The sequence below is a fragment of the Melospiza melodia genome, chromosome 6 (genome assembly GCF_035770615.1).
Source record: "Melospiza melodia melodia isolate bMelMel2 chromosome 6, bMelMel2.pri, whole genome shotgun sequence".
Taxonomy (NCBI): Eukaryota; Metazoa; Chordata; class Aves; order Passeriformes; family Passerellidae; genus Melospiza; species Melospiza melodia.
Window position 1 is genome coordinate 49,855,892 of NC_086199.1, and position 288,358 is coordinate 50,144,249.

Sequence of the window (288,358 nt, forward strand, 5' to 3'; positions counted from 1 at the left end):
ACACAAATTTAAGTCCTTAAACCTCCCTTTCCTGAGTACTCTAAACAAAATTATCTCAATTTTGAGAACATAAGTGGGCATAGGCTTAAGAGCTTTTAAAAGTCTCAGCTTGGCTTTACTGTAACATCTGAGATGCTTGCGTAAGGCAGGATAAGTGTTTATCTTTCCATCTCGTCATGACTGCCCTTGTATTATATCTAGCAGCATTTTGCTCTAAATGTCCAGCTGTGTAAATTTGTTGCCTGAAAAAGAAAACTTCATATTTAATGATTCCACATTGAGCTTTTGGAAAGTAAATTACGTGATTGTTGTAATCTTTTCAAATTATGTCAGTTGATTTCTTTGATTAAACGACAAATAATTTTCTTTTGTACAAAGCTATACATAGAGCTTCCACTTTCTACTTCCACAGTATCTTTTGGAACCTTTTGGTGCAATGATTAAAGACCTGCTTTGGAGTGGTTTTGATGCCTTTTGACACCTTTTTCCTGTTTCCTGTGGCTGTGCTATGCATTGCAATCTGTCAAGGATAAATACTTAGCCAGAATAATAGTGGATTTTATAGACATTATTCTGTAGGTGGTATAAAATACGTGAGCAATTTAAAGAAATCTTGAGGGGCAGTGTCATTTAAAATTCCACGAAACACGTCACTTAAGTTATAAAAGTCCCACATGCTTTCATTTGCCATTCTAGAGAAAAATTAAAAGAGTTGTCAGGCAAGATTTCCCAACTTAAAAAGCTCAGCAGAAATGGAAAGGGAGAAGTTAAAAGGGAGCAAACCTCTTGGGAGAGGTTGTCCAAACAGTGAGTGGGTGGTTGGTGCCTCTCAGGGAGGAGTCAAAGTACCACAGAATATTTGGGGTTGAAAAGGACCTTTAAAGACCATCTAGTCCAGCCCCCAGCCCTCCTTTATCTCTTGGCTGTTTTCAACTTTACTGCCCCAAGGTAAGAAGAACAAACAAATGAAACAAAGCATCAGAACCCAACAGTGATGTTTTTCTCTTTTATTTAGGGGGGGAAAAAAAGGGCTTCTATGCATAGAAAATGGCCAGGAATATTGAGCACTGCCATGTAACCATGACAGAAATTCAATATATGCTTTGCTATATCCTCCCAAGAGAGCAGGAATGTGCAGGGTGGATGGGTGCACTCTCCCAGCTGTGTTTTGCACACAGGATGTTTATTTCTTTGGTGTTTGTATTTGGGCTGTAAGAGGAGCTCACGGTGCAAGAACAGTGCCAGAGGCAAAAGAAAAGAACTCGTGTGGTTGCAAGCAAACAACTCTAAGTTTATTCCTTTCCTTGAATCTTCTTAACAGAAGCCTAGTAGTTCTGACAGCCAATACAGAGATTATTCCTACCAAGAGAGTACAAAAATCAACATAGATTATTTATAAGAATAAATAATAGATAAAGATAATAGATACTTAATTATAAGAACAAATAAATAATCTAACTATAGAGATTATTTATAAGAATCAATATGGAGAGTATTTCTAGCAGCTAATACAGAGAATATAACAATCAATAAATATTCTTTGTATAAATCAATACAGGGACCATTTCTAACAGTCAGTACAGAAACTGTAAAAACTACACAAAGTATTTCTAGCAACACAGAGACTATTTGTAAGAAAAATAAACAGAGTATAAAAACTCGAGAGGGTATTACTAACCATCAATGCAGAGACTATTTGTAACAAACAATACAGAGTATTTCTTACACCAATAGAGGGTATTTCTAACAAACAATAGAGTACATCATTATACAGATTAATTATCAGAGTCATTACAGAGTCTATTTAATCAATACAGTGACTATTTTTTAACAATAAATTTGGAGACTATTTCTAACAATCGATAGATACCAAATCTAACAATCAATACGAAAAGAAAACACTTATTAACGCACAAAGCCTTAGTTAGTGGAATGAACTAATTTGAATGGGAAGTGGAGCAGGCTACCTGCAACTACCCAAAGATATCCTTGAGTTGGGCCCATGGAGAAGGAAATGGCCCTGAGCAGCACAATGAGCTTGGTCAGGAAGGCCAGCTCCTTCCAGGCTTTTTCTTTATCTATTATTTATTCTTATAAATAATCTATGTTGATTTTTGTACTCTTGATAAGAATAATCTCTGTATTGCTTGTCAGAACTACTAGGCTTCTGTTAAGATAGATTCAAGCAGAAGAAAAAACTTAGAGTTGTTTGCTTACAACCACACAAGTTCTTTTCTTTTGCCCAGTATCCCCAGGTCAGGATGTTTCTGTTTTGACCAGAAGACTTTGTGTTTTTTTCAACCAAATAAGCAAATCTTGGCACACCTTCAGCCATTCATTTTTTTAAGGCAGAATTTCAGAGCAAACCAAGGGAAGGTGTCATGCCACGTTCCCTTACCCCACAAAAGTTCCTGTAGCCTGGGGGCTAATGCTAATATTCCCCCAGAGTCCTGTCCTGGTTCTCTGCAGAGCACGAGCAGGGCAGGGATGGCCAAGCTGAGAGTACACCGTTATACAGATTAATTATAGGACTCATTACAGGGGCTATTTAATCAATACAGTGACTATTTTTTAACAATAAATTTGGAGACTATTTCTGACAATCAATAGATACTAAATCTAACAATCCATACAAAAAGGAAACCCTTATTAAAGCACAAAGCCTTTGTTAGTGGAACAAACAAACTGAATGGGAATTGAAGCAGGCTACCTGCAACTACCCAGACATATCCCTGAGTTGGGCTCGTGTGCTGCTGCCTTTTCTGTGCAGCTGTGGTGCAGGCTGTGCCCAAGCCTCCTGGGGGGCTTCCAGGGCTGCAGTTTCCCTCTCCAAGCACAGCTGGTGACGCCAAAGTCTCACACCTTGCACACTTTAATTCTCAGGAATTTTACCTTATTGTATTTGCGGGGTGCCCTGTGGCAGGAAGGAATGATGCATCTGACTCCATGTTCTCAGAAGGCTAATTTATTATTTTATGGTACTATATTATATTTAAAAATTACTATACTAAACTATACTAAAGAATACAGAAAAGATACTTACAGAAGGCTAAAAAGATAATGAAAACTTGTAACTCTTTCTAGAGCCCTGACACAGCTGGGCCGTAATTGGACAATGAGTCAAAACAACTCACAGCAGAATAAATGAAATAATATATGATAAATATATATATTTTGATATAAATGCAATAATAATAAATGAAATAAACAATGAACTATCACCTGTTGGATAAACAATCTCCAAACACATTCCACATGTGAGCACACAACACAGGAGAAGCAAATGAGATAAGAATTTGTCTTCCTTTTTCTCTGAGGCTTCTCAGCTTCCCAGGAGAAAATCCCAGGCCAAGGGATTTTTCAGAAAACATGAATGTGACATTTCTTCCCTGCCCGTGGGAACAATTCAGTTTTTTCCGAGGGCTGCAGCAGCTGGTTGATGCCCACCACAGCCACCAGCACCAGGCACATGTGCAGGATTCCTGCACCTGTGGCTGATCAAGAGAGAGAAAGAAAGGAGGGAAGAGCCAAGAGTCACCTGTGTTCCCTCAGGAAGAGAAAGAGTCTTCTCTCTGGAAGGAAAGCCCTGGCATCCTTGCTAGCCCTGCAGAGAGGCTGGAGGCCAGAGGGGCGAGTTCCAAAGGCAGCTGCCCAAAGAGGCTCCAGGAGCATGAGGGAAGGAGGAAAGTGCGGGACATAGGGACACAAACCCTGAGCAGCCAGGTTTGAGGAGAGAGAAGCTCAGCATGGAGGATGACAGGATGACAGGAGAAGCCAAGCCCAGCGCCCCAAGCAGGAGGAGGAGAGGAAGGGCCCCCCAAGCTGGCTGCAGGCTGACAATGGAGACCTGGCCTAGATGTTCACAAATGGTCTGGGGAGAGGGAATACACAGCTCTGCTTTCCAGCTGATCCCACTCTGCCTGATGGAATCCTGCTCAGCCAGAGCTGGCACTTGAAGGGCTGGCTATGAAGTCAAGGCCCTCTTCCCCTCCCAACACCCTTCCCTTGGCATGTTCTTGTTCCTGGTTTATTTGCATTAGCACCCTACAGACTGGCTTCCTTAGGTTTAACACCTGCGTTCACAGAGAGATGGCCTCCCCTCCTCACCTCTGTGTAGCTAAGGTGGGCAAAAGGAGAGAGAAAATTCTCTTGCTGCTCTGAAATAAAACAGCAAAATGAGTGACCCAAATTACCTGCTCCTCATCCTACATTGTCTCAGCTGTGGAAGGGCAAAAGCAGCCAAGGAGAAATTCCACTCTAAGGTTAGGGTGAGTAGTGCCTCCCTCCCACAGGCCTTTGCAGGAGCATATTAATATCATAAATTCTCTTGGCTTGTACAGTTGTTCCACCTCAGTTCAGCCCTCGTTCCCCACATTTGTATATTCCCTAGAATGTTCTCCCCTCCCCTGATCCCATTGATCCCAGTTTCCTGCAGTGTTCCACCCCTGCTGCCCTACAGGTTCCCCTGTTTGGCTGCCCCTCCTCTGCACCACTTTCACTGTTCCCATTGCCTCTGCCCCTCAGATCTGCCCCTTTTCCCCACAGAAAACTCTCCAAGTTCTTTTTTGTCCCTGGACTCCCTTAGAGTATTGTCATGGACATATTTTATGAAAAATCCCTTAGGGTCCTTCTTCCTGAGAAGTTTCAGCTTCTCCATGTTTTGCTGCTTTGGAATGTGATCTGGAGAATTGTTTACCCAGCATGTGAAATTGTTTTTACTTGATGACCAATGACAGCCACCTGTGTGGAGGCTGTGAGCAGTCACAAGATTTTATTATCATTCCTTCTATTCCTTGCTAGCCTTATGATGAAATCCTTTCTTCTATTCTTTTAGTATCGTTTTAATATATCATTTTCTTTTAATAAAATGTATATCATAAAATAATAAATCAACCTTTGGAAACATGGAGTCAAGATTCTCATCTCTTCCCATGTTGGGATTGCCTGCAAATCCAAAAGAGTATCAGTAAACTTTCTAATGTATTTCAGCAGTTGAAACTGAATTAGAATAGCAAGGAGAAGGAAGTTACCTCTGCTTTTCAGCCTTATCTCCACTCTGTGTTTGTAATGACTGCTGTAGATTTCAAGAATGTAAGATTTTTATTCGTCACTGATCTTTAACTGACTTACATTCAGAGATTAATGCAGTGATTTTTTTTTTTTTGCTGTTTGATACTTGACTGTTATCAATGATCTAATTACATCTTCTGTATTTGTTCTTTGTGTTGCATTAGAGGAACTCATTCATTTGTGGATTTTTGTTTGGTTTTGTTTGTTTATCAAATTGTGATAAAACTCTACAGACACATAGTACTACAGCATTTTAGCAAGTTACATCCTGTCATATATAGAAATTGTGTAACTATTAAATTGTAGCAAAAAATTTGCAGAATTAGAGCTGAATAAGGTAGGCATCCAAAATTTAGAAATACAGATTTGCTAATGATGGAAAGCCTCAACTGAAATTTCCAACAGGTTCTCTGGAAATGAGATCTAGTTTTAATTTTTTGAAGGACACACTGTCAAATTTTCAATTTTGTGAACAATATTTGTGATTTTATTGTGATACTTTTGTGGGAAAAAATTCTTACTGCAAAATTTTATTTATCAAAAAATATTATTTACCATCCAAGCCTTTTTTTGCTAGATCCTAAAATGTACCATGGAAAACATAAAGGTATTTTTATAGCAGTAATTAATCATACAATTGATATCAGGACCCGTCTAACATTTATTCTTCTATTCTAATAGCTTCTCTCCTCAATCTTCATCTCAGATGATGGAAAAAATTTTCTCTTCAACCATCATCAATGAGCTCTCTGTCACTAGGCTTAATCCACCTATGTTTCTTTTTAAATTTTTTTTTCTTTCTTTTCTTGTTTATTTCATGTCTTTTTACTCCCACATTATTGCCTTAATGATTTTTTTTTAAATTCTAGGTGACTGTTAGGAATTGTCTGCCATTAGACAACACCACACTTTCAATATTTAAAAACCACAAAAAACTTCTGAAGCAAGTATTGTTAACTATTAATTAAAAGTAAATCTGTAGGTTGCTCATATTATTGTTTTGTAATAAATGGAGAAGTTGCTCCTTCCTTAGGTAGGGAACAGCTGGGTAAATTCAGTGTATAACCCTCCTCAAATGCTACTGAACACTAAAATTGGCCAAAAAAAAAAAAATTTGGAAGCTGTGTACCAGGTTAATTTGTGTCAAAGCATGACAACTGAGACACATCATCTCGTAGGAGGTCTTGCACATCTTCCTTTGGAAATTTATAGATCCTGTGGAGGTGTTTTTGAGATTGGAATGAGGGAAGAAACAGGCATAAAAATAAAACATTTTTAGCAGTTCCCACTATATTGCTCTTGTCACTACTTCTTTTATTTATGAGCCTATTGGACCCAAATACATACTCACTCTTACCTGTGACAAACTGACAAGTGGGATATAAAAATGAAAAGTTTTTTCCCTTAGCTGGTGGCTAAGGAAACATTGATCTTCCCTAAACTAACATTAATCTTGGAAAGGCAGCAGGAGGCTTATAGGTCTTCCATGGACTTTGAAAGAGGTAAATTGGAAAACAAACAAAACCCCTCTTTTGTCCATATTCCTTATTGTTGGGAATATTTTATGACACTGTGGTTGCCAGCTGGTCATAACTTGTAGTTCATTAGTTTTATGCTTGGATCATAACTATACACTCTTTAAAATAATTAACTTAGGCAGTGCTCTACAACATAAATGATTGGAAAACTAAACTTCCTTTGCTGCCTGGGTCATTAATAGAAACTCTCAGGTGATGAACTCTTAGACAATCCTCTGAAATGTTCCATCTAACAATCATTAGTGAGAAATTCCTAAATAGCAACAGACAGGATCTTATTTTCTTGGCAGATCAGGTAATTTAAAAGACCACAGATGTACGTGGAGGAAATTATTTTTAGCTTACTTAAATCAAAATATCAGGACTTGGGAGTGTGATATGCAGACATTTGGGGGTGTAGGTTGTGTGTTTTTATTGCCACGTCATCTAAATTCTTCTTATGCATTTCCCATCCTAAGTTCTACAGGAAATTTTTATGTAACCTGTGATGACTTTTTTTGTTGCTATGAAGAAGGACCTGAATTGGTAGAACTCAATTTGGATTCCAGCTAGGACACAGTCTTTTTGAAGAAACTGTTAGTATTTTAAATCTTATAAAATGAGTTTGTACATGGTTGATAATTCCTTATTACACAGTAAACACATGGACCTTGCTTTTAGCTCAAAACTCCCCTAGAACCTGGCAGCAGCAAATGCAAGAATTTTGTATCTTCTTGCCTCTACAATAAAAACAAGCCCCCTTTCCCAGCCCCTCAGTCTATCACATTGCCATAAACAGACTTTGCAGTTTAGCAACTTTCTTTCTCTCTGGTTAGTAAAACGTGTAGGAAGAAACAACTTGTTCTTGTGCAGCTTGAGAACAATTTCTGAACGCTGATGTTTTTGTCTGGCAGATCAATGAAACATCTTACTGCCATTTATCTGCTCTTTCCTGTCCACTAATGCCTGTGCATGTAAAAGGGGTTTTTCACCAAATTTCTGTGCTCTTCCCTCTTTCTGGAGGCATTCACCAGCCTGTCATCATTGCTACAACACATGGACAGCTCCTGAGAAAAATCTGGACATGCTAGCTGGTGTTAGAAGAGTGAAAAAGGACTGACAGTGAATAAAATGTCTTTCACTGTCCGTCTTTGGCCCTGCTTTTTGCAAATGTTGTCCATTTGGTTGTACCTTCACCTCCATCACTGAAGTCTTGCTGATCTTTTATAAATATCCTTTTTTGATATACTTTCAGGTTCTGAAATTCACCATTTACTAAGACTTGGCTATCTTTGTTATTTTTGAGCACCAGTTCAGAATGGGAATTGGTTTTCTTTTAGTGGCAGCCTTGATTCATATGGAGGGGGTGTCTCAAAACCCCCCTGAAGCTTTGCTAGATTGAGGTGCTGTGGTTCTGGATCCAAGGGAACCAAAGCCTGAACCATTCCTGAGCTTAGCTTTGCAATTGGAATAAAGCAGCTTTTGGAGAAATTCAGGTGCCCCAGTTTACCCTCTTTTAGGCAGACACAGAACCTCACAAATTCTTGAAGGGAGGTTGAAGCAAGGTGAAGCCTGGGCACCTCTCCTGGGTAACGAGAAACTGGACAGGAGGAAATGGCCTCAAGTTGTGCCAGGGAAGGCTGGAATTGAGGGTTAGGAAAAATTTGGGTCAGGCATTGGGAGATGGTGGAGTCACTGTCCCTGGAGGGGTTTGTGACACCTGGGGATGTGGTTTACTTGGGATTTGGCAGTGCTGGATTAATGATTGGAGTTGATGATGTTAGAAGTTTTCCAACCTTTTTTATTTCACATTTGAATTTTCCATTTTTCTCATCTCTCAGGCTATTCTGGTGATTAAATCGTACATTATGATGAGTTCAAATTAAGAGTTTAAATGTTTTCAATGTTTGCATGATTATACAGTAAATAATAGATAAAACAATGTATAGAATGTATGCTGTAAGGTACCAAGTCATCTAATCCTCATTATGAATGTAGTATGTTTAGCCATATAGTAATGACATGACTGGATAAAGAAAGAAAAGTTTATAATGACAGCATGCATTTCCATAATGAACAGAGCTCCAAATAACTCTGGAAATGTATATATTATTAGCTGCCATTGTTCATACATGAACAAAATATTTTACTGCTAGGGGAATGAAATTCTTTTGACTTACTAATTTGGAGGAAAATGTTGAGAGTTGATAGGATTTTCTTTCAATTATGAAGCACATATAATATTACAAATGTGAACTGTGACTTCTATAGGGAAAGAAAGATGAAAAGATCAGTTTTGCATGGCTGGAAATTTACTTGATACTAAAACTTAACGGATGAAGACACTTATAACAGTATGATTTCACATCTTTTATTCATGTACAATTTTGCCAAAGTATTCCCATCAGCCTGCTATTTTCATTTCCCATATATTTACATATAATTTCTCAAATAATGTAAAAATCTCTAGAAAAAAAAGATTGCTAAATTTTTTTTGAGAGCAAGAAAATCAAAGCGGAAGAAAAGAGCATCAAAAGTTCAGCTCTGGTATAAAATATCAAAGAAATTTCTGGTATAAAATATCAAAGAAATTAAAAGCTGGGGCAGCTGCTAGGTTTTGGCTCTGTATTTTTTATGTCTTTGTATTTCAGATCACTTATCTTGGAGCACCTTTGATTCTCAGTGAGTTATGAGCAGAACCTCTCTCCATATACCTCATTATGGGCACATAGATTCCTATTTCTAAATATTTGAATATTTTGCACTCCTAGGACTATCTGTTAATGAACAGACTGTACAAGAAGAGCAAACCAGCACCTCATGGCAGCACATTGGTCAAAGGAAAAGAATCAATTACATATTCTGTGCTGGGAATGTCCCTTCATGGTGCTCTTTTGAAAGGGAGGAGAGGCAAAGTTAATTCACTGAATAATATGTTGCAAGTGGGAGAGAACAGAACTAATCATTTAAAGGAGAAAAAAAAAACTAAATTGCATTCATGTGGTCACTTTGAGGGCCTGAGAAGGGAGAGCAAAGCATCACAGAGTTATTTGTCATTGTGCAGAGACACAAACACACCTGGCAGAGAAAAACAATAGCAGTGAGAATCTTTGCCTTGGGGCACACAAGCACCTGATGTCCCTCACCTGGGGACTTCTGGTGGGGCAGGATGAAGCCAGGGGCTCAGAAAGAGCCCAGGAGCTGGTTTTCTTTCAGAAATAAAATGTTTCTATCTGCAGCCTGCAGTGAACATCCTAATAATCCTTCACTGCCTGAAGAAGGAGGTGTGTGGTTCTGAGGTGCTAAATGAATGTTGGACCAGGGTTATTTTGAGTTCTATAAATAACTGGTTTTCTTTCAGAAATAAAATGTTTCTATCTGCAGCCTGCAGTGAACATCCTAAGAACATCCTAATAATCCTTTACTCCCTGAAGAAGGAGGTGTGTGGTTCTGAGGTGCTAAATGAATGTTGGACCAGGGTTATTTTGAGTTCTATAAATAACTGGTGAAAGGCACAGGTGTTGGCGAGGAAGTTTGGTGTAATTAACAGATCAGCAAATGTCTGTGTTCAAAAAGGAAGGGTGTTCTGTGGGAAAGGTTTGATTTTTACAACCATTTTTATACCCTGGGAAGGAGGTGGAGATGGGTGGAACAAGGTGCTCATATATTAAAATAGACCTGCAATCCCATAATGATCCCTTTGGTTCAGATATTCTCAGGAAAAAAAAAAAAAAAAGTGGAGAAAAGGAGGAAGTAGCTCAGTGCGCAAATATGGAATAAACCTGTCTCAGACATCCTTTCCAATGACAGTCATGAGTGGAACATGATGTATGGCTTGATGACCCTTTCTTACTTCTAGTTTTTAGTCTGAGTACTTGTGCACCACTTTTGACTTCTTGAAGAACAAAAAGAAAATCTGATTGTTGATGAGCATAAAATATTGTGCTGGACTTAGAGAAAGGTTAATGGGTTAATGTGTTACAGTGTTAAGCACTCTGAAATTGTTCAGTTATATATAAACCACACAGCATAATAAGTGTGAGTTTTCATGCCACATGTCAATTCTCACTTCCCAGGCTGTGGCTGGGTTTTTATATGAGTACAGCTGATTATTTTGAAATAATATTTGTCTATTTTGGAATATTGTAAAACAAGATTTTCAAGGGGAAAAAACAAAAGCTCTTTAATGGATGAATTGTGAAACTTTTCCGGCTCCACCTGTGTTTCTTGTATGTTTTGGAAACAAATTTATAATGATGAGAGGAATATTTGGGATAGTATATGTTGGAATTCAGCAGTTGTATATCAATGAGATCCAGGGAAGACAAAACAGGCCCCTAAGGTGACTTGGGGTGAGTCTGGGAGCTGAAAGAGTTTGGCTGCCTCACTGTGTGATAGTTCTGTCACAGATGAGTTAGTAAAGTAACCTTGAGCTTATTGATGTTCTTTAAATGGTCCAGGTCATTAGAGCTCAGCTGGTAGTCCCACTGTTGTTTGCATCAAGTTCATTTGCTTGCTTTTATAAATATATTTCTTTTATTTTAAGGCATTTATTTGTGGGCCCTTTTTTTTACATGATCATTTTCCAGGCATGCTACTCACAAATTGGTACAAAGGTAGGTCAGATTTTGGCCTAACTAAACATGAGAGATTCTTTTATCAATAATTTTAAAAGAACAAAGCACTCAACGTCTTTAAAAATTGCAGAAAAACATTCCTTTACATGATGTCATAATTTAAAACAAAATGAGAAATTAATGCTAATTATTAGTGTCGGATTCTGTGGGACTTCTGATTGCAAAAGTTTATGTTAAACATTTCCAAGAAACTCATGGAATGAGCTGCCCTAGTTTGTCTTGGCTTTCTGTAATATTTTTGCAGGAGACTTAGACAGTAATCAAATCCACATCTGCTTTGTCTCAGAGAAAATAGTGATTTCTCTTCTAAACAACGCTAATAGTTATGAGATATTATTTTCATAGCTGTAAGGTCATCTAACCATGGGCCAGGCATTGTGCCATGTGCTGGGCAGGCAGAACAAAGCCTTTGCTCCACAAACAGAGAACCTGAGGGTGGGTGGAAGAGAAATCCATATAAGCAGGTCTGTGTTGTGGTTTAACCCCAGCCCCATGGAGCCACTGGCTCACTCCCCCACCAGTGGCACTGGGGAGAGAATTGGGAGGGTGAAAGCTGCAAAACTTGTGGGTTGAGATAAGGACAGTTTAATAGGGCAAGCAAAAGCCACACATACAGACGGAAAGGAAAAAAATTGGAATTAATTCCCTGCTTCCCAAGGACAGGCAGGAGTTCAGCCTTCTCCAGGACAGCAGGGCCCCATTACAGGGAATGGTGGCTTGGGAAGATGAACACCATCACCCCAAATGTCCCCTTTTCCTCATTCTTCCCCCCACTTTATCCACTGCCCATGACACCACATGGTCTGGAATGTCCCTATGGTCAGTGGGGTCCCCTGTCCTGGCTGTGTCCCCTCCCAGGCACCCCCAGCTCCCTCACCATGGGGCTCACAGACAGCAGAGAAGGCCTTGGCTCTGTGCAACAACCACAACAAAAACATCTCTGTGTGACCAGCCCTGTGTTCAGCACAAATCCAAACACAGCCCCACAGCAGCCACTGCAAAGAACATTAACTCTACTCCAGCTGAAACCAGCTCAGCCCAATATCACAGAGCAAGGGCAAGAATTAGAGGAGGAGAGAAAACGAGAGACCCTTCTGTGTTGTATGGTAGAAGCGAAAAGAAAGCGAGCAGAAGCAAAGAACATTTAATCAATTCTTGTTTTGAATAAGCAAAATTCTGTTTGGGGTGATAAGGTGCATTTGAAAAGGTGGTTTTAGAAGAGACCTTGTGGGTGTGGAGTCTGATTAAACTGGGTGAGGCAGAACAACTCAATTCAAGGAGCTGAGGGACAACCACACAGCCAACATTTGTTAGAGGTAGAGAAGCTGAACCTTGATGAGTACAGGTTGTGATAACCCGGACTTGCTGTCTCCAGGGTCTTCTGGCTTCCTGCTAGCTTGAAGTGTGAGTTTTATGAGCCACCACAATCTGCCCAGCTCAGGGAAACTCCTTCCTGTAAAGAGGAAGAATGATGGAGAGAGCTGAGTTTGTAATCACTGACAGCAATACAGGAGAATAAGAGCTACAGAGTTTCAGAAAAGGTAGGAGAAATGGGAGAGGAATTAAAAACTGAAAATGACACCAGATTGTACAGAAAGTTACAGTTTCACCCCCTGGCATGAAGCAAGAGGAAATTGCTGCAAATTATGAATTAAATGAGATAACAATGCATATCAGCTAATGGATTTCATAAAGGTGGCTGAATTTATTTTAGAAATTGTTTTTAAAGTAGGTTATCAGATCTGAAATGTGCAGCTTTGTTTATTCAGTTATTTTGTACAGCTATTTTCCAGAAAGCCCAGGTGTGAATTCCTTTTCTTGCTCTTTTTTCCTCTTTTAGTTACAGAGATGATTACAAAGGCTTTTGAAAAGTTTGCTTCCTCCACAAAATATTTCAAGTTCATTTCCATCCTTTTGAATACAAGATTAATTTTTTTCCTGCAATAAGACATTATATTGAATATAATTGAATTCTTATAGCTTACTGCATGGCTTGCTTGTGAATGTTTACGAGTAACCAATTTTTCCTTCTACAAATTCATACATAATAAAGTAGTTGTGATTTCTTTGGGCTTCTAGAGATGGAAATCCCAGTTCCATCCATGTGTCATGTGAGTTAACATTGTTACTCATCCTTTCAGCAGGAAAATCAAGCTACTCTTGTAAAATCCAAAGACCACCCAGTCCAGCCCTCACTTCTTTCTGTCTTGGCTGTTCTCAGCCTTGCTGTCCCAAGGTGAGGAAAATAAACAAATACTAAAGCATCAAAACCTAATAATGGTGTTTCTCTTTTGATCTGGGGAAAAAAGGGCTCCTGTACACTAACTTATCCATGGATAGTGGTCAGGAATATAGTTCCAGGAATATAATTCCATGCTAGTTTAAAATACTCAAATAAAACAGCCCAAAGACATGGAGCTGCTCTGCTACATCCTCCCCAGAGAGCAGAAATTTGCAGGGGTGGTTTTGAGGGACAGAATGAGCCCTTTAAACTACTGCTGCAAGTCTTCTCAAGAAGGCTTTGCTTTATAACTGCAGCTCCTTTTGGATTAATCACCTTGTGTTGCACATGCCTTAATACTGCTTCCAGAAGGATCTTCTCCATAATCTTCACAGGAGTGAGGTCTAGATTTCCCCAGGTATTTCTTTCTTCCCTTGGTAAAAAGAGGAGTTTCTGGCCTGTTTTGCGTGATCTCTTGGGCACCAGGATGGAGAGTCCTTGTGCTCCTAAGGAAAGTGCTCCTAAAATGTGGCCAGCTCAGGTCAGCTCTGCTGGCTCTAAGGAGAGCTTCCCAGGAGATCTCATCCATTTGAACAACTACAAGTTCACCCTTCCAAAATTCAGGGTCCTGACTTTGCTCTTTGCCAATCTGTGTTCCTTGAGAACAGGAACTCAGCCAGGGCATGGTCACCACAGCCCAGGCTGCCTCAAGTCCTAATTCCTCTGAAAAGCTTTTCCATGCTGCTGGACACCACATCCAGCCATGCTTCTACTCCCTTTGCTTTGTCTCATACCTGACACTTTGTCTTGTTCTCCTGGACAGCTGTACTTCTTTCCCAGGAGATATCTGGGTGGTTGAAATCCCACATCAGGATGAGAGCTTGGGAGTGGGACACTTCCTGCAGCCAAAGCAAGACCTCATTGACAGCTTGCCCTTATCAAGGTGTGCTGTGCCTGATCCTTCATTTTCACCCAAAGGCTCTCAGTCTGTTTGTGGCTGTGTTGGGAAGGATGAGAGTTTGACAAGAAAGTCTCACAGATATGTGTGCTTAGCAGAAAGATTTTTATATGTGGAGTCTGATGAAGGAATAGAGATGGAATCAGGTTTTGATATAGAAGAAAAGAATTGTTGAGCCAGTCTGACTGGATAACCAAGGAGGCAAAGGGTGTATTAGTTAGAAGGGGTTTTTATGGCTTAGAGCAAAGGATAAACCCACCCCAAACAAGAAAATGTTTGTACCAAGCAGAAAGAGAGCACAGACAAACAAGTCAGCAAATGCTGCAAGTAGAAAAAAGGTCTCAGAATTTTCCACTGCAAGAAAACTGAAAAACAACTTCTAGCTTAAACTGTAATGTACTGACTTTTAGTGATTGGAAAACAGTAACATGAATATGGTCATTACAGTAGCTATGATAGGCTAGAGATAAAAGTTAAGGTATAGATTGGTTCTACTATATGAAGATGCTCGGCAAAGAAAAGTATGTAAGGCAATGTAACCTAAAGAAAAGTCTAGAATGCAATGTAACCTAAAGAAAAGTCTAGAATGCATTGTAACCAAAAGAACAGTATATAATGCAATGTAACCAAAACCAAAGGGTCTCCAGGCCTGCCTGTAGCTGGAGCTGACAGCTGTGGGCACAGGTCTGTCACCCACCACCCTGGACTGCTGTAACCTCTTGGATGGAATAAACTGCATTTTGGAGAGCTGCCTGGAGTCCCACATCCCTCATTCAGGCTCTTACATGGCTGGTCCTCCCAGTCTATGCATTCCTTAACACCACCTGCAGCACCTCTTTCCCAGCCTCTTCTAAAAACAGCAGGTTCAGAAGCAGAGTGTCATTTCAGCAGCTTCCAAAACAAGATTATGCTAACACACGGGGATGAGTTCACACCAGGTGACAGAGAATTCAGTGATGTTTTTTTCCCCTTGATCATGTGCATTGTCTAAATGTGAACTCCAGATTTGTTGTGGGCTGACATGCTCTTGATAAACAAATATTGGGATTTAATGAGCAAGCACGGGGTGCAGAATATTACAGGAGAAACAACATATGAGTTTCAAAATGGTTCTAATGGACAGTGAAGCCTTTGCAGCATAGATGTAGTATCCTACACAAAGAGACTCTGTATGTAGCAGGATAATGTTCTTTGATGGTCTAACAGTTTCTTCTCCTCAGGGATACCTCTTTTACCTTGTAAAAGAATCTTTGAAATGTTTGTATCAACCTATTTTCATATCCCTTGTCAGTTTTAGATGGTTCTTTTCAGTTTAGTTAAATGAATTTCACTTTTGACATATACTCTGAAGTGTAGTTCTACTCCATAAGAATGACACTATTGAGTCCTATATTTACTTTACTTCAGCAACTAAATGTCAAGTATATTTACTGTTGAAAGTGTTGCTTGATAAATCCCATATCTGAAAACTCAGGCTAGATTGTAGTGCTGCATATTTTTTTGTTCTTTTTTTTATTCATTTTCACTGATGCTGGAAAAGTTCTGCAAGGGAAATTATGCTGCTGGACTTGCAGAAGTACAGATAACCAGAACTCATTGGATAACTGTTCTGTTGATGCCCAAGAAGGCAAATAAATCTATTTTCTTGCTCTTGTCCTGGAAAACATAACCTAACATAACAGGTGCTGAAGCTGCCTGGCCACAAATTTGCTGCTGCTGATGCTTGTGTTGCTTTGATTAAAGAATGAAAATAGTTACAATAATTAATCACCTTTTCAGAAATTATATGTTCAAAGAAACATTTCTAAGCATGCTGCATCTGCTAATAATTAAACCAAAATATTTTCCTTAGTGGTTATTGTAATGTGTTGTAATAAGAGCAGATGTTTTTTAATGAACATACTGTGTTTTAAAGGGTTTGAAAACAAAGCCATGCAAGAATTATTGGTAGTTGATAGTTTTTTAAAAGGCTTTGTTCGCTGGGATTTTATAGAATGCTTCCTACTGACATGGATGATGTTTGAGTGAGCTTCACTGTTCGTGGTTTCTCAAATTTCACTTCATTTCTCATCAACAAAGCCTGATTTTTTAAGAATCTGCAATCCAGGCATTTCCTGATCATTTATCGTCCTATGCGTTAAAAGTCTGTGTCATTATAGAGCAGCAGTTGTCTTGCTGGTGTCAATCTGAATTTTAGACTGGAACCTTTTTCAGAGTGTGTGACATTTTAATGCCTTAGTCTTCATCTGTCAGATTATTTTGGTTCTTTGTACCATGAAATATTCCTTTAAAATCATTCACTTTGTTAGGGAAAATCTATCTGTCAATGACTGGCTTTAAAAAAACCTGGCTCTTACCTAAGGAATAGCATATCTGAAACCTGGAAAGGTTTATCTGAAAGTAGGTAAACGCAGCTGCATGATGAAGTTTTAAATTAGCATCTTAATCTAAGAAGCTGATCTTGCTGCTTTTCTGGCAAAAACTGTCCTGAGGCTGCCCAAAAAAATGGATTTCAGTGCATGGCTGATGAACATGCTGAAGTGGGATTTACCTATTTGATGAACTTTCTGATTTCAGTGCTCCTCAAGTCAGGCTGACTGTAGTGGGAGTGATCCTGGTGTCTCCAAAAAGTTGATGTATACTTTTTCCACATGTCTGGAAGTTGTGCTGAAATAGAGGTTGAGTGTATCAGAAGGTGAATCTTGTAGATAAAAATCAGGCTGTTTAGGTGAAGGTCTGTCTTGCCCAAATAACCAGAAATATGGGAATGTGTCTGAGGGTTTGGTGTTTTTTAATTTGCTTTGGTTATTCAAGTAAAAAATTATAAATAGGTATTGATCTCAGTGTGATCCCTCGTGCCATTAGTTATTTGATGTTTTCTATATTTATCCTTCTTGGGGCCCAAGGAAGAGATGGAAACTGTGTTCAGCAACTTGTGAAGCTCAGTATAATTTCTGGACCCATATCTCCTTACCAAAAATCCTGAGAGAGTAATTTGTAGTTTGGACAGGTAATTCAAACAAGCTATTCAAACAAAGGGTAGCAACTCTGACTGTGGACAATCCTGGGTGGATTTTAGGATATAAGTGAAATGTTCACCCATTAAAAGGTGCTGGATTGTTGTATATATTTATTTAAAAATATCTAGGGTGATGTAACACTAGATGCTGTGAAGGAAGACACCTATAGTGTTTGGCAGTGTATTCCCTAATTTCTGCTTCTGTATTCATTGGCTTTTTTTGTGTTGCATGTGGAAAGTGGGCCTCTAAGGGAAGGGGGTTGGGATGGAAAATGTCACTCAATGACACAGGAAATACCAAGTGGTAGCCAGACAGACATTAAATACTTAATTCCTGTCTTAGAAATTGTTAGATAAGATTTACACAACCTATAAACAAATGAGACTTTTTGTGTTAGGAGTGGATACTGTTTGCCACAGAGCTGGAGGGATCACCAAGGTCACTGGGGAGAGGAGAAAGGGCTTTTCAGAACAGAGCATTGCCCTCAATGCCTGAGGTTTCAGCTGCTTCTTTCCCACACAACTGCTACCCCATCTTAATTTTTTTTCCCCACCATTCAGTCTTGACTGATTGATTTCAGCCAAACTGAGAAAGATGCTGCTGTTGAAAATATTCAGTAAAATCCTCACAGCAGCCAATTTATGCTGGACGCTGATTCTTGTACTTGTAGGGGCTGAGTTCTGCCAGCACAGAAATGTGTCCTGAAAAGGCAGAATTTTGTGTAGTTTATGATCTTGGTCTTGACTTTTCTAGGTAGGAGGTGCTCTTCTTGCTTCCGTTGGTAGCTATGAATTAAGAATTAGTATATTCCTACAGGTATATAATAAAATACACAAGAAATGCTGTGCAGGGTGTCCAGTCAATGTTTTTGCAGAGTCTTTGACATTTTGCAGCTTTGCATATCAGTTCATTAGAGATTAGAGCTCATTAGCACTTTTCACTCGCTTAAAGCATGAAGGGGCATGAAAATGGAAATGTAGAGCAGGCTGTGGATTGTTGTCATAATTCTTTTAACTCTGGGAGCTCTTTCTCCCAGATTCAGTGCTGTTCACAGTAAAACAAAAGTGGTTCCTCTCCTGTATGAGCTGCAAATTTCCTTCTGAATAAACATTTTGCAGATTTTATTCGACTAGTGTGTTTAGCACTTCAGCATCATCAGCTGCTTCTTTATTTACAATATTTTTGGCAACACTTTGGGTTTGAACTTGACCCCCGTGTTTGGATGTTCAGGTGGAGATTTGAACAACAGTAAATTTTTCTCTGTATTTATTACTTGTAAACCTTAAAGATTTTTCTTTTAGAACAGGCTGTGAACAACCACAGGAGACCATTCCCCAGTTGCTCTATATTTGTTCCAAGGCATACCTGGTTGGAAGGAGCCTTTGGTAAAGCTACTCTACACAATCACTGTGCGATTAATAAGGTTTGAGTTTTGGATTCTGTGCTTCCTTTTGGATGGTCCATCCACACAAACCTTTCAGTCTGCTGTATGTAAACAATCTGTTTTTTCTCTGAATTATCTGGAATATTTTAAAGTACCTAATGGAAAACTTTGTTCCATTTACAGGCAGTACTTACAAACCCAAAGGCTTTCCCTACAATTTCTCACTGAGGGAAAACATGGACAAAAGGCTTCATTACAAACTGAATGTATTTTTATTTAATCTAAACAGGATCCTATTTAGAAGCCAGAGAATGGATGAATGAGGTTGCCCTGTAATTGAAGCATGTGAAATGAATACAATTAACTTTTTCCTTTCATGCCTTTCTCCATTTCTAATTTTCTGTCAGTGTTGCTGAAATGCAGAGATTAAACTGTATATCCTGTGTGGGGAATTATCTGATTTTCCTGCAGGAATATTTTTAGGTAAATGTTGGTGTTACTTCAGTGGGAAAGTTCCTCAGAAATCAGGCAAATGGAAGCAAACTTTTTTCTCTCATTCTTAAAATTAAATCAGCTTTAAGCAGATACCCAACTTTTTTTTTTTTTTTTTTTTTTTTTTTTTTTTTTTTTTTAAGTCAATGCGCTTGAGGATTGCTTTTTGTAAACTTACAGAACTGCTTATGAAGGTTAAGAAGGTAAATCCTGCTGTAATTTTAATTACTTCATATTGCAGCTGCTTCCCAGGACACTTGACTGCAGTGAGTTGTGCTACATAGGATGTTCAACTGCAGTTGGCACGCAGGAAAATGATGCACATTACACCACCCATGGTTTTAATGCCACATAAAAAATGACATTGTGGGTCTCACAGAGTTTAGGAGGACAGCAGCCAGTTGTTTTACAGCACCAAATCCTGATCCTGTTAGAACCACTTCCATGGGCTTGGTTCATTCCAAAATTGTGAAATTTGGTAACTGCTCAACTACAGAACAATAGCAGAAGTATTTTCAGATTTCACAAAATTTCAAACAAACCTCAAAACTACAAAATAATAATCCAACACCAAGTAAAACACCATCCCCACTCAAAAAAAAAAAAAAATCACCCTCAAAAACCCTTCAGTCCTTCAAAGGCTTTTAAACAGATCAATGATGTTGTATTTAAGGCAGAAAACGGACTTAGCCATCTTCTTCTGCAGGCAAGGTGGACATAACTTCACAGAGCTGAAATACAGGCTCACCTGGGAAGGTGAGGAAAAGGTGCCATAAAAATTCTTTATGGCCTACACAGGTGAAGAACAAAATCCCTGCCTTAACAAAAGCTTGAAATAAACACAAATTTCAACAAATGAGCAGTTCTGCAGGTAAAAATAAAGAAATTTAACAAATGAGCAGTTCTGCAGGTTAAAAAAACAGGGCAAATATTTCTTATTGGTAGCAAACGTGGTTGCATATATGCTGTAGCAAATGACTGTTCCCAGTGCAAATATTTCTTGCAAAAAAATCACTTAATATCTCATTTTCCTCTCTGATTTTATGCCTTTCTTCTTATTTTCTTCTTGTTAATTTGCAGTAGATTTAGCTGAGCTCTCCTGCTTCAGAAGCAGAGGTAGATTGGCATCGGTAGACTGGCAGCAGTTGGAAAAGCTTCAAAAGCAAATGCTCAATTATTCTGAATGTGAATGGCCCCCATGTGATTTGGAAAACTAATTACATCAAAGTTTGTAAGGGAAAAAAAAATCTATTAAGAATTTGAAACTTAGCAGAACTTTTCCACTGTGATGAACAACTAGAGTTATTTGGTTTTTTAATGTACAAATTAATGGTGACTATGAAATTTTCTTCTAATTCAAGATCAATATGCAAAAGTGCAGCATCAGTACTTGTGTTATGAATTTACCCAAACACAAAATATTTTACGAGAGTCCAAATGTTGAATGAAATTTTGTTTTTCTTTTTTTACAGCTGGGAGAGCTCTGCAGAAATATTTCTACAGTTGCCAAGGTTTCTAAGACTCCTCTAGTTTCTTAGGAAATTTAAGTCTTGAAGACTTCTAAGCTTAAATTTCCAAATTTTCTTCAGTCTTTTTAGGGACTCTTGTGTAATGTTATATTATGGGATTTCTAACAATTATAAACAAATGTAAAAATTAGAATTTTTTGGGGGTGATGGTTTTTCATTTGTTTTCTAAATTTTACCAAACTTATCACACTTATGGCAGTTATGATATTTCTTGTAGTGTTGTGAGGTGGAAAAGAGTTACTGGTATTGCTGTGGTTTTGCAAAATCTTTCTCTTTAAAGGCTAGAGTTTTCATAAACAGAAAATACAGGTTTATGTGGAGTAAAAACTAGAAAGAATCTTTCAGTGAGAAGTGAATTGCAGCCCATTGTCAGAGACTGATGGTGAAATTTTTAGGGATGTGGGGAAAAAAGCCAGTGAAGCCTGTATGAATTAATTTGGAGTAATTAATGATAATACAAGTTATGTTTGCTGTAGACTATGTAAAGAGAATTTTGCTTTACAGTCATATTAAATATAAATTGATGATTGTAATTTAATTTTCAGAAAGTCCAATAAAGATTAATTTTTGGTATTAAATTATTTCAGCACTTGTTTATATTTTTGTTTACAGGCAAAAGTTTTTAAGTCTTTGACATACATGGAATACAAGTGGAAAATATGTGATATTTATCCCTTTTAAACAAGGAAGTGGTTTCAGTTCTTTACCATTTCCTAAGTTTATGGTTCTCCCTTTTCTTTTTTGTGTTTGCTGATTATTCTTTTTGTACAAAGATTGTCGAAATTGGAGAAAAATATAAGAATTTGGAGACAATGTATCCATAGTGGTTATGAAAGTTTGGCCAAGAAACATAAGCAAAATATGTCTGTTGTATATGTTTTATGTTTTAACATTAATTTTACTGCAGGTACTATTGGTCTTTTAGGTTGAATAATTCACAAGCAGATATGAAAGGTTCTAGTATTGGCTAAAAAAGTGTGTTAACTGTCAATCAAGTTCTAAATATCTTTTCTGTTTAGGTGAGTACAAAGAGCAAAACTAGGAAAAATGGATGTTAATTTTTAAATGAGTAATTTTGTCTAATATAATTTCTGTTCCATATGAATAGTTGAATACTTTGGGTTGTTTGAGCTAAAGTGCTTCAGAAAATGAGTGTGAAATGTAACTGTGGTCTGAGAAAATACATAAAAACTCAGAAGGGAAGAAAAGAAAAAATGAACTAGTTTGGATCTGCAATACTTTTTCTGCAGCATCTTATTTTCAGCTGGCATCAGCCTCTCCAAAAAGGTAAATCCTAAATCCCCTGAGTGGAGGCTGTGATTAGTGATAAGCAAATGCCAGCAGGTGTTATGAACTCTATTATTACTTGCTTCAACTCCTGAACCATTTCCCAGCATTCTGAGGCTTTTATCAAGCTGACAGGTTGCCTGAAAATTAGCAAATTTAGGAGGGCTTTTAAGAGATGCAGGGCTAAAAAGAAGGAAAGTCTTATAGTCATAATCAAGGATGTATATGAGCATTTGCGGAGCAGCCTTGGATAAAAAACTTCTTGGGAAAGGGCATTAAAATGCAATAAAAAATGGGCAGTTACCTTTCACAAGCACTTTTTCAATTTTTAACCACTGGAATCAAAAAATAACAGCACTTCCAAAAGTTTTCCTGTTCTTTTTAAAAGATCTTATTTCTGCCTCTTCCGTGTAAGAAAATACTGGAAATTGCATTTTTTCCTTTGGAAGACTTTTGAGAAGAATTATGCCTTGAAGTAATCATTTTTTCGGTAGTTGTATTTGGTTTTTTGGAAAGGAAAATTGTGATTTTTCACTTGTGCTGGGTGTCCTTAGCATACCCTTCTGTAATGACCTTTCTTTTGCAATTTCCCTTTCTAGGCTGCACAACTTGCTGACCCTTTGTGTTTCTAGGGTCAGACTATTCTGTGGAAACTTTCGTTTCATGTTTTCATGTTTCATTTCATGTTTTGGTCTAGAGTTGATGTTTCCTTCTTAAAGAATAACTGAATAAAGCAAGGGAGGGGCTCCACCATCATTTCTATGATCACATTTTAGTGCATTTTAAGCTATACTGGTCAAGTGCAACATTTTTTTAATCACCAAGTCACTTTAATTTGGGTTGGCTTTTATTATCATTGTGAATGTGAGAAGGCTGTGTGAGTAAAGCTCTATTCCTTTAAAGCTGATTAAAAAAATAATAAAGTCTCCCTTCTGTTTCACAGAAAATGTGTTGCTCAGAGTAAATTATCTGAGTGAACTCATATTAACAAAATGAGAATCAAATCAGCTCATTTGCTAGGCATCTACGGGGAATAAACAATTTTTTTGAGCTTTTAGGCCATGTAGAATTTTTTTCATTACTTTTTATTTTTTGGTGCACACTACTAATTTCAAGTTTCAGTCATAGCTGTCAGGATCAAAACAAAGTGAAACTCTTTAAGATTTTGCTTCCCTTTTGATTGGAAAGACCAAGAAATCTCTTAGGTCCTGTTCTTGTCACAATCTAAGACCTTCTGTTCAAAATATTTGAAGGATGTGAAGGGGTGTGTAGTGTTTCCATGACTAGAACCTCCAGTCTAAATTCACCAATGAATAAAAAAAATCACTAATATCATGAGAACTGAATCATGTACCTTGTATTTCTTCCTATGTGGTTTGAGGCCAGCAGACCAGTGCTGACATTTACTGGTAAGACTGGCAGAGTTTTTCACCCCAGGTCTTTCTTGCGATCTGTTCTGTCTGCAGGTCAGAAATGTGGCAATGGATTACAAAATCTTAAGGTATGCTATGATTTTTCAAGGCCATTCATATTTCTTCTTTAGCAATTAATCTTCTGACAATAGTCAAGCCAAGCAAATGACATGGGCTTGGGTAGTACATGGATATACTTGGATTTGCAAGAATTCAAAATCCTATAAATGGATTAAGTAACAGGCTGCATCCCACTAAGGATTTAATTGTGGCACATCATTTTAGACATGTTCATATACTTGAACATTTTTGCTAATCTTGCTCACACCACCTAAAATTTATCTAAGTGTCCTTTTGAGGTGGAAGCCAAAAATTTCTCAGCAACACAGAAGAACAGAAATAGTCTTGAGGGTGGAAAAAGAAAGGCTGGATTGGGAAGTGGGATGGAATAGGAGCAGGAAGGAAGCTGATGACCTGCACGGGGTTGGGGCACTGTGGTTATTAATTGTTGGGGTGTTGTTGTGGGTCCCAGGACGAGGTGAGAGATCAGAATTTGACTCCAAGTTCTCACAAGGCTGATATGATATGATATATAATATAATATAATACATAATAGTATATAAATATATATTATATAATATATAATATATAATGTATACTATTATATAATATAATAATAATTTATAGCTAATACTATTAAAATATATTAATAATATATAACTATATATTTATTAACAATATCTATTTAATAATATAATATTTATAATAATTATTAATATATTATAGGATATTATTATGATAATGCATATATTATATTATATTATATTATATTATATTATATTATATTATATTATATTATATTATATTATATTATATTATATTATATTATATTATATTATATTATATTATATTATATTATATTATATTATATTATATTATATTATATTATATTATATTATATTATATTATATTATATTATATTATATTATATTATATTATATTATATTATATTATATTATATTATGTCATATTATATTATATTATATTATATTATGTCATATTATGTCATATTATGTCATATTATGTCATATTATGTCATATTATGTCATATTATGTCATATTATGTCATATTATGTCATATTATGTCATATTATATAATGTAATTATATTATGTCATATTATAGTTATATTATAGTTGTATTATAATTATATTACTAAAGAAAGAGAAAAGGAGCCATCAGAAGGCTAGAAAAGAATGGTAATAAAAAACCTGTGACTGGCCAGAGTCCTGACACAGCTGGACTGGGATTGTTCACTAATTAAAAACAATTCACATGGAACCAATCGAAGATGCGCCTGTTGGTGAGCAACCTCCAGACCACATTCCAAGCAATCAGGTAATTATTGTTTACATTTCTTTGCTGAGGCTTCTCAGGAGAAAAAATCCTGGCAAAGGGATTTTTCATAAAATATGTCAGTGACAGGGCACCAGTTTGGGGCCTCTGGTTTTACCAGTTGTGCAAAACTGGTTTTACAAGTGATGGGATTTACCCACTGGTGCTGCAGAGACAATCTGGTTTGGTTCAGTTTCCTTCAGGAGTTTCTCCTCCTTGTCTCTCTGATGGATAAATTAATGAAACTCAGGGACTGGTGGTCACAAATTCTGAGGTCTACAAACCTTGCCCATCAATGGAGGACAAACTTATCTCTCTTCACAATTAGTGAATTCATTTTACTGTATGCAAAGGCCCTTGAGCTTTGGAAACACCACAGCATCCTCACATATTTAAATCTTACATTCCCAAAGGCAGAAGACCAGAATCTGAGTGTGTTTCTTCCCCTCTTATCACTGTTGCTGCTTTTAATGAAGACATGGGACTATTTTCAGGTTAAGAACAATTCATTGCTCAGATAAACATCAGCCTCAGTGGCTGTGAGATTTTACAGGAGCAAGAACTGGGCCATAGCTCAGAGCAGTCACAGATTCTTTGTTACAAGGCAATACAGAACTTCCTAACCCAACAGACAGCTGCCACAGGGTTTATTTTGCTTTTCTAACCTATCACATTTAATTAATTCTGCTGCACTGTGGAAACTTTTGCCCAGTGGGCTTTTAACTCACAGGCACACATACACTTCTATTCTAACTTCTAAACTCTGAGCTTACTCCATACGACCACACCCCTACACTATATACCCTTCACCATTTTACCAATGCAGTCTCTCACTAACTTAAGGCATATTCTCACTTAAAACTACAGAAACGTAAGTTCATGATTTTTCTGCTTAATATCTGTATATTTTATTTTTTACATCAATCCAAGCTTCTCCCAAGGCTGCACATCAAACCCTCCCGCATCTGTGGATATTTCTATTTTTCTATTTTTTCTGATTCCCGTACCCTTTTTACCTTTTTTTTTTTTTCTCTTTTTTAAAATTATCATTATTATTATTCCTAAACAAACGGGCTTTGTGACCGGGTTTCTAGGAGCTGCAGGGGGGGCGGTTTGTCTGTCTGTCTGTCTGTCTGTCCGTCCGGCCGGCCGATCCCGAGCCCCGTTCCCAGCGCTGGGAACGGGCAGCGCCACCTGCTGGCCAAACCCCGCCACTGCCGGTCCCGGGCGCCTCCCCAAATCCAGAATCCAGCCCCGGCGAGCCCCGGGTTTGTCAGCTAAGGGAAAACCAGCAAGAACAACTTTTCCTCCTAAAAATGCTTCATTAACAAATATTAATTGATGTCCCTTCCGTTTTATTTTCCCCAGGTTTGCTACAGATTGAAAAGCTGGCCTCGCCGCCGATGCCATTGCAGAGTGATGCTGCTGGGTGATGCTTTGTGGAGCTGGGGATTGAGGGAGAGGAAAATGCTGTCGTGTTGGACATAAATACATGTGAGGGTGGCAGAAGTCTGACCTTCCAGATCCTCAAAGGTATTCCTGCACTTAATTAATACATTAGAAATAGATGACTTTGGGGAATTGGCCTCTGACTTTAATGGAGAGCTGCAGCAATAAGGAGAAGAGATTTGGATAAATGCTATCCATTCCCAGCCTTTTGGGATTACTCTGTAAAACTGACATGTCTAATCTGTGGGGATAGGTGGTCTGCTTCAGAAAGCCTTATTTTTTTTGGTGTGAGCAACCAAAAATTCAGTCTTGTTGAAAAAAATCCACAACAAAACAAAACAACTAAACTTAAGAAGTTTTTCTTTGAAGAGTTTTACAGCTGTACTATTTATACAAGATATTTACTAGAGAACAAAGTGCTGTCATGAAAATTTGGGATTTTACACAAATGTTGGTAAAAATTTCCAGATCAAGTGCAGTAATAAGCATAAGGCTGATTTTCAGGGTAAGAATGATAAAAATCTCTTCTAGTATACAGGCATAAGGGGTTTTAATCTAAGAGGTGACTGTAAAAAAATCTGGCAAAAATGGTTGTATGTCTTTCTGATGAATTACTTTGCACTTCTATCATCTGTCATCTGACCTCAGTCCTGTGTAAAAGACACAAAACACTGTCTTCTACTTGAAGCAAGTGCTCAATTTATATAAATCATAAAGAGGATAGATCCTTTATGTTTGATGGATATAAATAATCAATTTTTTTGGAGATGTGGAAATCTTGACTAAGTCTCCCAAACTGATTATATTTAGTCATGAAATATAATTCTGGTTGTTTTTTTTAAATCCAGATTGTTTTACCTGCCCCTTAGAAATGTGTCAGAAGAATTGATTGATGTTTTAAAAATGTGTCCAGAATTGGAGGCAAAGGATGAAAATGGCAATCAAACTGTTTGAAAACAAGCCTAATTTTAATATCTTCCAGTTTTAATCTTGGTATGATAGACTTATTCAAATATCCCATTTCCAAGTATTGCACCTGACCTGGAATTCAGCTTTCACTATTTTATGGGCAGATTTGTTGAAATGGTTCTCACTGAGCTGCTTATTTATCTGATTTCCTGGGTACAATGTGTTAAGGCATCAAAGAGGGGAAAATTCCAAGTGCAAGTGTCTGATTCCTGGTTGCTGCGTCACTGAAATATTTTTAAGTGCAGCGGATTCCTTTCATTTTTGTGTGGTAGATTTATCTCTGCTAAGCAGAATGCTGGAGCTGCTGGAGGCTGTCAGGTTCTGGCATAGAATTCTTTAGCCAGAAATAAAAGCTTGTTTTGGAATCAATGAATACCTCAAGCATTGGTGGGCTTGATTCCTGTGAACAGATTTGGGGCCGGTAGAAGTGTCCCCTCCTCACACCCATAAGTGTTATCTTAAAATTTGAGAATCCTTTTCATGTTCTGTCAGGCCCTGGGTGATAAGAGAGAGATTAGAGAAACCTGGGGAGTCTCTAGACAGGTAATAAATCTTCTTTTATTTTTTTAATTGGTTTTTTTTTTGGGGCTCATTATAAATTTTAAAAAAGAAAAATACTAACACTGAAGTCTGAAATCAGGTGAAGATCAGGTTGAATGAAGACAGTCAGGTCAAATAATGGTAGATATGACTATGGGGCTAAGGCAAAAAGCAGTAATAGGTTGTTATCTGTGACCTGTCTAAATATCTTTGTGCTGTGATTGAAATAGAAAATTGCAAAATTGTGTGTGTGTTTGGGCATGACTTGCTGGCATTGCCTAAATGTTGTCGTCTCCGTGCTTCGATAATATTTATTCAATCCCAGCTCCTCAATTCACAATGACAATTTTTCTAGGTCAGCCCTAAGGAAGTGTGAAATCTGGCATCAGAATTTAGGACAGAATTTATTCCTGTCCTAAATGTCTGCATCAGAATTTCTCGATTTTCAGTACTCCCTGGAGGAGCTTTAATTATCCCTGAGAAGCCTTAATGATGGAGATCCTCTTCCCATTGTGGGACAAGGGTATGGAACTCTGTCAGTGCTTCCCAAACCTCCTGGAAACTTCAGGCACTAAGACTAATTGTTGTTAAAATACTTTTTCTGACATTCACCTAAAAATGCAGATTTCCTGCTGCATCCCACTCCACAGAATTAGCTAAGACTGCCTTGTGTTAATTGAGGCCCGCATGTTAATTGAGCTGTAACTTCTGTAGGGTCTGAGTGGATTTTTTCATCAGAATTTATTTTGGGGAGTTTGGTTTTGTTCAATTGGCTTATAGATGCAATTAGAATTAGCATATATCCCTAAAGCTGTAATATTTCTTCAGGGAATTGAATTTTCAAGTAAATAGAAATGCTTTGATTGTGTTCAATATTTGCACATTTAAATCTGAGCTTGGCTTTTCATCTTGGGAATCAAAACAAAGCCCAGCATTTTTATGCTTTAGGAGCATTTGTGCTCTAGAGCTGCACTTGCTCTCTAGAATAAGTTATTTGCAAACCCCAAATACTGGAAGTTGAAATCCAAACATTTTCCTTGGTTCTTCTTTGCTCCTTATGCTTTCCTCTGAAAGTGCTAAATAGATTCAGACGTTTCTCAGGCTGCAGCCTCGTCTTTGTTGAAAGCTTTGGGGAATTTAACACACTTTTCAACAGATCAGCCTCCAGCTTTTGGTATGTAAATAAGCTGCTGCTTTAGCTCTTGTGTTTTATAGTTTTGATATAACAATTAAGGAAAAATTACTTAATCAGCTCCTGAATAAATGCCCTTTCTAGGAACTGGGAAAGTCAGAGAAGTTAAATTCTAAGCCAGCAGGCAATTTGTGCTAAATCCTGAATCATAAAACCACTGAAGGAGTTTGGGTCCCTCCTTGTTCTCTGATCAAAGGAAGAATAATCAGAAGTTAAATGTAATTAGAAGAGTATTTGTTCCTTGTTATTTCAAGATTACTTTGACAAGCAAATATAGAAGTAATATTAAGCATTAAATATTGAATTCTTTGAGTAATAAATCTCCCAAAATAATTTCCCCAAGAATTTTCTCAAAAAGTGACACAACATTTTAGTAGTCAATCCAGGACTGACCTGAATTTATTAAAATTTGTTTAAATACCTCACACCTATCTCCTTTGTAGAGATATCAATGAGAAATGCAGTAGACTTAGGAAGACTTGACTGCTTTTTCTTGGATTGAACTAAACCCCTTTTTCTGCCATTTTCTGATTGATGCACTGTAAAACATAAATCCTCGATCACTAGAAGTGATTATCAGGTAGAAGATTTGCTATCCATAAGAAATTACATTATTCATGTGACAAAATTAATCATTATCAATTAATCATTAATACAGCAGTGAAGGTCACTGTGGAGATGCTTTTAACAGTTCAATCAGGAAAAATTTGTAGAGGTGCATGAGCTAAGTGTATAATCTAACATAAAATCAAAATACATTTGTTTTTACCTGTGGTATTTTCAGGGTTCCCCAGAGGGAGGAGGAATTGGTGAATCTGACTCCATGTTCTTAGAAGGCATGTTACATGTTATGCTATGCTATACTGAAACTATCTAAAGAATAGAAAAAGGATACAGACAGAAGGCTTAACAAGATAATAATGAAAAACTTTAAACTTTAATAATGAAAAACTTTTGTGACTGCTTCCAGAGCCTCAACAGAGCTGGACAGTGATTGGTCATTAAGTCAAAACAATTCACATGAAACCAATCAAACAATGACCAGTTGGTAAACAATGTCAAACCACATTCCAAAGCAGCAAAAACACAGGAGAAGCAAATCAGGTAATTATTGTTTTCATTTTTTTCTCTGAGGCTTCTCTGCCTCCCAGGAGAAGAAATCTTAGCAAAGAGATTTTTCCAGAAAATATGATGGTGACATTTACTTTTATTCCTTTCCTGACAGTTGATCATGTTCTGTGGTTGAGTCTGGCAATAGATTTATCTTTAAAAACCTACAGATTTTAGTCTTTTCCCAGTGCAGGATGCCATCAAAGAATCCCAATCCACCATGGCAAAAACTCTGGGCAGTGGCTGCTCTTGGAATGGAGTCAGGTTGCATTTATGCCTAAATGTTTCAGGCCAATGCATGACAGCAACAACAAAAAAGTAAAGAGGATAAATCATGTATCAAGAAAATATAATTTAGTGGGACAAATTGATGAAACACAATAATTTATAGAGAGAATGATTCAATTACGATTATGGCATAGTTGTATATATACATAACATTGTTAACTTTATTTCAAATACATAAGATGTTTCAAGTCTATCAGTTTTTTGCTTTAAAAGTGGGGGGTTTTGTGATGCTTGGTTGATACTTGGAGTTCCTGATATCAAGAAAATATAACTTAGTGGGACAAATTGATGAAACATAGTGTTTTATAGAGAAAATTGTTCAATTATGATTATAGAAAGAATGAGTCAATTATGTTTATGGCATAGTTATGTGTATATATATATATATAACACTGTTAACTTTATTTCAAATACACCAGATGCTTCAAGTCTATCAGTTTTTTGCTTTAAAAGTGTGGGGTTTTTGTGATGCTTGGTTGATACTTGGAGTCCCTGGGTCCATGATCTTGGTTTCTATTTAATGTACCTATGCATAAAGCAGGGAGAGTATGTACTATGAGAAAAAACTGGAGATCAATGCAGCCTACTCAGCATTACAGCCTGGATTAATTTATTGGTCTGGGTTCCACTGGAACCCAGCTAGTTTATTATGCCATTATCTAGTTACACTCCTGTGCTGCTGATTTTCAGGAGTGGTTTCTTTAAACATTAATCTTGCTTCTAAAAATTCACTGTGAAATTCTAGATTTGATGAGCTGACAAAGAACAGACAATGCCATTGCTTTCCTTGTCAAGCAAAGCAGATGAAAATCTGGAATGAACTCTGTGGAGCTCTGCACAATTACCAGAGCCACCAACTGTCTCTGGCATTAAGGCAACCTCTGAGTGAGAACGTGAAATGAGGGTTTAAAAGAAAAAAAGCTCTGTTTTGGTTCTGGTATAATTTTCATCAGCTCCAGTAGGAGTTAGAGTGGGTTTTGAAGCTGGAGTGAATTTTTCTTAAAGTTGGATAACTTTGTTGCCTTGTCCTGGTTGTTCCTGCACTGCCTAGCTGCAGCTGAAAGCACAAATGCAGGGATGCTCTGCAAGGAGTTACTGCTGTGTGTAGTGTGGTCCTGAACAAAAACTGGGATTATTTAAAAGCAAATCTAAAGGATTTTTTGGCTTTTTTTGTTAAGGTTGGGATTAAACATGTAAGATGCTATTTTTTGTTTGGATTCAGATGTTTATTAGTTCTTATTTATATTATAGACTTACAAACTAGGAGTTCTACAGTACTTTGACAGACTAAGAATGGAGTTGTATTTCTCTTTTTACAAGGTTTTTCTAAGGATAGGCTATCCAATTAAGAAATACCACCTAAATTATTTTTATTTTTAATGTAACAACTATTCACGGGCCACAATGCAGACTTTTTGTCTATTTACACAATGCTACTTAAATTTATGAAGGAGAGGGTGAAGAAGGAGGATTAGTTTCTGCCTTCAAACTTCTATCTTATATGTATTATTATATTCTAAAACTTTAAATCTTAAGTTTTCCACCATGTGATATTACACACTTTTACTCAAACTTCACACCCATAATCCCAGTTCTATAATTTAATTTTGGAAGCTTTCTCAGGTCAAATGCAGTGTTCTCTTTGGGGGTCAGTGCCTGACAGCACAGAAAGCCTGAAATTCTCAGTGATCCTCAGTAATCCTCAGTAAAGGATTTCCAACACAAATCCACACTAATTTTACAGGCTCCAGGGTGAGATGAGCCAGAGAATTGCTCTTTATTGCCTCTCACTTCTCTCACTTGGCATCCCTCCATAATGTTGTGTGTCTACTTTATTGCATTTCATATTCAGAATCTGAATGAGACAAATAATGCTCTTCTCCAGCACCTCCCTGTGAGCACAGGCGCCTGAAACACCACCCTGAGCACATTTCTGTGATGCACAAATCAACAGAAATGCAGGGAGTCCTTGTTCTCCCTTTGGTGAGAAACAGAATCAGAGCAAAGGGAAAACACCATGGTGACAATCTGCCAGCTGAGTCTTGTTTGCCTGTGAGTTAAATGTTCATGCATGTGGCTCATACTCGTGGTTGAAATGAGTGATTATTGTCAAGGTATTTTTTTGATGAGTGGGAAAACATAAATTATGTTGTTCTTATAACATCAGAAACCTACAAATCCTGACATTGAGAACAAATGTAATTATTTTTATCTAACAGTAATTGTAACAATTTTTTAATTGTAATTTAAAAATAACAACAGAAGTGCAAAAAAAAAATGGAAAAATAATTATTATTGTTATAACAGCTCATTTATTTGAAATCATGCCCAGTTTTGTGGAAATACTGACTTCTGATGCAAATATATAATAATATTGTCATAAAGTATTTCTAAACATTGTAAATTGGCTTCTTCATAGTATCTCATCCTGCTGTTGAAAGAACTTAAAGTCAAAGTCAGCCTAAGTGACAAGCCCATGCTTAAACAGATATATTGGAATAAAACTAATGCTGTATCCTGGGTAGGGGCTCAAAAATCCTTTCTGTAGCCTAAGACTTATAATACAGGAACTATGGGCTCTATCTTGGCAAAATTAATAATTCAGGCAATATGGAACACCTTCATCTGGAAAGACCAAAGATTAGATAGAAAGTTTGAAAGTGTGTTCTGGTTCCTAGAAATTAAAGCACTGCCTCAAACAAATCTTGTGTTTCTCATGCTAAGCACAAACTCCATCAGAGTGAAATCAAATCCCACTTTGCACATGACCTGGCTTGCCCCAGCACTGCTTTGAGCTGCAGAAATGAATTTGGGGTTGCCCAAAAGAGATCACAGACTGAAGCCTACAGAATCTTATTAAGAGATTCTCTGGAATCAGGTGAATTCTGGAACTGAAACACAATTTCTAAATGATGTTTTGTGATCCCTGTTTTTCCCTTTGGTGTGTGTTTGTGTGTGTGACAATCACATTTTATAAAGTCACTGAAGGAAGTTAGCATAAAGTTTGGTCACTGCTCTAAATGTTGTTACTTCAAGCATCTTCCAGGTTTGCCTGGAAATAAAATATTGGAGGATTTCTAAAAAAAGGGGAAAGGGACACAAAGCAAAATGCAGAGATCTTGCAGAAGAGTTTTTATGGAGCAAAATGCAGAGATCTTGCAGAAGTGTTTTTATACATTTACCTTGTTCACAAAGGTGAATATATTCTTTCTTTTCAATACCAATTTGTATTAGAAGGAAAAAAAAAACCTGGTGGAGACATTTTCGACCGCATTCATGACCTTTTGTAAAACTGATGTGTATTAAAGGTTCATAGGAGTTTAAAAATCCAACACCCCCTCAAACAGACCCTGTGGAATCCATCAAGTGGTGCCGCTTTTAATTCCCCCTCCTCAGACTGGTTTGCTTTAATTATGACATATTCCTGTCCATGCACCACCCAGCCAGGAGGCTGCTGCCATATGCACTTAACAACACTGAACAGAAATATATTCTGATGAAGCTGAGCCTTTCCTGGTGTCTAGTAACTGTGCAAAGCATGTGGCACACATATTCCAAGTGTCTTGGGAGACAAGTGCCAGCCTTTCTGATTAGGAGTTTTCCTGCATGAATTCCTCCTGGAATTGCCCTGTTTTTGAGAATCTGTTGTGCTATTAAGGTTGTTTATTATTCTGTGTTGTTTCTCATAACCAGACATCTTTTAAGCATCTGGTGGGTGGGTGGCATTGACTGAGGATTTTGAGACTCTCTGTAATTCTGGCACCAGAGTTACCCTGTGGATTTAGCACCGTTTCTGTACAGGAGGCTGAAGTGACAGAACCCATAAATAATGTACAGAGCTGTACATTACAACAGAAGGATACAAAGCTATGCCTCCTGTTAGTATTTAAAAAAAAAAATAATGAGAAGGAGACATCTGAAAAAGTGCAATTGTGAAATTAGAGATTGGCTCACAGATGCATGCACATTTCTGCTTAGCCATGACGTAAGATACACCTACCAAAGGGTGTAATTTGATTAAAAAAAAAAATCTGATGCTAGAAGGTAGATTTTTAAAAGTATAGGTAAAATCCCTCTTAATCTGATGACAGTATTCCCCTTTGGACTGGAGATGTTTCAGCTTTCTCTGGTTAATTAGGGACTGCTGGTGAACTTGTCAGAGCATTTAAAAATATCTTGACAATTTTCTCTTGCAGGTGCCATGCTCACCATGCCTCTAACTTTGATTTACACTTTCCCAACCCTGCTGCCTCTGGCTGAGGTGGTGGACAGCTCTGGGCTCAAGTGTTTTCCAAGTCACCTCTTCATGCTAGGCATGAAGGAGGAGCCTTAAAACACTGAGGAAATCCTACTTTTAGCAAAGCTGTGCACAACATTCCATTCTGTAGTTTGGTATAAATAATTTGATTAGTTTCTTGCACATACTTTTGGAATGAAAATATCTGATCCTTTCCAAAGTTCTGTTGCCTCAGTGTTTCGACAACATTCAGTGTTGTTTTCTGCCTTCTCTAAGCATTCAGTGTGCACTTCAAGTTCTCTTTGCAACAAGACTAAATGTTTTAAGAGCTAACTTACATAATGGAGCATTTGCCTGCCATTACAACCCAAAATACATTTTTTTTTCATTTGGCAGAGCATATGTTCTAGGGGAGGGACAGTGGTGAAGACCTACAGAAATCCAAACACCTAAACAAGAAGTGAAACAAAACAGCACAGATTCATTAGTGGCAAACCACTTGAGGCACCAGTTAGTCTAATTCTCTACTGCTGCAGACAATTATAATCCCAGAGGAAGGTTTCTCTGGCAGCATTTCAGGGGAAGGCTTATGTTTTCATTATGAGGGAGTACTCCTGAAAAATATCCTTAATTAGGTCAGGACTGGGTAAGGTTTCTTTAGCACAAGCTACAAGTGTGGTCTTCTTTTTATTTTTACTGTTGTCCAGCGGTTTATTGCAATCTGTGAGAAAAAATCAGAAGAAAGATGATCATATGCAAAGAGTGATGATTTGGACACGGGTCTGTTGCTTCACCATCTCTACTGAGTCACAGTCATTTTGTGACCTTTAATTCTCACCTTTTCTGAAAAAATGTTATTTTCCTTAGTTTTGGGAACAGGCAGTAGTAAGAGATGTCTTGATATCTTTTGTAGCTCAAATGCAATTCTGCAACAGCTGAATCGTCAGAAACCTCTTAAAAAGTGACGATGGAATTTTTACTGGGCTTATTTTACCACCTAAGGCTCATGTCTCCACAAACCCAGGTTCCCGAACACAGCTCCTTAAAATGTCCCCATATGAAGGGGGTTTGGCCATAATCTTGGGGTCATTTCTGGCTGCTCCACATCCCAGAATGGGATATGCTCCAGCCACAGATCTGCACTCTTTCTTCATCGTTTTCAGATTATTGCAAATTATTAATCTGTTCTTTCTCTGAGGGGCTCTGAGACCACAATGACCTAAAAATTATCCCAAAGAAACTTGGACACAAATGCCTCCTCTTTTCTGAGAATCTTTTGCCTTCACAGCTATAGTCACTGAGTTTGATAATGTAAAAATCATGTCTTCTTTATTTCATATCTGACTTGCCCAAAAAACCACCAGAAACACTCAGATACTGCAAATGAGTCCTGCAAATAAATATTCAGGGCTGCTGTATTTTTTTATTTCTTTTACTCACATTGCCATTGGTTCCTACAGTCTATACTGAATTTTGTTTGGCTGTGACAATCATTTTGTAGATCAGTTATAAATATGGTCCATCAAGTTCTTGTTCTGTGTTTGCCAGATTGACACCAGACTTTGAGGAGCACACAGTAATGAAGTGCTGCTTAAAAAACATATTTCCCCAACTTGTAAGGGTTTCTAGTTTTTTTTTCCAGAGTGATGTTTTTGCCTGTTGAATTTTTAAATGGTTAATGTGCACCCTCAGAGGTACTACCCTTTATTATTTAGTGTGTTATTTGTGGTAAAATCAAAGGGTGACATTTATTTTTGTCTTTGAACAAAAATTGAAATGATGGAAAAAAAACCCCCATCCAAACTGTTCCTAAATGCTAAATTTATTTATTTTCTTGGTAATTAAATGAATGCTTAGGCATTAATGATCAGCTGTTGTAATGTCCTGCCCTTGCTGTAGCAAATGCTGACGCCTTTACAAAGGGAAGGTAAATTATCTTGTCTATTTTCACAAAGCAGTTAAGATTTTGTGTGTGTAAGAGTGCATAATTTAGCATCTGTGTCAGGTTGCACAAAGAAAACACTGAAGAAATGAGATTATTTTAAAAATGCAGCACAGCTAGGTTCTAAATTCTTTCAGGAGATCCTGCTGATGACTTTGCAGCTTCAAGTGCTCAAGTCTTACCCTGATACCTTTCATGACCAGGCTATGGGCTTCAAAAAGCTGAAATTCTTTTAATATGTAATTTTAAAGGTATATTTGAACACTAGTTCACTTAGCTCCAGGTACACAGGTGGGTGTTATTTACTCTTAGCTTCCAGTTCCTTATTTTTGATTGTCTATTCCTCTAGAAATCATCAAGTGCTGGATTTTCGCTGTTTCTGGAAAATCCTACTCATATTTATCTTTTCCTCAGTATGTTTCAACATACAGTTGTAATTCAAGCCTACTTTGTGTTTCCTATGAGCCCTCGCACACTGAATAAATTAAATTGTGAGGACCTGCATGGGACCATAAATTCTTGCAATCAAAGGAAATAACTAAGAATTTGCCACTCCAGGCAGTAATTTCAGATCTAATTTTCTCACGGAAAAGCATTTATGAGTGACCCATTTTGTCTCCAGCTGCTCTTCGTGTTGCAAGGTACTTTTCTCATGAGCAGATTTTTCTAAATATTTCACAGTAATTTTGCAAAAATGTCCTATTTCATCAAGTATAATTTAGATTTTTCTGGTGTGTGAGATATTCCTGCTTCAATAATTTGTTGTTCTATTAGAGACATCATCCCTGTTCAGTGGGATGAGTGAGTTTGGAAGGTGCAGGAATTCATTTTGAATCTCAAAAAAAGTTCTGCCTGCATTTTCAGGGTGTGGGACAGTTTTTGCCTCAGAGGTTGTGAGTGACCTCCCTGTGTGGTGATTTGTCCTTTGATGAAATGTCCAGGTCAAGAAGACAGCTTATTTCACTATTTTTCTCTCAATTTCAGTAATCTCAGGCTTTGGCTTTTTAAAAAAGGATATGGTTTCCATAGTTACAAGTTTAAATCACCTTTGATGCTACTACCTTTGTGCACATACCTTACAAAAGTATCTTGCTATGTTTTTAGACAGCTTCAGTTTTCAAATAATTTCTGAGGACAAGCTAAAATGTATTTTCTTTTTAAAATGTTTTTTAATTTTCAAAAACTCTTATCTAGAACTTGTAGTGAACAGACTGTATGTGGGTTTATTTTTCCTTATCAAACAGTGGAAAACAAAAATGACCTATCAGGCTGGAATTTAGTTTGTGACAAACCAAGAGAGGTGCTTCTGCGCATGTTATTATAAACCTTAACCCTGCTAAATAATCAGTTAAAAGTTTTATAGCCTGAACTATAAGTGAATTCTTTGCTCTGAAGTTTCACAGGATTGCTCCTGTGATCCAATATCAATAGTTGTTTTTAGGATTAATTTTTCATACATGGGTCTCCTGTGGAACTGAGTGAGCAGTAACATGATTTCTATCAATGACTGAAAGAACATGAAGACTTTCTTTTCATAAAATACTAAAAATTTCACTTTATGGCTTCTGGATTGCTGTCAAGTCATTCTTAATAACGGACCTAATGAGTGGACAAAGTAGTAGGATACATATATTTATTTATTTACTTATATATAAATATATAAATATATAAATGATATATAACATATTATATAATTTATATCTAATATATAAATAAAAATAATTTATAAATATAAATATAATTTATTTATAAATACATGTTTATTTATTTATATTTATTGTATTATATATATTTATATCTAATTTATATATTATATATATAAATTAGATATAGATTTATGTATTTATATATAGAAATATATAAATATATATTTATATATTTTTATATATGCATATATGAACTAACCAAACTTTTCTGTATGAAAATAATTTTTTTTCACACATTTTACTAGTAAAATCCTTTAACTGTCAAGGAAGGGAGAAGGATGCACCAACCCAACTGTAAATGTATTTCATCCCCGTGATAATGTCATTGTTTGTTAACCTTAAAGGCAATTCAGAATTTTCAAGCTCTTCATTCAAATACTTTGGGCAGCTGCCATGTTATGATGTTTATTTTAGGACAAATTTACTCGACTGGTAATTTTGGATAAGATTTCTGACAATTATAAGGACTTTGGAAGAGCAGTTTCTACAATGACTATTTCAGGCCCATTTCCCTTAAGTTTGTTCTGACTAAAATAATAAAATTAGCAAATTGAGCCTCTGCCATTTTTAGTCTGCAGTAATTTTTTCTTTCTTTTTTTTTGTAATTTTAACTGCTCTTATTAATGTAATTTTGTAACTTTAACTGCAGTTATTAATTATTAATTATTAAAAATTAACTATTAATGATTAATTATTTTAAATTTCCTATTAGCGCTAATGTTGTTAATTAATAAAAATTATACATCATTATATAATGTACATCTATAATATATTATTATATTACATAATAACCAATTATTTATTATTGACATTTATTACTTGTATATTTATTGATTATGAAATATTTTTAATGCTGTTATTAGTGTAGTTCAGTTCCACAATACAATTTCTTCATATCCTTACACTTGAGAGTAAAGGACTGCTTATTTCTCATAGACCCTTTCATCATAACCTTCTTGTGGAATTCTTTTACTCTAAGAAAATCTTGACTTTAACCAAAAAAAAGAACAAATATTTGAAAGGTAGTTTAACTTGTTCTTAAGGGAGAATACAATGCTTCTGAATTATATTAATTGACATTATTTGAGAGATTAGAAGTGAAATGAAAGAGAGTCAGAAGGGAAATGAAACAGCATTTTGAAGGATAAGAAGCAAATTAAGCATATTTTACTAACAGCAGAAACTTTTAGTTATCTGCATAGAAAAGAAAATGTATTGGTATAAAACTTGGTTTTTTAGGACACTGATATTTTACACTTGACTTTCTTATGTGACAGTGCAAATTAATGAAAAAAATCAGAATGACTGAAGAGGACTGATGAAATGTGATATTATGTTATACTTTGGGCAGGGGAAGGCAGGACACGAGGTAGTTTGAGAAATCCATGTCCTGTCATTGTTTCTGTGATTTAATTTTAAAAAGGAAAAAAAAGACACATGTGTTTTGTAAATGTGTTGGATTCTAGGCTTGTTTTGTACAGTGGGGTAAGAGCAACATAAATAATTCTGTGTCCAGAATTCCCCTTGATAACTCCTCTGGTTCATCCAGAACCATTCCAAGTGAATTTCTGTCAGTTTTCAGAACCAAAATCTGGATGGAGCCTGTCGGATTTCATCATCTGCTTGGGCAAAAACCTGACCTGGGAAACAGATAATGGAAAAAAAAATAGAAATAGAAGTAATTGCTGATACCTTGCAGTCCTGGCTGTGCTTGTGGGGACTGGTGGCTTGTGTGTCAGGGAATGGGACATCCTCTCCCAGGGAACCTCTGGGGAGATCTGTCACAGTCATATTTTCTGAAAAATCCCTTTGCCAGGATTTCTCTCCTGGGAAGCTGTGAAGCCTCAGAAAAAAAGGAAAACAATAATTATCTAATTTGCTTCTCCTGTGTTTTGCTGCTTTGGAATGTGGTTTGGACATTTGTTCCAGATTGCAAGGCAAGATGTGTTCTATTACCATCTGTAGGGCAGATTATCTTTTGCCTTATCTCTCTCTCTGAGTGACCACATTCACTCCTCCCTTGGGAGGGGATATCTGCTGATAACAGACTATTGAATGTCACTGCGTGGCTGATAAGAACTATAACATCCCATTGGGAGATGTGAGCCCAGAGGGAGGAGCCAAGCATTGCTACCCAGATATAATCCAGAGGTTTTTGAGACACCAGCACGGCTTCTCCACGGGGTTCCCCAGAGGAACAGCAGCTGCCTCTCCTTCCACTGGATCTTCAGAGGAAGAATACATCCTTCTCTACAGGATCCCTGCTCCAGCAGAACCGCCCCTGACACTGCAGGAGGGCTGAGCCACATTTCCAATGGGACTGCCACCAACACCCTGACCCACAGGGTGTCAGGTTGGGTTCTGACTCTGGCAGTGTTGTTCTAGTTCACTGCATTGTTTATTTTATCCTTTTATTTTTCCTTCCCTATTAAAGAACTGTTATTTCCTGCTCCCATATATTTTGCTTGAGAGCCCCTTAATTTAAAATTTATAGCAATTGGGAGGGGTGGGGGGGGGTTACATTCTCCATTTCAGGGGAGGCTCCTGCCTTCCTTAGCAGACTCCTGTCTTGCCAAACCAAGACAACATTGTTTATCAACAGGTGATTGTTTAATTGGTTTAATGTGAATTGTTTTGTCTTAATGACCAATCACAGCCAGCTGTGTCACGACTCTGGAAGGTGTCATGAGTTTTTCATTAGTATCTTTTAGCCTTCTGTCTGTATCCTTTATTCTTTAGTATAGCATAATATAACATAACATATAACATATAACATATAACATATAACATATAACATATAACATATATAACATATAACATATCACATATCACATATCACATATCACATATCACATATCACATATCACATATCACATATCACATATCACATATCACATATCACATATCACATATAACATATAACATATAACATATCATAACATAACATATCATAACATAACATCACACATCACACAACACACAACACATAACATAACACAACACATAACATAACACAACACATAACATAACACAACACATAACATAACACAAAACATAACATAACATAAAACATAACATAACATGCCTTCTGAGAACATGGAGTCAGATTCATCATTTCCTCCCCAAAAATGCCACAGAGATCCATCAAGGACACCACTCCCAGCTGCCATTCCCAAGCATTTCCCAGCAAAGTGCATCCCTGTCTCTCTCTGTTCGTGCCATTAAGGAAAATTTGGGAAATACTTCCCAAAGCTGAGCTTGCAAACTAAACTGTAGCAGAATTTGGGACACCAAGACCCAGGAGCTTGCTGGAGATGTTGTTTTATGGCATTCTCCAGAATTGCTCTCCCACACAAAGTTCCCCTTATTCTGCAGGCTATAAAATATCTCCCTCATCACTGTCTTCCTCTCTTCATCCCCTTCCTCATCCTCTTTACTTTACATGTACCAATTCTCTCTGTCCTCAGAGATCTCCTGATGAGTGTGTGCCCAGCTGAACTCTGAGAGATGCTTGTGAAGGTGCACTTGGCTTTGTAAAATAGCTCATTCTCAGACCCTGCAGATGGGCTGCTGTGTTTGAAAGCTTGGAGATTTTTTTTTCAGCCATACCAGCTGCTCTGGGAAAAGATATTTCCTCCTCCCACAAACCCTGTTCTGCATTACCAGCTTGCAATTTTAGCCTTGTGTGCTGATGACAATTAAAATATGTCCACAGAACACACAATGAAGTGCATTTTTAACATACCTCTGCCTATTTGATCTTCCATCCCTTTACCAAGCAAGAAATGGTAAGTTTTTAATGTGTAATGATGTTTCCCCCATGTATATGAATATCTGTATTTGAAATGTCTTCATATACGTATATTTCACCCACTTGCTGTCAGATAGTTTAGATTTCTTTTTAAATTACAGACACAAAACTTCCTTTGATATAAAAACGATGTGGGGCTGCAAATCTTCAGAAGATTTCCCAAAGCTCCTTTAATATTTGAGCTGGAAATCTGAGATTTAAGAAACTTGCTTGGAGAACTATTGGGTTTTTTTTTTTCCAATATCCCCAACTGCAGGGGTTCTCTGGGCAGTCCCTTTGTCTGAGCTCCTGGTGATCCACAGGAATATCTAGCAATACTTGGCATAATTTGCATTTCACAAATAAACTGAAAGAAAACTTACAAAAAACCCTTTCATTGTGCCAAAGCTGCTTTGAAACCATGTTCTGATACTTGTAAATCTTTAACAAATTGCAATAATAATAGGTATTGTCTGTTCTTAGATGATGTTTTTACCTGGAGATGTTCTGCTACCCTGTCTGAGAAGGACCTGAGCTACAGAGAGATGTGGTGGCAGGATGAATTCTGGAATTCCAAGAGTCTCCTCTCAGTCCTGCATTCTCAGCTTGCCCATGCTCTGTCTTTGGTAGGACCTTGTGCCAGATGAACACTTCCCCCCTTTAGAATTCATTGTACTTCCAAATATTTAAATTCCCATCAGGCTGGAGGTAGGAGTAGCTGATTCAGATTCCAGGGACAATGGGTCTTGTAAGGGAAGTGTCAGCAGTCCATAAACCACAGGAGTGCTGCACTTGGCAGCCTGAGGCTCAAATAAACCTGCCAGCTCATGATGAAAGAAGATGCAGTGGTCTAGCATAGTACAGTAAATATTTCCTTAAAAGTAATGGCTGCTGAATACAGCGGGAGAACAGGGGCAAATGAAATTCATATTACCTAGCAGGAGGTTGTTGTAGAGAGTTTGCTTTGGGAGAAAATCCTATTCTGCAATATCAGCTTGAAGTGCAGCCCCTGTTCCCAAATGTGTCAGCCAGTTCACTGATGGTATCACCTTATATTTATCATTCATTCTTGTTTATTTCTGTCTTGATTTCATGCTCAGCACCAGAAATCCCAAAGAATTTTTCATGCTTCCCTTATCTGCCTGGCTGTGAGTCTATGCTGTTTTTACTTTCTGGGTTGGGTTTTTTTTTGCTGTTTTGATGGTTTTTTTGAGTCTGAAGATGATGTCATTCTTGCTTTAGGACCTGTTGTGTCTGTGGGATGTGTTACTGTACCTATTCCTTCCATATTTGCAGTCTAATTAGAACCTATTCTAACCAGAGTTGACTGAAGATTTAATTACTATATCACTATCAAAATGCTTTTTGGAAAACAGGATAGATTGATTGAGTAAATAATGGTCATGTAGAAAATTTGGAGAGTGTGTTTTTATAAATTATTTGTCTAGATAGAAACCATTTATTTTCTTAGGCAATGTAAGTTGGTTTTTTTATGTTCTTCCTGACAAAACATCCAGCCACAAACTTGGTAAAAAAAGGTTTTCTTCTGTGTGCAAAGTTTCATTTATACTCTGACTTTGAGAGCGCTCAGCTACTGAAAAAAATAGGAACTTTATCACATACCTCATGTCTTGGAGAAATACAAATAGAGGGTGAACAGGTGAAAGCAACAGCCAGTCTGCAGGTGTTAAACAATTCAGGGAGGAAAATATGGTGATAAGAGAACGCTGAATAGTTGAATAGTGAACATGCCAAAAAGCTGAATTCAAACTGGTTATTGCCTATTAGTATTTTAGCCAGATATGGTCAGGTTAGAGGCACTGAGGTCAAGGCAGATGCAGAAGAACATGCAGTCTCATAAAATCAGTGACGGGTGCTTCAGTAAACTACCAAGATGCTGAATTTTAGGTTGGCATTGAGGTTTTAAATTAACACAAATGCCTGCAGAGTTATTGTGTGGCTTAGTTGGAAGGAGCAGAGATGCAATTTAAGGGGAGGTTTTATGGTTTCTTTCTGCCCTGTCCATGGAAACTGGGAAGTTCCTAAAGGCAGAGGCTGCTCAGGGAGAAAGCTGGGTGTAATTGGAGGGGATGTGACCTACAAAGTAGAAATGTGGTGATGCTCCAGGCTGGCAGCAGTGAATTTCCTTAGGGGTAAATGAAGCTGATACTGGGCTTGGAGGAGCCAGTTGTTTATTCTGCTCTTGGGAGTTTTCAGGGATTCCCAAGATAGATCTTGAGTAGCTGTGTGAGATAAAGGGAGAGAGTTTTTAAGAGCATATTTACTTTCTGATATTGGAAGGAACCCTGAGTTAAATGTTCCAAGAAGCCTGGGTCTTTCCTTAGCAAGCCTCCTCCCCAAAATAGACTCTGTGTGGAGGATAAGCTTCTGTCAACTTCTCATCTTGAAAAATCCACTCAAGAGCGGCCTTAGTTTAAACCACATTCTGCCTTTGTTATCCACAGTGCTGGATACTCTTTTCTAGATCTTTTGCAGCCTCTCTGCTATTTCAGAACATGTGTTTTGTCCCACAGTTTTCCAGTTTCATTGAGGTTTTGCCCCATTTGAGCCCAGGAGGAGCCTGCACAGGGCTGCTCTCTCTGCCTCTGTTTCTCTCAGCACCTTCAGTAATAAGCATGATGCTATTCCCACTGTGTCAGGCACAAAATATTTCTATAAAATGCCCTGGAAATGAAAACTCTCTGCATTGTCAGTGTGAAAATATGCAGAGGGCATGCATGACTGAACAGGCAAATACAAGGAGCTGCTGGGAAGTTTAATTTTGGAGATACATGGTATTGACTGACAGTGGTGTAAAGTGGTGTAAATGGCAAACAGACCTCTGCAAACATTTACTGTCATTACTTGTCACTGCTTGGCTTCTGGAGAGAAAAGAAGTGGAGAACAGTGCTATAGAGAAGTAAGAAATCATTTTAAGTGCCTCCCAAGCTCTTTACTTTGTCTAATAGGACAGCAGATATCTCTGGGTCCCTTTCCTTCATGCCCTTCCAGACAGCATGAACTGTGTGAGAAAAGCCTCATTCTTGCTGTAGGTGCAGGGGGATTTTAATAGCAACAGGGTTATTATTCCATCTGAATCAATAGAGGGAGTTTCTGTCTTGTTTAAGGAAAACTGACTGTGGCTGCTGGAGCAGTGGGAAAGGAGAGAGATGCAAATTAGACTGACAGCTAAATCTATAGTGAGACACAAAGGTCTGAAAATGAGATAAGCACCTTGGAAAGTGCAATCCTCAGATGCCTTTCTTGCCCTCCCAGAAGGTTTTATTACAGATTGTGTTGTTTCCCAGGCATCCAGAGCCTGCTCCTTCCTTCCTTTGCCTGGACAGCAGCATCCTCTGCCCTGGCACCTGGGAGCAAGGGAATGTCTTGCTCCTGAGGAAGAGTTAAAAGTCACTTTTGGTCATTTTCCTCAGCTTGCATCTCCTAATTTGGCAGAGGTATTCAGAATGCACTTAGTGCAAACTTTTGATGGTAGGTGACCACCTGAACCCCTGGAGAGCTTTTGATCCCAATACAATTAATGTCTGAGGAGGAGAGAAGGAAAAGGCACCCTGGATCTGTCTCCAGAAAATCCATTCTAATTGATACAACACCCTCCATCTCCTTTCTTTCATTTCAGCATCAGTTCAACTTTAGAAGTCTACAGTTTCTATGAGGGACTGAGAGTGCTTTGAGAAGATTTAAATTTTCACAATGAGCAGCTTCCTGAGAGATGAGGATCTGAGGACTTGCAAACCAAGTAAGGAGCTGAAACCCATTTGTCTCTGACATCCTACAGGAATATTTTAATCATTAGCTCTTGATGGAAGAGTGGGTAACATTCCAGATATCTTGTGAAAGAGATGTATCCCATTATGATGATGATGATGATGATGATGATGATTATTATTATTATTATTATTATTATTACTGTATTTTAATATATTTTTATATTTTTATTTTTATATATAAAATATATGTTTATTTTTATACTTTTATTTATAGAAAATAAATAAAAATAAATAAATAAAAATAAAAATTAAATAAAAATAAAAATAAAGCTCCTGGGGTTAGGGAGGTTAATCCTACAGCTCAGTGAAATTACCAAGCACCTGATGGTTGTGAGATTTAGGGCACCAGCCACCCTGATGTGTTATTTTGGCTGGTTTTTTTTTTGGCCTCTTGCTCTGAGAGCTGGCTCTTTTAAGGGGTCTAATATTCATGTAATCAGTTTATATATTTACCTGAGGCACTGGTTCACTTTGAGGTCTATGGTCTCTCAAATCGGATGTTGTGTAGCCAAGCACATTGTTGCTTTGCAGACAATTCCCAAGACTTCAAGCAACTAACTGAAATCATAGAAGCAGAAGGAAAAAAACCTATTAAATGCCCCCTATCATATCTTCCAGTCAATGCTGGGGTATTCTGCAGTAGTTGGAGCAGCCTTCTAAAATGCCAGTTGAAAAAATGGACTCCTTTTCTGGGGAAGCAAAAAGTGAGAAAGACTGCTGACACTGTGGAATGAGTTTTGTTTGTTAGGAAAGCCCAATTTGTGGAGTGAGGGGGAAGGGAGAGAGAGTTTCCTGCAACCATTACAGCTCCATCAGGTGCAATATTATCCCAGTAATGATTGTTATGCCTAATAGTCATGGACAGCAACTTTATTCATGCTAGAAAGTGCACAAAGGGAAGTCTCCCAGATGCAAGGCTTCCTCTGTGAGATTTGCCATGGATGGTTGGGCTCATCAGTCTGCATGCATCTCTGACTGATACATCATGCTGGATGCTTCAGGCAAACACACACTAATTAGTAGAACAAATAGAAAACCCCGAGGATGCCCGTGCTTAATGACATTGCCCAGCCTCTACACTGTCTCTACAACAAATTACTCATTTCATGGCTGTAGGCAGTGCAGGTTAATTTGTCTGTATCAATTGATAAGTTGAAGCATTTTAGCAAGACACTGTGCTTTGCCTTTCTAGGAAACTTTACAATGTTTTTGAACAAAAAATTACCAGAAGTAACAGCCCAGGCATTTCAGCAATTAAAAACTAAGAGACATAAAATCTACTGGAAGCTAAGAGTCAATAGATGCTGATGAATCACTTACCATATAAAACCCCCTAAAAACCTGAAAAGGACTAAAAACACTTTGAGGAGTGTTGAGTTAGAACACAACTTGCTCAAAACAAAGGTGGATTGTGCAGAAGCCTGTGCAGCTCCTGTCAGGAATGCTTTAGTCAGGTAATTGCTTTTCAATCAATCTCAGCACAAGAAATGAGAAGTCAAATATCAAATTAATCAAATTCACAGGCATCTTTGGCTGAGGGATGCACATAAAGCAAAGCTTGTTCTCATAAATGAATGAGGTGAAGATCATGGCCAAATGAGACCTGTGACGGTGTTCACAGGGATCTCAGGTTGAGGGAAGAGATGAAGATCTGACTCCATGTTGCAGAAGGCTTGACTTATTATTTTATTATATATATTACATTGAAACTATACTAAAGGAATAGAAGAAAAGGTTTAAACAGAAGGCTAGATAAGAATAGAAAGGAATGATAACAAAGGTTTGTGGCTTGGGCTCTCTGTCTGAGCCAGCTGACTGTGATTGGCCATTAATTACAAACATCCAACATGGGCCAATCACAGATGCACCTGTTGCATTCCTCAGCAGCAGAAAATCAATGTTTGCATTTTGTTCCTGAGGCCTCTCAGCTTCTCAGGAGGAAAAATCCTAAGGAAAGGATTTTCCATAAAAGATGTCTGCAACAAAGACCCAAGAGTTTGTGACATTGTTGAACTGTAGTCACTTAATTATCTCCATGAACATGGGTCTTGGGAAGCATGAAACTAAATATCCTGCATTACTGTGCCAACTCAAGGCTTCAGCAGCAAAAGCAGGCTGAGTATTGTTGCCTTAAAGGTGATGGATTGATTTGCCCTCGTGCTGCCAGGCTGGGTGGAGGGAGCAGACTGAATGGAACCTGGGTGTGACATTGGATTACTCAATCACCTTCCTCCAGCAGTGTGACAGGGGTCTCAGGTTGAGGGAAGAGATGAGGATCTGACTCCATGTTTCAGAAGGCTGATTTATTATTTTATGGTATATATTACATTAAAACTATACTGAAATAATAGAAGAAAAGATTTCATCAGAAGGCTAGCTAAGAGTAAAATAAGAAAGAATGATAACAAAAGCTTCTGTTTCGGACAGAGAGTCCGAGCCACCTGGGCTGTGATTGGCCATTAATTACAAACAACCAATACAGACCAATCACAGATGCACCTGTTGCATTCCACAGCAGCAGATAATCAATGTTTGCATTTTGTCCCTGAGGCCTCTCAGCTTCTCAGGAGGAAAAATCCTAAGGAAAGGAATTTCCATAAAAAATGTCTGCGGCACAGCAGGATGAGAGGAACAGGAAAAGCATCTTGTGCTGCCAAGACCTCTTCTCCTTCCCTAATCAAACTCTTTCCTCAGCAGTGGGTGACCCTGCAGTCAGCCCCAGCCTCTGTAGCAGGTGTGTAAGGAGGCCTGTCCTCACAAATGGGATTTTACCACTCACTTTGGTACCAGAGCTTGGCTGCCACCCTTCTCAGACCTGGAGGGACATTGCCAGTAGCTCTGTGTCTGCAGCAAAAGCTAAAATCTCACCCAACCAAGCCCATCTTTGTTAATATAATCTTCAGTGAATGAAATATTTGAGGCTGTGGCAATGTAAGCTCTTCATAAGCGTGCAACACACTGAAACACAAACAAGCTTACACAGTATCAAAGCTGGTGGCAAGTAATCTTTCAGAAAATAAAGGTCCTGCATCCTCACAGACACCTAAATAAGCGCCTTTATTTGACACACAACGTGAGGTTGATGCTATGGTCTCTAAAATCAGGTGTTTAGTAGCCCAGCATTGCATTGCACATTGCTGCTTTGTAGACAATTTGGAAGTTGCTAATCAACTTCCAAAGGTAAGTTTGGAACGCAAAAATTTGCAAACCTGATGCTAACAAATGCCTTAGTGGGGTCCAGGAAGACTTCAAACTGCTTGCTGTTTCTCCTGCTTCTTGGAAGTTGTGCATAAAGGCAGTTGTGTTCATCCATCTGCTACAGTCCTATCCTGGAGAAAGGAGTTAGAAAGGGATTTGTGCCCTCTTGTGCATCTGTCATACTCAAAGTATTCAGGTCCTGTTTGAAGACCTTTCCTGCTTTCTCCTCCACTCAAAAAGCAGTGGAGGAAGGGAGAGAGAGGAGAAGAGCATCTTAGGCTCAAACCCCTGGAGTTAGGGACCCCAGGGGTCTAGGTTCACTTTCTTTTCTCCCACCGTTGTTATCTTTTGTGGATTCACACAAGTCACTCAGCCTCAGCGTGCCTTGTGTAAAGGCAAAACAACGAGCCGTGCTCTCTGCTGGGTGCATCTGCTGGGATTTCCCGGGGGCTGGGAGGGACAGACCTCCCACACTGCCCTAGGTGAGGTGAGCAGCTCTGGGAGCACACACACACACCCTGCGGCTCTGATGGGGGCATGGACCTCGTGTTTGTGGCACAGCCACCTCCCTGTCCCCTCTGCGCCCTCCGTGGTACCCGAGGAGCTGCTCAGAGCACACACACACCTGCACATCCTGCGGCTCTGATGGGGACATGGTGACAGGCTGGTGGGGACACGGAGCTCGTGTTTGTGGCACAGCCACCTCCCTGTCCCCTCTGTCCCCCTCTGTGCCCTCCGTGGTACGCAAGGAGCTGCTAGGAGCACACACACACCTCTGCACATCCTGCGGCTCTGGTGGGGACCTAGACCTTGTGTTTGTGGCACAGCCGCCTCCCCCCATCTCTGTCCCTTCTGTCCCCTCCGTGGTACCCGAGGAGCCGCAGGGTGTGCGGGTGTGTGTGTGTGTGTACCCAGCAGCTCCTCGGGTACCACGGAGGGCACAGAGGGGCACAGGGAGGTGGCTGTGCCACAAACACGAGCTCCATGTCCCCATCAGAGCCGCAGGATGTGCTCTGCTGGGGACATGGACCTCGTGTTTGTGGCACAGCCGCCTCCCTGTCCCCTCTGTGCCCTTCTGTCCCCTCCGTGGTACCCGAGGAGCCGCAGCGATGCTCCCGCTGCTCCTGTCGGTCTGTCCGCGCTGTTCAGCCGGTGATGTTTATCACCTCTGCTGCCTCGCAGGAGGACGGGAGGCTGGAGGGGGATGCGGGGGGAATTCTTTGAGCCTCGTTATCCCTGCAGTAACTCCAGGCTTTAGCAGGAATGCGGGTGATTGATTTCAGCGCTGGGGGCTCAGCAGCGTCCCCTGCCCCTCTGCCAGCGAGCCCTGTGAATTCAAACACGGCCGAGCCGCTAAAACAAACCAGCACTTCACTCCGGGCTCTGGGCAAGATCACACTTCCCTCCCTCCCTCCCTCCTCCCCTCCTCTCCTCTCTCCGTCCCCTCCCTCTCTGCCCCCTCGCTGCTTTTCCCCTCCCTCCGCCGGCAGAGCCAGCCCAGCCTTGCCGAGCCGAGCCGTGCCGAGCCGGCAGCCTCACACCGGGGCCGGGGCTGCCCGGAGCGCTCGGCCCGAGCTGCCCAGCCCTGCCCGGCCCTGCCCGGCCCTGCCCGGCCCTGCCGTGCCCCCCAAAAGTTGTGCGGAGCGCCGAGGATGGGAGCGCATCTGCAGCCGCTGGCCCTGCGGCTCCTGGCGCTCACTTTCCCCTTGGTGGCCAAGGGTTTTCCCGACGAAACCCTGGAGAAAGCCGCCAAATCCGAGGGATATTGCAGCCGGATCCTGCGAGCGCAAGGCACCCGGAGGGAAGGGTACAATGAATTCAGCCTCAGGGTGGAGGGCGATCCGGAATTTTACAAGCCTGGGAACAGTTACCGGGGTAAGTTGTGCATCCTCCGCATCCCTTGCCGACGAGAATGGTGAGGATGAGGGGCTGTGGAGCCGTGGCGTGGCTCTGCCTGCCATCCCCGCATCCCCCTTGGCGTGTGCGGGTTAAGGCAGGGCGATGCGCCCCACGCGTTACTTTATTGGGGATGCTGCTTCCATGGCGAGCGAGAGGAGTTGGGTTTCGGTGGATCACTTTACTCCCAAGCACTCCTCCTCATTAAGAGGAATTTCCCTTCTTTTACGAGCCCTCTGCACAGGCTCAGCGCTCGCACAAGAATCGCAAGTTGCAGCGCTGCAAAGCGCGCTCCCTCTTCCCCCGTTTACCCGCTCCCGTGGGATTCCTTACATCCCTTTAAATATAACCCAGGGCACGGGAGAAGCTTTGGCATTCAGCAGGGAGGAGAGGAAGCTCGGAGCTCACCGTTCCTGCCCTGAAATATGAATGTTAACATAATGAGTTAGCATATGGGCAAACATGATGCAGCACGCTGCCAACTTCCCACATTTTCCACTTACGTTTATCCCACCCCATTTCTTTTTTTTTTTATTTTTTTTTTTTTTCTGGGCAAATGAACAGATGGTTCAAACAGGAAAGAGGCAGAGTCAGTGCTAACGACCACTGTAAATAAGAGATGGAGGGAGGCATTCGTTCTTCCCTGAGCATGTGACACACAGTCCTTGGAATGAACTTCCAAAGCACATTTGGGTGTATTTTACTAATTAACAGGCAAAGACAGGTTTTGGTCACTTTTCCTGCCTCACTCTATAATGCCTTCAGAAATAAACCTGCTTGGAACGTACTGTTAATCTTGTATTCTAAAAGCACTTTAAAGAGAACTTGGAGAGTTCACTTTAAAGAGAATTTTTAGGTACCATAACTAACACAGTTTTAGGAAAAAAGATATTGGGAGCTCCTTCAAAGTGTTTCTTAGATCCAGGGTAAAAATCAACGTTTTTGCATTGCATAAACATGGGAATCTCCGTGTATATAGAGGGAGAAAAAAGTGTGCACATAGCATAATCATTCAAAGGCTGGGAAATGCGTCTGCAGCAGTGGTTCACCTGTTTTGAGCACCACTCTGTAACTTTGCATGCTACTGATTTGATTTTTTCCCCCAAAACTGTTTTATTTTGACGCGATGTGAGGAAATGCACCTTTCCCACAAGCTGGATAGCTGTTCCAAACATTGGGATCAGTACCTGGAGTCTAGAAGATTTCATGTGGTCTGTCAGCTTGGTACATCTACTAAGCAGGATAAAGATGTGCTAAGTTTTTTGATAGTGACAAAGGCGAACGTTATTTAAAAGTTTTGGAATTCTCTTCTGTGAAAGTGTTACTGGACATTTTCAGTCATCTACCAAAGAAGTTTCTTTTGCATAGAAATGTAGGGAGAAAATCCCAGATGAATTAGCAGAACTAATTTTCTGGAGATATTAGGTCTTGGCATTAGGAAGTCAATTAATAAAATCACATTAGGCTATTATAGCTGCTTGGAAGTGAGAAAATTACAGCTAATAGTAAAAAAGTTAAAATGTAGCACAGAATATGTGCCTGCATTTCTGATCCTTAGGACTGAAGTACTCAGGTGGCACTTTGGGGTGTGTAGATTATTCTTTAAGGACACAAATAAATTATTCTTGGAAGAACACAAATAAATGTTGTTGTAACATAGCAGTAGTTAAAACTGGCAATATACAGAAAGTTTTGAGAGCTTGCTTTCAAAGCCATTTCTACAGTCCAAATGGAACTTTATTACCATTTTATGCAGAGGATGGAAAATCCAACTAATGATTAAAAAAATGAGACATCATGAAAGGTCTGTGGGGTTTTGTTTGTTTGTATTTATTCATTTGCAAATTACTCTAAATGCAACATAGCAGACGACTTGCACAACCTCCTTAGCACTGGAGCCAGATATTCCTGTTTCCATGGCCTCTGCCTGAATGGATGCATCTGGATCCTTGGCACATTCCTTAGTGGGCTCTTGGAACAAACTGGTATTTTCAAGGTGGATAACCCAGGAATAATCTGTGCATGCAAGTGCACTTCACAAAAGCCTCAGTGTAGGGACACCCATTGATCTTCATGCCATCAGTGGATGTGACACTTGAGGCTCTCAAGGAGGAAATATCTCAGCGCACTTGCAGTGTGGGAATCAGGATTCCACACCGTTTGAGGGAGTTTTTATGGCTCCCCTGCAGTTATTCACCGTTAGATCAATCAGAATCTGTTTGCCCTGAGGGGGAGCTGTGAAGCCTCGGTTTTCCACCTCTGGAGCTGTGGTAGAAAACAGCAGCCCTGGGCACTGAGTGGCTTCTCTGGGTGGGCATTCTCCTCTTCTGCCTGTCAGCACTGAATAAGGGCACGTTCTCCTGCCAGACCATTAAAAATGTCTCCCTGCAGGACCAGGTTTGTGGGCACACCATCCCAGGGTCGAGGTCCTCTCCTCCCTTCTGGCCACCTTCCACCTGCATGGAGCTGCTCCATCAGAGGCACAGATGAGCCTGAATCTGGATGGTGGTGCAGGGTAACGATCCTTGAAAACAATCAGTCCTGGCTTTATTGATTGTAGACTTAGATTAATGATTGCATGGGATTTCCATGAAAAAATGAGGTGAGATTCGTGCTATTGAAATGTAAATAAACTTGCTCCTATGAAAAGGCAGTAGTGTGCCCATTTCACATGCTAACATGCAGTAGACCTACTTTCTGCTATGATATCATGAAGTGATTATTCTGAAGAAGAAAAGGAGTTCTAGAATAGTTATAACCCTTACATATACCTTCTGCGTGCATGCTGTTTCTGGTTTTAATGGAATTTCCACTTGCAGGTCAGTTCGCTTTCTCAGTTTTTGAGGAAGGGATCACTTAAGATGTGCTCCATTGCATTGGTTTGGGGACTTCTCTTCCAAACAATGTTGAGTTGAGTCTTTTTCTTTCCATTTCTTTCTTCTTGCAAACACTTTGCAAGCAAGCACTCATTCTGTAGCTACATTAGCCATTCCCACGTTTCACAAAATACAGGTGAAATTTGGAACGTGTGTTTGTTGGTACTTGTGCAGTGTACAACACAGGATGTGTAGGATGAGAATAATCAGATTTCCTGCCTGAAACCAAAGGAGCAAGTGCTTTGATCACCTAACCTTCAGCTTGGGACGCTGGGGAAAGAGGAGCTTGTTGAAGGCGTGTGCCAAAGTGCAACTTGTAAAGTAATTAGAGACTTGTCAGAGGGATGGAAGCAGACAAAAGTAACTGCTGATTTGTAATCTTCCCTTTAAAGTGAAATCCTTAACTCCGATGCATGCAGGAAGTTCCTATCGTTCAGTGAAAGTTAATTAGTGTGAAGGCGGTGTGCGCAGGACACAGCTGCTGCTCAAAACGCCGGAGTTCAGCCCAAGAACTCTCGGCTCTTATGCAACAAAGAGCCGCTCCCTTGTGAAAAACAGATGTGCTCTGACAGCTTCCCAGTGCTGCCCGTGCAGGAACACCCAGTGCAGGGGCAGAGACTCCAGAACAGCTCCGGATTTAGGGATAAATCCCCGTGTGCTCTGGTGCCGCCTGAGCGCACCTGGTTCCGAGCACCGACGGAACCCTTCCCAGCCCAGGTGTTCCCCGGCGTTCTGGCCTAGCAAAGCACACACCCCGAAGGTGTAAATCCCAAAGCACACACCCCGAAGGTGTAGATCCCAAAGCACACACCCGAAGGTGCAAATCCCAAAGCACAGACCCTGAATCCCCAGGACCGCTCCGCTCCGTGCGCTCCCGCTCCATCCGTGCGCCGCACCGCGCTCCGGAGCAGCCGCGCACGGACGGACCCGCCTGAACCCCGGGGCTGGGCTCGGATTGTTGGGGTTTGGGGCTGGATTTGGTTTGTTTGGCTTGGGGCTGGGTGAGTTCCCGAGCCCAGCTGCCTGGATGAGGCTGCTGAGTGAGCAGCGCAGGCTGGGGGTGGGCGCATCCTTCCCTCCCATTTATCCGGGGTTAAAATCACTGCAAACCGCAGCGGGGGCACTGCTCGCCCCAGGCATTCAAAAACTATGAGTCAGGCTTTGGAATCGCCTTCCTTTCTGATGTTTCTGTAGCGTTTCATGTCTTCTCTCTGTTTTATAGGTAGGTGTTTAGAATTTGGAAAGCTGTGACTTGGTGAGGAAAATGAAAACTTTTTGAGTCAACTCGCAGCTGGATTCTCTGCTTGCTTGCACATATATTTGAGTGTTTCTGGTGTAACCTTTAACTCACAGTGACTCAGAGTCTTTAATTGCATATGATATGGAAAAATTTGTTGCATGTAAAAGGCCTTTATGGCAGTTTAATTTCTAAGAATCACTGCTCAAGCAGCAGTAATGTGTTCATCTCTGTTGAGTTCAGCAGTGTGCTGCTCTCGGTTATTGCAGCTCAGAGGCTGCCTGTGGGTTTTCATTTAGCCAGAGCTGCAGAAGTTTGCAAAACTGGACTAATCATGCTAATTATTGGGCAGGAAATGAATTAATGGATTGGAGCAATACTTCGTAAAGTAAGCAGAAATTTTAATGACGTTATGCTGCTATCCCATTTTGGAATAAAATATGTGAAATCTTCTTTCTCCCCTAAAACCATGACATTTCAACTCATCATAAGGTTCCATGGAATGAAAATCTGGAGAGTTGGGGGACTTCCTATTCTGCCCATCACTACCCCAGATTTGTACAGGTGTTTGCAGGTTATAGGTCAAAGAAATGGCACTTATAAAAAAGTTTAAAAATTGAAATCAATCTCTCCAATCCTTTCTTTTTCCACATATAGTCAGAAAAGTTAGATATTTGTACAGAAACCATGAGTTTTAGACCCAAATACTGCTGAATAATGCTATATATTTTCAATTAGCCTATTTTATATTTTCCTGCTACTGAATTTCTGGATCAAAGAGCTCTCCATATGTTCCAAATGAACTCTGGGGCATATTTTGAAATCCATATCTTTTAAGAGCAATCTGTAATTTTTAGCAGTGTGATTCAACCCCTTGCAGCCTAATTGTGTGAGAGAGAGTCTCTTGTGGATACTCTTCTATGGAGCAGCCCTGGTAGTTGTAATTTGCTCTGAAAACTGTGGGTGGTCTTCAGTTTTTATTGCGCCTGTCAGGGTTGGAGAGTGTGACAATAAAGTACCATGAGTGATTCTGCAATTTATGCTTAAAGTAAAAGCTGCTTACAACATTAAGAGTTCAATTTTCTGTCTCTTTTAATTTAATTCTAAAATAACTTTTTTCCCCCTAAAATTTACCCCTGTTTCAGGAAAGGATTGCTTATAAATTGTTGAAGAGAGTTTGGTAATTTCAAAAGTTCTGCCTCAAAATTCTGCCTCATTCTCTCTTTCTGATAGTGCTCAAAAGAGCCTCAGCTGAGGACTCTGAGATTGTCTCAGCTGGTTGGAGCCTGGTGCTAAAAATGTGCCTTCAATCCCTGTAGGGGCTGTTCCCTTCAGAGCTGGGTTTGGAGATCCTTGTTGGTGCTTTCCAGCCCAGAATATCCCGGAATTCTGTGAACTCAGGTGTTGCTTGGGTGCTGCTGATAGTGAGCAGACAGAACAAAGCTGTCTTGCACTGGCATCCAGTCAGGGATTTAATCCTGCTGCTGGGCACGGTGAAATCAGATTAGTCAGCCCCACATTCCCTGTGCTCTGCTGGTGGATCCAGGGCTGCCTTCCTGCCCAGGACAGGTGTGTGAAGGAGGAGGGTGTTTGCTGCTCTCTGGGATTGCTTTGGCAATCAGGGCTGGCAGCACAACCTTTGGGGGTCAGCTTCAGCCAGGAGTTTAATGTTGTGGCCTGTTTTGCCCTGAGGATGAAGCAGAGGAAGGGCATTTTGAGATTCCCCCATTTCCAGAAGCTGGGGTGTCGTGTTGAGTGTAGCTGAGCTGGAGCAGGCAATGCGGTCATCTGGCATTACAGACAAAGAGACTTTCTGTGCACTAAAGTACTTGGTCTGGGCTCAGAACTGGACAAAAAGCACGAAATCAAATGTTTAGGAATGCTCCTTTACATCTAACTTCCCCTCACACCCCCAAAACAAACAAAAAAACCATCACAAAGAAAAAAACCCAAAGTAGAAAAACCCCCTGTACGTGTATCCCCACCACCAAAACAACCCTTCTGTAGATCAGAGCAGATTATCAATCTGGTTTAAAAAAAAAAGTGGAGGGAAAGAGAAAAGAGCTGAGTTATTTCATGCCAGTGTTTCTCAGTTGATGTGGAAACTTGGACTGAACATTTTGTATTCTGTCTGGCTTGGCTCCCTGTTGTCAGTGCTCTAACTTTGGCTGATGCCAACGCAGAGCACACACCTTTCAAGCTGTGAAACGACGTGCAGGTGGCTGATTTCGCAGCTGATGGCTTGTTTTTGTTGTTTCCCTGCTCATCACACCCCAGTGACGCTGTCTGCTGCCACTCCCGCCTACTTCCGAGGCTTCACCTTGATCGCCCTCAAGGAAGGGAAAGAAGGAGACAAAGAGGAAGACCATGCGGGATCGTTCCAGGTGAGAGAACTTTCCCTGACCTACACCCCTGGGAATCTTCCTTACTGTTTGCCTGGCTCAAAGGGAGGTTTTATGGGCACAGCAGAGTGCAGAATGTGTTTTGGTAAGCATAAATGTTTGTGGGTGTTGACATGAGGACAGCGCAGCACGTTTTATAATTCCATGCGTGCGGCATTTTCGGGGTCCCCCGCGGCAGGAAGGAAATGATGAATCTGACTCCCTGTTCTTAGAAGGCTATTCTATTCTATTCTATTCTATTCTATTCTATTCTATTCTATTCTATTCTATTCTATTCTATTCTATTCTATTCTATTCTATTCTATTCTATTCTATTCCTATACTAAAGAATAGAGAAAGGATACAGACAGAAGGCTAAAAGATGATAATAATGAAAAACCCTTGATTCTCTCAAGAGCCCTGACACAGCTGGATGGTGATTGGTCATTAAGTTAAAACAATTCACATGGAACCAATGAAACCTGAACCTCTGTTTTGGATAAACAATCTCCAACCACATTCCAAAGCAGCAAAACGCAGGAGAAGCAAATGAGATAATTACTGTTTTCATTTTTTCCCCTGAGGCTTCTCGGCTTCCCAGGAGAAGAAATCCTGGTGAAGGGATTTTTCCAGAAAACATGACAATGGCACAATGTGTGTTCAAGGAGTCAAGGCTCCTGTACCTGGACTGCAGCTTTCCTCCCCTCGTTCCTACGGCTAAAAATGAGCATCAGTTATTTGAACTAGAGCCTAGGACACCTGATCTTTTATCCAAAGTGAATATCATGATTAGTCTATTCATATTTTGGCCTTTCTGTTTCTCTGCCTTGATATTTTTGTCCACTGAGATGTAGAACAGGACTCTGAGAAGTGTTTACCATGGCTGTAATGACTGTTTTATCATTCATAAATTAGATTCTGCTGTTTTATTTATGCTCAGTAGTACTTTACTTAATGAACACATTCAGTGGGATGAAATGTTTGTTATTAAAAGGATTAGAATCCAGAGGGATGATTCACAAATTTGTATTTTCAGCCACTCCATGCAGGGAATTCTGGAAAATGGGAGTATATATAATGTTTATGAAAGAAAGTAGAAATTATGGAAGTAGGTTTGGCTCTCACACGAGGTATTGTTTGCTGTTTGACTTTCCAGGCTTAAAAATATTGTTGAATTGCATTGATTACAATTTACAGTATGAGTAATAATAATGATAATAATTTTGATAGTGATTTCTAGGCAAAGATTTCACTTGCCTTGGGTTTCAAGGTTTGCAAGGGCAATACTCAAGTTTCAATTTTGGTCATCTGCAAGGAGCCAGAAATGAACATATTTTCCTAAATTTCTTCTAGACTTTTGTATGTAGCAAATCTGATGTGCAAACTCAAGTAATTGCCCAATTTTCTTCAATGCTGATTTTGCTTAGAGGACTCTGTCTGGTTTTCATATATTTAGTAAGAATATCTAGAATAAGTGAGAACTTCTTTGAAGTTGGAATAACTCCATCTTCCTTAAAATGAAACAAATTCCTATTTGGGAGAAATCTTTTTAATATGTACTTTTGATAAGGTTGGATTTTTAAAGAATAAGCTGGTATTGAAGGATCAGCTACTGCTAAGAAACAGAAATAGTGATGTTTCATCTATTTTAAAAGAAGCTTGTCACCATTAACTTCTTCATTTCAGTTGTTATTATCTCTGTGGCTGTGGCTAATGGGAAAAATTTGGCCTGAGTTTTGTCTTTATTTCTAATTCATATTGAGAAACTCACTAAGCTTTGGTGAAGTACAGAGGCATTTTCAAGTTAGCAGAGTGGGAAGCAAATGGAAATTGTCTATAGATGGATAAAAAAAATCCCAGTGGATCTCAGCTGAGGGAAGATTGCAACCCATACAATGCACTTAATTAAACAATCTGAACTCAGTGTTCTTATGGGCAGGGGGGAGTGTCAAAGGTTCTCCATAAGTAAATTTGTACATCTTTGGTTTAAACGCCATGCTCATCCCACGTTAGCACAACTCCCTGAAGTTTATTCAGATGGTGTCTGCCTGTTCTGCCTCTGTGGATACAGATGTAAGACTCTCATTTAAGAATTCAAAGAATGCTTGCAGTGGTAAATACAGACGTCCCTTGTACCATGGCTGGGTGGTAGCAACCAGGAGAAAAAATGTTTGTTTCAAGTGTTTGCGCTGTGTTTTTATTAGAAAGTGGGGATGCCAAGGGTGGCTGAACAGCTGTGCAGTGTAAGGAAAAGCTGTGTGTGTACAGTAACGTGGGTGCCACTTGCAGCTCTGTTTTCCCTCTGTTCAGATGGAGCATATGCCATCCAACAGCTCACACGGTGCAGCAGAACTCAGGGAAAATTTCTTAACAGTGGCATGAGACTGAATGCTGCTTCTGGACTGCACCTCTGCCTCCATGAGGAGACACATCCACTGCTCAGAGCCTGGTCAAAAGAGAGCACTGCTTGAAGCAAGTGCTTCACTGGTGTGGGATTCACATTCTCTGAGCAGAGAGAGACAATTCTCTCTCTCAGGTTTTTTCCTGGAGAAGCAGAGAAAAGAATGATCCAAACAATCCTTATCTCCTTTGCTGCTCCTGTTTTTGTGCACAAGTGGAGTGCATTGTGGAAGGTTGTTTACCTGAAGGGATTTGGTGATTGGATTCTGGTGTGAGTGTTTTGTTTTCTTGACCAATTTCATCAAGCTGTGTCCTGGCGGTCAGTCAGGAAACAGTAATGAGATTTTGTTCAGTCTCGTTCTTGTTCAATTGTTCAGTTTAGATGTAGTGTAATATAGAATAATATAGTATAATAAAGCAATTAATTAGCCCTCTGATACAATGGAATCCTGCTCATCATTCTTGCCGCCCGTCGGGCAAAATTCCGCCGATACACTGGCATCAGAAAACTTCCTGGTGTGACCACAGAATGGCATGAAATGGGAGCTGACCAAGTAAGACTCTCCTTCCATGACTTAGAGCCGTCAGACACTTGATTTACATGCCTCGAACTGTGAATTACAGCAGGTTTCCTGGAGAAAACCTTGCTCAGGACCAAACCCCTGGTGTCAGGGCAGCAGGGAGGGCAGTGACTGAAAGATCTGCGAAAGAGCATGTGCTGGTAAAGAAGGGCTGTCGTGGAGTTTTTGAGGTGGATGTGGCACACCCAGAATTTAGAATTACACTGTTCCCAGGGTCCCAGTGTGGCTGGAGCAGGGGCAGTGCTGCAGCCCATTTGTGAGCAGCTGCTGTGAGCTCCTCATGGCTCATTGCTCCTGTGTCACTCTGCAGGTCACCAGGTACAGTCAGTCTTCATTAATCATCAGGCTGCAGGGTTGTGATCCTGAAAATAGCACAGCTCTTAAAATTCGTGGTTGGACAGGTGTTTTTTTCTGTACACTTACTGGTTACCCCTGTACTTGAGACCTTTACAGATGTTTGGTGTGGACTCCACAATCCTAAATCTGTTCTCCTCTGAGAAAAATGAGACTTTAAAATCTGATTTTACTGTTTGTTTACTCAATGCAATTCCTTGGTGGTTTTTGTCCTTGTAGTGCACACAAGACACAATCCAGCCTTAAAATAAATCACTTTGTCTCCCAGAAACACGTGCTAAATAGCTAAATTAAATATGGCTAGGGAATCCAAGATGCCAAATTCAGCCACAGAAATCTGGGGATATAGAATAGGGCTCTTCCTTATGCCAGCAGTAATTGCACAGCTCAGTGAGGCCCTCTGAAAGCTTTGGGTATCTGTCCCATTGGCCTCTTTACACAAACCATTCCCAGCTCTTGTCATGCAGACTGCTGATCCCTCTCTTTTGTAATGTTTAGCAACAGTCTGCAAATCGTTTGGAAGGCAAATGAAACCCCAGGGCAGCACTCACCACTGGCTGACTGCAGAAGAGTGTCTGTACAGGCCATTTGAATCAACATATGTATGCAGGGTGATAGATTCGGTCTGATAAATAATGTACAATATCAGAAAGGCAGCGCTGAACCTCATCTCATCTGTCTTCCTTGTTCTCTGAGGAAGGATAAATATTCCAAGGAAATTTTTGGTGGATGTTTTGTCAATCCGTTCTGAAGTGTTCCAAAAGAAAAACAAATTCATCTCTCCAAGTCTAAACGCTTCAATCTATTGTATTTAATGGGAAATTTAAGGAGAACTTTGTAGATCTTTTACTAACATCCAAACTGAGTCTTCATTAATCGTGGTTAAATTGCTCTCTTATGAAATTGTCTTCCTGAATTAAGAATTTTCTTGACACATTATGAGAAAGGTAGTCTGAAGTTTCCTTTATTCCCCCCTCATATTCCAAACACACTCTACCAGTTCATTATTCAAATATTCATATTTTCATTGTAGGCTATCTCGTTCTAGCTTTGCTTTGGAGTCCCTGGTGTTCAGGAAGGATTTTCTCAGTCTGTGGTTTTTTATTCTTTTTTTTTTTTTTTAATGTAGAGCTTCATCCTATTTATCAAGGAAATTATGAACTGCAGTCATGTCCTTCAGGATGCCATTCATTCCTCCAAAAGAGGGTACTATTTGTGAACATAGCTGATAATTAAACACTAAATTAAAAAAAAAATAGAAAATGTTTTTCTAAATTAAGATATTAATTATAAATAGTAATTAAATAATATAAAAATATAAAAATATAAAAATAATATAAATAATTATATAACTCTTTATATATAAATATATAATTTATATATATAATTTAATTATATATAATTATATAAATATATAAATGATATAAATATATAAAATATATAAACATACATTTATATATAATATAATATATAAATTTATATATAAATATATAATTTATATATAATTATTTAATTATATATAATTGTATACAATTATATATAAATAATATATATATATAATATATATACATATATAAATAATTCTATATATATAAAATGGTATGCAAACATGTTCTGTTTCTATCATGTACAATGATAAGCTGAATCACAAAGACTCAAAATTAAGCAATTCCTTGTACTCTTTTGGCATAATCACTTGTTAGATTTGTATCTTCCACCTGCATTTTGGTGGTAGTTTAGTGTTAAATGCTTTCAGCACAGTAGTTCCCCTGGAGGTGTCTTTTTGCCTATTTTTTTTGCTCTAGAGTGAACCAGAAAAATTCTTAGTTTAGCCGGCTGAATTTAGAAAAGCAATGTAAGAAAGTGAGCAGGCACAGCAGCAGCCAGAATGAAGGTTTCACTAAAGATGTGGCATTTATAAAAGCTTGAGGCTGTCCTGAAGAAGAAAACATTTAAGGAAAACCTGAGTAGTCAGCTAAGTAAGGTGAGCAAGGGGTCCTTTATCTTTGGTCCCTGCACCAAGAGCCCAGACACATCCTTTGTTTTTGGTCACCCCATTCTTTTGATGCTGTTTATTTGACTGATGTGCTCAGCAAGGCATTTAGATGAAAAGGTATTTTTACAATCTCTTGGAAAAGCAGCTCCTCTAATGCTCTGTTGCAGCATTTTATAGGGATCTTACATCTTCTTGATGTAGTGCATTTTGGAAGAAGCAGTCTTAAGAGGCTTTCAGCCATTTCAAATTATTTATTCTGGTATTTATAAGCAAAGGTTGTTTTATGGTTTTTAAGAGAATTAATGACTGCAATTATTTTTTAAGTCTGTAATAATAAAAATTCAGGTATACTTGGGTTATCTTGATTTTCTTTTAGGCTTGTTATGTTTGAGTTTTTAAAGCTTGTATTCGAATTTAAGCTCATCAGGCTGCTTTGTAAATAGCTGTTTCTGAGGTGCATGAATTGATGTAGTTTTCTTTAACAAGCCCAGAACTTCCAAGTATTTTGCTCATGTTTGCATTCCCCACATTCCCTGTCCCAGCATCTCATCACTGAGACAGAGTCTGTCATCTGAGTACCTAAAAGCATGTGGAGGTAATGATCCAAAGCTATAATTACAGGAGTATTTTAAATGAATATGCCAGGTATAGGATTTGTAGACTAAGCAGGTAGACATGAACTCTGAGTCTGTAAAATTTAAATCTCTTGTTCTTTTGCATTTACAAGAGTATTCCCAAATTTTCTTTCTACAAGGATCACTGCAAATATTATTCTAGGCATAAACCACCCTATATGTTACGATGGAAAACCAAACTCCAGTTCACCTTTCTAGTAGGGTGGATTTGTTTAACCTTGATGAACACTTTCACACATTTTTTCCCGAAATCCAGATTCTGTATTTTTAATATTCAGAGATTAAAAATGAGCTTAAAAATAAAAATCCCCCAAAAAGTATCTTGCCACTGCCAGTTTTAGCACTGACTGAAAAATGTGAACACTTTGAGTGAGATTAAATATAAATATCTCTGGTACACTGGAAAAGCCTCAACCTGAACGACTTAGAGGCAATATTTTGGTTAAGAAATTACCTCAGGAGGTGAGATAGTTATGCCTTGCTTTATGGCAGTAAAAGGTGATGGAACTTGCAGAACAGAAGCAGCTTTGATGGTCATTATTTGCCACTGATGAGGCTGGAGAAAAACCAAACTGTATCCCAACTGTGCAGGTTTTTGCTTCCTTCCTTTACATTTTTATTCAAGTTTTTTCTTGTGCTGTGAATGGGACAAAGAAATCTTTGCATGGTATTGTTTTCCAGGTTTTGCAGCTCTGGTTTGTTATACCTTGTTGATTGTGTACTGAGCTGCTGTGTCTTTTAGAATAAATGATTCAAACCATAACATTTCACAGCCAAAATCAGAAAATATAGAAAATTTCTGAATACTCTTTTGTTATGTATTTTATGACAGTGGATCTTTGAACTACTAACACAGGTACAAAGAGGAAATAAATATGAAATTGTACTTGCAGTGTAAATTAGTTCACTGCTGAACAAAAATGGGATTCAGTCTCTTAGGCTGGGCTCATTCTTCTGATGTCCACTTGCTTATCTCAGCTTTGTTAGAGTGCCTTTTCTGGGGGTTTTCTTGCTACATCACTATCATCACTTTAAGAAACAACTTTTTTAGTTAATTTGGCTTTAGTTTATCTTCTGACATTTCTTTTTCTTTGCCCTTTCCCCATCTTCCTGCTTGGCTGTGGAAAAAACCGTCTAACTTCTGGCCACATAATATTTAGTCCTCTTTCTTTAATCTAATCTAATTTGTCCTCTTTTCCTTATTTTTTTTTTAAATTTATTGGGTTTTTTTTGTCTGCTGGGGAAAAGCTTTTTCTTGAGAATAACTTCAAATGATGATTGTGTCTCAGTGAGAGCTTATGTTTTTTGGAAAGGGTTATGACTAAACAAATATTTAATTTGTGATGATTCAAGTTCTGTTTTGGAAAAATACCAGCCAAAACACAAATGAAAGAAACCCTCTAAAAACAGTAAAACCAAAAACAGGAAGCATGCTTTTTGAGATTGGTGAGCTGAAACTCCAGGCTCCTCTTCAGACCCAAAGCTTATCAGAGCTGGAATATCTCAAGTGTAACTTCTGCCCTTTTTTTGCACACTGCCAATCCATGAGAGGCCAGATTACGTCATGGTAAAAGATCAGAATTGTCTAATTAAATCCCCTGTTCAAGAATAATATCTATTAATTTATTCTGTTCTTTGGGCTGGCATTAAACTGCAAGACTTCCTGGTTCTAAGAGACTAAAGAGACTCTTCTAAAGAGACTCATTAAAGAATTGTTTCCTAGAATTTGGCATTGACACTTAATCCTCAAGAGAGGAAATTACACTGTTCCCTTCTGCCTTGGAGATGCCAGTCTGCTCCTCAGGCACATCAGTGTTCAGAGTCCCACTCTGGGGCTCTCGGGGGGTTTGGGATTTTGGGATTATTTGATGCCTGAAGAGGATTCTCTTTTCAGGTTTTCGCAGTCCAGAGGCCAGTTTTGCATTTGCAATTGTCTCACCCTGAGACCAAGCCTGGGTCCCTCTAACTCTGTTGTGTCAATCAGTGAGAGCTGTGTGTTCTTCCCCGGGCAGTGTTTAAGTGCACATATCTGTCTCAGTGACTCTAAGGGGATTTGCTTCAAATATCCATTTATTTCCAGCCTAGGTAAACTGCCCAGCTCATTGCTATTCACCTCTCAGATAATCTTTCTTCAGATGGTGGCACCTGGGCCATGTGAAATTTTAGTGAGGACATTTAGCCCCTCTGGCAGCAGTCAGATGCTTTACAGGTGCCATATGGCAGCTGTCATGGGTTATAAGTCCAGATGTATGTAGGCTCCAGGTTCACTGGAGCATCTATTCAGCAGCTCTTCCTTCATTTGTAATGCTGTCATTATGCTTTCCCTCCTAGATTTCCCTTTTTGTCACCCACAATTCACCCAGGGCAGCCATCAGTTCCTCTGGTTTGTTTCTCTGCTGAGAGAGATCAGCACGCTTATCTCTCAGCTCCTGTGCCCTCCTGAAATGCCCCAAAAATTCCCTCTGATGTAGTTTGCCTTTCTGCTGAGACCTTCAGCACGTCACTTCCAATCAGTGGGACTCAGAGCAGGAGTTTGTTCTTTGCATTCCCACTCTGTATCGGGTTAGAGAGCATTTATCAGGCACTCCCTGCTGCCTGCACTGCCTGAGCCATCACTGCCTGCAATCCTCACCCTGGCAATGTGGAGCTGGACACCTGTGCTACCTCCAGAATGACACAGGCCTTCAAAAGGAAGGCTCATTCTGGGAAAATGGCTTTATTCCTGCCCTTCTCTCCAAGTAAGAAGTCAGCTTCCAGCCTGCAATGACAGGCTGTGGGCATATGGAATTGTGCCTGTGCCTGAGAGTCTTTTCTCATGATGTGTTTTCTTTTCCCACCATGTGAATTGGGACAGTGGGGATAGAGGGGAGGAGGGTGAATGAAAGTGATGCTAAAGGCTGAGGCTCTGCTTGACAGTTTCTCCAGGTTATACAGAAGAAAATACAGATATATGAAAAAAATATAAATACATATAAATATAAATATATATAAAATTAAAAATATAAATACATATAAAATACAAATATATATCTATATATAAAATATAAATATATGTATAAATATATAAAAATATATATAAGAAAATATAACAGAAGAAAACCCTGTTGTCAGTCCTCTGGACTTCTGAGGGTACACAGATGCCAGTAGAAAGTCTCTCAAATAAATTTGTGGTCCTTCTTCTATTATTTTTTCTTTGGTGGTTTTTTTTTTTTTTTTTTTTTTTGGTTTGGTTTGGTTTTTTTTTTGTTTTTTTTTTTTTTTTTTTTTTGTTTGTGTGGTTTGTTTTGGTTTTGCTCTTTTTTCCTTTTTTTTTTTTTCCCTCCACTCTGTTGAGAGGTTTTGGTGACTCCTAAGCAGAATGACTGTTTTAAATTCAGGAGTTTACCTACCTGACTCATTTAGGAATGGCTGCTGTAGGCAAAATCCATCCTCCAGGCTTCATGGCCAGTTCTCCCTGCAGCTCACTGCTGAATTAATTGCTGCTAGACTGAAAGTGCTGCTCGCTATGCCTGTTGTCTTGAGAGCTGCTTCCTGAATCCAGAAGGCACTTTTGCATTATTCAAGTGACAATAGTTTTAGCTTCCATGATTCTAGACTGCTCAGATCTAGCCCTGAGAGTCCTCCTTCTCAACTCTTCCCTTTCTAATGATGGGAGTGACCTCTCAGTGTTTGCCAAGGATGTTGTTGCAGCTTCCACTGCTGCCCTGAGCAGTTGTAATTGATTCTTGTCTTTGCTGTGATGTCTCTCTGTCTCATGACCTCACAGCCCAGGCTCATTACTCATCTGATCACTGAGCATTTATTTATCCTGCCTCACAATGATGTAAAACCTGCCCAGGAAATGAGCAAATCCTTGGATTCTGGCACGTTCAACGTGTTTGCCTTTTGGTGCTTTGTCTTCACAGACCTCCAGAGATGGTTTTGGTCATTTCACTTCGTGCAGTGATGAGTGGAAATCTCTAATGGTGTCCTCAGAATGATGTTCAGGGGCTCACACAACTGAGAAATTTGCCCTCTCATCCTAATCTTATCGGATGTTTTGCTTCAGTGCTAGTGTTTACTCAGGAGACTTTGCAGACGTGTTTCTCATCAGGATGCTTTGTTTTCCTTCTGTTTTTCTTTCTGTTTTCTCACAAAACTATGCAGCAAAGCTTGGATGTAGCTTTAAGAAGTTTTTTTTGTTTCCCCTGACCAGGTTGAGGCTGTTTGGAGTTCCAGACTAAAAAATCCATGTAATGTTGCTCTTTCTTTCACACTTTTGCAGCACTTGTGAGGTGAAGAGATGAGTCTAACTCCATGTTCTCAGAAGGCTGATTTATTATTTTATGATATTATATTAAAGAATGATACACTAAAACTATACTAAAAGAAAGAGAAAAGGATACAGACAGAAGGCTTAACAAGAATGATAATAAAAACTTGTGACTGACTCCTCAGTCTGACACAGCTGATGGTGATTGGTCATTAATTAAAAACAATTCACATGGAACCAATCAAACATGCCCCGCTGGCAAACAATCTCCAACTACATTCCAAAGCAGCAAAACACAGCAGAAGCAGATGAGATAATATTGTTTTAATTTTTCTCTGAGGCTTCTCAGCTTCCCAGGAGACGAAATCCTGGCGAAGGGATTTTTCAGAAAATATGACAGTGACATACCACTTGCCAGTATAGTTATGTAGTTCTGCTTTCTGAAATGATTCTTGACTCCTGCTCCAAGTAGTTGTGCCTCTGGAAGGACCTGTTATTGGGAGTTTCCCACAATGGAAATTTACATATGAACAATCACTGAAAGGGGACAAGAAAACTTTCTTGTAACTGTGTTCCTCAGAAAAGGGCTGTAATTTTTTAAACTTTATCTCAAACTGTCCCCCTTCTGCTCTGTTTTGTCTCCTTTTTTACTTGTTGTGAGAAGAACTGAAAGTCATATATTCAGCTCCACTTTTCTCATGGTTGCATAAGAGGCAGGATGTGAATGTACACAACATGTTCTGCAAAACCAGAATTATCTGGATTGGGTACTTTTGGTTTCAGTAGCTATAGACAGGTGACTATATAATTAATACTGATGCAGGCAAGATATTTACACAAGCCATACTTATTGGGAATCTGTTGAACTTCTGGCACAAAAATAATTATTTTACCAAACAAATATTTGCCAGAAGATGCTTGGTATTTTTTATGCATAGTTACTTTTGATTCTTAAAACAACATTGAAATTAATTTTAGGACAAGAATGCATCAAGAAAAACGAAGAAATTCCAGATCCAGTTGCACAAAGGCTGATGTTTGGCTCTTGAGAATGCTTTTCAGAGTAGTCAGTAATTAGAAAGGGAAATTCCCTGCTGGTGGAGAGCTACCATTTTGTTCCCTGCTCCCTGCATTGTTGCTGGGGGTAGGGTTATTATGCAATCCCTCCCCAGCTCATCCTACCAGACTGCTCACTAATTTGTAGGCTGTAGGTGTAAATTGAAAAGCCTTCATCCTGCTTCTGTTTACTTCACAGATTGAACTGGGCCCCAATTATTCTCATCTATTGAGTGAATTGAGGCACTGTGGCTGCTCTTGCCTCTTTTTTTTTCTCCTTGTGGGTGGGCACAGTTCATTTGAACCTGCTTTTCTTTCCCAAAGAAACGTTTAAAAGACTGAGTGTGTAAGAGGTAGCTTTGGCACTCAGTGTTCTATAACTTTAATGATTATATATCTTGATACAGTCAGTAGTGTAGTAGAGGTTCCTTAGGGCATTGCCAGTGTTTATTCATTATTTGTCAGGCACACATCAGGGTTTTGTTCTCTTACAAGCCATTTACTCTCTTTTTTTTTTTTTTTTAATTTTTTTTTATTTTTCCTCCTAATTTCAGCTGGATGAGTGAAGTTTACTCTGCTTGTATGGGAGATTTAATTATATCTGTTATTGTTCTTTTTAACCTGTTTGTGACAAACTTATTTTGGCTAACAGACTTCTTTTTAATAGGAAGAAGACAGAGTAGAGGAGAGGGGGGACATAAAGTGGCAAACAAATTGTGAAAATGGAAAAATACTTTTCACCACAATCTCTCTTGAGCAATAGATACTTTCCTAGGAAAATGAGCTCCCTATTTTATAGCATTACATGAGGAATGCCTTCTGGAAGCTTCAGGGAGGTATTTTAAATGGTTGCTAAGGCAGCAGTTTGCCTCTTATTGCTGTCCTTTTGCTCTGGCCTCTCTTTGCATGGTGCTGTGGGAATCCCACATGGAGGAGTCAATGAGAAACCCCCAGTCAGTAAATCACCCCCCCTCACTAATCCCTCCTGTTAGGCAAATCTGCCCACGCATTGCGATAAATCCCAGATTAAGATAATCATAAATGTTTTCTGTATTAGCTGCAGTGGGGTTTTTGGACCGTGCAAAGTTTCTTGGCTTCCTTTAGAGTCTTTCAGTAACCCAGTTTTGTTGCCCATAAAGATTGTTCGAAGTGCTTGTATGAATTAGAGTTGGTTTTGATATATTTATAGACACTGGCCTTATATAATGGCCTTAGCTTCAATCCCACGTGTCCAAACAATAATTTTTTAGACATTGTGTAAGATTTCCCCAAAAGATGGAAAAGACCCATATGGTAGCTTCTCAAAACTCCCTATTTGCCTTTTTTTTTTCTTTTTTTTTTTTTCCCTTTTAGTTCATCTGCTGTTCCACTGATTGCATTACTTGCAAGATGAATTAAAGCCACGTTCTGCACAGGCAGCTCTGTGTGTGGTGCAGATGTTGTTCCACTGGCAGGAAGAACACTGTGTACATGGCAGGGTGTTCTTGGGCTTCTGAACCCATTTGCCCTCTCTCTGCTGGCTGTGAGAGGGATTTAGGATTTCCTCTTGGGAGGAGCAAACCTGATAAAAGCTGTAGAAAAGCTGGTCCTGGAATCTCACCATTTCTGGTCATGTTTTTACATCTATACACATCACATCCTCTAAAAACTTGGGATATGCCTGAGCCTAATAAGCTAAATTTACATAAATTTGGAAAGGGGTGCTGCAGGATTAAAAACATGATGAACATATAAATGGAGGATAAAATGCTGAGCTCATTAAGATACTTGAAAAATTCTCTTGAACTTTGAGAAATTCTAGCTGAATGTTTTCCCACTTAAATTTACTTAGTCTTGTCCTAGTGATTCTCCCTTGTCAGTGCTCCACATTTGCACATTTATGGATATAATACAGCTCTCAAATATTATTTATATTTTCTTTCTGATTAAGACTCCAAAGTTTTTTTACATGAACTAACTTCCATAAATATTTTTTTTCCTGGAACGTAAATTTATGATATGCATTTTGCAGAAGATTAAGCATTGAAGGAACTTGCTCAAGATTACATATCAGACTTGAGCCATGACCAAACTTCAGGGATCCACCTCCCAAGTCAGGAATGTTTCAATAATCATCCATCTCCTTGCATATAAATATTGTCCATGCTTTAAATAACAAGTGTTTGTTAAATGTTGAACCTTCCAATTATGAATGTGAAATATAATGCAGAGATTTTAAAATAGGGGAGTACAGTCTAATTTTATATATTTGGTAGGAACCATAGAAACAATTCCAGTAATAATAGCTGCTGTCCTGGTATGGATCAAAAAGAAAAGCAAATCTTTCCTGCTGCAGGATTAAAGTGATGAAACCCCTCCAAATACTCTCTTAGCACTCTGAGCAGGCTTAGTCACTTAAACAAATAAATGTGTTTGGATTCATGCTATGTTTTAGTTCTTCCTGTTGCTTGGCACAGAATCAGAAACAGCAAAATTTACATGTATTTTGGATCCCTAAACTGGATGTTGTAATGCCTAGTGTGCTCAGTAGAACATGGAAGTGTTGTTTTGTTTTCATTTTTTTAAAGTGAAAATAAGAAATCATAAGAATCTCATCTATTAAATCTGATTCCTCATCATTAATTTTAATACTTCTCTTATTAGTTCATACTCCAGAGAGTAGCTGTCATTTATCAAGGGTTGGTATCTCCTGCAAAATAATTTTTCTTTTAGATGTGGTTGAGTGTCTGACCATCACAGGAGCTGTTTTATCCTTTCTGAACCAGGTTTTGTTTTTATTCTTTTTGCACAATTTGTTTTACAGTTGCATTCCTTATAGAATTATTTTCTCAAGTACTTGTGCACAATGTATATGATTAGTCTCCAAAAGATGGAAAAGCACAGAAAAAGAACAGATCCAGGGTGCTGACTTTGAGCTTTATGCAGCTTTTCATTGAAATTTATTGAGAGTAATTCAGAATAATATTGAAACTATCAAATGCCTCTGAAAAAACACTGGTGTGATTGATCATCCCTAACACCTGAGACACATTTCACCAAAATTCAGCTTTAGGAATGAGAGGTGGCTTGAGACTCCTCATGAGTTAGAGCTGACCTGCAGGGCAACATTCATGAAATGTTGTCATGAATGCTGTGAAAATGTGAATTATTTCTCTCTCTTCCATGCTCATGTGCTGCAGATGCTTAGGTAGATGGGCTAGATTGTTCCTGCCCCTCATGGCGCAATTCTCAGATAAAAACTTTCACAGTTGCACCCTTCAGATCCTCACATGGGAGTCAAGAAGGAAGGGACAGCTGTTTCTATTCCTACACACCAACACTGCATCTCTTTGAGAAGGTGGTTTTGTCTGGGCTCAGATTTGGTGCTGCACTGTGTAATTGTTTTGGAGAGAAGCACGGAGAGAAAATGAACTCATCTGGCCGAAAGAAGCTTTGTTCCAGGTTGGAAAAACTACCTCTAGCAGATCACATGCAGGAAAAAAGGGCAAGGAACTGCAAAGATGCAATTTGTAATGCATGTAAAAAATGAGAGCAGAAATTCATTGAATGCCTACTTCATAAAATCATGGAGCAGTGTAGGTTGGAAGGGACCTTGAAACAGCATCTGATCCAACCATTCATGTGAAAAAGAGTCTGGATTAAGTTATTTTAGTTATTTTGACCCTTGTCCAGCCACTTCTTGAAAACTTCCAGAGATGGAGATTCTACCACATTCTTGTGGATTGATTGTTCTCACTGTGATTTTTTTTTAAAATAGAGTCATAGAACATGCTGAGTTGCAAGGTACCCCCAAAAGAAAATTTATTTGCCACCCTCTTGGTCTATAATTACATATATAGAATTTCTATTCATCCAAATGAAATTTCAAATAGAACAGCTTTATAATCTGTAAAAACATAATCATCAGAAATGAGATTGATATACATTTGTGGTTTTTTCTATTTTTTTTTTTTTTTTTTTTTTTTGCCATATGTCTGGTAAGATGAGGATACAATTTTTTAATTGGGAAGTATATCCACAGCCACAAAATTGAAACATATAAAGAAAACTGTTATTTCAAAACAAAATGTGCCAAAGCAGCAGGAGCTGAAAACTCAGTCTAATGCTTAAGGTTCCTCTGAAGCTTCAGTAATCAGCTGTCCCTTATGCAGCCTGTCTTGGAAATTCATTTACAACATGTAAAAAATGTCAGAAGCAGATTTAATGAAATCACTGCCTTTTATTATTTGGTTTAAAAAAAATGTTTTATGCCAAGGTCTTGCCAAAATTTATGGCCCATGTGTAATACAGAAATACCAGTAAGTGAACACTTCATTCAGTGTATGGCCCTGAGATTAGCTCAGTTATTACAGTTTTGATCTGTGTAGAAGCAGAATTTGAGATGCTGCCATTTCATTTTACAGCTCTATTTCTAGAATTGTTCAATTTGCAAAGAGTTTAAGAATTTTATTAGAAACCTTTACCAAAGTCCTTTGTTATTCTACTTTTTTTTTTTTTTTTTTTTTTTTTTTTTTTTTTTTTCAGAATCCCTTTTTGCATGATTATTTCCTCCAGAAATGGGAGAAATAATATATCATGGGGAAATACATTGCTGTATTCAAGACAATAGAAAACCTCTTTGGAAATACACAGAGAAAGCCCCAAAATCAAGCAAAACAACTGACACACAGGCTCATGCAACCACTGAAGCTTTTAGTTACTTTTCTGTTGCTCATGTCATTGTTAGGTTCCCATAATGAACTTTTAGTGCAAGACACTGCTCCAAAAAGTGCCTAAACCATGTTTTAATGTGAGCTTTTATTTTATTCACGGCACTTAACTGGCTTGGACTTCAGACAGCATTTGAGGAGAGCTTACCAAACTCTTGAGAAAGATCTGTTCTGGCCACAAGAGTCTCTTTTTTGCCAAACTGCTTTGTCTGAATGCAGTGTGTCTTTCTGAATCAGAATCCTCTCATTTTGGGAGGGAGAAAGCTGAACTTCTTGATTTCTTGCAAACTCTTAGTCTGCAGGTTTAATTTGCTGGAAGGGTGCTCAAGGTAACATGAAATTTGACTTATAAAGTGTCAGGTTTGAGGGTGAGTAGAGCATATAATCTGTGATGCCCTCTAAGGAAGGCAGGAATTGGAGAAGCTGTGCATTAAATTGATCAGCATATCAAAAGTACGAGGAGCCGGAGCCTGGATTATTATCCCTTGACTCTGTCTGGTGTTCAGGCACACATTCACATGCACACAAAAAGTGTGGTGGCTTTTCAAGTGCTCACAGCTCCTGTCAGGGCTGCCAGAAGCCTCTCCTGAGTTCCTGCAGCTGCCCTGCACCAGCAGCATCCCTGACCAGCACTGGGCGTGAATCGTTCAGCAAAAGATTTGAGAGCTTTTTTAAGATTTGAGAGCTTTTTTAAGGAGGCAAATGCCTTCTTAAGTTTATCTGCACGAAGCCTGTAGTTCCAGATCACTGGAGTTTCTGCTGTAAATGTGGTTTTAGCAGTGGATTAAGTCTCTCAGAAGTAGATTATGTTCTGTACGCAGTCATCCAAAGGCTGCGAGAATTTGTGTGGCGTGGGCTCGAGCTGGGGTGGGATGTATATTTTGTGTATTTTGGCACTGAGACACTCAGGAGGAGCATGAACAGCACATGTGCCAGAGCTGCTGATGCTTTAAAGCTCCAGCACTGAGCAGGACAATAATGCTATTAAAAATATGTGTTTTCTGTAATCCTTAAATCCCTTCTTAAGCCAGGAGCTCCAAGTGAGGTAGCTGCTCTTGGCACCACAGTCACAGTGCTGAGTAGTGTCATATTTCCTAAAATGAAGGTTAGATGAAAAGCCTGAACAAGCTAAGAGACTGAGAAATGCTGATCCAGTAAAATGTGCAGACTCACATTTTACTGTGTATTTCAAATGACCTTCATCAGTTCTGGTGTTCCTCAGAGCAGAAGAGGCAATTCCTTTGTACTTTGCTGCCCATTGTCTCACTGTATTGCAGAGAAGTGCCATCTCTACAATAATGTTATTATTGATTCTATTAGTAGAGAAGCCTCCTCTACCCCTCTAGCCCATGTTGCACTTTTTACTCCACAAAGTCATAATTAGAAAAGGCTTCTTTGGCTGGCAATTAGTGCTCTGACAAATGGTACAGAGAGAATGGTTGGGGAGGAAAGCAGCCCCTTATCATCCCTCTGCAGGGAAGGGAGCACCTGACGCACAGAAAGGTGCCTCCAGTGCTCAAGCTTTATATGTTTGACCAGCCAGTATAATATTTCTTCCTTATCAGATCTTTTATGTGCCTCCTCAAATTTAATATTCCCTTTTCTTTGGCATTGCAACTGCGTTCTTATCTGGGATTTTGTTCCTGAAATAAAAATGGCAGTTCCTGAGTTTTAAATTGAATTGACAACAAGCCTGGGTTTCCTTGCCACAGAAATGTAAATAAGAAATGCCAGTGTGAGCAGATGATAAGGTCCATGTCTTGTGTGAGTCCACAGCAAATATTTCTCTGGCACCCACATCACTCATTACGGGGCTAGAGATGTTGGTAACATCCAACAATACAAGAAAGACAATCTTATCAAAAGATAAGAGTGTAATTAATTTCAAATGGCAGAGACACCTCATCAGTATCATTTAACACCAACTTTCTGAAGCTGCTGTGCTGCAGTAATTAGTCACTAATGACTCTCACCAGCCCCTGTGCTTTGTTCTGATAGGAAGGTCACGTTTCCTTGGCTGTCCTTAGCCAGGCTTTCTAGAACTGATAATAAGAATGGTGGATTTAGGGTTGGATCATGCCTCCTCTCAAGTATTGTTGCATTATAAACATGAGAGCGTATTTTTGTTTTTTTCTTACTTAAATTTCTTAATTGTTTGAGTGCTTGAAGCTTATTTTCAGGGTGAACAGAAGTTCTGGACCACTGAATTTAAAATATGTTATTGACTGGCCTTGAATGGTGACTGGAGGTCCTTACATTAGTAAGTATGAAATATTAGTATGAATATAATTAGTAAGTATGAAATATTTATTAGTCACAGTGGAGGCACTTTCCTTCAAGCATTCATAAATGGCATTTTTGTGCAAAAAATTCTGTGCATTGACAGAGGCAAAGACATGTGGGCTCAGGCAGATAACAAGAGCTGCTGCAGAAATTGAGTAAAATCCTGGGGTACTGGTATGAAAAGTTGCACATTGTTTTGATGAATTAAGAATGGGCTGACAAGGTTTCAATTTGCATTTAGTAAAAATTAAAATGCTGAGTTTTGCTCACAGCAATTAGGGAGTCCTTCAGCTTTCCACACACATGTTCATAAACGTAATTCTTCTTTATCCTGGATTCAGTTGAGCCAGATACTGAGCACTCTGCATCAAACTTTTTAATGGCCTTAAATTGCAAGCTTAGCCTTAGACCTGGAAGTTGATTTAGGTCCATATTTATAAATCTTTGGTTTGTGCTGAGATTGAAAGAATCTGAACGAATTCTTCACCATGTGGATTTGGAAAATGTGCTTGAAATGTGCTTTATACATTGCTAGAGTTTGGTTTAAATGCATATGCCCTGGTTCAAGGCAACACAGAAGGCCAGCTCAGAGCCCTGTTTTGTCCCTTTTCAAACAAAGGTGATCAGAAATAAGTTCAAAAATGAGTTCTGTGATTTGTTTTTTGATTGAAAAATTTAAAAAGTTCTGTGTTAGCACTCCTAGAACTGATGCTGTTGCAGTCCTGGACTAGCAAGCCAATGCTAGAAGGAATTCTTAATATTTTTGGGTGTTCTCTGAGACCAGCATTGCAGATTCTGCTTGTGAGATGGAAGGTGTTTGTTCACAAACACCTGGCCTTCTGTGTTTTCTTGAACCAGGGCACATGCACTTAAACCAAACTCTAGCAATGCATAAAGCATGTTTCAAACACATTTTCCGAATAGAATGTCTCAGCTTTTTGCAGGATAAACAAGAGAAATAACTAAATAAGTTTTGTCTTGTGATCCCACTATGCAGCCAAATGAAAATATACACAAATTGTTCACAAACAAAGGGTCCTATTTTTGGGTTTTTTTGCACTTTTTAAATTTCCTTTTAAATGTATCTTGCCTAATCCCTGGAGACACTGAAAAAGTGCTCTGGTGTAGAAGATGTAGTCCTCAAACTGCAGCAGCTCTGTCAGATTTGTTTCTGTTCTGCTTCCTGGGTTCTGTGAGCGTCAATGCACCAAGCTGGGAGATCTTTGATAGAATTTGGCTGTTCTTTCCACGAAAGCAGGACAAAGGCTTGGTACACAGAGGGCCACTCCAACTTTGTGTCTTTCATGGATTTCCCTGGCTTAAATTCTAGTTGACTCTCTAAGCTGCTTTTCCATTTAATTTGAGCAATTGGCACATCACGGGGGAGGCTGACGGTCTGGAATCTCAGGTTTATTCTCTTCCCAAAGAACTCCTGTTTATGGAGCCTGAGAACAACTGGAGGTGTGACAAGCTGTTAGGCATCATAAGTAAGTTATCACAGGGCATTTGATATATTGGTTTGGAAAAAGGAGCTCAGGCTGCTCTGGAATGGATTGCTCAGCAATCCCAGTCACGTCTCACTTCCAGTCCAGGCTTGTGTGCACATTGCCTTCCTTTATATCACTTTCTTTTATGAGGCTGCAAAATCATTTTGTTCTTTAAACAACTTCCCAAAGCTTTTTTATCTGTCTAAAAAATCAGATTAGAAGGCTATCTTTAATGTGAGGTAGCTGATTGCATTACATGTATCTGGATATGGTGGTGGGAAATACATTTAGGAATTAACAGCAGTTTTCTCACTTGCTAGAAAAATGTGTGCATTATGGACTTGAGTGAAACGTCCTAACTGTACAGAATGAATAAGAAATATACAAAATCCTTAAACTTTTACTTCTTTCAAGTGATTTTCATCTAAAAATTGTTGATTTCTATACAGTATCCCCTTCAGCAAGCAATGTTTCTCCCAGGCTAAAGCACTGGAGACATCATCTATCAAAAGCTATTTTTTACCAGATTGGAGTGGTGGCTATTTTTTTGCCAAATAAATAATGTTCACACTGAAATAGTTTGACAACGGAACACTGAGCATAAATAATATCTCTGTGGAAGTATTCCACACAGAGAAGCCTGCATGGATCTCTGTTGAGGTTTATTGTGGTTATACTCCCATCTGAGATGCGTGTTAGTTTTCTCATCTTGGAAGGACTGTTGGCAGTCTGATCTCTCCATTACATGGAAGACAAAAATAAGAAATCTGTGAGAGCTCTAAGTGTCTGTGCTCCATTTTTAATTTTTTTTTTTTTTTTTTTTAATATTGGATTTAATTCTCCATAGCTGCTGCTTTGGGTTGGCCAGAGGACTGCTCTGACTGATGCTGACCCTGTTCCCCTGCTAAGGGTCATCACTGCACAGCCTTCCTCGGTGTCCCCCATCATCCTCAGTGGTTGTGAATCTGTTTTAAGGCTGCAGTGGGACAGCTCTGCTTCCTAAATCTTGGAGCAGAGTTTTGGTAGTAAAATGTCTTCATTTTCCTTTTGCAATCATAAAATTTACTCTTTTTTCATCTGCTGTTTCATGCTTCCTAATTTAAACTATGCTTAGACCATAAAACTCCCTCTCATTTCATAGAAAAGCAAATCAATTTCTTTAGCTATTGTCTGAATATAATGAAAAAAACCTGTAACCCACAAATGAATGTGTTTGAATTGGTCAGCACAGAGTCTGACCTAAACCTCAGTAAATTTACTCTAGGTTTAGGTCTACCTTGATTAAATTGTACACCAAAGTGGGCCAAAAGTCCAGTTTCTTTGAACTAAAATGTTCAATCTTTCCCAGAATCCACACACACAATTTCAAATACTCCAAATGTGTTGTGTGGAGTGGGCAGCAGGCAGTGGGAATGAAGTTAAGCCATTTGCCATGCAAGGCACAGAGTGACTCGCTGCTTTTGTACAAAACGTCACACAGAGTTCCTTTGCACAATTTCCTGGTGCTGGGAGTAATTTGTATGCTCTGATGCTCGTGCCAGGGAACTCTCTTTGGCAAGAGCCACTTTGGGCCTTTTTGTGCCAAGGTGTGGAAAGCAAGTCCAGTGTTCAAAATAATTCCCAGTTTCTGGCCAGCGTTGCTGGAGAGCACTGGATGTGCTAAGAAGCTGGGACATTTGAAGGGATTTCAAAAGATGGTAGAATTTGTAGAAGGTTTTGTCCTTCCCCTGCTGGAAATCAGTGTTTGCAAATTGCTTTTTAAATGTGAAATGAAAGAATTTTCCTTAGTCGAAGCAACTACTTAAAGAAAATTACTGAAAGAACCCAATGTAATTTGTAGCTATGAGAACAATGACAGCTTTCTGTGCCTGGTAGAGTTTCTCTGTTAGAGATGATAAAAATAATGTTATCTGGGCAAAACTGGGTTATCTACCAACCCCTCTCCCCAGTCACGCAGTGTGATAAAGTCAATTTACTAAACTACTCTCACAGCAATGTTAGTGTTGTAATCAAGGAGGAAACTTCATGGAAAACAAAGATGAAACTCTGGACCTTCAGCCCCCTCTTAGTGACTGGTTAGATGAAAACTGCCTCAACTCACAACAGTCTGTGCTCATTCATCTCTCGAGTTTTACTGACAGCATCACCTTAATTGGCCATTTTAACTTTACAAGCATAAATCTTCAGTGCAAGCTTTATAATTCAGCACGTTAGAGCTCTAAGTTAACTACGAGTGGTTCTGAAGCAAGAAAAATATGCAGTATGACATTTTACATTTACTAAATCCTGTCAAGCTACTGTCACCATGTTTCTGGCAATACACATAATCTCTTTACTCTCTTCATGCATATTAAGGAAAGAAGAGATAGCTGTTTTTGTTAAGCTTCCCATAGCCAGGCTGGGGCAGGAGAAGCTGTTTGGTGGTGTGTAGTGCTGCATCTTCACTGCACTTCAGGCTCCTGTCACCCTGCACTGCTTTATTTCTCATTTTGTTTGAGTTACACCTTGAAACAGACCCTGGAGCAGCCCTGCAGGAATAAAAGACCTCAGGTTTGTTTGGACTGCAGAGCAAAACACAGCAGATTCTTGATAGCAAAAATATTTTTCCTCAGGTAATGATTACAGAACTAAATTTGATTTCTGATTGCAACTTTGTGTGAGATCTACATAGAGTTTGGGCTAGAAGTTATCAGAACGCAGAGACAATCTACAGGTGTATTTTAGCACTGCCTTTCTTCAATAAATCTGCACTTTTCTCAGTGCTTCAGAGTAACCCTAACCCTTGTCAGAGCCAAATCCTAACCCTTATCAAATCCTAGCCCTAATAATTATTATGATATATTTTTATTAACATAACATAACATAACATAACATAACATAACATAACATAACATAACATAACATAACTAGTATAGTATAGTATATAATAGTTTAGTATATAATAGTATATAATAGCATATATTATATTATAATATAGTAGTATATAATAGTATATTATAGTATATTATATTTTATATTATAGTATAGTATATTATGGTAGATTATAGTATATTATGGTATAATATTGTATAATATTGTATTACATTACACTATATTACACTATATTACCTTATATTACCTTATATTACTTTTTAAAAATATATATTTTAAATTATATATATTATAATTATTTTTATTATATATATTATAATATATATTACATTACATTTTTATTAATATATTTTATAATATTTGTATTTATATACATGCATATGACTATATATTACATAATTTAATATAAGGATATTAAAGCCAGCCTCAGCCTTGTGGTGCATTGCTAAGGATGGCCAGAGAGCCCAGCAGGGCTCAGGGGTTCTGTACAACCTTGAACCATGATCTGCACAAAGACTGGGTACTGACAGTGCATAAAACATCCCAGTTCTGATTCTTCTGGTTCTGAGCACAGACTCTGAGACAAATGCTGTGTCCTCTAGAGAATGTGGTTATGTGAAGCATATCTTTGAGGCAGGGTTTTTAAACTGACTTTGTACATCGTTAATTTTACGTTCTGTCTAATAAGCTCTGTTCTAGATTAATCCCTAAAGGCCAAATATTATTGCTCTTACATAGACCCAATGTTCTTTTTTATAATTGGAAAGTTTCCTCAAGGAGAAGACAGTTTTGCAATATTCATATTAGCTCTTCCAAGGAAGAAATCTGCCCACAAAGATGCTTATCTTGTGAACTTTTAACTGTGTCCTTTTATATTTTTTTTTTCCTTTCCAGTAATTCTATTGTTCCAGTAGAGTGCAGCTGTTTCAGAGAGTGGAAAGTGATGATGTGTCCACAGAACAAGGAATGGTGCTGAAGGTGCTAGCCAGTGATTCCAGCTAAGGAAGTGGACACAAGCCAGTAGAGGGTTTATGTAACTTCATCTCCTTTTGTGCTCAGCACTAATCCCTTTCTTTGTGATGTATGGTGTTTTGAAATTTTTAAACTTTTTTATTTTTTTCCAATACTGATATAAATTTCAGGATAAGGAGTATGACTGCCTGGTTTATTTGATTAACAGTTTAAAGAAACCAGAAACAGCAAGCTTTGTCAGTCAGCATGAAATGTTCCAATTCTGAGAAAACCAACTGTTCCTTTTTCTGTTAACAACTAAGCAGTTATCCACTCCTGCTTTTCAGGAACACCCAAAACTTGTCCTCAACCCCATCAGTTTTTGTAATAAGCAAAGAATGCCTGGAGCTGGTAAATTTTCCCTTGTAATAGCCTTACTTTTATGTTTGTAGATGTACCCAAGTTCAGCCAAATTCTCCCTGTTGTGACACTCATTTGAATCCCAGTTAACTCCAAAAATCTTGTTTGGGATTTATGCTAGTTTTCCTGAAGGAGTAAATTGGTCCAATTGGTCCACAATCATCATGGAGGAAAAAAAAACTACAAAAAAATCCACCAGAACACACAAAAACAAAAAACCACCACACCAAAACCCAACTAGAATATTAAAATCTAATGTTACTGCATTTGTAGATTCAAAAGGATAAATCACATAGAGATCCCTCCCTCTGAGGGTTCAGATTCTTTGGCCAAGTGTCTATTTTTTGGGTTTAGGATTTTTGTCCAACCTGTGGGTAATTTGCTGGCCCATTCTAGAAAATGTAAGGCTTCCCATTAGAGATAACCTGGGGTTTAGAAGCTGTAATTTTGCAAATGCTACATTTTAATCTGCGTGCCTTTTCCCTGCCAAATCTTTCCTTCACGCCTATGTGGTCTGACTTGATTCCAGAAAAAAAATCAGGATTGTATTACATGTCTCTTTTTTCCCCCAAAGTTGGCCAGGATACTATTGCTTTTCTCCTTCATGGGAGTGTAATAATATCATCCACTGCCCTAAAATATCATGTCATTTGTAATCCTGGAGTATAAATCAGGATTCCCTTCTTATCACTCCTGAGAAACTTTTTATAAATAATTGAACCTCCATGGACACAGAAAGAACCCTCCCACATCTTTTTAACAAATAGATTTGAGATAGTTTATATGAAATCCTAGAATTTGAAAAATTCTTATGTTTATTATATATGGTAAAATGACTTTATTTAATCATCTCAAATCAGCTTGCATTTGAGCCTTTCCAACTAATTTAGGAGTTCTGTACTTCATTCTGTCAACATCAGAGAAAGCTTCTGTCCAGTTTTTCTTCAAAGGAATGCTTTTTGGAAGACCTTATGATTTTCAGCTCAGTGTTTTCCAGTAGACACTCATTGCATAAGCCTTCTGCTTTGGTGGTTAGTGATGCAGGAAATCATGATGTAGCCTTGGGGCTCAGCCACTTCCTCTTCTTCCAGGATCGTGTTCTAAAAGGCAAACAGAACTTTCTAATTAGTTTATTATAGAAATACTTGAGAAAACTCTTTACTTGCTAATTTGAAGGAATTAGATCTGCAGTAGAAGTGCAAAAACCATTTCTGTGTTCATTTGCTGCAACTAGAACAAGGATGTGCTTCAGTGTAATGGCTATCTAAAATCCAAGCACATATTTCAGCTTCTGCTTTTGCAGGCAACTCATAAATTTGTCTTTTAATAACTACTCATAACTCATTCCTTTGGTTGCTGGATTTGGTTTTGGGGTTTCTTGTGATTCCATTCACTGTTGGGGAAAAAGCAGGATGGATTCAACTGGAATAAGAATTTATTTAACATGCAAATGCACATGGGTAAGTATAGGTGGCCATTGAATCTTAGTATGTATTGTATAAGTGGCCTATGAGTCTCGGTAAAATCTATGTATTGTAAAAGTGGCCTTGCCCCAGTCCTAGTTTTTCTAGATGGGTTACAGCTGTGATGTCCTTAACTGGGCAGCAGCTGTGGCTGGTGAAGATAACTGGGATAAAAGGGGGTGGGTTGGCTGGTCAGGGAGAGCCTTGGAGGAGCCCTGATGAAGAAGCAGGAACAGCACTGCTGTGAAGAGCTGTGTGTGAGAAAACCACCCAGAAGGTATGGGGCTCTGGAAATATGATAACAACAGGTAGGTCTAGAATGATGACTGCTGAAGGAATGATCTTTAGGTCTTGTTAAGTGAAAATAGTGGTTTTATACTTGGAAAGCACCAATTCATTGCAGTTGGGCTTCTCAAGAAACATTCATTGGTGGAACCTGTGCCAGGTAAGAGCTCAGCCGAATTGGGAGCAAGTTTCATTGGTCATTGTGGAATAGCTTGTATCTGATCAATCCTCTTCATACTTATGTGTAATTACATAATCTTGACCTAGATTTAACACATTCCTAAAGTTTTTATCCACGACTTTGCATCTGGCAAGGGAGCTAGTGTAATTTGTACAGTAATTTGTAATATTTCCATATTTTAGAAAAGCTGTCCTTTTAAAGAACATTCTGATGACCTCCTAAGAGCCTTTCAATGGGAATTGCCATGCTTTTGTACAACGTGCAATAGTGTTTCATTGTGTATGAGATGGTAGAAAATCACTCATTCTTCCCTCAGAGCTGCCACAAAATTGGGTTTTGATTGTGAATGGATTGCTGTGAGATAGGGATAAAAGGTCAATTGATATGGTCGTGGAATAATTGAGACAACCTTTCTGAGGGATGAGCAGGCAGTTTTATTCTTTATTTCACTGATGCAGGAATAAGGCAGATGGAATAATTACAGTTGGTGGCTGAAACTGAATTGTTGGTCAGGGATTTCTTGGTGCTCAACTTACACACATTAAGTAGTATCCAGCAGAAGTAGAAACTCTGCAGTCAGCTTAAGCCACCACTGGATCTCACACTTCCCACTGTTTCCTGTTAATTAAAACCCAGCAAATGTGCACATTGTGTTTGCTTACACAGATTCTACGAAGCGTTTAAAAACTCAAGGCATGTTAATGGCTCTAAATTTAAAACTCATTAGCCACTGCCCTATTGACCAGCTAAAGAGACTTTCTCAGCACTCCTCTGGGCCAGCACCACTTCATTCTGCCACGGAAATACAAAGTGTTTATTGGCTTAGCTAAAAATGTTTGGGAATGTTGGCAACATCCTTGGGTGAGATAGGGAGGGTGCCCACTCACTAAAGCAGATCTGGCCCAATTAAAGATATTGCCTCTCTTTTTTTCTTTTTTAGAATGCAAAGGAGTTGGGGTTTGTTTGTTTGTTTGTTTGTTTTTTAGTCAAAACACTTACTAATCTTATGTTTGCTGCCAGAAGATTTGATTCTTTTTTATTGTTTAATTGGTAAAAGAGTATAATTTTGTGTGTGTGTGTTGTTACAACCAGGATTCTGAAAAAGCCCCTTCAGAGCTGAATCTTGCAATAAATTGATAAATACAGCTTTTGTTTGTTTTTTTTGTTTTTTTTTTTTTTCCCCTCAAAATGGTAAGGTTTGGAATTCATTTCCTGAATGCTGATCCAGTGTTGTGTGAATTGTGGCTTCATCAAATGAAACAGGACCACTGAGCATTTTGAAGAGAAATTTTGCAATATCAGAGCATTGCCTGTTTCCAGATAAAACTTAACAATTTCTGATGAAATGTGTTTGAGATCTGATAAACAGAAGGCTTAAAGTACCATCCATGAAACACATATGCAGTGAGAAAGCTATTTTGACATGACACCTTGGAGTAACATCCTTGGAACAGCAGTTCCAAATCTGCCTCTCTGGCTTTTGACTTGTACCATTTAAACTTTTCTGTTAACCATCAATCAATCAGTCAAACAAGCAAAAATAGCTGCAGTTTGGACTAAATAATGGAATCTCAATCATCTGAAATGATGAATATTTTATTATTTTCTGTTCATTAATATTTACAGGAACTTCCAGTAATCCAGATCCACAAAAAAAAAAAAAAAAAAGGTTGTTTGCAATGATGCTCAGAAAGGCCTGAATTCTCTTTATCCAGAACTGACTTATTCTTCTGTCTTTATTTTGTGAGCTTTGGGTCTTCAATTCATGCATGTTCTACATAAATTCACTGAAGTTATTCAGTGCTGAGCTGAGCAGAGAGAATTATAAATATTCCACCCAAAAGAAAACACGAGCTGACAGAATACAAGTGGAAGGTGTTGGCCATGCAGATCCTTACCTTTTTCCTGTTCCTCTCCTTCAATTTGCCTAGATCATAGATGAAGAAGAAACCCAGTTCATGAGCAATTGTCCTGTGGCTGTGACTGAGAGCACACCCAGAAGGAGGACACGCATCCAGGTGTTTTGGACAGCTCCTCCCGCTGGGACAGGCTGTGTCATCCTGAAGTAAGTATTTTTAAGCCTTTTTAAAGTAAAATTCAGTTAATAGATTGAATAATTATTGGAAATAATGGAGTTTTTAATTATTTTTTTCTTTTTGGATGCATTTTATTAAGTTTGGTTCTACTTGCAGAGTGAAATGTTAGCAATTTAAAGCCTCAATATTCAAAAGGAAGTCCAAGCCTACAATAAGCATTGAGTCAGCAACCTTAATTGAACTTGTTTGCCTTCAGTTTCACATAAAAAAACCCCTAAAAGTTATTGAGTTTAAGATGAAAATTGCATTCCTCTGGTGGGTAAAAAACAGGCTCTTTGTTGAGATGGATAATAAAAATGTTCTGCAAAGTCATGATGGTCTAAATGGACCTTTATCAGAAAAACCAGATTTATTTATTTAGAGGTGAATGCTTTCATTTTAGGCCTAGTGATCATTTACTGATATTTTACTATTATTACACACTCTCATGTGGAATCATGCTTTTCAAGCAGTAAATAAAGATAACTCTCTATGTATGTTCACTTTGATTTAGGGTCACTCATTAGTCTGTAGAACTAAAGAGTGCCAGAGAAATGCTGTCCTGTCTGTTAAGACTTTGCTTGCTGTATTTAATTGGACAGATTGGTCAAATATTCATGGGCAGTTTGGAATCCTTTGCTTGTTTTGAATCCATGTCTGGGAGAAGCCTTAAAAATTTCTAAGACGTGCCCTGCAGAAGTATTTCAAAGAGACTTTTCAGTGCTGGGGATGGTGACTTTTAGGCTTTTAAGGAAATGTTATCTCAAAGGTTGTGCTGAAGATAGTTCAGACCAATTCAGGAAAATGGTTTTTTTAGAATTGTAATTGATTTGTCAATTGAAAGAATCCCCTGGTTTTTCAGCTCAAGAATACACTTAAAGCCTTTTCTTTAGCTCGGCACAGACACGTGCACATTAGGCTGAAACAAACCCTGGAAATAAGTTTGGTAATGTTTATAGATGGAATTTTTTGAGTGTTGCTTGGCAATCCAGAAGATTCCTTGAGTCTTGCTGAGCTTTTTATCAGTAAAGCTCCTTGGTCTTCCCCCCAGGACTGACCCCCTCTTAGCTGTTTAACCAAGATTGCTTATGGCACTTGCTATTTAAGTAAATTAATAATAAGGTGATGATGCTTTATAAAGAGACAAGATTTAAAATTTAATCCAGTAATGTTATTCAACAACACAGGTTGATATATCTATTTTTTTTTCCATTGCTGTCCTAAATAGAATTGGAATTAGAGAGAAAGATGTTTATGACCAGCTATTTACAGTGCGCTGTGGGTGTCTTTGGTGTGTGTGTGCTGCTGGAAAGTGGAGGGAAGTTGTTAAGTACCTTTCAGGAAAAATTAAATGACAAATAAGAGTTTCCTCCCAATGAATGCTTTGTTGGCCTCAGAAGGTAAGGAGCAGCTCCATGCCCAGGACTGTTTAAAGAAAGAATGACCATTATTGAGAGTTGCTGATGCCAGAGATGAACCTCAAAATGTGACATTTGTTTGTGCTGCAGTGCGGCCCTCCATGGGCCCATGCATAACAATCACTCCTGGCATTAAAAACATTCATATTTTCTCTTTTGCATGTAAAGATTTGGTGGCATCTGAGTTACAGTTTGTCATCAGCCTTCTTCACAAACCTTCATTATGGTCCTCTCCCATAGAATAGAATGGAAATTTTGGAAATTATTTAGACATAATTATTGGAACATCAGCATTAGAAATAATTATTTCATGGTTATCCTAGATGATAAAAGAAAAAATCTAAAAGCAAATATTGAAGAGTTAAATCCAAACTCATGAGGGAAAAACTCTGAAACCTTGAACTTTAAGGGAAACAAACCCTCTGTGTTTTTCTTTCTTCTGTATGTGATGGGAGTGAAAATATTTTTTTAATAGTTCAATACACATCTGTGGTGGTGTTCGCAGGGGTCTCAGGATGAGGGAAGAGATGAGAATCTTGACTCCATGTTTCAGAAGGCTGATTTATTATTTTATGATATATATTATATTAAAAGAAAATAATATATTGAAACTATACTAAAGAAATAGAAGAAAAGATTACATAAGAAAGTTAGCAAAGAAAAGAAAAAGAATGATAATAAAATCTTGTGACTGACCAGAGAGTCTGAGACAGCTGGACTGTGATTGGCCATTAATTAAAAACAACCACATAAGACCAATCAAAAATGAACCTTTTGCATTCCTCAGCAGCAGAAAATCATTGGTTACATTTCATTTCTGAAGCCTCTCAGCTTCTCAAAAGAAAAAATCTTAGTAAAAAGATTTTTCATAAAATATGTCCATGACAATCATCTGTTTCAATCCTTGCAGACTATGATATCTTTGTTTTAGAATTTCCAAAATAGAATGGCAACATTTTGGAGCCTGTTCTGGATCACGAGGATTTACTTTTTTCCCTAGCCTTGATCTGCTGACTTCAATATATTGAAAAGTTAAATGTAGTCACGAGTTAAACGTAACTGATCCATAAAACCTTATTACAGTTTCAGTGCCAAATAATGCAATTTTTTTGTAGTGGTTCAACTAATATAGAGTCTTCCAGGAAGAATTTCTTGAACTAGTAGTGAGGTTTGGGATCAGCTGTTTTTCTGCAGTTTGTGGAGTCTGGTAGCTTTGGTAGAAGACTTGATCAGATTGGTGTGGTACCTTCCCAGCACAAAATGGCACAGAAAAATGGGAATCTGTGCCTGTAGGGTTTAGTAAGGGATCCTAAATCATTTGACATGTCCACGACTGTGTGTAATGCTAAATTACTGCAAAATTCAAAGCTTAGGGGTAAAAAATATATTTAAATTTGACTTATTGTCACTACTTTGCTTTCTAAACATCTTTCTCTCTGTAGAGACTTAGAATTGTGAGGAGAAAAAAGAAGAAAATGCATTAACATACGATGTTGTGCAGTAATTGTTTACTCAATAATAATTCATGCATTTTCTTCATTCCCAACTAGAGATGACAGTGAAATACCCTAAAGGTTTGAATCCTTCTGGACTCTACTGAAACTGCCAGCACTAAGTGTGCTTTTTGGGTGCATAAATAGCTGAGGCTCCATTTATCCACACACTTAGGCCTGTGCTTGAGTCTCACTGAAGAGAAAAAACTTTTATTTTACACTCTGTTTGGGAGACCCTCAAGACTTAAGCCCTCTTTCCTATTTTTCCATTTGGACCTTCCAAGCTGTCATGGTGTGCACGTCCTGCTTGTTTCCATGTTCATTTCTCTCCCTATTTTCTTTCCCTTGTTTCTTGTCATTTATTGCACACCAACACGTCAAGATGGGAGGGCCAGGTCGTTCCTTCTTCTTCTGATAAAAGTTTCTGATTGAAACTTCACTTAACTAGGTTTCTGAGCTCTTCAGAATGCATTTGCTTTTTAGGATCTTTTGAAAACCCACTGTTACAACTTTCTTGAGAAAGATTTATGGGTTTTTTTTTTGCAATGTGCAATTATACAGATAAAAATTACACAAACAATAGAGCAGTGGCAGAGCCTGGTGGTGTTTGTGTCATCACAGGGAAGTAGAGAAATTTTTGGGGTTTTGAACCATGTCTTGGTCAATCTGTTTAAACATATTTTTGAAGTGAATGAAAACTGTTTTAAGAAGCACCTTTCTTTTCCTTCATATAAACTTTCATGCTTGGTTTAGCATATTCTACTTTTCATAAAAAGTAGAACAGTACACATGCATTTTTTTTTTAATCTGACAGCTGATACTCAGAGGCTGTGCTTAATTCTGTAAAAAAAAAAACAAAAACAACAACTCCAAGCAATAGAAATTTATCTTGTTAAACAAGGAAAGTCTAAAGTATAGATTTCAAATAGTAATTTGTCCCATTGACCAATAAAAGGACAATAAAAGTTTATTGAAAGCTTCTTAGCAGTGATGGAAAAATCACGTTTTTTAGGTTGGTTTGAGCCCTAGATTAATCTGGTTTGTTGGATTCCTCAAGACAGTGTCTCAACTGAGTGTGGGTAAAGGTCTGACCCTTTGGTGGGAAATACAGAATAGGGAGTTTCCTGGAAGTCCTTTAGAATTCTGTGCTAGAACACAAGAGTAAGGAAAATTTGGTCAAATTTTCTTAGCTTGTCACATATTAAAATTTCATGGTAGGGACGATCTTGTTAATATCCAAACTGAGTAAATCTGTCAGCTGGTGTAGATCTCATGGAGAGTCAAGTCCTGTGAGATGGTAATTATCTTCTCCTCCTTTAGCATTTGCTGCTGAGGCTGAGATTAATAGTTAAATGCAGTAAATTATGGCCACATGCAGATAAGTTATATTCAATTTACCATTCAGAGAAGAAACCACAGTTTGCAACTGGCTCTTGAACTAATTGGGTTCTCAGACAACTCATGTGACTTGTATGGCAAATGCAGCAAAATTCGTGCAGACAAGGTATTTATTTCTGCTATACATATCGTGCTTAAACAACCAACAAATTAAAATCTGCTATCTGTAAATGCTGTTTATTACCATCAGCACTTGCAGAAATGCACTGGGTTCATGTTGGTGTCTCTGCTGTTTGTTTCTGGCAATGTGTTCTGAGCCATCTCTAGGGAAATCTTTTATAGTTCTTGAGGAAAAGTGTGGAGCTTCTTGTTTTCCTGGATATGTAATTATCATCATGATTTTAATTACACTGCCTCTTGTTTGCATGTAATGAGAGAGCAGAGGAATTTTAAAGAATTGCAGGCTTCTAAATAAAAAGTATAGCATATTCAGTGTATATCAAGCAAAATCTTTTAGATATTTGTGCTGCTGGAGCAAAGCTGTCATATCCACAAGGACAAATTCAATTCCAGTCCCTGGGTCTGGGCCTTGGATACAACACTCAGTTTCCAGCCTCCTTGTGGGTTCTGACCATCCTCTTCCTCTCAAGCTTCAAAGCTCTGAGGGTGAAGGAACTCCAGTTTTTGAACATTTACCTTTTTATTTCTTGTAGCTTCAAGCATTCTGTTCATTCAGGTCACTTGGCCTGTCACTCTGAGTAAACATTGCGCTGAAACGTGCTGTAGGAGAGACTAAAAAAAGAACCAAGTGTCATAAAAACCTCAGGAGTTCATAACTGCACCTACATCCTGAAACTGTCTTGGTGGGCAGCCAAATCTCTTCTCTGCACTCAAAACTCAGGGTGAGATCCCTGGGCCAGAAACAGAGCATGAGGCACCCGGATAACAAGGCCCAAAATTCACAAGAACAGCTTTGGTGGTGTGTAAATTAATATGTGATCAAATCCTCAACCCTGTGTTAAGAGGAGTGCTTATGAGGAAGGCCAAACTGAGGTGCTCACAATAATTCTGAAATAGAATTTTAATCCTTCTGACTAAAAGTGTTGTTACTATGATTCCCACAAAACCAATATTGCATAAATTTTCCTCCAACAGAAAGAAGTTCCAGTTGCCAGACTGTTTTACACGGGTGGAAGCTGCAGTGCTTCTGAAACTGCTGCCAGTCATGTAAAAACATCTGATAGATGATCACAGAGCTGAATTTTAAAAACAATACAGAACAAAGAATTATGTGCAGTTACAGATGAAAAATTTGTTTGCAACTCTTCATGCTTGTCCTAAATCTCTCATCAGTATCAATGAGCTGGCACAGAGAAGAGAAGTTGGCCATGGTTTGAATTTATTCAGGTTACTTGACTAAGGTGATGAAATTCTCTCTCGGAATCCAAAATGTGAGGAACTCTCAGAACTTTGGGCCTGCAAGCCAAAGCTTGGAATTAAAGACAGGATTTGATCTGAAACCTTGGAAAAGGCTTCCACACTTAGGTGCTAGAGGCAAGAATGTGAATTTATAGCTTAAAGCAGAGACAAGCTTTACTTTTCCTTTACTTCAGCTAAGTAAAGGAAAGTTTAGAGGTTTGGAGTTTAAGATATAGAAATTAAAGTAGCTACAAAGGTAAACAAGGAATTTAGAATGCAGCACTGTAGGTTTGTGTGTCATAACATGATTGCTAAGAAAGCTTACACTGTGGTATGGGTCCATAAGATGAAATATTTAAGGATTGGGTCAAAACCATAAATATCCTTGTTGGCAATGTTTAATTGGTCAATAAATCCTTAAAATGTCTTGTAACTGAGGGTCTTGTGGCCTTCTGAGCCATGCAGTGAGGGTGTGAGCTGAACTCACCCTTCCTGCCTATGCAAAACATAAGAAAGTAAACTTCATCAAAAACAACTCAGAGGTCCCATCTCTTAACTCATTCAAAATTCCTTCAAAAATCCCCATAGTTCTCTAAGTGGATTTTTGTTCCTCTCTGATGTTTTAATCACTAAAACATTTCCTTTTTTTTTTTTTTTTTTTTTTTTTTTGTAGGGCCTACTAACCCCAACACACAGGATTTTCCTTGATTTATTGGGATACTTTTTTGAAGCAGATGAGCACAAGTGGCACACAATTGACAAACAATGAGAAATTCACTTTAAAATTGTGCCTCTAAATTTTCCAAACATAAAAACTAGCAACACTGAAACCTAGAAACCAAAACTAGAAACCATGTATTAAATTTGTTATTCTGTCCTTTCCACTCATGCTCTCAGATTGTGCAGACACTTCATGTCAACAGTTTTACCTGTTTATTAGCGTGCTAACAGTGAGCACAGCTGTAAAGCATTTACTGACAGCTTGCCATTATGAATAAATAACAACAGCCAAGGAAAAAGAGAGACCAGCCTGCCCTCCTTGCCTAGAAAGGGGCTCTGTTTATGGAACAACAGAAGATAAAAGTTTTCGTGTTATAAATAACTTTATTCTTTTTCCTAGGTGAATCAGTGAGTCTTCTACATGCAGAGAAATTTTTATAATTTCTGTACTACTATTTTTAAAAAAATCAAAATCTTTGTATTCCGGTTAACTACCACATGACAGCATCTTCTGAACTTCATTTTTGATAGAGATAGCAGCAGTATATCCTCCTATTTCATAGCTTAAATAGAATGTTTTGTGTAGACATTTTAGGTATTTTTTACACAATTAAGATAGCAAACTAAGATATCTCTGTGCATCCTAACAACCCAGACAACAAACCTTTGATAGATAGAAAATGTGCCATTTTCAATTGTGAGATCCTTTGGGTGTGCCTTCATTTTTTCCCATTCTTGGCTTTTAGGAGATGTAACAGAAATGTGCCCAGCTTTAAATGGCCATGGGCATGGGTTGGGAATGAACAGATTTGGGTCCATCACTGTCCTTCCACACTGGGTTATTATGCATTACTCAACAAATTTTTCAATTTTTTCCTGTTTTCTCAAGAGCAGCTAGTGGCCAGTGACTCTGTATAAATTCCTGCAGGCTAGAAAAGCTTGTATTGATATCCTGGTTCCTTAAAAATGAATTAAATATTGTCTTCATCCAGCAATTTTATTTTTTTTTAAACAAATAGGACAAAAGTCTAAACTTTTAAATGAAACTGACTTAGAAACCTATATTTTATTTCATAGATGAAACGCCTACAGAGAGTTTGTTAGGAAGAAAGAGAAGAAAACTGCATTTTTAGATGGATTCTAATTCATACCACCTCTACTATTAGGTGTAAAAAAAGCACATTTTATCTCAATATATATGGTAGCAGCCCCCTGGATCTCCATTTAAAACCAAAAGCCATTTCACTTTTGTTTTCTCACAGGTTAATATTGTTCCTTTTACACCACATGTGAATTTGGAAAGCGTTAAAAATGGATTTTCTTACAATTTTGTGGTCTTTTAGATAATCTATTTTATGCTGCAATAATTAAAGCAATCATATAAAATCTAGTTAGGTTCATTCATATGATGTTTTGTTTGTAAAGATGTAGTGTTGCAAAACAGCTTAATGGTTTTGTTATTCAAGGATGGGTTTGTTCCTTGAGGAGAGCAAAACCAGAAAAACAGTGAGAAAAACAGGGTAAGGAGAAGGATGGTGGTCTTTCTCTAGCAGCAGAGGGAATGTAGTTATGGCTTTATTATGGAAGATAATATTTTAAAATTTTTTACACTCTACCTTGAAAATGTCTACAATAATTTAATATTTTTTTTAAAAAAATCCATGTTATGGATTTTTGTGGTAAACTGAAGGCATGTGCAGTTACTTTCATTGTTCTGTATAATTTTTGGTTTTTTTCACAAATGTAAAACAAGCTGTTTCGTAGGAAAGAAAAAGATTGTGCATGGGTGTGCAGTGGGGTAGGGATTCAGGCATTGGAAAAGTTCAACATGCCCTATCACAAGAAAGTGATATCTGTTACATCTTTGATCATCATTGTGTTTTCTCCAGACTTTGTGGGGAAATTCTTCAATAAAAAAAGAATTAACAAGGTTAACAGTGGACACAAACACAGAACAGTCAGAATTCACCTGTACCCTAATTTGGCATTTTCCAAAACCACACAGGACATTTAAAACTCAAATTTTTATTTTTTTAACCGCTATCCACTCAGAGTTCTTTGCTCCTTCCAGGTTCTCAACACTGTTCTAAGGGCACTGGTGTGTTCAAATTGTGCATTTCAAAAAGTCATGTGAAGAGGAAAATGAGGTGCAGTGCTTTCTAATGTTCCTAATTTCTGACCCCTAACCTGAAGATAAATGAGGAACCTATAAAAATTGATGACAGAATGGACTTTAATGAACTGCCCAAGCCTTTTCTCTCTGACTTTCCTGGGTGACTGTAGTGTGTACTATGATCAGGCTTCCCCTGCACCTGTGTATTTACAAATCCAAATAGATGTAGGAAAAACGAAGAAAATATTTCTTCAATACTTTTTCTTATTGACAGAATTTGCCTCAGAGAAAGGCAAATCCTCAAGTAATTATTAATTCTATTTACATATTCTAGAAGAAAGTGCCAAAAAGTATTTAAGACATGTCAGGAGGGATGTTCTGAAATCTGATTTTCTCTGACTTTTTGCTACCTGCTCAAGTGGGGAAATAAAACAGTAAGCTGTGATTTCTTTCTGGCTGAGTCTCTAGGAGAGTCTGCATTTTCATAAATTTGAAATAGTGGGATGGAAGAAAAAAAAATCAGCTCTGTAATTTGCTTTTTGTTTGCTGTTTGTAATGAAAATCATTGTTAATTTAGGAGCCCGACAGCTGTAGGACATTTGCCATTCGGCAGCAGCTGTCAGTAGCACTCTGGTTTATTTTGCAAACAGATGTTTAATTTGACTTCAAGGCCATTGTCATTTTCTGAGGGGAAACAAAGAGAGAAAAGGAATAGAAATAATAATGATAGTCATAATTTGATTTCCTTTCAAAACATAAAGAGTGTCACTATTGATGGCATCAGAAGCATTGTCATTTTTTATTACTGAATGTTTGAAATCAGCTTCTTTATAACTGCCTGAAGTTATGCATGGTAATTCATGTTAAGGAATTGATTTGTCTTGTGTCAGGAACTGAAGACTTTATTTTATTGTAATGTGATACATTTTTAAAATATGCATTTTATTCATGAATCAAAATGTCATGCTGTTACTGCAGGTCACAGATAAAGATATTTTGGTCTCTTTATTGAAACCAGTACTCCAGTGGGCTCAAATATGTTTTGCTTACTGTAGTATGGTGGTGTTTTCATTGCACATCAGTGAATGTGAAGGGCAAATTGAGTACAGCAGTGATGAAAGGAGGTAATTAAAAAGATAAGTAGTGTAATTTTAAGTTTTGGTAACAAACGATTTTATCCAGTCTGTGCCTAGTGATTGAGGCTTTAACTAAACCTGCTGTTACAACATTTTGGCAGGATCTTCCATTATTCAAAATGTCTATTGACCCAGATAAAGGGATGCAGATGAGCAGTGAATGTTCTCAATCCTACAGCACGCTGGTGGTTCCTAGACATTACAAAGTCTAAGTTAGTCACAAATGTGGCAGAAATGGTCACTTGCTTCCTCACAACACAATCAGTATTTCAAGATTGTGTTTTGTGAGGGTGTGTGGCCAATCCTGCAGCTAAATGTAAGCTGCACTGCAGGTATGGGACGAAATTTCCATCAGAGAAACTTTTCTAGCAGGCTGATGTAAGAATTTGGTGAGGTGTCTGCATGCCTGCAGGAATCCAGAGCACATTCTGCAGGTACAACTTTTAGCACAGCTCTGTTACACCGTGAAAGGCAAATGCATGAATTTGTGCTGGATTCTGGCCATCCTTCCTTGGGGTGAATAGTCTTTCAGGTCTCATGTGGGTTTACATTTGTCAGCTGGAGAATCCCTAAGAGCTCAGTAAGGGTCTCAGAACCTGAACACTCTATTTATCTTGATTTTTTGCTTCACGTAAAGCAACACAAAATCAATTCTGATTTGTTCCCTTAAAGGAGCAGCTATTTGTGTGGTTGCAGCTCTTTAGAAATTCTGAAAGGCAGAAAAACCATCCAGAAATGGAATTTTTCTTTGCATGAACCTGCTGTGGAATTGATTGGTTTTGTCTTTCTCATTACCTGCGTTGACAATTTCAGGGCTGTTGCGAAAGAATTGAAACACTAAATTCAACCAATAATTGGGTGGGCCATTCCTTTCTTTTCCTTTCAGTAATTAGGTGCCCACTTTTTCCATCTTTTCTACGTCATTAGACATGCATTAAGTATCTTTGCTCTCTGAACAGCAGCAGCCTGGATGCTTTTTCCCTGCTTTCCCCAAGAAATGGATTTGTTGCTCCATCAGTTCACTGCTCCAGCAGAATATAGTTTGAAGCCTTGCAATGCACCAGAAAGCACATTTGATTTTTTTTTTAATGGTTTCTGGGTTTCATTTGCTGCAGAAAGGTCTGGGTTGCAGGCCTGTGCCTAGGGAGGGACTGAGCTCTGCTTGTTAGAGGGATAATGAGCTTGATGCTCCCTCACTGCTGTGTGTGGAGCCCCAGGATAACCCTAATATGAACCAGCTCATTTCAGTTTTACAGATTACCTGTCAGACTGCTGCTTGCCATAGATTTCTCTGAAAATGGAATATATACCAGTTTTATATACAGGGAAATAAATTTGTGCTCTCTTACGATGCAACTGCCTGGCAATGGTGGCTAAAGTAGATGCCTGATGATACAAGAAGCTCATATAAAAAATATGTTCCACATGCAGAGGTGTTGAGGCACCACCATGACTGCTCATAAAGATGTTGTCTTGCTCATCAGGTTTAATTTAGACAGCAAAATATTAATGAAAGGCATTTGTCTAATTTCTCTGAATTAATTGTGGCCAAAAAGTTGTCTTCAATATGGCAAAGAAACAGAAATAGTTACCATTCTTCCCACTTTTATAATAGTAATCTGTATTTCTGCCACACAGTTTTACTCACAAAATGCTAAATATGTCCAGGCAAGTAAGTAGAATGAAGCTAAACTGAAGAGGAGGCAAATTTGACAGGTACTTGGATATGTGTTGTCTGCATTGTCTTTTTCAGCAAGTGCCTTGGCTCAGTGAGAATAAAGTTCTAAGTGCTTTTCTGGTTTTTCAGTGGCCAGTCACGCCTCATAAGAAATTCAGGCTGCAATTCCCTTCTGATTTAGTGAAAGTGAGGTTGGTAATTGATTTCAGGAGAAGGTCAGTCAGGTGTCACTAGAGTGTCCCCTAACAGGAGCACAACACAGTGGGACACATCTGGGTTTTCTAAACATCCTCCACATCAGTATATCTGTACATTTTATATTTTTAGTTTTCAAAGCATGCAGGTTTTTTTCTGTCTCATTTTCAGTTTGAATGTTTGGTGGCAACAAATAACTCCCCACTATAATAAACAAAATCACCTTGTGTTTTTGTCTAGAAGATCAGGGAATTTGTTTTCCTCATTGCTTCAGTTTCAAAGCCTAGACCAACATTTGGAAATGTTTTGATGGAACTGCTTGGTTGTCAGTCTCAAACCCATGATGGATTCACCTGTTTCCCATACAGGTGCCTGAAGGAGCATCCTGGCTTTTCTCCACAAATTCTGAACAATGAAGTCTCTATTTCCTCCTCTATCTCTAATCACACTTGGTGTATCTCAATTATCCACATTAAAACATCTCCCTCCTGGACTTTCTAATGAAGTTAAGAATCTCATTAACTGCACTTTTGTTCCATAAAATGTGGTAGGGATGAATTCCAGTACCTTGTCTATGCCTGCTTCTCAATATAAAGGGTGATTTATCATCCTAATCCCCGTCATTACTGCTTGCTACTGTTCACAATGCTCCTTTAATAGTCTTATTCATGTGTTCTCCCGGTCCCTGTGATTGAGGGAGATACAGAGCCTGGATCTTTTGCTTAATCCCTGCTCCTCTAAGCACAGTTGTAATCACTTCCTCTGTGAAATGCTGACCTTTATCCGGATCAGCTTCAGGAACCCCACTGAGGCAAAAAGCTTCTTGAGCCTGTAGGGTTTATTTCCTTCCCCTGCTGCTGCATGTTGTTGTGCAGAAAATGCATAAAATCGCCGTGAAAAGGAACCACAATCTTCCAAGGATTTTCATTACCCCAGAGTGATTTGGGGGGTTGATGTTTATAATTTCATTATAATCACACCCTCAGTCTGACAATGCACTGCTGCAGAAAGGAGATATGCCTGGGCTTGGTTCTCACCCTTCCTTTGCATGTCTTGGACAATTTCTGATCCATTTCCTAATCTGTTTCTGTACCCTTCAACACTGCTGTTTCCTTATCCCTGAGAGTATTTTTCTGATTTTCATGTGTTTAGCAATTCCTCTTTCTCCATCATTTCTTTGCTCTGCTGTAGCCAAAGTGCAGCCAGTGCCACTGGTGTTGACTGATGATGAGACATGAGGAGGTTGTATGATTTTGGCATTTTTAGGGCTGATGTGGGAAGAGCAAAGACCCTGATGTGCAAGTTCCCTGCCATTGCATTCTCCAAAATCCTGCGTGCCAAAATTTGGCAGCAGTGTTTGCTGCAAACGCCTGCTGCAGGGAATTTTGGCAAGGAGAACATTTGTGTGAGCTGGAGGCAGTGCTCCCACACTGCTCTTAGCCAGGAGCAGGTGTTAAACAATGGAGAAGCTTGCTGAAAACAACCCTCATAGTGCGGAAGAACTTAATGGATTCATTTGATCTGTCTTTCATAATTATGTTTTTCAGAAGCAGGGTGGTCTTTCAGCTATTTCTTGAACACAATTTGAATTTGCCTTCTTCCCAATATATGATATATATTTGAATTTGCCTTCTTCCCAATGTAGTGCCCCTTCAGACAGAGGGAAATGGAGGAGTTTCCACTAACAACTCTGTCATTGGTCCTTTATTTTCTTGCATTTCCCTGCACCACTGTCTTTAAGCGTGAGCACCCAGCATTGGGTGTTCTGGCATTATGGGGCTGAATGCTCAGTGGGCTGAGCAGCCCCAGCTGTCAGGGAGAGCTCTCAGAACAGCCCAGGTAGAGGAGATTCAGCTGTTTCAGGTATTAATTCTTGACAGGTGAGATCTGTGGCTGGGCTGCACTAAAGAGCTGACAAGTCCCTTCTGATGGCTCCAGCTCCACTCAACCTCGAGTGCTAAAGACATTGCATCAAAAACTTCCTCAGGGAAATACATTCATAACAGGAAGGTCTCTTTTAAGAAGGAATAATAGGCATTTTGATATTAAATGAAGTTATCTTTGTTTCAGTGGGTGTTAATTTGTTCTATTAATTGTGGAGCTCACCTTCAGGCTCCTGTCAATTCAAATGAAGTGTAGATTTTTTTTCAGATTTGAAAACATCAAATACTTTATTCCAATCTAGATTCCTGCTACTGACTATCCATTAATCAGTATTTGATGAATGGATGGGCTTTGTTAGGATATTGCTTTTGACAAATAAATTTTTTTCTGTGCAAGCAAATAATGTACTCATTTAAACATAATTTCAATATATTGCTAGTTGACAGCTTTTAAAAAAATAGTAGGAGAATGACAGCTCTTATTTTTTGGTTTATCTTCAAATTCTTTTACTTAATGCTTTATAAATATTAAAAATATAGCATAATTTTTCCTAAAGTTTTGGAATTTTTTTTCTGGCTTCATTAACTCATGGTCATGCTTAAATTTTGCTTTTGGGGTTTTTTAAAATATATATAAAAAAGTGGTGTTTCTTTTTTTACTGCCCCAACCTGGAGCAGGAGAAAGTGATTCAAGTGGGGAGGAGAGCGTGAGTGGATTATAAAGATTAAAAGCAATGCTGTAAAAGGGAAAAGATGCTTTTGTTTGGTCTCAGCTGGCCTTGTGGGCTGTGCAATCATGGCAAAATAATAATAATAATAATAAATGATATATATTTTTATATATTATATATAATATAATACGTATCATATATAATGTATTATATATAATATAATATATAATAATAGCAATATTATTATTAGCATTATTAGTATTATTAGTATGTGGTTGGATTTCTTCCCCACCCTGCTATATCAGGTAAAACAGGCTGGCAAAAGGGACATAGTCTGAACACCCAAAGAAATGAAGTTTTTCAGTTCCCTGTGCCAGTGGATGAGTGTTATAAAGGTTGCAGAGACCTTAGGCAGAAATAAATTGCAGCTCAAGAAGTGTTTTTTATTTTGCTTTATTTTTCATTTTGTTTTTAGGATTTGTTAGTTAGCACACAGGTGCTTTGCATTGGTTAGCGGAGTTTTCAGGTAATAGGACTTTGGGCTTACTAGCTTGGAAAAAAGCCTATAGTCCCACCTTTGGTAGATTGTTTCCATCTACTCTACAAAAGCACTACTTAGAATAATGAGATAAATCCTTTCTCCAAACACTCAGTCCTATCCAATCTGCTCTAATTACATCCTATAATGCTTAGCTCTGAAATTCATAGAGATTTCTGCAAAAAGTGGGGACTGTCAAAATCCCTGGTGAAGATACAGCCCATGAACAGCAATGGGCTTTAAGTGACGTTGCTTTTTTGTTTCAGTTTCTTTTTTATTTTTTTAATTTTTTTTTTTTGCAAGTAACAGGTGTAGCATTCCTGTCAGAAATTACCATGTCAGTACAACTTCTTATCCCGAATTTAGATTTCCATTTAATATTTATGTCCTGTGGCCATTCAAGCAAAGAACAGAGAGATTTTTCTGAGGGAAAATATAAGACAGCAGCTTGTACAGCTGTGCTTTCCCCCAGAGCTTTTTGCTGTGTTATATTCACATATTGAATATGATGGCCAAATTACTCCTGTGTGGGTGTGTGGTGGCAGCTCTGAGTGGGACATGAAGACACCAAAAGGATTTGGGAGCAAGAGGAAATGTGCAAGAAAAGCTTTAGAGACCTTTGCTTTTGCTGTGATGCTTCTCTGAGTTGTATTTTCTGACAGTACACGTGAAATGTTGAAAAAGTAAAGCTGGAGAAGGATTCTCTGGTGTGTGTTTATGTGCTGGAGTTTTCAGAAGTGATCATGGTTGATTGTTTTGCATGGGGCTAATCTAGTGGAGAAATGCAGGGATGTAAATGTGGAATTATGGCGCCACTGATGAACTTCATGTTAATTTTACTGTGTTTTATCAAACATCAAGTGTGGGTTGTTTAAATAACCTGTGTTAACAACACACTTAAAAACAAGTTCATGAACAAACCCCAAAAAATGACAACAGAAATTGCATCTTTTGTTATGCCTTAAATAAAACATTTTGCTGCAAATTTTTAGAATGTTGACCCTTGTCAGCGACGGCAGCTGGCAGATTCTGGTGTAGATGGAGCCTGTCTTGGCTAAGCCAGCACACTTTCCTAAGTGAAAATTGTTTTGAAGAATGTGGTTGTCAAATATACTGTCAGTGTAAAAGTTGCTGTACGTCTGTTGGCTAAAGGGTTGTACAGGCTTTCAGAGGAATTTTAATTTCTTTTTAATAAAAATCTCCTAAATATTAGAAAAAGAAGTAAATATTGTTGGCAAACTGGGAGTCTGTGCTTTCCCTGACCTTGCAAGTGCTTGTCAGAAACATGGAGCTGGCTTTATTTTTAAGACATAGAAGGAAATAAAATCAGAACATCTTAAATAATTCATTAGAATGACACAACCCAATAGCATCAACAAAATTACAGCAGATGTAAATTCATGGTTTTCACACCACTTTCTAGTGTTCAAGTAAATGGTATATTTAGAAATTCTTTGTCTCCAAAAGTAACCAACAAACCCAAAAAGGAAAACAAATTTAACATCCTGTTAATTGTTCTGGGTGGGAAACAACTTATCATACTGTAATTAAATCAGTGAGGCATGGAATAATTAATGAAAATAATTTTGATAGCTAGAAGAGTAGGACAAGGTTAACTCATAGGCAATATAGAGCAGGAAAAATATCTTATCTACAGCTCAGTAAATTATTATTATTTCTCAACATCCAAGTAAAACTTGGAGTTTCCTCACCAGCTCTGACAAAACCTTTTTATTCAAATGTAACTATAATATTGTACTTAATGGTTTTGATGTAAGCTTAGAAAATGTCATAGGAACAAGTCTTACAAATCCTCTTCCTTACTTCTTTTGTCACATCACTACACCCACAGAGGTAATTTAAAATAAGAGTATTTCTTTTCATGCTAGGGTTTGAAAAAGGGAGTGAGGAAAACAATCTAAAGCTGTTTCTATAAAGGAAAGGGAGAGAGAGAGAGAGAGAAAGGAAAGAAAGGAAAGGAAAGAAAGAAAGAAAGAAAGGAAAGGAAAGAAAGGAAAGAAAGAAAGAAGACCCCAAACTCTGTTCTGTGGTCTGACTCTGTTTCTGGTATGAACTGGGGTATTCCCAAGGCTGGCGTGAAGTTTTATGGTTTATGACATTTCCTGTTTCTTAATATCCCAAATGCAATTTCTGTGCCTTTGGCAGAGCTTTTCCCAGCAGGATGGCGCAATTGTTGTGGAGCTGGGCTGCAGAGGGAATTTCTTATCCCACGGAAATCTTTTGAGGCAGATTTCTCCCATTGCCCTCTCATGTTGTCTGACCAAACCAAGCCAGGACAGGGACATCCCAAAGCGGCATTGCCAAAGCAAACATTGCAGAAGCAACCAGATATCCTTTCCTTTTCATGTGAGAACTGAAACACAGAAATAATGACACTTTTTGGACAGTTCATTTGGTTGGTTTTCTTCAGTAAAGCCGGTGTTGCCAGGTGTAGAAGTGCCTGTACCTGACAGTTTTGCTCCTTAGTTTAGAGGTGGAAAAATGCAAATCCAGAAGCCTTGCCTTGAAGAAAATGGGAAATAAACAAGGTTTTTTGAGAAAAATTTATTTCCTTTTGCCTTTATCCATCATTTTCTGATAGTCAGAGAGAAAAAAGCCAACAAGAAAAACAAGAAATTGAAGATCCACCTATATATATTAATATGAGAGAGAAAGAAATTGGATTGCTCCTTTCCCATGAAGTTCAGACAGCACTGGACATTTGAAGTGATGGGAAGGATTTATGTAAATTAAACAGATGAATACCTTGTGTAAATTCTTAAAAGCTATTTTGCCTCTCTCTAGAAGTTCACCATTCCATTTTTAGCCATTTTTTGTAAGCCTTGAAGCCAAAGGTAAGGATCCTTAGTCCAAAGATCAGAACTTTTATGGAATAAAAATAAAATTTAACACAAAAATTATGTTTTAAAAAGGGGGGGAGAAAAGTAGCTGTAAAAGCTAGCAAATACATTGAACAGATGTTTTGGTCTATGTTCAGTCTAGAAGCTGATTATTAAAACAGTTAATATTTTAAAGTTATTTATGATTATTTGTAGAGTTCTGTGCCTGCTTTTGATAGTTATGTAGCCATATAATGTGCCCATCCTGGTGCATTTGAATCAGTCCAAAACCTCCCATTTAAATTATTGGCTCACCATACAGTTTCAAATACAGGTGAGGAGACAACGGTTTAGAAAGCTGTGAAGCTTTTGTTGTTAGTAAAGGAACTGTTCCCTTGACATTTTACAGTGACAAGCTAACTGCAGCAAAAAGAACAATACAAGTACACTTCAGGCTTCAAATAATCTTTATTTTCTTTCCTTTTTTTTTTCTTTTTCTAAAATAACTGCTTCTCAAATACCCACAATACCTTTGTTACCTGCAGAATTGAGATCTTTATCAAACAACTGATTTTGTATTTGTGTGGATTAAGATAATGGAATGATTTAGATTGGAAGGGACTTCTGGAAGTCATGTAGTCCATTCTCCTGCTTGAAGTAGGTGCTGAACATCAGTTTGCTTGTTCCCTCAGCAGGTTGCCAAGGCATGGATCTCATCAAGTTTTGAATATTTCCAGAGATGAATGTTGCACAAACTCTGTGTAGCCCATTCCATGGTTAAATCTCTGTGATTAGCCTGATGGTGTGAGAGGTTTTCCTTGTATCTGTACAGCAGTTCTTGTGCCCCCACTTTCTGTCTCCTTGCAGTGTAGCATCCAAAAACTCTTAAATTTGGCTTTGGCTTTCAGTTTGAAGGCTGGGAATGTTAAGGAGCATGCCACTGTCACAGGGTGCCCATTGGGCTCTTATTCTTCCTAGGAGTAACTGTGGTAGTTGTGTTTGTTTCATTTTTCCCCCCATTTATTTCTTAGAAACCCTGAAGAAGGTTCCTTCAGAAAGGATTGAGAGTTTTTTGCACCCTTTCCAGGCTGATGCAGCTTTAAGAGGTTTGCAAAACCCAGCTTTTCTCCTGGGTGCTTTGTAAGGTGAAAAGAAGGATTCCTTCCTCTCCTACGCTGGCCTTGCATCTTGGCAAAGAAAGCACAAAAAAAACCTGCCTCTTATTTTTGATATTTTTATGGATGGGATGTTGTCAAAGGAGGGTTACATGACTGCAGCAACACATCTGAGCACATACAGCCTCACTTTCCTTCTCAGTTTTCCTCCTGTCATGAGTGAGGAGTAGTTCTAGAAAGATTAAGATAATTATTTGATTAATACTGAAGGAAGACAAGAAATTGGCCCTTGCTGTTTGGTGTTTTGTACAAGTGATGGTACAAAATGTTGCAGGAAGAATGTGTACTTGTGCTGGTAAACAAGGAAGAGTGCCAGCTCCCAAAGCATGCTGTCCTCAGGAGGCTCTCTGTCCATAGATTAGCTTTGAATTTAACCAAAATCTGGTTTTCTTATGGAAAGAATATAAAGCTTTCATGTGAATATAATTGATATAGTTAAAGATGGTCCAAGAAGGTAGTTAAAGTTTATTTGGCATTAAATATATCCAGCCCCCTCAAATGAGGAACTGAGGCACCGAGGCTTAGTAATTTACATTTGGTTTGAACTATAAGCCTCAATAAAATACTCCGGGTTTAATTAATTTTAAAGTAGCTTGTCTTTTGGAACCTGTGAATTTCTTTCAAAGACTTTACCTTATGCCAGCTTTTTTCCTAACTTCTGTTTTATGTGATATTTGCACTGAGTTGCTGTCATATATCAGAAGTACTTATCTTTTTAGAATGCCATGTAATTTCCTATGAACAGCTGCTCACTATAGCTGTGCTATTTTTTTGACTGAAATTGAATACAACTTCAGTATTTTAATATGAGATTTGATTGAAATATTGAATGCTCAGTTGTCTGTCATGCATTTCAAAAGCACAGGTCCTCACTGTATGCCTATGACCACTTCTTTGGAGGTAAATAAATTTCAGGTTTCTGTAAAATGTGATGAAATTAAAATGCAAGTTGAAATAAAAATATCTTATCTGTAATTCCATGTTGTATTGTCAGTACAGGGAAGTATAATCATGTCTTAGCAGTCATTTATGACTCATTTTCCTTTTTCTTTGAGAAATAAACATGTTTCAAACTTTTTTTTCCCCTCCCCTTTGTAGAGCCAGTATTGTGCAGAAGCGCATAATTTATTTTCAAGATGAGGGCTCTCTCACCAAAAAAATCTGTGAACAAGGTAAGGTAAAGTAAAATATCTCTTTGACCTCCTCATTTTGTTTTGCATTTTTCTCCTAACATTTTGTCTCAAACTAAAATTTTGAGTTCTTGAACAGGTTGAGATTTGGGCTCTTCCATTCAGTTATGTTCTTCCTTATCACATATACTCCAACAAATAAAATCTTCTTTGCCTCCCCCTAAAGTGCTACTTGCAATTCTTTACCTGCTCTTTGTGTGATACCCATTGGTTTCCAGAGCACTCTGTTATTGAATCCTGGGATATTTCATCCTTTCCTAAACCTAAACGTTGCACCTGGTTATTGCATCCCGCTGGAGAATTCATTTACTTTGTCTGTTCAGAAATTTCAAGCCCATTGTGTTTTGAGATCAGCTGAGGTTTTTCCTTATCAGATAGAAACCAGAAAGAAACCCCTTTAGAATGTGAAGATAACTGAAATATTAATGACTTCTAGCTGAAAATTGTGGATTTAAACTATTTTATCCACTTATAAATATGGTACAGCTATTTCAGGCTTGTCCTTTAGTCTAACAGCAAACCAAATTTAAAAAAACCAAACCCATGTTTAACTCATATTTATTCCCTGGAGTATTTATGGTGGCAACTTCACTGTCCCCACTGGTTTGGAGTTGTAGCCACTTTCAATGGGTGCTTTGATGCTTTTTCAGACTCAGCCTCGGAAGGTGTGACTGACAAACCCATTTTAGACTGTTGTGCCTGCGGTACTGCCAAGTACCGCCTGACTTTTTATGGGAACTGGTCGGAAAAAACACACCCCAAAGATTTCCCACGTGAGTATCCCTCTCTTCTTTGCACCACACAGGGGCCCTGGGGAGGCTTGGAGCAGGTTGTGTGACACAGCATCACTTATTTACAGCTCAGCAGAGTAAATGATGACATGCATGGCATCCTGCTGGCACTCAGCATTGAAAATCAATGGGTCTCTCTGCACTCTACATTACCTGCACATTCTATTGATTTGCCTGACATTTTGAGCTAAGATGTGTGTGAGGTTGTGTTTGCAAGATGTCTTTGTGGGGAGAAAGCTTCTTTTCTTTTTTTTTTTTTCTGATTGAAAGCTTAGAATGGCTTATAATGTAGAGATTTTAAGAAAAAGTCCACAAAGGACAGGCAGCACACTAACATTTTGATTTTTCAGCCATGACAATCTACCCAGTTTGTTTTGCTTCAAAGTATATTTAATTATTTCAGTTAAATTTGGTGAGTTTTGAATCTTGCTGCCCAAGGATATTAATTGTATATATAGATCTAAGAGTACTCTGTCTTCTGTTTCTTTGTTGGTTTAATATCCAGATAAAAAACACCTTCTGAAATTGGCCTCTCTGGGTTTTTAAGTGTCTGAGCTACAGAATCAGCATTTTTGTTGCAAGTTTTCTTTCTGCAGTTACCCAAGTATCTGTAAAAAGCTGAAGTTACAAAATTGTGTATTATGCATTTGGTCTTTCATTACCGACTCCACAGTCTGTTGGAAAAAAGGCCAGGAAAGTAATTAAGAATATGAGTCATATTTACAGGTCTTTAAACTCTGTTATGTTTTCTGTGGCTGATCTTGATTATAGAGGCTTTTTTATGTTGATTGAAAAAAATATTATTACTGTCACAGTGTCAGAATATCCTCATATAACTCAAATATGGTTTGTATCAGCTCAAATTTTAACAGCCTAAGCAATGTTGCTTGTGTTGGGTTTGAAACACAGCATTGTTCAAATCCTATTGGTCAGCATAATATGGGGGAGATAAAACAAGCAAAGCCAATAATTGCAGGAATGCTCTTTCAGGCTGGAGGAGGATTTAAATATCTGCTGAGTGTGAACTTTATGTGCACTATTTCCATGGACTCAGCTGGTGGTTAGAAATAGGCCATGAGAAAAGGACTGAAAGCTAGCAAGTTACTGTGGCCCTTTTTCCCTTTTCCCTTTTCCCTTTTCCCTTTTCCCTTTTCCTTTCCCTTTTTTTTCTTCCATCATGAAAGGTATGGCAGCATGATGGAAAATAAGCAAGTCACAATAGTTTCCCTGCTATCTGTCCCCAGTTACAAAATGGTGAATTAAATCAATATTTTACTTCAACTGGAAAAGTGAAAAAATAACCTCTTGGTACTTGCATGATTAATCACAGCAATAACAGCTAATAGGATTTTGCATTAAAATTTCTGAAAGTTGAGGGAAAGATCTCATCCAAATATAGTGATGCTCAAAAAGGAAACCTAGTCATTGTCATTATTCTTAAAAATGTTGAGTTTGTGCAGTAATTACATGAAAATAAAATGGTATTCATTGTGGACTGTGGTAAATCACTAATTATTTGCAAGCCACCACATAAAAAATTTTTGCTCGATTCTTGTACCACCAGTAAGGTTGGAATAGACAGCAGATAATAAACTTTGTATTTCACATCTTTTCTTTATCTCCCAATTTGCTTAAAAAACCCCTAAAGAGCATGCACTTTGTGCAAAGCATTCAACTCTTATTGAACAGTTCTGGGTGTCAGGGGTACACAAACCCAAATCTCACCCTCCATGGTTTCGAGCCAAACATGTTTTATATTCTATCTTTATATAACTTACATATCTATTATTAAACTTACATTGTTCTATTGTGTGCATTGATTTCATCCAAGCAGGGATTTCTCGTGATCCCCCTCAAACCCCTAACACAGTTTCTCATGATTCTTTAAACAATAATTATATCTAATCCCATCTAACAATTATACCATTTATTATATATTGACTACACAGGTGCAGTTTCACTTGATCTAGCAAATACAAGGCCTAACATTTCCCAGGGCCTACTAAGCCTAACTTTCTTTCCAACTCCCTGAATTTTCTATGATGTTAAAATCTTTTACTATCACCAGGAGAGGAAAATTAACATATATAGAGCCAGATACCTTTATGTTTGCATGAGTCTTTAAACAATAATTATATCTAATCTCATCTAACAATTATGTCATTTATCATATACTGACACAGTTTCACGTGATCTAGCAAATACGAGGCCTAACATTTCCCAGGGCCTACCTTTAACATTTTCCCAGGGCCTAGTAAGCCTAAATTTCTTTCTAACTCCATGAATTTTCTGTGATTTTAAAATCTTTTACTATCAGTGTCACTGGCTGTGATGCCTTAAGGAGCTGGAACAGAAGCTAGATGGAGTTAAGGGGAATAAAGTGGATATTTATTGCAGTGCCTTCAAAGGCCACACCCTGGCAGGGCCCAGATGGCTCCAAGATGGAAGCAAAAGAGGGCTTGGTCATGAGATCTCACATTTTTATAAGTTTTAGTCCATTTCCATATTGGAGCTAATTGTCCAACCACAGCTCCAGCCCGTGCAGTCCCACCCTGCTTGTTTTTCTCTCTGCAGCCCACGGTGTTTGTACTCCTGGGCTGAGATATGGATCATTTGTCCTTGGTGCCCAGCTGGAGCAGGAATTGTTTTGTCTCCCTGCTCTGTATACAGAACTCACCATGCCTGAATATGAAGCCCAGACCTACACACTAAAGCAGCACAGAATGTGAAAAATATAAAAAGCTAAACCCTAAGGCATTAGCTGTGTTTCAGGGTACCTTGAGGGACAGCCAGACCCAGGAGGAGAGGATGGAGTTCCATCACTGGGGCTGAGGGACAACATCTCCCTGGCCTTTGGCAGGTGCCACTGTAGATTTCAGGAACAATTGCTAGATCTTAGATGAAGAAACCAGCTCCTGACATTGCAGTCTCTTCAGCTGTGGAGGAGGCCAGGTTTAGTTTTGTTTTTTTCTGCACGTATTACTGATTCATTTTAGTTGATTCTGAAAACATCAGGACTGCTGCATTCAGAGCTCTGTAAGTGTGTTTTGGTCCAAGTTCAGGACTAGGGAAGCTATGAAGGCTGTGTTTGCTGCTCTGCTAGGCCATCTCCCTCATCTATCTATTCTGCTTCCTACATTTTTCTATCTTCTTTCCCCTGCTGTTGGTGTTCATTTTTTATTTCAAATCTATTTTCTACTCTCCCATGATTAGGTTCCTGCATCTGACTTTATACAATTCTCTGCACTGTCCTTTTCAATTTTATTGTTCCACCTCTCACATCTTAAATTTGCATTCCTTTTCTTTACTTCATTATTCATTTTTCATTCATTTATTCAGTTTGCAGCTGTTTTTACTGCTGCTCTCTACCTTTTGCATTGTGAAGAGAAACAATAAATATTGTCTCACTCCATCATTCTGACTCCCTCATCTCCTACAGTCCTTGCCTTGTTACCAGACTGTCTGCTTATGTTAGCAGTTCATTTTCTCACCCTTTTCCTTTAAGCCCATATATCTGCAGAAGGTTATTGACACTTAAGTGAATTCATTTTGCATTTCCAGGGCTGTGGGACTTCTGTGACTCCTTATTTCTGCTCAATGCTCATTTCAATTCCATTATACTTCCCTAACATCTTTTTCTTTATACTTTTTTTTATTATTATTATTATTATTATTTTGTTCAACAAGACAAGAAACAAGAATGGGAATCCTTTTGCTTAGCTCTACAGCTCTTGCATTATGAGAAATCTAAGCAAGAAAACTCAGTGAGTATAGAAGTGAATACAGAAAAATTTACTTCTTCACTGCCTTCAGTAAGGAAAACTTGCTTTTAAAACTGAGGGTGACCACCGAAGTCTTCCCTTGCAGGTTTCCTTCTCGAAAATATTTGACAGAGAAACTTAAAATTAAAGGTTGCTTAAACTTTCTGAAGTGAGATCTTTGGTGATAAAAAACTATTCTAAGCCTGTTTGTTTTGAGGGGCTGCTTTAAGCTCAATTTCTGTCAGTCACTGCCTTGTTCCCACTGCTCTGCAGACGTGTGTTGGTGCAGTGAGAAGTGGCAGCATGCAAAAGTGGGGACTCCCAGGCTTTATTACAAGTCAAGAATTATTGTTTGAGGCTGCCTCGAGGGTGGTTTGATTTATTTTGTTTTGGTTTTCCCCCCGAAAAGGACGCACCAACCACTGGTCTGCCATCATTGGCAGCTCCCACTCCAAGAACTACATCCTGTGGGAGTATGGGGGATACGCCAGCGAAGGGGTCAAGCAAGTGGCAGAGCTGGGCTCCCCAGTGAAGATGGAAGAAGAAATCCGACAGCAGGTAGGTGCATTTTGGTGCTTAATTTTGATAAAAGGATCCTCCCTTGGCCTGTTAACAATTTGTTATTGGGAATGTAATTTTGCTGAGTAATTCTCAGTTCAGTGGAGAAGGAGTTCTTTGTGGCTTTCTAGATTCATTCTTACCCTGGCAAGGATTTTTGTCTAGGAAAGGACAAGTAAGTTGGAGCATTCTAAACTTAGAAAATCTGTGTGCCATGTAGAGCAGAAATCAGAGGGGGCAAAGTGAAAATCACCTTTTCAGGCTTGATTGTGAAGGCACTGTTTTAAAAGAAAACTTTGAAGACAGCAAGCAATACCCCTGCCTTAAAATAGTGAATGATTATTTATCATTTAGATTCACTTTGCAGAGTGCTGCATTTTGCTTCTTGATGGATGGCCTCATTTTGTGTTATACAAATATGTAAAGTGCTGTGTTTCCCTGCCCACATTATTTATGTGGCACAAGCATTCTTTTCTTAATAATCCCTTTTACAAGGAAAATAATCTCCCCTTAATGTTGAAAACATGCATGAAACCCTCTGTACTTTTCTTCACTTTTTCTACATTTGTGTGGATCTTTCCTATATTTGACACTTCTGAGGATGAAGTCAGCAAAAATAAAAGCAGAGTTCAGGATGATATTGTGGATTAATCATTCTCTCTTTTGGTTAAAAACACAGTATTTTGAGACCTCCAGGATAGGTTGTATACAGGGTTACACTGAGAGATATAAAAAAAATTCAATTATATTTATATAAACAGCATAAAACAACCTCAAAGACTGTTGAAAAAACTCATATAGCAAAAGGCTTTATGTGCTAAATTTAATTTGCTTTCTTGTGATTCTTAAGTGCATATAATCATGGTACAAGAACATCTGGTGTATTTGTCAAGAAACTCCCAAAGCCAAGAAAAATAAAATAAAACCAGCTTAAAACTTAATATATAAAAGGGATAGAAAAGGAATAAGAAGGGGAAAAAACAATCTCAACGTGGGATGAAATGTGATCATGGATACATTGCCTCTTTAAAGCATAATAAACCTTGGTATACCTGGAAATAGAAATAGGACTTGCTTCTATGCAGAAAAGTGGCTGGATTTTATCCCAGCAATATAATATAAACCCAGAGGGATTAAAATTGTAGCAGAATGTTATATATACCACATGGAACTTATAATTTTTGCTGCTTACTTGGGAAATCAATACTTTCTTGTAGTAGGCCCACGTGGAATGAAGAAAATCGGCAATTTTTTACTGAGGAAGATAATTTCTGTTGCAGCCTTGGTGAATACTTTATAAACAGGGGTTTGGCACATCTCATTTGGGGCTGTACAAAGATTGGGTCTTTTCCTGAAGCAGCAAGAGCCAGAGGAGGGTGTAGGGTGAGGAGCAAGCAGAGATCAGGCTGAGGACTGGGAGAATGGCAGAGAATTTGAAGGGAATATGGGGAAAAACATTGGAAATCATGCCTCTGCTTTGTGGCTTCTTTGTCATTGTGTGCCACATACGTGCAGTGAGGGGATATGCTTGTACACTGGATTTAAATCAGAGGAGATCGTGACTCTTAGAGTGCATCAAATAGAGAAATGGCTACAGCTTCAGGGGCTGCTGAGATTGAACATGCAATTAGTGAGCATCACAGTTGATTTCAACTTTGGGATGTCTGATTGGGCCAGCCCTGGTTCTCCTGGGTCAGTTTATCCAAGTAATCAGCTGGATCTTACCTAGAGCAGTGCAGCATGTCATCAAATGCCATAACGTTTTTGTTGAGTTTATTTGAGATTTTTTTTTCTTTTTAACATGTGCTTAAGCTGCACTAAAATTTATGACAGATTTTGAGGTAAAATTCTGCAACCTAAACAGCAGAGCAATGCCAGGAGCTAATCTGCTGTCATTGAAGTCAGGCTGGTATTTTTCTCTTTTTAATTGCACTTTTTATCCCTTGCAATATCCCTACCTGCCTTGAAATTTGTTAATGTTGTTTCCTTCCCCACATGTTCCAATCTACCTCAGGATCTCTTTGTTCCCTTTCCATTTCTTATTTTACCTTTCTTTCCACTCTCTGCTGTCCTGCCAGGCTTGTGTTGATGGGAGGGTGCAATTCATTAAATTAATCACTCTCCAAGCAGCTTTGATGTTCTTGAAAACACAGGAAAGGGGATTTTTGTTTAATCCTGGTGCCTGGACTCAGAGCTCACTCACTGCAGGTTGTGCACTTCTTCCAGGGCCACACTTGGATTTGGGAATTTGCTGTGTGTCAGCTGAGTTTTGTCGGCAGTTTCTTAGGTGAGCACATAGAAACAAAATTTTGTGGGAATCAGAAAAGCAGAAACTTCCACAAACACAAAAAGATTTGATCTGCAGCCTCAGAAGATGCTTAAATTGATGTAAAAACCCAACACACAGAAGCAGAAAAATCATAAATGTTTCTATAGTTATAAGTAAGAATATGCCTTAAGTAAGTAAGAAACTGTTTTAGGTAAGATAGTAGTTTATAAAGAATGTATGGGTGTGGTTGTATAAAATAAGCTAAAAGTTTAGAACTTAATAAAAATTTCTATAAAGGCATGAGACAGAAACCCACTAGATAAAAGTAGCCACAGTACAGCAGAAGTAAAAGTAATAATAGAAAAGCAAAATAAATCCTGTGACAACTGTCTATTAGTTAAAAAAGTTAGATATTGTCTTGTAACAAAGAAACTTGTAACTGTTCTTAAACTATGACCAATAGCTTACACCTTTAAAATCTCGCAACTTCTAAAACTAATGTTATCTAAACAAGAAATCATTCTTAACCCAGAAATAGTCCCATCCCTTCATTTCTAACAATGATAATATTTATGTAACCAGCATCTGTCACTGACATTACTCGAGGTTTGATTAAAGGAAAAAAATCTAATTGTTTTTGGGTTGTATTACCAAAAATTTACAGGGTATAAACAAACAAACAAACAAATAAAAGGTCTTTCTTTCAAGGAGCTTTGTTAAGAAGTGTCTTAATAATGATGTGTCATTCAATGGAAAATCCTCAAGCATGAACATTTTGCATTCTGTATTTACTAACTTCAGACAGGAAAATCTAATGGCCCCATTCTTCTGTGGAAGAGTACGGCACTGCCTTACAAAACAGGCCATAAAATGACCTGTTTTGTAAAACTATTAAAAACTATAACTATAAAACTATTCAGCTGAAATACTGCAATTACTTTTTAAAAAATCAATCAGTCAAGATGAATCCAATGACAAATTTACTTTCATTTTTACTCTTCTTTCTTTTTTTTAATTAAAAAATTCCAAATCAGGACTGTTTTGTGAAGATAAATGTTTATATGAATTCATAGCAATTACATATTTATAATTACTTTGAATTGGCTCATAGAAAATGGATGCAGAATTTGAAAGGGAAATTCTGCATTCAAAATGGGATTGCTCTGTTTAAACACATGAACAAACAAATAAGATGGTTAAAGCATGAATCAGAAGGAGTAAAGTCTAATTCTAAATCTCATGTACTAGGCTGATGAAAAAAAGACTAAAAAAGAAGCATTGTTTTAAACATCTCACTTTAAGAGAAATAATTTTGTTTTGCCTAAATACTTCTGAATAAATATGCATCATTTTGCCACCAATTCTTTTTTAAACGAAGATAAGTAATATTCTGCAGCTTACATCTTTCTCCAGAAAATGCAGTGCACACTGACATAGGGTCGCGTACGCCCTAGCGCAGCTCTCTGCTCCCTGTGGAGCCACAGGTGACATTCTTGCAGGTTTGGTTCTAATGCCCTCTGAAATGTCAGTCAGTGGGATGACTTTTTAGATTGTCTTCAGCATCCTCAAATGAAAGCTGAGTGTGCCTCCAGACCTTTCAGAACAGCAAATTCAGTTTTCCAGGAAGATGCTTGTAAAGTTTTTAGACACAGGATAATTTAAATTGTGTGTGTGAATTGGAGGTGAAACCTGAAACAGCAAAAAATTTCTATAGAAAAAAAAATATAATTGCTATGAATCCATACATTTATCTTCACAAAACAGTCCTGATTTGGATTTTTTTAATTAAAAAAAAGAAAGAAGAGTAAAAATTAAAGTAAATTCATCATTGGATTCATCCTGACTGATTGATTTTTTTAAAAGTAATTTCAGTATTTCAGCTGAATACTTATTTTATGACCTGCTTTGTAAGGCAGTGCTGTATTCTTCCACAGAAGAATGGGGTCATTAGATTTTCCTGCCTGAAGCTGGTAAATCACCTGAATTACAAAGAGGAACCTGCAGGATATTGATCACTTTTTTATTATAGCACTGGGCAAATTATTGTGTTTACTGAAACAAGCTCAGAAGTTTGCTTTTTGAATCAGCTGTAATTGAGTGCTTAGGGAGGGTAAAACCTGCCAGCCTGGAAGGTTCAACTCAGGTGATTTGTGCTTGACAGAAGAGCTGAAAATTCCCCCTGAACCCTTCACCTCAGAGACCAGGAAACACCTGACAATCCCTGGGAATTATGCTGGGAATTGCACTGGGAAAACTGATATTTTTGTTGGAATAGTTCTGTCTGTGTTTTGTTGAAAGGAACTAAAAATTTAGTGACTACATGGGTGGCTTGGCCTTCCTTGGAGGAGGGCACTAAGAGAAGTGAAGGGAATTGGATTACTTTGCCATGACCTGGAGTTGGTATTCCTGCTGCTGTAGAAGGAATTGGCACCTGGGATGTTGAGATTATTTTGCCATGACTATGGTTTGATGTTTTTGGCAGGGACTTACTTAATTCTAGCACTTGTGGAGACTTATACAGAAGTATACTTTTGCTTTACGTTATTAATCAAAACGGACCTTCAATCTGTCTAGATTCAGGGTTTCTAATTAGAATAGGAGGATTTTCTTTTAGTTTTGCTTGTGTGTTATTTGAAAAGTGCTTAAAGATTGGTGGATCAGGTTTTGTACTCAAACTGTTTAGAAAATTAAAAACATACAGAGCTTTGTTCAGCTTCATCTGTGGTGTGTTATCTATGAAGTTGATATTCCTGCTGCTGTGGAAGGAATTGGCACCTGGGATGTTCAGATTATTTTGCCATGACCTGAAGTTGATGTTCCTGCTGCTGTAGAAGGAATTGGCACCTGGGATATTCAGATTGTTTTGCCATGACCTGGAGTTGGTATTCCTGCTGCTGTAGAAGGAATTGGCCACCTGGGATGTTCAGATTATTTTGCCATGACCTGGAGTTGGTATTCCTGCTGCTGAGGAAGGAAATTGGCCGCCTGGGACGTTTCACCTTGGCCTGCCCAAACCTTCAGTGCATGGCACCAACATCCCCACAGAGCCCCTTTCTCCTCAGTCCTCTGGGAGGGCATTTTTGTTCCCATCCAGGTTTCAGAGGCCTCTCCCTGTGGAAAAGGCAGGAAAATGATTGTGGCCATAAAGGCTGCTGTGAAAAGCACAACTGCTGCTCCTCCAGAAGCCCTTTAGGTTTCTGTGTAAAGCCCACAGCAATTCAGTGCTTTTGGACTTGGTGTGGCGGGGAAGTAGCAGGACTCTGTCCCAGCATGCTTTCCACTTTAGTTACAGCCTGACAGCATGGTTTTAATGGGGTATTTATTCTAATTCTGGACAGATCAAGCTGCTCGGTCGTAAATTGGCTTCTAGGCTTCTGTTTGCTCAGTCAGACTCCTCTGCACTCTGTGCATACACCTCTGCTGTGAATTATGGTCTTTTTTAATGTCTTTTGAAAAGGGTAGATCCTAGATTTATCATGCTTTCCTTTTGGAAGATGTGCCTTATATAATGATTCAAAATCTCTGGCATTTTGGTAATTAGAAATTTTGAAACCCTTGTGTACGGTGCTAAATTTCATAAAGTATTTCTGCCAGAAAGAAATAGTCATCTACTTATGTCATAAAGAGAAGCTTTATGTGCCAATAAATAACTCATACGACAGGGCTCTGAACACCTCTTCCAGGGGGGCTTCCATCTTATAATAAACTTCAGTTGGAAACTGTAATTAGAATGATTCAGTTGGTGTTGTTTTCTTTAAAAAAAACCAAAAACAACAAAAAAAGTTCATCCCAGCTCCATTCTTTTTTAGTATCTCATGATCATAAAGATGCACTTCCCTAATAAGAAACGAACTGATGCTGCCTTCTGTGCCACAAAACACCTTTTGCTAGTCTAAAAACTCTTGAAGATAATGAGTCTTTCACAAAATTAGGTTCTGACAAACCATTTTGAAGTGTTCTATTATTTTCTGGGCCAAAACACGAAAGATTCAAGCAGCTCAGCCAATAAAAACTGAATAGACAAATTGGAGTCCTCTGAATATATCATTGTGCTGTGGATAAACTCTCAGTGGTTAGGGCACAGTCCTTGTGCCACAGTTGCTCCATGTGTGGTTCCTGTGTCTGTAGGCTTGTGAGAGCTGACAGGTGTTGAACATATTTTCTACAAAATATTTTGTACAAAAATGTCTTTTTTATTATTCTGGTCCTCTCCCTCGTTTGGAGCACCAGGCAGAATGTAATTTTGAACTTTTATTTAGCCTTTGGTCAAAACTTCAGCAAAATAGTGGTTATTTAATAATAATAGTTAATAAAGTTAATAATGCCTTTTTTTCTTCACTTCTAATTATTTTTTTCTTAATTTCTAATTTTCATTCATTTCTATTTTTTCTTCATTTCTAGTTAATAATGCCTTTTTTTCTTCTTTTCTTCCTGCCTTCCCTCATCCCGTGTCAGCTTAAGGCTTTCTTTCTGATAATAAACAGGGAGAGATAATATTTGGAAAACTAAACCTTTTTTTCTTTTTTTTTTGCTTTAATTTTCTGTGCTTTTAACAACCATTGCTATTTGATTAATCAACAAGGCATCATAAGTTTTGATTTTTAAAACTCCACCTTGTGAGCTCTCATCTTTCTGTGCTTTTAATAACCATTGCTATTTGATTAATCAATAAGGCACCTTGATTTTTAAAACTTCACCTTGTGAGCTCTCATCTTGCTTAATGAATTCCAGAGGTTTCACACCTCTAACTTTTATGGGAGTCTTTGAGTTTTTGCCCTCTGAATAATTACCCAGTAATTGATATTGAATGATTTGCATAACCAAACAATGAGTTGTGGTGTTAAGTTAGATCAACATTTAATTTCTCCTTAATTTTTACCTCAATTTGCCTTGCTGCTTATTTTCTTCTAATCATCACAGACCCTCAAGTTCTGATAAAACAGGGAGAAGCACACTTTCTCAGTAAAATCCACTAATCAGGTTCTCTTCGAATAAAAGATCTTCAAATATTTTTTTTTTGCAGAAAAATAAGAATAAAAAAGTAGGCTTTACTCAAAGACCCATCTTCTCAGTGAAGTTTGATACTAAATTGTGTGGAAATGGAGCCCATCAAAATTCCTACCTTTTTTCCAGTCTGTAGTAGCTGAGAGGCTCACCAAAGCTTGTGAAGATTTTATCTGGCTCTTTGGTATCTGTCTGGATTGCAGCAAAGCAATGCTTAGTGAGGAAACTTGCTCCTGATAGATCCATCCCTTTGGGTGGCATGCAATAATTTCAGTTCTCCAGCACACAGATATAGAAATGTCACCTGTTTGGGACAATATGATTGTCTCAAACATCATTTGCTAATTTTAGTATTTTAAAATATCTTGCCTTTTCATTTCTTGCAGTTAGATCTCATCACGCTGTTCTGCTGCCACAAAATTATTACCTGTGGCAGATTCATCCAGTGGAAAGAAGTGATGAAATTATTTTCAAGTTATTTTCCTTCAGTCTATCACTGCAGTATTTTTAAAACATGAGAATTGCAGATGGTTCTTTGTGTGCTGCTGATACTGAGGGATGGCAGAAGTTCAGCACTCCAAAGGCAGACTTTGTTTAGGGAAATTAGTTGTGTTAACTGCAACTATTCTGGTTTGGGTTTAGGGAAATTAGTTGTGTTAACTGCAGCTCTTCTGGTTTGGAATTGCTGCTCTAAAATCCTGACATTTGAGTGACTCTGAGGCACTCAGGAGCTCTCTTGCAGCAGCACCAACAGAATGTTAAGTAACACAAACTGGAGAAGAGGCAGCACCAATAAAATTGAGTTGTTTGCCAAGGATGCAGAGCAGATGGTTGGGCTCCTCCTCCTGTGAAGGGAGACCCTGCCCAGACTCCTGTGGACTTCAGCAAAGTCTGCTTTTAAAGGGTCAGAGTACCACTAAAAATTAAATTAGGGGCAAGTCGATTTCCCTCTGAGTGCTTTCCTCGGCAGAGGCTGGAGCTGTAATTAAAACGCAGTGGCTGAGGAGCTGGTGGCTTTCCGTGCCTCTGAAGGAGATGCTGCAAAGGCTGAACAAGGGTCTGAACCCTCATTAGCAGCATTTGTCAGGAACCACAGGATCTTCCTTGTTTTCTCTCTTGTTGCATGGTAAATATTGTTCAAAGGAACAGCATGCAATAACAGCTGAGGCTGAAGAGTCCTACAGCTCATTTGCCTTGCAAATGCTTAATTATTCAGACAGATTTTCAACATAAACAAAAACAAAGGAAATAACCCGCAATGCAAAGACTGTCATCCTGGGATTAACTTTTTTGGGGGGTTGTTTGCTTAGGAACCTCAGTTCAGGACTGCCACTCTTTATCAAATGCTAATTTCCACCTAAAGTTCAGCAGAGCACTTAGAAAAATACCATGTACAAACACCATCCACATGAACATTTCTTAGCCTGTGTCCTTTTCTAAGACAGCTCTTCACAGAGTACTAGACCCCAGAGACTGATTTTAAATTTATTTAATGTTCAGAGAGCAGAAATGTTCAGGTATTATGTTACATCTCTATTAATATGTAATGGATCAACTGGTTCAAGACACAGAATAGGGAGGATATTCATTAGTATTTAAGTGAAGTTTTAACTGTGTTTTCCTAGATTGCTTTTCTAGCCTGAATCCAAAAGGACTCTAATGTGTTGTAGTTTCTGTCAGTCAAAACCAGAAGCAGGAATACTTATTTTTAGTAGGGGGGAGAGGTTAATGTTGTTGAGTAGTCTTTAGCTCAGGAAAGAATGACCTGCTTGCAGAGTGTGTGTTTCCTTGAAGTTCACCAGTCAAATATGGATGGAAAATAACACATGCATGAATTTAGGGACTGGAATATCTGCTACAACTTGAAACAGCTTCAAGGGTTAACACAGGGCTGGGATGAAAATTTCTGATTTTGTAATTAACTGCTGGTCACAAACTCTCTAGATTCCTTTTAAGATTATGTTTCTGGATTCTCCCTCAGCTCTCTCCTTGAAACTCATCTCAGCTTAATTATATTCTTGCTTCAGCCAGTGAATTCTTCACATAAATGCCCTCACTTAAATAATAAACATTATTTATTTTAAGCATAAATAAAAATAAATGCACCCCTGGCATGGGGTGTAGCCTGCTACTCCAGGAACATTCTGTGGAAAAAAGGCCATGCAGAAGTTACTGGAAAGGAGACAAGAGTAGAGAGGGTGCTGTGCAATCTTGTGTTCCTTGCACTGACACACACATCACTGCTTGATGCCAATATTTTAGCAAATGATTTAAAACACTGGGCTCAAAACTAGGTATATTCATAACTAGAAATATTCCACAGAAAATTTGTTTTCAAATTAAAATGTGGAAATTTAAGGGTGATATTAAGCTGTAGCACAACAAGGAAGTTGATTCCCTGCCTGGATAAGCATCTGAAAAGTTTATTTTCTTTCTGGGTGAGAAGAGGCCACCACTTATCTGGAGTTGTCCCAGGGGTGTTTAAACACCTTAGACCTTACCAATACAGGAATTCATCAAGCTTAGACAAATCAAGGTATACCTCTTAATATGGTTTCTTCTGTAAAATACTCCTCAATCTTAGGAAAAGATAAAAAAATTAGCTAAGAGACTGCATGAATTATTCTATATACAGAAATGGAATGCATCTTAAAATTGCTGTCTGTCCTATATCCCCCTGTAAATTGGCAATAGTAGTTTGGATGCTGAGAATGCAATGATTCTCTCCTTTTATAACTGAATCTTTGAATACTTTCAATACTTTTAGCGCATTCAACGCTTTAAAAATATATTTTTTAAGAATAAGTATCAACAGAGAGCGCAGACTTTTTTTTTAAATTCCATTTTTGAATTCTGTTGAAATATGGAAAGAAGAATGAGTTCATGAAGCATTTCTAAATTATAGACTTAATGAACACTTGGGCTCCACGATTAATGATGTTATTTTAATTCACAAGCCAGATCAATTATTGGCATTATTTGCAGGTTTGGGGGTTGTTTATTGAATATCTGACAGATGCACCTGTAAAGCAAGCAAGAGTTCAGAAAGAGTGAGTGCATTTGTGCCTAAGGATGGTTTAAATTGGTGGACATGAGATAGGATTTCAGTGCTCTTTTTTGGATATATATTCCTACATTAGTTGATAGTGGAGGGAAGGGGGAAGAGAATGGATGATTTCTTGAAGATTTAATTTTCAGCATACCTTAATCAGAACTGCCAATTTTCTGTAAGGGTGAGAGGAATGAAGACAGGGAGAATGGGCAGCCATGGGGTTGCAGAAGGTGGAAGGCAAAACCTTTTAGATCTAATCCAATTTGACTCATACCCACAGACTCTGCAGTGCAATGTTTCTTGTTCCTTTCATCTGTGTTTCCGAACATGAAAACACAACATTTTAGTGTTCTTCCAAAACAATTAATTCAGTTTAAATACTCAGCTGTATCATTGCTGTTACTGCACATTCACAGCTTTAGTTTCTCACAGCACTTTTCAGAACATCTGAATTTTTTTTGCTGTTGTTCCTCCAGAGCTGTGTACAGTGCTTTCTGCTGAAAACTTCACCATGTGATTCGTGCTTTTAACTAAAAAACCAAAGGAAGAAATAGATCTTTTTCATCATCAGCTAAAAGCAATATACACCAAGTGGAATGTGTGTGCACACAAATGTGTATCATTTACAAAGACCTACATGGCCATTTAATAGACATGGTTTAATGTTTAGGCATGAGGAAACTGTTTAAAATAATTTTCTTATCCATGTAAACTACATCAAAAGTCTGTAGCTAGACATAAAAAATGTAACCAGATCCACAAAATCTGCTTGAGCATCACTAGCTTTTCCACTTTTATCAGTCTCTTGTCATTGATCAATATACAGCCATGAATACTTTGCTTTCTCAAACCCAAGATGCACACATCTCCCCAGGTTTTAGATTAAGAAAGGCATCCAGGAATTAAAAAAAAAATTATTTACCCTTGAGATTTATTACTATATCTCCATTTCTCTTTGGCTTATAAAAATCCACAATGCTGCAAAGAAATAAAAGCGCTTGGTTATTTAAGCTATATGACAAGACTTTGTGCTGAAATACTCAGGAAACAGCTTGTGTTGATGGAAAAGTGATTTTTTTTTTTAATATATAGGAATTTGAATCCCCCACACAGATCTTCTTAGAACTGTAGTAGGGAGGCTTTTTCATTTTACAAATGGAAATGCAATTTTTCTACATCCCATATAAATTCACTTTAATAATCACTCCCTGAAATTAAGGTTTGCTATGTTTTTAGTCAAGTAAAAAGGTTTCAATTGAGTTATATAGGAAAAGAACTATACCCATGGTAGACAACTATTCATAAGATTAAAAAACCTGTCAGTAAATTATCTGTCAGCTGCCACTTTAGATATTTCCTGTTTCTTTTTCTCTCTCCATAAAATGTTGGGCAGAATTAGTGCACGTCACATCCATGTCAATGATATTGCTGTTTCTTAATTCAGTCAGGAGCCTCACAGGTGATTTATTCAGATCATTGTGGCTCCTGTAGACAAATTCAGAGTAGGAGAAAGATGGGGAGAGACTCTTTACAAGGACATTTAGTGACAGGACAAGGGGGAATGGTGTCAAACTGACTGTGAGTAGGTTTGGATTTGGTATTAGGAAAAATTCTCTGTTGTGAGGGTGGTGAGGTTCTGGCAAAGGGGTTGCCCAGAGAAGCCGTGGCTGCTCCTTCCATCCCTGGAAGTGCCCAAGGCTGGATGGGGCTCTGAGCTGCCTGGTCTAGTAGAGGGTGTTCCTGCTTGTTAGAGCCCTGGATGCTGAGAATTTCAGGGTTTCTGTGCTGGCAGGCACTGACCCCCAAGAGAACACTGCATTGACATGAGGATTTGGAGAAGGCTTCCAAAAGGGAATGACAGAACTGGGATTGTGGGTGTGGATTTGAATAGAAGTGTGTGATATCACAGGAGGGGAAACTTAGAGTTTAAGGGTTTAGAATACAGTAATGTATATAAAGCAAGATGGAGGTTTTAGGTGGAGGCTGGTCCTCCTCCCTCTCCTTTTCTTTTCCCCTTCTCCTTCTTCCTTCTTCCTCCTTCTTCTTTCTCCTTCTCCTCCTCTTTTCCCTTCTCCTTCTCCTTCCTTCACCTTCTCTTTCTCCTTCTCCTCCTTCTCCTCCTCCGTGGGTTTGGGTGGTTTTGTGTAATTGGATAAAAAGTTCACATTGTGGGCATGGGTGGTTGTTTATTGGGTTAAAAGTGAAAATAATTTAGGTGTCATTTCTTAATTGGACAGTTTATCCTTAAAAGGCCTTGTAGAGAGGGAGATACAGCTCCATTTTTAGTTTGTTAGAGTGCAGTGCTGCAGAACTCAGAGTTTGTGAGATTGTAACATAGATAAGAACCCATAAACATCTGAGTCCCAACAAGAAATTCCATCTCACACATTTAATCCTGACCCTGGAGAAAAAAAAGAAGATAAAACTTGACACCTGCCCATGGGAATGAGATGATCTTTACCATTCCTCCTCAGTGACATCATTCTGTGGAGATCAGAATCCAGAGTTCTCTGTCCTGAGAGCTCCTGGAGAGGCATCTTTCCCTGAATTACTGTATGTAGTATCAGTGCTCTCTAGATTCATCTGAGAGGCTCCTCATCACTTTAATCACTTCAAACAGTTTTTCACATTTTCACAGCAGGCCCTGGGATTTTACTTGGAAAGTTCTGAAAACTTTTTCCTTGGAGCTGGCATGTGGGTTTGGGTTGTACAGATCTTTTGGGCTGGGTCAAATCATGTCCTCTGAAAGGAGGGAGGTCTAAACCAAAATTACTGAAGAAGCTAAAACCTTCCCATGTAAAATTCAGGTCATCATTTCAGGGTGGAATTCCAGGGAAGACAAATATCCATGTTTGTATGGGATAATGTGTTTTCAGTTAAGCAGGATCAGAGTTTGTTTGCCTTTTTTACCTGTTTTTTTGACCAAAAGTTAGTGTCTGATTGATTTATGGAATAGTGTTTATACTTTTGCAGTACCTTCAGGAGAAATTAGCACTCTTGCAACAGTGCTAAGGAAAGTAGATGGAAAAGTTCATTTTCAGTGAGTAAAATAAGGAGAAAGTCTGCAGTGTTCCATAGATACAAGTTGTTTTAAGTGCTTCTCTTTTGAAAAGTTAATTATGTGATTGCTGCATTACTTAAGAGCTGAGAAGAACATATCTGTAATGAGCAGAATCTGAGTAGATTTTTAATGCATCTCTTTCAGCTCTGCCTGTGGCCAGGAGTGCTTATTGAGATATTCATTTACAATAGATTACTGGTACTTTTTTAAAGTACTTTCCCACTCTCCATAATTGATGTATTAGTATATCCCCTAAGCATATTTTCCTGCTCATCTTTACTCCATTAAGATTAAACAGAATGGTCATTACATCATAAAGCAATAAAATATTCACTTTGCTACTCACTGCAAAAAAAAGCTGTCAAATTTAAAGATTGACTTTGCCTTCAGGTACATTTTTAATGGTCCCTTAAATATAGCCCTGAACCAGTGCAACACACAGTAACACATGAAGAACTTTCTTCATCAGGGGAGTGTTTATCTTAATTAGGTGTCAGGCTCAGAATTTTTTGCTTAGCCCATGCTCTTCTCTGTGAGAGATTTTTATCCATGGTTATATGAATTCATGACACAGTTGCAATGCAGGTTAAAATTAGGGTGACAATTTAGTCTTTATGGTTTTCTATAGACTTCTTAATAGGTTTTAATTAAAATGTCAAAGATCATATTTATATATATATACATTTCTTATTCAAATAGCAGTGGAGAACATGTGTATGCAAAAATATGAAATAACCTAATTTTCAATGTGCAAGCATAAATTGCATTTGCAAAAGAGGTGTTCAGTCAAGAAACAAACCCCAAATTTTATGTTTAGAAATTTAGGCTTGCAGAATGGTATGTTTCCCTTACTCACTGTAGTTCTTCATTACTTTTCTCCAACACTCTTCTTCTAAGGGAGAAAAAGAGACTGATATAAATGGTAAAAGCAATTTTCAAAGGGCATCTAGGAAGACATAGGATGCTTCTATTTTTGTAATTGAATGCTAACAGGAATAAAATACATAAAATACATGCAGCAGCATTACTGCAAAGCTGTTCTTGTCAGTAAGGGTCATATTTACTACTCACCAAGCTAGATAAAATTTGGTGTTAGGGACTGAGTAATTATAATCAAGAGAAATTGCAGCCAGATTTATTTTATTGATTATCTCTTCATTAATATTGTTGTGGCTCCAAAGCCTCAGTGTTCCCATACATTCTGAAAAGTATCAATATTCACTAGTTTTGATTCTTACTGAGTGTGAGATCTCTCAGTCAGTGCGGGTTCAGCGCCACTTTTTTTGCCTGCCCTGAGATTACTGAAGTGATTAACAATTTGATAACACTCGGAATTATAATGAAAAGCTTTGGGATATTTTAGCTTATGTTTATTGCTTTTTTTTTAATGATGGTGCTAATGTCTCTCAAGTTTGGTCTGCCTTGTGACTGATTGGAAGCACAGCTCCTCTGATGCTTTTGGCAAATGCTATTTCTCCCTTTTAGCAGTTTTCCTTGGGTGAAAGCACATCCTGGCTCATTATGTAAAACAGATAATTAGCTGATTGCTTTTGCTGGGCTTAGCAGTGTGATTGGATGTGTGTCACTCTTGTCAGATCTTCAGAAGAGGGCAGCTTGCCTGGAGATGCTCTTCCAGTGTCACCATCAGTATCCTGGAGGCCCTGCTTGCCTTCCTTGTGTTGGTTCCACTGCCTTTTTATGGCATTGGACAACTTTTTATGGCTTTTTATGGTTATGGCGCTGCACAACTGCAGCCCTCACTGTGCCCCAGTCCCCTCCTGCCAAAGGCTCTGACAGAACTGTAGTAAGTGCCTTGATCACATCAGTGGAACTCCACTGGAGAAAAAGAATTATATTCCTTATAGAATTCCTTACAGAATTATAGTTACAATAAATAATCAAGATAATTTGATCCTTTGACATTTATTGCCGTCTTCAGCAACGGCACTGCTGTTTCTCATGTTTTTGTTGTGCAAACTAGAGGAAATTAGTCCTTTACCTGTTCAGTCCTACCTTTGCTTTCCATCTCCTCTCTCTTTCTAATCCTCCTATACTTGCACTAAAAGCATTTTAGCAAACATTTATGAACAACTTCTGAAATTGTATTCCAGGGCTCTCTCAAAGAGCACCTACAATTCAACCTCTCCCCGAGTGTGTCCCATTATTTGGCCAATTCTTTTGTACTTAACTGTAGAACTTCCCACAGTTTGAAAGGTATATATCCTTTTCTTTAAATAGATGTTCAAAGAAGTGAAAGAATTCAGTTGCAAGCCATTCATTCATCCATAATGTTACATGAGAAAAGTTTTCACCCTGTTTGGTTTTTTTCCGTGGAAGGTATAATAAACTAGCTTGCAAGTCAGTTTTTAGTTTTGCCTTTATGTCTTTACAACATCTGTTCCAGAAACAGCAAGCTTTGTTTCTGTTCCAGTTTGCTTTGGCAAGTGTATACTGAAAAAAGGATACTGTTAAATTTACAAGTAAATTATATTAATTCCTGTATACTTCTAATAGGTTTTGACTGTCCAGATGGCAGCTAAAACTTCTAACTTTTTCCATGTGCTGGTGGCTTTGAAAAGAAGCAAAAATAACAAAACTAACACCAGCCCCCTCCAACAAATGACAGTTAAATTATTGGCTTTTCTTACCTCTATGCCACAGCTCTGGTTGATAAAGGAGCAAAAATATCTTGTCATTTAAAGAAGACAATAGATTTTTGTGATCCTGTAAAATGTAATTTTTAGGAGCAGAAGAGGTTGGGTCTTGTCCACCTAACAGAGCCCTGCCTTTGTGCCTGAAGCACCTGCAGCCAAACTTCACCTAAGAACAAAATATCTGGAATATAGGGCACTGAGAGGAGCAATGAACTCTCAGTAGCTCCATGTTACAGCTGAAGATATTTTTGGTTTTTTCTAACCTGCTTCTGGCATGGAATGAGCTGAATTCTGGTGGATATTTTGAGCTGGACAGCAGTTCTGATGGCTACCTGTTGTTTTCCTCTTAGACTACCTCACTGCTTTTCCATTTGTCCTCATGTAGACCCAAGTTATTTCAAGGGATTAAGAAGAAAGACCTTAAAATATAGAAAAAATAAAGGGATATCCAGTTTGGAGCTAGGCAATAGTGTCAGACTTTACTGAGCCACCACTATCCTTCTCATTGTTGTTTTTTTTTTTTTCCTTGGGATAGTCACTTTTCTCCTCTGAATTTTATATATTTTTTGGAAAAAAAGAGATTTTTCATCCCCTCCATATTGTGTTGGGAGAATAAATTAAAATATATTCATTTAGTGCATGTTGGTGAAGCATATAAAATGCAGGGGGAGGAGCTGGGTTATAATTTTTTTATACATTTTGTTTAACTGATGACATAGTTCCTGGATGGCAACTTTAAAACAAGAATTCCTTTCCCACAGAGATACCCAGTAATATTTTCTATTTCACACAAGGTTCATCTAATGGTTTCAGAGCATGTTAAGACATTTAAGAAAATAAATTTCCTAATACTCAGGCACCTTGGTTTTTATTGGTGTAGAGTGGTTAAGTGCCTTGCATATGTTATAATTCAGAGAGTAAAATGGAAATTAAACTTTGGGCCAATTTAGGGACAGATAAATTGGTAAAGATTTTCCTGGTTCCTCTGCAGAAATAGTTCATTACCTCCATCAATAAGTATTTTTCACGTTGATATCTCTGACAGATAACTGTGTGTTATCTCTAAGACTGAATTGTGAAAGAAGAGCATTGTGCGCCAGTTTTAAGTAAAAACTGAAGTCAAGGGGTCTTTTCTTCGTCCACTGCCTTTGAATAGTGTTTTTGACTAATCATGACTTTTGGGCTTGCTTGAGGTTAAACTCCAATTATGAGGTGAAAGAGCAAGTTTGATTTGCATGGGAAGCTGTTGCTTAGGAGTCAGTGAGAATATTGACTCGTTAAACAGGATGGGTAATGCAGAATATATTTTCTAATTTTTTTTTTTTTTTTCTGAGGACAAAGGAAGTTGTGCTGAGGCAGAAAACAGTCGGGATTCCTTGGCTGTGACCATGCCATTGCTTCCCTCCATGCTGGGCTCTGCGGTTTTTCCTCTGGGAATTCCCTGAGGAAATCCTCTGGGATGTCCTGTGGCAGCCAGTGGGGTCTGTGCTCCTGCAAAGCCTCTCAGGGCATTGCAAAGTGATTTTCATCCTCAAGAAAGGAAATGTGGGCAGCTCCTCTCGATTATCCCATGCAGGAGTGAAAGGGAGATGGATCACTCCAATATTTTTAAGGCAAATGGAACACCACTCCATCGCCATTCGAGGGGAAAAGGAGATTTAATTCTGATAATTAAAATCCTATTAAAAATGTTGCTCATCTGCAAATGTGAAGGAAAAGATTTTCACCTGTCCTTTCCATGATGGCTCACACTTGATGCTGCTGCCTTTGTTTCTCCCAGTTTGTGAGGCATGAGGAAATAAGATGGGTTCCAAGAAGAAGAATAATTCTATTTTCTTCACAGTGTGTGAGGAGAGAAAGGCTGCCATGTGTTGATGAGATCATCACTTTAATAGCAGCCATTTATCTCTGAATGCTCTCTGGAGGTAAACACAACAATCACTTTTAAAGTTAAAAGCATAATTCAGCCTGGTTATTTTCCTAATCCTGTTTTCATTGAGGTGGATTGGTTCACCTGATCTATTTCAATGGTGATGAATGCAGAATATTTTTTTGAGGAATGCCTTTTATATTTGCTTCACCTTGATTTAGGATCCAAGAGCAAATTTAAAAAAAAAACGAAAAAACAAAAAAAAAACAAGCCAACAAAACCATACAACTCCTCATCTTTTGAAGTAAAAGGCTGATTGGGCCAAGTGGAAATACACAGGAAAGAAAAAAACATTCTTTATGCTGCACTTGGGAGGAGCAAACTGGTGAAAAGTTGTTTTGCAAATGATTAAAAAAAAATCCTAAGTTCTCCTCAGGAACAACACAGATCACTGCAGTCAGTCTGGATTCTGGAAATAATGCTGCTTTATACCCAGAGTAGACTGGTTGCTAAGGAATAGGTAGATGGAGCCTTTTCACATTAAAGCAAGGACCCATACCTGTGGGGAAATTTCATCAGAAGCTGGTTGTAGATGAAGTTAGTTTAGAGATAAAATTATTTGAAAAAGACATTATCCTCAAATCAAGAACGTGGTGGTCTTGCAAGAACTTAGTCCAGCCTGATGTAAGCCCTGATAATAAACTTTTCTGCAGCTATTTTGGTTGTTGATAGAGGGGAACCACCAGCTTTTACATCCATACCTTCCATTTTGTACTTGTGAGGATTTATTATCTTTTTCCCATTCCAGTGAGATTTTTTACTTTCCTGTAGAGTGGGAAGTCCATCTTGTTTCTTTCTTTTCCAAGTAAGGAACTGAGCTTTTGTTCCCTTTCTTTTCCTTTTTTCTGGAGCTCTGCTTATACAGAGCAAGACCATAAAATGAGAATTGTGATGTGATGCTGTGAGTTTTGTGGATGTTGGTCTTTGGGTGTTGATTCACACTCACAATCTCATCCACAGAATTAAACCAGGATCTTCTCAGTATTAAATCCTAGAGTTTCTCTCTTCAGGTGTATTTATAAATAAATAACTTTTTTAAAGGACATTTGTCCCATAAAGAAGTCACTTTCACAGTCATGTAGGACAATTTCTTGTCCTTAATTCAGATAAAATTTCCAGGATGTCCATCAAAACATTCATCTGCTGGCAATTTGGGTATTCTTATACACATTTCTCAAAATTTCACCTGTAAATTTTGCAAACAAGATGAAATGTTTATCATAAAAAATTTAGTGAATTGATCGTATTATTTCCATAATTATTTATTGCCTTACATACTCCTCCTTAAAAAACAGCTCAAGAAGTTTGAGCTGTTAAAGTTTTCTCCTCCAAAATAAAAATACTGGTTAAAAATAGAAAAATCCCCCAACCTTGTACATAATTGTCTACTTATCATAGGCTTTTCCTTTAAGTTTTCACATTTACTTGACTTGAATTACGGAGTTTAATAATGGTCAAGATGAAAGTATAGACATTAAAAAAAAAGAGATACTTAACATTGGGGAGAAATGTATTGATTTAATTAAATCCCTGTCATATGCCCTCGGAAGAAATGTCAAATTAAAGCCAGCTATATTGCTTAGATATTTCAGATGTGACACAAATGAAGGCTTTATTAATTCCTGGGTTCCTAATTGTTTTATTTGCATCACAGCACACCATGGCTCTTGGATATGGTTCTGCTCTGGCCCCCCCTGTAATTACTTAGGACTTGGGAGAGAGAAGCCCAAGCCTGTCTTATTAATTGCTTGGTTTCCTTTAGTAGTCATACATTATCTGCAGGATTTATTTGTTGACCACTGCTTCTGCTGTTTCCTGCAGTCTCAGTTCAAAACCTCTTTTTTCTTATGGTAAACCTTGAGGCACAGTACATGCTCTTATCTGTATGTAGATATGAAGAATCGCGGACAGATAGTGGTTTATTGAAAGGGTGTATGTGAAATGTCTGGTTCTTTTACTTATTCATCCTAAGAGATTCACAAGATTTCATAGTGGTAAAATAGACTGCTTTTTTCTGGTTTTTTTTGTTTATTTTTTCCCCCCCGGGTTTTTTTTATTTATTTATTTTTTATTTCCCCAGTTTTGCTGTTGTATTGTACTTTACATGTATGGTGCTCAAAGGAGCCTCCAAAAATGCACCATCACTGGTGCCATCACAGAATTAGTGACTTCAAACAAACCCACACACTTCAAATTAAGAACATAAATATTTTATTTTAAAGATTAATATTTCTAACAGTTTCTGATTTTTTTCCTAAATCTATGGGGGTTTTTTGCTAAACTGTTTTTTTTTTTTTATTATTGTGATGGAGTAGAAAATATATTTCATGCATTGAAATGACCAACACAAAGAATATGAATGAAAAATATCACACACAAAAATATTCCCGGTGTTGTTTTTATAAAAACAACACTGGGAATCCAAAGATTTTATGTGGGGTAGAAGAGAAGCCAAAACAATTTGGCTACTGGAACAAAATTTATGTTGAGGAAGATGAGGTCCCTGTGAGAGTGATGGAAGGCAGTTAAGGACAAGTCTGGTCCTGCTAAAGCAGTAAACTGCTAGGTTTGTGTCACATTAATTAGAATTATACTGGAAAACAGCAGATTTCCCAACTTTGTTGAGAGATCTCACTTGGAGTTTTGATAGGCAGGATCCCCCCCAAACAAATATTCCGAATTACAGTTGCATATCTGCCCTTGCCTACAGTGCTGCTGCTCCACAATCTACATTTCTCTCTTACCTTGAAAGCCATTCTTTATCCAATGCACACATTATTTCCAAGCAACAGTGGGAAGCCTGGGAGAAAACAGAATGAAAAGAGTTTTAGTTAGTCAAGCAATTTTGGTTTTGTCTTTTTTTTTTTTAAAGAAACAACTTTTACAGCGCCAGACACAATTTCAGATTAGGATCCCTGCAAATGTCAATAGATTTTGTTTGAATCTCCCATGAGAGCATTTCAGAGCTGATAGCCCTGACAATTTTAAGACAATACAATTTAAAAAGAGCTGTATATATTGGAAGAATTTTTCTTTTTTCAATTTCTTGGCTCACGAGAATTTTACTGTGCTTAGCTGCAACTGTGGCACAAGAAAGTTTTCTCTGTGTTCTCCTCCTCATCATCAAGTTTTTTTAGCTTCTGTGTCACTTGTGCCACTCCTGTCACCCTCAATCAAGCAAAGAGGTGAGGCCAGCACTGAGCCCTGATTTTTCTTTGCATGGAAGGAGAATGAGGGGAGCAGTTCTGTAGATCCCCCCTTGGTTTTGTGCGCAGGATCTGAGCCTGTGGAGCTGCGGGCACAGCGCATCAGCCTGGTCCTACACCTGTGTCCTTTCTCATCACAGACAGAAAAGGGTTTTACTTTCCCATGGAAAAGTTACTGCTGAAATGCCTCCCTACTAGCACTGACCCTCAGAACCTTTGGCTTCCTGTGAAATTAGACTTTTGTTTAAATGTTAATAACTTTTGAGTGGTTCCGTGCCACCGGTCGCCGCTTTTCAAATGCAAAATTGTGTCAATAAGGTGGGAATAAATTTAATAGGCTTAATGGTGCCTGTAGAATAAAGCAGCTTGTCTGTGACCTCCTCATTAAGGTGTTTGCTGACAATGCAGACTAACAGCAGTAGGACATTAATACTACTGTGTGAGGAATTACTTTATTTTAAAAGACTTCAGCAAATTTTCATGCCTTTATCTGTCCCCATTCTTTCTGGCTGCTAGAACCTGTAAGTACTTCAAATACCTTATCTTCCTCCTTGACAGGGAAATTCTAAACATACATAAATCTGTGGGCCTAATTGCTGTTGAATATTTTTTTCAGACATGTTTCCCAGGAAACAGTCTGAACCATAAAAATGCTGAACCATAAAAGTGCCACCACTGTGAAGTTAAGGTATTTATGCCACCTATACCTTCACTCTTTTCTTTAGATTTTGCTATACCCATCTTCTTTTTGAAGCAATTAGCATTTTGAATGTAAAACTAGTGAGAAGTTTAGACTGAAGTTTAATCACCTGTTTCTTCTGAGTCAGCTCTGCCTTTATCTCAAATCAGAGCATGCCTTGATGCAGCAATGGAAGCTCATTGTTTGTGCAGAAATGTTGTGTTTTGCATTATTCATGCCCAACACAACTTTTTTCCCACCCCTAAAATAGTTAAATAAATGTAACTGGGAGGTCCTGCAGTGCTTTGGGTGTGCCAGGACTGTGTGTGGCTGAATTTGAAAGGTGTGAGCCTGGTTTAAAGCACAAAAGTGGTTTTCCAAATGGGACCCCTTGGTGCACAACAGCTTTTGCACTGGTCTTGTGTTGGGACGGTGGGAAATGCACTCAATGCAACAGTTTGCCAGAGAGAATTGCAAAATTGACTGAGAATGAGCAACTTCCAGGGAGTGATACTCTCACCATGCCACACAAGCTGTATCAACAGATGATGGTAATTGAAGCAAGATTGAAATAGTCTAAGGTGAACATTAATATTTAGGAATTTTTGTCAAAAAGCCTCAATTACAAGAAAAAACCAAGAACAGGATAATAAACTTTTGAGTTATACATAGCTCCTCCTGATTTAACAAAATCCACAAAGAGAGTTAAAAAACAGAATAGGAGCTCTAACAATGTGCTACGTGATAGTACTTGAAATTCAGATATTATAGATTGAGGAGGAGTGTGGTCAGCGTTATTCAGGGAGCTGCCTGTTACCTTTTATTTTCCTCCAGAGCTGCTTCTTTTATTTCAAAAATAGTTCTCAGGTGCTTTACAAAATCAGGTTTTTCTGCTGTTACAGCTAGAATTAGTGTTATTTGTATCACTGGTTCTTGTATCACTGATTCTTCATTTCGGCCAATCACGACACAACATTAACTGCAAGGTGAAATGTGAGGGTTCATTTTAAAACGTAAATATTAAAATAAATTTTTTTAAAAATTATATAAATATGTGTTTTTATGTATAATGAAGTTGCTTTTTCTTCAGAAATCTTTACACTTTTCAAATTCTTAAAATATTTCTTCAGAGTAATTCACAGGGAAACAATGAGAAGTCCTTGGTCATGGAACTTCATTGTGCCATGTAATTTAGGGGTACAACACCTTTATTCCTTTCTTATATGCAGCCATTGTAGGTTTTTTCTGATTTTATCTGATCATATAGAATTGAAAAATTGTTAATGGTTTGAAATAGAACTGCTTGGAATAAATAGAATTTTCTTTATAACTATCCAATGCCTGAACTGTATTTTCACAATTTTACTATCTTCCAAACCTATATATTGCTTTGTATATTCTACAACAAATAAGTGTTGTTCTTAATCATACAATCCTAATATAATACACAATTTTAACCAGAAAAAAAAAAAGGAAGAAATCGATCATTCCATGTCATGAAAATAATTTTAAAATCAATTTCTAAGAATAGGGGAAAATGAGATTTAGAAGAACTAGAAAATTCCTCTTTCTGTGAGTGGTCATTTTTTGATTATACATTCATATTTTCAGTTATTGGGCTACAAATAAAAGAAGTGGATTTTTCTTTTAAATAAAGAAAAATTTAAAAGTCACCCAACTCCTTGAGATTTTGAGTAAGACCTTGACGGCTGTACTAGCTTTCATATTACTGCAAGATTTTCAGCTGCATATTACCTCCCATCTGTCCATATTTTACACCCTTCTTTACTCTTTAAACAAGTCTCTAAACCCAAGACTAATCCCTGCATTCTTCACAAGGTATTTTAGGGTAAAATATGACTAGGAAGCAGCTTGCCTCCTGCTGGCTCCAATATTATAAATACATATATTTCAGTGCACTGTGGCCCCTTCCTTAAGCTGTTGAATTTTAAATTCCCCACAGCATCTAGTGTGTTCTGCACCTATCAATTACAGAGGCCAGGCCATGGCAGCACAAACGAGACCTCAGCTTCTCAGAGGGCCTGGATGCTTGTTTTTCTTTGTCACACTTCTTTAGCATGGATCTTGAACTGTAACACTGTGGTTAAAATATCTGATGTGGTTAAAAAAGCCTCGATGTTCATTTTTAGATTGGTTTCCTAAGAAACTGCAGTTTATGTGATGGTGCTGTTCATCTTTCAGCTGCAAATCTGAAAACTACTGAGCAAGCCTGAACAAAGGGTAGAAAGTGAAAACAAATTTGTGTTAGATGGAGATAATTAGGGAAGATTGTCAGGAGGTTAGAGGAGGAAGATGCTGATGAATTACCTTCCTCTGAGAGAAGGGCACGACCCAGGGAGATGCTCCCTTTCAGGCTCTCTGCTTTGTGAAGCCAACTTGGAGCTTGCCTTCTTGCTGTAGTCACGTTCAGCCACGTATTATGTTAATATTTCCTATCAGAACAACATAAAACATTTTCCTGGAGTGTCAGTGAAGGATTCCTGCTTTGCCCCCCTCATATTTCTAAGTGGAGCTCAAGCCATTAGAATGTCTTCCACCGCTCTCAATTTTCTCTATAAATAAAGGCAGAATCTCATTTTGAACTTTGCTGAAGGGCAGAAGCAGCTGCTGCCCTTGCAGTCAGAGGTCTGTCAGCTCAGGATGAATCCCTATCATGGAATTGGTTTGGAAAGAGGGACTGAGATAAAATAAACCCATCTTCCAGCCAAACCAAAGAGCTCTCAGCTGTTTATTCAGGTAGTAAAACTCAAATCTCCAAAAGAGAAAATGCTTTTGGTGGTTTCTGTCCTTGTGCTGAAGGATGGAGCTGGTTCAGGTGATCTCAACCATCTTATGGAATAGGTTTTTTCAGATTTATCCTAGAGAACCTGTTTGTTTGACATGTGGATTCCTCAACTGCCTCCAAACCAATCAATCAGATTAGTGACTCTCTAGCTTCATTAATTCTCCATGCATCAACAGCAAAAGTTTTCCCATTTTCCTTGCATATTCTGAAAAATTATGGAACATTGCTGCTTGTCTCCAAAAATGCAGAATGGCAAAATTATGGACCCCAAATCTTAATGTCGTAGCTCAGCTTTTATTATGCTTCTTGTGCTTCAGGTAACAAATGTAAATTTCTTTAGTCAGCATGTTTGGGTCATCTTATAATTTGCAGATATACCAGTAATATTTCTCAATATTTACGTCTCCCCAGTGACTGGATTGTGGCTGTCCTCTAAATGGTTGAATTTAGGGATCAAGGTTTCAGGGAGTGCAAAAATATAAATGTAGTGAGATATTGATTTAAACTAGTCCATGATTTGCTTTGGTAGTTAAATCTAAAACATTGCTGGTCATTAGAATAAGCCTGTTCATTTCTTCATTAAAATCTCATTTTCTCAGCTGTTTAAATTTTCCTCATTTGGTCATTAATGTAGAACCTCAGGTTTGCTACTGTTTTCTATTCAATATGCTGAGTATACCTAAAATTATGTCACTCTTGGTGTTGAGTCTTTTCCTCTTCACTTATGATTAAATGAACAAACAAATATCTTGTACTGCCATCCTTATTGCCAACATTCAAATCAGAGATTCTTGGAAAATGTATGTGAAATATTTATTTTCCTAGCATCTTCACATTGGACAAGGTTTAAAATTTTGGTTTTAAGTGGTCATTTCATAACTTAATCATGCCCTAGAGAGCCCCTGACACTTTCAAACACCAGGTTTCCCTGTGCAGCATTTAATATTCATGAACTCTCTACCAATCCTATTTATTTTCCCATTCTATCCTTTAATAAATATTATTTTCTCCTTCATTATTTTTACCTACTCCAGTATTCATAGGAATAGTAACTATCCTGTTCCTGGTTTTATCTATTGCATTTTATATTAATTGCCCCATTTTGTCCTATATCACACTGAAACTTTATTTCTTTATGTAATAACTGGAAAAAGTTCTATTGCTCTCTTCATGGTTCTCCTTTTGGAGTACATCCCATGGTGTATACAGAAGTGTTTGTACATATATATATATATGTATGATAATAATATTACTTTTAATTTTATCCAAGACCATAAATACAGGCTGTCCTACCTACCAGAATAAAGTTGTTTTTCCTCTGGGTTCTTTACTGAAGGTGGGACTGATTCTCTGATTCTCTAGAAGAGACAGCAGAGACTTGGTCTAATAGGATTATTGACTACCTGTAAATGCAGCTTTTATGCACATTTATGCCTTTCCAAAACACTTATTTAGCATTGGCACTTTTTATATTCTAGATAGAACATTTTTTTGTTATTTGAGCACCTGGTAGGATTAACCCAAGTGCCAAAAATTACTTGTTTTTCTGTAAGGGTGCTGTGGACTGCCAGGCTGATGCTCAGTGCAAATTAATAAAATTTAAATATTTAATTGCAATAAACTGGAAGAAAAAAAGCTGCTAATAATTTTGGGTTTGGGATACTTTTTACATACTGAGGAATCCACTGATCAGTAAAAAAACTGTGTAAAATATCCTTAATTAAATATTAGGAAAACAGGAAAGTTGGCTGCTACTGGTAGATGAGGCTTTCTTGTAAAATAATTAATATATTAGGATGTAATTAGGAAAAACTTGAATATGCCAAATATTTGGTGTGGTAATTCAAAAGAACTTAAACCCATTGGATTAATTAGTATTAATTACACTTTTGTAATGCGGGGAATTAACTGTCCTTTTAGTACCAAATAATAAACATGTAAATCAATGAAATTTTATAATATCTGTCAGGGCATGCTCTAGGCAAACATGAAATTGGGTTTTTTTTGGACTAAAAGGAAGGGAATTCTGATCAAATTTTACAAGCATAAGACAAGCTCTGCATCTAATCCAGTGAAAAACTGAATTTCTAAATAGCAAAGCTACTTAGTTCTGCAGGCTAAATCAGCTGTAAGGATGGTGTTTTATTATTTTAGTCCTACTGCTGCTTCGTTTTAGCACTGAAACAAAAGCAAAAGGAACACATTCTCATTATTCTCCAACTTGTATGCAATATTTTTATATATCATGAGGAAAAAGGAAAAGGAAAATCTGTTGAAAATAAAAGAAATGAGAATCTGTCAGGAGTAGATCTGACAGTTCAGACCATTTCATCTCATCATGCAATTACAATGTTTAAATTAATACAAGCACATTAAAACAATTTGCACATTTACTATAATGCATCAGGGACAATGATCCTAAGGACAAAACTTTTATTGTCATGGTTTTATTCAAAGACTGACTAGTCTTTTAATTTTAATAAAGGAGCAGTTTCTTGGTTTTAAAATTAGAAACCAGCCCAGTGAGCAAAGGGTCTGTTGGTAACTAAGTGAAAAGTCCATTTTCAGATCATAGCAAGGAGAGTTTTATGCATTGCCAGCAGCTTCCTTTCAGTGAATGATAGCCCTGCCCTGTGGGGTTTTGGGGTTTTTTGTTAGGGTTGGGATTAAATGTGTGAGATACTATTTTTTGTTTGGATTTAGATGTTTATTTGGCTTTATTTATATTAGAGTTTTATAAGTTGTGAGTTTCAAAGTATTTTATTAATAAATTATGAAACAGTTTCGTATCTTTAACTAGGTTTTGAAAGATAAATTGCCTGATTAAAAATTAGTTTAAAATTATTTTTAGTTTAAACTTAACAACTAACTATTTGTGTTTTGTTAAGTGGATTGTAAATTCGATTATATAATATTATTTAAATGTATGAAGAACTTGAAAAAAATTCATTATTGTTTTTAAAATTGTTTGTTTATACGTTATTATATAAATTATACATATTATATTTATACTTATATGTTTATAAATATAAATATATAAATTATATAAATATATAATATGATGTATAGATATATAAATTATAATAATTTAAATTTATAATTATATATAATATATAATATATAGTAATATATGATATATAATATAATATATATAATATTATATAATATATTTTATATATACTATTTATATATAATAGTATATATTTTATAGTTTATAATTTAAAATTATAAACTTTACAGCTTTTATTATGTGATATAATATATATTTTTATTTAAATTATTTATTTATCATTTTAGTTTTATTATTTAATTTTGGAAGGTTTCTTTATGGTTTATGGTTAAATGCAGTTTTCTCTTGAGGGTCAGTGCCTGTTAGTACAGAAAGTCTAAAATTCTCAGCAACCAGGGCCCCAACACTAATCCTTGGGGTAAAGGAGATTTCCCTTTAGCATGAAGTTTATTTGGAGAGCTTTATCCCATCAGAGGTATCTCAGCTATTTTTCTCCTGTGTCCCATTGTTGTGTATGGGCACCAAGGAAGCCTCTCCAAATTTTTGTGAAGGAAATGGCAGCAGCGGCACAGAGCAGCTCCAATGTCCCTAAGGCATCTTGACAGAACAAAAAAATATTAACCCCTGCCTGCTAATGAATTTATGGCAGCCCTAGAGGGCATTTGGGGCCCTCATAACCAGTTCAGAGAGATTCCCACACCTCTCCCTTAGTCTGTCCTCATCGGCCTGCCAAAATCTTAGCAATTAATTTCAATTCTTATTCATTTAATCCTCCTATTTGCTCCTGAGCAGATCACCTCCCTTCCTACAGCAGCTCAGCCAGGATATTGTGCTAATCCTCACCCTGGGGAGCACATCCAGCATGATCATCCCAGCGAGGATTACTTCAGAAGGAACAAAAGGAAAGAGGAGAAATGGGACCAAAATGGCCCAAAACACCAACTGCTTGGGTGCCTGTGACCCCCTGGCTCCCACTGTGCCCCTGCCCAGCAGAGATAATTTTTGAGCAGAAACAGTTAATTTTTGAGCAGAAAAGGCTGATTCACAAGGGCTCTGGGCAGAGCTGTGAGTGCTGGCTCATCCTGCCCTGCAGCAGCACACAGCCCACCGCTGCTGTCCCCTCCCCACCATTTCCTCAGCTATAAAAAAAAAGACAGGGAGACTGTGAGATGGTCAAAAGGATCCAAATTTATTCTATTTGTGGGGTGCCCCAATGAAGGAAGGAATGATGAATCTGACCCCATGTTCTCAGAAGGCTAATTCATTATTTTATGATACTATATTATATTAAAGAATACTAAACTAAACTATATATTAAAGAATATAGAAAGGATACTTACAGAAGGCTAAAAAGATAATAATGAACACTTTTGACTCTCTCCAGAGCCCTGACACAGCTTGGCCCTGATTGGCCAAAGAGTGAAAACAACTCAAAGCAGAATGCAATGAAACAATCTCCAAACACATTCCACATGAGCACAACCCAGCAGAAGCAAATGAGATGATTATTGTTCCCCTTTTCTCTGAAGCTTCTCAGCTTCCCAGGAGAAAAAGCCTGAGTGAAGGGATTTTTCCAGAAAGTGTGAATGCCACACAAATTAATTGTGGAATACCTCTGCTTATATACTATTTTAGGGAGGTTAGAAATGTTTTACTGCAGTGAAAGGGTTAATCATCACATCAACAAACTTATGCATTATACAACATCTCTTGCTTGCAGAAGTTGATGTAATTTTCTTTTCTCTGATTGAATCCTCTTGCAATCTTGATTTAATCCTCAAAGTTCTGTTTGCTCCCACCCAGGCATCCTGTTATCAAATCTCTTATGCTAACCAGGTCCAAAGTCCATCATCTGTCTTGTGTCCCAAAATCTCCCCCTTCTCTTTTCAATCAAAAAACCCTCCTTTAGTGGCCTTATTAATTAATCTCTGCACACATTGAAACAAGCAAGGTATTGTGAATAATACAATTATTATCAAAAATCATCACATATATACCCATCTTAAAAAGAATCTTTTAGCTAATAACTCCAACATCTAAAGGCTTAGACTTGATCTTTATAAATGCAAAACGTTTCTGATTGCAGCTGCAGGGGAGCATTACTGGATTTAGAAATATTGCCAGAAGTGTAATTGCACCAAAAGGTTTGATTCTTATATACAGGGTGACAGGGAGAAACATCCCAAGCTTTAGACTGACTTCTTCCTGTGAATTTAACAATTAACACAAAAATCCAATTTCACAGAACCCAGGAGCTCTAATTCTTGGGGTTCCAAGGGTGTTTCAGGAAGATAAGGGGTCAAAATTGATTTGATTTGTTTGCTTTCAAAATTTTTAGTGTAAATATTAGTGTAAAATTCTGGAGGAGTTATACTCAACAAGGAATTTTTCCTGGTGGTTGGTCTCTGATAGGGACTATCCAAATTTCCTGTTTTCAGCCCAAAATAATTACTTGTGACTTTTTTTTTTTTTTTTTGAGGATATTTTAGGAGAACTCTGCATGTAGCATGCAGCAGCTCTCATCAGGAATGGAGACGTGTGAGGATGAGTGGGTGGGGTTTCATCTGCACCTAGAGGAGTTAAAAGTTAAAAACCATATACAGTAAAATCCTGTGCAGAGTGGCCATAGAGGACGTTGCCTATTGCTGCCTGTGTCCCTAAACAAAAACATAAAGCAAAATCTTGTTTCATCCTCATGTGAGGAAACCATCTTGCAGGTTTATTTCATCACAATGTATTTTTACTCAAGCCCACATATTTTAAATGAAAATCTGATGTTTCTGTGTGGCAGGTTCTTTGAGGTCTGCTTGTTTCAAAAGACAGGGCTGTGCCAGGTTGTAGATGGCACTGAGAGACTTCATTGAGCCAGACTGCAAAGTTCTCCCAGGGACACACTGGAGTTTTCTGTGAGTGTGGTTTTGTGTGTGGATCTGCCCACCTGAGACCCTTGCTCAGTAGCTGCAGCTGGGGATAACCAAATGAAGTTTCACTTTCATGTGAGCTATGAAAATACTTTTTTTCTCATTCTTTTTAAACAGGGCAATCCACACAGAGCAGCCCTGTGTGTGAGCAAACCATGCAAAACATGAAAATCAACCAGCACATCTTCATAAAGAGACAAAGTCTCCTGATGACATCTAATCCAGCAGACATAATTAGTGAGCACAAACACACAAACACCCAGATCTGAAACTCTTCAAAAGGGCTGCATGCTGCTGCAGTTCTGCCCAAATCCATCCTGTTTGCACTGCTGTGTGGGTTTGAGCTCAAGCTGCAGAGGCAGAGTGTTTTACAGTCACAGAGGTTAATGCAGATTTTCTTGATGACTCTTCATGTTTTGTCACATTTTCTCATGCTGCTCCCAAGAAGACAATGCATCTTCATTCCTGTGACAGGGCAGGTGCCGGCTGAATGGGAATGGAGCTTGTGCTTATCTGTTGATAGCTCAGTGGGAATAGAGCATTTGTGAAATTCTTCTTGGCTGTCAGAGGAGCTGAGGCACTTTCCTCCTCTCCTCTCAATTCACTTTTCAATCTCAATAGCTTATTGGAATGACAGGGTATCAAAACGTCTGGAAAGCTAAAACCATACATCAAGCACCTGTGTATTGCAGAGGTCTGACAGTGCCAACAGAATAGATGGATCTTATATAATCTCTGTCTCCTAGAAAGAATAAAAGGAAAATTTTATAGGCTTGACCTGTGATCTCAGAGAAATAGCCTGAGTTTTGTCTGGGTGGCTTGGCAGAATTGGGTGCACTGAGTACTGTTCCACTTGGTATTTAATAAGCAGAAATACCCCATGTAGAGGAGTAGTTGTGAAGATTCAGTTAAACATGAAGGAAATCTTCAGAGCAATGGTCCCATTTCTTAGGGCTGTATTTCATTCCAGTTGCTGATCTTGTTTCAGGACTTTGAGTTTCATTACCACACTGCCTCTGACAGGTTGATAAGCTGGGCATCTGAAAGAATCAAGATAACTTCCCTCACCTCTTTGTTTTCATTGCGACTCAGGAGAGCTGCCCTTGTCTCCTGTTTTCTCTTTTCAACTGAAGTGAATTATTTGCTGCTTCTTTAACGCCATCCACCAGCTCCAAACCTCCAGTGGACGTGACAAAGTGAAATATATGTGCAGCCCACTGAATTCCTGGGATGCTGCCCAAAAGAGAAGGAAAACAGTTGAGAAAATGGATCCCAGCATCCATGGACTCAAAGGAACTTATTGTCTTTGCTGCCTGCCCCTTCTTTATCAGTTTCTGCAGGGAATGCAATGACAGATGGAATCCTGGGTGGGATTTTAGGATGACCAAGTTGTTCAAGCAGATCTTTATCTCACACAGCACAGCTTCTCCTACTGGGGAACCACCAGCTCGGTGTGAAAATCCTTTCAATCTTGATTCAGTGTCAGTGTAGCTGGGAATTCAGAGCTGCAAGATGCAAGAACAGATCACCCAAATAAAAATATCCCAGGAGAAGTGATTGCTGAAAATGTGTATCAGATCTGTGTGTGTGTGTGTGGAAATTTGCAGGAGTAACACGCCTGTCTATCAAAGATCCTCGTGGTGTTGAATTGAAGCAGAAACATATGTAATGTGCCTGTGAACAAGGAGCTTTGGGGAGCTGCTGAATTATGCATTCTCTGGTTAAATTGCTACTTAGTGCTAGAGCTTGGCTTATAGAAGATGCAAATATGCAGCAATCTATGTAAACTTTGCCACGGAGGAAGAATGATGTAATGTGCAGGAAATCAATATTTCCTCGTGCAGTGTGAAAATTAAACTGAGTCAGTTTATCAAAATAGATTTTTCTACTTACTGCTGAGAGGGCTTGTTGCTAAGTTTGTTGTAGTGCCATATTTAGGAAATAAGATCATGAGTGGGTTGAGCAAAATTATGCTATAAGGAGTCTACTGTGCAGAGTACCAGCCTCTAATAGATGGAGAAAGCTATTAGCAAAAAAATGTTTCTTAATTACTTCACCACAGAGCATATAAGCATTGTTTTTGAAAGAAAAAGCCTGAGAGAATTTTTCTGTCTGACCTTTTGCCCTGGAGATGTTTTGTGCAGCCTGGCTCTGTTTTTCTTATCTGACTGCTGTCCACCACCTACTCTGGGGGTACAGCACCGCTTCTGGTAAGCTGCCCTCAGTAGTTATGTTTTTCTCAAGTTATGTTTTTCTCTACCAGCATTGCTGCTGAAATAATATTTAGAAAGTCAGGAACAAATTAAGGGCGTGTAGTAAAATCAAAAGTAACAATTTCTCCTCACAGACAATTAAAACATCATAAATAAAATCATGTGAGGATTTACTTAGGCTGGAAAACACTTGCACCTCATCATAATCTGTTTGTTTGCTCCAGTTGCCACAAGCATTCAAGGACTGGTATTAATTAAAGTACATTTAAATGAGATATTACTACTGAGTTCAGTAGTAATAGGCTTATTTTTCTGCATTGCTGTTCCATTCATCCTTTATTTGCCTTGCCTTTTACAAGCTAATTTGATGTATATTACTCTTTTACTATCTATAACTCCTTCAGTGATTTGTAGAGCAGTGTAAGCAATTTATGCTCATTGTGTGTGTGCTGCCTTAAACTATGGTACATAAACATATTAGGAAGATGGAAGCGGAGTATCCTTTATAAGAATATATCAAGTCATAATGGGGTTCCTTGAGATCTCAGAATTCACTTTGTAATGTTGTTTATTGAAGAAAAGAAAGAGAAGTTTTCTTCAGAAGGTGCCATATTAAGAAGTACAGGTTTTTCTTTTGTCTCACCACATTCACAAATGATCTGTCCTGAGCTTGAGGAGTCCCTGAGCTCCCAGTTAAGCTGAGCTCTTTCCTAATGCTAAAAAAATGCTGTTCTTGACTGCTCCATGCCTCTGAAAGAACAATGAGAAATGAGGAAGAGAATGGGAGAGGCTTTAAATGTCATCTTCTGCAGAGCCACATGCTGATTTACTAATATTTTAAATAGCTGCTGGCCTAACCAGCTATTGTTTTCAAGTACTTCTCATTCTTGTTGTGCACCCTCAGTTATTTGGTCTTTGTTTTCACTTTGCAGAGGGGAGGTTGGAGGGAGGTTCTGCTTGTGGAGCCCGGAGCCATCTGAATAAATGAATTTAACGGTGCCAGTATAAAATGAGCTTGTTGCAAGCAGGCAGTACTCTCAGAGCCAGGGATGAATTTCTGTGGTTTCTAAACAAGCAAACTCTCTTCCAACAAGCAGAACATCGTGGCTCCCCCATGGAGGCAGCCTGCAGTTGCTGCAGGATTTTCTTACAGCACAGGAGAAATTTCTCTGTCCATACGAGCACACCACACATATGAGAAGCAAAAAGCTTCTCTTTTGCTTGGAGTTTATGACTTCCTCATTACAGATGAGGAGACATTGTGGTTTACTGCTTTCTTCATGGCACACTAACTTGTATATATATTGTATATACTTGTATATATTATATATATATAATGTTTGGATGGTGAACTCCGAGCTCTCAGCAGCAATTGTGGTGGAACAGTTGAACTAACCTATACTGTGAAGAATCAAACCCATAGTGCTTCACTGATATTTTTATTTTTTTCTAGTATTGGAAAGATTTAAAGAAGCAGGAGAAGGTTTGTAATAATACTTTACATCTTTTCAATTCAGAGGTATCTTCTTTCGTAACAAGCATTTCTTACATCTGTGTAATTTTAGAATTAGAGAAAATAGGTTTGATAGTATGAAACAAAGCAATTTTTACACTTAATTAAAGTTATTCAGTGACAACTTTCTGTCCCTACCATCTTAAAGGGTACAAAATTTCCTAGGAAGTTATGTTCATGGTTTGAAAAAGATCTACTCGTGGATCAATATTTAAGGATCAGGATCTCATGTGTCTGGCAGACTTTCTGATTCACATCTTCAGTTTAACATTTGAAGTTAAGGGAGGAAACATCTATCTCTAATGAGCAAACTAAAGGTGATTTAGGAAGGTTTTGAAAGGATTTTGAAATGGAAAAAGAACCTGTGGTAGATAAGAGACTGAGTTAAAGGAGTACTAAATCTTTCAGTTCTTTACAACAAGTTTTAAAGGAAAAAATGTATGCTGGGTTTTTTTCCCAGTTGTTTATGATTATGACTGTCATTTTGGAGGCAATTTTTTTTCCCAGAGATTTATGAAACACAATCTATAGAGACACTACAAAAAATGTTGTCAAAATAGGAGCCTAAAATTTTGACTTTACCTGTGAAAAATTAAATGCCTGGTAACAAAACTGGATGAAAAGCTGAGTAGGTCATACAGCAAACATGCAGCTTTTATTAGCAAATAAATGTTTAAAGGTTTATCTAGAAAGATACATTTCCATGGTGTTCTAAATTTCCAGTTTTGAAAAATGGTACCAAGACCAAAATATCACCTGAGGCTTGTTCAGACTGTTGGTATCATCACTTCATGTCATCATGTGCAAAAATGGCAGCAATAGTGGAGTTTACTAAGAATTGTGTTAGTATGTGAGATAAAGTAAAATATTTCTCATTTTCTGGAGAAGCATTGCAGTGCTAACAGCAAGGAGAAGTAATAAAAAGTAATTTATTGCACAAATGCCACTCTAAACACACCCAGTAGAACCTCGGATGAAAAATGGACCTTGTTTTTATATATATTAAAAAAATTCTCATCATAACTGCACATAAAAAAGTTATATTGGCTCACATGGCCCTTACTGTTTCCTAGTAAAACCTTAACTTTCTGGTCACTCTAGACTCAATAGTTTCTCTTTCAACTGCTCTTTTGTTTCTTGACATATAAGCTTCAAAAGAAAAAATCAACTGCACCAATCTCCTTTTGTTCCCCTTCTTAATTTTTTTTCAGTATCCCTTGAGCTTTACCTTATTGATTCAATGTTAGTGACAAATTAAAGAATGAAGAGAAAAACTGTTGGAATAGCCAGTATCTTCACAGAGTGAGCATTGTTTCCATTAACATTTATTAGGATTTGCATAATGTTGCATTATCTAGAATCTGTATTACACATAATTTTCTTAAAATAAGCAATGAGATGATTGCTCTATACACAGATAGACCTAAACTAAATACCTACATTCATTTTGATTCCCAAACCTGAGAATACACTTGTGTTTTTCAGTTAAAAATTCTGGTTTTAGCTTTCAATTTGCACAGAAGTGCTTCCAGAGCTGGCAGAGCCTGCCTGTTCTATATATCTTTCTTATGCTCTCTGTTTTACATGCCTACTGAGATCCTGCACTGCAATTACTGCCATATGGGAAAGAAAGTTGAATTTTACAGTGAAAATCCAGTGCTGGGTAATCACATTGTCTGTCTGGGAGCAGATATACACTACAAGTAAAATCATCCTTTTAGATCTATCAAGCCAATCTCAGATAAGTAGCAGAGACTGTGATTTTTCTGAGATTATCTCCAGAAACATTAATGTTATCCCTGAAATTCTCTCGTGTGGGTATGTTGTTTGGAATTCACAATCCTTTACTGCCTTGCCACCAAAGAATTGGAAGAAAAAGGGGAAGGGGAGTGTGGTGGGCATTTTAGACCTCCTTGTCTATCCAATCTATTAACTTTCAACTTTTCCTATTCTGAAACTGGGTGAAACAGAATGTGATATTGGGCTGAGCTGGAGTAGAGTTAATTTTCTTTGCAGTGGCTGCTGTGGGGCTGTGTTTGGATTTGTGCTGAACACAGGGCTGGTCACACAGAGATGTTTTTGTTGTGGTTGTTGCGCAGAGCCAAGGCCTTCTCTGCTGTCTGTGAGCCCCATGGTGAGGGAGCTGGGGGTGCCTGGGAGGGGACACAGCCAGGACAGGGGACCCCAGTGACCACATTCCAGGGACATTCCAGACATGTGGTGTCATAGAAAGTGGAGTGGGGGGGGGGGGGCAGGGAAGGAGGAAAAGGAGGATATTTGGGGTGATGGTGTTTGTCCTTCCCAAGTCACCATTCCCTGTAATGGGGCCCCGCTGTCCTGGAGAAGGCTGAACTCCTGCCTGCCCTTGGGAAGCAGGGAATTAATTCTAATTTTCCCTTTCCTTCTGTATGTATGGCTTTTGCTTCCCCTATTAAACTGTCCTTGCCTCAACCCACAAGTTTTGTAGCTTTTCCCCTTCACCTTCTCTCCCCTGATCCCACTGGAGCTGCCTGAGGCTTGGCTGCTGCCTGGGGTCCAACCATGACAGATTCAGGAAATCATTGAGGTCCCACCAACCAAACAAGGCAAAGGTTTGTGGGGGGATAGAATGTAAGAAAATAAAGACAACGCAGAAGGCAATCTCACCGCTAAGGAGTTGCCAAAGATTAGGAACAGGCCTGCCCTTAACAGGCCACAGCTGTGTCCAGTGAGGATGAGTGCTATAAAAGAGTGGGTGAGAGGGGAGCTGGAGTTTGTTGGTTGTGCTGTGAAGAAGAAAGAGTCAGTGCTGTGAGGACATGCCCATGAGAAATCACCAAGAAGGTATGGAACTTTTACAATAAGATAACAGTCTCTCACTATTGTAAGTTCTGCTCCATTTGCACATTGCTGTTAATTGTCCAATTACAGCTTTAGCTCATGAAGTCCCATCCTGCTTGTTTTTCTCTCTTCAATTCCTGTTGTTTGTGCTCTTGGGTCTGAAGCTTGTAACAGTTATTCTTGATCTTAAGGTGGAAAAGAATTGTTTTGTTTGCCTACTCCCTGTGAAGAGAACTTACTGGAACTTTATATGAAGCTCAGGGTGCCACAGAATCTGAAAAATATGAAAGCTAAAACTTAGGGCATCACTTGTCCATGGGAGTTTCCTCTCTGCTATTCTTTCACACCCACTGTGTCCTTCCCATGGGGCTGAGGGGAAGCTAGTTCCCACAGCTGAAAGCAGAAGGAGCATCCCCAGTGCCACCCCAGCCCCTGATGGTCACTGGAAATGTGTGCTGGTGCTCCAAGGAGATCAGCTATTGAACAGATACCAACATCCTAAAGCAATCCCTCTTAGCCAAGCTCCTGCCCAGTGGAGGCAGTCACTTACAGAGCCTTTAAAACAGTCCTTTTTGTTAGGTAGTTGTTTATCCATCCCTAAACTTTCTTATGTAACTGCAAGAAGCATTGTGTGTCTTTCCTTTTGCTGAAGTTTTATACTCACAGGCAACCTGCAGGTCTTACACGTGTAATAATTTAAAATTATTTCTTTTTCTTTTAAAAGCATTTTAGTTATTTGACTGACGTTATATTTGTGTTGCCAGCATAGAGGATACCAAAAATGGCCTGAGGTGCTCTGCAGGCATCAGCTTTGCTTTACCCCAGGCAAAACTGGAGAGCAAATCTCTGCACTGGGGAGCAGCTCTAAGCAGGAGCCCTTTGGGCAGCGAAATATTTCACTGCAATATTTCACTTTTCACTCCAAAGCCACAAGCCCCAAATCCCTGTCAAGCCAGGAGTGATCTTATCCTGGAGGAGCTTTCAGAACAGCTGCCTTTTGGCCAAATTGGCAGCCTCTCTGCTGGCAGCACTGTGGGGTGATGTCTTGCAGGGCAGCTTAGCATCAGCCTGTGGTTTTAAGGACATTCATGGTGGTTAAAATAATAATAAAAGGAAGACATTTCATGTAACTTGAAAAACAAGCTTTAAATGTTCTTATTGCAACTCAGAAAAGTAGTTTTGTGTCTGTTTAATGTGTTTATTCAAATCTACAGAGAGGTAAAGGTAAGGGCGAGTGAGGTCTGTTTAAGACTCTGACACCTAAAGGACATAATCAAAGCCGGATAATGTGGGGGTTTTTTTGCATTATTGGAGAAAATAAATAATTTTTTCCTAGTTTTGAAAAGATGTGTTATGCCTGTATGGTACCACCACATAAGAGGCTCCTCCTCAGGTTTCATTCATATTTGAAAGGGGCAAGGACATATTGAGGAAAGATACAGTTAGAATGTTTTTCTCTCAATGTAAGAAAGTACAAGACAGATTATGTATAACGGAGAGGAGCAGCTTTTCTGTGAGGAAAGCTCTTAAGGTTTTAAATGATCTTGTGTCATCTGAGAGGAAAAAAATTGGAGCTTGATTCTCAGAGCTTCTCATCTTCCTTCTCTTTAATTTTCTGCTTCATGTAGGTATATAGCCACTCAACACACACAAAGACAGCTATATAAACACTGAATACTGCAATTTGAATGAATTTTATTACTTAACAGAACAGATGCCAAAAAAGCTCACCAAGTTTCCTAAGTTAAAGTTGTGCAATTTCCAATAGACAAAGATGGCACAGAAAAGATTTTATTCACCAGAAAATAACAGAAAAATCAAGAATCTGCTATTATTGTGCAAACATTTTGTTTTTAAATAAAATATCTTAACTTGCCAACCCTAAACTACCTACCAGCAGCTAATTTCCACACAAATGAAAATCAGTTCTCTTCATTCCTATCCTCAGAGTATGATTCCCCTGTTTATGATTAAATCTTCTGGATCAGTGTTTGCATATTGCAGCCCAGTTCTTTTGGAAGTCATTAAAAACAGTTACAACCTGTGAATATGTTGAATTGTAGACATAGAAACTTGAGTGGGAGAGCTGCAAACTACTTGCTGGATAAAGGCAGTATTTCAGTGATATTTTCATTGAAAATTGATTTTATGCCATTTCTGATTATGATGCCTCCTCTTTCTAAATTATTTTGAGCTTAGTTTTTTCCCATTTAATTGTTTTTTTTTTTTTGTGAATTGCACTGAGGGTATTATGATCTTAGGACAAAGTGCTGCAGGCTGGAGCTGCTTCTGCATTGAGATGAAGATGTCTTTCCTGGCCTTTTGTGGAGGAGGATTCTGTGATCCACTGCAAGATTGCCCAGATTTATTCTTCTGGGTGCATGGGCTGGACTGGGAGGGAGCACTGAAGTCCAAATTGTGAGTTTGAGGGTCGAGCTGGATGACACCTGCTATGTTGAGGGGCCATTCCTCTTCAAACCCAAGTGTATCCAAGCCTCCTACATTTAGAATTCTGACATACAGGAAATTAAAAACTTTGGTGCCAAAGGTGCAGCATTGCCAGGGATCATATATTTTAAAAATACTTGTGTTCATGCTCTACTCACATTTTCCCTGTTGATTGTTTTGAAAATAGCTGGTTTTGGTTTTTTTCTGTACTGCGTTGGGTAATGCTCTGTGTGAATAACAAGGGTAAAGCGTGGTCTTTAAAGTTTTAGAACTCATTTCCCTGCAATGTTTTTGCTCTTTATTACAGTTTAGCTCTAGAGATTTATGCTATAGACTAAAAAGCCCTACAGGAGACTGAATCATGCATGAACTTTATACAACTTTCTCTTTGAACCTGATAGTTTTTTTTCATCTTTCTCATCAGAATGATCAGTGTTTTACTGAAATGCTGGCAGGCAGAGAGCAGGAATTGTGCCAACTGATGCTAACATTTCAACAACAGCAGGAGGGGGCAAAAAAAGACAATAAAAGAAAGAATAGCTGGAGAGTATACTGCTTTTTCTAGAATTATGTCTTTTCTCAGAGTGCTCAGTTCTCCTTGAGCTCAGGCTGCTTCCAGTCATTTCTTAATGTCTGAACACAGCCAGGCTTGAAACTGTTTTAGACTTCAGCTTCCAACTGCTCCATTTATCTCCAGCCTGACAAGGTAGCATGGTAACCATTGTATTAAGCCACAAGGGGAAAGCTCACGAGATAAATTGTGGCTTTTCCCTCAGTTCTTTATTCTTGTTTTTCTGTAACCATGTAGAGCAGGCACTGTAATGTGTTTGATGGAGTTTGTCGTTCCCGGAGTAAGAGAGTGATGAAGTGATGTTGGTTACAGTTTGTTGTGACAAATATTTATATTAGTGCAGCTTTATCATTTGTCCCTGCAGCTCATAAAAAGCAATAATGCAAATATTAATATGATGTTCATGACTTGCAGACCAATGGGTCAGCCTGTGAAGGGCTATGCAGAGGCTGAGGATTTTATTAGTGATGCTGATTCCCTCACCAAACTAAGAATATAATCCCTGTGTGCCTTCCCCCTTGATAAAACCTCTCTGCTTTTGTTTCCTTTATTTGCCATGCAGTCTGTTACTTCCTGAGCATGTTCAGAGTTGCATATTTTGAGATAAGATAGCTCCAAAAAAGTCCAACCTGCTTACAGAAAGAAAAGTGTTAGCTGGTGGTATTGGACAAAGATAATTCCTGCCTTGTCTGTTAGGACAATATATCTTTATAAGTGGTCCTGAGTAATAGTGCAGCATTTCTCAGTCATTGAATTTCTGGTCTCCAGATAGATGAAGTCATATTTTTTGGTTTGCTCTTGCCCTGATGTATAATTCTGTGCTATTCCAAGTAAATCTGACCCATTCATATTTAACTGGTGCAGACTAAATTTGTTATGGATATTGGACTGACTTTTTAATCCACTTTTTTTTTTAATACATTGAGTGGTGCATAATGATATGTGAATGTGGGCATAAACCTTAAAGTTAAGAAATCAGGATATAAGCAATGCTTGCTTCACCTGCCTGATCCCAAATAACATTAAACAAAGTTTTGTTCCTGCTATGTGTGATTGTTCCAATGTCCTGCCCTCTTTGGCTTCAGTGGGGATATTTTTATTTGTTCTTGCTGTTAGTTTTTACTTTTGAAATTTAAAATATTAAAATCCATCAGTCAAAATTTTGCGTTGTAAATTGACATTTCCATCAACCAAGTACTTATATAATAAGCATATAGCACCTGCTAAAATCAGTGTTTACTTTACAAAAAAAGGAGTATTCTTTATTCTTCATTGACTTATGCCAATGGAGGCATCTTTAAATATTTGATAATTTATAGGAATATTCAGGAAATCTGTCTTCTGAAGCAACTGCTTGATGGCAAGGAGAACGTCAGAGCCAGATATACAGGGTCAGATTTTATCTAAAGCTATTTAGAACTCCCCACTTATTCCCACTGATGTTTCAACAGGTCCAGTTTGAAAAAATTGGGTTGTAACATCTAAAATTTCTTCATGCTGTATCTGAAAGGTTTTTCTTAGAAAATCATTTTGAGAAGACATGTTTGAGCTCTAATGTTTTCTTTCAACAACAACTAAATAAACCACTGGCAGAATGGAAGTGAAAAGCCAGGATGACACATTTGAATAAATAATGAAATGCAGCTCTCAGAGAGTTAAAGTGAACCAAAATGAAATCTGAATGAAGGACAAAAGAATGGCTGTCCACAGAAGCATTAACTGAGGTAAATTAAATGTGCAGCACACTAAGGAGACTCATTAGGAATTTTATAAACAAGTGCAGTGCATGGGGGGAAAAAAAGGTAAATTCATGTTTTTGTGAGAGACATCTGAATGTTACTAGAGTGTTAAGCTGAAACAGATCTAGGTTTCTTCATTGGTTTTCACTGCAGGCAGGATTAAGACAATGTATTCTTGGCAGACATTTTATGTGGAACTTTGTTATAGTAGGTGTTATGTTCTGGAGGTTAGACTGACTGATGTGTCTAAATGACAGGAAGTCGTTGTCCCTGAATTGTAACTGAGAAAGGTTATGAATGGATTTTTTAGCATCACAGGGATGCTAAAAAAAATGGGTGTGAGTTGTCATTATCAGTGGTCTTTCTGGAAGAAAAACACTGAAACGGTCAGATTGATACATAATGTAAGACTTTGTTTATTTGTTAGTTTTCTTTTTGTTAATTTGATAAATTAATCAGTTAATCCATAATATCTCAGAAAACCCACAAGCAATGTTAGAAGTCACAGGGTTTGGCAAACATTGCATCCCTCTGGTGGAAATGTTGAATTCGCTGCCGTGATCCTTTCTGGGTCCCATTTGTCTTGGTTTGGAAGGACAGGTGTCTGTTAAGGAAGGCAGGAGCCTCCCTTGAAATGCAAAATGTAAACACCCTCCTTCTGAATTATTGTAATTTTGAAATTAAGGGGTTCTTGGGCAAAGATATGGGAGTAGGAATAACAGTTCTTTACTAGGAAAATTAAAAATACAAATACAGTAGTACAAAAATAAACAGTGACAGAGTGAGAGCAGTCCCTGCCCCCTGTGTGTCAGGGAGGTGTCCCAGCCCCATCCCATGGGGGCTCAGCCCTCCTGCAGTCCCAGCTGTGGCTCTGCTGCAGCAGGGATCCTGCACAAGGGGGGAGTTTTCCTCTGCAGCTCCAGGGCTGCTGGAGATGGGCCTGGGCTCCCTCTGGCCATGCAGGGCAGCAGAAAGCTGCTTCTCTGGGAATGCAGGGGGCAAAGGCTGCTGGGGTGTCCCAAAGCTCAGATTGGATCCAGGTAGGAATGCTTGGCTCCTCCCCTGGGCGGAGCAGCTCCCCATGGGATGCTGGAATTGGCTCAGCCATGCAGGGACACTCAGTGGCCCATTAACCAAAGATAATTAATAATGAATGGCCCATTAACAGCAGAGATCTCCTGGAGGGAGGGTTGGGTGTGGGAGCGATAAAAAATTGCCCCATGAACAGCAGAGAACTGCCCCACCTCGGACAGGTGGAGACAGAATACGCACCTCCATTTCCAACCTAAGACACTGCTCTTAAAAGTTATTTCCAAACCTGTGATGAATGTTTATTTTTATATACATATTTGGCCCAACTAAGCAGGATAGAGAAAAGAAGCATATTGAGATTTGAGCCCTAGTTGCCTAGGCTTATGAAGAAAAATTGTCTCACAGAGGCTGCATAATTATCCTCCCTGGGTTTGTTATATGTTTTTGTGAAGGAGCAGGCTCTCATCACACAGGGCTGGATATATTGGAGTGTCTGTTTCAGTGAACTTGGCAGTAATTACTCAGAGACACTGCAAGACCTCCTTGCCATTAGCTCTGGTGGTAATTGGTGACAAGTCAAATGACTGAAATTTCCCTGCTTTTTTGGGATCAGTAGGAAGCTGCTGGAACATAGGCAGTCTCTCCATTTTCTTCTGAAGCCATATCTAACACATAAGAGCTGCTTATCTGTGCATGCTTATTGTCTCTTTTTTTCTCTTGCTACATTTCAGCTTTATGGCTTATGTCCATCTTTTCTGTGGGACTCCGACAATTTTCAACTTAATTTTGAATATCTTTATTCAAATGCAGATTTTGTCTTTGTAGCCAGGACCAAGTTGAAGGCATCTTTGAAGAAATGCTAATAAGAGTGCTGTGGTAATGCACTGCTTCTTAGGCATACCTTCCTTCTTAAGAACATTTCTTTGAAATCTAGACTTAAAAAAAAAAAAAAAAAATAAACCATTTTGCTCTTATCAACACTGCTTTAATGTGCTCAGAATAAGATGCCTGCATAAACCAGAAAATTGATAGGTGATAGTGAGCTACTCCTTTACTGCGCTGAATGTGGGTGGGTCTGCTTTAGAGCAGCCCAGAAGGGGATTTTGAAGGAAACAACTTTATGTTCCTTTTCTTCTTCTTTATAATTTAGCTGATTAGCATCCTGCATTTCCTGAAATGGCACAGCAGCCCTGAGCATGAGATAAACAGTGCTAAAACCTGGTTTATCATCTGCAAAGTAGAGGTGTAGGATACTGCACCAAAGGAATTACTTGGCTGGGAAATGCTATCAGGGTGGCTTGAAATCCAATCCATAGAAATTTCTTTTTCTGGAAAAAGGAAAAGAATGCAAAACCTATAAATGACACTATTGGGTGGAATTGGAGAGAACCTAAAAAATTGTAGATCCTGATAGATTGTCTCTTACAAAATGGAGAGGAAATTTTCTTCAGTGAGAAAAGATCAGCTGAAAAGAAAAATGTCATACACAAATCTGCTCATGAGCTTCTGTGATTTGCTGCATTTGCCAAGTTACATGAGCATACTCAATTGCAAGACAGCTTAAAGGTTACAGAAAATCCCTAATAACTTTATTATTTCCTCTTAAAAGCAAGTAAAGTCCTTTTAACTGCATTTGGTATCATTTCTTGTGAGGATCCAGTAGAGTTAAATTAATGTATAGCCCAAATCATTTCTTTCTGATGTTCAAGCCTTTGATAGCATACTTTGAGTTTGAATTGAATTCTGAAGAGACACTGAGAATGTTAATTAGATTCTCTTTGTGCTCTAAGAGGGAGGAAAAGCAGAAGGGATCATTTTTAACATTTCAGTTGAGCAATGTTTGTAGTGCACATTCCTCTTTCTTACAATATTACATGGGATTAGAGGTAGAAATTTCTAGAATTGGCATGCTCACTGTGCTATCTGAATTTGCTAAAGGTGTATGTGGCCTTTGGATAATATTCATTGAGTGCAGAGTAGCTTTGTTGATCTAAATTTTTAAAATATTAGCCTGAGTGCCTTATTTAAATGTTAAAATATCTGGGTGCTACACCACTGTGCAACACCTCTGAAATTGCACAGGAATTTGACTGAAACAAAAGCACTGAACACATCAGCTAAACAGGGGGAAAATATTTATATTAGCTGATCCTTGTTTGCACAACCACGACACTTTCTCCCAAATCAGTTTATACAAATGGGGCAACAACAGCATCAGCAAGGATGAGGAGGGGGAGGCAAAGGGATTTGTCTGCCTTTCCCACGGGCACTGGAGCCTGGGGCAGGGCTGAGTGCCAGGAGGCATCCCCAAAGTGCCCTGGGGTTGGCAGCAGCACTGGTGCATCACCAGATGCACTTGGGGACACGAGGACAAATTCTTCCCTCTGCAAACGTTGTGGCTGAGATGAAAGCCTGAGAGGAAAGACCTTCCTGCATCTTCCTGTCTGCGCTCCCAATTCTGGAAATTCAACAAATCAAATTGAAATAAATGATAGGTCATGATGATGACTTGTTAGAAAAAGGTTAGATGACTTGTTTGAAAAATAGGGTTTTACACCTTAGATAAAAGAGCTTACAAAATAGGTTTATGTGCATTAGTTGTTATTGTAACCGTTAATAATAGTACCTTGTGTACTATTACTAACACTGTTACACAACAAAAAATGAACAAAGCCATCAAACAAGGTTTTTCTGTCCAAGAGAGAGGGGGAAATGTGGGAAATGGATTTCTGGAGAGTTGTCAGGGCCTGACAGAAGGCTCACACCGTGTGCATCCATATGCAGACTTTGATATGAGAAATTCTGACTTAGAAATGCTGTGGAATAGGACAGATATTGTTGAGAGAGAAATGGAGCTAGAAACAAGTTTCAAAGGAGGGCCTTGCAAATAAGACTAGATATTTTTGAGAAATAGAACTATGGAAGATGCATTGTAGCGGGACCCACGAGGGGTAGTGGATCCCACTACAATGGTTGGCTTCAAGGCATTCACAGCATTGGTGTGGCTAAAGCTGAGAAGCCAAGAAACACAGTGTATTGTAATTTGAAGTAATTGGCTTCTGATTGTCATGGTGTGAATTATAATGTGTATTGTCTCGCCCTTCTCATGAGACTGAAAATGGAATAAAAGTTTTTAAAATAAAAGTCTTCTGACCCATCTCTGGGTCCGAAAAAGCTATAGTATGACATCTTCCTTCTGCAAATGCTGCTGAGGCTGAGATAAAAGCCAGAGAGTAAAGACCTTCCTGCATCTTCCTGCTTGTGCTCCCAATTCTGCTGCCAAGAGGAGAAATGAGGTAGAACAAAACAAATTCCCTCATTACTGATGCACAGAAAAATGAAATACAGCCTGTGAAAGGAGCAGGAGTGGTATTTATTGTCATGCATGCGAAAAAGCTCAGTTGGCAGTGGCTGGTAACACCTTGAGGTATCAGAAAAGCACAAAAGAAGTGCAGGGAGAAAACAGAGAGCAAGTTGTAAGCTCTGGAACCTGCCCACACTGGCAGTGCCTGTATTTGCCCCTTGTCTGGGCTCTCTGCAGGGCTGCCTTCCCCTACCAGCCCAAGAGAAGGAGTCCAGGCAGTGGCCACCAGCAGAAACATCATGGATCTGCAAGAAAAAAGGGAGCTGACAGCTGTGAGAAGAGCTGGCAGTAGAAATACTCAGAAAAAATTAGGCTCCAGATGAAAGAGAATTGAGGTCAGAACAGGAACAGATGTGCACTAAAAATAGAAGGACAAGAAAAAGATAGATGCAAAGGTCCTTGCACGTAGACAGATATTTACCAGGAGGGAGAGACATCTTATTAAAGGAGAGATGGAAAAGCAGTGCTAATACAAAGGGGGGAAATTGCAGCACAAATTAAGAAGTCTCTTCTTTTAATTTAAGTTGTTCTTATTTAGCTCTAACTGAATCACCCCTTGAATCCTCAACCTGCCTTATTACTCAGAAAAGCAATGAACCTTATGTAAGGGGCACTGGTATAGATGCTGCTGAGCACCTCTGCAAACTTGAGATAATGACATAAGGGGAATTAATACAGTTAAAGTACAGCCTACATTTAGTTCTAATTAGACAAAAGATAGCAGCCAAATTGCCACTAAAATTGAGAGAGAGAATCCAAACAAGTCGTGGAAACTGTGGCAATATGTAACTTCTGGGTTTAGTACAATTCCCTGAAATCTCCCTACTTCTCCATTTTGGTGCTCGTTCCCAATAATTTAATGTAGTCTGGGGAACCAGACCTGAGGCACAGCTGCATTTGAGCCCCCAGCAGGTGACAGCTTTCATGTGGCACTTCTGGGAGTAGGAATTTGTTTCTGGAGAAGGGATGGGGAATGGAAGCAAAGTTTCCTTCCAAGAGCAGCAGAAAGAAAGAACCATAGCCAACCCTGTCAAACTCCCTCAGCCTTTCCCTCCCACAAACACAAAAATATGTAGCAGGAAAAGGATCAATTCCAGACTTGGGTTCCCAAGTGGAGTAAGTGCACTCACCAGGCTGGTTGTGGAACTTCCCAGAATGCCTGTGCACTAACCAGTCACTATCAAGCACTATTTATCTTGGCATTTCCAATGAATTCCTCAAAAACTGCCCTGTGATTCCCAAATATCTAATTTTCTTGTTTCCCTCGAGTTGTTTTTTAAAACAGACCAAATCTGAGTTACAGCCCCAAGAGCGTTCCTGCAGTGGGACACGAGGGCAGCAAACTGACCTTGGGAATTTTGTTGTTGCTTGCTGAGGAAGAACAGTTTGAAATGATGCTTTGCATAGATAAATACTCTGTAATAGCAGGAAGAACAAATCTTTTTTTTCCTCTGTCTTAATGATCATTAATGAACAAAGATTTCATTTTCTTGTTCCTGTCACTATCATTACTTTTTTATGCCATGCTCAATTTTGTAAGAGCCAGGTGACAGTAGTCTTACATGATTTTTTTATACTTTCTTTCCATTATATTCTCATGTTTACAGCAGGCTTTCTCCTGTTCTTCCCTCTAGCAATTTTGTTGTTATTCTGCCTTTAAATTCCTTCAAGTGATTTTCAGTAAGCTGGTTGTATGGTATTTCATCAGGTACAAAGAGAACTCTTGGCAGATTCTCTGCAAGTGAAAATAACATTTTGGTTTTTATGGCAGTGCTGTAAAAAAATATGGTACATTTGTCCCATTTAACAAAATTACTTTGGTAATTATCTCACCCAAATTGCTGGTCTAGATATATGTTCTTTACCTTACATGGGAAGGTTTTCTTTATTAATTTCTCTTTATTTGTGGCAATTCATTAGCAGCTAATCCATGAGCAGTCTTATCCATTTCATGGACCTCATTTTAAGAGGAGGGATAGACCACAGAAAAGGCTATTTTGGGCTGATTTCTGTTCTCCTAACTGAATTTCTATTCCCCTTTTTCCCCTTTTTACTTGTCTCTGAGCTCACATGTCATTTTCCCTGTATTAATGATTCCACAGCATCTTTTACCTGCTGTTGTGTTGTTTATATGGAAAAATATGTGTTGGTGTAATTATAGGCAGTCCTGAAAAGTAGCTAGTGTCAGAATCTGGATTCTTGGGTGTTTCTCCAGGTTTTTTATTTCCTGTAAGAGGCCAAACCTATCCATGAACAATTCACTGATCACAGGAAGGAAAGGCCAGGAGATAAATCTGAGACTGTGATACAGGGAAGGTAAAGACAATTAGCTTCCAGAAAAAGGCAAGATGTAAGAAGTACAGCCTTGGTGCTTCCCACTCCTGCTTTGCAAGGGAGCGTGAAAGAGGACAGACAAATATAAGGTGTGGTTTTGGGCAGAGGAGGGTGTGATGAAGCAGAGGCAGAGTGCAGAGCCTTCAGCAGGTTTTGACACAGAGAAAAGGTAAAAATAGTACTAAGGAGGAAAGAAGTAACTTTGATAAGTTTTTAGTAACAGCTGAACAAGTGCCTCTGCTAAGGAGTTGTCCAAAGGGATGTTAAACATAAGTAAGAAAAAGTCAAAAGTAAATAACTCTGGTAGAGCACTTGTGTGGTGTGAAGGGGAAGGCTGGAGGGGACCAAGAAATGATTCCTAGGTGTTAAAAGGCTGCTGAGGGCCATTGCTGAGCACGGAAATATGTATGTAACTATTTGTTCATACACTAAATTTCCTGTATTTGCCCCTTGATGATATATGCAAGGGTAACAAGATAAAACACACACCCACAGAGTATCCCTGAGTTGAAGGCTGCATTATGGTCGTGTTACTAATTCACAGAAGTGACTGTTTGCCAATATTTCACTGGCAAAACTTTCCATGATCATATTTGTGGCTTATTAATCCAGGGCTTTTTATTTAGTGAGGGGGAAGCCATTGACTTGGGACTCTTTCTGCCTCTGTTCCCTCACCAATTCTATCCTAATGAAACAAATTTCTGAAAGAGCTGCTGGATGAGCGAGTCATTTTAAAAACTGAGTGAAGATGTCAGAAATTCTTCTTTAAGCTTGTAACTTCACAGTTAGGTATGTTAAGTGAAACAAAAAGCCTGTGATGGAGTCAAGTTTTTGATATTTAATTTACCAGTGCAGACCAAGTCTCTCAGCCCCTTTTGGGAGCCACATTTCAGGGCTCATCCAGTCCTGTTTTGGCCACTGAGCTGGGGGCATTTTCTGCCTGGTGCCTGCACCCAACTGCAGGGGCAACAGCAATCTTTAATTCATGGCACATTTTCAGTGTAGCTCTGGGTGGTCTGAAGAGGAAGTTGTGATCCCACTTCCAGAAAAGCAGAGCACTGGGTTGCATTTTGCAGCAAGCACCTCCTGCCTCAGGGTTGGGAAAACAGCCTGGCACTCAGGTGACCTCCTCTTCTAGGCAGAAACAAAAGCTATTGATTGGGAAGAAATATCTGCTGAGTTGGCTTAAATAATTTCTGCTCCCTGAGTTTTGGGTCCTAAACTCTGTGGTGGAAGTGACCCCAATGCTGGGCCAACCCCTGTGCACAGCCCAAACTGCCTCTGAGCAGGATTGTATCTAGAATTATTTATATTCATGCTTTTCTTCAGTTCTTCAGTTGGGCTATAATTAATATTTTTAGTATACCTAGCCAGTGTAGTTCTTTGCATGAAGAGTGTTTGTGCTTATCTATTCCTTAAAAAAACCTTTCAGCCTTTGGAGAGAAGTCACTGCTGAAGATTCTTTGTGCAAGTCCTTATCATATTTTTTGATAGCGGATTCATCCTGCATGCACTCTGAAATCAGCCTCTGTAGAGCTCTGTGTGCTTCATTTGCAGTGAGTGTTAGGAGAAAATTTCAATGGATTTCAGTGGAAATTTTCAGTGGATTTCAGGAACATCTGAAGTGTAAGGAAAGGGAGTTTAAAACTGGCATGCCATACGTGTGACCCAAAGCTTCTATGACAGCTGTGAGCAGAGAATATCTAAGTGAGAAAACTCATCTTAAAAGGGAGTTAATTTATAGAGAAGCATCAGAGATTCATAATTCACACAATATATTGCTGTAACAGTTTTCACAGATGTATTTGTAGTTTTCAGTCTTTTGATTTTGCCTTCAACCCACTGTGCAAGTTTCCTAAAAATTTTTTTTGAAATTTGCGATTTGCATGCATCACATGCCTGTAATGTCTATATTTCCCTGCACTAAATAAAACTGTCCTTGACACTGAGCAATCTGATTCTTTCCTAGATTGTCCCTGCTTTTGCTGAGCTATAGTCCTTGTTAGTTTGGCTAACTCGATATCTGACAAGAAATTTGGGCATGTTTCTGTTACTAAGAAGCAGACAGGCGCAAGTTTGCTCAGATCTTTAAATGAGAGAAGAGGAATTATGAGAAAGATGCTTTCTTAATTCTTCAATCAGAAGATTGGACTCTGCTCTCCCCAGGGAAGCAGACTCACTGAGTGAAGCTGTCGGATGTTTACAGCTCAGCTTTCGAGAGCAGAGGCATATATAATTGAAATTATGTTTCAAGGGAATCTGTCAAAGTATTTTTGGCATATGGAATAACATTCACTTAGTGAACAATTTGGAACCACTGTCTCTTTCGTCCCATTAAACATCCAGATGTTCCACATGTTTATGTTCTTATTTGCAAGGCAGAGAAACACCATTGCCACTGCAGAATAAGGCATGGAAATGGAAATAAGGCAGATATTTGCTGCCTGTGTGCTGATCACTTGCTGCCTGTTTGGGGTGAGATGGCAATGCAAATATTTGCAAGGGAGATACGCTTTCTATAAAATTTTTAAAATTTTCTATATTAAATTCTCATAATGATCTGGCTTGCCCTAAAATTTTGTTTCCATCTAGGAAGTGTAATGATGTATGTAAAGCAGACAGAAATGACACAAAATGTGACTCGTAATTAAGTGACAACTCTGTTATTAGGGTGATGGATATCTAAGAAAACTGAAATAAACCAGCAAATGCCACTGATAGGCCTGGATCCAAATGGAGTTCAGCCAAGACAGCAGTGCTGGGAAATGGTGCATCATCAGCTGGGAGATGATGGCTGTTTGAGAAACGAGCTTTGCATCCTCAAATTCCTAACTCATCTCCACAGCTTTACAGCTAATGCTCAGGGCAGCCTTCCAGAGGAGATGCCAGTGTTTAAAAATTCTGATGATACACTATTCTCTGCCTTGTGAAAGTCATCCGGCTTCTGGAAAGTTAAGATGGAAAAAACTGAATTGCATAAGGAAAATATAAAATCCCCAGCTCAGCTGGCCATCCTCTGAGAATGGGATTAGTGGGAAGAAGAACAGTGAGAATCAAACTTTAGGGCTGGAAGGTCTCCATTTTTCATGTGCAAAAAAATTATATCATATTGCATTATTATTAATTATAATGCATAATAAGATTATAATGCAATCTAGTATGATGTAATAGCAGCTGAATGTATTTTATATTTAGGTCTAGAAATGTCAGTAACTTGGATCTGTGGAAAGAAGAGTTTCTGGAGTCAGAATTCTGTCTCTGGTTTTTCCAAAGCTCAGTGGAGCACAAGGCTTAAAGGGTTTTGGCACACAGATGGTGACAGAAGGTTTGATGCAAGGGAGTTTTAAATACAGGGAATAAATACAGCTGAAGCCATCCAACAGTGAAGTAGGAGGCCCTAATTCCATATTTGTTGTTCTTATCTCACCTGAAGAATCCCTTCACTGCACAGCTCCTACCATAACAAATAACTTGACATTTGATATCCTAACAGAGGCTGTGACCTGAAAGTAGCAAAGCTGTTTTCCTGTTTAATATCTGTTTTCACAGGCCATAGAATTTTCCAAACCCTCAATTTTGAACAAAAATAATCATACCCTAAATGCTTCAAGCTCCAAAAAATCTGTCTCATCAGAGATATTCTCATATTTAATGGCCTTCCAGGTAGAAATTTCCACCTTAATTCAGGGCTGAATTTCTCCCCCAACAGCTTTCAGGCACTGGACATTCTCAGGGCTTTTTTTTCCCCCAGATTGAATAATCCTTGTTTTTGGACTTTCTCGCATGTCCTACTATCTGCACCATGCAGAAATGTTAAACCAGCTGCTCCCAGCTCCAAGGAAACTGTTCCATTTGTCAGGATGTACAAAGCACTGCAAGAGATTTCCATCAGTCGCCTGCTCCTCCCATAGAATCCTGTGGGAGCCTGAGGGTGTCTCCAGAGGCTTTGTCCATGGGCACCTGCTGGGAACAGCATGCCAGTGCTTTTATAAAGACAAGAACAACTCTGCCAGGGAGATTTCCAGGGGGTTGTGTCCTGGCACTTCCCCAAATGTGCCCAAACACACTCCTTGCACGAAGGAGGGTGCTGCTGCCATCCTGTCTCTGTTGGCAGTAAGGACCTGCAGTTTCCAACTCCTCCTCAGGTCCAATTTTCAGCATCTTGCTGGTCCCAGAGGGAACATCTTTCTGGGGCCAGGGCTGGCCAGGCCAAGAGCAGGCAGGTAGAGGAGTCTGTTCCTGCAGGGCAGGGACTCGTTCGGGGCTTGGCACAAATCCCTGCCAGACAGGAAAGCAGCTCTGTGCTGCTGCTGGATCTCTGCCACTCCTGAGATGCTGCAGGAAGGTCGAGGAAAGAGCCAGGATGGGACTGCAGCTGGCCACGGTCATTTTGGATGCTTGACAGCTGGAAACAGCCCAGAGTGGCTCCTTCTCCTCCTCCTCCACCTTTAATTTTCTGGTCAAAGCTATTTAGCACGCTTGTATTTGATCAGAATTTCTTAGAGGATTAGGACAATCAGACCAGTATATCCAATATTGAAATATTTAAAAATGTTAAAAAATTCTGGTGATACTCTTGTGAAATTATCCTGCTTCTGGAGAGTTAAGATGGAAAAACTGAGTTGCATAAGGAAAACATAAAATCCCCAGCTCCGCTGGCCATCCTCTGAGAATGGTGTTAGTGGGCAGAAGAACAGTGAGAATCAAACTTTAGGACTGGAAGGTCTCCATCTTTCACATGCAAAATAATTATAATTACTGATAATGCAATATGATATAATACATAATAAGATTATAATGCAATATAGTATGATGTAATAGCTGCTGACTGTATTTTATATTTAGCAGACTAGTATTTGATTGGAATTTCTTAGAGGATTAGGACAATCAGACCAGTATATCCAATATTTAAATATTTTAAAATGTTGAAAAATTCTGGTGATATGCTGTTCTCTGACTTGTGAAAGTCATCCTGCTTCTGGAAATTTAACATGGAAAAACTGAGTTGCATAAGGAAAACAAAATCCCCAGCTCAGCTGGGCATTCTCTGAGAATGATTCTCACTGCTCCTCTGCCCACTAACACCAAACTTAAGGACTGGAAGGTCTCCATTTTTCACATGCAAAAAAATTATAATTACAAATGATGCAATATGATATAATTAATTATAATAATGCAATATAGTATGATGTAATAGCTGCTGACTGTATTTTATATTTAGCAGACTTTTATTTGATCAGAATTTCTTAGAGGATTAATCAGACCAGTATATCCAATATTACCAATTTAAGAAGATGATTGTTGGTGGAAAGAATAAATTCGTTTTCTAAGGGAAGTTCTCTTTTTCAAAGGAAAATGTCAATGTCAATCCCTGTAGTCTTAGTGCATTTAGAAATAACAATACTAAATGGGGAAATAGTGTTTTCTCCTGGTTCTTACTGAGCTGATGTAGTATAGAAATCTGACTAATGTTTTAGTTTGTATAAAAGCGAGCACTAAGAAAAAGAGCAAACTTTCTAGTCCTTACTAATTAAACTTCATCACCAAGGAGTGATGAAAATTCACCCAGTGAATTTTTTCTGCGTGGAAAATAAGGGCAATGTATCCTGTCAGAACTGAGCTCCAAAATGATCTCAGCTTAAGACAGTCTGGCAAGGAAAAGTCTTTCAGGTGCTGCTTTGCTTTCATGCCAGTGATTACATAGGGCAGCAGAATTGTCTTAAACTTTGAATCACCTAAGTGAAAGGGAAAGACCTCTAAAAATACATGTATGCAGGACTTGCATAAAAATATATCTATGTGTAACTAGAAAACAGAAAATAATATAAGAAATACTTTTTACCTTTTTCAGATACAGTATTGGAAGTAGCACAAAATCAAAGCTACTCATTTTTCTCTATGCTAGAATATTTTTTACCAAATTTCTGCAGAAGGGTTTTAGTGCAGCCAGTTATGCCAGGAATTCAGAAATTCTTACTTATTGTAACTCAGCTATTTCATGCTCCAGTGGTTGCTGGGAGAGCAGGGAGATTTTTATAAATACATGGTAGGGCAGATACTGTACTGATATCTGCCCAGTGAAAATGGATTCCCCATTTGGCTCCCCACCTCTGCCTGAGATCATAATCACAGGAAAAGTGAGTGGCAGTGAAATGCCATCAAGTCTGGTGCTGCCTCACTCAGGGGATCTTTATCTCCTGCTACATTTTTTATCTCTGTAAACTCAGAATAAAATCAGGGGTGCACTTTCTACAACAGTTTGGAAATAGTCTGTATTTCCCAGTTGCTCTCATGCTCAATAAGGAAATATGGTAGATGCTGTTGTCAGAAAAATGATGTGATACAGGTTGTGCTTAGTACTGATAAATAAACATATCCTTTTTATTCCCATTGCTTTCCCACCCCTGCTATGAGGTTCAGGATTCAGGGCACTCACATATACAGCTTTATATATTATGTGTCTAAAATGTTTGGCGTAAAGCTACACAAAAGTGAATGCAGAAAACCAGCAAAAAAATAAGACTCCTCTGAATCTTGATCTTATTTTTCTTCTCTTTTCTGGACACCTACAAAACATGAACACCTCTGAGATGCTCTTGTTGCAAGTCACCTTTTCATTCCTCCTCTCCTTCCATTCCTTCCATTCATCTCTTATTTTTTCCCCTCTCTTTTGAAAAGATGGGAGAAGTAGAAGCCCCTTTGGAGAGTTTAAAATACTTGGGGGGATAAAACAGAAAAAACTGAAGCAGGCGAATCTCTTACTTCTTGAGTAAGTGGAAAAAAAAGCAAAACAAGTCCTGTTCCACAGTTTTGCCGTGCCACTGGCAGGGCATCTCTCCAAAGCTCTAACACAGGTCTTCATGTCAGAGAAAACTTCGGGGGTTGGAAAGATGGGACATGTGGATTTTGGTCATCTCTTCATTGCTTCCAAGTTGCTTTCAAAAAGATGCTTGTTTAGAAGTTGTCTTAAAGCAAATTTATGAAGGTAGTAAAAAGCCTTACTTCTGGAGAAGATTAATTACTTGAGCACGTTTCATATAAATTTGGGTCAAATGCCTTCCTCATTGATAGCTCTTTATAACATATAAATAAAATTTGGGATTTTTTGGCTTAGGAGCTGACATGCTGTAGTGGTTTTGGTTTGTTAATTTGAGACTATTTTTGTTAATATATTAATAAGTGTGGTGGGTTTAGTGTTGGCTAATTACTAATGTACTTATTAGAATGTATTCATTTTTTTTTTGGGAGATAGGATTAGAAGAATGATAAAATAAGTTTAAAACCTCAAAAGAGTATAAAGAAAAATTTATTAATGGTAATTAAAAGAAAAAGTAATAAGAATTAAGAATTTTTTAGGGCATCTTTTTTATAACTTTTTTATTGATAATGTAAAGAAATAAAACTCAATTTTAGTTAGTTTACTATTTTTAAATAGGGATTTTTTAGTTTATTTAGAGAGAGAAGTTTTTTGGTAATTTTACTTTTTTAATGAGAAAAGAGGTTGTTGTGGTTTTTAAAATTTTATGAATAGTAGTTGTTTGGAGAAATATGGGGAAATTTGGGAAATTTTGAGTTAACATCTCACCAGGGGCCTACAGATGCTTACTTGATTTTGGCTGGGCTTAATAATTTGTGGCAGGAATTTTGGCTGGGGGGCATCGATGGCCTCTCCTCTCTCTTGCCTGTTGGTTGTGGGTGAATTGTAATGGTGGTGGAATTTTGGCTGAGTTGGTTTTGCTTTGGCTTTGTGGCCACCCCTCTTTTTGTCCAGTAGCCAAGGAGGGCTTGGGCTTGTTGCAGGGGCCACCTGGCTGGGCTTTTGTTACTTTTCTGTTGGTTGGAACAGAAAGAGGAAGTTTTTGGAGGTTTTTTTGTCGTTAACATGTGTTTTTCACAGAGGTGTTTGTAGCTTTTTAGTGGTTGGAAGTTTTGCGTTATTACCGCGAATGCCTCCTGCGCAAAGCTACCACACGTGCTTTAGTTAGTAAGTAGCGAGTAGATCCCCTCCTGAACTCCACAAATAGTTATGACTCAAACCTGACTACCTTGGCACATACACCTTCCCTTTCTTACTGCTTTTGTGTGCTAATGTGAGCACCAAGTCTTGAAGTTCCATCTTTCTACCCTGATATTGCCACTGTCAATATTCTGCTCCGTCCCCCGATCCTCAGATTCTTAATGAGCCAATAATATTCTTGTTTAAATAAAACAGTTGTTTAAAATGCTCATAAAGATGGATTTGTGATAAGGTTTCAAACAAAGAATTTGGGCTCTGAGGGGAAGGGATGTATTGCAACCTGCTCCCAGGCCCACACTCTTGAAAAACTGAATAAAACTTTCAGGAGTAGGTCACAAGTTGAAAAGTTCAGCAGTGCTGGCAAAAAAAAAATTAAATCCTATTTTTGTTTATGTCAGTGACAACCAGAGAATGTGTTTGGCTTTTTAAAATAGATTTAAGTTTCTTGAATCACAGAAATAGCATTTGATGAGACAAGGACAGAAATAAAGAAGATAAGGTCAAGAAGGATTATGCTTTATTCTTTCAAAGTGAAGTAATTAATTTGTTTTAATTTACACAAAGATGCAAGCAATAGTTTATTCATTTAGATAATGAAATTAAAACTCTTAATGAAAATCTTGAACGTAATCACTGAACATTTTTAATATTTTCCTGGCAGATATGACAGGAATTTCCAAATGTTTCTTTAAATGTATTTTTGATAGGTCTATTTTCCCTAGTTCAGGTAGTATTTTATTGTTAACTCTTCCCTTTTTTTTCTTTTTGTTTAATTCTTTAGGTGGTGGGTGTAGAGATAGGCTGAAAACACTGCTATAAACCACCACACAGGATCTTAATGAAAGAAAAAAAAATCTTTTTCTCTTTGCAAACTTTCAAGCTATCTTCCTAAAAGAAAGAAGAGTTTTTCATGCTCTTGGCTATGAACTTATAACTGTCAGAAAAGCTCTTTTTCCTTTTAAATGCATTGGAAAAAGGCAACCCATAATCGCCACCCCACCTTTAAATAGCTTTTATTAAGCTTTTATTTTCAGCTGTTCTCCATTTTGTAAGCTTTTAGGTGGTGCATTTAGGCCTGAATTGTGACTAGTATTGGCCTAAACCTTTGAATTTTCCTCTTGTAAATCACACTGCCATTAAATAACAAAACCTAATAAAACTGTGCCTTCATTCTTAAAACAAGAAAATAATACTTTAGAGTATTGAGGACCCCCAAAAGCTGACAGCAATCATGATTTTTTCCTTACTAATAACATTTGTCTGCATTAATAACTAATGCCATAAAAATCATTCCTTGGAAAACAGGAAAGAAGTGGCCCAAATGAGCAATTAGGAGGCCAATAAAAGAGTGTGTTTCTTTCATATCTTTATGGGCTCATTTTCAGGCCATTAGGCTGCAGATACACTTATTTGGCTGGTGAACATTTCACGTTAAAATTCTGAACTTGACGAGCTATTTATTAAACTCATTCTTTCTAACTGGCAGTATAATTATGCAAGGGATTATTGTATTTTAATTTATTTTTCTGGAATGATTAGCTTGTGATGCTATAAAACTCATTTATGAGAATGACTGATATTTATAATGTTTTAATTAAATTTGGATTGGGAAGCAAATGGGAAAATTTACATTCAACATATACGGTTGTGTCAGACATGTTTGACAGCACTTGTATTTTTATTAGCTTAGAATAATTATTTGGGGTATTTATGTACTAATATTACCTAATTAACTCAGCAGAGAGGTAATTAATTTAGTTAGTGGCTGTCCAAGAAAAAAAATAGTGTTGTAGTACAGCGAGATACTTTAATTTCACTATATTCTTCTTGGGTAAATGATTCTTCAAATAGTTATTGTTTCTTAGAAGGATTCAGAGAATATATCTGTTTTATTGGAGAGAACAATTTTTGCATTTTACCTGTGATAAAAAAAGGTCCAGTGTAAATCACAGAGAGAGAGAGCAGAGGAATTGGATGCTGTTTCTTTCCAAAGGAGCTGTTAGGTGAGGTGTGCTCCATCCATGAGCATCAATTGCAGTTATTCCATTGCTTTTAACTTCCAAATGCAATTAAAGAAAAATAAATCCCTTATTGCAACATTGCATCATCAGGCAATAACATATTGGGTGAGAATGCTGGGCACTGTGCAGATATTTAACCAAAACAAAACAAAAAAAAAAAAAATTCAACACAATGACTTCCCAAACTATGCATGGTTTTTTCCCATTAATTGCTTTTCTACAGACTTGGCCTATCTCCCCCTGAATGGTTTGATGTGTTTTGTGGAGTCCTGTGACAGTAACCAAAAGTTCAAAAGTCAGTCAGGGGTCATACCTGGTCTCTCTGTCACTTTAGAACCTGAGCACCATGAGCTTTATGTCCTTTGATTCTTGGAAAAGGTGATTTCCATCCAGTGGCTGAATGCCATAAGCCTTGCAGGGTGGTGCTTTGGAGTGGGGGTTCTCCCACTTCATTTGTGTCTGTTTAAAGAGTATTAGTTTATTTTTCCTCTGCTAAAAAAAAAATGTGAACATTCATGTTAGATCAATTCCTAAGGGTTCTGTGCACTAAGATTAGTTGAGTAGTACTAGTGGGTAAGAGATTTTTGCATCAAATAGGATGCAAAAAAAGGAAAGGTTGGGAAAAGCAGCACACCCAAATACCTAAAGGACTTAAATCAGCAGCTGTCACTGAACTCTGAGAAGGGGTTCTGTGAAAAGGATATGGGCATCTCTGCCTCCCAAGGACATCTGGTCAGTTTGGGGGAGGGAAGAAATACCCACTCCAATGGCTTATTGACTTCACAGGCCAAAAGGTCAGGCCAGAAGGCTGCAGACTGCCCAATTAGACCTAAGCTTCTCCTTACAGACCTCTACAAAGCTTTAAAAGAATATTTCTTCTGTCTTTTCTAGTGCCAGCTTTGGTAGCCCTGTCATTGGGAAAGTTGTTGTCCTAGAGGAGCTCTCAGCTGCACACTTTTAATCACTCACATAACCTCTCTTTACCTTTCCTCACAGATGTTTTATTTTTATTTACCCTGCTGAATGACCCACAGCAGAGCCAGTCTGGCTCCCTGCAGCTGCTTTAAACACCATCCTGTGAGCAAATTGTGTGCTAATGTTGATCTCTGATAGTTTATCATTATCAGAAAACGTTGTCATGCCTTTTTATTTGCAGCTACCCAGTTCCAAATGATATATATATATCATACTAACTCATGCACCATCACGTCTCAGTGCCTAATTAAAAAACTGATGACTTCAATTCATCAGTGTTTCTGCCAGCCCCTGAAATACCCTCTTACTTTTGTCATTGCTTCACCCAGGAGCTCCTTGGTTGATTCATAAGCCTACTGCTCATCTAAAGAGATGCAAGTGAGAAGGTTACATTTCTAATTTATTTAGAGGTGGAAAGGTTGTTCCAGAGTGGCAGGGTCAATAATTAGGCTTTTCTTACTTGAGCCATTGAGATCTTGTTAATTTTGGTGGGTTTTTTTGCTTACCAGATTTGAGAATTAGCTGCTATCTAAAGTATTCTCACTGTTAAGGTGTAAAAAACAGAAACCAATTAATTCCATAACATTTCTGCAAAGAAGAAATGTTATGGAATTAATCTAGTCTACTATATCTTTCATTTAGAGGGTCTTTTTTACCTTATTTGGATATTTTTGCATTTTAAAAAAATTTTCTCCCTCACACTTTTTTTCCTTTTAAATTTTTTTTAAATGCCAGTACTAGCATTTGTCCACATAACAAGTTGACACATATTGTAATTTCCCTTTTCCTGCTTGTTATTTACCAGGTTATGCACAAAAGTCTGAATTAGTAGTCTTATTGGCTAATCCTAGTGAATGAGTTGCAGTTTCCTAAGCTATTTCCAAAATTATTTTTCTGGGGTCCTGTTCTTTGGATTGTATATTCGACATGCTTTGTTCCTAAAATCCAGGTATTATATTTCATATATATAACATATATTTCATATATCTATATTATCTATAGATATATATAAATATAATTTATATAAAATAGAAGTTATACTTATATATAATATATATTTATAAATATATTTGTATATAATTTATATAATTATAAATTATATATATATATATATAATATATTTATAAACCTCTGCAGAGAATGAATCAAACTAAACAAGTGATCCTTGCAGTACAGCTGATCTGTTCTTGACTTTCTGCAGCAAGCTGCCAAATTTTGCATCATATGAAAATTTTAATCAAAATTTGCATATATTTTTTTCCCACTTGCCTCTGTGGTTATACACAGCTGTGTGCTGAAGCTTCATTCTTAGCTGGGAACTAGGAAAGGAGGGAATCTGCAGATCAGAGGATGTTATCTGTGTCAGCAAATTATAATTTTCCCTAGTATTGGGTTTGAGAACACAACATTTTTATGTATTAATTTTAATAATAACGTGATCAAAAACATCGTCTATTATTTATAATCTTCTAAAATGCAAGTGTCTCTTGTACCAATTTTTAAGGAATTTCCATATTCTCTTGTTACTAGGGAAATACCATTACCCCTACTTTATTACATAAAAATATTACATTTATTACATAATAAAATAGGTGTAATGAATATTTCAGTAATGTAGTGCATGTTTTGCACCGCCACTGAGTTAGAGATTGTAGGATCCTCAATAAGTAGCAGCTCTAGGCATGGGTTGAGTCTCAAAACAATTTTATTTTTCCTTGCACACATTTCAGAAGTCTTCCTCAGTGAAGTCACTGATTGTTTAGGAAGAATAATACACCTTAGAAATAAATTCTTCAGCATCAGAAAGGCTAGAAATATGAATGATGGGGAGAAATAACAAAAATTGTATGGAAGTAGAATGAAGAATTCCAAATATTTTATTGACCTGAGCTCTGGTAAATCCAATACCAGTTTAATTTCAACGAGTTTTCTGGCCCATTGGAGCTGTAGCTCATTAAATGTGACTAATACTCTTCCACTGATAATTTTTATACAAGACAAAACATATATTAAATTGAAATAAAAATTCATAATTAACAAAAAATATTTAGATATCCAAGTACAAAATAGTTCTTATATCTCTTTGTAGCCTTTAAAAATGCTTTTCTTCAGTGTCCCGTGCCCAGTGTGTGTCTGGCTGTGCCAGGGGAGCATTGTTCTGCATGTTCCAAAATTCAGAAATTGAGCAGTGTCCTTCCCAGAGCTTCTGCAGAGCACAGGACCCTGGTGTGGAGCAGCCTGGTGGGTTTTCCTCCCCATTGTTGTGGTGGCAGTGAGCTGGGGGCTGCAGTAGTCAAAGTGACCCTGACAAGGGGAGAGAAATGGGGCATCTGACCCCATGTTCTCAGAAGGCTAACTTATTATTCCTTATTAAATATTATATATTAAATATTATATATTCCATGTTATATAGTATGTTATATCTCATATATTATATACTATATATATTCAATATTATATATTTATATAACATATTATATATTGTATTATACTATATACAATATACTATACACTTTATACTATATACTATATAATATATTATATATATATTATATTATATATTATATAATATACATAATATAATATATATCACATAATATATCTTATATATCTTATATATTATACTACACTAAACTCTATACTAAAAAGTACACAAACGATACTTACAGAAGGCTAAAAAGATAATAATGAAAACTTGTGACTCTTTCCAGAGCCCTGACACAGCTTGGCCCTGATTGGCCAAAGAGTGAAAACAACTCACAGCAGAATGCAATGAAACAATCACCTGTGGGTAAACAATCTCCAAACACATTGCATGTGTGAGCACAACACAGGAGAAGCAAATGAGATAAGAATTGTTTCCCTTTTTCTCTGAGGCTTCTCAACTTCCCAGGAGAGAAATCCTGGGCCAAGGGATTTTTCAGGGAATGTGAATGCCACAGAGGGTGGGTGCAGCGTGGGCTGTAATTTTAAATAGCAGTGGTTGACACCTCTTTTAAATGCTTCCAGTAGCACCAGCACATGAACACAGTGACTAAGAGTGCCTGACAATTTCAGTTTTGCTGCACTTACTGCTTTGACAGGCCTTGACTTTCTGCCAATTCAGTTGGAAACAGGATTCACAATCCCCCCCTTCTCCACAACTTGTGGCCACCTGTGCTGTCTCTGTAGTTAAATCATTAAAATATATTTTAATAAAACAGGAGAGAGACATGATTACAACATTAAATGATATTTCGCCTGGGTATTTTTTAAAAGAAAAACATCTGACTTGAACCATACATGCAATTGTTTGGTACTTCTAAATATTAAGAAGGAAGTCAGCCTCTCCATTGACAGCCTCCAGTGTGACCCTGTCCCCCTCTGTGGCGCCATAAATGTGGTATTTCTGTGTTCCCTCAGCATTTTTGGTTGACAGAGGAACTCCCAGAGATGAACAGTCAGGATTTATCCTTTTACTGATTCCAGGTACAGTGTGGGTATAAAACTGGCAAAACTCTCAACGTTATTTGTTGAAGAAAACCACATATTATCAAGAAAATAAAGGGCAAGTTGAGGACCAGAGCTGAATTTCTCACTAATTCATCATATCTCCTTTTCAAGCTTAAGGCCAGGAGTGTCTGTAAATATTTCTAATTGTTACTGGCAGGAAATAAGGTCACTGAAGTGGGTCAGAGCACTTGAGCTCCTGGATCCCAGCTCAAATGGGCAGCTAGCAAGAATTGCAGCTCTTCACAAGCTGCACTAAAAGGAGTTGCTGATGTCAACTTATTTTTAAATAGTCGAGTATGCACAATGCAAATCTCATTATCTCTTCTGTTCTGCTTTCTGGGACTACAAAGGCTCCCCTGGCACTGGGGGTTGAGTTATTTCTTTGCTCTGAATGGTGCTGCCAGGTCTGGGCTGGTGATGGGCTGGGTGTTAGAGAAATGATGCCACCTTTTCATGCTCTCCAGCTTGTTGATGGCTTTTTTTATCTCTTTGTTGTTGTCTTACAGTCACCCATTGGCAGAACATTTGTGAGAAATATAGATGTGTTATTTCCCCGGGTAAATTGGGAGCTCAGGGTTATTTGGGGGGTTTTTAAATGAGTTTTTTTGGGGGGTTTTTTTTGGTTTTTTTTTTGTTTTTTTTTTTTTTTTTTTTTTTTTGTTTTGTAGGGTTTATTTGTTGTTGGGTTGGTTTTTTAGTGTGCTTTTTTTTAAATTTTTGTCCACATGCATCAGTTCCTCATTGTTAAGGAGCAGTTAAAGGTTTAAGATAGGATAGTAGGAAAAATATCAAAGGAACCAACATAAGCTCCCCCTCCCCACAGATTGCACCAATTTCTGAGCTTTCATGGTTTCTTTTAAATCAACAGAATGATCATTACTTGTGTCAGAGGCACAAATTCTCAGTATGGATATTTTCCAGAGGAAGGTTTTGAAGGGAGAGCAGAATCCACAACAGCTTATCACGGCATGAGGGGTCTGTTGTTAAAACTCATTTTCCTTTGACAAGAAAAGGAACCAAATACCTTCATTACAGGAGAACCAAATACCTTAGTTCTCCTGTAATGAAGGAGTGAAAGAACAGAGAATACCTGAGGGAGCATTGTGGAACCTATAGAAAGAGTGGCGGCTTATTGGGGAAAAAAAACCAGTTTTAAAGTAAAAATGTCTGAACTATTGGTACTCCATAATCATTATGTTGTGCAATAGCCTACAAACTGCCATCTGGCACAGAGAATAATGAATACAAATGAGATGTTCATAGTGAGGAAATTTATTAGCATCACTGGTGAAATGGCTGGATGTGGCTCCCCATTTGCTATGTTTTTTTTAAGTTATCTTCTTTCTAGTAGCCGTGATAAAAGGACATGAAAACAAACTAATAGGAGTTTTAAGGGGATCTTTGTAATATTTGTAATTTCTCAGAAGAAATCTGCTGGGAGTGCCAAGATAATTTGGGCAACACACTCAAAGCAGCTTGAGGATTCTCTTTTAGGATTTCCCACCCCTGAGGGACACCTACACCAATTCTGTGCTCAGTCCCTCACTGCTGTCAGCAGATTTTCATCCCCACAGGACATTCTCCAAAGGATGGATGCAGGATGAGAATTTCTTTGGACAGGCACAAGAGAGACTCAAACAACATTCCACTACCTGGAGATTTGCAATCTAAGTCAGCCTTTAATCATACATTGACTTGAACATCTCTACTCCATTAATAAACATTTAAACCTCCAGGACAGCCTGGCCTTCAAACACATCAAAATTGAACAAGAATTTCACATATTTATATGCATTTTCCTCTGGTATTGCAGCTATGCCTCAGTTTGGAAGGTGCTTTTTCATGTTTCCCTGGATCAGGACAGAATTGTGCTTTGCAGCTCTTTGATTTTGAAATCTGAGGCTTTTCTGAGAGATATATATTGGATAGCAGTTCACATTAAAGTTCAACCAGAGTTTTATGGGGAGTAATAACAGAAATTGTACTGAAGTAGAATGAGGAATTGCAAATATTTTATTGACCTGAGCTCTGATAAATTCAATGCCAGTTTCATTTCAACGAGTTTTCTGGCCCATTGGAGCTGTAGTTCATTAAGCATGATTAATACTCTTCTACTGACAATTTTTCTACAAGACCAAACATATATTAAATTAAACTAAAAATTCATAATTAACTGCACTAAAATGTCAGTTCAAAAGCTCTGACTTTGAAACAAAGCCTGTATGTTTTGTTGTTAAATTTATATTAATAGAAACAGCTGTACTGGGGTACCTAAAATTTATGTCTTTTTCGCAAAGTGACAAATTTTTATATAATTTAGTTTAGTTTGCTAGAAATGTTTGATCTTTCAGTTTTTTTCCATGTAAATAAATTCAGGTAAAAGCCAGCTAACACTGGCCATTCTTGGATCTTCTGGAACTCATTCCAGTAAGAACCATTGCAGTTTTGAAGCTGTTAAAAAACCACAAATTTTTCTGTGCAAACCTCTGCCTGGATCTGGGGCAACAGTTAATTCTGAAAGAAAGAGTTACACTTAACTGATTTTTCCAGCTGCTTTTTGTATTTGGGTAGTCTGAGGGCCAAAGGAACAAAGCTCATTCACAGCTCTTCAACATATTGAAAATATTCTCAAATTGCACACCAAATTAAACCTGATTGTTGCTGAAGGTTCATCCATGCATTGTTCCTGAGATCAAATGAAGATCTCTTTGTAATGGCAGAGAAGAACAGAGATGCCTAGCTGTATCTAGTTGTACTGTAAATAATAATAATAATAGTACTTGTGCTCTGCATCCATCCTGCCTATCCATATGGTGTGAGAATAAGGCATTCAGAAACACTAGAGTTAAAAAAATATCCGAAGAATTCTTTTCAATCACATACAAGGAAAAATGTTGTCTTCAACAGAATGGCAATAGATTTTTTGATGGAAATGTTTTGCAGGCTGAATGGAATCCTAGAGGAGGCTGACAGAAACATATTCTAGTTAACATTTGATAATAACTGTAAATGAAATATTTAATTATGAGCATAAGACAACATCTATGTCTGTAACCTTTTTGCAGCTGGGTTGATATCACTTTTCCTCTCCTTGACAAGAAAATTAATTGTGTTGCTGAAGTGTGAATTTAAAGCTGTTGAGTGTCCTTTGTTTTTCAGCAGCACTAGTTTATATTCAACAGTTGAATACAACTGGATGAGATTTGCTGCAATTCCAAGCAATGCTTTCCATTATTTCGTCCTGTGTCACAAAATTAAGGTTCTAGTTTAAGGGTTTGGAATACAGTAATATATATAAAGCAAGATGGAGGATTTAGGGTGGAGGCTGGTCCTTCTTCTTCACCTTCTCCATAGGTTGGGGTGGTTTTGTGTAATTGGATAAAAGAGTCAACATTGCAGGACACGAGGAATTAGTTATTTGGTTAAAAGTGAAAATAAGTTAGGTGTAGTTTAAAAATTGGATAGTTTTTCCTTAGAAGATCTGGTAGATATAGGTATGGGGCCATTTTGTGTCTTGTTAGTGAAATGCTGCAGAACTCAGGTTTTGTAAGTCTATGATATAGATAAGAACTAATAAACATCTGAGTCCAAACATGAAATATTGCCTTGAGCACTTTCAATCCTGACCTTGACTGATGCAGAACAGAAGCCAAGAACTGGCACATGGGGTTGTCTCTCCCAGGGTACAGGACTTTGTATTTCCATGTTTTGAAGTTTACAAAGCCCATTTCTCTAGCCTGTGCTCCCCACCCATGTGCTGTCCCTCCCTGTCCTTCCTACTTTGTGGCAGCAGGGATGGGGAAGACACTACTGTTCCTCTCAGGACTGTATTTTCCAAGCACCTAATATTCTTTTTCCAAGCATGTAATATTCTTAGAGTACAAAAGGAAAAGGATTACTCTTACCTTTTAGAAATTGGTTGTGGCGGGAGAAAAGTATCTAAAGGCCTTTAGGAATACTGCTGCAGTTTGAACAAGGTAATGTCCTGATGGCAGAATAAACTGTCAGGTACATCTCCCTTCACTAAAATGTCATTGTTTTGGTCTTGACTGCCTTACATTTCATAATGTCTTAGGCTGTTCATACCTCAAAACCCAAAAACCCAAAAGCTGTTAAAAATATGATTATTTCCACAGCAAATCAGTCAGCAGTCTGAAAATACATCAGGTGAAAGACTTTGATTTCCTTGTTGAAGATTCTTTTAATTACGTTTTTTAATTGTTCCACTTTCACCTCACGCTCTCCAGAGCACCCAAAAGAGGCTATTCTGGTTTTATTAGTCATTCCAGAAAGAAAGGCATTTAAAGCAAACATGGTTGCAGTTTGTAAAGGTCATCTTTAGTTCCCAGGAAGAGTGGGGCTGCTCACACACGAGAACAGTTTACGTTTAGGAGAGAACTTGTAGGGGGATAGAATATCAGTAAATAAATGTAGTATAGAAAGTAATCGTGCCCCCTAGAGAGTTGCAGCTGAGCCAATTATTCAGGATTAGGAGCAGGCCTGATGTTAACAGGCCACAGCTGTAGCCAATAAGAAGAGTGTCACAAAAGAGTGGGTTGGTTGGTTGAGGGGTACTGCAGTCAGTTGGCTCCTGTGAGGACAAGGAAGAGTTAGTGCCTAAAGGAGGTGCCTATGAGAAACATCAAGGAGGTACAAAACTTTAGCAATATGGGACCTTTGCAGTGTAATGACAGTAGAACTCTTGCACTATAGTGACAACAAATGGTGATCCCGACGTGATTCAGGAGAAAGGACTCAAATACTAAACTTTATGACCCCGTGGATTTGGGAAAAGGACTTGAATACTAAACTATTGGGGAAATATATCAATTGCAGCTATTAGTGTTAGTTAAATACGAGTATAAAAGATTTTGAAGATAGGTACTTTGCAAACTGAGAAAAGCTGCAAAACTGAACCAACACTCAGAATTGTATATATTCGTACTATAATATGTTGTCTGAACATCTGTATAACTATTGGTTCTGAATGAAATATATGACTATGTCATAATGTTAATTTATTTGAATATGTACTTCTAGAAATGCTGCAACTGTAATTAAAAGGGAGAATTGTAGGGGGATAGAACATAAGTAAATAAAGGTGCTATAGACAGAAATCTTACCCCCTAAAGAGTTGCAGCTGAGCCAATTATTAAGGATTAGGAGCAGGCCTGATGTTAACAGGCCACAGCTGTAGCCAATAAGAGAGTGAGATAAAAGTGGATTGGTTTGTTGAGGGGAGTTGGAGTACTGCAAGGACAAGGAAGAGTCAATGCCTAGAGGAGTTACCTACAAGAAACATCAAGGAGGTTTGAAACTAGTAATATGGAACTCTTGCAATGTAATGACAATGGAACTCTTGCAATATAATGATAACAAGAATTACTTCAGAAAGACTTCTGTCTTTCTTAAACCAGGGAGGGCACTTTCAGAAGTGTTGCTGTGGAGAACATAGTTTTGGGGTTTTTGGATGTGCATTACAGGTGTGTTCAGTGGCTGATTTGAGGACGTGTCTGTTAATAGTTTTTCACCTGTGCTGCGTGGTGAAGCTTTGTGCTCTCCTGGTTTGTCATTTATGTGAGGCAAAAAATGATCCTCAACCCACCTGTTCCCTGCAGCTGGAATTTACTCAATTGATCAGAACAATTGAAAAAAAAAAAAGAGGGCCATCAAAATCCCTAAGGTCCAATTACTGCATCTATCCAGTGTCTCTGAGGTGAACTAATGGAAGCTGTTAGTGACAAAAGCTGAGAAATCAGCAATAACTCCAGGCAAAAACTGTCAAACCTGGTCACTCCTTGAGGTTCCTAAAGGAGCTCTGGCATCCTCAGAGTGGAAAGAGCCTTCTGGGGGCTTAGGAGAATGTAGCAACCCCTAGATTTTAGCAAATAACATAATTCCACCTGCAGAATGGAATAAAGGGAAAACCTCTCACACCAGCCAGCCTTTCTGCAACAGCTGGAAAATTTTTGCCATTACTTTGATTTATAAACATTTTTCAGAATGCTGCCTGTGAGTGGTGGCTCAGTGCATATGGATGCACAGCATCTTCCTGCAGCTTTTTTATTGGAAAGCAGCCTTAGTTCATTGGGGTGTTTCTGGAATGCTGTAACAAACAATAAGGGATTGTCATAGAGCAGTCTAATATAATGTAGCAACATAATAAACACTATAAAAATCAAGATTGCAGTTAAATGACTGCTGAACTTAAACTCAGCAATAACTGAAATCTAGGGTCATGGCAATTTTGAAGAAAAATTCCCTTAAATGAAGCAATGTCTAAAGATGACCTTAAAAAATCCCTCTAAAACCTAATTTGGATTGAATACAACTCAAATCCACCTCAAAACCTTCCTACTCTCAGTGTTTGGTTACAGTTTTGAGTGTGCAGACAAAGAACTTTCCCCACAGAAAGAAGAGTAAATGTGGTAAAAAAAGACTTTGGGGAATGTTTGCAGTCTTTTGGTCTTAGACTGAAAGAACATTCCACACAGAAAAAAAGAATAAATGTGGTAAAAAAGGACTTTGGGGGATGTTTGCTGTCTTTCAGTCTTAGACCTACCAGGACTCCATGTCCCTGAGCTGTGTTCAGGTCAGAGAAATTATGCACAGTCACAGGAGCTGCCAATAAGTCAGATATTTTCTGACTCAGCATGTGGCTGATGGGTTTTTTTTTTTTTTCCACTCCTTTGCCTTTTTTATGATGTTTGTTTTTCTAATTTTTTTTTTTTTACTTGGGAGGTTTATTTCATTTTAATGTATGGCTCATCACTAAGGCATTTTAATCTTTGCTGCATCATCTGGGAAAAAATAGAATATGAAAAGCTATGTAAATCTGTTTATAAACATGTTACTGAGCACAGCTCTTTGCCAAGGGGGAAGCATCCAAGATGTTTTAATTGACAGCCCAGTTTGAGCACACACATCTCATTTGTGGAGATCTCTGTGTGTGGGCAGCACTCCCATTTATCCTCGCTGCATCTATTTTCATCATTATAGATTGGGACACACATGGATGGTGGGTACAGGGAGCTGAGCAGGGACAGTGTGCTATAAACACAGTGCACAGCAATAATCAATGTTCATTTTCACCAGCCAGGTACAACCTAATCAGTCACACAGCAGAACAAAGAGGAGGTTGTGTTCTGCTACTCGGGGAATGACCAGCTGGGAAAAAAAAGAAAAGAATCTTCAGTGGATTTTAGAAAAGTTGGAATAAAGAAGAATCAAGTTGAAGAGTTCAGCTATTTTTTTTCTCAGATTAAAAGAGTTGAAAGCTTTTCCAGAGAGCAGAATGATTTGGAGTCAAATGAGGGAGTTGAATATTTAAAAACTGTCAACAAAACACATCTTTGAGCATGCACACATTTGTTAGGATCTATGAATGTAACTCATTTCCTATTCAACATTCAACCTGATTTTTTTCTTTTGAGACAATTTTACATTTAAATGTGATAAATGGTGGTGTCTGGGCCGACAGGGTAAAACAGTTTCATTTGTTCATGGCAGAGGGATGCAGTACAAAATTTTCCAATATAAAAATTGTGAAATACTGGTTTGGGTTAAGATTTTTACTCATAGGAAATCTGTGCTCACAACTGTAGAGTTTAAACATCTTTTTTGTTTAATTAGCTCATTCTCTAAGGGACAGATTTTCAGGTAGATTTCCATATGCTTACGTATAACCTGACCATACAAATAACATTATTTACACTGTATATAAACTCCCCATTGCTGCAAACATATAAAGAAAATTGACTCTGTGGGGTTAAGTACTGAAAGTACTATTTGGCTTAAGTTTTATTCAACCCAATTTGAATTGTATTCAATCCAAATTAGATTTTATAGGGATTTTTAAAGGTCATCTTTAGTCATTGCTTCATTTAAGGGCATTTTTCTTCAGAATGGCCATGACCCTAGATTTCAGTTATTGCTGGGTTTAAGTTCAGCCGAATGTATCAGCAGAAGTCAAGAGCAATTTTTTTTTTTTTTTTTTTCACAAGTAGGGGTTAGTTATTCAAAAACCCTAGCCAGAAATGTGCTTGGCATCACTTGGATATGGATATATGAGATTTGGCTGAGGACAGATGAAAATTTGGCTTGGTTGGCAGAGTGCACTCTTCATGCAAGGCAGAGCCACATGCTTCTGAAAAACCCCACAGAGCTTCCAAAGCAAGGCCACTCTCACACCTCCTCCTTGTGCATCGTTCTAATTGTGTGTCTCCACACTATTTAGATGCACAAAGAGACAGAAATGGAGCCTGCTTTTCAGTCATGCATAATATAGATAATCATCCTGCCTCCCACATCTCTTTTGCATGCTATTTAAATGAGACTATTGCCTACTTTTTAGTCAATTTTAAGCCAAAATATCTAGTAGCTTAATAACAGCTGTTTCTCTTTAAAATGCACTTAGAAATCCTGTTTAGGGTGCTAATTTGGTTAAGGATGGAGCCAAACTACATTTTCTGTTTAATAAGAGCTCTTTTTGCATTTTAATCTCCTCATCAACAGTAATAAGCTATGGATATATGGAGGCAGGGTAGTGTTTTTAAAGAGGGGGCATTCCTAAGTACTTTTTTTGCATGATTTTGTGAAATGTGTGAAGCATTTTGAGATGCTCCTCCAGCATCTCAAGTATTTTAGCTCACCCAGCCAAAACAACCCGACTCACTGTGACGTCCATGGGCCATTGGAATAGGGAGTGAACTCAGAGTGACCTAAAATAACCAGGCTTCCCAAAGCAGCCACATCAATGTCCAGCAGCACAATATTTGCATTTCCAGTGGACTGGAATATTCATTCCACTTCTGTGGGGCGGTTCTGTGGTGGGGCTTTTTTGTTTGCTTGTTTGTTTCCCAAAAAAGTGAGACAGTAATGGCTGTCTTCAACTCCTGGAAAATTATCCAGGGAAATGGAAGAGCCCCAAATTCAGGCAAGGCTCCCAGTGTTGCAAGAAGCCCACAACTCCCCAGGCTGCTCATCTGGGCAGCTGCCTGTGGTGGTTTTATATGGGAGGTATTTATAGCAATAATGTAAAAGGTTTAATTATTAGAAGGCTGTATGTGTTTTTGTGAAAAATATAGGTTAAAGATGAAAAAAAATCTGAAAAATTCTTTTAAATCTAAAAGTTACATTTTTAAATCTAAAAATTTTATTCTAATTCTTATTACTCTTACTTGCTATTGATAAATTTTTCTTTATACCCTTTTAAAATTTTAAACCTACTTGACCTTCCTCCTAATCCTATATCAAAGCAAAAAATAAATAAATGCTCTGTAATAAATACACTAAAAATTATCCAGCACTAAACCCACCACACTCATTGATACATCAACCAAAAAAATCTCAGATTAACAAACCAAAACCACTACAGCGCCACAGCCAGCAGGCAGCTTGGAGAGGCAGAGGATCAACCTCATTTCAACTCCATGGCAGGGAGCCAAACAATCCTAAAAGTCATGGCTGGAGTGAGGAGCTGAGTCCCTGTTAGGAGCATATGCAGTGTGCTCCTGGGCTTTAAGGACTTTAAGTAGCAGCCCAGAGCAAATTAAATGAGGTCCCAGCTCCCCAAGCAGCTTTCTAGATGGGAAACAGAGTGAATTTCCAGCAGAAATCTGCCTGAGTTTGGAAGGAATTCATCAAAACAAATATGTGTTTCTACAATCTCTTTTGATTTCAGCAAATCAGCATTGTTTCACTGCAAAATTGTAATGATATTAAGCCTTGATTTACCCAGGGTCTTGGACATTTTTCCAAATTTCCTGTTCTGCTGTGAGCACCACTTAACAAAGAATAACAGGCTGCACTATGAAAGGATGAGATAACATATTGCCTTAACATGGCTTTGATGTACTGCCTTAATCTAAATGTGCTCTTCTTCTCTCTCCTCTCTTTCTGCTCCTGTCTCCCTCAGTGTTCATGGTTCTGGGACAGGAATTTGTTACTCCTGACAGCAGCACGTGGTTGTGGCTTTAGATGATGTGGCAAAACCTTGTGTTCATTGTGCCAGGCCCAATTTCTGGTGTCTAACAGCACAAGGTCTGCTTTGATGGGCTAGGCTGGCTGAAAATCCCTCTGTCCACACAGGGAGCTGCTGAGCAGCTCCCTGAGGAATGTGGTGGGGGAATAAGGCATGTAGAGAAGGTTTCTCTGCAGGAGCACTGGTTTGGACACCATGGGCTGCCTGCAGTGACCTGAGATGACTCCAAACCCACAGGAGTTTAACCAGGGACTAAGGATGACCAAAGCCAGGTTCTGTGCAGTGAAATACACACCCTGTGTGTGTGTCTCTCCTGCTCTTTGGTGGTCGCAGCCTAGTGCACGAATCCCCAAACTGGCTTTAAAGTTGGTTGCCTCTGGCAGCAAAGAGATGTGCACAAACTAATTTATCCTGCAGAAAGAAACCATAACCTGCCCCTCAGCTTAAATCCTGTTGGACAATCAACAGGGACAAAGCAAGGGAATTAGGAAGGGACTGTGTTGCCATACCTACAAGGCCATTAATTCCTAAATGGTTTCACATATAGAAACCTTCTTTCATTTCCACTATACCAAGTATTATTGATTTTTGCTGTTGTAGCAGTGCATTAAAAGGCCTGACCAGGGCCTCTAGGTATAGATGTGTTGTATTTTTATAGGCATGCAAGACAGAGATAATCCATGCCCTAGGCAGCTATCAAGAGAAAAACCAACAGGATGTTAAAAATAAATGGGAGAAAAGGGGAGTAATGAAACAGGTAAACCTGCACGTGAACAAGTAGGCAAGAATAATACTGAAACAGGAAGATGAAGTTGCTATGTCTCTCATACGATGTGTGAAATTAATTCATGTTAATCACTGCAGTATGATGGGATAAAGCAGTGATTTTAGTGCTTAGGATGTGAATATTTCAGTAACAAAAGACTCGCTTGTTCTTGCATCAGGCAAGTGTACAACAGCTCGCTGTAGACCAAATGCCATCTTGTTAATGTACTCATGCTGGGGTGTTTTCATCATGTTTTGGGATATTAATTAGCTCAGGCAAGGTGGCAGGGATAGCATTTTTAATGCTACTGGAAGTATCTAAAACAAAAAGAGGGAAGTCACATTTCATTCTGTACTGCAGCACATACTCAAAACTGAAAAGCCTGCTAATAGGAATGAGACTCCACAGATAAAGGCAGTGGAATTTATCAGGGTTAATTCCAGCTGACAATATTGTTTTGATAACCACTGCATGTGGCATGTTTATTCAAGCCTCCCAGGTCAGATCCACTCCTCCTGGAAATCCCTGTTCCAGTTGTCTTTGTTCAGCAGCAGAGAGAGATCTGCACCCTTTAAACTTCTGTTCTTACACTGCCTTAGAGCACTGGCGTATTGATTTTCATTTTTGGATCTCTTTTATTCAATTAGTGTAGTTGCATATGAATATTTCTTCTTTGTCTTAATGTGATAAGAGCCCATTTCCAAGGCTCAGTTATCAGTCTGGTGCCTAGTGTGAGGGTATTTTTGCACTTCTGTTTCATGCACAGATTATCTGTGGATTTGGGATATGCAGAAACTAGACCAGGACTTGCAGATCTGAACTGTGGATACAAAAGCTGCATCTTTATATTTTAGAGTAGAAAAATCTCGATGTTCGCTGATTCAATGTGTTAATTGAATAAATATCTTTTTTCATTTTTTCTTTAAAATTCATACCTACACCTTCTTCTGTCTCACTTGATATAAAGATTTCCAGTTTTTATGCATGCTGTTTTCTATGCTCCCATAGCAAAAGAAGGAATTCCTTATAAATGTTCAGTTTTTAAAAAAAAAAAAAATTGCTATAATAGATAAAGAAAGGCAAATACTTGAATGAAGACATGTATGCAGTTCTTATGTGAAATATAGTAGAAAGGAAGCTGAGCATTTTCTATTCATTATTGTTTGAAATACTATTGTGTGTGTGTGTAAACAGAGCCCTATTTATACAAACAATTCAATAAAAACACTCACATACGCTGTAATTCCTGATAAAATTACGTGTTTATGCTGCACAGCAGATTGACTGAAATTACAGCACTTTAACTGCAGGTTAAAATGTGTTATTGAAAAGTTTATTTTATGTTTTATAGATGAAATAGCCGAATTATAACAGTAGTACTAACTTTTAAATACTATTAATGGCTAGTGCTCTGTTATTTCATTAAACAGAGATCTGGTTCTTCTAAAATAATCTCTCAAGCTGTTAGGATGGTTATTTGCTTTTTAAGGCTATGTGTTAGAAGTACTATACTGCCCATTATTCTGCACAAGAGCAGCTGTAATTCAAGAGTCACTTCTCCATTCCCCAGACAATAAGAACTTAATGACAAGAACTTTGCCTCACAGATATGTGAGTATAATAAATAAATGACAAGTTCTTACCAGATAACAATATTATATTCTTTATTGTGCCTGGGCCCTCACTTACAAAACAGCCAAGAAATGTCAAACACTTAGATAAATAAGCTCTTACTGAATTTTAGTTCTCTGGAACCCTGCACACACTGATGAGAACAAGTCCTTTTTACCTCCACGAGATAAAATACAGCTCACCCCTGAGGCAGAGGTTGCAGAAGCAATGTGTGGATGAGCAGATAAGCCTGCAGAAGGTGTTAACCAGTTCCATGCTAATTGATTAGCTGCCATTGCTAAGAGGAGATTGTCCTACAGACCCCCAGCCATCAGCTGCCTGATGGAAATCAGTGGGGTGGATTCACTAGGGGATTATTTCAGGTGCTTTGTTTAACAAAATGAATCCTGAAGTTATAATGTATTCCAGAAGAAATTGTGCTCCAAGGATGAAAAAGCAATTGGTTATTTTCACTGAAGTTATTTTAAGAAAATCCATCTCCCACTAAAATGGAAAATCCCACCTTCCAGCATTGCAAGCTAATAATGATCTTGGACTTGCTTCAATCTCACCTTATTAATAGCAACAACAGCTTGTGGTGATTTTAAAAACTGGGTTTTCCAAGGCCTAATTACTTGTAAGGCATTTCAGTTTCACAGCCTGGAAAAACACAATAAATACTGAAGGTTCTACAAAGTTTTTGGAAAAACACAATAAATACTGGAGGTTCTACAAATATAGGCCTCTTGCTTCTCAAGAGAGCAGAGATGCATCCATAGGCCTTATGTTAAAATACAAGCAAATGTAAATTTTTGAGTGAATATAACAGTGATTCCTGTTAAATCTGCCTTATGAGACTTTGTCTTCTGTGAGATCTGGAAGTTAGACTAATAGATGGGAACATGCTCCACTGCAACTGGCTCTCCAGTTGGGAGGATGAAGACTCTTGTGCTTTTTTGCCAATCTCTTTCATGAATGGTCCTTTTTTGGCTCACACAAATCCATAGCAATATATTTCCCAGGTATCACTTTGAGTTAAATGGATCCACTGTTTCTCTCCCTTTTAAAATTTTCTGAGACAGATGTCAGCAATAACCTCAGTACTTCTCTGAATTTTTCCTTTCACTTCTTTTCCTCTCTAAATGAATCAAGGTGAAATCATTTTTGCAGCTGTTCAGAACATCCAGATGTGGCCTAATAAAAGGGAGAATAGGATGTGATCTTCAAGAATCTGCCATAGCTCTTAACCTTCTGGTTACAAATCTCTTCCCATTTCATACATCTACCTAGATGGTTCTTTGATCTTGAAATACCATGTTGAGATGTTTGATGGTGCTGGGAGGTCAATTAAGGCGTCATTGATGATTTTCAGGATTTGGTGGTTTTTGTGAAGGTTGAGGGCCATTGGTTGTTTCTGTATGTGGGCATGAGGATGATGACAATGGATAAAACTAATGATCCTAAGTAAGCTTTGATTAGGCCAGAGTGGATGTAGAACCAGACCATCAAAAAGCACAAAAGTTACAAACCCTTGTGAGCTACTTAACACATCCATTTTATTTTGTTGGGCTTGGAGCCCAAAATGCTCCAGGAACTTTTCAAACACAGAGATATGATCCTGCCTTTGACTTTTGATATGACTAGCAAAAAAATCCATGACATTTTGTTGATGTTTGTCCCACTTAATACAATCCCTCATTATGGTATTCATCATAAATCTGTGTGACTAAAATTCTGTATTCACTGCAATACTCACAAAGCTCTTTTTTCACCTTCAATGTGTAGTTCTGGCATAAAAATCTGTGAATATGGCCATGAAAATTTGCTGAATGTCCTTCCCCCCCCCCCCCCCCCAGCATGTTAATGGATTAGAATGAGAAATCATTGTTTGAATTTATTTTTTTAATGATTATGCTTCTGATAATTAATTCATAAGTCATTTCTAGGCCCTAGAGGCTCCCGTGACACATCAGAGCTAATGTTGTTGTTAAGATAATGGAATTAAGTGGAATGTAGGTGGTAGAGGTTCTGAAATGCTGGCACTGTGAAGGTTACATGAAGCCTCCTGTGGGCTGCAGAGTGATGGAGGCCCTAAATATCTCCCCCCTCGTTTGCCTAGGTAAGCAAACAGATGCAAACCCAAAACATGCAGAGCTGGAATTCTGTAAGATTGAATTCTTTAAGAACTCCCTGCTCAAGACTTGTGAGGGATCACAGAAAGAACAAATGCTTGACCTCTTGTCTTTAAAAAAGTTAGATCCTATCCTCAGAAATGCAGATAAATATTTAAATCTGAAATCAGAAGAAACAGCGGCCACAAATTTCATTTGGCTACTTCTCAATTCTCACATTCAATTAAAAAATAAAAACTTTAAAAAAAGTACAATACCTTGTTCTCTGTTCAGCCAGGTTAACAGTGGCCAGTAGCACAGAAACGGAAATTACCTGACCTGGAACTGGTGGATGGTTTTATCATTCGTGGTCATAAAATTTCTATGTCATGAAAGTGCATTAAATGACATAGAATTACATAAATACTTTTAATATCTAATACTTCATGTATGTGTGAAAGAAACAATATGCAGTGCATTCCCAAGATATTTTTTCATTAAGTATTTCCTAAAATCACCTCAACAGAACATGGACAAACCTGAACCTTCCACATTCACCAATGTACTCTTGCTTCCCCCTTCCACTGCCTAGAGTGCATTTTTGCAGTGGATTGTGAGTTTTTGTTTTTACTGATTATAATCTCTCCCTGGAGAAACACCAGCTTACCTCTATGTTCAATATTTCCCCAGATGCAGCATAAATGTGCTCCTGCAGACAAATTGCATACATATATCAGAGGCCAAAAAGGACCTTCTCCTAAGATCCAATCCCTAGTCTTTAATTTAGGTGAGCATTTGATTCAGGACTTGGCTTTGTGGCTGAAATAAAAAACCAGTAAAGCAGTCTCTCAGGCTTTTGGAAAAGAGACAGAAATAATCTTTGCACAGTCCCTGTTGGTCTTTTTAGCAAGAATCTCCCAAGAATGCTCAGCTAGGACCCACTTCAAGGAAGTGATGCCCTTTATCATCCAACTGAAATATAAAACCTTTGGGAAGCGTGGTGATATTTTCATCAAGAATGTTATTGTAGGAAATTTTTTTGTTAAGGAATTGTGAATTAGCTTTCCCTGCTCAGATGCTGAAGTTTCATTTATTTGAACACTGCCTTTAAAGCAGCTATTAGAAAAACAAAAGGACCACTCATCTAAAATAAAATAATTAAAAAGTAAATCACCGCTGACACCAAAGTGTATTTAAAAGCAGCTGCAGTCAATAAGATGGTTGGATTTTAGATCACAAAAATGAAAGGCATGCACCCACATGGGAACAATAATGCTGGGTGATTTATTGTAGAAGACTTGTGCAGAACAAAGCAGCAGAAATGTGGATCTGAAACAAGAAAAAGAACCTGTAAATGTTTAAGTTTTTTTGTAATTTCTTGTGGAGCCATAGGAGGCAGTGATTAAGAGAAGTCTTTGAGAAGATTGATACAATTGGGACTGGTCAGGAAGAGAGGAGCATTCAGAGCAGTTTAGAGATCCCTGCCCGTGGAAAATATACAAAGAGCTACGCATAAAGCAGGTAGAAAGTAAAAAATCCTAATTACTTCAGAAGTCTGATCATCTCTTATAAAGTGTTAAATTCAGATTCACCTGGTCATGCTTAGAGCATGTAGCACCTTCCTCAAAAAGAGTCATAACTTTTGTAGAATCCAGTTATTTCAGAACGAAACCAACATTATTCATGAACAATATCTGGCTTTTCAAATGTTCTTGCCTGTTGTACAGAGCAATTCTGACTCAGAAAATGAATAATTGATAAGGTGTAAGCCTGGGAGCAATTGGTATCTTTTCAGATCTTTGAGAAGGAGATTTACTTTCATTTCTAAAATGAGCAGAACATTTTGGAGAAATTGAAGCTGGGTGGTTTGGAGCATTAAACCTTGGCTCAGTAGAAGTGGGTTTTGTTCCCAGAGTTTTCACAAATGTTTGTCTGATGGGAGGAAAGTCTACAGGAAGAGATTTGCTTAAAATTGCAGGTAATTCTAAAGTCTGAACAGTGACTGTGTTTAATTAATTAATTAATCAGCTGGGTGGTGAGGGAGAAAGACCATGTGAGACAGCAGGAACTGTTCATCAGCCTGGAGTACTGGATCTAGGGTCCCAGACTTTGGAGATATTTTCTATATTTTCCTGACCATCAGAGTAGATCTTACTGGAGATGGGATTTTGGTTTTTTCCCTGACTGCAGGATCTCTTTCCGGATCGTATTCTGTCTTCTCTTTTATTTCATTTACCGAGTTCATGTGAAATGTTGGGTCCTCTGTTTGGATTTTATAACAGCAAACAGCACTGTAGGAGGTCTGCTGGAGCACAGAAAACTTTGTTTTGATGTTTGGACTGTCAAGACAGGACGGAGTGGCAAAAGGTCACTTGTTTTCTGACTGGGGTAAAGATGGATAAGGGTGAATTAATAGCTGGAAATAAATTTATATGGAAGGCTAATTTTTTTTTTTAAGCATAGATTATAATTCAATGACCCAATAACACCATGAGAGATAGCAGGTGTCCAACACTTTGGATGGTATTGGGGGAAAGGAAATGTTTAAAATTTTCCTGTCCCTTCCTTAGACAAGTGTCCTGGTTTATAAGTCAGTTCTAGCCAGGCCCCTATCAAAGGAAATCCATTTCCTCTTCAAAGCTGTGCCTGCTCAGGGTCTGGTTTACAGTGCGCCTTTTAGCTTGCTTTTACATGGATTTTGGTTTTGTGAAAAGTGTGGTTTGAGCCATAAATTACCCCTAGTTGTTTGTTAGTTTACACAAAATTAATGTAGTTAATGGGTTTCTCAGACAACTCGATTGTGCCTGCTGGATTAATCAATGTTTTAGCCACAAATTCAGATTGATTGTGGATGGTGCCATGTTTGCATGTAGCTGCTTTGGCTCTCAGAAAGTGGAGCAACAACTCATTCAGTGTAGGAGAGAAAGTTTGGTGTCCCTGTCTTTACCTGTGGATGGATTACCTGTGTCACTTCTTCAGATTTTTAACACCAGAACAGGGACAGTGTCATTGTCAGGCTTATTCTGGCCAGGCCTGTGGTGTCACCGTGGTGCTGAGGTCAGTGCTGTGGCTTTGACAGACAGACAGACGTTTGTCAGGGTGCTTGGAAAAAATACCTCCTGAGCTGTAGCTGGTGTGTTTGTTCTGCCAACTTCTCTCTAGTTTGTGCGCACGACAGGAGAGCTCCAGAACTCCGTCATTTAAAAGCATTTTAATACTTTTTGAGGCAAGGTGCCATGAAAATAAAAAGTGCTATTAATTGGCTCGTAAGACTTGAGAGAATGAGGCAGTAATTGCATATTTAATAGACTCCCACCATTCACTGTGGTGCAACCACTCAGCAATTCTCTTCTGAGAGAACATTTCCATCAGTTTGTTTCAGTGTGCAACTGCAGTGCCAGGAGAAGGCAGGAAGGGACACCCGTGTGAATTTTGGGTGCTTTTGCATTGGAAACATGAATGCTGAAAACATTCATTCTGATTTAGACACAGGGTGATGTGTTCTTAAAGCCACTCCAGTGGAGAGAGTCCAAGCACTGCCTTGGTAATAAGATATGGCATTTACCAGGCTTTGCTGCTGCAATTATTAACCCCTTTGGAAGCTTTCCCTTCAATAAGGCGGCTGTTCTAATATCTTTAGAGATTAATTAAAAGAAAACAGCCTAATTTTATTTCAAGGGACAGCAAAAGATTTTGGTAAAGTGGCCAAACACCTGGAACTAGGACTTCAGTGGGGAGCAGTCTGTACAAATAAAATAGTGAGTATTGGTGGTGTTTAGTGTTCTTCTGGAAATCCCTCAGCAGGAGCCTGGTATGATAGAGGATGTGAGGGAGAGAAAGTAAAAGAGGAAGGAAAATAAATGTCTTTACATTGTATCCCTGATTTAAGGGAACTGAGCACAGTTTTATCACAATGCTGATCACAGAGTTACTAGAAAAGACCTAAAGGAATAAAAATGAGATGATCACAACAGGTCTATAGACCTAGATACTTTACTATGGGAATGAGAACTACCAAGGTTTATTAAACATGCAATTACTGTGGCTTTTTTGGGACTGAACAAGCCATGCAATATTTAAAATGCCTGTTTCGTGTCATAAGAATGCATTGTGTCATTTCATGATAACATGGTTAAAGCTAAACTCTGTTTATTGTTATTTATAAACTCTGTTTATTATTATTTAAATTTAAACCTTATTTCCAAACATCAGCTTTAGAAATAAGCATATAAACGGGTCAGTGTTTATATGCTTATTTCTAAAGCTGATGTTCTGAAATCAGGTTTAAATTTCAGAGTTCAAATGAAATTTTAACTCTGAAATTTAAGATTTCAAAACAACCACTGAAAGAACAAAGGATGCACCTCACAATAAGCATTTTAGGTGAGGTAACAGCCTTGGGGCATATCCCTGGAGGTCTTTGGTATGTCACAGCCAAAACTGAAATACTTATGTTTATCCTGACCTCACTGCAGTGAGGTTTGTCATTAATTGTTTCTCATTAATTTCTTAGAGTTGACATTGTGAGTACAATGCAACATGGCAGATTCCTGCTTTTAGAATGCAAGCCTCTGTTCATGGTCTTTAACTTAGAACTATTCTAATAATAAAATAACTACATGAGTGCTGCACTCAGTAATTTTATGTGCATGGGTTTTGCAGAGTACTTTAGAGATGTTCCTTAAGACAAACACCTTTCTTCATGTCTGGCTTACAACAGAGACAACATCAACCATTTATATCTGGTTACTACAGGGTGACATGCAGCATTGTGGCTCCAGGGTCTAACTCCTAGTTTCTCTTCTGTTTTGGCATTTCTAAATAAGCAAATGGGAACCCAAACGGCACTTTCTGCAGTGGAATTAATAGTTCTTCCCTAGTATGTTAATTATATTGAGTGCAGATGCCACTCTAGTAGCATCTCCTACAGTATTTAATGCTGAATTACATAATTCCTCTTTTAATATTAATTCTACTCAGCAGCACATGGAAAGTGTGGTTATATTAGCTGATGTAAAGATACTTGGAGCTCTTTAAGCAACAGGTAGGAGGGAGATATCCTTTATCTCACTGCTCTGGGAGAACAGTTAGTGCTAAATAGCTTTCAAAAACAAGCAAACAAACTAACAAACACCCAAAACCCAAACAAATCCACAGCAAAATGCCATTTCCCTGCTGTTTAACTGCTGGAAAGCAAGGGTGAACCCCCCCAGATGGATGACAACATTACCCATGCTAAGACCAATGAAATTTCTAAGCAGGAAGGAAATTTTCAGGGCCAGTCTCAGTTTCTGGATTTGCCCCTGTTGTTGTGGATGTGGATGGGGAGATGCACTTCTTGCAAGAGAGAAGCAACAGTATTAACAAGGTTAAATGATAAATTGTCACAGACATCTTTTCATGTAAAATCCTTTCCTTAGGATTTTTCCTCCTGAGAAGCTGAGAGGCCTCAGGGACAAAATGTAAACAATGGTTATCTGCTGCTGTGGAATGCAACAGGTGCATCTGTGATTGGTCTCATGTGCATGTTTGGCATTAATGGCAATCACAGCACAGCTGGCTCAGACTCTGTCCGAGACACAGACCTTTGTTATTCATTCTTTTCTATTCTTAGCTTAGCCAGCCTTCTGAAAACCTTTTCTTCCATTCTTTTAGTATAGTTATAATGTAATATATATCATAAAATGATAAATCAAGCTTTCTGAAACATGGAGTCAGATCCTCATCTCTTCCTTCAACATAGACCCCTGTGAACACCGTCACAATAAATTGCTCCAGTGGTTTAGCAAAGCCCACCTGAGTATTTACTGCACCAGGATGGGCTCAGAAAAAAGTGTCAGGGAGAGGCTCCAGAAAAGACTCCATTTAAAATCCTTGCTGGAAAACAGGGCAGGGGAGTTCCTGTAAGAGAAAAACAAAAGCTCCCCACTGCTCTAAAAGCCAGTGCTGCCTGCAGGCTGGGCCGTGCAGTCTCCTCTGTCTGTCTGTCTGTCCTCACTCACAGGGGTGCGGAAGCAAAGCTGAGGCAGAATTAAAGTCCCACAGCAGAATCAGGGCTGTCAGACTGGAGCTGGTCCCTGTGCAGGAATGCAGAGACAGCCCCAGGAGTCACACAGGGCACACAGAGATGCTTTCAAGGGAAGGAGGTGGTAAAGGCAGCCCCCGACGGCAAAAATGGACACATCTCCACTTCTTGGAGAGGTTCCTGACATTCTTTCCCCTTAAAGCCCTGTTCTCCTGAGTCCTGCCAGAGATGTAGATGACTTTATCCCCAATCCCAGCCCCAAGTGTTGTGGTCATTAAACCCAGAAGCAGGGGAATGGCACAGCATGAGCTCTGAGGCTGTGCTGTGCTGGGGAATGGGTTAATGGGGCAGAGCTCCGCTGGATGTATTGGGGGCTGGCAAGGGATGGAAAGGTGATTTCCCTAAAAGAACAGTCTTTTCCAGACTGCAGAAAATATGGGTTTTTGATTCCTTAACTTGCTAAAAAGCTATATTCATTCTGGGCTTTTAGGTAAATTTTGGTTTGGATTTTTTTTTAAGAAATGGTAAAGGGTAGCTTAGGCACGTTATCTTTACTGAAGGGAAATAAAGCTGCCTCTGTACAGCAGCTAAAGCACATTTAGAAAATTTTATTGTACATCCTGAATGGAATAAAACCCCTACATTGATTTGTCAAAGTGCTATCAAGGGTCAGGAAAGCTCACCTCCTGAGCTAATTTGCTGGTCTTATTTAAAATCCCTTGCTATTAGCCAAATAATTATTTCTCCTCTGCTCAAGCTCCTGCATTTGGCTAATGTGTGAGCAAAGCATCAGGAAGAATAATTGTGACACCTGGAGTCTCAGTGCCAGCATTTAGCAGATGACAGAATTGTTCTGTGCCCCCATTCCCTGGGCTGCTTCTCAGAGCAGACCCAGCCTTCTCCTGAGCTTTCCTGCTGCTGTTTAAGCAGCTGAATTTCACTTATTCCTAGCATGCCCCAGAGCCTGTCTCAATGCTTTCATCCCTGTTTTGAAACTATTTCAATGAGCCTGAGCAACAAAAAAACAAAAAAAAAAACAAAAAAAAAAAAAAAATGCTGTAGTTACCTGGATGTGAACCTAGTGATTTAAACCAGTTTTATCTTTATCTCCAATGAATGCAGGTTTTGTCTTGCCACTCAGTTGCATGCAGCTGCTTTACTGCACACAGAATGTGTTGGATTGGTGTCAAGGGCCTTTTTCCCCCCATTTCTCTTCTGGTGTCCAATCTTTTGAGAGTTTAAAATAGCAGTAGCTTCACAGCACTTAGGTTTAAAGGCTAGGTCGGCCTAAAGGATCAATGGAATTGGGAAAGTTGAGACAGGAGGAGGTCAGAAGGGTGTGTGCTGGATAAACATATTAAGCAGAGGGTGGGAATTGCACCACTTAAGGTCAGCTCCAAAATCTACTTTGATCCCCTTTAAAAAGTAGGCATTTTGAACTTTAGTAAAAATGTTTTTCCCTTGGGTGTGGCAAAGTGATTTAGGATCCCAGAATGTTTCTGTAGTGCTGGAGACAGCAAAGCATTGGATGTAGAACGAAGCAGAGTGTGCAGTAGAAAATCAACATGCAATCAAGAACTGGATTCCTGAGGGAGACTCTTTTCTCCTCTTTTCTAAGGAATCTGCTCAGGCAGAGAAAATGAGATCTCAGATCCTCAGAGCACACCTAGGGCTCATTAACACACACTGCTAAGCTTTGTACTGTGCAAAACATGAATTATTGCTTTATTGAGAGCACCCCACATTATGTAACTGCACCTTCATGCAAATAAACCAGCACCTCTGATTTTCAGTGTTGCCATTAGCAACAGCTCTGTTATCAATTTCAGCCCACATTCACCTCCTGAAACCTCCACCCCTGTGGGACAGGAATGCACAAGTTGTTAATGCAAAGTGAGCCTGTGCTTTTGGGATACAAACCCAGATTAAAAATGAACACACTTCTTTTTGCATCCCATCCTAGTAATTTTTCCAAAAGTCAGGAGTTATAGTTCCTGTAGCACCCTCAGAAAGCTTATTTTAAAACACGCAATGTCAGCTGACATCTGTGCAGTCAGCACCCTGAAATGGTGAAGCTTTGACACTTACTTCCATATTTTCTGGAAAATATGGACAGTACCCACATTTGGGGGAAATTCTCAGCCTGATTATCTGACAGAGAGGTTTTTCTTTGTGAAAGTGAATACAAAATTGCCAAGTACCCAGTTCAGGAATGCTTTCCTGTACAGCACAGCAGTTAAGCTGGGACTGTCAGAGGTGCTGGGTTATTTGCTCTCCTGAAGCAGGGATGTTTTCAGGCAGTAACAGTTCAGAAATGGATTTAAATGCTCAGCTTTCCTTCTGTTTTTATTCAGTTTCACCCTGGCAGTATTTCTTTATCTCAAGCCCAAAATTGTAGTTTTAGTAATTGACTGTTTATTATTAAAAGCCTGGAAATTCCCCCAGACTTTTATAATTGGTGAGCTGAAAAACTCAGATTTTGTATTCCCTGAAATGGCATTACCTATTTTTTGAAGAAAATAAACAAGACTTTTCAATTAAAGAAACAGCTATTTGTTCAGGGAAATATTGAGTTTGTAGGTACTGTGATCAAAAAATTAATTCCATTCAGGCCTGTTTATATATCTTATGTGTGGTTTTCTCAGCTGCCACAAAGTTGCTGTCATAAACAGAGAGAAGTCAAAGTAAAATGGGCAAACACAATCCTGGTATAATTCCACTGGCTGAAATGCATTCTTGCTCTTGCTTATGATAATTCCAAACCTGTGCTACTGGCTGAATCTAAGTCAGTCATAGATTTACCAGAATTTAGTTGCCATCAGATGAAAAAGTAAGTCTTTGTCTTGAATCATGGTTATTTTCCCCTCTCAAATGAAGCAATTTGTGACTAAAAGCTTAACCTTTTCAAAAATACCATTTTTTTTAAGAACTGGAAAGAACTAATAGTTGTACATACTTTTCTAGCAACATCTCTTCATAGTGAACATATCTTCATTATGATATATATTATATATCATAAAGCGTTTCAGCTCTGCTTTTATCACAGAAATATTTTGTTATCACAAAAGACACCAACTTCCTTTTTCTGTTGAAGTTTTTACTAATTTTGGAAGTGAGCCTACATCAGTGTCCCTTCTCATTCAAATACATCTGCAAAACTGAGCTAGGAAAGTTTTCTACTGATTTTATCAACAGGAGAAAGCATGCCATACTTGGAGTATTATGCCATGGAAGTCTTTAATTTGTTAGGCATTAATTAACCAGGTATTTTGCATTAGATAATTCTTTAAAGGCAAGATTGGGTTTTAAATATTTTCTGTGATTTCTATGTGTTTGCACACAGTGGAGGTGGAATAAGGACAATTTATACCAATCATAGAAGACTGATCAGATTTTTAAGAGCAGCCAACAATCCCTCCAAAGCACTACATCATTCTAATTTTTATAGCATTTGGTTCCCCACAGAACTGTGCAATACACTTTTTCATGCTCCCTTTATCTCTTTCTCCTTTAATAACAAATTATTTTTGAGGGGAAGGATGATCCTGCAGGGGAAGATGCTATCTTAGAACTCAGATATGTAGGTTTGTTTCCAGAAGACATTCAATTCATCATCTGGGAACTGAAGATAATGTTGCTTTTTTTCCTACTTTTTGAGAGTCTTGTGAAACTGAATTCACTGTGGATGGAAAGGCATTCAGATAGTGTGAGGAGTGTTCTGGAAGGAATTAAATGTTCTCTGTTCTTAAACAATGGAATGAATGCCAAGCAGCAGCAGCATGAAATGGGTGGAATTGAGCTCTGGCCCAAACCAGGTGTTTTCCATTCCCACAGTTCATTGGCTCTGATTCTGATGTCAGATAACACATTAATTTGTTTAGCTGATCCAAACCATATCGTTATTGCAAAGTGCTAAGTGATCTGCACACTGGTAGCTTCTAACATTATTTGGCAGAACTAAAATAAAAATAGTAATAAAACTTTAAAAAATGGCTTGGAAATAGTATGGAATAGATGCTTTTCCATGATTGTTACCAAAAAGTAGCAGGAGCACATGGAATAACTTACAAGGCTTTCTAGATCCTACTAATCTCTCTTTCACTCCAAAGGTGTTCAGATCATGCTTAAAACTTTTGCTGAAATCTTTCATTACTTTTTAAATGGATTTTACCCTTCAAAAGTGTTGTTTTAAGTCCCCTTGGTTGGGAAAGACTTCAAATCAAGTTCTGTCTTTAATGCTGCCTTTTTGAGCAATGTCCCACTTTCTGTTCTTGAAGTGAGGAAATGCTTTTAATCTTTTGTAGGTGCGCAGTAAAAGGTTTTAGCTTAGCAGAGCTTTTATACCACAGGGTTCTGTGTGTGGCCCTTTAATTACTTTATTCTGCATGAGCATTCATTTATACATTGCAGGAACAAATGGATGGAAAGCAAAGGATTAATTTTTTACCAACTTCAGAGTAACAGTGAGGCTGTCAGTATCAGAATGACATTATCAACCTTTTGAAATCATGCCATTAGGACTTTTTGGAGAGCAGTGCTTTTACAGGGGACAGCTATTGAGTCAAACAACCCCAGCTTGAACACCATTGTAGAAAGTGGACGTGGAGAAAAGGAGAGTTGTTTGCATTTTTTTGCATGTTTTAATTTAGGCCAGAATCCAAATGAAATTGAAGTCAACCCGGAAACTGCTTTGGCTCCACTTGCACTTGTTGGCCAAGTTTGAAGCCTGTAGAGAAGGAGCCATTCTTTTCAAATGGAAGCTGGAGTCCTGTAATTGTACTTGTAACTGAAATTGCAGAAGCAGCTTTGGGTGAAAAATCAAGTTTTGTCAGTGATTGTGTCCAACCACACTTGAGGGATTTTCATCAGCTCCCAGCAGGAGAATTGGTGCCCTGCCCTTTAACTTCTGACAGCGAAACATTTTGACACTCCATCATTTTGCAAACAATGTCATTTTCTCTGCCAAAATGTAAGAGTTTCATTACTTTGGGTAATTTCTTCCAAGATAAATACAAAATTGATGACAACTTGCAACATACCATGGTGAAAAAAATCACAGTTCTCTTTTCCATATTTTGGTGGAAATTTGAGACCTTGCTTACTTAAATTACTTTAATTAAAGCAAAACTTTGGGATATGAAGAGTAAAATGGGTACAAATGTAGGACAGCAAGCATGAAGAAAATCTTAATAAAATTATATTTTCATTATATTAACAAAATGTGGTGGTTTTGCCTCTACTGTAAAGTCTGTGCAGTTGGTTTTTCAAGGCAGTTGGGCTGCATCAACTGGTTATTTGTCACTAATTTGTGGGTTTCTCTTCAGGCATTTTATATCCTCTCAGCTTTTACCATCTGCCAATAATTATAGCTGAAGAGGCTGGCCAGCAAACCCAAGCACAGCATCTTGTCCATAGATTGCTCTCTACTATTTTGTTTTAGTTTGTTTGTTTGGGTTTTTTTTGGTTTTTTTTTTTTTTTTTTTTTTTTATTCAGGTGCCTCTGAATGCAGTGTTTGCACCTGAATTTTCACCTCCCTTAAAATTTCAATCTTGTCTGAATGCACCATGCACTGCCCCTTCTTTCCTTCCCTCTGCACTTACTGCTGAGCTGTTGGCCACTGCTCATCTGCTTTTGGTGTTAATTTTTAATTTGAGCAGCACATGTTGAAATGCTTTCAGATGTGGCTGATTTTGATACCAGTGACATAATTACTGCCTCTTATTAGATAAGCAGTGCGTGACTTTAATAAATGTAACCATCTATGCTCATGGCAGACTTTTGTTGGGACGTAAAATGCAGAGTTAATAATTTTGAATGCAAATCTCTTCAAGGTAAGTAAAGGAAGATGTGCCTGGCTGGAAAGTGCTAGGATATTGAAACAAGGAAAACTAAAAATTAAGGAAAATTTTGTTGTCAGAGACAGACAATCTCTTTTAGCTTCAAACCTTTAACCTAATTCGTTTCATCAGTTACTTTTTAAACCATTTTGAGTACAAAAGTGTATCTCTGTGGTGTTTGTGAGGAACCCAGGATGAGGAAAGAGATGAAAATTTGATTCCCATGTTCTCAGAAGGCTTATTTATTATTCTATTCTATTCTATTCTATTCTATTCTATTCTATTCTATTCTATTCTATTCTATTCTATTCTATTCTATTCTATTCTATTCTATTCTATTCTATTCTATTCTATTCTATTCATTATTGTCACAGACATCTTTTCATGTAAAATCCTCTCTAGGATTTTTCCTCCTGAGAAGCTGAGAGGCCTCAGGAACAAAATATAAACATTGATTATCTGCTGCTGTGGAATGCAACAGGTGCAGCTGTGATTGGTTCATGTTGGTTGTTTCTAATTAATGGCCAATCACAGTCAGCTGGCTCGGACAGAGTCTGAGACAGAAGCTTTTGTTATCATTCTTCTTTCTTTTTCTATTCTTAGCTAGCTTTTTGATGAAATCTTTTCTTCTATTCTTTTAGTATAGTTTTAATATAATATATATGATTAAATAATAAATCAAGCCTTCTGAACGTGGAGTCAGATCCTCATCTCTTCCCTCATCCTAAGACCCCTGTGAACACTGTTGCATTATATTATGTTCTGTTCTGTTATGTTCTGTTCTGTTCTGTTATGTTATGTTGCATCATATCGCATTATACTGCAGTATACTATACTGCATTACATTACATTACAATTACATTACATTATATTATATTGCTATAATAAAGCTATACCTAAGAAGGAGAAAGGATACATCAGAAGGCTTAGCAAGAATGATAATGAAAGCTCATGACTCCTCAGAGTCTGACATGGCTGGACCATGATTGCTCATTAAATTAAAACAATTCACGTGGAACCAATCAAACATTCACCCATTGGCAAACAATGCCCAAGCCACATTCCAAAGCAGCAAACACAGGAGCAGCAATCAGATAATTATTGTTTTCATTCCTCTCTGAGGCTTCTCAGCTTCACAGGAGAAAATCCTGGGCAAAGAGGATTTTTCAGAAAATATCACAGTGACAGTCTCTCTACTTGTGTGAGTGTGGAGATGAGAAGAAGGCTGCCCTAGATGAACCTGGATGTGCTGAATCTCTCCTGCATGGTTGGGCTGGTGCTGCTCACCCAGGGTGTGCCTGCCCCAGAGGATCTGCCTGCTGTTTGATTGCTCCCTGCCAGCACAAAATTCTCTTTTTTCTACCTCTACCAGTAGAGTGAGAGCTTGGTAAAATATCTTTATACTTACTTGCCTTTGTAAAGTTGGATTTTCAGTATATCTTTTTACTTACTTGCCTTTGTAGAGCTTGATTTTCAGTAAATCTTTATACTTACTTGCCTTTGTAAAGTTGGATTTTCAGCTGTCATAGCTCAGGACGCTTCGTGTAGGATTTTTCCTGGCACCTGCATTTATAAAAGTGATTTCCAAAGAAGTGGCTTTACCATGCACTCAGGCTAAGGGAGAGGTCATGTCACATTTATATTCGTGTGTCACAGAGAGGGCCCATCATCTCTGCAATGCCCTTGCTTTGGTGAAGGGAGGGACTCAGGGAATATTGAGACAACCAGTGGAATCTGTTTTTCTTTGAGCTGGGGTGTGGATGGACTAGGGCTGGTCTTGGCTGTCAGAACTGTTGCTATCAAGCAAGAAATGGCTCTGTTATCACTAAACTGAAAGGTCAGCTCTGCTGGAAGTGCCAATTACTGGCAATACCTGAAGTGGGTTTCTTGGTCTAATTGGGAAATATTTTCAAAAGACAGTAGAAATCATGGGAGTGAAGTGTGAACTTTGTGTCCCTCCAGGTGAATTACTGGTGTGGATTCCTAAGGGAGAAGGGGAAAATGCTTCTGAAGAAGTGTGATAGATGTCTTTGGGGCACCTGAGCCTTGTTAATGCTCTCCTGCTTTTGTCCTGAGTTTATTGTAGCAATATGGAGTTTGAAAGTGCTGATGCAAGGATTACAGCAGACTTTAGGAAATAATCTTTGTATTGGTGCTTTGTGGGCTTCCACAGATGGCTGCTGCATTCCACCCTGTGATTTTCACATGCATGAATGGAGAGCAAAGAGAATGTGCCACCAGTGCAGTGCATCCACCATGGAGCCTTTCCATCCTTCCATCCATCCATCCTTCCACCCATCAGGATAATAAATAATACATCACACATATTCACAGGGTGCTGAGGTTGTATTAACAGCAATTTTTCTGTCCTTGCTGTGTATCAAGCTTGGGAATCCCTGGTGGAAGCTTTCCCTCAGCTGGTGATGCCAAACCACTGCTGCTGGTGTTTAAAGCTCATAGTCACAGTTTGATCTCGTGCCCTGCACTTTTTATTTCTGCTGTAAAAAGTATTGCTCTCCTTTAAAAATGTCCTTTGTCTCTTTCCACAGAGTGATGAGGTTCTGACAGTCATCAAGGCCAAGGCACAGTGGCCAGCCTGGCAGCCTCTGAATGTGTAAGTAAGTAGGGAATTGTCTGTCTCAAGAGCTTTGTGTTGGCTAAAGAAATAACCTAAAATTTGTTGATAGATGAGTTTTTTGATTTTTTTTTTTTTTTTTTGGTGGAGTGTGTTTGATTGGTTTGTTGTTTTGTTTTGTTGGTTTTGGGGTTTTTCCCCCACATCTGCTTATCTCTTCTTCCTCTTTAGCATCTCTCCATTTTTTACATGCTTTGGTTGGCTAGCTGTGGCAGCAGGGCTATCCCATGGAGTTTGTGCTTTCCACACATAAACAGTGATGTTTATTCAATGTTTTCTCAAATATCTTATACTCTTCTGCATGTAGTAACAGCATTTTTGGCATCCTATTTCACACTCTGTGCAATGCACTGTGACAGCAAACCCTGATGCACCAACAGAAAACTCTCAAAGGACTGATTTTTCGAAATGCCAATCTGAAACACTCTGTGATGGCAGTGCATCCACCATGGAGCCTTTCCATCCTTCCATACATCCTTGCATGCATCAGGATAATAAATTACACATCTCACATGCTCTCAGGGTGTGCTAGGTTGCCCAGAGCAGCAGCCTCCAGTTTTTATCTGTACATCTGTCATGTATTAAGAGCAATTTTTCTGTCCTTGCTTTCTATCAAGCACCAACAAAAAAAACTCTCAAAGGGCTAATTTTTCAAAATGCCAATCTGAAACACCCTCTGTGATGGCCTCCTGATCCTGAACCATGGCTGTTTCACCAAGTGAGGTAGGAATTTTTCTTCCCAGGGTCCTGGTTCTGGGCTCTCCAGCACTCAGCAAAAAAGAGGAGAAAACTCCTCTTTCAGGAAGCTCTTGAGTTTCCTGGTGGCCCCTCAGGGGAGCTGTCAGAGCAGGGCTGGTGGTTCCTGGATCATTTATCTGCACTTGGCCCAAAGCTCATGCTCATTATCCAAGCCCAAATGAGTGAGACCTACAAGAAGTGAAAAAAGACGTGGACACGGTAAAAGGGATCTGAGCTGACAGTCAATTAAATCCTTGGAGGAGCAGGGCAATTAGTTTAATGCAGGACTGTACAGAAAAATAGTCCTGTGTTCTGTTTCCTGGGAGCAGGTAGTGAAGCACTGTGTCTGATTTTGTCACCTGTATTTCAGAAAGCATGTGAAATCTTGAAGGTTAGTTAAAAAAAAAAAAAAAAAAAAAAACCACACAAAAACAAACCTGCAAAAGAGTTCTGTTTTCAGAAAAAATCCCCTACCCTAAAGGGGTTTAGAAACTCTTAAGCAGCTTAGGACTTAAGCCATTCACTTTATCCTTTTCCCCTCTGCAAAAAAAGAAAAAAGAAAAAGAGGTTAGGAGGTGAGCTCAGCTTAAATAGTGAAAAGATTTCTGATAGCTGATCCCTCTTTAATCTAGAAAAACCACAACCCAACAAACAAATGAAAAAGAAAGCCAACACCAAAATATCAAAGTATGAAATCCCTCCTAGCATGAAAGCTAAGGAAATTCATGACAAGGAAATGGTGTGGGAAAAGACTTCACAAGAAAAGACTTGTGTGACTAACCTTGAGAGCAGCTCACCTGAGCATGAGATGGATTTTCCATCCCTGGAATATACTGCAACCCTGAGACAGGGCTGTAGGTTCTGCACAGGAGCTGCAGGTTGGGATTTTTTGGCCTGCGTAATCCCAGTAATGGCATTCCTGATTTATGCTCTTATCCTGGAGCCTCCAGGATTTGGATTTGATCGTGTTTGCCATGGAGCAGCTGTGGATAGCACTTTTTTCCTTGCTGCCTTCTTTCCATTCCCTCCAAATTAAGACTTTAAAATGGAAACTTTAAAATGGAACCGTTTCCATTGTTCTGCTCTGGCGAGTTCTCCATCTCAATAAAGCCATTTATTTTTTCACTCCCACCCGAGTCCCAAAGCAACATCTCTGTCTGATGTTTCTGTTACCAAAGGGAACAATTCCACCTGGAACTTAGGCTTGGAGCAGGTTTGTGTTTTGTTCACAGAAAGATGGAGAGAGAATCTCCAGCTCCAAAGTCTCAGTGCATCGGCTTGAATATATTACATCACAAAATTTAATGCTAATCAAAGTGTGTTGCTCCAATCATTATTCCTAATTTTATACACCCCCAAGAAACTGCAGAAAAATCTGAGTGGGAACAACTTCAGGATCTTTCTTTGGCAGATTCTTCCACAGAAATATCTGTGAATGTTTTTGCAACACCCTCCACATGTTTTTCCAGTCAATTCTTACCTTTTCTCTATGGCAGTTCTCACCTTTCAGTAAGATCAAAAAGAAGAAATCTTGGTATTTTTGCTTTCAAATGCTCTGCAGGGGTTCCCCTAACCCTTCACTTTACAGGTAGTGTTTGATTTTTGGCTTTTTAAACAATATTATTTTATCATATTTTGACATGGTGTCCTGCTTTTTGATTCCACTTAAAAATATGATCTAAGCTTCACAAGAAGACAACATTTTCAATATCCTTTAACTGTGGTTAATTTCACATTTTCTTTAGTGGCTTGTCCTTCTGGAAATTTAGATTAGAGCTGTGCAAGTGCTGAATAATGACTCATCAGGATAAACATTTTTTTCTATTATTATACACAGCACAACCATCTTACTAATCAAGAATTGACTAAAAATCATGAATATTTTATTTTTTGTGTTATGTATGTAATGGATAATAGGGTGTGATAGTGGTGCCAAAGTGGCATTACAATGTGCCACGATAAGCACAGCATAAAACTCCTCCTGAATGTGCTTCACAGCAATTATAAAATGCATAATGGTGTTTTTTTTTTTTTTTATGGAGGTCTGTAGTGTCAAAAGTTGTAAAATTCAGCCTGCTCTCACTTCAAAGTTTACCTCATGATTCCATGTCATCTCCCAGTGTGATATAATGTGGAAAAAACATCCTGCCAAACTTCACTGTCTGTTTTTCGTGGATCCTCTCCTCAATGTGCCTGCTCCTTGTCACTGTTTTCCATTTTTTACTTTTCTTCCTTTCACTCCTCTTCATTACTCTCACTTCAGTTTCCCAATTCAGGGCACCAGCGTGCAGAAAACTCTCCTGAGTTTTTCTGTGTAGGAGACAGCTTTGGGTGATATTTGTGAACCAGGTTTTCATGGTTCCCTGACTGAAGGAGCATCACTGGTAGCATGAGAAGGATGAGTGCCAGACCGAGTAATAAAACATTTTTGCTGTTGCTGATATTTGAATCACCAAGTCTTGTGTCTGCAATTCTGACTTTGAAGTACTTCCTTGAGCACACTGGTATCAGTCTCCAGCACGCTGTCAAATCAAAGTAATTTTTCTTATCTTTCTTGTATAAACAAGTGCACAGCCCATTGCTCCCCTTCCTCAGGGCCGTGTTTCAGGCAGAGTCAAAATGTGATTTTCATACCCAGCTGCAAACCGTTGGCCTTTGGCGGTGTGGAGGATAAAATACATCAAAACCAGATAGTGCCACTGGTGTCCAAATCTGCATATCTGGCACCTGTGAAATAAACAAGCCATGACAGAGAAATGTGGGATAAAGAAGGCAGAACTTTTAAAGTTAATATGCATCAAAATCACTGGGAGGGAGTATTTTTTAAGATTTTCCCTCAAATTCCCTTTCCCAAAATATATGGCTTTTTTTTTTTTTTTTTTTTTTTTTTCTGGCTGTACTTGTTATTCTTTTATTCCTTTTATTTCAAATCTGGACATCCCCATTGAGACACAAAAGGAGAAGTATTTGAATTGTTATTCTTGGGTCTAATCACTCTTTTGTATTCCCTGTGAGCCAGGGGAGCACGTAGCTCTGCGCAACACTGTGGAATCTGAAATTCCATGTACAGCCCATCACTGATAAACACAAACATGGATTCCATACAGGGTGGAAATTATTCTCCAGTATGTAAATTTTAAGTTTAGTAGGTCAACCTATAGAGAAAATATTTCAATGCAAAAATTCAAGATATTTTATCTTGGCAAACAGCATGGTGAGAATACCTGACATATCAAGAGTTTAGCTGTTATGAAGTGTACACAAGAATTTTCTTATTTCTCTCTCACTTTATTTTTTTTTCTTTGATGCAAAACCTCTTTTTCTTTCCAACCTTTTTGCCGCCTCAGTCCATTCTTAGTTACAACCAATGTACCTTGAAGTGAAAGGCGTTTTTCCTTACTTTCATTCTGAACTATCTGAAGTTTAGAAATCTCTCCTTCCCTCCCTTATTGTCCCTCCTGTTCCCATTTCCCCTCTCCCTGCTGTTTGTGTGGGCAGTCATGATCCTGTGGTTTTCCAGATCTCTTTTCCTCACCCATTCAAGGAACTCTTTTCCATTTATTTCCAAATTACCTGAGAACGCTCCAATAAGCACTGGTGAAGCCTAGCAGAAAAGGAGGCCTAGTCCCATATAAATCCAATGGATGGAAGTATTTAAATATAATTTATAGATTTATGTGTTTATATATTTGTATTATATATATCTATTTATATATTTTTATATAAAAATATTTATATATTTATATAAGTTGGTATGGTTACCTCATCATCTCCTTAAATGATCCCATCCACCTCTTTCCATTTCAAGTTTTGCATATCTCTGATGTCTTTTATCTGACTACAAACATATTAGGGCTTTTTTCCTGGTTGGCATGGAGGATATCCGGAAATGGGACAGCATATTCCTAAGCATGGGTTTTTAGCATTGGTCTGGGTAATGTGACTTGAACTGTTCCAGAAATCAAAGAGTAATCTATAGAAAGTTGATGGAAAAAAGAAAAACTGCCCTGATCCAAAATAAGTTTGAGTTGACAGATCATACAAGGGAGAGGGGGAAAATGCTGACATACTCAGCTGCATTTTCCTTCCTTTTTTCTTGAATAAAAGGCCTTTCAATCTTCCAGAATTCTTCTGTCACCATTTGGCAAAAAAATGTTCGGCAGAGGTTTTGATCCTGCGCTGGGTTTGCTCGGATCAATAAATTTCCATTACAGCATTTGGCAATTGGAAGCCAAGCCACAGATGTGTATATTTGGGCCTTCTGTGTTGGTTTGCTTCTTAATTTAATTTTATTTTTAAACAAACAAGTAAATAAAATTTATTTATTTATTTATCTATTCTTGGGGGGGGGGTTTAAAACTTTTTTTTTTTATATTTTACCTTTTTTACTGAAATGTTTAACTTTGGCTGGGTTTTTTTTCCTTACTTCACTATAATTTGCTGCTGGTCCTGTGCCCATATTTTATTTTTTTTCCCCTAAAGCAGCCTCCAAACTGAGATCACTGAATGATGCGATGTTGTTAGATGTTGTTAGACAGAGAATGTCCTAGGTCAGACTTGGAACTCCTTAATGTCTTCTGAAATGAAATAAAATTCTTCTCCTCATCTTATTCTTCTTTGTTAAAAAGCTCCATTTTTTTCCCTGTAAACTCCTAATTCAATTCCTGAGGTATTTACATACTAAAATAGCTATTAGCAACATTACCATATGTATAAAAAATACAACCAAAACCCCACATTCAGTTCCTGGAGCACAGAAATATCTGGCTCTATTTCCACCTTCTTTTTTCTTCTAAACTCCTTTGCAGTACTTAAAACAGCGTGCATGAATTAGGTAAATTTAAAAAGAAAATACTGAGATTTGTCTCCTTTTTTGACTGTTATTTACTGAATTCAACTTCAAAACCACAAAGTGTCTGTTCAGCCAAAGATGCACTTTTAAACTAAATTATAATTTACTTGCATCTAGTTGAAATTGATTTCCTATTACTTGCTTCATTTTTCTCCCCTGAAAACAGGAGGAAATTACAACATTTACATTAAATTCAAAATAATGGAGAAGTTCTTTGAATCAAAGTTTCAAGTAGACGTTTCTTTTTGTGCTGCCCTGCAAAATATGTGATTTGAGGAATCTTTATAAGATTTTCAGAAAATCTGATAGAATTAATCTTATTTTTCAGGATTTAGGAAATTGATCTGTTTATCTGTCTGTCTGCAGAATTAGAGAAATTAATTTCCAGTTCATCCATGTGAATTATCTATTTCTCTCAAAATTGCATATGTGGATAAAATATGTGCATATTTTATATATTTTTGTGATTTATATTTATATTTTGTTGTGATTTATATAAATCACAACAAAAAATGGCATTTTTCTTTTAATAAGACCTATATTAAAAAAATATTTGTAGGCTGAAATCAAAATCAGTATCTTCTTGTTCTACCTACATTGGAAATGATTTATTTTGGAGAGATTAATGTGGACACTGTTGGAGGAAAAAGAAACAGATGTACAGAGTGGATTTGTAGCCTTGATCAGTGATTTTAATGGAGGAAAAAAAGATTTCTCTATCTCCCTGTTTAATTGTTGCCTCAGATTTTGCTTATCCCTTGTATCGTGTTTTAATTCTGAGACAGTCCACTGCAGTTATTTATTACCAATGCCCAGGTTCAAATAATAAAGCAGTTTATGCCAGTTACATTTTTTAAAGCATGTCAGATAGTGCTGAATTGTGCTGAAATGTACCTTAAATGGCCTTCCCACAGAGCTGCTTTCACACCAAATTCCTCAGGGCTTGCAAACTAAAATTTATCGGAAATTTTTCCTAGTTCCTACCCATCCACTTAAAATATTTGAAATTGGGCCTTTATTTATTTAAAAATGCTATAAAGTTACAAAAGTTTAGTTTTGCATTAGGGTAGTAAATTCTGAGGGTGGTTTCTCGTTTTCAGTTGTGCTGTCCCATTAAGAGGGATGAAATCACTTTCTGGCTTGCCATGCAAAAAATAAATAGCTGCCCATAAATAAAGGTGATTTTGGTATCAGAACGTAATTTATAAAAATGTACAATAGCAATGAGTAAATTATTCAGTTGCTCAATTAATCAGGTCCTCAGACTACCCAACTGAGATTGAAAAAACCAACAAAACCCCCACATTTGAACATGCACACTCGTGTTTGGGTTTAAATGGCATTCAGAAAGGCAAAATAAGGATGAAATGCAATTAACCAGTTGTAATGGGCATTGTCTAAATTGTCTAAATAATTATATTTGTTGTCGTCTCCAAAGGGATGAGCAAAGCTCATATCATATCCCTTTAATCATCTCTGCACTGGATGTCTTTGATATTTGGTTATACAAATTGATTGCATACATTGTTCCACCTAATGAGTTGAAACATAAATCACATGTGGATAATTTTTTCTTGTGTGACTAAGAGTCAACAGAGGCTTATATAAAAATAAGGAAGATTATTATTTATTGCTCCTTCTTATATTCCTTATAATGATTTTTTTTTTCATGCTACTTGTTGGACATTTTCTCCCAGGTGAATACTACATTAATCTAGTTTCCACTTCCTCTGTAGTGTTAAAATAGTAAAGCTGGTGCATTTTCTTGCCTTCCAAGTTTTTATATCCTTCCATAGCTGCATTTGAGCAGCTATCTGTGCCTGGGGTTGAATTACCTTTTAGTTTTTTTAAATAAAAATAAAGAGTGTTAACTCTTGGTATAAAGTTAGCAGCATCACTCCCTAGAGTAAAGTGGACAGTGTGAACAGCTCAAAAGAATAATTGATTTAAAACTAAAATATAATAGAAGTAGAATCTCCTAAATATAATAATGTCTTAAAATATAATAAGGTAGAATCCAACTATTGCCTGAAGTGAACTTTGATGAACTTTTAGGGATTCTTAGTGGCAAAAACATCTTATGTTCTTAATTGCAGTTACTAGCTTGCATCAACTAAAGGTCTCTGGCCACACTTGGTTGGAAAGTCAGCTAAAAAGCCCAGTGCAATGATTGCCATCAGAGCAGCATCATCCCTGTGCCTGAGCTGCTCTGAATTCACAAGAACATCCTTGCCATCACCAGCAGCTGCATGCAGGGAAGCAGAACTTGCAGCAGGCAAATAATGACATTTGCACAAGCCCATCTCGTTGATAACAACGAAGAATAAAAGGAAATAAAAACTGCTGGCAGCTAAGGCATGAAGAACTGAAAGCAGGAATAGGCTGATGAATTGTCTGAGCTGCAAATTCATTCTCAGAGGCTCGCCATTGTAATGAGTGAAATGTGGTTATATTTGACACCTCATTGGATTTATGTTATCCTAAAAGAAAATACTCGTTTTAGTTTTCCTGAAGAGTTATGATGTGCTTTTCTCTTGACAGAGGAGTTGATTTAGATTTTGAGATGCTTGAAAGTATTTTTTGAATTCCCTAAGTGGCTCTCTCCAGCTCCAGCTAGGCTGTTATAAGAATAAAAGTTGTAATGTTGTATTGTATGGGCCATATTTTCCCTTCAACAGGCTCCCTGGGAATATTATAAAAAGATTTTGTGTGAGGTATGTCTTGTCTGAACTTAAACCCCCGCATGGTAACGATGCAGGTTGAAATTTTCATGCCAAGCTAGAGGAAAATACAATGTTTAACTTGTGTTTAGAATGTTCCAATAGCTGTTTATTGATTGAGGTTTTGTGTTTCCTTTGGAAAAATGACTTGACAATCAGTGAGTTGAAAAACTCCTCCAAATCTGACCAAGTTTAATGAATGCACAGAAATCTGAGTGCTCCTGTGATTGCTTGCTAACATCTGGTAGCTCATTATTCCTTCAGAGCCTGACCTTATCTGAGCTGCCATAAATGGATGGACACAAATTCTGCAGAGGCCACGGCGAAATGCAAAGAATTGCAGAGAGAGCTTAATCAGAATGCAGAGCTCAGGCTGATGCAGGAGACATTTTTGGATTGAAGTTTTCAGGAATCCAAAACAATTTCTACTAGTTTAAAGTGAGGTGCTTTGGTGAAAGTCCAGGAAGAAGGGGAGGAAAGCAGCACAAAATGTGAATTGGCATTTGAGCCCTGTATCACAGCAGGCAGAATTACTCTTGCCAGACATGATCAGGACCTACCTGAATTTATGTAATGCACAAACTGGTGTAAATGTGAAAACCTCATTCTTTATCACAATAATGATATTTTCCTTACATCAATTACGACTAAAAAAATAAATCTTGAAGCCCTAAAACTAAAGAAGAAAAAGCTAAATTCAAGCTCATTTCCTTAGAAACTAACTTCTTTAAAGTAAAATGGTTTTCAGGAAATATAACAAAGGCATAAAGAAGCTATTGATCAGAGGAAAAATACATTCCGTATAAAAAGAAAAAGAAAGCACTTTAACTAAAGCATAGGTCTTGTTCAGATTTATCTACTCAAGTTTTGGATGAGAACTTTTGCCATAGCTGTGTGGCAAAAATGCTTCCTCACCAGGTGTTGTGCAGTGATGCTGAAAATGCTTTATATTTTAAAAACTCTGGTTTCATAGTCCTTTCCTCAGAAAGGAACAGGAGCGTAATCTTTAAAAAATAGTATTTCTAGCTTTGGATTTTCAATAGAACCAGTTAGACCAGATAGAACCAGTTATAAGCTTTGGAAGCAGCAATTAAAGCTTCCAGATTTTTCTAGTCATTCTATGGTACCCACTCCCACAAAAAGATATGTCAAGAAAAAAAAAAAAAGAAAATGTCCTGATCTTTCTAAAGTAATCTTTTATGAATGTGGATGTGGAACTGGAGCATTAAAATTCATCTTAACTATAGTTTCTTCATGATATGCATCCCAGGAATTAAATATAATGAGGGCCTGCAAAGATTTCTGTTGCTTTTCCCCAAATGTGCTGTCCTATACAGCAGCTGTTTTTATTCTTTCAAGGCCAATTTTGTTTCAGTGGTGCCACTACAGGCTGTGACTTTACTTTTTATTTCTGTAAATCTCTGGAGGGTCTTTTTCCTCCCCAGGAATCCTTATCTCCCTTGTCCCCCTCCGCTGCCTATCCTAAAATGGGGTAATAGCCAACATCTGTCAATCCTGCTGGAAATTAGGTTTCCTTCCCCAAAATGACAGTATGGTACCATGAAACATTTCCAAAGTTTGGGGGTTTTGTGTACAAAATGACAGGAGGCCAGACAGAGTCTCTTGTTTCTATGGCAACACAGTGATGTGTCTGGCTCAGATAATTTCTCCTTTTGTGATTTTATAGATAACTGGGATTCATCCAGTGAAGCTTAATATTGTCAAAAATAGAATCCTAACCCCCAATCTAATCAGGAACGGTAATGCAGAAAGGACAACCCAATATGAAAAAAAACCCAAAATACAGGGGAAAAGTCAGCTGTTACTTTTGATAACATGAAGAAAAATACATAAATTTCTCTGGAGCTGTGAAATAGTTTGAGTGCTCCAGCTCTGTATTTGGCTAATGGTTAAAGTGTATTTTATGTCAGAAAATTCCCTGTGCTCCATCCTTCCTTCCTGCTGCATCTCATTCCTTCCCACTGTTGGTGTCCTGGCCCACAGACCCCAAACCCTCAGGTGTCCCCACCTGTCTGATTTTGGCAGCTTTGGTTGAGTCCCTGAACTCCTGACAGCTGGATGCAGGAGAGGTTTTTGTTGAATGAACAGATTATCCATCAGCAAACCTAATGAAAGCACTTTTGTTAAAAGGCTTTGACTTCAAAATGGAAGCCTTCATGTAAGAATTGGACCTGAATGCAAATTCTTTTTTCTTTCAGCTTGAAAAAACTAATTCTATTTAGGGTTTCTTTAAATAGAAATTCTATTTTTGTCCCACAAAGTAGATATATTTGTCACATCAAAAAATCTCAGAAGATGCATCTCAGCAATAATACATATTTTAAAAATCCATCTAGAATAACAGGCATTTTTATTTGAGACAGGGTGAGATTGGGCTCAAAATGCATGTATATATTTGGGTAATTAATGTAAGATAAAATCTTCAATAATTTGAATTTCCATTTTATTGTTACTTCAGGAACTTTACAGGAATTAGTGAACCCAACACTCAAAACTTGGTTGCTCTATTTTAATGCTCTCTACAGAGCTCCATTTAAATGAGAAGATAACTCAGTCTCTTATTTTTTCCCAGACATCAGGACAAAACTCTGCTGAGTTGTGTTTTGGGAGCTCAAGGCAACAAATTTCTGCCTCTCTTGGCGTCCATTCTCATGCTATTGTGAAGCACCCTGTTACCGGAATCCTTGTCAGCTGAGTGCCATTTAGTGTTATATACATTTATATAACATTATATACATTTATATAACTTTATCTACATTTGTTCACTAAAAAATCCAAAAACTACATCACACTTGTAGAAAAGAATTGTCTTTTAAGGGTATTACTGAGACCTAGGAAAACTTCATTGTCTGACAGATGGTCCGACACCCACGTTAAGAAATTCATAATCCAATCTCAAGGAAAAAAGAGTTCTAGGTAAAAACATATGTGTTTGTTGGAAAAGAAAAAAAAAATGTATAGATTTTTTTTTTTGTCAGAGCAAGCACATATGGCAGCTCCATTTTCTGTCACCAATTACTTTCTACTTAAAATGCAAATGTCACTAGGCAAGGAAAAAATTTGAGTATTAAAACATAGAAAAGAATTAACTAAGAACAATCCCTGCAAGAACATTATACTCATTGTTCATGGCAATTAAAGGCCGTCCAGTTAAATCCAACTTCCTCCTCCCATTCTGCAAAACATCTCATCCCCTTGCCTTTTTCCTTTCCCTGCATGTTCCTCCCATTGGTAGTTACAGTTTTATGATTATTTCCCAACCATCTGCTGTCTTTCCTTGAGCCAAATAATTTCCCTTTGTAAAGTGGTGAGTAACCACGTCAGCATCATTTCCGTGCAGTTGCACGTGCACTCACTGATCCTCATTCCTGTGTAAACACTCACTCAGTGTCTGCCATGATTTGCCACTTCAGTTTCTACTGAGCACAACTCTGCTTGCAATACTTCAACCTGCTAATTGGTACCCCTTTGCACTTTGTTATTAATGCAATGTTAATTCAACATTTAGTCCAGTTCCCATCTCCAGACATCAAAAGGGATGTGCATGTTGGATGGAGAGGGATGCTGGATGGACTGGAATGTGCATTTATTTATTAAGAGGTTATACTGAAACTGGGGAAGTGCAAAATGCAATTCTCATCTTAGGATATCTGCTAATTAAATGGGTTTGGGAAGTAGGACAGTATTACTTTCAAATTCTATAAAGGATTTTGAAGGAGTATCCACATTTTTTTTAGGTATTCCAGTCAATAATATTGATGGTGCCATTTGTTAAAGACACCATCAATACCATGGATTGGAATGGTAGCTTTGGTTAAAAGGAGATCTTTGCTGGGGTCTAACACTCAGAATGAGTTAAGCTGGTGGCAAATCAGAGTTCATTGCTAACCAGGTCATAAATAGGTCTGTGCTGTTTATCTGATGCTGTTAATGGGGTGGAGAGGACCAGACCTCAGGCTGGGATGATTTCAGGCTGCTCTGCCTCTGCTTCTGCAGAGCAGCCAGGTGAGAATTGAGGCAGAGACACAGCAACAGTGCTCTTGCAACACCACTGGGATTTCCTGTGTAAACACAGCTGTAATTACTCCAGGCACACATTTTGTAGCCCCAAAGCTCCTGGGAAAAACAAAGAGAAATTTCCTGAATCCGTCCAGTGACTCCTGAAACGTGCTTTGATTGCAAATGCACAGGAAATAATCTAAGAAGGTGCACAAAGCTCTTGTAAGCAGGAGTAAATATTGCCAGCACCATAAGCACACCTCTTTTGTGACAAACTGCAAAGAACACACTGAAAAATCCTCCGTTTCAGAAGCTGCAGTCCTAACTTGAGGTACCTGAGGTTTTCTTGCAGCGTAGAAAACCTGTTCACATTTGTTAATCACATCATCAAGGTATGCCCATCAATAAAGGAAAGTATTAAATCAAATAGCTGATGTGTTAAAGAGTAAATTTATGATTATTATCTACAGTAGCAATCCAGGCATGCTTATAGGACAATATCAAAATTCCTGAAATGCATGTGTGCACCAAGTCCCTTCCTTTTGTAATGCTTTCTAAAAACCCTCAGATAATTGATATTTCAGAGCAGCATTTGTTCTGATCTGTGGTTTGAATGCCAGTGGTCATGATATAATCCCCAATTTCAATATGCAGTACAACATCCACCCCTTTTAACTGGTTACAGCAACATTCTCAATTTAAAAGCTGACACACAGCAAGGTGTGAGGTTGTTGTGTAGGGGGTTTTGTGTGCTAGATGTATAAGAAGTTTTCTGTCTTTCTGCATTCTTTCCCTATGAAATAAAATAGCCAAGCTCCTCCTCTCCCCCCCTCTGGTTTGATGCTCAGAGAAGCCAACAGGTTGACATTAATGTGCTTTGCAACTTTTTCTGTGGATGTCAATCAAATTTCATTGATTCAGTGCTCATGTTATTGTAGCTTTCCTTTCCCTAGCCCTTTGGGAACATACACATGTTTAAATTAATCAATAGCTGAAGGGCTTACCTGCCATTCATTTAATCAGAACTGAAGATTCTCCTCATCCTCCTCCTGTGCAACGTTGTCCTGGGGTGACAGCACAAACCTCAAACTCTGGGTTTATAGTCAGGTGTTGATCCCTGTGCATAGAACTTTGTTGTCCATGCAGGAAAAGTAATTTCCATCCCTTCATAAATGGTTTTCTCAGTAATACAACATCTAAACATCTAATCTAATTTGCTCTGTTAGTTCCAGACTTCTAAGGGTGTTTTCCATTCAGTTTGGGATCTTAATTGTGTTCCTTTCTTTTCTTTGAAGCTACTTCACTTTTCAGGATGTTCTGACTTTCAAGTTTATTCAGTAAAAGAGGTGTTGTGTAAGTGCTGCTGGTGGGAAGCTCAAGGGTGGGAAGTTTGTTTCCATGCTCACAGTGTTATTTGTATCAATAGCAAAAGGTTCTAAAGACAAAGAAATAGGAATGTTTCCTCCTGGAATTGTAGCTGTGATGCAGTGCACATCTCTAAAAAAAGAAGGATGTTACTTTTGCTTACTAGGATGGAAAGTTCACTTGGTATTTCTGAAAATACTCAGTTTTCATGGTCCTGTCATCAGCTAAACTCTTAATTAAAAAAAAAAATAAACTGTTTTCTGATCATCAGGACTACTGAGATGAAAGCAGTGGCAATGTGGTCCACAGTGCTTTCAACCCACTGCCTCTGATCAGACTTAGAATAGTTTCTGTGTTTCCACTTTTTTCTTCCTATTTGAAAAGGCAACTGCACCATCCTGGGCACAAGTGAAATCAGATCCTGGTACATGCAAATAAATTTAAGAATGGTTTTATAAACTCCTAAGAATGGGGTTAGGGTGATTATACCTTAACATAGCTCGGTGAAAAAATCTGGAGAGGTGTCAGCTATTTCCAACAACCTTACTCTCCATATAGTTATTCAGTCCATGGTATATATCAGATTTTTTCCCCCTGCATAAAATCTATAACACTGCCTTAATTAGAATTTAATTTCAAAAAGGGGTAAAATCTCAACTCTATAAATGGTCTTATTACCTCAAAAAAAGAAAAAAAGAGTATATGCTTAGCCTGCCTTTTGCTTCTTCTTTTGCTTGCTTCTTTTATTTTGCTAATCAAATATCAAACCAAAAGTAACCACAAAAGTTTTATTCTGCCAAATATTATTTTTGCTATTTTTATTCAGCAACTCTATACAGCCACCTTCCTTATGTGTGCTCTCTTCCCTTTCTCATGGACCTCAGCAGAACACAACAATATTGATTCAACACTCAAAAACGTGTCTTGCAGCAAGCTGAGTTTTCTGATGCTTTGTCAAAGACTTCCTTAACCCCCACCCCCAGCAGTGATAGCAACTAGGTTGTCACTTAAGGAGAAAACTTGTCAAGCAAAATCATGTTTGTGTTCTTTCAGCCTTAAAAAGGGAAAAAAAATATTAAAAAAAAAAAAATTAAAACCCACAGTCCAAAACACATACACAAAAATGGGGAGGAAAAAAGGAGAACCATTTTCCTACACTTCTCGGTATATGGCGTCCCTGTAGCTGGAGATCCTAATCCTGCTAACAGAAATAAAATTGGATAGAAATAAAGGAAATGGGAAATGGAAAGCATTAGGATGCAGGATGCTGCCTGGGACTTGCCTTAACTCTGTGCTGTGTGACAGGAATTGCCAGCAGTGGAAAATCACTGCCTGCCTCAGCCAGGGCACGCAGGGCTCCCCTGCCCCTGGGGCCCTCAGGGCTCTCACCTGGCACTTTGCTCATGGCCAGCATTTGCTCTGCAGCTCTCATTTGCCACTGGTTTTAGGCATTTATTTGTGCAGGGGAAGGAAAAGGGACACATTTGTGCCTTGCAGAAAATTGACAAGTTATTTACACTTCAGGCTTTCCTGTGGGCTTTACCAGACGTGCTCAACCTGTTGCAGAAGAACACCTTCTAAAATTTTGAAAGAGGAAAAAAAGATGATCTGAATTCCTATTTAATCCAAGGTATTGATGATATAAAAATGAAAAAAAAGTTGGGTTTGGGGTGTACAGAATAAATTTTTGCACTTGTTTCCTCCGTGGAGATCCACAGTGCAGTCTTAGGGCGTTTGAGCCAGATGTGTTGCTGAGGGATGCAGGAAGAATTGAGGCTCCTGCCAGCTTCATCAGTCTGTCATTCATGTGGACACTGGAAAGAGCTGACATTTGTCAGATTGTTAAAAAGCTAACAGAAGCCCCCAGAGTTTTCTGTTGTATAAGCCCAGTCTGTGCAGAAGTTAGGGGTGGTACCTTGAATCCCTGAAATTACAGCAGCTCAGGAAGGATTTTGGATGTTGGGAAATATTAAACAACTGTTGTTCAAGTTAGGATCCATACTCCTTACAAAAATTTGTCAAATCTGTTTGCATTTGGAAAATGTCTGCACAGGAGTGGAGGGAGAAGGGGAAAGGGGAAAGGGGAAAGGGGAAAAGGGGAAAGGGGAAAGGGATAGGGAAAAGGAAAGAGAAGAGAAGAGAAGAGAAGAGAAGAGAAGAGAAGAGAAGAGAAGAGAAGAGAAGAGAAGAGAAGAGAAGAGAAGAGAAGAGAAGAGAAGAGAAGAGAAGAGAAGAGAAGAGAAGAGAAGAGAAGAGAAGAGAAGAGAAGAGAAGAGAAGCCTCCATTTGTCCTCAATGAATTTTTTATTTTCTTTCTTAACTTGTTACAGGATAAAATGGCCACAACATTATCTGCCCTAACAAAGGAGCAGAAGATTGGTGATTTTTGGCAAAGTGCTCTGAATTGGAAAATTATGGCAGGCTCAAGTTTACTGGTATTTACCACATCCAAAGTCTTGGAGGCAGAGTGAATCTCACCCTGAAGTGTTCCTTAACAGGGTTTCAACACTGATATAGTTATAATTTAAATAATATTATTGTTTAAACATAAATAATATATATAATATAAAAATAAATATAACTAATACTAAATAATAATATTATAGTAAATAATAGATGTAATTTAACATATTTTTATTTAAATTATTATCATTATGAATATGATGTTTTGCCATGTCCATGTTAGACATATTCTCCATCTAAACATCAGCTACACAAACACACTGATATTTTTACAGTGCATTGCTTACCCTGTTTGAAATATAGAATTCCTGTAGGGAATTCTTAGAAACCCTTGTAATGCAGTAAATCCTTTAGCTACTTGAAGTCAGTTAATAGGCTTTTTAACACTAATCACGGCTCTGTGCTTGACAAATATATCAGGATACTGCATTCACTGAGGGAAGTTGATACTGTCATTCATTATTTTATGACTTTGCATTAGACAAACTGAAATCAGACTTCTATCTCTAATGGGAAAAAAAAAGAAGTAATTTGCATTTCTTTCTGGGAAAGGCAGGATTAATGACATCAAATACTTAGCAACTCTTCTGCTCAGAGTCTTAAATTCAACATTAGATAATTTACACAGTAGGACAGTAACAACTTCTAAAGACTCTGGAACAGAAGTGGCCAGAACATTTTACATATTAGCAAATTCTTCTCAACTTGCCTACTGAAGAACTAGACATGCTAACTTTTAGATATCTTACTTTTGAAACTTCATGATAGCTATTGAAAAATCATTGTCTTTGAGCTATTCTGGTTTTCTTAATGTACTGAGAGTGCTTTGAGCCAGAAAAACAAAACAAAACAAAAAAAAAAAAAACCAAAACCACATTTTATAAGCATTTATAGGAAGAATAAACTCTTTATGACTACAGTAGAGCAGTGTCTGTGCACTATTAAGCAAGCAGGGGCATTATTATTGGTTACCTAACTAAAAAAAGGAAGGACAAATAAGACTGTAAAAACACCTCACATTTAAAATAAATGTGGTCTGTTGACCATTCTGAACCAGTGTATTTTGCAAAAACAGGAAAGGAAAGGAAAGGAAAGGAAAGGAAAGGAAAGGAAAGGAAAGGAAAGGAAAGGAAAGGAAAGGAAAGGAAAGGAAAGGAAAGGAAAGGAAAGGAAAGGAAAGGAAAGGAAAGGAAAGGAAAGGAAAGGAAAGGAAAGGAAAGGAAAGGAAAGGAAAGGAAAGGAAAGGAAAGGAAAGGAAAGGAAAGGAAAGGAAAGGAAAGGAAAGGAGAGGAGAGGAGAGGAGAGGAGAGGAGAGGAGAGGAGAGGAGAGGAGAGGAGAGGAGAGGAGAGGAGAGGAGAGGAGAGGAGAGGAGAGGAGAGGAGAGGAGAAAGGAAAGGAGAAAGGAAAGGAGAAAGGAAAGGAGAAAGGAAAGGAGAAAGGAACCTCGACTTGACTCTATTAACCCAAGTCCTGTAGTTGGGGAAAATTTGCTGTGACATCAGACCAGAATTTAGAACAGCATTAGCAAAATAGTATTTTAAATAATTCTGCATTTGTTGTTGCTCATGAGAAAAACGCCCTGAGGGGTTCCAGCTCCTCACCTGCCAGCAGGAGCCTCCAGCCAGGGCTGGTTTCATTACCACTGGAATGGTTTTATTTCACTATTAATATAGAGTTCTATTAATATAGAGTTCTTTTCTGCACACACAGTAGCCCTTCCAAGAACTTTTGGCGTTGAAACTCATGTTGGCTTTGGGGGCAGGGGTAAAACAATCAAGGTATTTCTCTGTCATTTTGGACCTAATTTTTGCAAGTGTTTTGACAGATATTTTATTATTGTTATCCCACTAACACATAAGCACACTTCTGCAGTTCTGTATTTCTGTGTTGTCGAATTGAGTTATTTTCTGACCCAGAGATGGGGCAACTGAGAGGTGTTTTCAAAACTTTTATTCTATTTTTAGTCTCATGTGAAGGGTAAGACAATACAAATGTTATAATTAATATACAATACATATATTTACTATCACAATCAAAAACTATTTCCTAATTACGTTACAAACATTTCTTAACCTATCAACTTTTACTATACCATAGTATAAATACTTTGAAACTAATAATCTAAAATTATTAAAGATATATTGTAGTAGGATTTATGAGGGGTAATTCTATTTCTCTAAAGTATCTAATCTTGTTCACAAGTCCAATCTTTAAAACTTGTTTCTGTTTCCATTTCTCTCTCAGCAATGCTTATCCTATTCCTTAACATTTCTAAATCAACGTTTCTTGTCTCAAGGTTCGCATGCAAACACACACTATGTAAACCTTCTGTCAAACTTTAAAAATTCTCTACAAATCCATTTCCCAGGCTGTATCTCTTTTATGTATTGAAGTGCAGTCACTGCTTGGGTGATGCTGCAGCTTTCTGGGTTCAGCTCCCTCCGGCTCGGTCAGTGATGCTCTTGCCCGCATTTGCAGGAGAGCTGCTCCCTCTGCTGAGTTCTCCGTGGATCGCCACCGGCACCTGATGTCCTTCCTGACCATGCTGGGCCCCAGCCCCGACTGGAACGTGGGGCTCTCTGCCGAGGATCTCTGCACCAAGGACTGCGGCTGGGTCCAGAAGGTCGTGCAGGATTTGATCCCCTGGGATGCCGGCACCGACAGCGGCGTCACCTACGAGGTTTGGGCTCTACCTCTGATTTATCCAAATTATCCCCTCACAGCAGTGCATTAGGAAAGCAGTTTGCTCCATTGTGATGCTTTTTATACTTTTTACTCAATATTTTCTTAAAATGAAAGACTATTTGTTTAAAGAGATGTTAACTACACCTCAGTGGTGTTGCCTGAGCTCCTTCAGCATTGGCACTCATGGGATGATGTGAGGTCCACCTGGGGTGTTTTTAGCCCAGAAATGGGGTGAAAATGGGTAAGGTTGGAAAGAAGCACAGTGAGTCCAATCTGGTCCAATCTCCCTGTTTAAGCAGGGTGATCCTAGAGCAGGTTATAGGGTTCTGTAGAGCTGTTGAATAGCCCCTGTAAGGGAGGCTCTGCACCCACTCTGGCCAATCTTTCCCAGGGCTTGGTCACAGCACAGTAAAGAATTTCTCATTTATGTTCACCTGTTAAATTCACCTATTGCAAAACCAAGCTTTTGAGTGCCCTTTGGTACAGACCAAAGCAGTGGCATCATCAACTCCAGCATGGGCCTGTTTCAACCCAATGCCAACGGCTCTGTTTGGCACAGGAAACTTCAACTCTTTCTTTCAGCAAAGCAGAGCAAACCCAACAACAACAAAACCCCCCAAACCAACAAAAAACCTCACAAAAAAACCGCCAGAACAAAACAAATCCCCATACCATTAAGTATGAGTGTACTCTGTTCACTTCACGCTGGAATTTTGCAGTTTAGCATTTCAGAGAAGTTTTAATTTCTGCAGATTAACTATTATTTTCTTTTATAACACTTTTTTTTCTTTTTGATTGCAGTCTCCTAACAAACCTACAGTGCCTCAGGAGAAGATCAGACCTCTTACAAGTTTAGATCATCCTCAAAGCCCATTTTATGATCCAGAAGGAGGATCTATCAAGCTGGTGGCCAGAGTTGTCATCGAGAGAATCGCACGAAAGGTAGAATTCATATAAGCAAAATTCTCAAGCAAGCAAAAAGCCACTTTGTAAACAAAAAAACCAATCCATTCTTTCTCCACCTTCCCTCCAAATCTACACTCTTTAACCAACACCACAGCAAAGATAATGGCAGAAAATATTTAAACTGTCTTTAGGTGTTAGTTCTCCTAATTCTGGCAATCGTTGCATTTCCTTATTTGGGGATTTTCTTTATGTACACCTAGGAATTTTAAGAAAAAAAGGTGCTGCGGACACAGCAGTGTCTTACAATGTACTGATTTAACCTCTCATGGATGAGTTTCCTCTTCAAAATCTTTTTTTATTTTGCAGGGGGAGCAGTGCAATATTGTTCCTGATAACATAGATGATATTGTGGCAGATCTAGCACCAGAGGAAAAAGAAGAAGGTTCGTTTGAAATTAATTTGTGCACTACTAATAATTTATATTTCGTTCCAGTGTCTGCTGTCACTTGTAGATAAGGTACAAAACTGACTTAGGAACAAAAATTCCACTCACTGTCAAACAGTGATTTAGGTTTTCTTCTCTTCTGGTCTCTTCTATTACCTCTCCCTTGTACAGAAAAGAAATTGCATGTATATCTAGGAGATGACAGTAACAATACAGGCAATAAAAGGGACAAGACTTTTGGGGTTCAAATAATTTTTTTTTTTTAAAGAAAGTTGGCAGTTGGAAATTTTTTTTTCTTCTGGGCTAAAATGGAGAGGATAGAATGCAGAAGGAAATAAAGTATTCTATTGGAATCTAAAGTAATCATCAACCAAGATAAAGGAAGAAAATGAAAGACCATTTTTAACAGTCAATGCCTTTCCTCACTTTTCAGATGACACCCCTGAGACTTGCATATACTCAAACTGGTCCCCATGGTCAGCCTGCAGCTCCTCTACCTGTGAAAAGGGCAAGAGGATGAGGCAGAGGATGCTCAAAGCTCAGCTGGACCTCAGCGTGCCCTGCCCAGACACCCAGGACTTCCAGCCCTGCATGGGCCCAGGCTGCAGTGATGAAGGTAACCAGGAGTGGAAGGTGGAGGAGAAGAATGCTTTGGGGAGTTTGTTTCTCCTCTAAAGTTCTCAGGGATGTCAGTTGCTGTGGTATGGCTCGGGTTGTGGCCAAGAGAAAATTGCTGAAGAACACAAGCGAGTGGCAGCTGCCTGTGGTGAATTCTGCAAGCCAGGTGTGTCAGGGCATGAAGGGCACAGAAGGAGGAAGGAGAGGAGTGAGGGATGCTGTGGAGGTTTTGTGGGTTTTGGGTCTTCAAAGGGACAGTTTTTGGGAGTAGTAAAGTTGTTTATTGCATGAATACATCAGTCTCAAAGGCGAGGGGTTCAGAGCATTAATGTCTGTGCTAAAAGGTTTCTGGCATAAGGTCCAGAGCAGAAATACCTGCTGCAGTTCTCACCTTTTTTCTTCTTCTTCCTTCCTTTCATCTTCCCTCTTTGCACCCCAGTAATTTATAAATAAAATTTATAAATTTTATTTATAAATTATCCAATCAGCTAAAAACACGACACTAAAGCATTTTTTTTACGCCATTCTAATGTGTGAACATAGTGACAGCTCTTACCCAAATCTATGTACATAATTTTGTATATTTACCTGGATAGTTCCATCTATTTTATCTAGAAAGGCAAGCAATGTTCTGCTATGTTTTTGTTATGCCTGGGGCTAACTTACTGAACTTTAAACTAGGCTTTAGGGCCTTTTACTAGCTAACACAGTCTCTTAAGGCACTTGGGATATATTTCTATTTACTTAAAACTAAAACTTATCCTTTTATTTCATGTGTGTGTGGCTTAATATATTTCAGCTTCTCTAGAGGTTCTGATTCAAACCCTGCATTTCTTTTTCTCCCTGAGGGACTAAGAGAGGCTTCTATTCCATGCATTCCAACAGAGGAGAGGACAGTGGGAAAGGCAGCACAGGAGGGATGCTGCACACAACTGGGCAGCAGCTCTGTCCATCCCTGTGGCCTCAACTCTCTTCACAGAGAGCAGCAGGCACAACTCTCTCCCAGGATTTTTCCTGGGAAAGGCAGTGAGAAGCTCAGAGAAGAAGAGAAAAAATTGTTATCTCTATTCGCTGCACCTGTTGTTTGGCACATGTGGAATGTGTTATGGAGATTGTTCACCCAAAGTGACTTGGTTATTGGATTCTGCTGATTTACCAACTGGGTCAAGGCTGTGTCCTGGCTGTCTCCAGACAGTCACAGGTTTTTTTTATTCTTTAGTACAGTATCTCTTTAGTATGTAATTTAGTATAGCATTAGTGTAATATAGCCTAGCTTAATAAAGCAATTGTTCAGCCTCCTGAATTGTGGAATCAGAACACGTTATTCCCTGGCTGGGGGTGTCCTGCATTGATCAATGCTCAGCCCTGAGTACTCTTTGTGTTCCAGATGGCTCCACCTGCATGATGTCTGACTGGATCACCTGGTCCCCCTGCAGCGTCTCCTGCGGGATGGGGACGAGGTCCAGGGAGAGATACGTCAAGCAGTTCCCTGAGGATGGCTCCATGTGCAAAGTGCCCACTGAGGAGACTGAGAAGTGTATTGTAAATGAGGAATGCTGTAAGTATTTCGTTCAGCCTCAAAAAATCCAGCCAATAGCAGGAGCACTGCCCAAATGGGTCTTACTGGGGTCCCACAGAGCTCCATCTTAGGTCCTGTGTTCTTCAATACCTTAATAAATGACTTGGAGGCAAGATTGGAAGGGACACAAAGCAAATTACCAGATGATTCAAAACTGGGAGGAGCTGTTGACTCTCTCAAAAGCAGGGAGGCCCTGCATAGAGACCTCAGCAAATTGAAGAGCTCTGCAATCACCAACCACATGAAGTTCAACAAGGAAAAGTGCTGGATTCTGCACCTGGGATGGAGCAACCCTGGCTGTACAGACAGACTGGGGAATGAGGGGATGGAAAGCAGCAACAGAGAAAGGGACCTGGGGGTCCTTGGCGGGCTGAATGTGAGCCAGCAGTGCTGGGGACATCAGGCACAGCATCACCAGCAGGGCAAGGGAGGGACTGTTCCACTCTGCCCTGAGCTGGGGCAGCTCCACCTTGAGTGCTGGGGCAGGTCTGGGTGCCACAATGGAAAAAAGTTATTGAGCCATTAGAGAGTGTCCAAAAGTTATTGAGCCATTAGAGAGTGTCCAAAGGAGGCCACTGGGGTGGTAAAGGTTCCAGAGGAGAAGCCATGAGAGGAGTGGCTGAGGGCACTGGGTTTGCTCAGCCTGGAGGAGAGGAGACTGAGGGGAGACCTCAGTGCAGTTACAAATTCTTTGTGAGGGGAAGAGGAGGGGCAGGCACTGATCTCTGCTCTGTGTGACGGTGACAGGAGCCAAGGGAATGGCCTGAAGTCATGTCAGGGAGGTTAGGTTTGCATATCAGAAAAAATCTGGGCACTAAAACAAGGTCCCCAGGGAAATGGTCACAGCACCAACCTCACTTCAAGAAGGGTTTGGACAACACTCCTGGGGACATGGTGTGATTTTTGGGGATGACCCTGTGCAGGGCCAGCAGCTGCACTCCATGGCGGTCCTTGGGGGTCCCTCCCACCCAGCTGATGCTGTGATACTGATGAGCAATGTTCTCTGCCCGCTTTGAACAGCTCCCAGCAGCTGCCTGGTCACAGAGTGGGGTGAGTGGGACGAGTGCAGCGCCAGCTGTGGCACAGGCATGAAGAGAAGGCACAGGATGATCAAGATGACTCCTGCTGATGGATCCATGTGCAAGGCAGAAACCACGGAGGCAGAGAAGTGCATGATGCCCGAGTGCCGTGAGTGGCCAGGAGCTCCTCTCTCCCCTGCTCTGAGAACAAACATCACTTCTGACACACTGCCCCAGCACACAAAGAACACAGCTAAGCCAGCAGCAATGCTGCTTCTCCTTGTCCTCCCTAAAACTGGGAGAAAAATCTTAGGCATTAAGTAGCACATTCACTATCAGGATGAGAGCTTCAATATAAAATGTTCAGTGGTGTCCTGTTGCTGTATGACCCACACAGAGGTGTGTGTATCAGCAAGCCATACCTAAACAACTCTGAGTTATGTAATATGACCATAAGGCTAGAATAAAACACATGAAACAGTGCCCTCCTCTTTCAACCCCTGAAAATTTCAGAAATTGAGGTGTTTCTTTTGTGCAATCAGCCAGCCACACCCTTACTGTCACTATTAATTTCTTATGAAATGTTACATTTTCATCAGAGATAATTTTTTAAATATTTTGGTAGATTAAATATCTATTAAATATCTATTAAATTTCACTTGTTAGACTAAATTAAGTTGACTTACAGTTCTATTCACTGCAGCAATCCTTTTTTTTTTCTTTTTCTTTACAGGAGTTGTTATTGAAACATAGCTCCTTAAACTATTTATTCCCCAGATGCACTGAGACCCAGGAGATATGACTTAGATAAGGAAAAGATAGCAAAGATATTTAAATCAAGCAAACCTTTCAATTTAATATGAAGCTTTCTGAGCCTCTTCAGCAGCACCATTCAGCTTGTGACAAGAAAGCATAATTGGCTGATGACAGATAAAACATGGCACATTTTCCACCTGTATTATTTTCAAAATTTATACCTTCATACTTTATTTATGAATTTATTTATTTATTTATTTATTCATTCCTACTTTATAAGAATGAATTGTTAATAATAAGATAATTAATTGCATTTTTATTTCCTACCAGATACCATCCCGTGCCTGCTGTCCCCCTGGTCTGAGTGGAGTGACTGCAGCGTAACCTGTGGGAAGGGAATGAGAACCAGGCAGAGGATGCTGAAATCTGCTGCTGAGCTGGGAGACTGCAACGAGGAGCTGGAGCAAGCAGAGAAATGCATGCTGCCAGAATGCCGTAAGTTTGGAGAATTCCCTGGGAAGGGGAGGATAATTGTGTGTCAAAATCTATGCATCACACCTCCATCACCACTTCTTAAATAGGCAGGGTATCAAGCATGCCTTGTTTAAAAAAATATTTATTATTATTGTTATCATCATAATTATCATACACTTTCAGTAACTGAGAGCTGAAATATGACTGTGTCTTAAATTCAGCTTGCCCTACATCACCCCATGCTTATTCCCAATATTTCTATGGGAATCCAGCTCTGCATGTTTGACGCGCTGCAGCTCCAGGCAACTCCCCAGTAGGAAAGAAGTCAGAATTATAAAACCTGGTTTATCACTCAAATGCAGACAGTGTGCCAGGAAAGAAGGAAAGAAGAGTTGAAATCACCTGTGGGATTCTTTCAGCTCAGAAAGAGCACAAAAGAGGCTTTCTCCACCTTTGATACACTTCTGAATGGTATCACTCTGCAACCTGCTGCTGGATGGTGTGGAGGCAGCTGCAGAGACTTTTTTACCTTATTTCATTAAAATCTCCCACTTCTTGGGTACAGCAAATTTCTGGTTGCTTTTCAGTCTTTGTGAAGTGTGATAGCCTAAGGCACTGCTGAATGAATGAGATATGATTGCCTTTGGCATCCTGTTTCCAGCTGGTTTGTGAGGCTTTATCACAAATTACATTATTTTTCACAGAAATTATGGGTTAAAAGGGCTTTTACACTGTAATTGCTCATTCAGCTTTTCTTAAATAATGTGAAATATCATTTTGATTGTTATTCACTGGGGCTGTAAGTGTTAAGCAATGCTGAAAGATGAAGACTTTTAAGATATAATGGTATTAGTGAATGTGGCTTATTGCATAACACTGCCAGCAAAGGAAGGCTCAGATCTCAGAGGTAGCAAATTATTTTTAAATATAACTCAATTTTCAGCAGCTTTTCATTACAAAACAGACAGATGGGTGGGAAAATTGAAGAAGGCACAGGAGAATTATTTATATGTTCTTTGTAATTTTAGCGATCTGCCAGCGCCACTCTTGAAGAAGAAATCGAAGAGCGTGTCAAATAACACTTCTGCTAGGAATGGACTCAGAAAATTCTGACATGCAACCTCCAAACAATTGCTGAGAACACCGGAGGCTTAAGTGTAGTTGGGGTGCAAGGATTCATCAGGCACACCTGTGTGTTTCTGTGGATTTGGTGTCATTATTTTTTGTGTTTCTTCCTCCCTGCAGCCATCCACTGCGAGCTGACGGAGTGGTCCCAGTGGTCGGAGTGCAACACCTCCTGTGGCAAGGGCCACATGATCAGGACGAGGATGATTAAAATAGAGCCCCAGTTTGGAGGAGCAGCCTGCCCTGAGACCGTGCAGCGCAGCAAGTGCAGGGTGAGGAAGTGCCTGAGGGGAGCAGGGATGGAGAAAAGGCGCTGGAAGGAGGCTCGGGAGAAAAGGAGAAGCGAACAAGCAAAGAAGAGTTTAGATAGTGAGCAATATCCAGGTGAGTGTGAAAGCACTTTTAGGGGTTTTCTGCATGACAGTGGTGCCTTGTGAAGGCTGAGCTAGAGCAGAGCTAAAGAATAAAGCAGGGATTTATTAAGAGGCCTCAATGGATCCACCTTGGGCAGCACAAACCAAAATGGCCCCAAAATGCACGAGCACTCCCGGGCTCTCTCCCTGGGATCAGTTCTGCTCCATTTGCACCTTGCAGTTCATTGTCCCATTCCAGCTTTAGCCCAGGCACTCCCACCCTGCTTGTTTTTCTCTCTGCAGCCCACAGGGTTTGTGCTCTGGGGCTGAGATTGGGATCATTTGTCCTTGGTGCCCAGCTGGAGCAGGAATTGTTTTGTCTCCCTGCTCTGTGCACAGAGCTCACCATCCCTGAATGTGAAGCCCAGACCCACATAGTAAAGCAGCACAGAATGTGAAAAATATGAAAACTAAACCCTGAGGCATCAACAGGAGTTTGTGAGCAGCTCCAGCACATTCTGTGTGAGCACCTTCAGCACTTCAGTCAATAAAACACAGCCACTTGCACTGCTTGCCCACCACCAAAATCACCCAGCTTAAGCTCAGGGTACCATGGAGAAAGGCACACATCTGTCCATGTCCCAGCACTAAAAATACTTCAGCTACTCCACACAAAAGTGTGAAAAAGCTTAAAATTTACACCTGGCCAAGGACTGATTGCAGTTTCTGCCAATCTGGGTGGCAATCTTTACATCCTGTTAGCTTCAAACAGTTAAAATATTTGTTCCTGGATCCATGCTGAATTTCAAAACTGAACTCCTTTCCATCTCAGCAGTCTGATTCAGACTCAGGCTGCTCCAGGAGATCTGCTCAAACTGCTTTTTCAATGGGGGACAGTATCATCAAGTACTGATTCCTCAAATCAGCAAGACATATCTTGTGGTATAATTAACACTATCTGGGTGGGAAATACTGCTAAGTTGTGGCTCATGCTTGTCTGACATTTAACAATTTCATCATTTTATCTGTCTTTTTTAATGTAAATATTAAATTTCTTTTTACTTTTTCCGGTGTCTCACAAATGCAGCTTGGTTATTTATACTTAGCAGGGGTTTCTACTACTAAAAACTTTAACAAATCACTTTTTTTTTTTTTTTCAGTTTGTAGGATGAAACCATGGACTGCTTGGACAGAGTGTTCTACGCTCTGTGGAGGTGGGATTCAGGAGCGCTACATGATGGTAAAGAAGAGGTCCAAAAGCACTCAGTTTACCAGCTGCAAGGACAAAAAGGAGCTAAGAGCATGTAATGTCCATCCTTGTTAACAAAACACAAGGTTCCAAGTGATGCACTCTGAGCTAAATGGAAAGTCAACCTTGGTTTGTTTTTTTTAGAACAACAACAACAACAAAATATAAAGTGTATATTAGTTTTCATTTTTGCAGTGTGGTTTGCTTTTTAGTCTTGCTGGTGCAAGAAAAATATTTTATAAATATTTCCTCACGGATTTATGCTGAGAGTAAGCCTTTGTTACTCCAGCCAGCCCTTAATGCATAAAAATAGTAAAGTCATGGTGAGTTATTTAACTAAAATACAGACACATCTGTGGACATGGAATAGCCATATAGAAATACCACTTGTAAAGACATGGGATGCATGCATATTAACAAAACTAAGTTAAAGTGACAGGAAGTTTCATCTGTGGGAGGATTTCTCTCTAGATTTGATTTTGAAAATCCAAAGCAGTGCCTCTGTGATTACACAACTATGCCAAGGAGTAATGTCAGTAATGCTGGTTCAATAACATTAAAGGTGCATGTTTATCTTTTTACACTATTGGGTTAAGCTGATAGTTATTATTATTATAATAATCTAAACAGTTTTCTTCACATGGATGCTGTGGTCCATAAAAGAAGGGGGTTTTTTCTTCAAAACTTAAAAAGGAAATAATTTTTGTGGCTCAACAGTGATGTTTGACCACCACATAATCACAACCAAGACAGCACATAAAGAAACCATGCAAATATCACAATATGTGTACAGTCCATTGCCTTTCAAAATGGACACAGAACTAGTAGAAATTGGTCCAGAGGGTTGCAGCAGCTGTGCCACAGGATATCTTCCACATGAGGGACACAAAAAAATTAGATTCAGTTTCACAAGGATTTCATTCACAGAAGAGGGAGACAGGTTTATAATAAAATGGTAGAGAAAAGGTGAGCCAGGCTCTCATGCATCCCTTAAAATTGAAATGAGCCTCTGAAAGGAAACAATGACAGTCTTAAAAAACCCCTGATTATAGATTGGCACAAGAATACATTTACAGCAGTGTCATTTATGTCTTTTTTTACTCAGAGCATAGGGTAATCTAAAAATTACTAAATTTGTGAGAATTACCCATTTGTGCATATCCTAGCCAGGTTAAAAGCCCTCCTTGACTACTTAAGTGATTAAAAAACTGTCTCTGATGATGAAATACCTCCTCACTCTTCTATTTGCTATTTTACCCCATCTCCTGCAGAGTTTAGCTCTCATTCCCACACAGAGTCAGGTGTAACCAGGGAGACCCTTGGGCCCCACTTGCTATCGGAATACAATCTTTTCCTGCAATTCTATTTCCCTGTAATAATCTAACATTAAGAGGGGAAGGTGATGGGTTACCTCTTGGTCCAGGCAAGGCAGCATACCCCTATGTCTCTTCTGAAGTAAGAGCAGTGCACTGAAAATAAAGATTGTTGATGCCCACGCTTAAGCTTGAGAGAAATGAATGGAGAGAATTTTTTTTAACCGTCTCTAAACCAGCCTTAAGTAATTTACTCACTCCCTTAACACTTGGTCGCTACCCTGAGGACCTGACAGCTGGGTTTTAAATGTTGCTGTGCCCCAGAGCCCTCTGAGCTGTTCATCTTCCCCACCACCACCACCCTGGGGATGCTCTGTACCCAAACAGGCTCGTTGGGCTGGTGGCATCAATTGTGGGGCTGTTCATCAGCAATTCCCCACTGAACACTGCAAGGGCTGCTCAGGATTTCCACAGCCACCACATCCCACCCCCTCTCAAGGTATTTTACTGCTTTCTGCAGGTTTGGAGTTATGGAAAGGCCAGGGAAGTAATGGAACCAAGGGCAGTGTGAGCCCTCTCCTGCTGCTGCTAAATGAAATGGGTGCACACCCATAGCCAACCAAACCAGGAGAAAAAAAGAATACAGAAAGGTTTAATGCTAAAACCAAACGTTTTATTTTTTGCACAGCTTGGCTCACTTAATAATATTAATTCAGATAGTTTGCCTCCTTGTGCCTGTTCAAAAATTGTGCAGTTTATGTCTCTCCAGCATAGCAGCAAGACTTGTCCCTCAGTAGTTCACTTAGGACCTTACATTTCACTTGTATGACCAAAATCAAAGAAAACCCAATGAAAAAAAAAAACCAGTTGAGTGATATAGGTGCTGGAGGAGCGACGAGCTGAGCATATTTTGGGTAAAGAAACTGCAGAGAAAAGCCACAATGGCCAATGCCAGGGCAGGGCCACATCTCTGGCTGAGCCAACAGAGGGTGTCCCTGCTGAATGAGGCCATTCACTCAGAAAAGTAATCTTTGGCCATAAAATGTGTGGCAGAGTGCTTTGAAAGGCTTTGAGGGACCTGTGAGCCTGGGGCAGAGGGAACAGAAGTTTGTCCTGAATGGAAAAAATTTGCTGAGTTCAGGAACCAGATTTATCTCATCAACCACTTGTCCAAGCTTATATTGCAAAACCATGCCTGTTTCAGCAAATAATCAGTGAAACCCAGTGTTGTATTTTCATTTTCACATTTGTTCCAGTTCATCAAGCTGTTTTGTCTACTAAATAGTCCCTTTGTGAAAGGTCACATAGTGCAAATACACTTACAGAAAACATACAACACCTTTCTGAACTTGCCCACAAAATTGTCCATTGAAACAACCTGGCATTCTTTCTCTGTGCTTCTTACTAATTTGATTCTCCAGATCCTTTCTTTTTTTCCCCCTCTCTCTTAGAAGGCTGTTCAGTGTGATTTCCAGTCATTTCTCTTAGGCTCATTAAAGTTCTGAATGTTGCAAATTGCTTTTTTCCCTACCTTGTTAACAGATGAAATCACAAGGTAATTGCACCGGGTCAGAGATGTGTGACCACTCCTGCTTCTGTTCAGCTCTTCACACTTGTTTTTCTGCGGAAACGTTTTACAGATCTCTTGTCTTTCTTCTAACTTGATACATGAGAAACATTTAGGCTTGTTACATTTTGTATAAAAAATAAAATAAACACAAACAAAAACAAACGAAGGAAATAAAAAAAAAGAGGTTGATTTTCTATTCAGAACAAAAAAAGAAAAAGCTCTGATATACAATATGTAGAAATCTTGCATTGTTACTGTAAACTTTCTAGTAGTGTAATAGGCACTGGTTATCAGTCAATAAAAATAAGAACTGTTATTGTTCTGATGTCCTGAATAATCCTGCTGAACTCAAAGCACAGATGTCACACCAGTTTTGTAGACCTCAACTACCAGATCCTAGCATTGTCAGTACCTTTTTTTCTAATATACAAAGGATAGAATCTTTACACATAATAAAAAAGTTAGGGGCTTAACAAATGTACAGTAGGACTCTGTTTGTGTGACACATGAGTTAAACAAAATTTTGTTTGATTGCATTTTTAGATTTCCTTTGTTGTTTTTGTTTGCTGTGGAATTATGAAAAAAGCTACCATGAACATTTCTTACCAAAGTCTTGTGTAGATGTTTTGTAGCTGTCTGCCTAACACATTATTATTATAATTATTATTATTATTATTATTTTGGAATAAAGACATCTTTACTATGAATTTTACACTCGTATGAGATTCTGTTCAACTTATATGATTATGTACACCAAAAAAACATTTATTAATATGAGTCATGTTCTTATTTACATTTTCCTGTTCAAGGTCACAGGATATCAGGAGTCAGTGGATTTTATTAGAACCAGTCATTCTTTCTACTTGGAAGGTGTTTGCATCAAGGTCTTTGTCAAATACTTTGTTGCTCTTTTTAAATCACAGGGTGACTTAGGAACATCACATTATGTATTTGTGTATTACTCTCATGTGGGTTTTGTTGCTGTTGTCGGTTTTTAATAAAAGAGAAACTATTTAAAAGAACACATTTTAAAGCCTGGTGGTACATGGAAGGAAAAATCATTAAGCTCTCAAAAAGCCTGAGATTTTGTGAAACTTTCAACTGATCTTTTGTGCTAATGGAAAACTTTTTTGGGACACTGTGGGTCGAGTGTGCCACTGAAAATTACCCAGAAATTTTGGAGGTGAGGGGGGGCTACACAGCAATGCTGCTGCTCTAGAAATCCAATTGTCTGTAACAATTGCAGCCAGCTATAAGCAACCAGTGTGTTCACAAAAACCCCTCTGGCCTAAAACTGAATTTTAACCAGGCTGAGGGGAGGCTGAAGGTAGTAACTGAAATATGCTAAAATCCCTAAACTCCTCACTACCATGTTTAAGGCACTTTAGTGGTCTTTGCTCCACGTGCAAACCCATTTCATGTTTTTATTGCAACACTTTCAACCCTGGGACTCAGTTGTGCAAAACAAAGCAATTCTGTTGAGCTGAGTGATGGTGGGTTCTGTCTTTCCAAAAGACAGAACAATTTGTGCCATGACTTGTGGGTTCTGTGCTTCCTTTTCCTGCCTCTCTTGGGTCTGGATTGAAGGCACCTGAGTGTTGGGAAGGATGAGAGTTTGACAAGAAAGTCTCACAGATATGTGTGCTTGGCAGAAAGATTTTTAAATGTGGAGTCTGATGAAGGAATAGAGATACAAGCAAGTGTTGATATAGAAGAAAAGAATTGTTGAGCCAGTCTGACTGGATAACCAAGGAGGCAAAGGGTGTGTTAGTTAGAAGGGGTTTTTATGGCTTAGAGCAAAGGATAAACCCACCCCAAACAAGAAAATGTTTTTACCAAGCTGGAAGATAGCACAGGCAAACAAGGCAGCAAATGTTGCAAGTAGAAAAAAGGTCTCAGAATTTTCCACTGCAAGAAAACTGAAAAACAACTTCTAGCTTAAACTGTAATGTACTGACTTTTAGTGATTGGAGAACAGTAACATGAATATGGTAATTACAGTAGTTATGATAGGCTAGAGATAATAGGTTCTGCTATATTAAGATGCTCAGCAAAGAAAAGTATAGAATGCATTGTAACCTAAAGAAAAGTATAGAATGCATTTGTAACCTAGACTAAGGGTGCAGCTGGAGCTGACAGCTGTGGGCACAGCTCTGTCACCCACCACCCTGGACTGCTGTAACCTCTTGGGTGGAATAAACTGCATTTTGGAGAGCCCCTGGAGTCCCACAGCCCTCATTCAGGCTCTTACAACTGAGACAATAGTTCACGTTCAGATTCAGGTGTTTCTTGTTTCTTATCAATGTTACAACCTCACAGCAGTGAGTTCTTCCATTAGCAAAGCACAAAATGGCCAACAACCTTAAAAGGTCTTTTAAGGCTGAACTGTCCAATTAAGAAATGATACCTAGATTATTTTCCCTTTTAACCCAATAACTGATCACTCGAAGCTTGCAATGCAGACTTTGCTGTCCAATCACAAATCATCACCCAAACCCGTGAAGAAGAAGGAAGAAGAAGGTGAAGAAGAAGGAAGAAGTTAAAGAAGAACAACCTGCCTCCACCCTAAAACCTCCATATTGCTTCATAGTTATTTCTATATTCAAAAACCCCAAACTGTTACATTTTTCACATGATATTATACACTTCTAATCAACTCCACACCCGTAATCCCAGTGCTATTAATCAATTTTGGAAGCCTTCTCCACTGCTGCAGGTCAAATGCAGTGTTCTCTTGTGGGTCTGTGCCTTTCGGCACAGAAAGTTTAAAATTCTCAGCATGCAGGGTTCCAACAATAACTGATGGGCGCATTTGTGGTGTTGTGAGGTCCCCAGGATGAGGTGAGAGATGAGAATTTGACTCCAAGTTCTCAGAAGGATGATATGATATGATATGATATGATATGATATGATATGATATGATATGATATGATGATATTATAAACTAAAACTGTACTAAAGAAAAAGGAAGGATACATTAGAAGGCTAGAAATGAATGAATAATAAAAACCTGTGACTGACCAGAGTCCAAACACAGCTGGAGTGGGATTGGTCATTAAATTAAAACAATTCACATACTGGGTAAACAATTCTCCACATCACATTCCAGAGAAGCAAAACATGGCAGGGTATTTTGAGATAGGTCTTTTAAATTATATGCACTTCAAAGAAAGACCAAGAGCCTTAAACCCACCCCAACCTGGCCCAAGCGTAAAAAGCACCCCAAAGGTTCTTGGTGTGCACCAAACCAGCTGTACCTGAAGTGCCTTTTTATCTGAAATAGAGAGAGGGAGCACGTGCATACAAAGGAAAAGAGCAAAGCTGGCTCAATCACAGAACCTTTCCAGGCAATGCTCTCCTTTCCACTGGTGCTGCCAAAAATATTGTGATATTACAAGGAGAATACAAAGGAGTAGCCAGTGGCACTTCAACAAAGCCTCCTTAAGTAACATTTTGAGATACAACTAATGAGACTGGAGTTAGTATTTATTCTCCTTCAAATGCCTTGAGCCAAGGGCTAACAGCTGGTAAAAACATAAATAACAGATCCCATATTTTATATGGTATCACATATTGCTTTTTCCACAGAAGTTAAAAGGGGGAAAAAAAGAGAAGTTTTTTACTTAGAGTATCCTTAAGACCACTTGGGCAGTGAGGGAACCAAAGCAGTGTCTAGAAAACACACAGTTAGATTCTAAGTAAAAAAAATTGATAATGGTCTATGTCATGATTTCAAAGTGCATAAAAGATTATGAATGTTAAATATAATTTTATAGTACTTACAAAAAAAGATACACAGAAAACAAGGTGCACAAGTATAGAAACAGTACTCCCAGAGCAAACAAGCAGCTGTACTATTAAAAAATCAAAATATTTGTACTCATTCTCAAATGTCTTCACTGAAGGAAAAGAAACTTTTGTCAATCAATCTACTTGCAGATATACAATACTATACTTTTTTGCTATGTTTATATATGTATACACTATACATATGTTTATATATGTATACACTACACACATATGTTTTTTTGCTACATTTCAACTTAACAGTTTACACAAACCTAAAACGTTAGAAATGAGGATAAATATCTGTAAATTGCGCATTCCTGGGGAACACAGTGTACAGAGAAGATCAATGCAATCACACACAAAAAGGCTTGAAATGTCTTTTCTGGAGAAATAAAGTGACATCCCACTAGGTGGCACTGGAAGCCAACACAGACAGCCCTGTGTGGGTTTAAAAAAAAGAAGAAAAAAAATATCAAAAAAGAACCCCAATAACCTAACAAAATATAAACTCCAAGGAAGCAGAGCATCACCGTGGGAGGGGACTCTCAGGCTCTAAATCAGCATTTTTCTCTCCATAGCTGCTCTCTCCCTGCATCACCAAGGGCATCACGGCTGCTGCAATCCTGTCCCAGCCTTCCTGAATTCACTCAGGAACGCTCAGGGTGCAAATCAGCTGGGAAGGGATAACAGGGAAAGGAGCCACAGTAACACTCTGGTATTCTCTGCCACACCTGTCCCCTGCTCTTCCAGCCAGGCATCCTCGCCTTCCCCTTCAGGAAAAAAGTGGTTTTATTGATCTTTAGAAGCAGAAATCTTCCAGCCCAGGCAGAGGGAAGAGGAGAGGCCCAGGATTTCAAACACTCCTGCAAGGGAGGGGAGGTTTGAAGCATCCCTCAGTTTTTATGCCAGGGTGAAGGTGATGTCTCAGATTTATCTTTTATATTTTTCACATTCTGTGATCTTTAGTGGGTGGGTCTGGCCTTCACATTCAGGGATGGTGAGCTCTGTGCACAGAGCAGGGAGACAAAACAATTCCTGCTCCAGCTGGGCACCAAGGACAAATGATCCCAATCTCAGCCCCAGAGCACAAACCCCGTGGGCTGCAGAGAGAAAAACAAGCAGGGTGGGAGTGCCTGGGCTAAAGCTGGAATGGGACAATGAACTGCAAGGTGCAAATGGAGCAGAACTGATCCCAGGGAGAGAGCCCGGGAGCGCTCGTGCATTTTGGGGCCATTTTGGGTCCTCTTGGGTGCAGCCCTGGCTGGGCTCTCGTGCTGCCCAGGGTGGATCCATGGAGGAGATGCTTTGAATCAATCCCTGCTTTATTCTTTAGCTCTGTCCAGCCCCTGCTGCTCTAGGGCAGCCTGCTCAAGGCACTGGTGACTGTCTTAGGTTGGCAATGGGGGTGCGTATTCTGTTTCCATCTGTCCGAGGTGGGGCAGTTCTCTGCTGTTCATGGGGCAGTTTTTTCTTTATCTCTCCCACACCCAACCCTCCCTCCAGGAGATCTCTTCTGTTAATGGGCCATTCATTAATAATTATCTTTGGTTAATGGGCCACTGAGTGTCCCTGCATGGCTGATCCAATTCCAGCATCCCATGGGGAGCTGCTCCGCCCAGGGGAGGAGCCAAGCATTCCTACCTGGATCCAATCTGAGGTTTGGGACATTCCTACCTGGATCCAATCTGAGCTTTGGGACACCCCAGCAGCCTTTGCCCCCTGCATTCCCAGAGGAGCAGCTTTCTGCTGCCCTGCATGGCCAGAGGGAGCCCAGGCCCATCTCCAGCAGCCCTGGAGCTGCAGAGGAAAACTCCCCCCTTGTGCAGGATCCCTGCTGCAGCAGAGCCACAGCTGGGACTGCAGGAGGGCTGAGCCCCCATGGGATGGGGCTGGGACACCTCCCTGACACACAGGGGGCAGGGACTGCTCTCACTCTGGCAGTGGTTTGCTTCTTTTTGTATTATTGCATTTGTATTTTTAATTTTGCTAGTCAAGGACTGTTATTCCTACTCCCATATCTTTGCCTGAGAGCCCCTTAATTTCAAAATTATAATAATCCAGAGGGAGGGGGTTTAAATTTTCCATTTCAAGGGAGGCTCCTGCCTTCCTTAGCAGACACCTGTCCTTTCAAACCAAGACAGTGACCCAGGGGAGCTGGGGATGGAGCCAGGATTCCTGAGGGCTGGAAAGGAGGAAAACACCTTGGCTGAGCCCAGGGTTGGAATTACAGATCGGATTTTGAGGCTGCTGTGGCTCAGAAGTCACTTTGTTGCCTGGTTTCCAATCAGGCAACCAAGGTGTCCAGTACTGAGACAGTAAAGCACCTTTTATAGTTGTGGTGAATTATTTTACTCCCTGATATTGTATAAAGACAAATATTTTTGAGGCAGAAACACTTTAGAACTGCCCAAAAAATCTGAACAACTTGCTTGTTCAGTGCTCCCTGAAAGTTTTGTAGTTCTGAATCAGAGAAGGGAAAATGAACATTAAAAAAAAGTCAATCTTTTTGGAGGTTAAACAAAACTTTAGAAAAACTTCATATGGGAGTACCAATTTAGAAACATTTTTGCTGCAGCTGAAATTAAAAAGTTTAAATGTATGATTTAATTTCAAATGAGCTAACTGTTTCAAAACAGCTTTTTCTCTTTATTCACACTAAAGTACATTTTTAAATTAGAATCATTTACAAGTCAAGAAGACAAGGGCCTTGTCTATTTTGATGTAATTTGAAAAAGGTTTCAGCATGAGTCACCTAACAAAGCAGAACATTTCAAGCTCTTTATCAAAAAAGATCGATTATTAAATATTTTTTTTCTATTTTTTTCAATCAGGAAAAAAAATATCACAATTTCAATTCCAATAAGAGGAACAGGTACTCATATTATTCCAGGTACCCGTTGACAAACTAATTCTAATTTGTAGAAGACACTGCTCTGCTAATTAAGATACAAATTTTCACTGGTGATTGCAATACAGTATTCAAAGAATACTCCTAACATTTTTATTTTAAGTACTTTTTATGTATGTAAATGTAAAACATAACTTCCAGCCAACTCAATATTCCTTTAAAATAATAGATTTCTCACCAAGATTTCTTTTTTCAGGTTATATTTAAACCATTAGCTGAAAATTTATGGTATGCACTGGCTTACAGACAGCATCCTGCCTACCACAATTCAAGAAGGGCAAAGTCGTTAATTTGTGAGCAGAGCTGTACTTCCATAAATTCTTTTGTAGCTGTAGGGATAACAGGACACCTGGGAAATCGTGCTGAATCACAGAATTTGCTTCCTTTTCTATTGCTAGGAAAGAAAGTGCTGCATTTTTTCTAAGGAGCTATTGAAAACTAACAAACAAACAAACAAACAAAAAACCCACCAATCAAAACTGGTCTGGAGCTTAGCATTTCTATTTTCTATAATTTAAAACACATTCATAATTAATAGTTTGCCTTCCTGAAGAAGTTTGCTCTCAGATGAAATTTTTGGGGGTTTGCATTTCAAACCCAGAGCACCTTCTCTAAGTGGGGACAACCCAAGTTCTACCTGTCCAGATGCACCATTTTTGTGTTTAATTCATTCCAGGAAAAAAAATAATTGCAATTAATACCTGGAATTCCTTCAAGTACCAGCTTGGAGGTGTTTCCAGGAGGGATGTGCAGACAAACCCTGAGTGTGCAGCCCAGGATGGAGCTCCCTGAGCTGCTGCGGCGGCGCGGCTGCAGGCGGCAGCATTGGAGCAGCTTTGCAGCACAGCATCCTCTGCTCTTCCCCTGCCTCCCACGCTCCAGCAGGGCCCAGGCAGTGTTGGGAGATGAACAGCAGCAGGCAGAGCTCCCCCTGAAACAGCAGAGCCCTTTTGGCATGGGTGTTTTTGGGCTCAGCCACACAAATTAAGGCACACAGGGCACAGCGAACGGGCGGGACGGTGCTGAAGCTGATGGGGCCCCTCGGACTCCTGCTGATCACAGCTCTGGCCTGGGACTGACTCACATTCTGAAGTGCCACCATCCCTCTCATTTTCTCGAAGCAATTGTTCCAACATTTTCTTAGTATTTTGGCCCGATTTTAACTCAGTTGGAATGTGAATGCACACTCAAAGTCACAACCTGCTAGCTCCCTGATCCGGGTCCTTGCTTTCTGGATCAGTTCTGCTACCAGCTCCTGGGGCACTGTCATTCTCTTGGACCTTTGGTGACTGAGGAAATCCCATTCTATGATCAAGAGAGGGTCCCTCTGGTACTGGCCCTTTTTAGGTCTTTCCTTTGCGTTAGGTGTTTGTTTTTCCTCCTGCTGGAAAATGATTCCATGGAGGTGTGGCAGCTTATCTGAGATGATAAATTTGAATGGCAGGTCAGGCCGACATCGGTTGGCCTGTCTTGTGGACACTGCCATCAGAACTTTTTATAGAGCTTTCTGTGCCTCTGGGGTAATAGCCCTAGGAGAACCTGGATCCTCTCCCCCTTTCAATAAAGGTCTGTGTTAGGCAGACCCAGCCAAGGCAAGAGTGAGGTTTCTCTTTCAATTTAGACAGAGCTCTGCAGCAGGGTCGCTTTGATAGATCCAAAAAAGAACCCAAACTGTTAAACCACCAGTATTGTCACCATTAAGCTGAAGGAACTGTTCAGCTTAAGGGTGACAATGTTCACCCTGTTCAGGAACTGATAGATCCAAAAAGAACCCGAACTGTTAAACCATCACCATTGTCACCCTTCAGCTGTAGGTGTGTGCGCCCACAGAACATCCCTGCAGCAACAGCTCAGGCACCTGAAACCTCCTGCTGATTTTTTTGGAAGCAGGCATCTCAGAAGGGATCCCATAAATACCAGAAGGAATTTGATTGCTCAGCCCTCAGTTTTCAAGCTGCTCCTTCAGGTCTTTTGTCTTCCCTGAGCTGCTCCTGCTGGCCTGAAGGGATTATGGTGGAGCAACTGGGAGTTGGGTGACAGAAGTGCAGGAAAGCCAGAGCAAGGCACAGTGTCAGCAGAGCAAACTTTTCTTTTGCTACAAGAAAAGCTGTTCCCCCTTCCCTCCCCTCAATTCCAGTAAGACCAGAATGCTACAAAGGCAAGAACTAGGTTGCTATGACTACTATAAATTAACATCAACACTTTCTCCTTAACACTTTCCCCCTTCAAATTCTAGTTTCTGATCATAGGAGCATTAATCTAAATTTTTATGTCATGGTACCAATTTAAAGCATATGTAGGATTGTTCAGGCATTTCAATAATTCATTAAAAGAATATAGAAACATTGAATTGTTTATGTTGGAAAAGGCCTCTCAGATCATCAGGTGTTGCTCTGGTCACAATTAATTTTTACACCCCACCATGCATTGTAACAAGGTCTTAGGATTCAGCAGGGAGAATATATTTGTAAAGAATTGTCAGCAATCTCTTTTCCCACTTTTTTTGCCTGTCAGGGAGTGGGTTGGATCAGGCATTGTTCTCTGGTATTTAGATTATGCAATAGGTCTTTACACCTTTCTTGTTCACTAGGTATTTCTTCAGTGTAATAATGATAATAATAACAATATCTGAAAACCTCTGCAGAAAAGGACCCTTCCCTGTAAAAAACAGGACTGACAAAGTGAATTGGTCATATTTTCTTCCCAAAACAGGGTTAAGGTTATGCATGTTTGGAATCCTGTTAGTAAATTGCATTATGTTATCTCTGTTTGTTACAGTGAAATTGCAAATTAACCCCCTTAAAAGTGGGTCAGCTCCCATCACCTAAAAGATCAGCACTGTGTGATCAATCTTAATATGGTTATCAAGCAATCTGCAGAAAAGTGCTTGCCAGGCACTGCACTCTGACTCCCTGCCCAGGGCTCCTGCTCTGTGATTAATGGTTCTGCTATTCCCCATTTCAGCCCTGAGAAGTTACACCTGTCTCCCACTTAGGCTGGCTTTGTCTGGAACTCATGGAAGGAAAAACCACCAAAAGCCAAGAGAAAAAAAAAAAAAAAAAAAAAAAAAAAAGAGGAGAAATGTTCTCAGTACTTAGAGGAAAAGTTGCTGGAAGTTCACATTTCAGACTCACTCTCTGACTTTCATATCCTTCCAGTGCCTCCAGTGTAACACTTTCCAGATATGCACAATACTTTACATTTACAACTCTGGATTTATTTTACTCTTTATCATTGTCTATTGTATTATTATCCAATTTGCCAAAACAACAAAAATTCATTCTCTAAAGATCAGACTGAGTTAGACTGCAGACATCCAAGTACTGGCTGGTAAATCTGTTTAATGCATGAACAGTGGATATTTGTGTGATACTATTTATTTAAACCATGGATTTTTGCCCCCTGATATTTTCTGGGGAGGTTTCTGGCTGAGTCCTTGCTGATTTACTGCCATATGTGAGCCATCTCTTTTGAGTGCTGCAGCTCCTCTTGACACACAAGACCAGCAGCAGGCTCCCAGCTGCTCAACATGTCACTCTGCCCTTTCAGTGGGGCTTATACACGACAGTGGCTTCATTTTGGATTAAATGCAGCTGTGACTATTGTTAGTGATCAACATAATTATGAAACAGTTCCTTCAGCTCGTTGTTGCACATCATGAAATGCTGGGCGGATGAAAAGGACTAATGGCCTTTACACCTCCTTGTTTTTGACTGGCTACCAGTGCACCCCACCTGGCACAGCATTTTTGGGGGCTAAACTAGGTTCTGGGCACCACTCTGGCTTAAAATGGAAGGAAAATTGAGGGGCTGCAAGTGACTTCCCTGGAGCAGAGACAAACTGGGGCAGCATCAATAGTCTGATGAACTGATATTGCCACAGAACACCTTGCTGTGGCTTCAACAGCACCTGGCAGCACCCATCATGCAGAGGAAGAATCATAAAAATGCAAAACGTAATTTCCATACAGAATATAAAAGATAGAAATATATAAAGCTTCCATATAAAATAGAACATCCATAATAACAAAAACCCAGAGCTTGGCGATGAAGAGTGCAAGGACAGGAACAGGGAGGAGTTTTTGCCTCATAATTAAATTCTGAGCCATTATATTGTTATGTACAGCTGCAATTTGTTTTATTTTCCTGACAGAGATTATTTCCTGATAGATTTTTTCCCAAACAGCTCCCTGGCTGGTGGTGCCATGTGCTGGCATTTTACAGCCATAGCCACAACAGAGGGCAGAAGAGCCTACACATTCCTTGTCCTCCAAAAAGCCCTTTTAGAATAAAGAACGTGGTGGTTCAGCACTAGAAGAATATTTCCACCAAAATCTTACCAGGAAAAATAATGGCTGAGTGGTCTCAAGGTAATTTTGGTGTTTTGTCAGGCCCCACTTGGGTGAATTCTCATCTCTGTGAAGTCTATAGAAGCCAAACTGCTTGGTGTCTTCAGCAAGATTTCACTAAGGGAAAATAAAGACCATTTCTTGTGCTTTCTTTGCTCTTTCAGAAACTCTTCAGGGTCCTCTCTTATTGTTTTGGATTTCAAGATTTAAAGAAATGTTAACCAATCTCCCTGGAAGCCTTATAAAACTGTGTATGTCTGGCTGCAAAATAAACCCCGCAGAAAATGTCTAAAAACAAAACATTCACGTGGCTGATACTTAACTTTTCAACAATTTCATAATTCCTTATCTCTCCAAATTATACAGTTCCAGCAGCCAAGAGATGACTAAAATGATTTAGCTGAATTTCACAACTTCGCAGATAATAACTGAGAACAGCAGGCAAAATTGCAGTACAAAAAAACCCCAAAAATTTTTCCTCCCCTCCTCAACAGGACTTTATCTTAGCAGCTTGCCACACAAAATAAACAAACCTTCCCAGTACAAAAAAAAAACCAAAAAAACAAAAAACCAGCATGAATCTCATGATTTTTAAATTAAGGCATGTGAGGGGTTTGTTCTCTTATCTATCTCTTATCTTATCTTATCCTGCAGGATTGATTCATAGTAATTTGGAGGAAAAAGATGTGGGAGAGGTTTTACAGTGACTGCTGTGAGCCAGAGAGAAGTTTGACAAGAAGATCCATGTTTACCCCTGAAAGCATTTTCTACCAAGGTCATTGACATAGAAACCAAGAAAGAAAGAAGGATAAAGAAGAGAAACACATTACTTCTATCATTTATAAATATAAATAAGTAAACATATATTTAATTAGCAAATATTTTTATATATTTATGAAATATATTTGAGATATTATATTATATTATATTATATTATATTATATTATATTATATTATATTATATTATATTATATTATATTATATTATATTATATTATATTATATTATATTATATTATATTATATTATATTATATTATATTATATTTATTATATTATAGCAATCTGTGTTATTCTGGTATATTAAGGCATGTATTAATGAATGAATATGATGAATTTGGAGTGCAGCAACAACAGTTTCAGTTTGGGTGTCCATCAAAATAGTATTTTTGGACACAGATTCAAAGCACTGAAAACCTTAAAACAAAGATATGAATGAATGAATACCCACAGAACAAATGCTGAAAGGGCAAATTCAATACTATAGCAACACAGAAATTTCATCATTTCACATTTCAACAAAACAGTTCAGAAACTCCATCCATTTCAAACAAGTTTGTAGTCCACCACCTGATGAGATTAAAGCCTCCCTTCTTTTTATGTGAGACTCAGGAGTTTCATAAGAATGAATAAAAAGCATTCATGCTATAATAAAAACAGGTTTGAAGCCTTCTGAAAATGGAGAGTTGCTTTGTATTTTGTCATCTCAGCTGGGACAGAAAATGCTGAGGTGCAGCCCTGTGACGGTGGTCACAGGGGTCTTAGGGTGAGGGAAGAAACATAGATCTGACTTTATGTTACAGAAGGCATGATTTATTATTTTATGGTATATATTACATTAAAACTATACTAAAAGAATGGAAGAAAAAGTTTCTCAGAAGGCTAGCTAATCTAAGAATAGAAAGGAATGAATCAACAAAGGTCTGTGTCTCGGACAGAGTGTGAGCCAGCTGTGCTGTGAGTGGCCATTAATTCCAAACATCCACATGAGACCAATCACAGATGCACCTGTAGCATCCCACAGCAGCAGATAACCATTGTTTACATTTTGTCCCTGAGGCCTCTCAGCTTCTCAGGAAGAAAAAATCCTAAGAAAGGATTTTACATGAAAAGATGTCTGCGACACAGCCCCACATTTCCCCTGCCATCAGAACCAAGCAAGGTCTTTGGGAGCACTGCAGGTTGTGCTGGCAGAAGGGAGGAGGCAGGAAATCCAAGGAGGAATCACATGGAGCAGGCACAGCTTCCCAAGCTGCTCTCCCAGGACTCAGGAAAAAGGGCTGGGATTGCAGATTCCAGATGGAGGAGGGAGAAGCTTCCATGGGGCGGCTCAGTAAAGACCAAGACTCCCTCTCCACAGCCCTCTGCTGAGCCCAGGATTTGAGCCATCTGTGCTGGATCCCCACAGCAATAATCTAATATTTAACTTGGCCATAAAGTTGGAAACAAACAGCAAAAAAAAGGATGAAGTGTAACAAAAGCCAAAGATGTGAGAAAATAAATTGAAATGGCTGGGGAAAACAGAGTAAGTGCATAATAAATATCATTTTAATATCTCCTTGCACCAGTGATTTGACAGGCAAAACCAAGGATGACTCAGATATTTTTCAAAAATTTTTAAAAACGAGGATGTTACTCACAAATCACTTGATTTTATTTTTCTAGAGATCCTTTGGTTTTCTGTTATGTTGTGCACATGCTTGATACAGGGATGGCTTTATTTTACACAGGAGCACAGCAAAGTGCAGAGCCCTCCCATGCTCTGCTTCTATACCATGACCAGTTTTGGTGGCTACAAAAAGAGTTTTCATAATTTATATGTAATTTGGAATTTAATTTATAGTCACTAAGTTTTTTTGCAGGGAGAAGGGTTATTTCTTTAACATTTTTCCAAGAGGAGGTAGGCCAGGAGATCTTATTGCTCTTCTATATTCCCAACCTCCTCCCACCCCAGGACATCTCATTGTCAGTGTTGGACACTTGATTTTTTGCGGCCTTGGATTTATTTTTCTTGTTTATTGGTTTTTTATTTTGTTTTTGTTGGTCAATTGTTTTTGTTTGACAGTTTAAAGACTCCTTAACTTTAACATCCTAATGAGGTAAAAGAAAGTTTTGGCCTCATGGCAAAACTTCACTGACTCCAGTGTGGAATACCAGCAAAGATCAACCTGTTCTACACCATTCTTTAAAAAAATAAAAATAAAATATCACAAAACTTTTATATGAGTTGTAAATCCAAGGCATTGGATCCCACAAAAACCAAGGTGAATTTTAAGGTCCCTTCTAATCCAGGTCATTCTATGGTCCTACTAAGAGTTAGAGAATTGATTTGTTGCATCCATTTCTGTCTTTGGCCAGCTCTGCTCAGTCTATGTTTTGACCCAGTATATTTTGTAAACATGTTAAATTGTGAGCAAACACGAAGGGTTTAAATGGTCTAATCCTGCAAAATCAGCTATTCCAAGGAAAATGGGAAGTGGAAAGAAGAAGGCAAGCCTGGAGAGGTGAGAGCCAGAGGAAGGAGGTTGTGGAAATGTTCTGCTTTAACAAAAATTCAACGTTTCAGGCCACCCACTTCCTGGCTCTGACCTCCCCTGTCTGACATCAGCCTACATCTGTGACAGGATATATTTTTAAGCTGTCCTAGAATGATATCATGCAATAGCCCAACCCCTGTAAATATAGTTTGTGTCATCACCAATGAAACAAAATTAGATTTTATACCAGACAAGAGCTTTTAACCCAGCTAGTGACGTGATCAGAGAAGAAAGGAGAGGATAAATCTTGAGCTCTTCTAATGCAACACAGGTTTAAGTAGAAATCTTGAGTGCCTTAAAAGCAGAACCACAACTTACACTTTACTAGGAAAAAAGTGGAGAATTCTTTTCACAAAACAATATCAGCATGGAGACAATAAAATATTGAAAAAAGAAATGGGGAAGCACTAAAGGAATAGTTCATAGTTCTACCAGAAAAAAGGCAGGTAAGTTATTCTTCTGGTGTCTTAAATCCTAGATAAAAATTGATTCCATCCATTTTTCTCCTGGCATATTCAAGCAGCACTGGGCTCATCTACTTCAGTTTCCATCCCTTACAGATAAATTTTCTCCTCTTGCGAAGAATTCAGGCACTGGGAGGGCAGGGGAAGAGAAGAGAAGGATTATGCTGAGGGAATATATGAATTACTATTATTATTATTATTATTATTATTATTATTATCATTATCATTATCATTATCATAATCATTATCTATTAGATAATATTATACTATAATATAAATATTATATATAATAGTGAAATATTATAGTATTATAAAATATAGAATATTATACTATTATATGGTAATATGATAATATTGTACATTATATTATTATTATTTTATTATATATATTTCTATCTCATATATATTTATATTATTCATAATATATCATATTATATATATTATATATTTATATTATTTATAATATATCATATTATATTATGCTAAAGGGAATATACAAAGTTATTCTATTATTATTTCATAATATTATATGATATTATAATATTTAAATATTATATACTATATAATATAACAATATATATTATGTAATATAATATTATATTGTATATTATTATTATTTTATTATATCTATTTCTATCTATTATATATATTTATATTGTTTATAATATATAATATTATATATTATATATATATTTATATTATTTATAATATATCGTATTATATTGTGCTAAAGGGAATATACAAAGTTATTCTATTATTATTATTTCATAATGTTATATAATATTATAATATTTTAATATTATTATATTATAATACTATAATAAAATATTGTGTATTATATTAATCCTATTATTTTATTATATAAAATAATTATTATTAAAATTTATTATTTTATTATATAAAATAATAAAGATTTTATTCGTAAAATCTTTATTTTATAAAATAAAATAAAGACTTTATTTTCATGTCCATGTAAGAGCATAAAACAAGCACCAGAAAATAACAGAATCTGAACCACAGCTGCTGTATGTACATCCTGGTGCTGTTTCTCCTGTGAGAGTGGTGCTGATGCATTCCTCATCTGCTGCACAGATCATTTTAATTAAAGCATTAATAGATTTCAGACTCTCAAAGCCAGAGCACCTACACCAAGCCTCTGTCAAAGCCTCTCTCTTCACACACACACACGCTCCCACATGCTTTGTTCAGCCTCTCACTGAATTAATCAAACACCACTCCTGATGGGCTGTGCTAATCAGCTGCGTCCTTGAGGGTGCTCCCAGCCCTGCCACAGCCACACTGCTGAGCCCAGCTGGGCCATGTCCCCCTGTCCCCAGTGCAGCTCACATCCGTCCCCTGCTGCCACCAGCCACCACCTCCTCTGTGTCACCAGCAGGAGATGCAGCTGCAGGGCTGAGGCAGGGAGCTGCCAGCTTTGGTGGAATAGTGGCAGAAATTTCACCTTTGCCAAATCCGGGAAAGTGGAATTTGTAGCTGCCAAAAAGTACCCAGCTACTCTGTTTTGTTCCCTGGATGTTGTTCCAAGGAAGTTGTGTTTTCTCTCTAACCCTGAAATGTCTCTTGCAGGGCTGCAGGAAAACATGCTCAAATGATTAATTTCATATTTTTTAAGTACATGGGAATCCTCACATTCTACAAACTTCCCCCATTTCCAGCACAATTGGATTTTGGTGGGTGATTCATGTAACAGTAACTTCAGCTCAACCCCTTTGAGTGAATCCATCATTTTGGGCAGGATCATAAGCAGTGGTGCCTCTGAAAACCTAAATTATATACTTGAGTGAAACACTCATCTGTTATGTGCATGTTTTCCATCCAAATAACTTCACCTAATAACTCATGAAAGCCTTTAGCAGAGGAAAATGATGAGATTAAACATGATGCTTTTGGATTCACTTGCTCTCTTCCATCTCAGAAGAACAGTATTAGCTAAAGCCATTCATTTTGTCTAAAGAGATCTCTATAGTGCTTCATCTGCTAAACAATTTCATTAAATTCTCCATCCCTGGGAGAAATGAGGTGCAATTTAAAGCAGCCAGGGATTTTAGCTGCCCTTATCACTACAGGGGTGCAGCAAATCCATATTTATTCAGTTTAACATCTGTGAGGTGATCTGTACGCTGCAGGGCCTCCCAGGATGTGACTCATGAGACTGAACTCACAAAGAACAAGGTGCTGTCCCCTCTCCAGTGCCATTTGTCACAGCGTTGGGAAAATGCTGGCACATTTTTTATGGCAATAAGTACAGCTGCATAAACGAAAAGCCACTGCAAACCAAGAGGCCCATGTCACCACCCAATCTCAAGGCCCCTAACATGGTTTGCTCTTTTACAGACACTAGTTTCAGAAGGCTGGAGAAGAGATGAGGCAGCTTTCATCACACCAAGCAAATGAGGGAATACTTTTCCTGCCAAACTGAGAAGGCGGAGGTGGGAATCTCTCTGCTGTGGTAGGAACATCCAGAATTCTGGCATTACCAACGTTTTCACAGGTTGGTTTGCTTTGAAAAAGCAGGTTGTAATGTTGTGGAAGGAAGGTTCAGGAAGACAGTGAAGACAGCATTGAATATTTATATTTAACATAGAAGTTAGAAGACAGTGAAGGCAGTGTCAAATATTGCGACTTCCATAGACAATATAGGAGTAGACAAGTAAAAAAAATCTCCAAAAATCATGGTGTGCTGTGCATACATCAGAAATTCAATCATACTTGACTGTGAAGACACTGCATCCTTCAGCTCATAAAGCAGCAGGAAACAGTGTGTTTTAGAAATAAAATATTTGTTGGAAACCCAACTGTCTGCCTTTCATAGGGTGGGTTCAACACACACAGGGGTTGGCTTATGGGTGCCAAGGGCAGGATTGCACAAACCAGAGGCATTTTTGGAGCCACAGACAGTTCACATTCCCCTCGTAGCACCCAGTCACTCATCCAATGTTCAAATATTCTCATACCATTGCTGCAGGACCTCTTTTGGGGTTTGGGTTGGGTTTTTTCCTTTTTTTTTCCTTCTCTGTAAATCAAATGCATGGTTTTGGGTCTGCTTCCAGTTTGAAGTGCACAGAAAGTTTTCATGATGCCCACACAAATGTTTCCATACTGAATATTTAAATACAGGAGCGTTATCCACATCAGTCATTACAGCAAACCATGCCCTCATGAGGATGCACAGCGCTTCAGAACCCAGCAAACAAAGTTTCAGCCAAGTTTTATAAAGGATGGAAATGCCACACCAGAACAAAACATAGTTTTATTGCAATGAGTGCCCTTGGCAGCAGGATTTAGCCAAATCCTGTATCAGTCAGGGCTGCCCCAAGGAGAGCACCCACAACTTCAGCAGCACCCTGACTGAAACAACCCTCTGCCATCCACCCATGGCTCTTTGATTTGAAATGCAATGTGGCTGCACCACTGAGCTTTAACGACCCCAGAAAGGTTTTGAAGGTGCTAAAGAGAAATAATTCCAAACAGGGATTAGCAATGGGAGCTTCTGTGTGTTTCTCAGTAGCTGAATACAGCTGGCAAAAAGTAGGTTTGGGGGAGGGGGGGTTATCCCTGAAATAACAGAATAAGGAAGGCTTTAGAAAAGCTGAAGACACAATGACTGAAAAAGATACTGAAAATAACAGAGTTCAAGGAAAGGGGAACAACAAGAGAGGAACTGTGCATTTGCACACACATTTTCTTTTTTGAAACCCTCAATCTGGGGAGAAAAAAGCTATTCTCAAGAAACAGTGTTCACCACTGCCCTGCCCTGATTTTTAGGATGCTGGCTGGGGGTCAGCATGAAGCAGGGCACTGTGACACCCAGAGCTCCAGCCAGATGACATTCCCACTGCAACTCACTGGAATCCATTTTCAGGTTTCATGCAACGTGAGCAACATGTTATGATACAATTTTCTCTCTGGAACATGATTTGGCACAGCTCCCCTGTCTTTATTATCTGTCTAGGATCACTCTCTCTTTCCTCATACCCATCATCTTGCAGAATGAGTTTCAGAATCAAATTCTGCTCTCAGTAAGGGTGCATTATCGCTCTGTACAGAACAGAGATGCTGTTTGAGGATACAAGAGAGGCTCATACTGTTGTTGCACAAGCTCCTTCCCATCCATGCCCTTCGATCAGAAAAATAAAGGAGCTTTTCTTATCCAGGCGCTCTTCAGCTGCTGACAACTGGACAAACATTGAACAGCAAACCTATTTCCCAGATCCCATATGCCAAATGGGTTCCCAGATGCCATATCCTGAACCTGTCCCTGAGGTCTGACACTGCTAACCCACACCTCTATCACAAGGATGAGCCCCCAAAACACAGGGGACCTCAAAGGTTCCCAGTCCTACATCAGGGAATAAAGGCCACACAAAGCTATTTCACTGAGCAGCACGTTCTCTCTGGTTTCTGAAAGCTTTCAGACCCAAATTCATCCTCCCCCCAGCAGGCACCACAAGTTACCTACCTTGGAAGGCAGAGCTGTGTGAGCTGGGGAGCCCAGCAGCAGGGCTGTCCAGGTATGACACAGATCCCGTTTGGAAATCAGCTCATCCCCATTCTGAAATCCCCAGATGTAGCTGAAGCAGCCCTGGAATGAGAAATGTTCTGCCAAAGGTAACAGAGCCACCAGAGATGCCCCTCTGCACCAGCCTCTGTGCCTGCATCCCTGTGCCCAGCTCCTCGCTGGATCTCATTCCTGCTCTCCTCGTTTTTAACCTCTTCTTGCCTTTGGCCATTTTCTACTTCATTCCGTGTCCCACTCCCCATGGTTTCTGTCTCCAGCTGAAGGGTGGAAGCACCCCTAAAACACCAGGATCTTGCACTGTAAATCAGGACAACCTGTTCTTCTCTCTTCCAAGTTGTGTGGTGTATTGTCCTGTGGCAGATTCAGTTACAGACATAAAATTGTTACACATGTCTAGTGTAATACACTAATGAAACTCCTGTCTCCTTTAGCAATGTCCCTTCCACTCAGACTTCCTGCTTTTCTTCCAACTCTCTGTTCCCTCTAGGTGGAGGAAATAAACAATTTTGGGGATTTCTTTTCCTCCTAGAGAAATCCAGGTTCCACCTGCGTAGTGATTCTGTCATTTTTTGACAGTTACTTAAGATAACAAAATTTATATCAGTCAAAGTTTAACAAAAATTCAAACTTTCTTATGTGAAAGAATCCCATATAAATGGAAACCTGTCATGTAAATCTTCAGGATTTCTGCAATCTTCAGGAAATCTGCAGTAGGATTCCCACATTTAAAACACTGAATATTTTCTGAAGGGGAGAAGGCTTTCCTCTCCTTGATCAGAACTCAGAGAAATTGTTGAATCTACAGAAACGAAGCACAGAGCCACTAAAACACTTCATTATTCCTTCTGAGCACTGTTCAAATACCAGTATTTACCTCTGAGGCTGTAACAAAATTGCATGTTTCTGCCCTGGCAGGAGGAGCCTTCCAGAGTCAATATTCATATTGCTGTGGGGAAACACATTTAATCTCCAGGTAAGCTCTCTGTAATTTTATTATTATTATTTATAAGACAATATGTTAGGTAAATAGCAGCAGCTCCATCTATGTGCAGGAAGCTTCTTTCAGAGAGCAGCAATTTGGAAATCAGCCTTTTGCAAATGAAGGTGAGAACAGAAGAGCATCCCATTGTATTTGTGGGTTGCCCCCAGATGGAGGAAGGAATGATGAATCTGACTCCATGTTCTCAGAAGGCTAATTTGTTACTTTATGATACTATATTAAATTAAAGAATACTATACTAAACAGAAAGGATACTTACAGAAGGCTAAAAGATAATAATGAAAACTCGTGACTCTCTCCAGAATCCTGACACAGCTTGGCCCCAATTGGCGAATAAGTGAAAATAACTCACAGCAGAATCCAATGAAACAATCACCTGTCAACAATGTTTATATTTTCCTCAAATTTCTGTGTTAAACAATCTCCAAACACATTCCATATGAGCACAACAGAGGAGAAGCAAATGAGATAATTATTGTTTTCCTTTTTCTCTGGGGCTTCTCAGCTTCCCAGGATAAAATCCCGGGCCAAGGGATTTTTAGAGGGTGTGAATGCACAGAGCATCCCACTGCAGTGGGCAGATCTGCAGAGCCCCTGGGCATCACCCCCTGAACCTCTGCCCTGGGTTCCACACCAGCCTCTGGGCTTGGCACCAAGTTGTGCTTTCTCTCCAATTTACTAAACCCAGCATTTTTAGAGAATTAAATATTATCTCCAAGCAAGGATGGGAGGGGTTTTAATTTGGGCACTGCACAAACACAGAGCTGGAAGGAAAGGCACTTTCCAGAGGAGTACAATTACCTAGACCAGCAAACCTGGGAAAGGATGGTGTCACCCAATTCATTCACACAAATGTACAGAGGTGAAGTGTGCTAATGGTTTTACAGACTTCTTGAGAGAAAACACTGATTTATTGGCTATTCCTAACGGTGATATCATATTAATCATATCCTTCTCCTCTAATTAAAGGTTTTATATTGCAATAAAACTGTAATCGCAAGAAAAAAGGAAAAAAAAAAGGATAGAAAATTAAGGCCAGCCTGCTTGGTATGTACAAGAAGATAAGCACTCATTATATCAATTTTATATAGTGGTAGTTATTAATTTGGCAATTCAATTGCTCAGGGGCTGTGTCGTTAATAATCAGGTGATTATAATGAAACAAATACTCTCACTTGAGGAATTAGACAATGAAACAGCCCTAAAGTGTAAAAACAGAATTATAATGTTTATATTTTGAATTATTAACATTGAACAGAAATTACTATGTTTATATTTTCCTCAAATTTCTGTGTTAAAGCCAGTGCATGGACTAAATTTTGGTAGCAATATCTTCTTCTATAACTGTATCACATGTGCCTGTCTTCCCTTTTTATTAATACTGCTAAAACCACACTATAAAAAGGACAGAGGAGAAATAAAGGTGGAAAATTTGATGAAGTACAAATTATATATTTTTGCTTTCCATGGCTTATCTTCTTTAAAATTAAGCTCTCCCATTAAACTAGCAGTGCCCTGTCACTGCACTGCCTTAGAATAATAAAAATATGCAAAGGAGCCATATCTGCTTAATTATCCCAATTTCCAAAAAGCAACCATGCTGAATTCAAAGAGCAGTAAAACTTCAGCACTCTTGGTCCCCATGCTTAGATGGATGTGGGATTTTTTCCTGCTGTGCTATCTCTGTTTTGGAGACTCTTCTTTCTTTTCAGATGTGACAAAAATTAAAATTTAGGAAGCCCCACAGCTTCAGTGCACTTTCTAAATCTGCCAGGTGGTGTAATAAAATAAAGAACCTGTCCTAAAATCACTTAGGTTGGAAAAGACACTCAAATCCTCAAATCAAACCATAAATCTGACCCATCCCATCTGAGCCTTCCTTGCTCCTGGATCCTTTGACAACAGAAAACTCCCAAATTTTGATAAACCACAGTTTCTCTACTGATACAGCAAAGGAACAGGAAATGCTCTTTTAAATTCCAGGTTAAAATGAAAGAAAGCTTAAACAAACAGTTGGCTTTCCTCACATAACACAAGGGATTAGAAAAAATCCCTAATGAAGAAGCTGGAAGAGCAGTGCCCTGGGAAAAAGGCAGCAATTGGATGTGAAAGTTTGAGAAAGAAAGATCTCAATACAGGTGTAGTTTCATGGCTCTCCCCTTAAAATGTTACAGGAACCCTGAGAAGTTATCTGCTGGACAGAACAATTCATTCTTCTAGCCCCAGACCATTATTTAAATTCACTGTGTTACTCAATTACCATGTGGCAGGCAACTGAGGACATAGTGTAATAAAAATTAAAATAAAGAAGGGAGTTTCCCATGAAAATTTGAAAGAGAATATCAGAACCAATGTCAAAAACCATTATATTTTAAATTATCGACATGTTTTATAATATTATAACCTTAATCTAGATAAGATTTGAAAAAAACTAACATCAAATACATTTATGAGCCTTTACAATCACTATTGTCTGCTTCTTTTTTTTATAGAATAGGGACATATTCATCCAGTTTCCAAAAGCAAAACTTCAAGGAAAACCACTTAAAGAGCAAAACTCTTGGATTCTGGACTTAATTCTGTGTACAATCCTGTGTAATTTCAAAGTACCCAAGTCTTGGGTACTTAGGCAAAAGTCTGGGGGTACAACCCAAATCCTTTTTGTTCACACAGGATTGTAATTTCTGCTGAGCTCTTCAGTTTTTCCTAAATTTATTCACAAAAAGAGTTAAGAACCCCAAAAAAAATGTCTGCTACTTTATAGCAATGTTGTTATTTTACTGGAGGGTCACGCTCTTTTTGCCCTTATCCCAGCCCAGGCATGGGCTGAATTAAGTCAAGAATCTAAGAGTTTTGCTCTTTGCTCTTTAAGTGGTTTTCCTTGAAGTTTTGCTTTTGGAAACTGGATGAATATGTCCCTATTCCTAAAAAAAAAAAAAAAAAAGAAGCAGTTTCTGAAGGCTGGAAGAGCAGAGGGAAACCTGTGTGCTGAGCAATCCCTGAGACAAAGGAAGCTAAACTCAGATCACTTCAATATCCTGAAAGGTTTCAGCAAAGGTTACACAGGATTTCAAATACAGAAAGTAAATAGGCCAAGAACTGGCATTATTGCTGGCATTTCTAGCATTTACTAATTTGGGTGTGCAAACACTGGGAAATCTCTGCGTAGTTTCACTATTTAAATCCATTGATGGAAGGTGAATTGACATTTTTGGTCAGTCAATTTACTTTTTGTTCAGAAATAAGATTTATTCAAATTCTGCTAAGAGCTGCAAGAGAAAAAATGGAGGAAGAATAGATGATTTGTGACTCTGCCTTCTGTTGAAGATGGGTGACTTTTTTTTCTTACTCTGTCAAAGAAAAGAGAAGATAATGCTTAGAGCACACAGCAGTGACACAGTGCTGAGGTTCTTTTTCTAGTTCTTTTTTGTTTATTTTTGGGGGATTTTTTTTCTGACTTTTTAGTTGATTTTTTTTTTTTTTTGGTTGGTTGGTTTGATCTTTTTGGGTTTTTGTTTGATTTTTTGATTTTTTAGGCATTTTATTTGTTTGCTTCTCTTGTTTTAGGTTTTGGTTTTTGAGGATTTTTTTTTGTTTGGGCCTTGGGCCTTGAAGAGGTCAGCATTGTGGTGTAGTTCAGATATTCTTCATTCTCTTCATTTGGGATCTTAATTAGGACACCCAAATACAAATGAACTCGTGGAATAAGAGCTCCAAAACCCCAAAATACATTTGTTTGTTACATTATTTGTAAAGACAATAGTTCACAATACATGAAAACAAAGTGGAACTAAAATTCCCTTGATGCTAAGGAAAAACAGGCAATGTTCTACTCATTTATTTAAAAACAAACAAACATAAAAAAAAACCCAACAAAAATTCTGCCAAAACCTATTACTTATACAGAATGAGAGCAAATTTTGTGAGGTTTGGAGATCAGCTGTGCCAGTAATGCAGAGTTCATTGTCTTTCCAGCTCATAGTTTAAAAATGTCAATTTTTATGATTTTCTTTGATGTCTGTAGATTGTCCTTCTTTCTGTCAGAGCATACTGGAAATTTTGCTGATGAGATAATTGCAGAATTAATAAATTCAACATGAAACTTGATTAAAAACTGCCCAGTGGGTTTCAAGAGCAGAAACACAAGAAATACTCAATTGTCTGCTGGAATTAATCTAATTTGAGGGGGAATACTTTGTATAAAGACTGTATCAACTGGACTCAGGAAATTCTGTTAGGTTCATGCAAGGAAATTTCCTTTTAAGGAACCCATGAGAGTCTGTGCTGGAGGAAAAGCCCAAAAGAGACAGGGAATCTGGAAAAATATAATTTTCAGGCTTTTTTTTACCACCCAGATCACCATATTTGCTTTTTATATCACTTTTGTTCAAATCTTGGCTTAATTAAGGTTATACATTTTATAAAATGCATCGATAATTTAAAATATCATGTTTTTTTACATTGGTTATATGATCTGATATTCTCTTTCAAATTCTCATTTGCATTTTCAGGGCATGGAAGAGATGGTGCACTTTTGCTTCTGGAAGGAAACAAAAAAAAAATCTAAAAATTTAAGTAATCCCCAACACTTTCAGTTCTAATTTGTGAGACTATCATGGCACAAAGTGGATCATAAATCACCACCCAGAAGTTCTTTTTCACTCAAGATGCCTCTTCTGAAGGGTTCTTTCCTTCTGATTAAAGATCTGGATCTTTAAATTGCTCTGATTATGAACTGCCATATGTTGGGGAAGATGAAACAGGAAAGCCTTATAAATATGATTGCCTGGCAAAAGATTTTGAGAATATGGAAACTATAAGCAAGATTGAAATGAAAGCTTTGAGATACCTCAGTTACTGAACAACTGGAAAACAATGGTGTGGCTGGCTGAAGGTGATCCCTTTTTGATGGAACAACACCCTCTGCTTGCAGACAGGCCCAAGGGTCAGAGCAGACCCTTGGCAGAAGGGGTCCAAAGAGGAGTTTTTAGGGTTTAAAATGTAACACAGTAATGGAATGATTCTTATAGGCTGTATGTAAATGCTGTAGGATTTGTATCTTGTACTAGATTGGTTAGTGAGACTTAGAATATTCAACACAGAAGATGATTTATGGTACTGTAATGGGAACTTCACACTCGTAGCTATGGCCTTTTACTCGCTTACGCTTTTGCTCTCTTACCCTTTTACGCTCTTTCCCTCTGATTCTCTCTACCCCTTTCTTCTCTGGGCCCTGCTCTGAGCTGTGGCTGCAGCTCCCAGCAGGGCCCTGCCCCCAGGCCCTTGGCAATAAACCCCAAACCCCAGCAGGGCCCTGCACCCAGGCCCTTGGCAATAAACCCCAAACCCCAGCAGGGCCCTGCCCCCAGGCCCTCTGCAATAAACACCAAGTTCCAAAAGGCCCCTGCACCCAGGCCTTTTGCAATAAACCCAAAGTTCCATGACCTGGCTTCAGAGATCTCTCGTCTCTGTCCGTCCCAACCGTGCTACCCCCCCAAAGCTTCTACAGCCAGACAGCTCAGGGCACTGAGCACACTAAAGTTCATCAGCACAGCCCCAAACCCTGCAGGGGACTGAAGGATGTGACAAAGGCAGGGGCGGCTGCCACCAAACCCAGACCAGGCAGTGCCCATTTTTCCTCCCTTCAGCTAAAAGAGCATTTGAGTTCCTTCACCTTTAAATCACACAACCTCTTCTTTTGCAAGGGGAGCTCCTCCTGTGTGCTCTCTGCAAGCTGTATTTTGGTAGGCAGGTCTGACAACAAAGACAAGAAATCCATCTTTCTTCAAAGAGCATTTTTGGAAAAATTAAGAGAGGCTGTTTCTGCTCCCGTCTCTGTCCCCTTCTGCTGGCTCTTTAGCAGCGGGAATGCAGGCAGGGATCATCCTGGGAACAGTCTGACTGCTGCAAGCCTGCTCTGTGTGTTTATATAAAAAATACAAATTAGCATGTGATTCTTCTGTATGTAATGGAAGCAAATTGTCTGGAAGAAATCCTGCAGCTACCCACTTTACAATTTACTTAAGACAAACATTCATTTCCACTCAGGAACAACATAGTGATTTTTTTGACAAAGGTGAGTGTGGAACTGTTGAAGTCTGTGCAAGAAAAAGCTGGTACCAAGGAAAACAAAAACCCATTTACAGAAGGAACCCCTATTTTACAGCTATATAAATTATGGAGTCTGGGGTGAACTGTTGTAATGCTTTTGACATCACTGTAATAATTGAAGAAGCCCTCTTTTATTAAAGAAAGAACCAAACTCATTTTAGTACCTGAAACAAAATTAAAATACTTTTCCAAGCAAAGTTTCCTTTGAACAAAAAGGAGAACAAAGATTCTGTTTCTGCCAGGAGAGGCCTTCAGACGCATCAGCCAGGCACAGACAGCAGAGGGGAGGCAGAGCAAGGATTAAGGATGTCCTGGTGAGTTTGCTTCCAGATCCCAGCAGGAAAAGCACAGCACAGTCAGGGCATTGTGTGTGCACGTCCACAAAACCTTGTACAGCCAGTTTTTGATCAACTAAGTTCACTCTGAGCTTAGACCATTTGAGCCACACATGCAACACTAAGAAGAAAATCAGCAAAAAAATATATATTTTTAAAAAACAACCAAAAAACCACAAAACAAACTAACAAACCCTAAAACCCTAAAAAAACCCCAGTCAAGCTCATTTCATATTTTCACATATGACTCTCCTACTAATGAATACATTTTAAAGGGACAGTTAGAGTAAATATTACCAGCTTTCATCTCTCTATGTGCTGAATCATGTACTCCATTTTTTTACATTTCATTTTAGTGCAGTTCTATAAGGGAAAATTGATAAACACCCTTTATTATGCAGAAACAAATAGAAAAGGAATTACAGTCTGCTCTCACATTAGCAACCATCTGAGAGCAAGCACACTAGAAAAACTCAATTCCATTAGATCCTAAACCCATCTCCTCCTGTCTCCTGCTCCCAGGAATGGGAAAAATGTTCAGGCTGTGCTATTTTCTCCAGCACACCCTGCCAGCCTTGCCTGAACAACAAGAAAAAAGACATAACTGTGCTTCCTCTGCTCTGACAAGTGACATCTTTTGTTGAAAATGCTGTAGAATATTATCCCCAGCCTTTAACAGCCCCTGATTTTTACATTTCACACCCCTAACATGCACCTGGAGCTGGACCCCAAAGAGATGCAAGCTGTGAGTTGTTAAAACAGGGCCTAATTTTTGAGTGAAGGTCATTATCTCCTTACAGGCTGTGTTTCAGCTGGAGACACAAAGGTGTTTAAAACAAAGAGCTGATCAGCATGTCAGTCTCAGCCTCATTTACCAAATTTAAAGTTTAATTTTGTTACATTTAAAGTTCAAATTTACTAAGTGCAAAGTTTAGTATGTTAACAGGGGCCAATGATAGCACAGTAAAGATGAAATCCCCCCCTGCCCAAAACCAGCAACATCAGTTTCACTAAGCCAGCAGGAAACCCTGCCTTTTCCATTTGCCTGATTCCCTTTGGTTTCTTTCCAGTTTTAAGACACTGTCACTGAAGTTTATACATCGTGTCACATCATCTCAGGGAAGCTGAGAGGAAGAGGGAACATTAGGAAGTTTATGCATTTACTCCTGCATCTGTGAAGCACTGAAAAGCTGCACAATTATTTAGATGCACACAGGCAGAGGGGTTCATTTTTTACCTTTTTTCTCCTGTGCACTGACCCCATGGAAACCCCCAGCAAGTTACAGACATGGGCATGGACACACACCAAGCAAGAAAAAGGCTGAAAGCTCAGAAATCAGTGTAAATCAGCAGGTTCTGAGCAGATCTGTCAGCACCAAGAGCCAGAGGTGTGGGCCAGACAGTTCTGCACAGGCTGAATGGGCTCCTACCAACAGCCTGGCCAGGGCTGCTGCTGACAATTCTCAGCAGTAAAAATAGCTGTTAAATCCTGAATTAGTTTGAAGTCAGGCTCATTAAATTCAGAAATGAGCTACAATGATATTTTCAAAGAGGATGAGCAAGTGAGTCAATTTTTAATTACTTATCAAGGAGGGGTTTTCAGTAGAGGTTGTCTTTGCAACTATGCAAAGCAATAAACATAACAGATTTATAGCTGGTTTGGTTTTCATGACAAAGATCCAGGATTTGATGGGAGTACAGAGATCAGAAATAGCTTGCCTTGACCAATATTTATGTAATATTCTGTCTTCCAGTACACAAACAGAAAAAAACCCACAAACATAGCATTCTCTTCTCCTTAAAGGAAATAATCCACGTATTCACATTCAAACAAAAACAACGAAACCTTCTGTTCAAGTCATCTTAAAACTTCCCTACACTCCAATGATACAAAAGAGAGGATTTGATCACATTCTGGCTCTGGTGCAGTGAGTTCAGCTGCTGGAAGGTACTGCAGGTCATTCCTTGTAGCTCTGCTCGTTCATTCTCACATTTCATCTGCCTGCATTGACCCAACCAGCGCCAATCAGTAGTGACAAAGTGATGGACCGAAATAACCATTCAGTGCTTTGTGGCACTCAGTTCTGTAGGTTTGGCTTGCCCTGGCCCTAGAGCTGGAGTTTGCCCTGCTGTGATCTCTGAGCAAAGTCAGCACTGCCTGGCAGGAGCAGCGGTGCTGGATGGGGCAGAATCCCACACCACCTGCAATGGTGAATTTTGGGATATGATTTCATTCCCCCACCACCAGGCAAGCCCTCATTTTGTGCTATGGGTAATCCTGAAATGCTTCACCCAGAGCCTGCCATCGGTTGTCTCTGTGATCAGCAGATTTCAATGCACCCTGAAATGTAAGTAACACACATCACACAAACACCTCCTCTCAAAATCTTGGGTCTGGCTTTACCAAGAGCCTCCACAACTACCACAAGTAGCTTTTAATGGATTTTGGTGTGGCCAGAGGACATCCTTGCAGCCACCAAGCCCTATCACAGGACCAGATGGCTCTGGACCTCCTCCACACCACCAAACCTGGACTGCCACAACCTGCAATGGTGAATTTTGGGGTACGATTTCATTCCTCCACCACCAGGCAATTCCTCATTTTGTGCTATGGGTAATCCTGAAATGCTTCACCCAGAGCCTGCCACCAGTTGTCTCTGTGATCAGCAGACTTCAATGCATGTAACACATCACACAAACACCTCCTCTCAAAATCCTGGGGTCTGGCCTTACCAAGGGCCTCCATGATGCCACACATAACTTTTAATGGGTTTTAGTGTGGCCAGAGGACATCCTTGCAGCCACTAAGCCATACCACAGGACCAGATGGCTCTGGACCTCCACTAGCACCAAACCTGGACTGCCACAACCTGCCAGCACCAGAGTGCTCTGCACAAGGCAGCAGAATAAATCAGACCCACCATAGAGCAGCACTGGGTGGTTGCTTTCAGCAGCTGCAAAGTGTTTTTATTCCCAGAACAACAGAAAATGGAGATTTTGAGGCTAAGAGAAAGCATGTCAAAACAAGAACCTTTCACTTCTGAATAACTCTTTTTGCTAAAGCTAGATCAGCTTCAATAACAAATAACTCAGGAGAAGAGACTTCCAGCAAACCTAGGAAAGATGTGACATGACACCCCAGCAGAGAAGAAGCAGTGATCTGTGAGAGAATGGAGAAGGGAACACTTTACATCACTCCCTGTTATTATATTACACATATTACACACAGTTCTTATTCTATTACACAGCTGAGCTCCCTGATTATGCCAATTTAACCCTGATTTCAATCCTCCTCTCTTTCTGAGCATGCAAAGGATTTTTATCCTTACTCCAGAGCATGAAATCTGGGTGTAAGAGCTCATACTCAGCAGAGAGGTTGCAGAACATGTCAGCACCAACAACGTTGTGTGCCACCTTGGTGAAGCATCCCCTTGTATTTTGAAATGCTTTCCCATGACAGACTGGTTTCATAAGGCCAAAACCAGTTTAGTTGATTATTTTCAGTACATATTCCCCCAGCACTCAAAAGATTTCAAAACCTGACAACCTATTACTGAGAAGTATATCTTTTTTGATGAGAAGATCTAAGACTCTGAATTTGGATTTTTTTTTCTGCATTACTAAAATTAAAAGCATTGAGAATGAAAAGTTTCAATTAATTCAATCTTCAGTTTAACATTTAACATTGTCAATTTTTATACTCTTAACCAAAAAATGTGATAAAATCAGGGTAAAAAAAATAAGAAATAGCTAACAGCTAGCAGAACTTACATGTAAATACCACAACAATATGCAATGCTCCTGTGGTTTGGCAAATACAATCTGTTGATAAAATTCTCCCTTATGAAGTAGTCTTCCTGAAAAAAAAAAAATCATGGAGTGATTAATTAAAAACCTATCAATAAATACCTTAAAAGATATTCTAATTTGAAAACTAAGTACTGATCATATTGCTTCAAAAACCCTTTTACTCTTTTGAGGGCGAGCTCTGCCATAAAGGAAAGCCATGAGGAGGAATAGTTTTTAATTTCACTTAAATATTTTTAATATAAAGCCTCAAACTTGGAGTATTTAACACTTCTTTCTAAACTCTTACCAGGACTCTGAGATTTTTGAGTTCAACTTCAAACACCAGCACCAGCTTTTAAAGCTTTTTAAAGTGCCATGAAGCAGGAAGCTGAAAGATTTAGGTGGGTGAGTGAAGATCCCAGTAAAAAACCATCAGGTAACACCAGGAGGAATCAACTCCCAGTTTGAATTTCAAATTCTCCAGGTGTCTGCTGCAGTCTCCCAACAACTCCAGCGCTGGTTTTTGCTTTTTTGGGACACCAACTTGGCTGTTTCTTGGGAAGCACACAAACAGGGAGCCGGAGACTGCTGAGGCACAGGTCCCCAGGGATGCCTTGAGCAAAACTCTCTCTCTGTTGGATGCATTTTCCCACCTGAGCTCTGCTGATCCTGCCTTGCCATGAGGACACAGCCCCAAGAGCTGCGACACCGAGTGGCCTCCCCAGCCCCTCCATCGCCCTCTGCTCACACTCCTGCAGGTGCTGGAGGGAGGCAGAATCATCTCCAGAGGCTCCTGCTGCTGTTTCACTGCCTGAACTGAGGCTCAAACACCTCATCAAAGACCATTCCACTGCCTGCACTTCCAGTCAATTTAGGAGGAGTGCACTCTGGGCACTTTTCTAACACACACCAAAGGTACCAAGCTTCAGCAGATGGCGCAGGGATATGTGCACAGAGCCAGGCTCCTGGGGCTCTGATTCCATGGCAATGAGTTCATTTTCATCCCTGCTCTCTCTCTCTCTCTCAACTCATTCAAAGTAGGTGCTCACAGGCTGGGCTGCACTCCTGCTGCCTTGAAATGCTCTTCAGATGTGCCCGGCCTTATTCTGCAGCACCTCTTCCAACACAATTGCAGTTCGTGCAGAAACCATCTTACACTCTGGGTTCTGGATTCTGTGCTTCTACAAGCAATGCCAAAAAGTGTTGCAACACTTGAATTCAAGATAACCTGGATTTTTAGTTTTCCTCATTTTTCAGTCTATTCATCCATATATATATCCACATATTACTATTACATATATATATATGGATATTTGTATCCATATATTATTATTAATGTTTCAATATAAAATTCTTAATTATTCTTTTTCCTCATTTTGCAGTCTATTAATCCATATATATACCTATCCACATACCCATACTATATATAAAATATATAGATGACAATATATATAATATTATATATACTATGTAAAATATATATATGAATATCCATAAATATATATGGATATTTGTATCCATATATTATTATTAATGTTTCAATATAAAATTCCTAATAATTATTTTCTTTATTTTTCCTAATGTTGTAGTCTATTAATCCATATATATATTTATTCATATCCATATGTTATTAACACATATATATATGGATAGTCATATCCATATGTTATTATTATAAATGTTTCAGTATAAAGTTCTTAGTAATTATTCTTTATTTTTCCCCATTTTGCAGTCTATTAATCCATTTATATGTTTATCCATATCCACACATTATTACTGCATTTATATAAATGGATATTCATATCAATATATTATTATTATTGATGGTACAATATCACATTCTTAATCATTCTTTATTTTTCGTCATTTTGCAGTCTATTAATCTATATATATACTTATCCATATCCACATATTGTTATTACATATATATGTATATATATAGATATTCATATCCATATATTATTATTAATATTTCAATATAAAATTCCTAATTATTCTTTATTTTTCCTCATTTTGTAGTCTATTAATCCATATCCATATAATAATATTATTACATATATATGTATATTCATATCCATATATTATTATTATTAATAATTCAGTATAAAGTTCTTAATAATTATTCTTTATTTCCCCATTTTGCAGTCTATTAATCCATTTATGTATTTATCCATATCCATATATTATTATTACATATGTATATATGGATATTTGTATCCATATATTATTATTAATATTTCAATATAAAATTCTTAATAATTATTCTTTATTTTCCCCATTTTGCAGTCTATCATTCTATTTTTAATCTTTTTTGAAAATAAAATAATACATATTGTAATTCACACTATCCTAATCAGAAGCTAACTTTTTCTTAATTACAATACACTGTAAAAATTTCTTAACCTATCAACTTTTTATGATACAGCATCCCTTTGCCATCTATCATCTACAAATTTATGCTGCTTTTCAGCTCAATCAAAGGAATTAAAGCTCTTCAGGACATAACTCCCTGCAATTTCTTTTCCTGAAAAAAGAAAAAAGGAATTCAATCTGTTTTCACTGAAAGTCCAAAGAAGTATTACACTAGTTGCTCATGCTCAGACAGATGAACATAAAGGTGTCTGGCTCCATATATCTAAATTTTCCCCTTCTGGTGATAGTAAAAGGTTTTAAAATCATAGAAAATTTGGGGAGATGGAGTTAGGCTTAGCAGGCCCTGGGAAAATGTTAAAGTAGGGAAATGTTAGACCTTGTATTTGCTAGATCATGTGAAACTGTGTAGTCAGCATAAGATACGTGATATAATTGTTAGATGGGATTAGATATAATTATTGTTTAAAAACTCATGCAAACATAAAGGTGTCTGGCTCTATATATGTTAATTTTCCTCTCCTGGTGATAGTAAAAGATTTTAACATCATAGAAAATTCAGGGAGTTGGAAAGAAAGTTAGGCTTAGTAGGCCCTGGGAAATGTTAGGCCTTGTATTTGCCAGATCAAGTGAAACTGCACCTGTGTAGTCAATATATAATAAATGGTATAATTGTTAGATGGGATTAGATATAATTATTGTTTAAAGAATCATGAGAAACTGTGTTAGGGGTTTGAGGGGGATTACGAGAAATCCCTGCTTGGATGAAATCAATGCACACAATAGAACAATGTAAGTTTAATAATGAATATGTAAAATAGAATATAAAACATGTTCGGCTCAAAACCATGGAGGGTCAGATTTGGGTCTGTGTACCCCTGACACCCAGAACTCTTAAAAAAGCACCTGCATATGATCATTCTGTGATTACGTGTTCCTGAAGGCTGACACTGGAATCAAGAACAATCATTGTGTGGATAGGGTGTAAAAGCACGTTCAAAGCCAGCTTGGGCAGAGATCATTTCCTTTTGATGCAGCACAATGCAATCAACATCTGCAGGAAACAAAAGCCTCTGGTAAGGGCTTACAGAGCACAAACAAAAGAGGGGCCCGAGGGGCAGATAATCAGTTTACACAGAGCTCACAGTACCCTGTTATCGGGATGGAAAACAGCAGCTGAAGAGAAATTCTGGTGTAGGATGGCTTAGTGCGTGATCCCAGAGGGCAACGTGGGCAGGCAAAGGGCTGAGCAGGCACTGCCAGATCCCTCTCCTGCCACCTGGGCAGGCAGAGCCCTGGAGCTGTCACAGAATCCCCCAGGAGAATCGGTGGCAGCTAAAAGCACCTGGAGGATGAAGCACTTTGGAAACCGCCTGCAAACTGTAATTTGAGACACTCCCCACTCCCATCTCCTGCCACCAGCAGCCCCTGTGTCTGTCACCCACAGAAAGCTCTGCTCCAGCTGAAATAAATTCATAGAAACAAATAGAATTTGTTTCTGGAAATCTCGTTTTGTTTAGTCAATGCCTCTTTTCACCTTTAAAGCCTAATTTTGCGAGCTCTAAAAATGAAGCACAACTCAAAAGGGAAAAAAAGCTTGCATCTTTGACTCCCATTTATGAATAATTTTGGTTTAATAACAATGGCTTTTGGTGATGACCTAAAGCATACCTTGTTGAATTGACTATTTATCCAAAATAAATGGGAATTTATTTATAAATATATTATATATAAATCTATATATTATCTTTATAGATGCATACATTTACATAAAATATTAATATCTATATTTATATATGATATATAAGATATATTATATTAATAATATACGTAAATATAATATTTATATATTAATATATAGATAAATATATTGATTTTATATGATATATAATATATATAAATATAATATATATATTTACATATGATATATTATATGTATATATTTATATATACATAAATTATATATATAAATATATATATATACACACACACACATATATATATATATATCTCTCTAGCCATAGTCCCAGGGCACTTTTGAGCTATGTAAAGTACCATTCTCTGCCCATCCCAGCAGAATCACATCATAGAAATACAAAACTTTCTACTATATTTTCAGTACTTAGCCATTTTTTTAAGCCATCCTGTGCCATAACATGAAGCATCTATTATTGCACCAGTCATAAAAGACCTCAGAGATTTGTGATAGATCAAATGTTACTAACCCAGTCTGACATCAGAGGACTGAGGTCTAAAGTGTTTCCTCAGAGGAACAAATGTCTGTAAATAACTCTATTGTGTTAAAAGGTCTGAGAGCAGTCACTTTATGACCTGTCCAGTGCCTGCTTTGAATGTGCTTCCCTGTAGAGACTACTACAGCATTTTATATATTTAACAGTTACTATGGAAAGAGATTTTAATCCCACAGTAACTATGTCTGGAGGCATTTGCTTTGAATATACCAAATTAAAAAAAAAAAAAAAAAAAAAAAAAAAAAAAAAAAAAAGCCGTAGGAGAAATAGTCCCATTAAATTTCAACATTTCAAAACCAATAATTCTGCTGATGCTTTGCCACAGGTTGCCATTTCACCATGACAGAAGCCTCACTCTCCACATTCTCTACTGCTATCCCCAAAGTAATGAAGCATCTGAGATGAAAAACAGTGAAAAATTCAGTATCACTACTATGAATTCCTCTGTTCCAGCTGCTTTGCTTCTCGCTTCAAATTACAATCCTCTGCATAGCCACAACATCCTAAGCAATTGCATCAGAAGTGATTAAGATATTACACAAAAATGCAGGATTATCAAACTGAGGGAATCCTGGCTGGAGTACAGAGATGAACAGATGAGTAACTCTGATCCTGCGTGGAAAATAAAGAAGTAAAATACATGTTCAACAAAATAAACTACCAGCTGTGACACAAATTAGTATTCCTATCTTGACTTTCCTGGAGCTATGCTGATTTACATCAGGCAGAGATCTGTTCCATGGCTTAGCCTTGTTGTGTACAATCAGTAATTTCTTTGCAAATTATTATGATCAGTGTGCTGGAGGCCAGGGAGGCCAATGGGGTGCTTCAGGGAGAGCATTGCCAGCAGGTCAGGGAGTGACCCTGCCCCTCTGCTCAGCCCTGGGAGGCACATTTGGGGTGCTGGGTCCAGCTCGGGGCTTCTCGGCACCAGAGAGATGATGGGTTGAGGGGAGGAAAACAAAGAGCATGAAGGGATAGGAGACTCTTTTATCAGGAAAGGCTGAGGGAGATGTTCAGCCTGTAAACAGAGACAGCACGGAGGGGACACCATCCCTGCCTGTCAGTGTCTGTAGGGAGGGGTCAGGGGGTGCACCAGCAATGGGACACAAGGGAATGAGCAAAAATTGACCCACAGGAGGTTCCACCTGAACCTGAGGAAGAACTTCTCCACTGTGCAGTGATCACACCCTGAACAGATTGCCCTCAGTGAGATGTTCCAGACCCAACTGGCCACAATCCTGTGCCACGTGCTCTGGGATGGGGCAGGGAGGCTGCACCAGGTGTGCTCTGTGGGCCTTTCCAGCCTGGCCCTCCTGGGATTTGGTGAAATCCAGCATTTTGTGTTGTCACCAGGGACACATGTCCTGCTGCCATGAGTGCAGGTGGTGCTCCCAGTGCAGCAGGAGGTGTCAGGGCTGCTCTCAGCTGTGTGTCAGAGCACAGGTCCCCATCCAGGACCTGGGGTGCTCTAACACAACCTGCAGCTCCAGCACTGGGCAGCATTTCCACCCTTCCCACAGCAGCCACTTCCCAATGGATACTGCCAGCCTTATCTGGAATAACGTGTCCAGTTCTGGGCTCCTCAAAAACAGACATAGAACTATCAGAGAGGGTCCAGTGGAAGGTCACCAAGATGGTCAGGGGTCTGGAGCATCTCTTAAAAGGAGAAACTGCAGGAGATGGGCCTGTTCAGTCTGGAGAAGAGAACAGGGAGGGGATCTCATCCATGTTCATAAATATCTACAGCCAAGAGGACGGAGCCAGGCACTTCTCAGTGGTGCCAAGCAATGAGACACAAGGCAATGAACAAAAACTGACCCACAGGAGGTTCCATCTGAAGCTAAGGAAGATCTTCTCCACTGTGCAGTGACCACACACTCAACAGATTGCCCAGAGAGGCTGTGGAGTTTCCCTCAGTGAAATGTTCCAGACCCATCTGGCCACAAATCCTGTGCCACGTGCTCTGGGATGGGGCAGGGAGGCTGCACCAGGTTTGCACTGTGGGCCCTTCCAGCCTGGCCCACCCTGTGATCATTTTCTCTGTTATTTCAGTTGTCACTTTGTTGTCATTAAATTGCAAAAGTTCTATTGTCATTACATTGCAAGGGTTCCATATTTCTAGAGTTTTATACCTCCTTGATGTTTCTTGTAGGCACCTCCTCCAGGCACTGACTCTTCCTTGCCCTCACTGCAGCCAACTGACTCCAGTTCCCCTCAACCAACCCTTTAGGGGGTAAGATTACATTCTATATTTCCTTTATTTACTTATGTTCTATCCCCCTACAAGTCCCCCTTTTTCTTTTAATTATGGAGTTGCAGCATTTCTAGAAGTACATATTCAAATAAATTAACATTATGATATATTCATATATTTAATTCAGAACCAATAAGTTATACAGATGTTCAGACAACGTATTATAGTATGGATATATATACTTCTGAGTGTTGGTTCAATTTTGCCACATTTCTCAGTTTACCAAGTATCTATCTTCAAAATCTTTTATACTCACATTTAACAAACACTAATAGCTGCAATTGATATATTTAACCAATAGTTTAGTATTTAAGTCCTTTTCCCCAAATCCACAGGGTCATATAGTCAAGTCCTTTTTCCCCAAATCACTGCAGGTCATATAGTTTAATATTAAAGTCCTTTTTCTCCCAAATCGCATTGGGGTCACCATCTGTTGTCATTATAGTGCACCGGTTCCATATTACCAGAGTTTTGTACCTCCTTGATGTTTCTTGTAGGCATCTCCTCTAGGGACTAACTCTTCCTTGTCCTCACAGGAGCCAACTGACTCCAGTTCCCCTCAACCAACCAATCCACTCTTTTATAAGATTCTTCTGATTGGCTACAGCTGTGGCCTGTTAACATCAGGCCTGCTCCTAATCCTTAATAATTGGCTCAGCTGCAACTCTCAAGGGGGTAAGATTACTTTCTATGTTCTATCCCCCTACATCTCTTTACTGCATCATCAGCAACACTTCCAACATACACACAGTCATCTCCCTGACATCCTCAATTTCAGTCTTATTCCAGTGACTGTCACATTAGACAGTCCTTCTTGAAAAATGAAACGCTTCTGAAACAGAAGTTATTTAGAGCTATACCAGCTATTCACTGAGGATCTGACACATTTGCTTTAAATAATTGTTCTCCCTCTTCTAAACCATTTCAGGGTTTATCATATTTAGTAAGCAATATTTTTTTCAAAATTCTTAGACTCCAGTTCCAGCCCTTTTACCTTCCTGTGTCTACCATTTCCTGCTTCCATATAATGAGGCTGTGTTCTCACTGAAAATGCTCTGAACAGCAAATGACAGCCTTTCATCTCTCTCATGTGGCTATCAGACTTCAGTTTGCTAGCCAAAAAATCACTGCACATCTCATTTGCCACACACATTGAAGCTATCTATGCCTTTTTTCCCTCCAGGTTGACTGGAGAAACCACGAGGCAAAGACAGGGGACAGCTGTAAGGTAATAAACTGAAAGGATGTACTTCAATCTTTGAGGCCAATGTCACCCTTTTTAATTCACATGTTCAGTATTCTGATCTCCTAATTAGCTGCCTGTATACATGACCTTCTCAGGACATCATGCTGCTAAAAGTCAGCTTGCACATGCTAGGGGGACAAAGGGCTACCTTGAAATTTTTTACACATTTACTGTGAATGGCACCAAATCCTTCTGGTCGTCTACCAGCTGGAATTACTCCATGTAGACTTATGAAAACATGTGCTGCACATTTTAGACGAAATTTTTGCCAGAATAAATAAAATAAATTAAATAAATAAAAGTGAAAGAAACTCCCCTCTGTATGGAAGGTGTGAGAGGATGAGAAGAGATAACAAAGGGCATCACTTGTGTGCAGCCAGACTGGACTCGATTTCTGGAGATTCAAAAAGCATGAGATGATGCTTGGATTGTTTTTTTTCAAGCCTGCTGACATATGCTGAGCTTTATTTCTTCTGAAAGCACCCTTGCAGCCATTCCATGAGACTTTACAGCCTCCCAGTGACTCAATCCTGACTGCACATTAGCTGCTCTTGGAATCTCTCATGGGCACTTTGGCCTGGCTTGAGCAATGTTAAATGTGGCTAAAAAAATGTTGCTGTGCTGATGGGGACATTCTTCACATCCCAGCTGTACCCAGAGACCCTGCCAGGCTGAGCTGGGCACTCCTGCCTGGCCCTCAGAGCACAGCACGCTAATGGAGCGAGAGGAAGAAACAGGAAAGAAAAAAAAATTAAGTTCCAAAGCCTTGCTTTAAGCGCAAAACACATCTTTTGACAGATGAGCCAGTACCTTTTACCAAACCTGGTCCTGCATGTGCACTGAGCAATGAGATATAGCACAGAGTGAAGCTGCTTTAAATCACATCTCAGAGATTTCTGCAGAGCTTGAGGGCCCTCAGAGCCACCGTCTTGGCACTGCATCCACCCCTCTTAACTCTCACCACTGACAGGTTCTGCAGGTGGGGAAAACCTAAGGTGCAGTTCATCTCAGAGTCCCTCTGTCAGCACAAGTATGGAGCCTGCCAAATCCTCTCTGCTTGGTGCCTCAGGTTTCAGCTTTTCTATTTTTCACAATCTGTGCTGCTTTAGTGGGTGGGTCTGGCCTTCACATTCAGGGATGGTGAGCTCTGTGCACAGAGCAGGGAGACAAAACAATTCCTGCTCCAGCTGGGCACCAAGGACAAATGATGCCAATCTCAGCCCCAGAGCACAAACCCCGTGGGCTGCAGAGAGAAAAACAAGCAGGGTGGGAGTGCCTGGGCTAAAGCTGGAATGGGACAATGAACTGCAAGGTGCAAATGGAGCAGAACTGATCCCAGGGAGAGAGCCCGGGAGCACTCGTGCATTTTGGGGCCATTTTGGGTCATCTTGGGTGCAGCCCTGGCTGGGCTCTGGTGCTGCCCAAGGTGGATCCATGGAGGAGATGCTTTGAATCAATCCCTGCTTGATTCTGTAGCTCTGTCCAGCCTCTGCTCTAGGGCAGCCTGCCCAAGGCATCATGTTTGCACTTGTTTCAGACCCAAAGTGGTGAGCTGGGGAAACTGAAGGTCCATGCTTGTTTTCTTTTTTCATTCCTCAGGATCTGAGGAAGTTAAACCACTTCCACTGGGGTAAAACCACTCATTCAATTGTATTGTGGGACATTTCATCCACATTCCTGTTTTTAAGGGCAGCAAAATCCCACGATGGAAAAAATGAATGAGTTTATCCAACTGTACACAGAGGAGGCTGACTGAAACAAATGCAGTGTAAATTGCCTATATATTATCAGACAAAGCTGAGTCCCACAACAAACAAGCATTAAATCTGCTTCCTTGCTGCCTAAACCTCACAACTTCTGAGAAAGAAATAACAAAACCAGGTTTTTTTCTCTCTTTACAAAATGGGCTGAGGTAAATGAGACAGTTTAACCTCATTCAGAGCTGAAATGACCTGTCCCAACAGTGTGACGGTGTTCACAGGGGTCTCAGGTTGAGGAAGAGATGGGAATCTGACTCCAGGTTTCAGAAGGCTGATTTATTATTTTGTGATATATATTATATTAAAACTATACTAAAAGAATAGAAGAAAGGATTTCATCAGAAGGCTAGCTAAGAATAGACTAGGAAAGAATGATAAAGTCTTGTGGCTGGAACTCTCTCTCCGAGCCAGCTGGGCTGTGATTGGCCATTAATTAGAAACAACCAACATGGGCCAATCACAGATGCACCTGTTGCATTCCACAGCAGCAGAAAATCAATATTTACATTTTGTTCCTGAGGCCTCTCAGCTTCTCAGGAGGAAAAATCCTAAGGAAAGGAATTTTCCTAAAAGATGTCTGCGACACAACAGTTTCTTCAGAAATGTCTTGCTTTTGTCTACTACCTTCACCTGTAGCAGAGCTGCCCTCCTGCTAATGTTTGCAAGGGAAATTAAGCATGTTACTGTGGTTATAAAATGGCACAACTCTGCAGCAACATCATCACCCCCGATTCAAGCTTTGAGGAGTTTCTGCTTTCCCCACCACTGAGCAGGCTGCTCACACGGTGTGCTGTGTGTGCACATCAGCGCTGCCATCTCAAACTCTGAATATTCACTGTGCTTTTATATCCCACTTTGGCTGTGTCTCCAACTCCCCACTCATTCACTTCTCAGCATCTGAGGATGCAAACACATCACAGTTCTTCTGGATCATCACTTAAGTCTCCAATTCACTGACTAGCTCCTCCTGCTGATTTACAGGCTTAAACCTCAGCAACTACCACTGGGTTTGCAATTTCTGAAGAAATCTAATATCTAAGGGAGTCATTACATGAAAAAAGCTGTTCTTCCTACAAATAAAACTCAGGGTTATTTAAAAGTACATAAATACAAACTTGCTCCTGGAGGAGGCAGAAAATTAATTTCTGATACACTCACAGTTTACCTAAGCTGCAGGATGACAATTTACACTCGTACAAGATTGGACATTCACCCATTATTGCTGTTGCTTACAGTATCTGATAATTTCCTCCTCATCTTGTGCTGCTGGTATCCATGGCAGCTGTGCATCCCACCAGGGGCCTGCTGAAAGCACCCTCCCAGAAGGGACACACACAAAGTACAGACAGAGGGCAGAGGAAAGAAAATAACACAGGGTTTGGAAGACAAAAGGGCTGCACTTTTTAAAAAAGCTTGTTAATTACAGAGATTTCCAAAAGTGAAATAAGTCAGAATACATAGACATAAGTGATAATTAGTGTATCACTAAAATAAATGCTAGAAGGTAAAACAAAAGCAACGCCGAAACAATAATTCCATCAATAATTAGTAAATAGTGAATTCTGCATACTTTTTCTGCCCTTTTCCCTGCAGTCTCCTTATTCACAAGCAATTGCATCTGATGCCTTGTGCAGGCTGCCCTAGAGCAGGGGTTGGACAGAGCTACAGAATCAAGCAGGGATTGATTCAAAGCATCTCCTCCATGGATCCACCTTGGGCAGCACCAGAGCCCAGCCAGGGCTGCACCCAAGATGACCCAAAATGGCCCCAAAATGCACGAGCGCTCCCGGGCTCTCTCCCTGGGATCAGTTCTGCTCCATTTGCACCTTGCAGTTCATTGTCCCATTCCAGCTTTAGCCCAGGCACTCCCACCCTGCTTGTTTTTCTCTCTGCAGCCCACGGTGTTTGTGCTCTGGGGCTGAGATTGGCATCATTTGTCCTTGGTGCCCAGCTGGAGCAGGAATTGTTTTGTCTCCCTGCTCTGTGCACAGAGCTCACCATCCCTGAATGTGAAGGCCAGACCCACCCACTAAAGCAGCACAGATTGTGAAAAATAGAAAAGCTAAACCTGAGGCATCACATCATGAAGAGCCAGTCCAAATGGCATTTTGCCACTGGTACCCAGAGGGTAGTGGAAAAGCAAGAAAATCCCAGGTTTTTTTCCATGGAGTCCTTCCTTTATTCTAGCCACTACCAGCTTTCTCTGGACATAATTAAGTCATACAGAGGAAACACAAAATTTTTCAGAAATGTCACATCAAGATTCTGCCAGTGAAGACAATAATTTAAAAGTCAATATCTCATGAAGCAGCACGAGGGTCAGGGCTGGCTGGGAGCACAGGGGCAAAGCCAGACTTCAAGCATCACAAATTTGAGGATTTGTCAAGGCTAAGAAAATATTACTCTGTCCAAACAAAACACTTACCAACAGCATGCAAACCTCCCAGAGGCATTTCTAGTACAAATCAAAGCAAAGCATTCCTTAGTGCTGCACCACCTGAACTATATATGTTAAAGGATGCAAATTTTTCCTCAAAACTTTATCATGAAACCCAAAGACTGTTCTCCTGAACCTCTTCTTGAAGTAAAATTAAGTGGAAGGTGTGGAAATAAATATCTGACAAAACAGCCATTTAAAAGAGTCCATTTAAAACCCTGCCTCATTCATAGAAAGAGACTTATTGATTAGAGTATGTGATTGATCAAGGCTCAGACCAAAGCCTTGTGGGGTTATTTCTGCCAGACATTTCTTTTTAAATCTTCCACTAGAATAAACTGCAAAAGGAAAATTCAAGTTCTGTGTTTCATATATGAGGTGATTGAGGAGTTCCAATCAAATAAAATCCTTGAAAAACACTGAAAACTTGTCACTAACTGTGAACTTCTGAGAAAATAAAACTGGGAACAGCAATTACTGGTGCCACTACTGAGATGTAAAGTAGGAATTTCACGGAGAGGATTAATAACAAAACAAAGCAAACATGTTAGCACAATGTTTGAGGGAGTGAAATTTCTCTCCACTGTATTATTTCTGTTAATAAACAAGACTAGAGAGAAAATACACTGTTTGAGAAATTATCCCAATCATCCAGCTACTTTTAAACTCTGAAGAAAAATGCCCCTGCAGTACTTCTCATGAATGCTAATTAATTTTCTGTAGCAAATCTCAAGAGATCTATTGCATCCAGGAGCAGCTTGAACCTTTTGAGCTGGGGCAGACTGTGAACCTCTGTTAAATTCTTATTCTGGAAACCCCCACATCCACCCAGGGATGGGATCTGGTGCAGTCCCAAGGTCCAGGAGTCCTTGAGTCACCATCTTCCTTCCAAGGTGCTCATTAGAAAATGCTAATCCTTTTTATGGGGAGGCAGCAAAGTAAAAGGAGAACCATTACTTTGCTGCTTCCAACAGCTTTACTACTAATTTTTGCATTCCCTTTTCTCCTATTTTATTTTTATCTGTTTTGAATTGCCCATAATTAAAGCAGTGAGATTAAAAAAAAAAAAAACCAAACAAAAACTTACTTGAGTTACAGAAAACAAACAAAAAATTTCACAGCTCAAGCAAACAAATAAAAAAAACCCAGCAAAAATTACAAAACCCTTGCCTGAGAGGAACATGTAGAAATTTTTACTTCTGCTTGGTAACTCATGGAGTACAGTAGATGATTAGAAATTATTTATCCATTAAAACCAGAACTTTTTTATCATCTTAAATGGCATGGGTGCTTAAGCTTGGGAAAAGCCTTTTGGGAAAAGTACCTTATCAACAGAAAGTTTTGGTTTGCAATTTATAATCTGTTAAAGTAAGGCTGGCATTTTCTGCCCTCAAAATAAGACAAAATAGATTTTTTTTTCCCCTGTTATTTCAGATTCTGAGATTGTATAGCATCTCTTTTATCTAAAGCTCTCCCTTCAATATTTGAATGTGCAGGGCTTTGGCCAGGTTGGAGTATAAACCAATCAATAGCAATGTTTCTGCACCTTAGTTTGAAAAGAAGAAATTCCACAGTGAAGTCCCTAGGGAAAATGCCAGTATAAAACAAATTTAAAAGCCACCCCCATCAGGGCTGAATGTACAAGCCAAAAAGGTATTTTTCTGTGAGGTTTTCTGACACTGAAGTGTTCAATAAGTGCCAACACATAAGAATATGTTGAAACAAACTTATTTCCAATTCAACTAGCTTAACTGCCCCTTATGTTTTTGCTACTTGCTTTTGTGGCACAAGAGGTTCCAGCCTCTTAGGCTATTGTTATGCTACATATTAAATACAATACAGTTGTTATGTTGTGTATTAAATCCAGAGAAACATGGGGCTCTATTTCAAATGGAAAAAAAGGTTAAAGTCTAAATCTTACATTTCAAATCTTCCAGCCTTCCCCTTGGAGCTCCTGAGGGTTCACAGAAGGGAATGCACTTCAGGCTGAGAGCCTTTGGGCAGCTGCTCCCGGCTCCTTTGTGCCACCTGCATCTGCTGCTTGGGCTCTCTGCTACCCTTCCTCATGAAAATAAAAGATATTTCCCAACATCCTATCATTGCCAGGAGCCCCCAGTTCTGGGAATAAAGTGCTCTGACTCCAGGATTCAGAAAGGCTGAACAATTGTTTTATTAAATCTGTACTATATTACACTAATATTATACTATATTAAAGAGATACTGTACTATACTATACTAAAGGAAAACCCATGACTGCCTGAGACAGCCAGGACACAGCTTTGAGGAACTGGCTAATCACTCGAAACAACCTTCACCCATGTCCAATCAACCAAATCACTTTGGGCAAACAATCTATATAAAGCATTCCACAGGTGCAAAACAACAGGAGCAGTGAATAGAGGTAAGAATTGTTTTCTCTTCTTCTCTCTGAGCTTCTCATTGCCTTTCCCAGGAAAAATTCTTGGGAAGCTGTGCCTGCTGCTCTCTGTGAAGAGCGCTGTGGCCACAACAGCCCTCCTTCCTCTCCTTACAGCACAACACCAGCTCCTTCTGATGTTCTCAACACTGAAAACTCATGAGCTGCAGCTGTGAGGAAACGTGAATGCCAGAGGCTGTGGCTGAATTTGAGAATCTATCTTGCGCCGTTTCCTAAGCCACTGCTTATTTTCCTTCCATTGCTTCTTTTTTTCTGCCTGCAGAAACAGCAAAGTAGTTCCCAGATCTTTGGGAAGATAAATCAATTAAGCTTGAGTAATTTATGGCTTTAAAACACCTCGAGATTGTTGTACAGCAAGCTGAGCTGCACTGCTAGGTTGAGTTATTTGGATTATATTTTAAGGGAAGATGTGTGAAAGTATTAAGTAAACAACACCACAGTTTCATACTAAAAAGCAGCACAGCTAGAGTTATTGCAGCCTGAGGTAACAGATAAACAATCAGTATTTCACCTAAACAGATATACTCCAGTAGAATTACTGAAATTACAACACCCAATGCTGTTCTTTGGAGAGAACTTTAATGTCAGGAAAAGCTCATTTTTCCACAAGCACTGCCTTATCTGTAAAGTTAGTGCAAGCACCCTGCTCAAACACATCACCAATTATTTTAATCAGATTCTCCAGCAAACCACCCCCTCAGCCATGTACATTATACCCAGAGACAGCACTGATAAGTGCTCATCACAAAATGCTAATTGCATTCCATTAAAAATACTCTAACAGCCTATATGATTTCAAATATTGCATGCCATTTCTGTCTAATTGGTCTAAAAGGAATATTTTCCTTTACCTTTGGTTTCCATGTGAACTTCAAAATTGTTCTGGAACTTGACAAAGACAAACACTTTGATGTTCCTTTGCGTTAGGAAAATCTTTACCCAATAAATTACAATTATGTAAATACTAGCCCCCCTGGGGTATAAGTTCCTCTTTGAGGCATAAGATGATTAGAGCAGAAAAATTATTAGATTTGTCCATGGCCACGCTGTACTTTCCTTCCTCAGGAAATTCTGTTATCAAAGACTTTAATCCTATTCCCACTAAAGCGAGTAAATTTGGCCATGGAGTTAAATGGAAAAAGAATTCATTTCACCCATTCAGGCAGCCCCCTAAAAGCCTGGATGATAGTAGCATTCCCAGCATGAATATTCAGTTCCAGGGTTTAACACTGTGCTTTCACAGCTGTGAATGATTTTACTCATTCCCCTCTCTGCTGACGGGAAATCTCAAAAACTGCACAACACTGCTGGGCAGGCAGCACAGAGCAACCCCATGTCCTGGGAGCTGCAGGGACATCAGGGCTACCTGGGGGTTCTTCTTTTCTGCTTTTCAAGCTTGTTAATTTGTCGCAGACATCTTTTCATGAAAATCCTTTCCTTACGATTTTTTCTTCCTCAGAAGCTGAGAGGCCTCAGGAAGAAAATGTAAACAATGGTTATCTGCTGCTGTGGAATGCAACAGGTGCATTTGTGATTGGTCTCATCTAGATGTTTGTAATTAATAGCCAATCACAGCCCAGCTGGCTCGGACTCTGTCCAAGCCTCAAACCTTTTTTTTTCATTCCTTTCTATTCTTAGCTTAGCCAGCCTTCTGATGAAAGCTTTTCTTCCATTCTTTTAGTATAGTTTTAATGTAATATATATCATAAAATAATAAATCAGCCTTCTGAACATGGAGTCAAACTTCTTGTCTCTTCCCTCAACACAAGACCCCTGTGAACATGGTCATATTTATTTTCTGTTATCAATAACATTCTTTCTCTGAGCTGCTGAGGTCTCTCCATGGCACACTGCCCACCATCAGTGGTGTTGTCTTTTTATGCTAAAAACTACATGTACTTTATTTACAATTTTTTCCAATACCTATCACCTATGTTAGACAGTGTGTTCCTACTCTAAACCAATCCAAAAATGCCACCATCACCCAGAAGATCAAGGCCAGGAAGAAGGAGAAAGAAGGACAAGGCACAGCCAAACTTCTCCATCTTGGGACCCCAAGCCCCCATTCTAAAAACCCCAAAATCCTACTTTTCACCCTGCGACAAACTTAACTATCATTCTACTTAAACTTTCATGGCTTGTAAATCCTCATATAAAGGTTGGTAATTTTTTCCCATGGGTCAAAATCAAAGGCACAGGGGTCTTGGGCTCTGTGCCAAGGCCTCTGAGCTCCCTGGCAGGGGCTGCAGCCATCCAGGGCAGCCAGAGGGATTTCCTGGGTTCTGACATTACATTACATCTAAAATTAACCTGCCAAGCACCCAACCCTGCACACAGTGCCCAGAATCTCGTGGCTGTCACCCACAGTCCACACACACACACACACACACACAGCTGGCCCTGACAGGCCAAGGGAACAAAACACCGACAGAACACCATCACTGTGGGTGAACAATCTCCATGTTGCATTCTGCTGTGGCACAACACAGGCACAGCAAATGAAAATTGTTTTACCTTCCTCTGAGGTTCAGAGGATGTGAATCTCAGAAATATTCTTGGGAAGAATTGTGCCCTGCTTTTCCCTGTGAGGAGAAATGTGGCTACAAGTCCCCAGAAATGCAGAGGAGGACAGAGCCTCTTACCAGCAAGCACAGTGGGTTTGAGTTGGTTTGTGGACAAACCAGGCTCCAGTGAGGGAAGGAGGAAGAATTCATCTGAAATTTAAGGATTTATCTTCAAAATTCAGGGCCAGAGAATATAGCCTCCTGAATAATTTACACAGGAATGTTCTGAAACACATTTAGGAGAGTGAATTAGGCTAGAGATCAGGGTGGAATTTTTAAGAAAGCTTTTTCTCCTCTACATAGAATAAAAGGGAAAGTGAGTGGTGTTACATGTTCATATTATATCACAGGGCATATACCCACTCTGCCAAAGGGTTGTGGTACCTGAAGTGTCAAGCACAGAAACAGGCCAACATGCCAGATTCCAAACATGTTGAGAAACTTTTGAACTATATTCCAGAAGGGATATTACTATTCTATAAGTTTGAGGGCTTGTCACCTGCTTTCAGCCCCTAACACCTGCTTAAAATTCTTCTATACATACATGCCTGCGTGAAAATAATGTATTTCTTTAGAAGCACAGAAATAATTATCTAGAACTTTGAGCAGTGCTGATGAGCCTGGAGAAATCACAAAGTGTTATGGGAGTATTTGATGCCCACACCCTCAGGTGGGGGCTCTTGCCAGCCTAGCTGTGGAACACAAGTTTCACTTTTGTTTCTATTACATCTGTGTTATGCTACACAGACACAAACATGCCTATTTTTAGGCATATTTGTTTATTATGCTTTATGCTTGCTTGTTATTATGCTTTATTTTTTATTATGTTCATTATTAGGCATTTAGTTTATTATGCAACACGAGGATTAATTTTGTTAAATTAATCAGTGCTATATTATTTTTGTACACAAAATTGGTTTTTTTGAAGGTAATTAGAGTTCACCTGCATTCCCATGAGGAGATTAAGCCAGTGGTGTCTTGCTGAATTTAAATGCAGCTCCTGGTCATTTGAACCTGGAACTCAGCATTCCTGGATATCTAAACAGAAAGTTACAAGTTTCACCCTGGTTTTCAAGTGGGAGGAATTAGCATCAGAGAGGGATAGCTGAACTCCCAAGGGCTGCAGAAGAACTCTGGCAATGAGGATATTCTCAAATCTGCTGCCAGTGATGGGCAGGTCTGGCTCTGCCAAAGCCCACAAGCCTGCTGAAGTGCCCATTGTAACTGATCCATGCACTTCAGTACGAAGGAGATTAAATTTTCTTTCTGGTCTACTGAATATGACTCAGTCACTCACTCAGCCTCCTTTTTTTTTTTAAAGGTTTTTAAAGAGAAATACTACAAAAGCTCTGTCAATCTTGTTTGCTTTATCTTCTCCCATACCTGCCTTCATACAAGACAAGCTGCAAAATATTCTTTTCAGCTTGTTTACCTGAAGTTTCACAAAATCCATACAATTTCGAAAGCCTGAAAGAATTCAAGGAGAATTTCTTTGTAAAGCATTGCTAAAGAATGCAAATAAACTTCCACAGTGGCCTGTAAGTACCTTCCTTTACCAGGTAATACTAGCATGACAAATATGTTACAAAACTTTGTCTCCACAGCCTTGTCTTTGGTTTTTCACCTTTCCAGTGCTGCAAAGAGAAAGCACAATCCAAGAGAACCCTTCTAACCTTGAGAAACATGGCTGGGCATTGCCCAGAAAGGATTTATTCTCCTCTAGAAAGGTGACTGTTCAGGTATTTGTGCACAATTCAAACAGAGAATTTGTTCACTCTTATTACTGAGTGACAAAGTTGTCTGAGATTGCAGCTCCAGACTTTGGCCCAATCAGCCCAGTACAGCAGATGTTACAGAGAAATCCTTAACTAAAATAAACTCCACACTGCTGTTACTGCTGCTAATAAAGCTGCAGCTTAACTCCATTCTTACTGATGGCAATATATTATTCTGCAATATCTTGTTCTGTATTATTCTGTAACTGATTTCAGCCCATTTCATAACATACAATGTGGCCATTGTATGTTAAGGCACGACTCAACAGGGTTAGGGGAAGGAAAATCAGGATCTGCTACTTATTTTGTGCCTTTCATTAGCATCTCAAAGAGAAGCTAAACAAAATGAGCAGCTTTAGCAAAATAAAATGTTTGAAAGGCAAAACAAAATGAGCAGCTTTAGCAAAATAAAGTGTTTTAAAGCGTGTTTTTGTTTTTCCAATTTCTTCAGCTTGATGGGGATCTGCCAGAGCATTGCACTGTAACTACTTGAACGTGGCCTCCATTAACAAACTGCTATTAATTTTAACTTTCTCAGCAATAGTATCACATGTCTAAATTCCTTTGGAGGCTCTCTAACTGATTTGAATGGTATCTGATCTTAATCAACTTTGCTTACCCTTATTCAAAGAGTTGGTGTTGCAGCAATGTACAAATTTGCAAATATTGTGGCAGCTGTTTGGACTTTCACAAAGAAGAAAAGAATACATTTAACCCACACATATTTCCAATTCATGATCTTCAACAAATCAGCATCAAAAAATGCTAGTACAAAAACTAAAATAAATAAAAATCAATTATGTCCTTTATGGCTATTCATCATTCTTAAGAAGTTACATCCTCACTTACCGCTTAAAAGGCTTGGGACCTACTTTCTAAATGTCAAGGCCACTTCTCCATAATTTTCCTCTCAGCACTGCAGCTTTTCGTCTGGCAGTGGTTTTCAGGCAAAGCAAAATTTCAAAACTACAAAACCAACAACAGCTGGTTTGGACCCTATTCTCTCTTTTCCTCTTTACAGTCAACAGAAGAAGTTTGACTTGACAATTTTCTCTATCCTTATATATCCTTTATTACTCTAATTATCTCAAGACAACAGACTAATGCAGGGTAATGAAAGAAATAATTTAAGATCCTATTGTGAGCAGACAAAACTCAACTCCCCAGGTTTTAGTACAGGCAGGTAGCTAAAAACCTGATAAATTACTGCTGTATCACATATCTTTCTTAAAATTGGAAGAGAATGGACCAAAAGCAGCACTAAGAGGGCCATTGTGATGCACGAGTTGGAAGGAAAAAAAACTGCATTAGAAATGTTCCAGATCCTATTCAGCAGTGGAAATTAATGGAACATTGTCAATTAGCCTGAAACACTTAGCTTAATGTATTTGGAATTTGCATGATGGATGGTTTATGTAACTCCATAACAAAGCTCAGCGCGAGAAAATTGGTTTTTCAACTTCTGAAACTCTGTTCATCACAAAGTGAAACAAAGAAAAAATCCATATACACATATCCATGTAACATTTCCCAAGGGTAAAGTTGGGCATTTTCCCCTGCCTTAGGCTTTCAAACATTATTCAGAAGCAAAGCCCATGCTAAAAAGCCCAAAGGAACAACCTGAGCAGCAGTTTCACAGCAGACACCTCTCAAGCTTGGCTCACACGTGGTTGTAGGACTCTGAGGTGTGGATTCTGGGTTTCATACCTCTGAGGGTGCATTCCTGAGGGGCCTTCTGCAAGGCAGTGCCACAAGCTGCACTGAGACTGCGCCCACTGGGCAAAGGGTCAGCATCCCACCCAGGAGCTGCTCCTTGAAAAGGAAAGGAGAAAATCCCCTTTGCTTGTAACTTTCTTGTTCCTGTAAAACCATCATAAGAGCCCACCTGGTGGTGGTGCTTCTCCTGGACTAAAGATTGGTTTGTGCATGGAAAACAACTTGTGAGTTTATGAAGGACATTTTGTGACCCAAATGCAAACATCTCAACATCTCAACCAAAGGTTGGTTTGGTTTGTTGCTTTTTGGTTTTTTGGTTTTTTTTTTTTTTTTTTGGTTTTTTTTTTTTTTTAGTTTGGGATACAGGGTACTTTAAAGAAATCCCTAGTCATTGTAGCATCTCTAGACTGAATTAACATCAGGGTGTTCCCCTGATGCAAGTTCAGCCATCTGTAAAACTCCCCATGGACCATGGAGCAAGAAGTCAAGTGCTTAACACATTTTAAAAGTATAAACTATTAATCAACAGGCAAGACCTCCCTCAGGTTGCTCGTTAAGAAGCCACATACTAATGCAGTTCTGGAGTAGTAACTGCGTGCCTTGTCTCCACTTTTCCATGATTCCCTTTAGGAAAAGATTAATTGGAATGAAACCAAATTTACATTCTTACATTTACTCCTGTTTTCTATTGAAAAAAGAAATAACCTTCTTCTTCGGAACTTTGTGTGACAAAACTTTTGTCAAATCAAACTTTTTATTGAGCATTTGGCATCTGTCACTGGTATCGCTCCTCCATTTTTCATTAATCCTGTGTTAAGGGTGAGATGAATTCTGTGCAGTTTCTTCAGCTTAGACCTCCACCACCAAAAGTGATCAGTGACCTGGAAAGGATTAGAAAACCTAGAGAGAGCTACAGATGGTATTTCTGTGGCAGTCCAAAATGTTTAAAATCACTCTCCTCCCAGAGCCAAACCCAAACCAAAACAAATATAGCATCAGATGCCATTACATATATTGAAGCTGCACATTCAGTTTTTCACTGTTATTCATGAAATTGAATCACCATCAGGTTGTGTGGAGAGCAGGACACCTTCACCCCATTAGGTTCCATCTGTTCCCTCAGAGAAGAAGTTGGAGTTAGGGAGGGGAGAATGGAATCTCCAGGGGATTTGTTGGCATTGGCTTCACCCTGCTTTCCCCACAAACAGGATATTCCTTCCCAGGAACCTCTTCAGAGAGCAGAGAGAGGGCAGATGAGCAGGGACTGAGGGTGTGTGGGATGAGCTGCTGAGTGAAGGGAAGAGAGTGGGAGAGTTTCAGGCGGAGAGAAGACAGAGTGGTCCAAGGAGAGGGCAGGTGGGCACCCCTTGGGAAGGGTATGCAGGGCTGGGGAAGGAGCAGCTGGAGGAAAGGAGGCAAACACAGACACTGAAATCTAGCCAGCTTCAAATTCAGATTAAATAATCCACTACTCTTTTCATTTTGTTGTCTGTGCACAATTGAAACATCAATCGCCTCACTTCCAAGCAGGGAACTTCAGGATGATGGGTTACTCTGGACAAGAGCTCTGCTTCCAAGGTATTTAGACCTACATAAATTTGGTATGGTTGCTGAAAATTTCATTTCTCAAAACTCCACTCCATAACCAGTACATTCATAATGTACTCCTTCCAAATGGGCCCGAAGATGACGATGGCTCTGTTTTCTTAGCTGTGGTTTTGAATTCCATATTTAATAGTGACATTTATTAAATATTAATTGGAAAATGCATAATTTATCCCAGTGGCTGGCATAGGTGAATAGTTCTGTCACTCATGACCTCTGCTTGAGCACTTATCACTATTCATGCTCACTCAGTCAGGGGAAGGTTTAATTTTAAACCTCTTCATTGTGCCCAAGTTTCCCAATCGATTTAGCACCCACTCATGTTGGCAATCAATAGCTGACCCTCTGACCTCATCTGGAAGCCACCAAGAGCCCAGGGCAGAAGGAAAGCAGCCTCTCTCCCATTTTCATCTTGGGAGACTCAGTAGAGCAATGGAAAACCCTGCAGAAATTCATGGCTGAGGAGCAGTCAGGACAGTTTTTATGACTGCATTAACCAGAGCTGGTTTTATGAATGCCCCAGGTACATTTCTGTGCTGAGCCAGGCCAGGCTGAACTAGCACTGGCAATAATTTATATTAATCTATTTGATGTTGCTTTGAAAGCACTGACAGTGGTCACTCAGTAACTAACAAAGGAGTTGAAAAGGTAATTTTACTCAATTTCTTCTCACTGCGCAGTTACTGAGGTGTAGAAGACAATATAGGACATGGATTTTAGAAAGGAATTACCAGGAGGTGAATATGTAAGAATTGACTGGTGCAATGGCAGTCACTGAGCTGCAGATGTGCATCAGTAAATCCACAGTATTATCCTCAACAAAGCAAGAGAGAGATCTGTGAGGCCCCTGGTCAACAGGATTACAACAGTGCAGAAAATTCCCTGGCCTGCCCAGATCCATAAATAGCTGAGAGCTTTTGCCTTAGGTCCTCCTGGACTTCTATCCACTGTTGGTGACACAGATAATATTATTTCCTTACATTAGCAGGCGATGCACAACATTAATATTGGATTAAGCAATGAAGCCAATATGAATTAAGAATTTCCAGCATTTGATTATTTGATTAGGGTGAGATCTTCTGAACATGTTAAATAGGTATTAAAAATTTCATCTTTCATCTCAGTATATACATATATATATATATATATATAAAATAAAAATTAAAAATTATATATTATATAAAATATAAAAATATTAATTTTTATATATATAAATAAAAGCATACAAATCAAAAATATTTCCATTCATTTGCTTGTAACTGCAGTTCAAATACCAGATAACCATCTGGTAACTGTCAAATGAACAGATTAAAATTGCACATTTTCCTCATTTAGTCCCTTCCCTACAACAATCAAGGAAAACACCAGGAAAAAGCCCAGCAGCAGAATTTCATTTACAATTCCCAGCCTTCAAACTTCAGTACTACAGACACATAACAAGTCTCAAAACCAGCCTGCTTAATAAAAAATTGTTTAAGTTTTAACATTTCAAATGCTGCTATCTCCCAGCTGTAAGGCAATTATAAAAGGCAACTGAGAATATCTTTGCAGACGTGGTTTTGGACTTGTAAGCAGTTACACTAACATGTAAAGCTCTGTAAACTTGCAGAATTTATGCCATCTTATTGGAAAGGTCTCCACTGCCTGATAACATTGGGTGAAGAACACAGAAGTAAAAGTGAAGATTAGGTTTCTACTGCGGGTTTATTTTCTCTGAGTGTTGTTTCTACACCTTGATCATCTATCAGCCTTACTCTCTAGCTTCTTAATTCTGATATATTTGAAAAAATATGTGTTTATTATTCATCTTTTTCTCCCCTTCCCTCTCTTGTTCTTTTATGTTTAACCTGCTGGAGTCACCAGCCATTGTATCTTCCTCTTTGAGCACAGGTTCACCTCTTGGCAGGGTGTTTTCCTGCTTCTTGCAGCCCCCTTGTTCTGCTCTTTAAAAATAACACAATTTCTGGGGTTTGTTTTTCAAAACATTTTGATAAGTAGGTTAACCCTGTTTTTCTGGTTCAGCATCCTTGGATAGTCCCCATTCTGCCTGCATAATATGAAGTAAATATAAAAGATATTTACTTAGGTTTAAAAACTATTCCACATCATTTTATCATTTTACCACTTTTATGGAGAAAAAGAAGATAACACAGAATAAAGAGTAGTTTGATGCCTATTAGAAAAAAATCACACTCTGAACTACAGTTCATGCAGGAGTTTAATCCGCAGGGAACACAATGGAAAATAATAAATAATAAAATTAGGCCCTGTGTTAAAAAATATTCAGCAATCTTCCATTTGTTTCAAAACAGTGGCTTTACCATCACTTTCACAGAAGCAGATAATTCTTAAAAATATTGCTCTGAATTTCTTTAAAACTCTAAAAATACACAGTGAGTCCTTGTACTAATGAAATATAATAATATACTATAATAATAGTACTAATATAGTATATTGTTATATACTATGTTATTAATATATAGTATAATATATATTAGCATATATTATAATATAGCATAATAGGGCATATATAATTAATGTACTATAATATA

General features: G+C 38.7%; 1 protein-coding gene across 1 annotated transcript; it reads left to right on the plus strand.

The window, feature by feature from the left end:
- The first annotated feature begins 50,687 nt into the window (after window positions 1–50,687).
- SPON1 (spondin 1) lies at window positions 50,688–233,496 on the plus strand. Its single transcript, XM_063160571.1, has 16 exons — window positions 50,688–51,008; window positions 57,420–57,526; window positions 85,379–85,512; window positions 105,238–105,311; window positions 105,980–106,102; window positions 110,291–110,439; window positions 202,453–202,517; window positions 221,176–221,377; window positions 222,184–222,324; window positions 222,655–222,730; window positions 223,167–223,349; window positions 224,739–224,909; window positions 225,951–226,118; window positions 227,036–227,200; window positions 228,425–228,688; window positions 229,818–233,496. The coding sequence occupies exons 1-16, from the start codon at window positions 50,786–50,788 to the stop codon at window positions 229,979–229,981; spliced, it is 2,409 nt and encodes an 802-aa protein (XP_063016641.1). The 5' UTR covers window positions 50,688–50,785; the 3' UTR covers window positions 229,982–233,496.
- The last annotated feature ends 54,862 nt before the right edge of the window (window positions 233,497–288,358 follow it).

Excerpts from the sequence above, each read along its gene's own strand:
- SPON1 (XM_063160571.1), top strand. The coding sequence starts at position 50,786 with ATGGGAGCGCATCTGCAGCCGCTGGCCCTGCGGCTCCTGGCGCTCACT. Across the intron at positions 226,119-227,035 it reads GTGCATGATGCCCGAGTGCC|ATACCATCCCGTGCCTGCTG; the intron begins GTGAGTGGCCAG and ends ATTTCCTACCAG. Across the intron at positions 228,689-229,817 it reads AGATAGTGAGCAATATCCAG|TTTGTAGGATGAAACCATGG; the intron begins GTGAGTGTGAAA and ends TTTTTTTTTCAG.